Source organism: Amblyraja radiata, chromosome 33, assembly GCF_010909765.2.
Source record: "Amblyraja radiata isolate CabotCenter1 chromosome 33, sAmbRad1.1.pri, whole genome shotgun sequence".
NCBI lineage: Eukaryota > Metazoa > Chordata > Chondrichthyes > Rajiformes > Rajidae > Amblyraja > Amblyraja radiata.
In genome coordinates this window covers 26,068,637-26,356,994 of record NC_045988.1, presented here as the reverse complement: position 1 = coordinate 26,356,994, position 288,358 = coordinate 26,068,637, and the positions used below count along the sequence as shown (strand labels likewise).

Sequence of the window (288,358 nt, the reverse complement as noted above, 5' to 3'; positions counted from 1 at the left end):
ACGGGATACTGAGTTGGATGATCAGCCATGATCATATTGACTGGCGGTGCAGGCTCGAAGGGCCGAATGACCTACTCCTGCACCTATTTTCTATGTTTCTATGTTTCTATTAGGAACAGTCAACATGGATTTGTGCCTGGAAGATAACCATATAACCATATAACAATCACAGCACGGAAAAGGCCATCTCGACCCTTCTAATCCGTGCCGAACACGTATTCTCCCCTAGTCCCATATATCTGCGCTTAGACCATAACCCTCCATTCCTTTCCCGTCCATATAACTACCCAATTCATTTTTAATGATAAAAACGAACCTGCCTCCACCACCTTCACTGGAAGCTCATTCCACACAGCCACCACTCTCTGAGTAAAGAAGTTCCCCCTCATGTTACCCCTAAACTTCAGTCCCTTAATTCTCAAGTCATGTCCCCTTGTTTGAATCTTCCCTACTCTCAGTGGGAAAAGCTTATCCACGTCAACTCTGTCTATCCCTTTCATCATTTTAGAGACCCCTATCAAGTCCCCCCTTAACCTTCTGCGCTCCAAAGAATAAAGCCCTAACTTGTTCAACCTTTCTCTGTAACTTAGTTGCTGAAACCCAGGCAACATTCTAGTAAATCTCCTCTGTACTCTCTCTATTTTGTTGACATCCTTCCTATAATTAGGCGACCAAAATTGTACACCATACTCCAGAAGTGGCCTCACCAATGTCTTGTACAATTTTAACATCACATCCCAACTTCGATACTCAATGCTCTGATTTATTAAGGCCAGCACACCAAAAGCTAGAATATGGTGTACAATTTTGTTCGCCAAATTATAGGAAATATGTCAACAAAGTAGAGAGAGTACAGAGGAGATTTACTAGAATGTTTGTCTGGGTTTCAGCAACTAAGTTTTGAGATGCAAGCTAAGGAATGGGATAATTGTCAGCTGTTAATTATGCAAAATCAGGACATTTTATTATTATTATCCAATTAACAGCTGACAATTATCCCATTCCTTAGCTTGCATCTGAGTAAAATTCATTTCAAAACGCATTTATGGTTTACGATTATTTAAATGGTAAATGTAGCTTCAGAAGCATTTTCTTTTTGCAGGTAGTTAAGGCTGGGACTACTATAATGTTTAAGAGACATTTGGACACGTACATGGATAGGACAGATTTAGATGGATATATGGGCCAAACGCGTGTGAGTGGCACTAGTTTAAATGGGACATGTTGGTCGGTGTGGGCAAGTTGGGCTGAAGGGCTTGTTTCCACACTGCATCATTTTATGACTAAAAAGTTAAGAAGAAAAATGAATGTAGATAAGTAGAGCAAATTTGAAAGAGGAGTGAAATGTAAAGGCAGAGAGAGTTTTATGGGTGGAAATGAACATAGGAAAGGAGGGGGGAGAGTGGGCTTTGGCAGATGGGTGAAGGGAAAATAGACACAAAGTGCTGGAGTAACTCAGTGGGCCAGGCAGCATCTGCGGAGAATAAGAAAAGTGACGTTTTACAAACCTCCCAACCTCCATGCTCAGCCTGACCCACTGAGTTACTCCAGCACTCTGTGAAACGTCACAGAACAGGGCAAGATTAGCAAGTTTGCTGATGATACAGACGTGAGTTGTTTTGCATATAGTGAAGATTGTTGTGAAAGATTGTAGCAGGATCTGGATCAATTAGCCGGGTGGGCAGAGGAATTGTTGATGGTTGCATGGTTCCTTGAAGATCGTGTCGCAGGTATATCAGGTGGTCAAACTTTATTTTGGCACTTTGGCCTTCATCAGTCAGAGTATTGAGTGTAGAAGTTGTGAGGTCATGTTGCAGTTGAATAAGACGTTGGTGAGACCGCATTTAGAATAGTGAGTTCAGTTCTGGGCACCATGTTATAGGAAAGATGTCAAATTGAAAAGAGTACAGAGATCCCCATCCTGGATCAGTCCAATCAGGGTTGTGTCGTCCGCAAACTTGAGAAGCTTAACAGAGGTGTCTGTGGAGGTGCAGTCATTGGTTTGGCAAGAGGAGAGGAGAGAGGAGAGGACGCATCTTGCGGTGCTCCTATGCTGAGCGTTTGCGGGTCCGAGAAAACCTTTCCCGTCTCACATGCTGCTTCCTGTCTGTCAGGAAGCTGGTGATCCACCGACAGAGGGGTTCAGGCACAGTCAACTCAGAAAGTTTGGAGCGTAGTAGCTCTGGTACAATGGCGTTGAATGCAGAGCTAAAATCCTCGCATAGATCCCCTGGCGGTCTAGGTGCTGGAGGATGACGTGTAGGTCCAGATTGACTGCATCACCCACAGATCTATTGGCCCAATATGCAAAATGCAGAGGGTCCAGCAGAGGGATTGTGATATTTTTCAGCTTGGCCAGCATAAGCCTTTCAATGGTCTCCATGACTACAGAGGTCAGTGCGACAAGCCTGTAGTCGTTAAGACCAGTAATCCTTACCTTTTTGGGTACAGGGATAATAGTGGAGACTTTGAAGCAGGCAGGGACAGTGCATCTTTGCAAGGACTGGTTAAAAATGAGTAATTGGGTGTGAAGTGTTGGTGGGGGTGGGAAAGGGTCCACTCTTTTCATTACTGGAGTCTTGCCTTAAGTAGGTGTGAGGCGGTGAATGGGAAGGAAAGGGTGCAGAGTCCATTCTTTGCAGACTGGGGTCTGGTTGTGTTTGTTGGGGAAGGGGTACCAGGGTTACGTTTCTGATTTTCAAACCTGCAGTAAAACACATTCAGGTAGTTCGTCAGCTGACGATTGTCCAAAGAGCAGGGAGCTTTCCTCTTATAGCTGGTGATTTATTGCATGCCCTTCCAAACTGAAGAAGAGTCACTAGCTGAGAACTTGCTCCTCAATTTCTCAGAGTACCTTTCCTTGGCAGCTCCGATTCCTCTTCTCAGATCTTTATCGATTAGGCTATCTTTTAACACTTTAACGATTAGGCTATCGGTTTGATGCATATTTGCCCCCACCCCTCCCCCCCGATCTCGAAATGGAAATGTTACATCTGTATATAATGATCCCATTATGTCACAAACTATGGAATTCATATTTTTCAGTATTATTATTATCAAGGAAAAGCAGTTCCAATTATTTGCTATTATTTGATATTGTTTAAAATTATTCATATGAAGGAGAAAATATAATAGTTCTAAAACCTACCTTAATTTTACAATCTCACTAAAGATAATCCCCTTTCCCTCTTCCCTCCCCTATCTCTCTCTCCCCCTCCCACATCGCCCCCCTCTGGTTGGGGGGACTAAGATGAAGGTGGCATGGGCCCAGCGGGGGTGGCGTGGGCCCAGTGGGTGTCAGCGGGGGTGGTGTGTGTCCACGCGGGGGTGGCTAGGGCCCAGTGGGGGTGGCATGGCCCCAGCGGGCCTGCCCTCTTCTGAAGGTAACACCACAGTCATGATGGTAGTGGACAGATTTTCTAAGATGATCCACTTCATTCCGTTGCACAAGCTTCCCTGCGCCAAGAAAACTCCCCCATCTCTTTTGCGTCTGCAGATAGCTGTCCACTCTGACTCTCTAATGGACCAATTTTATTCCTTGTTATCCTTTTTCTATTAATATATCTGTAGAAACCCTTTGGATTTACTTTCACCTTTCTTGCCAAAGCAACCTCATATCTTCTTTTAGCTTTTCTAATTTCTTTCTTAAGATTTTTTTTACATTCTTTATACTCCTCAAGCACCTCATTTACTCCATGCTGCCTATAATTATGGTAGATATCTCTCTTTTTCCGAACCGTGTCCAATTTCCCTTAAAAACCATGGCTCTTTCCAATTTTTACTATTTCCTTTCAACCAAACAGGGACATACAGATTCTGTAGGGGATGACAATTGAATAACTACTTTGGTTCCGTCTTCACTAAGGAAGACATAAATAATCTGCCGGAAATAGCAGGGGACAAGGAGTTGGAGGAATTGAATGAAATCCAAGTTAGCCGGGAAGTGGTGTTGGGTAAATTGAATGGATTAAAGGCCGATAAATCCCCAGGGCCAGATAGGATGCATCCCAGAGTACTTAAGGAAGTAGCTCCAGAAATAGTGGATGCATTAGTAATAATCTTTCAAAACTCTTTAGATTCTGGAGTAGTTCCTGAGGATTGGCGGGTAGCAAACATAACCCCACTTTTTAAGAAGGGAGGGAGAGAGAAAACGGGGAATTACAGACCAGTTAGTCTAACATCGGTAGTGGGGAAACTGCTAGAGTCAGTTATTAAAGATGGGATAGCAGCACATTTGGAAAGTGGTGAAATCATTGGACAAAGTCAGCATGGATTTACAAAAGGTAAATCATGTCTGACGAATCTTATAGAATTTTTCGAGGATGTAACTAGTACGAGATACATAGAAACATAGAAACATAGAAATTAGGTGCAGGAGTAGGCCATTCGGCCCTTCGAGCCTGCACCGCCATTCAATATGATCATGGCTGATCATCCAACTCAGTATCCCGTACCTGCCTTCTCTCCATACCCTCTGATCCCCTTAGCCACAAGGGCCACATCTAACTCCCTCTTAAATATAGCCAATGAACTGGCCTCGACTACCCTCTGTGGCAGAGAGTTCCAGAGATTCACCACTCTCTGTGTGAGAAAAGTTCCGGCCAGATCGCCATACTTCCGGCCAGGTCGCCATACTTCTGGTCAGGCCGCCATACTTCCGGCCAGGCCGCCATACTTCCGGTCAGTTCGCCATACTTCCTTCAAGTTCGCCATACTTCCGGCAAGGTCGCTATACTTCTGGCAAGGTCGCCATACTTCCGGCAAGGTCGCCATACTCCCGGCCAGGCCGCCATACTTCCGGCCAGGCCGCCATACTTCCGTCAAGGTCGCCATACTTCCGGCAAGGTCGCTATACTTCCGGCAAGGTCGCCACACTTCCGGCAATGTCGCCATACATCTGGTCAGGCCGCCATACATCTGGTCAGGCCGCCAAACTTCCGGCCAGGTCGCCATCCTTCCGGCTAGGACGTCATCCTTCCAGCCATGTCGCCATACTTCCGGCCAGTCCGCCATACTTCCGGCCAGGCCGCCATACTTCCAGCCAGGTCGCCATACTTCCGGCCAGGCCGCCATAGACTTTGATCCGTCAATTTGAGGTGCTCATCTGGGGGTATTTTTACATGTGATTTTCTGTTGCGTGATGTGGGTCTCCTCCTCTCAGAGGATGCGGTTTGGGCTGCCAACCCGCCCCGCCCCGGTTGCCATCTTTTCGAGCTGCCCACTGTCTCTCCAGTCGTCACCACCCTATTCTTGGTTGTCAGCCAGTCTATTCCTGGTCGCCACTGGTTTCACCAGCACAGTGATTGATACAAATACATCGATAGATGCTCCTGAACACATCATCAGTGAATACAAGCCTAGTCTTTTCAATCTTTCCTCATATGACAGTCCCGCCATCCCAGGGATCAATCTCGTGAACCTACGCTGCAATGCCTCAATCACAAGGATGTCTGTCCTGAAGTTAGGTGACCAAAACAGTACACAATACTCTAGATGTGTTCTTACCAAAGGCCTGAACAACTACAGAAGAACCTCGCTAATCCTATACTGAAAACCTCTTGTTATGAAGGCCAACATTCCATTAGCTTTCTTCACTGCCTGCTTTACCTGTACGCCGACTTTCAGTGACCGGTGTACAAGGACACTCAGGTCTCGCTGTACCTCCCCCTTACCTAACCTAACCCCATTGAGGTAATAATCTGCCCTCTTGCTTTTGCCACCAAAGTGGATAACCTCACAATAAAGAACAATGAATGACAAATATGCAAAAAAGTGACAATGATAAAGTAAACATGCCATTGTTAGTGTTTAGAAACATAGAAACATAGAAACATAGAAAATAGGTGCAGGAGTAGGCCATTCGGCCCTTCGAGCCTGCACCGCCATTCAATATGATCATGGCTGATCATCCAACTCAGCATCCAACTTAGATTATGAAAGAAAACTGGCAGGGAACATAAAAACTGACTGCAAAAGTTTTTATAGATATGTGAAAAGAAAGAGATTAGTTAAAACAAATGTAGGTCCCTTGCAGTCAGAAACAGGTGAGTTGATCATGGGGAACAAGGATATGGCGGACCAATTGAATAACTACTTTGGTTCCGTCTTCACTAAGGAAGACATAAATAATCTGCCGGAAATAGCAGGGGACCGCGGGTCAAAGGAGTTGGAGGAATTGAATGAAATCCAAGTTAGCCGGGAAGTGGTGTTGGGTAAATTGAATGGATTAAAGGCCGATAAATCCCCAGGGCCAGATAGGCTGCATCCCAGAGTACTTAAGGAAGTAGCTCCAGAAATAGTGGATGCATTAGTAATAATCTTTCAAAACTCTTTAGATTCTGGAGTAGTTCCTGAGGATTGGCGGGTAGCAAACGTAACCCCACTTTTTAAGAAGGGAGGGAGAGAGAAAACGGGGAATTACAGACCAGTTAGTCTAACATCGGTAGTGGGGAAACTGCTAGAGTCAGTTATTAAAGATGGGATAGCAGCACATTTGGAAAGTGGTGAAATCATTGGACAAAGTCAGCATGGATTTACAAAAGGTAAATCATGTCTGACGAATCTTATAGAATTTTTCGAGGATGTAACTAGTAGCGTGGATAGGGGAGAACCAGTGGATGTGGTGTATCTGGACTTCCAGAAGGCTTTCGACAAGGTCCTACATAAGAGATTAGTATACAAACTTAAAGCACACGGCATTCGAGGTTCAGTATTGATGTGGATAGAGAACTGTCTGGCAAACAGGAAGCAAAGAGTAGGAGTAAACGGGTCCTTTTCACAATGGCAGGCAGTGACTAGTGGGGTAACGCAAGGCTCAGAGCTGGGACCCCAGCTATTTACAATATATATTAATGATCTGGATGAGGGAATTGAAGGCAATATCTCCAAGTTTGCGGATGACACTAAGCTGGGGGGCAGTGTTAGCTGTGAGGAGGATGCTAGGAGACTGCAAGGTGACTTGGATAGGCTGGGTGAGTGGGCAAATGTTTGGCAGATGCAGTATAATGTGGATAAATGTGAGGGTATCCATTTTGGTGGCAAAAACAGGAAAGCAGACTATTATCTAACTGGTGGCCGACTAGGAAAAGGGGAGATGCAGCGAGACCTGGGTGTCATGGTACACCAGTCATTGAAAGTAGGCATGCAGGTGCAGCAGGCAGTGAAGAAAGCGAATGGTATGTTAGCTTTCATAGCAAAAGGATTTGAGTATAGGAGCATGGAGATTCTACTGCAGTTGTACAGGGTCTTGGTGAGAACACACCTGGAGTATTGCGTACAGTTTTGGTCTCCAAATCTGAGGAAGGACATTATTACCATAGAGGGAGTGCAGAGAAGGTTCACCAGACTGATTCCTGGGATGTCAGGACTGTCTTATGAAGAAAGATTGGATAGACTTGGTTTATACTCTCTAGAATTTAGGAGATTGAGAGGGGATCTTATAGAAACTTACAAAATTCTTAAGGGGTTGGACAGGCTAGATGCAGGAAGATTGCTCCCGATGTTGGGGAAGTCCAGGACAAGGGGTCACAGCTTAAGGATAAGGGGGAAATCCTTTAAAACCGAGATGAGAAGAACCTTTCTCACACAGAGAGTGGTGAATCTCTGGAACTCTCTGCCACAGAGGGTAGTCGAGACCAGTTCATTGGCTATATTTAAGAGGGAGTTAGATGTGGCCCTTGTGGCTAAGGGGATCAGAGGGTATGGAGAGAAGGCAGGTACCGGATACTGAGTTGGATGATCAGCCATGATCATATTGAATGGCGGTGCAGGCTCGAAGGGCCGAATGGCCTACTCCTGCACCTAATTTCTATGTTTCTATGTTTCTATGTATCCCGTACTAGTTACATCCTCGAAAAATTCTATAAGATTCGTCAGACATGATTTACCTTTTGTAAATCCATGCTGACTTTGTCCAATAATTTCACCACTTTCCAAATGTGCTGCTATCCCATCTTTAATAACTGACTAGCAGTTTCCCTACTACCGATGTTAGACTAACTGGTCTGTAATTCCCCGTTTTCTCTCTCCCTCCCTTCTTAAAAAGTGGGGTTACGTTTGCTACCCGCCAATCCTCAGGAACTACTCCAGAATCTAAAGAGTTTTGAAAGATTATTAATAATGCATCCACTATTTCTGGAGCTACTTCCTTAAGTACTTTGGGATGCAGCCTATCTGGCCGTGGGGGTTTATCGGCCTTTAATCCATTCAATTTGTCCAACACCACTTCCCGACTAACCTGGATTTCACTCAATTCCTCCAACTCCTTTGACCCGCGGTCCCCTGCTATTTCCGGCAGATTATTGATGTCTTCCTTAGTGAAGACGGAACCAAAGTAGTTATTCAATTGGTCCGCCATATCCTTGTTCCCCATGATCAACTCACCTGTTTCTGACTGCAATGGACCTACATTTGTTTTAACTAATCTCTTTCTTTTCACATATCTATAAAAACTTTTGCAGTCAGTTTTTATGTTCCCTGCCAGTTTTCTTTCATAATCTAAGTTGGATGCTGAGTTGGATGATCAGCCATGATCATATTGAATGGCGGTGCAGGCTCGAATGGCCGAATGGCCTACTCCTGCACCTATTTTCTATGTTTCTATGTTTCTAAACACTAACAATGGCATGTTTACTTTATCATTGTCACTTTTTTGCATATTTGTCATTCATTGTTCTTTATTGTGAGGTTATCCACTTTGGTGGCAAAAGCAAGAGGGCAGATTATTACCTCAATGGGGTTAGGTTAGGTAAGGGGGAGGTACAGCGAGACCTGAGTGTCCTTGTACACCGGTCACTAAAAGTCGGCGTACAGGTAAAGCAGGCAGTGAAGAAAGCTAATGGAATGTTGGCCTTCATAACAAGAGGTTTTCAGTATAGGATTAGCGAGGTTCTTCTGCAGTTGTTCAGGGCTCTGGTAAGAACACATCTGGAGTATTGTGTAGTGTTTTGGTCTCCTAACTTCAGGACAGACATCCTTGTGATTGAGGCATTGCAGCGTAGGTTCACGAGATTGATCCCTGGGATGGCGGGACTGTCATATGAAGAAAGATTGAAAAGACTAGGCTTGTATTCACTGATGATGTGTTCAGGAGCATCTATCGATGTATTTGTATCAATCACTGTGCTGGTGAAACCAGTGGCGACCAGGAATAGACTGGTTGACAACCAAGAATAAGGTGGTGACGACTGGGGAGACAGTGGGCAGCTCGAAAAGATGGCAACCGGGGCGGGGCGGGTTGGCAGCCCAAACCGCATCCTCTGAGAGGAGGAGACCCACATCACGCAACAGAAAATCACATGTAAAAATACCCCCAGATGAGCACCTCAAATTGACGGATCAAAGTCTATGGCGGCCTGGCCGGAAGTATGGCGACCTGGCTGGAAGTATGGCGGCCTGGCCGGAAGTATGGCGGACTGGCCGGAAGTATGGCGGCCTGGCCGGAAGTATGGCGGCCTGGCCGGGAGTATGGCGACCTTGCCGGAAGTATGGTGACCTTGCCGGAAGTATAGCGACCTTGCCGGAAGTATGGCGAACTTGAAGGAAGTATGGCGAACTGACCGGAAGTATGGCGGCCTGGCCGGAAGTATGGCGGCCTGACCAGAAGTATGGCGACCTGGCCGGAAGTATGGCGATCTGGCCGGAACTTTTCTCACACAGAGAGTGGTGAATCTCTGGAACTCTCTGCCACAGAGGGTAGTCGAGACCAGTTCATTGGCTATATTTAAGAGGGAGTTAGATGTGGCCCTTGTGGCTAAGGGGATCAGAGGGTATGGAGAGAAGGCAGGTACCGGATACTGAGTTGGATGATCAGCCATGATCATATTGAATGGCGGTGCAGGCTCGAAGGGCCGAATGGCCTACTCCTGCACCTAATTTCTATGTTTCTATGTTTCTATGTATCCCGTACTAGTTACATCCTCGAAAAATTCTATAAGATTCGTCAGACATGATTTACCTTTTGTAAATCCATGCTGACTTTGTCCAATAATTTCACCACTTTCCAAATGTGCTGCTATCCCATCTTTAATAACTGACTAGCAGTTTCCCTACTACCGATGTTAGACTAACTGGTCTGTAATTCCCCGTTTTCTCTCTCCCTCCCTTCTTAAAAAGTGGGGTTACGTTTGCTACCCGCCAATCCTCAGGAACTACTCCAGAATCTAAAGAGTTTTGAAAGATTATTAATAATGCATCCACTATTTCTGGAGCTACTTCCTTAAGTACTTTGGGATGCAGCCTATCTGGCCGTGGGGGTTTATCGGCCTTTAATCCATTCAATTTGTCCAACACCACTTCCCGACTAACCTGGATTTCACTCAATTCCTCCAACTCCTTTGACCCGCGGTCCCCTGCTATTTCCGGCAGATTATTGATGTCTTCCTTAGTGAAGACGGAACCAAAGTAGTTATTCAATTGGTCCGCCATATCCTTGTTCCCCATGATCACCTGTTTCTGACTGCAATGGACCTACATTTGTTTTAACTAATCTCTTTCTTTTCACATATCTATAAAAACTTTTGCAGTCAGTTTTTATGTTCCCTGCCAGTTTTCTTTCATAATCTAAGTTGGATGCTGAGTTGGATGATCAGCCATGATCATATTGAATGGCGGTGCAGGCTCGAATGGCCGAATGGCCTACTCCTGCACCTATTTTCTATGTTTCTATGTTTCTAAACACTAACAATGGCATGTTTACTTTATCATTGTCACTTTTTTGCATATTTGTCATTCATTGTTCTTTATTGTGAGGTTATCCACTTTGGTGGCAAAAGCAAGAGGGCAGATTATTACCTCAATGGGGTTAGGTTAGGTAAGGGGGAGGTACAGCGAGACCTGAGTGTCCTTGTACACCGGTCACTAAAAGTCGGCGTACAGGTAAAGCAGGCAGTGAAGAAAGCTAATGGAATGTTGGCCTTCATAACAAGAGGTTTTCAGTATAGGATTAGCGAGGTTCTTCTGCAGTTGTTCAGGGCTCTGGTAAGAACACATCTGGAGTATTGTGTAGTGTTTTGGTCTCCTAACTTCAGGACAGACATCCTTGTGATTGAGGCATTGCAGCGTAGGTTCACGAGATTGATCCCTGGGATGGCGGGACTGTCATATGAAGAAAGATTGAAAAGACTAGGCTTGTATTCACTGATGATGTGTTCAGGAGCATCTATCGATGTATTTGTATCAATCACTGTGCTGGTGAAACCAGTGGCGACCAGGAATAGACTGGTTGACAACCAAGAATAAGGTGGTGACGACTGGGGAGACAGTGGGCAGCTCGAAAAGATGGCAACCGGGGCGGGGCGGGTTGGCAGCCCAAACCGCATCCTCTGAGAGGAGGAGACCCACATCACGCAACAGAAAATCACATGTAAAAATACCCCCAGATGAGCACCTCAAATTGACGGATCAAAGTCTATGGCGGCCTGGCCGGAAGTATGGCGACCTGGCTGGAAGTATGGCGGCCTGGCCGGAAGTATGGAGACCTGGCCATAAGTATGGCGACATGGCTGGAAGTATGGCGGACTGGCCGGAAGTATGGCGGACTGGCCGGAAGGATGACGACCTAGCCGGAAGTTTGGCGGCCTGACCAGATGTATGGCGGCCTGACCAGATGTATGGCGACATTGCCGGAAGTGTGGAGACCTTGCCGGATGTATAGCGACCTTGCCGGAAGTATGGCGACCTTGACGGAAGTATGGCGAACTGACCGAAAGTATGGCGGCCTGGCCGGAAGTATGGCGGCCTGGCCGGGAGTATGGCGACCTTGCCGGAAGTATGGTGACCTTGCCGGAAGTATAGCGACCTTGCCGGAAGTATGGCGAACTTGAAGGAAGTATGGCGAACTGACCGGAAGTATGGCGGCCTGGCCGGAAGTATGGCGGCCTGACCAGAAGTATGGCGACCTGGCCGGAAGTATGGCGACCTGGCCGGAAGTATGGCGACCTGGCCGGAAGTATGGCGACCTAGCCGGAAGTATGGCGACCTGGCCGCAAGTATGGCGACCTACCCGGAAGTATGGCGAACTGGCCATAAGTATGGCAGCCTGATCAGAGGTATGGTGACTTGGGCGGAATTATGGCGACCTGGCCGGAAGTATGGCGACCTAGCCGGAAAAATGGCGACCTGGCCGGAAGTATGGCGACCTTGACGGAAGTGTGGTGACTTTTCGGAATTGTGATGACCTTGCCGGAAGTTTGGCCACCTGGTCTGAAGTATGGCGGCCTGACCGAAAATATGTCGACCTTGCCGGAAGTGTGGCGATCTTGCCGGAAGTATGGCGAACTTGCCGGAAGTGTGGAGTTCTTGCCAGATGTTTGGTGATCTTGCCGGAAGTTTGGCGACATTGCCGGAAGTATGGCGACCTTGCCGAAAGTATGGCGAACTAGCCGGTCGTATGGCGACCTGGCCAGAAGCATGGCAACCTGGCCGAAAGTATGGCGAACTAGCCGGACGTATGGCGACCTGGCCGGAACTATGGCGGCCTAACAAGAAGTATGGCGATTTTGCCGGAAGTGTGGCGACTATTCCGGAATTGTGGCGACCTTGTCGGAAGTACGGCGACACGGCCGGAAGTATGGCTACCTGGCAGGAAGTGTGGCGACCTTGCCGGAACATTGGCGACATCGCCGGTAGTATGGCGGCCTGGCCGGAAGTATGGCGACATGGCGGGAAGTATGGCTACCTAGCCGGAAGTATGGCGACCTGGCCGGAAGTATGGCGGCCTAACATGAAATATGGCGATTTTGCCGGAAGTGTGGCGACTATTCCGGAATTGTGGCGATATTGCCGGAACATTGGCGACATCGCCGGGAGTATAGCGGCCTGGCGGGAAGTATGGCGGCCTAGCCGGAAGTATAGCGACGTTGCCGGAAGTGTGGCAACCTTTCCGGAAGTGTTGCGACTTTGCCGGAAGTTTGGTGACCGTGCCGGAAGTGTGGCGACCTTGCCGAAAGTGTGGCGGCCTGGCCGGAAGTATGGCGATATTGCCGGAAGTATGGCGAGCTTTGCCGGAAGTATGACGACCTTTCCGGAAATGTTGCGACCTGACCGGAAGTACGGCGGCCTGGCCGGAAGTATGGCGACCTAGCCGAAAGTGTGGCGACCTGGCCGGAAGTATGGCGGCCTGACCAGAAGTACGGCGACCTTGCCGGAAGTTTGGCGACGCTGGAAATGTGATGAACTTGCCGGATGTTTGGCGACCTTTCTGGAAGTATGGCGGCCTGGCCAGAAGTATGGCGACGTTGCCGGAAGTATGGCGGCCTGGCCGGAGGTGTGGCGGCCTGGCCGGAAGTATGGCGACCTAGCCGGAAGTATGGCGACCTTGCCAGAAGTATGGCGGCCTGGCCGGAAGTATGGCGACCTACCCGGAAGTATGGCGAACTGGCCATAAGTATGGCGGCCTGATCAGAGGTATGGTGACTTGGGCGGAATTATGGCGACCTGGCCGGAAGTATGGCGACCTAGCCGGAAAAATGGCGACCTGGCCGGAAGTATGGCGACCTTGACGGAAGTGTGGTGACTTTTCGGAATTGTGATGACCTTGCCGGAAGTTTGGCCACCTGGTCTGAAGTATGGCGGCCTGACCGAAAATATGTCGACCTTGCCGGAAGTGTGGCGATCTTGCCGGAAGTATGGCGAACTTGCCGGAAGTGTGGAGTTCTTGCCAGATGTTTGGTGATCTTGCCGGAAGTTTGGCGACATTGCCGGAAGTATGGCGACCTTGCCGAAAGTATGGCGAACTAGCCGGTCGTATGGCGACCTGGCCAGAAGCATGGCAACCTGGCCGAAAGTATGGCGAACTAGCCGGACGTATGGCGACCTGGCCGGAACTATGGCGGCCTAACAAGAAGTATGGCGATTTTGCCGGAAGTGTGGCGACTATTCCGGAATTGTGGCGACCTTGTCGGAAGTACGGCGACACGGCCGGAAGTATGGCTACCTGGCAGGAAGTGTGGCGACCTTGCCGGAACATTGGCGACATCGCCGGTAGTATGGCGGCCTGGCCGGAAGTATGGCGACATGGCGGGAAGTATGGCTACCTAGCCGGAAGTATGGCGACCTGGCCGGAAGTATGGCGGCCTAACATGAAATATGGCGATTTTGCCGGAAGTGTGGCGACTATTCCGGAATTGTGGCGATATTGCCGGAACATTGGCGACATCGCCGGGAGTATAGCGGCCTGGCGGGAAGTATGGCGGCCTAGCCGGAAGTATAGCGACGTTGCCGGAAGTGTGGCAACCTTTCCGGAAGTGTTGCGACTTTGCCGGAAGTTTGGTGACCGTGCCGGAAGTGTGGCGACCTTGCCGAAAGTGTGGCGGCCTGGCCGGAAGTATGGCGATATTGCCGGAAGTATGGCGAGCTTTGCCGGAAGTATGACGACCTTTCCGGAAATGTTGCGACCTGACCGGAAGTACGGCGGCCTGGCCGGAAGTATGGCGACCTAGCCGAAAGTGTGGCGACCTGGCCGGAAGTATGGCGGCCTGACCAGAAGTACGGCGACCTTGCCGGAAGTTTGGCGACGCTGGAAATGTGATGAACTTGCCGGATGTTTGGCGACCTTTCTGGAAGTATGGCGGCCTGGCCAGAAGTATGGCGACGTTGCCGGAAGTATGGCGGCCTGGCCGGAGGTGTGGCGGCCTGGCCGGAAGTATGGCGACCTAGCCGGAAGTATGGCGACCTAGCCGGAAGTATGGCGACCTGGCCGCAAGTATGGCGATGCAGGAAATGTGGCGAACTTGTCGGAAGTTTGACGACCCTTCCGGAAGTGTGGCGACCTTGCCGGAAGTATGGTGACCTTGCCGGAAGTGTGGCGAACTGGGCGAAAGTATGGTGACGTTGCCGGAAGTGTGGCGAGCTTTCCGGAAGTGTGGCGACCTTGCCGGAAGTCGGGCGACCTGGCCGGAAGTATGGCAGCCTGGCCAGAAGTATGGCGACCTGGCCGGAAGTATGGCGAACTGGCCGGAAGTATGGCGACCTAGCCGGAAGTATGGCGGCCGGGCCGGAAGTATGGCGGCCTGACCAGAAGTACGGCGACCTTGCCATATGCGAACTGGCCGGAAGTATGGCGACCTTGCCGGAAGTATGCGGACCTTGCCAGATGTGGTGACCTTGCCGGAGGTTTTGTGACATTGCCGTAAGTATGGCGACGTTGCCGGAGTATGGCGGCCTGGCCGGAGGTGTGGTGACCTAGCCGGTAGTATAGCGACCTGGCCGGAAGTAAGGCGGCCTGGCCAGAATTATGGCGACCATGCCGGAAGTTTGGCGACCTTTCCGGAAGTGTGGCGACCTTTCCGGAAGTGTTGCGACATTGCCGGAAGTATGGCGACCGTGCCGGAAGTGTGGCGACATTGCCGGAAGTGTGGCGACCTTGCCGGTTGACTGCCGACCTTAACAAAAGTGTGGCGACCTTTCCGGAAGCTTGGTGACCTTGCCGGAAGTATGGCTATATTGCCGGATGTATGGCGTGCTTGCCGGAAGTATGACGACCTTTCCGGAAGTGTTGCGACCTGACCTGTATTACGGCGGCCTGGCCGGAAGTATGGCGACCTAGCCGGAAGTATGGCGACCTGGCCGGAAGTCTGGCGGCCTGACCAGAAGTACGGCGACCTTGTCGGAAGTTTGGCGATGCAGGAAATGTGGCGAACTTGCCGGAAGTTTGGCGACATCGCCGGGAGTATAGCGGCCTGGCGGGAAGTATGGCGGCCTAGCCGGAAGTATAGCGACGTTGCCGGAAGTGAGGCAACCTTTCCGGAAGTGTTGCGACCTTGCCGGAATAATGGTGACCGTGCCGGAAGTGTGGCGACCTTGCCGGAAGTGTGGCGACCTTGCCGGATGAGTGCCGACCTTGCCGAAAGTGTGGCAACCTTGTCGGAAGCTTGGCGACCTTGCCGGAAGTATGGCGATATTGCCGGAAGTATGGCGAGCTTTGCCGGAAGTATGACGACCTTTCCAGAAGTGTTGCGACCTGACCGGAAGTACGGCGGCCTGGCCGGAAGTATGGCGACCTAGCCGAAAGTATGGCGACCTGGCCGGAATTATGGCGGCCTGACCAGAAGTACGGCGACCTTGCCGGAAGTTTGGCGACGCTGGAAATGTGACGAACTTGCCGGATGTTTGGCGACCTTTCCGGAAGTATGGCGGCCTGGCCGGAAGTATGGCGACGTTGCCGGAAGTATGGTGGCCTGGCCGGAGGTGTGGTGGCCTGGCCGGAAGTATGGCGACCTAGCCGGAAGTATGGCGACCTAGCCGGAAGTATGGCGACCTGGCCGGAAGTATGGCGATGCAGGAAATGTGGCGAACTTGCCGGAAGTTTGACGACCCTTCCGGAAGTGTGGCGACCTTGCCGGAAGTATGGCGACCTTGCCGGAAGTATGGCGGCCGGGCCGGAAGTATGGCGGCCTGACCAGAAGTACGGCGACCTTGCCATATGCGAACTGGCCGGAAGTATGGCGACCCTGCCGGAAGTATATGCGGACCTTGCCAGATGTGGTGACCTTGCCGGAGGTTTTGCGACATTGCCGTAAGTATGGCGACATTGCCGGAATTTTGGCGACATTGCTGGAAGTACGGCGACCTTGCTGGAAGCATGGAGGACTGGTCGGAAGTCTGGCGGCCTGACCAGGAGTATGGTTACCTGGCCGGAAATATAGCGACCAGGCCGGAAGTATGGCTACCTGGCCGGAAGTATGGCGGCCTAACAAGAAGTATGGCAACTTTGCCGGAAGTGTGGCGACTATTCCGCAATTGTGGCAACCTTCCCGGAAGTATGGCGACCCTGCAGGAAGTGTGGTGACCTTGCCGGAACATTGGCGACATCACCGGAAGTATGGCGACCTTGCCGGAAGAATGGCTACCTTGCCGGAAGTATGGGGAACTTGCAGGAAGAATGGCGAACTTGCCGGAAGTATGGCGGCCTGGCGGGAAGTATGGCGGCCTAGCCGGAAGCTTGGCGAATTTGCCAGAAATATGGAGATATTGCCGGAAGTATGGCGAGCTTGCTGGAAGTATGACGACCTTTCCGGAAGTGTAGCGACCTGACCGGAAGTACGGCGGCCTGACCAGAAATACGGCAATCTTGCCGGAAGTTTGGCGACCTTTCCGGAAGTGTGGCGACCTTTCCGGAAGTGTTGCGACATTGCCGGAAGTATGGCGACCGTGCCGGAAGTGTGGCGACATTGCCGGAAGTGTGGCGACCTTGCCGGTTGACTGCCGACCTTAACAAAAGTGTGGCGACCTTTCCGGAAGCTTGGTGACCTTGCCGGAAGTATGGCTATATTGCCGGATGTATGGCGTGCTTGCCGGAAGTATGACGACCTTTCCGGTAGTGTTGCGACCTGACCTGTATTACGGCGGCCTGGCCGGAAGTATGGCGACCTAGCCGGAAGTATGGCGACCTGGCCGGAAGTCTGGCGGCCTGACCAGAAGTACGGCGACCTTGTTGGAAGTTTGGCGATGCAGGAAATGTGGCGAACTTGCCGGAAGTTTGGCGACCCTTCCGGAAGTGTGGCGACCATGCCGGTAGTTTGGCGACCTTACTTGCCGGAAGTATGGCGACCTGGCCGGAAGTATGGCAGCCTGACCAGAAGTATGGCGACCTGGCCGGAAGTATGGCGAACTGGCCAGAAGTATGGCGAACTAGCCGGAAATGTGGCGAACTGGCCGGAAGTATGGCGGCCTAACAAGAGGTATGGCAACTTTGCCGTAAGTGTGGCGACCTGGCCGGAAGTATGGCGGCCTAACAAGATGTATGGCAACTTTCCCGGAAGTGTGGCGACTATTCCGGAATTGTGGCGACCTTGCTGGAAGTAAGGCGACCCTGCCGGAAGTATGGCTACCTTGCAGGAAGTGTGGTGACCTTGCCGGGAAATTGGCAACATCGCCGGAAGTATGGCGACCTTGCCGGAAGAATGGCGACCTTGCCGGAAGTATGGCGAACTTGCAGGAAGAATGGCGACCTTGCCGGAAGTATGGCGACCTGGCGGGAAGTATGGCGGCCTAGCCGGAAGATTGGCGACCTTGTCGGAAATATGGCGATATTGCCGGAAGTATGGCGAGCTTGCCGGAAGTATGACGACCTTTCTGGAAGTGTTGCGACCTGACCGGTAGTACGGCGGCCTGGCCGGAAGTATGGCGACCTAGCCGGAAGTATGGCGCCCTGGCCGGAAGTATGGCGGCCTGACCAGAAGTACGGCGACCTTGCCGGAAGTTTGAGGACGCAGGAAATGTGGCGACCTGGCCGGAAGTATGGCGGCCTAACATGAAATATGGCGATTTTGCCGGAAGTGTGGCGACTATTCCGGAATTGTGGCGATATTGCCGGAACATTGGCGACATCGCCGGGAGTATAGCGGCCTGGCGGGAAGTATGGCGGCCTAGCCGGAAGTATAGCGACGTTGCCGGAAGTGTGGCAACCTTTCCGGAAGTGTTGCGACTTTGCCGGAAGTTTGGTGACCGTGCCGGAAGTGTGGCGACCTTGCCGAAAGTGTGGCGGCCTGGCCGGAAGTATGGCGATATTGCCGGAAGTATGGCGAGCTTTGCCGGAAGTATGACGACCTTTCCGGAAATGTTGCGACCTGACCGGAAGTACGGCGGCCTGGCCGGAAGTATGGCGACCTAGCCGAAAGTGTGGCGACCTGGCCGGAAGTATGGCGGCCTGACCAGAAGTACGGCGACCTTGCCGGAAGTTTGGCGACGCTGGAAATGTGATGAACTTGCCGGATGTTTGGCGACCTTTCTGGAAGTATGGCGGCCTGGCCGGAAGTATGGCGACGTTGCCGGAAGTATGGCGGCCTGGCCGGAGGTGTGGCGGCCTGGCCGGAAGTATGGCGACCTAGCCGGAAGTATGGCGACCTAGCCGGAAGTATGGCGACCTGGCCGCAAGTATGGCGATGCAGGAAATGTGGCGAACTTGTCGGAAGTTTGACGACCCTTCCGGAAGTGTGGCGACCTTGCCGGAAGTATGGTGACCTTGCCGGAAGTGTGGCGAACTGGGCGAAAGTATGGTGACGTTGCCGGAAGTGTGGCGAGCTTTCCGGAAGTGTGGCGACCTTGCCGGAAGTCGGGCGACCTGGCCGGAAGTATGGCAGCCTGACCAGAAGTATGGCGACCTGGCCGGAAGTATGGCGAACTGGCCGGAAGTATGGCGACCCAGCCGGAAGTATGGCGGCCGGGCCGGAAGTATGGCGGCCTGACCAGAAGTACGGCGACCTTGCCATATGCGAACTGGCCGGAAGTATGGCGACCTTGCCGGAAGTATGCGGACCTTGCCAGATGTGGTGACCTTGCCGGAGGTTTTGTGACATTGCCGTAAGTATGGCGACGTTGCCGGAGTATGGCGGCCTGGCCGGAGGTGTGGTGACCTAGCCGGTAGTATAGCGACCTGGCCGGAAGTAAGGCGGCCTGGCCAGAATTATGGCGACCATGCCGGAAGTTTGGCGACCTTTCCGGAAGTGTGGCGACCTTTCCGGAAGTGTTGCGACATTGCCGGAAGTATGGCGACCGTGCCGGAAGTGTGGCGACATTGCCGGAAGTGTGGCGACCTTGCCGGTTGACTGCCGACCTTAACAAAAGTGTGGCGACCTTTCCGGAAGCTTGGTGACCTTGCCGGAAGTATGGCTATATTGCCGGATGTATGGCGTGCTTGCCGGAAGTATGACGACCTTTCCGGAAGTGTTGCGACCTGACCTGTATTACGGCGGCCTGGCCGGAAGTATGGCGACCTAGCCGGAAGTATGGCGACCTGGCCGGAAGTCTGGCGGCCTGACCAGAAGTACGGCGACCTTGTCGGAAGTTTGGCGATGCAGGAAATGTGGCGAACTTGCCGGAAGTTTGGCGACATCGCCGGGAGTATAGCGGCCTGGCGGGAAGTATGGCGGCCTAGCCGGAAGTATAGCGACGTTGCCGGAAGTGAGGCAACCTTTCCGGAAGTGTTGCGACCTTGCCGGAATAATGGTGACCGTGCCGGAAGTGTGGCGACCTTGCCGGAAGTGTGGCGACCTTGCCGGATGAGTGCCGACCTTGCCGAAAGTGTGGCAACCTTGTCGGAAGCATGGCGACCTAGCCGGAAGTATGGCGACCTGGCCGGAAGTATGGCGATGCAGGAAATATGACGACCTTTCCAGAAGTGTTGCGACCTGACCGGAAGTACGGCGGCCTGGCCGGAAGTATGGCGACCTAGCCGAAAGTATGGCGACCTGGCCGGGATTATGGCGGCCTGACCAGAAGTACGGCGACCTTGCCGGAAGTTTGGCGACGCTGGAAATGTGACGAACTTGCCGGATGTTTGGCGACCTTTCCGGAAGTATGGCGGCCTGGCCGGAAGTATGGCGACGTTGCCGGAAGTATGGTGGCCTGGCCGGAGGTGTGGTGGCCTGGCCGGAAGTATGGCGACCTAGCCGGAAGTATGGCGACCTAGCCGGAAGTATGGCGACCTGGCCGGAAGTATGGCGATGCAGGAAATGTGGCGAACTTGCCGGAAGTTTGACGACCCTTCCGGAAGTGTGGCGACCTTGCCGGAAGTATGGCGACCTTGCCGGAAGTATGGCGGCCGGGCCGGAAGTATGGCGGCCTGACCAGAAGTACGGCGACCTTGCCATATGCGAACTGGCCGGAAGTATGGCGACCCTGCCGGAAGTATATGCGGACCTTGCCAGATGTGGTGACCTTGCCGGAGGTTTTGCGACATTGCCGTAAGTATGGCGACATTGCCGGAATTTTGGCGACATTGCTGGAAGTACGGCGACCTTGCTGGAAGCATGGAGGACTGGTCGGAAGTCTGGCGGCCTGACCAGGAGTATGGTTACCTGGCCGGAAATATAGCGACCAGGCCGGAAGTATGGCTACCTGGCCGGAAGTATGGCGGCCTAACAAGAAGTATGGCAACTTTGCCGGAAGTGTGGCGACTATTCCGCAATTGTGGCAACCTTCCCGGAAGTATGGCGACCCTGCAGGAAGTGTGGTGACCTTGCCGGAACATTGGCGACATCACCGGAAGTATGGCGACCTTGCCGGAAGAATGGCTACCTTGCCGGAAGTATGGGGAACTTGCAGGAAGAATGGCGAACTTGCCGGAAGTATGGCGGCCTGGCGGGAAGTATGGCGGCCTAGCCGGAAGCTTGGCGAATTTGCCAGAAATATGGAGATATTGCCGGAAGTATGGCGAGCTTGCTGGAAGTATGACGACCTTTCCGGAAGTGTAGCGACCTGACCGGAAGTACGGCGGCCTGACCAGAAATACGGCAATCTTGCCGGAAGTTTGGCGACCTTTCCGGAAGTGTGGCGACCTTTCCGGAAGTGTTGCGACATTGCCGGAAGTATGGCGACCGTGCCGGAAGTGTGGCGACATTGCCGGAAGTGTGGCGACCTTGCCGGTTGACTGCCGACCTTAACAAAAGTGTGGCGACCTTTCCGGAAGCTTGGTGACCTTGCCGGAAGTATGGCTATATTGCCGGATGTATGGCGTGCTTGCCGGAAGTATGACGACCTTTCCGGTAGTGTTGCGACCTGACCTGTATTACGGCGGCCTGGCCGGAAGTATGGCGACCTAGCCGGAAGTATGGCGACCTGGCCGGAAGTGTGGCGACCTGACCAGAAGTACGGCGACCTTGTTGGAAGTTTGGCGATGCAGGAAATGTGGCGAACTTGCCGGAAGTTTGGCGACCCTTCCGGAAGTGTGGCGACCATGCCGGTAGTTTGGCGACCTTACTTGCCGGAAGTATGGCGACCTGGCCGGAAGTATGGCAGCCTGACCAGAAGTATGGCGACCTGGCCGGAAGTATGGCGAACTGGCCAGAAGTATGGCGAACTAGCCGGAAATGTGGCGAACTGGCCGGAAGTATGGCGGCCTAACAAGAGGTATGGCAACTTTGCCGTAAGTGTGGCGACCTGGCCGGAAGTATGGCGGCCTAACAAGATGTATGGCAACTTTCCCGGAAGTGTGGCGACTATTCCGGAATTGTGGCGACCTTGCTGGAAGTAAGGCGACCCTGCCGGAAGTATGGCTACCTTGCAGGAAGTGTGGTGACCTTGCCGGGAAATTGGCAACATCGCCGGAAGTATGGCGACCTTGCCGGAAGAATGGCGACCTTGCCGGAAGTATGGCGAACTTGCAGGAAGAATGGCGACCTTGCCGGAAGTATGGCGACCTGGCGGGAAGTATGGCGGCCTAGCCGGAAGATTGGCGACCTTGTCGGAAATATGGCGATATTGCCGGAAGTATGGCGAGCTTGCCGGAAGTATGACGACCTTTCTGGAAGTGTTGCGACCTGACCGGTAGTACGGCGGCCTGGCCGGAAGTATGGCGACCTAGCCGGAAGTATGGCGCCCTGGCCGGAAGTATGGCGGCCTGACCAGAAGTACGGCGACCTTGCCGGAAGTTTGAGGACGCAGGAAATGTGGCGAACTTGCCGGAAGTTTGGCGACCTTTCCGGAAGTATGGCGACGTTGCCGGAAGTATGGCGGCCTGGCCGGAGGTGTGGTGACCTAGCCGGAAGTATGACGACCTGGCCGGAAGTAAGGCGGCCTGGCCAGAATTATGGCGACCATGCCGGAAGTGAGGCGACCTTGCCGGAAGTTTGGCGACCTGGCAGGAAGTATGGCGGCCTGACCAGAAGTATGGCGACCTGGCCGGAAGTATGGCGACCTGGCCATAAGTATGGCGAACTGGCCGGAATTATGGCGAACTGGCCGGAAGTATGGCGAACTAGCCGGAAGTATGGCGAAATAGCTGGAAGTATGGCAACCTAGCCGGAAGTATGGCGGCCTGGCCGGAAGTAAGGCGGCCTGGCCAGAATTATGGCGATCTGGCCGGAAGTATGGTGACCTGGCCGGAAGTATGGTGACCTGGCCGAACGTATGGCGAACTAGCCGGAAGTGATGCGACCTTGCCGGAAGTATGGCGACCATGCCGGTAGTGTGGCGACCTTGCCGGAAGTGTGGCGACCTTGTCAGATGAGTGCCGACCTTACCGAAAGTGTGGCGACCTTGCCGGAAGCTTGGCGACCTTGCCGGAAGTATGGCGATATTGCCAGATTTATGGCGAGCTTGCCGGAAGTATGTTGACCTTTCCGGAAGTGTTGCGACCTGACCGGAAGTACGGCGGCCTGTCCGGAAGTATGGCAACCTAGCCGGAAGTATGGCGACCTGGCCGGAAGTATGGCGGCCTGGCCGGAGGTGTGGCGGCCTGCCCGGAAGTGTGGCGACCTAGCCGGAAGTAGACGACCTAGCCGGATGTATGGCGACCTAGCCGGAAGTAGACGACCTAGCCGGATGTATGGCGACCTGGCCAGAAGTATGGCGACGCAGGAAATGTGGCGAACTTGCCGGAAGTTTGACGACCTTGCCGGAAGTGTGGCGAACTGGCCGGAAGTATGGTGTCGTTGCCGGAAGTGTGGTGAGATTTCCGCAAGTGTGGCGACCTTGCTGGAAGTATGGCGAACTAACCGGAAGTATGGCGACCTAGCCGGAGGTATGGCGGCCTGGCCGGAAGTATGGCGACATGGCCAGATGTATGGCGACCTAGCCGGAATATGTAGACCATGCCGGAAGTGAGGCGACCTTGCCGGAAGTTTGGCGACCTTACTTGCCGGAAGTATGGCGACCTGGCCGGGAGTATGGAGAACTGGCCGGAAGTATGGCGAACTTGCCGGAAGTATGGCGACCATACCGGAAGTGAGGCGACCTTGCAGGAATTTTGGCGACCTTACTTGCCGGAAGTATGTCGACCTGTCCGGAAGTGTGGCAGCCTGACCAGAAGTATGGCGAACAGGCCGGATGTGTGGCGACATTGCCGGAATTTCGGCGACATTGACGGAAGTACGGCAACCATGCCGGAAGAATGGCGGCCTGACCAGGAGTATGGCTACCTGGCCGGAAGTATGGCGAACTTGCAGGAAGAATGGCGACCTTGCCGGAAGTATGGCGACCTGGCGGGAAGTATGGCGGCCTAGCCGGAAGATTGGCGACCTTGTCGGAAATATGGCGATATTGCCGGAAGTATGGCGAGCTTGCCGGAAGTATGACGACCTTTCTGGAAGTGTTGCGACCTGACCGGTAGTACGGCGGCCTGGCCGGAAGTATGGCGACCTAGCCGGAAGTATGGCGCCCTGGCCGGAAGTATGGCGGCCTGACCAGAAGTACGGCGACCTTGCCGGAAGTTTGAGGACGCAGGAAATGTGGCGAACTTGCCGGAAGTTTGGCGACCTTTCCGGAAGTATGGCGACGTTGCCGGAAGTATGGCGGCCTGGCCGGAGGTGTGGTGACCTAGCCGGAAGTATGACGACCTGGCCGGAAGTAAGGCGGCCTGGCCAGAATTATGGCGACCATGCCGGAAGTGAGGCGACCTTGCCGGAAGTTTGGCGACCTGGCAGGAAGTATGGCGGCCTGACCAGAAGTATGGCGACCTGGCCGGAAGTATGGCGACCTGGCCATAAGTATGGCGAACTGGCCGGAAGTATGGCGAACTGGCCGGAAGTATGGCGAACTAGCCGGAAGTATGGCGAAATAGCTGGAAGTATGGCAACCTAGCCGGAAGTATGGCGGCCTGGCCGGAAGTAAGGCGGCCTGGCCAGAATTATGGCGATCTGGCCGGAAGTATGGTGACCTGGCCGAACGTATGGCGAACTAGCCGGAAGTGATGCGACCTTGCCGGAAGTATGGCGACCATGCCGGTAGTGTGGCGACCTTGCCGGAAGTGTGGCGACCTTGTCAGATGAGTGCCGACCTTACCGAAAGTGTGGCGACCTTGCCGGAAGCTTGGCGACCTTGCCGGAAGTATGGCGATATTGCCAGATTTATGGCGAGCTTGCCGGAAGTATGTTGACCTTTCCGGAAGTGTTGCGACCTGACCGGAAGTACGGCGGCCTGTCCGGAAGTATGGCAACCTAGCCGGAAGTATGGCGACCTGGCCGGAAGTATGGCGGCCTGGCCGGAGGTGTGGCGGCCTGCCCGGAAGTGTGGCGACCTAGCCGGAAGTAGACGACCTAGCCGGATGTATGGCGACCTAGCCGGAAGTAGACGACCTAGCCGGATGTATGGCGACCTGGCCAGAAGTATGGCGACGCAGGAAATGTGGCGAACTTGCCGGAAGTTTGACGACCTTGCCGGAAGTGTGGCGAACTGGCCGGAAGTATGGTGTCGTTGCCGGAAGTGTGGTGAGATTTCCGCAAGTGTGGCGACCTTGCTGGAAGTATGGCGAACTAACCGGAAGTATGGCGACCTAGCCGGAGGTATGGCGGCCTGGCCGGAAGTATGGCGACATGGCCAGATGTATGGCGACCTAGCCGGAATATGTCGACCATGCCGGAAGTGAGGCGACCTTGCCGGAAGTTTGGCGACCTTACTTGCCGGAAGTATGGCGACCTGGCCGGGAGTATGGAGAACTGGCCGGAAGTATGGCGAACTTGCCGGAAGTATGGCGACCATACCGGAAGTGAGGCGACCTTGCAGGAATTTTGGCGACCTTACTTGCCGGAAGTATGTCGACCTGTCCGGAAGTGTGGCAGCCTGACCAGAAGTATGGCGAACAGGCCGGATGTGTGGCGACATTGCCGGAATTTCGGCGACATTGACGGAAGTACGGCAACCATGCCGGAAGAATGGCGGCCTGACCAGGAGTATGGCTACCTGGCCGGAAATATAGCGACCTGGCCGGAAGTATGGCGACCTTGCCGGAAGTGTGTCGACCATGCCAGAAGTGAGGCGACCTTGCCGGAAGTTTGGCGACCTTACTTTCCGGAAGTATGGTGACCTGGCCGGAAGTATGGCGAACTGGCCGGAAGTATTGTGAACTAGCCGGAAGTATGGCGACCTGGCCAGAAGTAAGGCGGCCTGGCCAGAAGTATGGTGATCGGGCCAGAAATATGGCGACCTGGCCGAAAGTATGGCGACCTAACAAGAAGTATAGCGACTTTGACGGAAGTGTGGCGACTATTCTGGAATTGTGGCGACCTTGCCGGAAGTTTGGCGACATTGCCGGAAGTATGGCTACCTTGCAGGAAGTGTGGCGACCTTGCCGGAATATTGGCGACATCGCCGGAAGTAAGGCAACATTGCCGGAAGTATGGCGAGCTTGTCGGAAGTATGGCGACCTAGCCGGAAGTAGGCGACCTGGCCGGAAGTATGGCGGCCTGACCAGAAGTACAGCGACCTTGCCGGAAGTTTGGCGACCTTTCCGGAAGTGTGGCGACCTTTCCGGAAGTGTGGCGAACTGGCCGGAACTATGATGACCTTGCTGGAAGTATAGCGGCCTGACCAGAAGTACGGCGACCTTGCCGGAAGTTTGGCGACCTTTTCGGCAGTGTGGCGACCTTTCCGGAAGTGTGGCGAACTGGCCAGAAGTATGGTGACCTTGCCGGAAGTATGGCGGCCTGGCCGGAAGTATGGTGACGTTACCGAAAGTATGGCGGCCGGACCGGAAGTATGGCAATCTAGCCGGAAGTATGGCGACCTAGCCGGAAGTCTGGCGGCCTAGCCGGAGGTATGGCAACCTTGCAAGCAATGTTGCGAACTTGCCGGACGTTTGGTGACCTTTCCGGAAGTATGGCGACCTAGCCGGAAGTATGGCGACCTAGCCGGAAGTATGGCAGCCTAACAAGAAATATGGCGACATTGCCGGAAGTATGGCAGCCTAACAAGAAATATGGCGACATTGCCGGAAGTGTGGTGACTATAACGGAATTGTGGCGACCTTGCCGTAAGTTTGGCGACATTGCCGGAAGTATGGCGAACTTGTAGGAAGCATGGCGACCATGCCGGAAGTATGGCGGCCTGGCCGGAAGTATGGTGGCCTGACCAGAAGTACGGCGAACTTGCCGGAAGTTTGGCGACCTTGCCGGAAGTGTGGCGACCTTGCCGGATGAATGCCGACCTTGCCGGAAATAAGGCGATATTGCCGGAAGTATGGCGAGCTTGCCGGTAGTATGACGACTTTTCTGGAAGTGTTGCGACCTGACCGGAAGTACGGCGGCCTGCCCGGAAGTATGGCGACCTAGCCGGAAGTATGGCGACCTGGCCGGAAGTATGGCGGCCTGACCAGAAGTACGGCAACCTTGCCGGAAGTTTGGTGACCTTTCCGGAAGTGTGGCGACCTTTCCGGAAGTGTGGCGAACTGGCTGGAAGAGTGGTGACCTTGCCTGAAATATGGCGCCCTGGCCGGAAGTATGGCGACGTTGCCGGAAATATGGCGGCCTGGCCGGAGGTGTGGCGGCCTTAGCAGAAGTGTGGCTACCATGCTGGAAGGGTGGCGACCATGCCGGAAGAATGGTGGCCTGACCAGGAGTATGATTACCTGGCCAGAAATATAGCGACCTTGCCGCAAGCGTGGCGACCTTACCGGAAGTATGGCGACCTAGCCTGAAGAATGGCGGCCTGACCAGGAGTATGGCTACCTGGCCGGAAATATAGCGACCTGGCCGGAAGTGTGTCGACCATGCCAGAAGTGAGGCGACCTTGCCAGAAGTTTGGTGACCTTACTTGCCGGAAGTATGGCGACCTAACAAGAAGTATAGCGACTTTGCCGGAAGTGTGGCGACTATTCCGGAATTGTGGCGACCTTGCCGGAAGTTTGGCGACATTGCCGGAAGTATGGCGACCTTGCAGGAAGTTTGGCGACCTTGCCGGAACATTGGGGACATCGCCGGAAGTATAGCGACCTTGCTGAAAGTATGGCGACCTTGCCGGAAGTATGGCGAACTTGCAGGAAGAATGGCGACCTTGTCGGAAGTATGGCGGCCTGGCGGGAAGTATGGCGCCCTAGCCGTAAGTATGGCGACGTTGCCGGAAGTGTGGCGACCTTTCTGGAAATGTTGCGACCTTGCCGGAAGTATGGCAACCCTGCCGGAAGTGTGGCGACATTGCCGGAAGTGAGGCGACCTTGCCGTAGGTATGGCGACTTTGCCGGAAGTATGGCGACCTTGCCGGAGGTGTGGCGACCTTGCCGGAAGAGTGGCGTCCTTGTCGGAAGTATGGCGACCTGGCCGGAGAATGGCGACCTTGCCGGAAGTATGGCGGCCTGGCCGGAAGTATTGCGACCTGGCAGGAAGTATGGCGACCTAGACGGAAGTATAGCGACCTGGCCGGATGTTTGGCGACTTTGCCGGAAGTATGGCGACCTTCGCGGAGGTGTGGCGACCTTGCTGGAAGAATGGCGGCCTGACCAGGAGTATGGCTACCTGGCCGGAAATATAGTGACCTGGTCGGAAGTATGGCGACCTTGCTGGATGTGTGGCGACATTGCCGGAATTTCGGCGGCATTGCCGGAAGTACGGCGACCTTGCTGGAAGTATGGCGACCTGGCCGGAAGTCTGGTGGCCTGACTAGGAGTATGGCTACCTGGCCGGAAATATAGCGACCTGGCCAGAAGTATGGCGACCTTAGCGGAAGTGTGGCTACCATGCCGGAAGTATGTCGACCATGCCGGAAGTGAGGCGACCTTGCCGGATTTATGGTGACCCTGCCGGAAGTGTGCGACTTTGCCGGAAGTGTGGCGACCTTTCCGGAAGTATGACGACCTTGCCGGAAGTATGGCGACCTTGCCAGAAGTATGGCAACCTTGCTGGAAGTTTGGCGACCTGACTGGAAGTACGGCGGCCTGGCCGGAAGTATGGCGACCTAGCCGGAAGTAGGCGAACTGGCCGGAAGTATGGCGGCCTGACCAGAAGTACAGCGACCTTGCCGGAAGTTTGGCGACCTTTACGGAAGTGTGGCGACCTTTCCGGAAGTGTGGTGAACTGGCCGGAACTATGGTGACCTTGCCGGAAGTATGGCGGCCTGACCAGAAGTACGGCGACCTTGCCGGAAGTTTGGCGAACTTTTCGGAAGTGTGGCGACCTTTCCGGAAGTGTGGCGAACTGGCCGGAAGTATGGCTACCTTACTTGCCGGAAGTATGGCGAACTAGCCGGACGGATGGTGACCTTGCCAGAAGTATGGCAACCTGGCCAAAAGTATGGCGAACTAGCCAGACGTATGGCGACCTGGCCGGAAGTATGGGGACCTAACAAGAAGTATGGCGACTTTGCCGGAAGAGTGGCAACTATTCCGGAATTGTGGCGACCTTGCCGGAAGTTTGGCGACATTGACGGAACATTGGCTACCTTGCAGGAAGTGTGGCGACCTTGCCGGAACATTGGCAACATCGCCGGAAGTATGGCGACCTTGCCGGAAGAATGGCGACCTTGCCGGAAGTATGGCGAACTTGCAGGAAGAATGGCGACCTTGTCGGAAGTATGGGGGCCTGGCAGGAAGTATGGCGGCCTAGCCGTAAGTATGGCGATGTTGCCGGAAGTGTGGCGACCTTTCCGGAAGTGTTGCGATCTTGCCGGAAGTATGGCGACCCTGCCGGAAGTGTCGCGACATTGCGGGAAGTGAGGCGACCTTGCCGGATGAGTGCCGACCTTGCCGAAAGTGTGGCGACCTTGCCGGAAGAGTGGCGACCTTGCCGGAAGATTGGCGACCTGGCCGGAGAATGGCGACCTTGCCGGAAGTATGGCGACCTGGCCGGATGTATGGCGGGCTGACCAGAAGTATGGTGACCTGGCCAGAAGTATGGCGACCTTCCCGGAATGTGTGGCGACCTTGCCGGAAGAGTGGCGACCTTGCCGGGTATGGAGACCTGGCCTGAGGATGGCGACCTTGCCGGAAGTAGGGTGGCCTGGCCGGAAGTATGGCGACCTGGCAGGAAGAATGGAGACCTGTCCGGATGCATGCGGGCCTGGTGGGATGTATGGCGCCCTTGCCGGAAGTATGGTGACCATGCCGGAAGTATGGCGGCCTGGCCGGAAGTATGGCGACCTTGCAGGAAATGTGGCGAACTTGCCGGAAGTATGGCGACCTTTCCGGGAGTGTGGCGAACTGGCCGGAAGTATGGTGATGTTGCCGGAAGTGTGGCGAGCTTTCCGGAAGTGTTGCGACCTTGGCGGGAGTATGGCGACCTGGCCGTAAGTATGGCGGCCTGACCAGAAGTATGGCGACCTTGCCGGAACTTTGGTGACATCGCCGGAAGTATGGCGACCTTGCCGCAAGAATGGCGACCATGCCGGAAGTATGGCGACATGGCCGGACGTATGGCGGCCTGGCCGGAAGTATGGCGTCCTGACCTGAAGTATGGCGACCTTGCCGGAACTTTGGTGACATCGTCGGAAGTATGGCAACCTTGCCGGAAGAATGGCAACCATGCCGGAAGTATGGCGAACTTTCAGGAAGAATGGCGACTTTGCCGGAAGTATGGCGGCCTGGCGGGAAGTATGGCGGCCTAGCCGGAAGTACGGCGACGTTCCCGGAAGTGTGGCGACCTTTCCGGAAGTGTTGCGACCTTGCCGGATTTATGGCGACCCTGCCGGAAGTGTGCGACTTTGCTGGAAATGTGGCGACCTTGCCGGATGTGTGGCGATATTGCCGGAAGTATGGCGAGCTTGCCGGAAGTATGACGATCTTGCCGGAAGTATGGCGACCTTGCCAGAAGTATGGCGACCTTGCTGGAAGTTTGGCGACCTGACTGGAAGTACGGCGGCCTGGCCGGAAGTATGGCGACCTAGCCAGAAGTATGGCTGCCTGACCAGAAGTACAGCGACCTTCCCGGAAGTTTGTCGACCTTTCCAGAAGTGTGACGACCTTTCCGGAAGTGTGGCGAACTGGCCGGAACTATGGTGACCTTGCCGGAAGTATGGCGGCCTGACCAGAAGTACGGCGACCTTGCCGGAAGTTTGGCGACCTTTTCGGAAGTGTGGCGACCTTTCCGGAAGTGTGGCGAACTGGCCGGAAGTATGGCGACCTTACTTACCGGAAGTATGGCGAACTAGCCGGACGTATGGCGACCTTGCCGGAAGTATGGCAACCTGGCCGAAAGTGTGGTGAACTAGCCGGACGTATGGCGACCTGGCCAGAAGTATGGCGACCTAACATGAAGTATGGCCACTTTGCCGGAAGTATGGCTACCTTGCAGGAAGTGTGGCGACCTTGCCGGAACATTCGTGACATCGCCGGAAGTATGGCGACCTTGCCGGAAGAATGGCGACCATGCCGGAAGTATGGCGAACTTGCAGGAAGAATGGCGACTTTGCTGGAAGTATGGCGGCCTGGCGGGAAGTATGGCGGCCTAGCCGGAAGTATGGCGACGTTGCCGGAAGTGTGGCGACCTTTCCGGAAGTGTTGCGACCTTGCCGGATTTATGGCGACCCTGCCGGAAGTGTGCGACTTTGCCGGAAGTGTGGCGACCTTGCCGGATGTGTGGCGATATTGCCGGAAGTATGGCGAGCTTGCCGGAAGTATGACGACCTTGCCGGAAGTATGGCGACCTTGCCAGAGTATGGCGACCTTGCTGGAAGTTTGGCGACCTGACTGGAAGTACGGCGGCCTGGCCGGAAGTATGGCGGCCTGACCAGAAGTACAGCGACCTTGCCGGAATTTTGGCGACCTTTCCGGAAGTGTGGCGACCTTTCCGGAAGTGTGGTAAACTGGCCGGAACTATGGTGACCTTGCCAGAAGTATGGCGGCCTGACCAGAAGTACGGCGACCTTGCCGGAAGTTTGGCGACCTTTTCGGAAGTGTGGCGACCTTTCCGAAAGTGTGGCGAACTGGCCGGAAGTATGGTGACCTTGCCGGAAGTATGGCGGCCGGGCCGGAAGTATGGCGGCCTGACCAGAAATACGGCGAACTTGCCGGAAGTATGGCGACCTAGCCGGAAGTATGGCGACCTAGCCAGAAGTCTAGCGACCTAGCCAGAGGTATGGCGACCTAGCCGGAAGTATGGCGGCCTAACAAGAAATATGGCGACATTGCCGGAAGTGTGGCGACTATTACGGAATTGTGGCGACCTTGCCGTAAGTTTGGCGACATTGCCGGAAGTATGGCTACCTTGCAGGAAGTGTGGCGACCTTGCCGGAAGAATGGCAACCTTGCCAGAAGTATGGCGAACTTGTAAGAAGAATGGCGACCTTGCCGGAAGTATGGTGGCCTGGCCGGAAGTATGGCGGCCTGGCCGGAAGTATGGCGGCCTGACCAGAAGTTTGGCGACCTTGCCGGAAGTGTGGCGACCTTGCCGGATGATTGCCGACCTTGCCGGAAACATGGCGATATTGCCGGAAGTATGGCGAGCTTGCCGGTAGTATGACGACTTTTCCGGAAGTGTTGCGACCTGACCGGAAGTACGGCGGCCTGGCCGGAAGTATGGCGACCTAGCCGGAAGTATGGCGACCTGGCCGGAAGTATGGCGGCCTGACCAGAAGTACGGCAACCTTTCCGGAAGTGTGGCGACCTTTCCGGAAGTGTGGCGAACTGGCTGGAAGAGTGGTGACCTTGCCTGAAATATGGCGCCCTGGCCGGAAGTATGGCGATGTTGCCGGAAATATGGCGGCCTGGCCGGAGGTGTGGCGGCCTGGCCGGAAGTATGGCGACGCAGGAAATGTGGCGAACTTGCCGGAGGTTTGGCGACCTTTCCGGAATTGTGGCGACCTTGCCGTAAGTATGGCGACCTTACCGGAATTGTGTCGAACTGGCCGGAACTATGGTGACGTTGCTGGAAGTGTGGCGAGCCTTCCGGAAATGTGTCGACCATGCCGGAAGTATGGCGACCTTGCCGGATGTAGTGACCTTGCCGGAAGTTTGGCGACATTGCCGAAATTATGGCGACGTTGCCGGAAGTATGGCGGCCTGGCCGGAGGTGTGGCGGCCTGGCCGGTAGTATGGCGACATAGCATGAAGTATGGCGACCTGGCCGGAAGTGTGGCGACCTTTCCGGAAGTGTGGCGAACTGGCCGGAAGTGTGGTGACCTTGCCGGAAGTATGGCGGCCTGGCCGGAAGTATGGCGACGTTGCCGGAAGTATGGCGACGTTGCCGGAAGTATGGCGGCCTGGCGGGAGGTGTGGCGGCCTGGCCGGAAGTATGGCGACATAGCCGGAAGTATGGCGACCTAACAAGAAGTATGGCGACTTTGCCGGAAGTGTGGCGACCTTGCCGGAAGTTTGGCGACATTGCCGGAACATTGGAGACATCGCCGGAAGTATGGCGACCTTGCCGGAAGTATGGCGAACTTGCAGGAAGAATGGCGACCTTGCCGGAAGTATGACGACCTTGCCGGAAGTATGGCGACCTTGCCAGAGTATGGCGACCTTGCTGGAAGTTTGGCGACCTGACTGGAAGTACGGCGGCCTGGCCGGAAGTATGGCGGCCTGACCAGAAGTACAGCGACCTTGCCGGAATTTTGGCGACCTTTCCGGAAGTGTGGCGACCTTTCCGGAAGTGTGGTAAACTGGCCGGAACTATGGTGACCTTGCCAGAAGTATGGCGGCCTGACCAGAAGTACGGCGACCTTGCCGGAAGTTTGGCGACCTTTTCGGAAGTGTGGCGACCTTTTCGGAAGTGTGGCGAACTGGCCGGAAGTATGGTGACCTTGCCGGAAGTATGGCGGCCGGGCCGGAAGTATGGCGGCCTGACCAGAAATACGGCGAACCTGCCGGAAGTATGGCGACCTAGCCGGAAGTATGGCGACCTAGCCAGAAGTCTAGCGACCTAGCCAGAGGTATGGCGACCTAGCCGGAAGTATGGCGGCCTAACAAGAAATATGGCGACATTGCCGGAAGTGTGGCGACTATTACGGAATTGTGGCGACCTTGCCGTAAGTTTGGCGACATTGCCGGAAGTATGGCTACCTTGCAGGAAGTGTGGCGACCTTGCCGGAAGAATGGCAACCTTGCCGGAAGTATGGCGAACTTGTAAGAAGAATGGCGACCTTGCCGGAAGTATGGCGACCTGGCCGGAAGTATGGCGGCCTGACCAGAAGTACGGCAACCTTTCCGGAAGTGTGGCGACCTTTCCGGAAGTGTGGCGAACTGGCTGGAAGAGTGGTGACCTTGCCTGAAATATGGCGCCCTGGCCGGAAGTATGGCGATGTTGCCGGAAATATGGCGGCCTGGCCGGAGGTGTGGCGGCCTGGCCGGAAGTATGGCGACGCAGGAAATGTGGCGAACTTGCCGGAGGTTTGGCGACCTTTCCGGAATTGTGGCGACCTTGCCGTAAGTATGGCGACCTTACCGGAATTGTGTCGAACTGGCCGGAACTATGGTGACGTTGCCGGAAGTGTGGCGAGCCTTCCGGAAATGTGTCGACCATGCCGGAAGTATGGCGACCTTGCCGGATGTAGTGACCTTGCCGGAAGTTTGGCGACATTGCCGAAATTATGGCGACGTTGCCGGAAGTATGGCGGCCTGGCCGGAGGTGTGGCGGCCTGGCCGGTAGTATGGCGACATAGCATGAAGTATGGCGACCTGGCCGGAAGTGTGGCGACCTTTCCGGAAGTGTGGCGAACTGGCCGGAAGTGTGGTGACCTTGCCGGAAGTATGGCGGCCTGGCCGGAAGTATGGCGACGTTGCCGGAAGTATGGCGACGTTGCCGGAAGTATGGCGGCCTGGCGGGAGGTGTGGCGGCCTGGCCGGAAGTATGGCGACATAGCCGGAAGTATGGCGACCTAACAAGAAGTATGGCGACTTTGCCGGAAGTGTGGCGACCTTGCCGGAAGTTTGGCGACATTGCCGGAACATTGGAGACATCGCCGGAAGTATGGCGACCTTGCCGGAAGTATGGCGAACTTGCAGGAAGAATGGCGACCTTGTCGGAAGTATGTCGGCCTGGCGGGAAGTATGGCGGCCTAGCCGTAAGTATGGCGATGTTGCCGGAAGTGTGGTGACCTTTCTGGAAGTGTTGCGACCTTGCCGGAAGTATAGCGACCCTGCCGGAAGTGTGGCGACATTGCCGGAAGTGAGGCGACCTTGCCGTAGGTATGGCGACTTTGCCGGAAGTATGGCGACCTTGCCGGAGGTGTGGCGACCTTGCCGGAAGAGGGGCGACCTTGCCGGAAGCTTGGCGACCTTGCCGTAGGTATGGCGACTTTGCCGGAAGTATGGCGACCTGGCCGGAGAATGGCGACCTTGCCAGAAGTATGGCGGCCTGGCCGGGAGTATTGCGACCTGGCAGGAAGTATGGCGACCTAGACGGAAGTATGGCGACCTGGCCGGATGTATGGCGGGCTGACCAGAAGTATGGCGAACTAGCCGGAAGTATGGCGACCTGGCCGGAAGTATGGCGACCCTTGCCGGAAGTATGGCGACCTTGCAGGAAATATGGCTACCTTGCAGGAAGTGTGGCGACCTTGCCGGAAATATGGCGGCCTGACCAGGAGTATCGCGACCTGGCCGGAAATATAGCAACCTGGCCGGAAGTATGGCGACCTTGCCGGATGTTTTGGCGACATTGCCGGAATTTTGGCGGCATTGCCGGAAGTTACGGCGACCTTGCTGGAAGTATGGAGGACTGGCCGGAAGTATGGCGACCTGGCCGGAAGTCTGGCGGCCTGACCAGGAGTATGGCTACCTGGCCGGAAATATAGCGACCTGGCCAGAAGTATGTCGACCATGCCGGAAGTGAGGCTACCATGCCGGAAGTGTGGCGACCTTGCCGGAAGAATGGCGGCCTGACCAGGAGTATGGCTACCTGGCCGGAAATATAGCTACCTGGCCGGACGTATGTCGACCATGCCGGAAGTGAGGCGACCTTGCCAGAAGTTTGGCGACCTTACTTGCCGGAAGTATGGCGACCTGGCCGGAAGAATGGCACCTTGCCGGGTTTGGCGACCTGGCCGGAAGTATGGCGGCCTGGCCGGAAGTATTGCGACCTGGCAGGAAGTATGGCGACCTAGACGGAAGTATGGCGACCTGGCCGGAAGTACGGCGACCTTGCTGGAAGTACACCTAATATATAGTACACATAATACACAATAACACGCTATAATGCACTATAACACAGATTAATACACGGCAATACAACACCACATATTATAATGCCTTATCACTATCACTATACTACATTCTCCCTATAACACAATATATTATAATCACACACACACACAATACTTTAATTCGGTACAGTGTATTGAGGTATAGTGTATTAAAGTGTGTTATGTTGTCGTGGTGAATTATGGTGTGTATAGTATATTACTAGTATTAATGTTATATCATGTTATATTGTGTTTATATTGTATATATTATGTTATATTGTGTATATATTGTATATATTATGTTACATTGTGTTACATTGTATTAATGTTCTAGTGCACTACACTGAGATTATAATATAGTGTGTTGTAGTGTGTTTTTAAGTGCGACAGTTTATAATAATGTGTTATTGTGTCACGGTAACTATAATACACTACACAATCACAGTATAACACCCTATAACACACCATAACGCACTCTAAAACAACATAATACACTAATATAGTCTAATACACAAAAGCACAAATGTTATAATGTGATATGGTTATAATGTGATGTTGTTATTGGTGTATCATAGTGTGTTAAGAGTGTTGTAGTGCGTTATAGTTATTAATGTATTATAGAATCTACAGTGTAATAAACTATAGCATTAACACTATTAGTATGTTATACTGGTTTATAGTCACATCCATTAATTATAGTCACATCTAGTTAATTATTATAGTAATAATAATTAACGATATGACACAATATCACAACACTATATTACACACCAGATAACACTCCAAAAAGCATTAAAAATTAGTAATATAGTCTAATACACAAAAGCACACTCTAAAATATCATATAATACAATATATAAATATATAATTATCACGTAATATCACATTCTAATACATTATTACACTAGAGTACTGATAGACTTTAACACATTACATTATAATATAACAACAAAATACACTATCTACTATAGTATAACTTCCATGATACACTATAACACGACATACATTTAAACCATAATACACCAAGCACTCACATTTTAACACTATACATTATAACAGTAATACACAATAATACATTATGAAACTATACTATAACACACTATAACACGCATAAATACACTAAAGGATTACAATACATAACCTAACATTGTATCCTAAATCCATTTTCCGACAATATAACATTACAATGAAATAAAGATGATTGAGCTAGATCGATAGATAGATAGTATGATATCGTTTTATATAGTATTATATAGTATGTTAAAATGTTAAAGTGTGTTTTAGTCTATTACACAATATTAGTGTATATTGTTTTAGTGCATTATGGTGTTATAGTGTATATAGTTAAAAGTTATTAAACTAGACTGTGTAATAAACACTATTAATACGTTATACTGGTGTCATACCGTAACACTATAATACATTATAACACTATAACACAGCAGGCACTCTAAAACAATATAATACACTAATATAATCTAATACACAAAAGCACATTTTAACATACTATATAAAAAGATACACATAACACATTACACATTACATTTACACTAACTGTACTATGATACACTTTAACTGCATTACAATACAACAATACAATAAAACCACTAAATACAATATTGTAATGCGTGCGTGTTACTGCGTAATCATAGTATTAGAGTGTGGAATATTGTATTAGAATGTGTTATTATGTGTTATAATGTGATATTGTTATTAATCTGATATTGTTTCAGATTGCGATATGTGTTATAGTGTTTTATAGTTAAAAGTGTGTTATAATGTATTATAAACTTTATTGTAATAAAGTACAGCACTAATACTATTAGTATGTTAGACTGGTTTCTCCTGGTTCACACCATAACGCACTCTGAAACACAAAAGCACATTATAATATATTATATAATACTATATATAGATATAACATTATAACACGTAATATCATTATATTACATTATTACACACTACAGTACTATGATAGACTTTAACACATTATAACACATTACAATATATCACAAATGCGCTCTACTAGTATAACTAGCATTCCATGATACACCATAACACTTTATATATACATTTTAACACCATAATACACCAAGCACTATTACGTTTATAAAATAATGATTATAACAGTCTATACACAACACTACATGCCTTATAATGCCTAATTCGTGTCAATGTGTGTTAGAGTGTTTTATAAGTGCATTATAAGTGTTAAAGTGCTAGTAGAATAAAAGTGAATGAAAGTGTTGTTCTATTGTGTTATAGTGTGTTAGGGTGATTAAGCGTATATAGCGTATATGTAGTGTTATACATTATATCATGTGCATATATCTTAGTGCGTTAATGTGTTATATTGAAATTGTGTATAAAAGTGTGTTTATGTGTTAAACTGTATTATAACTGTATTCTAGTGTATTCTGGTGTCATATCTTGACACGCATGTATTATCATGAGCTCTAGTGTTATAAAGTGTGTCGTTGTTTTGGTGTATTGGAGTTTGATTGAGTGCTACAATGTATTATTGTGTTTAACAATATTAACGTGTGATTACAATTGTGTATTGTCGTGTGGTATAAATTGATATTGTCAAATTGCGAGTGTATAATAATGTGTTGTGGTGTAGTGTGTTTGTGCTGGGGTATTGTTTTATTATAGTTATTATAGTTATTATCGCGTGTATTATCGTTTGCTTTCATTTCCTATATTCTGCGACTATAATAATGTGTGTTGTAGAGTAGTGTTATAATGTTAGTATATTATAGTATAATGTGTGGTAATTTGTATTGTAATGTGCTATTGGGTGTAGTGTGTTTGTGATGTAATTTCGATGTTATATTATATTGTAATGTGTTAGACTGTGATAAAGTGTATCATAGATTAGTGTAATATTGTATTAGAATGTGTTATTATGTAACGTATTATATCGTTTTATATAGTATTATATAGTATGTTATAATGTTAAAGTGTGTGTATTACACTATATTAGTGTTATATTGTTTTAAAGAGCGTTATGGTGTGTTATAGTGTATATATAGTATATTATGGTATGTTAGATGATAGTTTTATCATGCCGGAGCGGTTTCTCTGCTAAACAGCCTTTAGCACGAAGCACTATCACATTAAATTACATTATACTACAATATTGTTATATTAACACCGGTAGTCCGGTAGGCGGCGCGACTCTCGTCTGCAGCGGCCTCTGCAGTCCATCTGCGTTTTTTTATTATTTTATGTCTATGTTTTAATGTAGTTTTTGTTATTTTTGTTGGGGTATGTGTGTGGGGGGGTGGGGGTGGTGTGGGGGGGTGGGGGTGGTGTGGGGGGGTTGGGGGTAACTTTTAAATCTCTCCCTGTACGGGAGACCCGACCTTTTCTTTGTCGGGTCTCCGTTGTCGTTGGGGCTGCAACGAGGAGCGGCCTCCAACAGGAAAACCGGGGGCTCTGGTGCTGACTACTCACCTCACCGTCGCGGAGCTGGCCGAGTCCAGAGCGGGTGGAGCTGTGGTAGACGCTGCTGCGACCCGACCCCCGGAGTTTCGGAGGCTGCAACTGCGGGTTTGGCGGGCGGCACCGGGAGCCCGCGGGTCCCTGGAGGGAGACCGCTTTTCGGGGCTTCCGCAGCGGCGACTTCGGAGTTGCGGAGTTGAAGAGCACCTGGAGCGGGGCCTTACATCATCGCCCCGCGCGGCTTGGAATGGCCGCGGGAGTTTGCGAGCGCGCGCCGGGGGCTCTAACACCAAGACCCGGTGTGCGACCTTGCATCACCCGGCGTGGTTTTAATGGCCACGGGACAATTCGCCATCACCCGCCGGGGGCTTTGACTTTGACTCTGACATGGGGGGGGAGAGTGCAGTGGAGAGAAAAGTTTTTTTGGCCTTCCATCACAGCAATGTGATGGATGTTTATGTAAAATATGTTGTGTCTTGGGTCTATTTGTTTGTAATGTATGGCTGCAGAAACGGCATTTCGTTTGGACCTCAAGGGGTCCAAATGACAATAAATTGAATTGTATTGTATTGTATTGTATTGTATATTACAATGCAATAAATATGATTGCTAGATCGATAGATAGGTGGTTGGAGATAGAGAGTATGGTTACAGTGTGGTAGTACAATAACTGGAAGAAAGTTAAAGTGTATTATATTGTGTATTATCTTGTTATATTGTGTTATATTGGGTTAGGGTGATTGTGTATATAATGTATAAAGGTGATAAAATGTGTTATATTGCGTTATTTTGATTTATAGTGCAATGTGTTACAGCGTTATAAATGTAGTGTAAGAATATTAACATGTGTTGTAGTGCATCTATCAGTGTTAAAGTGTTATAATGTATTATTGTGTATAAAAGTGTGGTTAACTATTATAACGTGTTATGGTGTATTATAATGTTATATTGTGCTAGAGCGTTATATTATATGTGTGTAAGAATATTAACGTATGATTATATATTATGTGTTATATTGTATTTTGTGTGAGAATATTTGTCACTTTAGTGTGAGAATATTTAACGTTTGATTATAATATAATGTTGTAGTGTGGGAATAATTGTTATAGTCTGTCAAATTGCGAGAGTATCATAATGTGTTGTGGTCTAGTGTTTGCTGTTGTATTGACTGTTGTTTTATAATGTTCAACTGTAAGTATGATAACGATAAATAGTTATCATCGCGTGTACTGTTGCGTGATTTCCTGTTATATTATTAAGGTGTTTTAGCGTACCAATGCTAGAGGTTAGAATAGTGTTGTGTTATGGTATATTGTATTATTGTATTAAATTATGTTATAATATAGTGTGTTATTGTGCTATAGTCGGCTAAAGCGAGAGAGTGTATAATGTGTAATAATGTGTTGCAGTGTAGTGTGTTTGTGCTGGTGTATTATAATGTATAATGTGATAATGTGCATTATAGTGCTATTGGGTGTAGTATGATTGTGACATTGTATTGAGGTTATGTTATATATTTAATGTGTGTATTATACTGATAAAATGTATCAATTAGTGTGTAATATTATATTGGAATGTATGTGTTATGATGTATTATATCGTACTACATTGTACTAATACTAAAACTATACCTTGTGTTATAGTTTTAGTGCGTTATTGTGTGATATTATGTATTATATTGTGTTAAATGTTTATAGTGCATTATAATGCATTATAAACCATAATATTATAAACAGTAAAAAATAATAGCACTAACACTATTAGTTTGTTATATTGTTTATAATCCTATAGTGTTATGTATTATACTTCATTATAGTTAGTGAGACTGATATTTACAGTATTACAGCACTGCTATTATACAGTTATATAGTAATATATTGCTAATAGCATTATAACCTACTATATATATACATAAAATATTATAAAAATACTTAGAAAGATACAGTAAATTATGTCACATTCTAATATACTATTACAATCCATTAAAACAGACCATAATACACTATAAATACAGTATAACACGTTATCACATCACATCCGTTATCACCGGAAGTGGCGGCGCTGTTAACAGCTGCGGCTCGCCTGCAGTCCGTCTGTCTTTACTTTTTTCTGTTGTTTTTTTTGTCTTGTTTTGGTTAAGTTTTGGTTTGTTGGGTTGTGTTAGGGGGGGGGGGTGAAACATGTTCTCTGTCTCTTCCTTCGGGGGAATGCGACTTTTTCGTGTCGTATCCCCCTTCTCTGCCCCGTCTGCGCTGAGGCCTAATGGCGGAGCTGGCGGCCCCCATCCTGCGACCGACCCCGAGGCTCCAGAGGCAGAGCCAGCCAGGACTTACCAACGAGAGGCTGGCCGTCTTCGGGGCTAAGGCAGTGGTGGCCCGACTTGCTGGTGTGGCATTCTGGCTTTCGGCGGCGGCCTGGAGCTGATGCAGCGGGGCTCGGAGCTGAGACTGCGGGACCCGGAGCTGGGGGCAGCGGCTCGGAGCTGAGACTGCGGGACCCGGAGCTGGGGCAGCGTCCCGGAGCGGAGACTGCGGGACCCGGAGCTGGGGCAGCGGCCCGGAGCGGAGACTGCGGGACCTGGAGCTGGGGCAGCGGCCCGGTGCGGAGACTGCGGGACCCGGAGCTGGGGGCAGCGGCCCGGAGCGGAGACTGCGGGACCCGGAGTTGGGGGCAGCGGCCCGGAGCAGAGACTGCGGGACCCGGAGCTGGGGCAGCGGCCCGGAGCTGGGGCGGGACCCGGAGCTGGGGCAGCGGCCCGGAGCAGAGACTGCGGGACCCGGAGCTGGGGCTGTGGCGGGCCGTCTCGGAGCGGAGACGGCGTTCCGGCTTTCGGCGGCGGCGACATCACCACGGAGGTCCGCTGGACTGGAGAGTGGCATCTCCGGCCTGGATCGATCACCTCAGCGCAGAGGGAGAACAAGGAGGGAAGAGACGGAGATCAAGACTTTGCCTTCATCACAGTGAGGATGTGTTTGGTGAACTCACTGTGGTGGATGTTTAATTTGTGTTTATTGTATGGTTTGTTATTATTGATTTTACTTCGGAGTCACGTGAGTGACTACGTGAAGAACCCGCTCAGTGCGCAGGCGTGGCATTACGCCAGCAGTGCAACAGCGGCAGCGGGAGTTAGGCACTCCCGCAACAGAGAAACGGACCGTCAGGTGAGTATCCTGAGGTCGGGTTTCTTTTACAGGGGAGCCCCTTTATCTGCTTGTGTTTTACAGGCAGAGAAAAAGGCTCTGGAACAAAACTGTCCCCCGTTCAAGGAGGAACGTTTCCCGTCGGGGGGAAGGGGGGCAGCAACAGGCGGTAGGAGCGTTTACCCGGTGTTCCGCAATTCCCCGACACCGTGCCGAGCCCAGCCCGATAGCGGGCTGGATGTATAGCCACCCGAAGAGGCATCCGGCAGGTGTTCCGGATTTGGGACGGGACGTCTCTCCACCCGCACGGGGGGAGAGAGAGCCGCCTGAGCCGCTGGAGCGGCTCTCGGAGCAGGTGCCTGCGAGACGCACTGCTAGAGGGGCGCTCTCACTACTACAAGGCACCAAAGCTCCAGAAGAAGGCGGTAGGAACATTTACCGGGCGCACCGCTATCCCCACACCGCGCCGAAGCCAGTCCCGCTAGTGCCTGAGCTGCGGGCTGGATGTTCAGCCATCCGAAGAGGCATCCGGCCGGTGGCTTCCGACTTGTCGGAGGGGACATCTCTCCACCCGCATGGGAGAGAGACAGCCGCCTGAGCCGCTGGAGCGGCTCCTGGAGCAGGAGCTCCTGCGAGACACGCTACTTGAGGGGCAGTCTCGCTGGAGGGTTCAGGCATACCCTCCACAGTGCCTAGGCACTGCCCATCACTTCCTCCTTAGTGTGGTTAGCTTTGGGGTGACCAGTGGCTGGGCTGGTCATGAAGAGGGGTCACTGGCTGAACAATATCGGGAGTATGCTTGAGGTACAGGATCAGGAAGAGCTGCTGGGTGTGGCCGCTATGTGGCTCCACCACTAGCGAGATGGCTTTTCAGTCTCAACTGATGGCCAGCTTACTACCTGTCTTTTCCAAAAAACCTCTCCAAGACAGGTAGCCATGAGGCGTTGGTTTTATCACGCCTCCCCTAAATTGCATTTACTCAAAGTGCCCGCCATTATTGGGGGATACATTGAGCAGCGCATTTAACCTAAATATTTTAAAAATGCATTTGGTAACCTGACGTCGGCTATCATGTCCACCTGCTCATTCCAGAAGGGCAGGGTAGTATGGCAAAACACCTGACCCTACTGTTCAACGGTATACCTCATAACTTCTGAAATGAACTCACAAACCTGCCCTCAATCTATGAAATTAACAGGACTATGAGAACGCCGACCTCACAAGCACAGATCCTGCTACCTGGCACTTACCAAACCAGTCCTAAAAAACTGGACGAAGTGTTCAAACTATTCGGCACAAGAGGGCAGAGTCTGGAATGAGCACCACACTGAACCAGACAGCAGTACCTCTACGTGTCCACCAGGGGCGTCTTCCTCATGGTACTGGTGAAAGCTCGGGGCCTGCATGCCAAACCCGTAGCATTTTAGGCCACGGCCCAGAGCAGGCCCCAGGGGAAAATGCGCCACCCCCCAACAAACATCGTCCCTACAAGAACAAGGAACCAGAAACCGAAGAAAACAACAATGAAGACAGATAAGTATGGTTCCTACCATCACATAAAGGTTAAGGGTTGTACTAACAAGGGGTGGATGAATCGCGCCTGGTTAGGAAGCTATCACTCTTGGTAGTTATATACCAAAAAATAAATACAAGGGGAATAGAATTAATATCTTGCCACCAATTCAGCAAGCACCCCAAGTGGTCTACCCTCCCACGATGGTGAATGTCGCACCATCGTTGATAAACCACTTGAGTATTTCACCAGGTATACCCATTCATGGGATTTGTAACTACTACCATGATCCAAGGATACTTTATGGTAGACATCGACCTTGAAGATGCACACTATTCAGTACCTTCTCATATAAGTTTCGGATATACCGCAATTACCTGGATGGAGTAACCATGATGAGCGTTGCGGCATTTAAGTCAAAGTTATCCAGAATCAACTAGCCCTGACACTTAGAAACATTCCGTCATGGCATGTCTATATATTAACGACAAACTATCCTTGGATACAGCTTTAGCTGCATCGCTTCTCGGCCTTTTGGCTAAGATCAAGTGTAGTATCTGTTCTTATCAGTTTAATAATCTGATACGGCCCTTATCTAGGGACCATATATTAAATTGAATTTTGGAACAGGGAGATGGAATAGGGGCTTGCTCCGTCCACTCCACGCATCGACCCAGTATTGCAGTGCCTCTGGGAACGGTGCACAAAATATATATCCAGATATTTACGTTGACCATCCACAACGTTGTTATCTGGTATTCATTAAGACTATCAGTCATGGTGCATTAACCACCAATCAACTACGTGGCAAAGTAATTGGGATATAGCAGCATTACCAGCTACTGAACTTTGTACCTTTCCTATGAGCTGAGATACTAGTGTTCAAAACTATCTCCATACCTGTAATATGGGGGCAAATGGATTAATCTGTAGTGTTATCATGGAATTTATCGGCAGGAAGGATTATGGTTGTACACTTCCACCTGTTTTGAGTAACATCTTATGTGTCCTGATGTGTTACTGAGCTTGTAATACTTAATGCCAATATGAATTGACTTAAACATGTTATATATTAACTTACTTAATTCTAGTGAAGCATTTGCTCAGTAATCCACCAAATTTGCATGTTCGTTTATAAGATAACAACATCAGTGGTGGCATATACCAAACCACTTGGGCGGAGAACATCGATATTAGGTGACAATTTATTAACAATTGGAAACCGTATGTCGTCAAACATGTTTGACCATCAGTAACTCACCTATCAGGTTAGCTAAATACTGTAAACATACATTTAAACCAAAAATATTTGCTGAAATCACTAAGCAATATGGACGCCAGATATCAATTCCTTATATCCAATTAAATCACCACGTACTAATTTACGTCACATGAAACCAATCTCAAGGCAGCGGCAATGGAGACATTCCCGCGTATTGAGGGGTGGGGGGAACCTAATCTCTATGTTTTCCTTTCCTTCTACCTCTTCAATAGGTACTACGGCTTCATCAGTCGGGTACTACGCAAATTACAGTGGACCAAGTCCACAAGCATGGTTCCCAGTGATCCTCGACATGGTCATTAAAAGAATTGCAGAATTGGGAAGACCATTGCTGTGCTTGGATCAGCAGCACTATCAACCTGATGACAGTATTCCGTCGCATATCCTAGGGAACATACCTGAGGAGCATCAAGAAATGGTACACTGTTTTCCAAAACAGGAATTACACATTCAACTATAACCAAAACAAAAAAAAAAAAACAAAAAAAATGGAGCTCCTGGCAGGTCTTCACCACAATGAAGGACATGTTCTGTTAGCCTACTCAACTTGGGTACCGCTCACTGGTGATCAGATACAGGAGAGGTATATCAATCCATTCCCCAGAAATAGGTACACCCAAATTGGGATGTCAGTGAAATCCTGACATACCTTAGGGGATGATCACCAGTCAGGTCACTCACCCTGGAACAGCCTACCCTGAAGATGGACATGCTGGTGACCTTACATCAACACAAAGAGCCAGCTCTCCCATCTACTGCGATGGGACAACATGGTTATAACACCAGATAGTGTCACATGCCCATTCAAGGGTTGGCCAAACAGAACAGACCAGGAACATCAGGTCCAGTCATGAAATTCCGGGCATACCTACCTGAACCACGTTTTATGTGTCATGACCCACTTAGAGATCGACACAATAAGGAATACCGAGGGAGAGGAAAAAGCCTTATGGGTCAGCCACAGGAAACCTCATGGTCGGGTGACGAGCTAAACTATCTCTAGTGGCTCAAGCAGGTACTGGGAGTTGCTGGAGTAAATACTAACGTTTATAAAATCTTATTCCACCAGGACAGCTTCCACGTCAGTAACTAAGAGGATGGACGAGCCTATGGACCACATCCTGGCTACTGCAGGGTGGTCTAGGGAGTATACGTTCCAAACTTTTATAACAAACCACTGACAGAACCTGTATCGTTTGCAGAAAAAGAATCTGCAAAAAATATATAATTTAAGCCCGGGGGAGCAATTGGTCTTGTTGTTGTTAATAACACCATTATTGTTTTTACAAACAGATTCATGGTTGATTACGATAACATACTTCCTCCCTCGAATGACTTCGGCAGCGAGTGAAGTATGAACTGTTACACGGTTTGAAATCACAGAGCTTTGAAGTCTTCCCGTAGTCACTCACGTGACTCCGAAGTAAAATAGTAAGATTAAACGAGAATTTACCAGTTTGAAGTTTGATCTGTATTTTATGAGGAGTTACGATGAGGGATTACGTGCCCTCCGCTCCCACCCTCATTATATGGATCAAACTAATAAATTGATGTCTCCTTATCTTTACTATGTTTACTTCAAATAACTGTGTCTATCTGTGATTCCACACCGCTGCTTGGAAGTATGCCGCGCCTGCGCACTGAGCGGGTTCTTCACGTAATCCCTCATCGTAACTCCTCATAAAATACAGATCAAACTTCAAACTGGTAAGTTCTCGTTTAATCTTACTATTCTGTGTATGACTGCAGGCAACATAATTTCGTTCAGACCGAAAGGTCTGAATGACAATAAAGGATCTATCTATAATAATATAACACAGTATCACACCGTAACACTATAATACATAATAGATTATAACAGTATAACACACTATAATACACTATCACACGCACTCTAAAACAATATTACAGACTAATATAGTCTAATACACAAAAGCGTATTAACATTATAACAATACTAAGGTATGGAATACTATATAAAATGATATAATCCATTATAACACGTAATAACACAATCTAATACACTATTATAAACTACAATACTATGATACACTTTAACACAGCATAACACACTACAATATAATATCACCTAAATACACTATCATGTAATATACCATACACTATAACACTTGATATATACACTGTAACACATCATAATACACGAAGCGCTCACTATAACACAATAATAGTATAACTATATACTATATAATACTATAAAACGATATAACACATTATAACATATAATAACATATTCTAATATAATATTACACATATGAAACACATTATCACAGTCTAACACACACATTACAATATAATATAACACCGAAATATATAACTACACCACTATATTATAATCACTCGTTAATATTGTTACTCACAATAATACATTATAACACAATATAATACAATATAGCACATAATATTACTTGATACATTATACCACAAGCTCAATATGACTATAACTATAATACACTCACATCAAAATAGATCACCACAACATAATACACTTTAATAACTCATTATAATACACTACCGAATTAGTTTGGTATCGTTCTACATTTTTATAGTATTTTATGTATATATATATATAGTAGGTTATAATGCTATAAGCAATATATTACAATACAACTATATTATAGCGCTGCTGTAATACTGTAAATATCACAGTATCACTGTAACTATAATGAAGTTACATCACACTACAATACTACAACAGACTGCAGTAAATGTAGGATTATCAACCATAGAAACTAATTGTTAGTGCTATCGTTTTTTACACTTTATAAACTATAGTTTATAATGCATTATAACACTATAACACACTATAACACATTTAACACACTATAATACACAATAACACACCATAAAGCACTAAATCTATATCACATTAATATAGTGTAATTTAACTAACATTATACTATATACTATATAAAACGATATAATAATAACACATTCCAATATTACACACTAATACTATGATACATTTTATCACAGTATCATACACACACAAAATAAATAACGTAACATCTAAATTATAAAAGTCACAAACACTACACCCAATAGCACAATACACATTATCACAAATTATACTATAATACATTATAATACATACAGCACAAGCACATTACAGTCACAGATACACTGTAACACTATACGCATTAGAACACACTATAAAATGCATAAATACACTATCACACTAATGCTCTACAAAACATAACTGTAACACATTATAATATACATTATACTACAATCTAACATTACAATGCAATAAAGATGATTGCAAGATCGATAGATATGGTTGCAGATAGAGATTGAGCTCGAGATAAAGATGTACTATTATAAACTATAATACAACATAATAGTTTATAATAGTAATCCTTTAAAACATTATATACGATAATACACTAATACTTTACATTATACTTCACAGCTTTTAAAGGGTTAAACAGAGTCTCTGGGACTGCAGTCTTCGACTCAGTCCATTTAGAGTTCAGTCCTTACCGGCTGCCAATCGGGTCTGTAGAAAATCAGTCCTGCTTGCCTTTTCTGGCTCTCGCGGCAGTCTTTTCGGACAGTCCTTTTGATTTACTGTTCAAGTTCTCTGCTCGCAAGTTTCTTGTCTCTCCTTCACTGGCTTCTGGTGCTGTGTGCCCTTTTGACCCCCAGGCAGAACTCGGCAGGCTGGGGTTCCGCCCACTTTAATCACTGTCTCGTGATTTCAATTGTAGCATTTCTCTGCACCTGTTCTTTCATTTCAGTTTGACTTGACAATTATTGTGTATTATAATGTTATATTGTGCTAGAGCGTTATAATATATTATGTGTTATAATGTGTGTGTAAGAATATTAACGTATGATTATATATTATGTGTTATATTGTATTTTGCTGTGTTATGTGTAAGAATATTAAGGTGTGATTATAATATAATATTGTAGGGCGGGAATAATTGTTATAATTAATAGTGTTAGTGCAATCGTTTTTTACACATTATAAACTACAACATTATAGTTTATAATAGTACATCCTTTAAAACATTATATACGATAATACACTAATACATTACATTATAATACATACAGTATCACTATAACATTTTATAACATTACTGTAACCCACTGTACAATTACTTCTATTGTACTACAACACACTGTAACACATAATACACAATTAGACGTTATAACACATATTAATACACGATAGCACAACACGTTCTAATGCATTATAAAACATTATATCACTATAATAGATTCTCCCTTTAACTAAAATAATGGACTAAAATATACAATAACACACTATATAAACTATAACTACATTATACTGATTGATAGTTTCATTGTGATATAGTTATAGCAGATTCTAGTGTTAAGAATGTATTATCGTATCATAGTGTTACATATGTGTTATTATTATAACACATATGTAACACTATGATACGATAACACGATGTTGTGTTGTATTGTGTTGTAGTGTGTCTAAATACATCTATCTATAAAACTCACTATCGCACTACACCCAATAGCACTACAATACACATTATCACACATTATACTATAATATAACATAATAGTTAAACACACTTTCATACACAATAGTACATTATAACACTTTAACACGAAGATGTTTGCACTACAACACATGATATACCTTATAACACTACATTTATAATGCTATTATAACGCTAGCTATAATTGCATTATAAATCAACGCAATCTCATTTTATCACGCTATAACGTAAATCACCCTAACACACTATAACACAATATAACAAAATACACAATATGATACACTTTAAAACTTTCTTCCACACTGTAACCATTCTCTCTATATATCTATCTCCAACCATGCCTCTTTCTGTCTATCGATCGCGCTCAATCATATTTATTGCATTGTAATATAAAGATATTGTTTAAATGTCTAAATGTGTTGTAGTATATCTTAGTGTGATTGTGTATTTACGCGTGTTATAGTGTGTATAGTTTTATAATGTAATATTGTTAGACTGTATATAGTGTTGTGATAGTGCTTCGTGTATTATGGTGTGTTAGTGATGATAGTTTATCAATTTTTAAAAAATGAACCCTGGATAATTTAATAGCAGGTGTAAAATAAAAAGCATATAGACGTAATTTACGGGAATTCAACACTAACTTCCTTCCATTTGACCTATAAATGCATGACAATAATTTAAATACATATATTGTATATTAGTTTTAGATTGCGTTAAGGTGTGTTAACAGTGTGTTATAGTGTTCTAACTTTATATTGTATTATAATGTTATTATAACGCTATAACAACGCAATAAACAATACGCTCTTTCACAATAATGCACTACAACGCAATATAACACATTTCTTCACCCTTATGCGCTATATACGAATAATCACCCGAACATAATATAATAATATAATTATTATAATATAATAATATAATGCACTTTAACACCGGTCAATTTATTCCTTCACTAACTTATAGTAGACACTATAATACACTATAACACATTAATACGACTATACAACACAACATATCATAATACATATGTAGCAATATAACAATAAGATAATAAATATTCGCTTAACGCACTAGAATCTTCTATAATTATAGCACAATGAAACACTATAAATCAGTATTACACTATATTACACACAGCCGCAGTCACTCAAGGCGTTCCCCAAGGCTCCATACTCGGCCCCCTCCTCTTCATCATCTACATCCTCCCCCTTGGTCAGATACTCCGCCACTTCAATCTGGACTTCCACTGTTACGCTGATGACACCCAGATTTACCTTGGCGCCAAATCCCCCCACAACCCCCCCTCTCCCATATCAACTCCTGTTTGTCAGCTATAAAAACCTGGATGCAACATAATTTCCTCAAACTCAACAGCGATAAGACAGAATTCCTCCTCATAGGCTCCAAAGCCACACTCAGCAAAATCAATAACCCCACTCTCACCATCGACGGCACCACTGTCTCCCCATCTCCCCAGGCCCGCAACCTTGGCGTGATCTTTGATTCCACCCTCTCCCTTGAGCCTCACATCCGCCATGTCATTAAAACCTCCTTCTTTCATCTCCGCAACATCGCCAAACTCAGACCCTCTCTCACACCGCCCGCTGCTGAAAGACTCATCCATGCCTTCATCTCCTCCCGACTGGACTATTGCAACTCACTTCTCCTTGGCATCAGCTCCACTTACATCAACCGACTCCAACTGGTCCAGAACGCAGCCGCCCGACTCATCACCCATACCAAATCCTGGCATCACATCACTCCAGTCCTCAAACAACTTCACTGGCTTCCCATCTCCCACCGGATCACCTACAAAATCCTGATCCTCACCTACAAAGCCCTCCACCATCTGACCTCCCCATATTTCATTGACCTCCTCTCCCCCTACCAACCCTCACGGTCCCTCAGATCCACATCAGCCGCTCTCCTCTCCATCCACAAGTCCAACCTCCGCAGTTTTGGGGACAGAGCCTTCTCCAGGGCAGCTCCCAGGCTCTGGAACTCCCTCCCCCAACTGATCCGCAATTCCGTGTCCGTCACCATCTTCCAGTCCCGCCTCAAGACCCATCTCTTCACCTCTGCCTATCCTTAGCCCCATGTCCCCGTCTCTTTTCATCTGTGCATTAATTGCCTCAAACTGTGTTTTGTATTGAATTCTGTCTTTACTTTGTGTACTAGTCATGTCTCTACTATTTATTTCATTCCCCTTACATGTTTTTCCTCTACCTGCTCAATTTTTGTAAGGTGTCCTTGAGACTCTTGAAAGGCGCCCATAAATGAAATTTATTATTATTATTATTATTATTATTATTATTATTATTATTATTATTATTATTATTATTATTATTATTATTATTATTATTATTATTATTATTATTATATAGTGTTAGTAATAGTTTGTTACCTTTATGATGGTGTGTTATAGTGCGATTCTATTATAGTTGTGTATTGTCGTGTGTTAGTGTGTGTTATAGTGTATTATAGCGTGTTATTGTGTATTGAGGTAAATAGTACTATATTTATATGGTGGGTATAGCGAGTTTTGTAAAATATTGTAAAATGTTATACTGAAATATTGTTGGTGAGTTTATAATGTATAATATAATTAGTGTATTATAAAGTATTTTATAATGTTATCTTAGTTATCTTAGGATTAGTTATCTTAGTACATCTTAGTGTGTGTTTCTTAGAATGTAATTGTGTATGATGGTTTATTTCTAGGATATCATTATCTCGAGCTCAATCTCCATCTCCAACCATAGTTATATTACTAGTGGGGTGCCACAGGGATCTGTGTTGGGTCCACTGTTGTTTGTCATGTACATCAATGATCTGGATGATGGTGTGGTAAATTGGATTAGTAAGTATGCAGATGATACTAAGATAGGTGGGGTTGTGGATAATGAAGTAGATTTTCAAAGTGTACAGAGAGATTTATGCCAGTTGGAAGTGGGCTGAAAGATGGCAGATGGAGTTTAATGCTGATAAGTGTGAGGTGCTACATCTTGGCATGACAAATCAAAATAGGACGTACATGGTAAATGGTAGGGAATTGAAGAATGCAGGTGAACAGAGGGATCTGGGAATAACTGTGCACAGTTCCCTGAAAGTGGAATCTCATGTAGATAGGGTGGTAAAGAAAGCTTTTGGTGTGCTGGCCTTTATAAATCAGAGCATTGAGTATAGAAGTTGGGATGTAATGTTAAAATTGTACAAGGCATTGGTGAGGCCAATTCTGGAGTATGGTGTACAATTTTGGTCGCCTAATTATAGGAAGGATGTCAACAAAATAGAGAGAGTACAGAGGCGATTTACTAGAATGTTGCCTGGGTTTCAGCAACTAAGTTACAGTGAAAGGTTGAACAAGTTAGGGCTTTATTCTTTGGAGCGCAGAAGGTTAAGGGGGGACTTGATAGAGGTCTTTAAAATGATGAGAGGGATAGACAGAGTTGACGTGGATAAGCTTTTCCCACTGAGAGTAGGGAAGATTCAAACAAGGGGACATGACTTGAGAATTAAGGGACAGAAGTTTAGGGGTAACATGAGGGGGAACTTCTTTACTCAGAGAGTGGTGGCTGTGTGGAATGAGCTTCCAGTGAAGGTGGTGGAGGCAGGTTCGTTTTTAACATTTAAAAATAAATCTGATAGTAATATGGACGGGAAAGGAATGGAGGGTTATGGTCTGAACGCAGGTACATGGGACTAGGGGAGAATACGTGTTCGGCACGGACTAGAAGGGTCGAGATGGCCTGTTTCCGTGCTGTAATTGTTATATGGTTATACGGTTATATGGTTATATCTCTCGATCTAGCTCATTCATCATAGTTATAGCGTGTTATAGTATAGTGTGTATGGTATGTTATTGTGTATTACAGTTAGACTGTGATAATAGAGCGTTAAATTGTGAGTGCTTCGTGTATTATGTGATAGAGTATATATAGTGTTATAGTGTATCACGGTGTATTAGATGATAGTGTATTTAGGTGGTATATTATGTAATTTTATACTGTTAGTGTAATAGTATTGTAGTTTGTACTAGTGCATTAGAATGTGTAATTACGTTTATAACGTATTATAACTTGTTATATAGTATTATATAATATGTTATAATGTTAGTGTGCTTTTGTGTATTAGACCATATTAGTGCGCAATATTGTTTTAGTGCATTATAGTATATAGTTATGGTATTATAGTGTGTTAAAAGTGTGTTATAATGTTCTGTATTATAATGCATACGATGTGACACTATAAACCAGTATAACGTAGTGTTAGTGCTATAGCTTATTGCACTGAATGATACATTATAACAATAACACTATAATTCACAATATCACATGATTTTAAATCTAATTGTCATGAATTTATAGGCCAAATGGAAGGAATTTAGTGTTTAATTCCCGTAAATTACGTTTGCTTTGTCCCGTACGTGAGAACCGCCCCGTTGTCGGCGTTGATGGTTTTTGAAGACGATTTTTATTTTACTCCTGCTATCAATTATCCAGTGATAATTTTAAAAAACGGATGTCGGAGCGATTTCTCTGCTAAACAACCTGAAAAACATCGAGTTCAACAGGTTGGAGAAAAGGGAATTTTCTCACGCCCACTCGCGCACACGTTGCAGCGCCGGGTAAAGTTAACACCAAATAACATTATTATTCATTATGTTGCAGAATATAATACACTATAACACATAACACACTATAGTACATTATAACGTCTTGCACAATAAAACACTATAAAAATATAACACGAACACACGGCAACACACGCGATAATAAATATATATATTATAACAGCTTAACAATATAAAACAATACACAAAATGCACCAGAACATACACTATCGCAATTTGATAGTATAACAATAAATACCACACAACACATTATATTATAATCACACATTATACCACAATATAATACATAATATACTTTGATAAATAACGCTCTAGCGCAATTTAACACGAATGCACTAACACAACTACTTTTATACACAAAAGTACATTATAGTTACACTATAATATATAGCAACGTTACTACAGGATTACTATGCTATAACGTATAAAAGGTGTTACAACAGTAACAGATAACAGGCTGAATTTTTGTCACTTTTCTCGTGCTGAAATTTCTTTGCATTTCACGTCCTGAAATTTTGTCGCTTTATGCATCATGAGGTTTTGCCGCTCTTCGCGTCCTGAATTTACGTCGCTTTTCGGGTGCTGTATTTTTGTCGCTTTTTGCGTGCTGAATTTTTGTCGCTTTTCGCGTGCTGAATTTTTGTCGCTTTTCGCATGCTGAATTTTCGTCGCTTTTCACGCGCTTCATTTTTTACGCTTTTCACATGCTGAAATGTCATCGCTTTTCACATGCTGAAATGTCATCGCTTTTCCTGAGGTGAAATTTTGTCACTTATCGCATCCTGTATTTATGTCGCTTTTGGCGTTTTTGATTTTTGTCACCTTTCACGTCCTGAATTTTCGTCGCTTTTCGCATGCTGAATTTTCACCGCTTTTTCTGTGCCGAATTTTCGCCACTTTTTGTGTGCCGAATTTTCATCGCTTTTTGCATGCTGAATCTTCGTTGCATTTTGTGTGCCGAAATTTCAGCACTTTTCGTGTGCTGAAATTTCGTCGCTTTACACATCCTGAAATTGCGCCGCTTTTCACGTCCTGAATTTTCGTCTTTCGCATGCTGAAGTTTCGTCGCGTTTTACGTCCTGAAGGTTCATCACTTTTCAAGTGCTGAATTTTCATCGCTTTTTGCAGGCCGAATGTTTGTCGCTTTTCTCGTGCTGAAAATTTGTTGCTTTTCACGTCCTGAAATTTTGTGTCTTTATGCGTCCTGAGGTTTTGACGCATGCTGAATTTTCATCGCTTTTCACATCCTGGTTCGTCACTTTTCGTTTGCCGAAATGTTGTCAGTATTCATGTCCTGAAATGTTGTCGCTTCATGCGTCCTTGAATTTGTCGCTTTTGGCGTTTTGAATTTTTGTCGCCTTTCGAGTCCTGAATTTTCGTTGCTTTTCACGTCCTGAAATTATGTGTCCTGAGGTTTTGTCGCGTTTTGTGTCCTGAATTTACCTCGCTTTTCGAGTGCGATATTTTCGTCGCTTTTCGTGTGCTGAAGCGTTGTCACTGTATGCGTCCTGTAATTTCGTCGCTGTTCATGTACTGATTTTACTTCGGAGTCACGTGAGTGACTACGTGAAGAACCCACTCAGTGCGCAGGCGCGGCATTACGCCAGCAGTGCAACAGCGGCGGCAGCTGGAGTCAGGCTCTCCAGCTGCACTTTAAAACGGACCGTCAGGTAAGTATATGGTGCGCGTGGAATAACGGAGCAGAGTTGGAGTTGTGTTTGCCTTTCAGAATGTCGACACAACACAGAAAACTCTCAAAGAGAACTGCCCCCGCTTCAACTCCACCAGAGGAGCGTTCCATTCCAGCGGCGCAGTAACCGGCCGCAGCGTCGCTCTCAGAGCGTTTCGCTATCCCCGAGACCGAGCCAAGCCCAGTCTCGCCAAAGCCTGCATGGCGGACTGGGAAAGCGGCCAGGAAGTCCAACCGGCCGGTCATTTCCGATTCGTCGGAGGGGGACATGTCTCCACCAAAGCGGAGGAGAGACAGCTGCCTGAGCTGCATTCAGCAGCTCCTGGAGCAGATGCTCCACCGGGACACGCAGCAAGAGCGCTCCCGGGGAGGAAGGACAGGTACCTCCTCCACAGTGTCTTGTGCACTGCCGTCTGCTCCCTCATTACTGGAGGCTAGCATTGGTGACCAGGGCTGGGCTGGTCTGGAACAGGGGCAGGCGGACGAATTCGGGAGTATGCCAGAGGTGCAGGAACAGGAAGAGCTGTTGGGTGTGGTGGACCGCTTTGTAGCAACCCCACGGGCTTGAGCACCGCTGGAACCAAGAATGGCGGCCAGCATCAACCATCTATCCAATAAACCATTACTGGAAAAGGTGCTCGCTGAGGTGCTGGAACAACACACAGCACCAGAAAACTGTGAGGCCCTCAAAGTAAAAAGTGTCAACAGCCAAATCTGGGGGCATGTGGGGTCACACATCCGTGCCCAAGAACTCAAGCTACAGCGGATCCTAAGGCTCCTGACGTCGGCCATCACAGCCTTTGCTCGTTCCGTGGAGACCACGGAGATGGATACCTGCCAGCAGGATGTGCTGGCATTAATGTGTACCACACAATTTGAGATCAACAATCTCCGGAGGGAAATCATAAGACCTGCCCTCAATCCCAAATTTGCTGGCTTGTGTAAAACCCCAGCTGCGGAGACGGACGCGCTGCTATTTGGGAAAGATAAAAGACTGAAGGAGATGGAGGAAGCATCAAAAACCTTCGGCCTAATGAAGGCAGGCCCCGGGACGAGCAAACCAAGACCTCCGATACCCAAGCGGCAGCACCCCACGGCAACCACCAGTCGACGTCCGCAATATGGGACTGGTGAACGCTTGGGGTCTGCACATTATCCCCAAAGATCTTTTTTAGATCAGGGCCCGCAGCGGACCCCCTGGAAAATGCGCCTCCCCCCAACATCGCCAGCACGTCAGAACAGAACCTTCAGGAAAATGAAGAAACAGAATCGCCAATAACCATGGAGGTAGGTGGGTCTGGTTCCTACCAGCATATAGAGAATAAGGGTGCTTTACTAACAGGGGGGTGATTACACTTGTTTAAAGAAGCATGGGGTATGGTCACGAGTGACAAGTATATACTCAACAGCATTAGTGGATATAAAATTCAGTTTATATCAGAAAAAATGCCGCCAGTTCAACATTGGCCCCAAAGGGTATTTTCTCCCTCCGTCAAAGAGCAACGGGAGGGACAAGCTGAACTGGTGAGACTTATCACAAAGGGGGTCATAGAAAAGACCAAACATGAACCCTTGGAATTTGTATCCAATATATTCACCAAAACCAAAAAAGATGGTGGATGTCGCATCATCATTGACTTAACATCACTAAACAAGTTTATTAAGTATATACATCTCAAAATGGAAACATTTGTCACTGCTAGACAACTGATTTCCAAAGGATACTACATGGCAAGCATTGATCTCAAAGATGCTTACTATCTAATACCCATACACAAGGATCATAGCAGATACCTAAAATTTATCTGGATGGGGCAGCAGTGGCAGTACAAAGCATTGCCTAATGGCCTCACTTCAGCCCCAAGATTATTCACAAAAATATTGAAGCCAGCCATGGCAATACTAAGGAAACAAAAACATATTGTCATGGCATATTTGGATGATATCCTCAAAGTGGGGAAAACAATGGAACTGGCTGTGGCAGCAGTCTCAGCTACAAAACAGCTCCTTGAAACTCTGGGGTTCGTCCTACATCCAGATAAATCTGAGTTAAATCCATCCACTATCATGGACTACCTGGGTTTCACAATTAACTCAGTCCATATGATTGTTACCCTGCCAAGGGAGAAAATGATTGGATTAGCACAATCATGCAATAATTTAATGGTCAACAAAAGACCAACTATTCGACAAGTAGCAACAGTGATTGGTAAAATGGTAGCAGCATTTCCGGCTACACAATTTGGACCTTTGCACTATCAAAATTTACAAAGAGCAAAGGTACAGGCACTAAAACGACATAAAGGTCACTATGATCGTGTCATGATATTACCCACGGAAGCAATATCAGAGCTACAGTGGTGGACACAAAATGTTTGGCATAGTTTTAGTCCTATTATCATCACTAACCCTACTTTAGTTCTTCAGACAGATGCCAGTGCTCAAGGCTGGGGAGCAACTAACCCCATATCCAGCACAGGTGGTAGATGGACTAACCCAGACTCATCATTACTATCTACACTGGGCATTAACTATTTAGAAATGTTGGGCACCTTTTATGGTTTAAAAGCATATGCATCCAATATGCAGCACTTGCATGTTCGGTTACAAATTGATAATACTACGGTGGTGGCTTACATTAACCATATGGGCGGCATAAAATCTTTATCATGCGACAAATTGGTCAATATGATTTGGCAATGGTGTATCGAAAGACATATTTGGCTTTCAGCTACCTATCTACCAGGTAAGCTAAACACAGTGGCAGACACCAGGTCACGCAAATTCAATGACAACATCGAATGGATGTTAAACCCTAAAGTATTTGCTAAAGTTATCAAGCAATATGGAACGCCAGATATCGATTTATTTGCATCAAGACTAAATCACCAGTTACCTATGTATGTCGCTTGGGAACCAGACCCAGAGGCAGCAGCGGTAGATGCCTTCACGCTGGATTGGGGAAAGTTCTTTTTCTATGCCTTTCCCCCCTTCTGCCTCATCAGTCGGGTACTTCGCAAAATACAGATGGACTCTGCTTCTGGTATTTTGATGGTGCCCGACTGGCCTACACAGCCATGGTTCCCAGTACTACATGACATGGTGGTAGAATCACCTATGGTGTTTTCCCAGTGATCCAGGACTATTAACTCACCCAGTATCAGGCATAAGCCACCCATGCCATGAAGACATTAATCTCCTGGGTTGCAGGTTCTGAACAGACCTTACCTGGAACTGGGATTGTCCGAACAAACCATCACCACCATGTCAGCATCCCTTCAAACATCCACCAAAAGGCAGTACTTAACCAGCATCAAAAAATGGGAAAAGTACTGCCAGGAAACAGGGACAACATATGAAACAGCCACAGTAACCAACGTATTGGAGTTCCTAGCCTATCTACACCATCATGAAGGGGTCAGCTACAGTGCCATCCACACAGCACGTAGTGCTCTTTCTGCTTACCTCAAGCCAGCAGGACATCAGGCAATGGGATCCCATCCACTGGTGGTAAAACTTATGAGGGGCATTTATAATATTAAGCCCCCCAAGCCCAGGTATACCCATATTTGGGACATCAGTGTCGTCCTGACATACCTCAGGGAATGGCCACCAGCTAGATCCCTCAGCCTCGAGCAATCAACACTGAAGACGCTCATGCTGATGGCACTCGTATCCGCTCAGAGGGTCCAGTCACTACACAAATTGAGACTGGACAACATGGTGACAACCCCAGATCAGATCACATTCATTCTACAAGGTCTAGTGAAACAAAGCAGGCCAGGAACATCCAATCCACTAGTGGTATTCCGGGCCTACCCACCAGAGCCACGATTGTGTGTGGTGACCCATCTACTACAGTATATAGACACAACCCACAACATCAGAGGGAGTGAACAAGCCTCATGGGTCAGCCACAAAAAACCTCATGACCGGGTAACAAGATGGCTAAAACAGGTACTGAAAGCTGCCGGGATAGATATTAATACCTTTAAATCTCATTCCACTAGGGCAGCGTCCACATCAACGGCAGCAAGAATGGATGTACCTATTGACCTCATTCTGAATACAGCAGGATGGTCGAGGGAATCAACATTCAGAACATTTTACAATAAGCCGTTGATGAAACCTGATTTATTTGCAGCAAAGATATTAGAAGCTGCAAATATTTAATTTAAGCCCGGGGGAGCAATTTATTTTTGTTATTGTTAATAAATACCTTTTTGTTTCTTGAAAAACAGATTCATTGGGTAATTACGATAACACTTCCTCCCTCAAGAACTTCGGCAGTGAGTGAATAAAACTGTTACACGGTTTGAAATCACAGAGCTTTGAAATCTTCACGTAGTCACTCACGTGACTCCGAAATAGTAAGATTAAACGAGAACTTACCAGTTTGAAGTTTGATCTGTATTTTATGAGGAGTTACGATGAGGGATTACGTGCCCTCCGCTCCCACCCTCATTATATGGATCAAACTGATAAATTGATGTCTCTTTTTCTTTACTATGTTTACTTCAAATACTTGTGTCTATCTGTGATTCCACACCGCTGCTTGGAAGTATGCCGCGCCTGCGCACCGAGCGGGTTCTTCACGTAATCCCTCATCGTAACTCCTCATAAAATACAGATCAAACTTCAAACTGGTAAGTTCTCGTTTAATCTTACTATTTTACGTCGCCTTTAGCGTTTTGAATTTTCATCGCTTATCGCGTCCTGAATTTTCGTCACATTTCTGCTAGAGTCAGTTATTAAAGATGGGATAGCAGCACATTTGGAAAGTGGTGAAATCATTGGACAAAGTCAGCATGGATTTACGAAAGGTAAATCATGTCTGACGAATCTTATAAAATGTTTCGAGGATGTAACTAGTAGAGTGGATAGGGGAGAACCAGTGGATGTGTTGTATCTGGACTTTCAGAAGGCTTTCGACAAGGTCCCACATAAGAGATTAGTATACAAACTTAAAGCACACGGTATTGGGGGTTCAGTATTGATGTGGATAGAGAACTGGCTGGCAAACAGGAAGCAAAGAGTAGGAGCAAACGGGTCCTTTTCACAATGGCAGGCAGTGACTAGTGGGGTACCGCAAGGCTCAGTGCTGGGACCCCAGCTATTTACAATTTATATTAATGATCTGGATGAGGGAATTGAAGGCAACATCTCCAAGTTTGCGGATGACACTAAGCTGGGGGGCAGTGTTAGCTGTGAGGAGGATGCTAGGAGACTGCAAGGTGACTTGGATAGGCTGGGTGAGTGGGCAAATGTTTGGCAGATGTAGTATAATGTGGATAAATGTGAGGTTATCCACTTTGGTGGTAAAAACAGGAAAGCAGACTATTATCTAAATGGTGGCCGATTAGGAAAAGGGGAGATGCAGCGAGACCTGGGTGTCATGGTACACCAGTCGTTGAAAGTAGGCATGCAGGTGCAGCAGGCAGTGAAGAAAGCGAATGGTATGTTAGCTTTCATAGCAAAAGGATTTGAGTATAGGAGCAGGGAGGTTCTACTGCAGTTGTACAGGGTCTTGGTGAGACCACACCTGGAGTATTGCGTACAGTTTTGGTCTCCAAATCTGAGGAAGGACATTATAGCCATAGAGGGAGTGCAGAGAAGGTTCACCAGACTGATTCCTGGGATGTCAGGACTTTCATATGAAGAAAGACTGGATAGACTTGGCTTATACTCGCTAGAATTTAGGAGATTGAGAGGGGATCTTATAGAAACGTACAAAATTCTTATGGGGTTGGACAGGCTAGATGCAGGAAGATTGTTCCCGATGTTGGGGAAGTCCAGGACAAGGGGTCACAGCTTAAGGATAAGGGGGAAATCCTTTAGGACCGAGATGAGAAGAAACTTTTTCACACAGAGAGTGGTGAATCTCTGGAACTCTCTGCCACAGAGGGTAGTTGAGGCCAGTTCATTGGCTATATTTAAGAGGGAGTTAGATGTGGCCCTTGTGGCTAAAGGGATCAAGGGGTATGGAGAGAACACAGGTACAGGATACTGAGTTGGATGATCAGCCATGATCATATTGAATGGCGGTGCAGGCTCGAAGGGCCGAATGGCCTACTCCTGCACCTATTTTCTATGTATCTATCTATGTATCTATTTCACGTGCTGAATTTTCGTCAATTTTCGCATGCTGAATTTTCCTCGCTTTTTGGGTGCTGAAATTTTGTTGCTTCATGTGTCCTGAACATTTGTCGCTTTTGGCATTCTTAATTTACGTCGCTTTTGGCATTTTGAATTTTCGTCACCTTTCGCGTCCTAAAATTCGTCACTTTTCGCATGCTGAATTTTCGTCGCATCTCACATGCTGAATTTTCATCACTTTTCGTGTGCGGAAATTTCTGTGACGTTCATGTCCTGAAATTTCGTCGCTTTTGGCATATTGAATTTTCATCACTTTTCGCGTCATGAAATTTTCGCATGCTGAATTTTTGTCACTTTTCGTGTGTTTACAGAGGCCCGAGAGCTGTTTGAGTGGTCGCAGAGGAAGGAGCTACATCCGAGAGGTAGGGATAAAACCCGAGCGTGGGGCTTGTTGCTTTAAGAGGCCCGAGAGCCGTTGGAGCGGTCGCAGAGGGAGGAGCTACACCCGAGCGGTAGGGATAAAACCCGAGCGCGGGGCTTGTTGCTTACAGAGGCCCGAGAGCCGTTGGAGCGGTCGCAGAGGGAGGAGTACCGAAATTGACAACGTTCCATTCGCATTTCAAAACAAGTGGGCTTGGGAAGCCACTGATTGGTGGAAGCAGACAAGAGGGAGCAGCTGATTGGGAGTCAGATCCCTGCTGATTTCTTCCAGCAGTTTGTATTGTATTGTAGCAGTTTGTATTGTATTATATTGTACTTTGTATTGTATCCTAGGTAAGAGGGGAGTATGAGTGCCAGGGCAGTTTACTGTTCTGGATGTCAGATGTGGGTGGTCAAGGAATCTGATAGCCTTCCAGATGTCCACATCTGCGCCAGGTGCATCGAGATGGGGCTCCTAAGGAACTGTATTAGGAACCTGGAGCAACAGCTCGATGACCTCCGTCTGGTCAGGGAGAGCGAGGTAGTCATTGAGAGGAGTTACAGAGAGGTGGTCACTCCAAGACCACAGGAGGCAGGCAAGTGGGTCACGTTTAGGAGGGACAAGGGGCACAGGCAGGTACTAGAGAGTACCCCGGTGGCTGTACAACTTGACAATAAGTACTCCTGTTTTGAGTACTGTTGGGGGGAACAGCCTACCTGGGGGTAGCAACAGCGGCCAGGCCTCCGGTACAGAGACCGGTCCTGTTGCTCAGAAGGGTAAGGAAAAAAAGAGCAGGACATTAGTAATAGGGGACTCTATAGTTAGGGGATCAGCCAGACGAATCTGTGGATGCAGTCGGAAGACCCGGATGGCTGCCACCTGACCCGTCTCATTTCCTAACAGGAGGTCCAGCACTGCCCCTTCTCTAGTAGGTACCTCTATGTATTGCTGCAAAAAAACTATGTGTTGGGGAACACTTCGGGTCAAGTGATCACAATACCATTAGTTTCAATATATTTATGGAGTGGGTCAGAACTGGACCTAGGGTTGAGATTTTTGATTGGAGAAAGGCTAACTTTGAGAAGATGCGAAAGGATATAAAAGGAGTGAATTTGGACATTTTGTTTGGAGGAGGTATGGAGGACATTTAAAGATGACATGTTAAGAGTACAGAATCTTTATGTCCCTGTTCGGTTGAAAGGAAATAGTAAAAATTGGAAAGAGCCATGGTTTTCAAGGGAAATTGGACACTTGGTTCGGAAAAAGAGGGAGATCTACAATAATTATAGGCAGCATGGAGTAAATGAAGTGCTTGAGGAGTATAAAGAATGTAAAAAGAATCTTAAGAAATAAATTAGAAAAGCTAAAAGAAGATATGAGGTTGCTTTGGCTAGGAAAGTAAATCCAAATGGTTTCTACAGCTATATTAATAGCAAAAGGATAGCGAGGGATAATATTGGTCCATTAGAGAGTCAGAGTGGACAGCTATCTGCAGAGCCAAAAGAGATGGGGGAGATATTGAACAATTTCATTTCTTCTGTATTCACCAAGGAGAAGGATATTGAATTATGTGAGGTAAGGGAAACAAGCAGAGTAGCTATGGAAACTATGAGATTCAAAGAAGAGGAAGTACTGACACTTTTGATAAATATAAACGTGGATAAGTCTCCAGGCCCTGACAAGATATTTCCTAGGACATTGAGGGAAGTTAGTGTAGAAATAGCAGGGGCTATGACAGAAATATTTCAATTGTCATTAGAAACGGGAATGGTGCCGGAGGACTGGCGTATTGCGCATGTTGTTCCATTGTTTAAAAACGGTTCTAAGAGTAAACCTAGCAATTATAGACCTGTTAGTTTGACGTCAGTGGTGGGCAAATTAATGGAAAGGATACTTAGAGATAATATATATAAGCATCTGGATAAACAGGGTCTGATTAGGAACAGTCAACATGGATTTGTGCCTGGAAGGTCATGGTTGACTAATCTTCTTGAATTTTTTGAAGAGGTTACTCGGGAAATTGATGAGGGTAAAGCAGTGGATGTTGTCTATATGGACTTCAGTAAGGCCTTTGACAAGGTTCCTCATGGAAGGTTGGTTAAGAAGGTTCAATTGTTGGGTAATAATGGTGGAGTAGCAAGATGGATTCAACAGTGACTGAATGGGAGATGCCAGAGAGTAATGGTGGATGGCTGTTTGTCAGGTTGGAGGCCGATGACTAGTGGGGTGCCACAGGGATCTGTGTTGGGTCCACTGTTGTTTGTCATGTACATCAATGATCTGGATGATGGTGTGGTAAATTGGATTAGTAAGTATGCAGATGATACTAAGATAGGTGGTGTTGTGGATAATGAAGTAGATTTTCAAAGTCTACAGAGAGATTTAGGCCATCTGGAAGAGTGGACTGAAAGATGGTAGATGGAGTGTATTGCTGATAAGTGTGAGGTGCCACTTCTTGGCAGGACAAATCAAAATAGGACGTGCATGTTAAATGGTAGTGAGTTGAGGAATGCAGTTGAACAGAGGGATCAAGGAATAACTGTGCACAGTTCCCTGAAGGTGGAATCTCATGTAGATAGGGTGGTAAAGAAAACTTTTGGTGTGCTGGCCTTTATAAATCAGAGCATTGAGTATAGAAGTTGGGGTGTAATGTTAAAATTGTACAAGGCATTGGTGAGGCCAATTCTGGAGTATGGTGTACAATTTTGGTCGCCTAATTATAGGAAGGATGTCAACAAAATAGAGAGAGTACAGAGGAGATTTACAAGAATGTTGTCTAGGTTTCAGCAACTAAGTTACAGAGAAAGGTTGAACAAGCTAGGTCTTTATTCTTTGGAGCCAGAAGGTTAAGTGGGGACTTGATAGAGGTCTTTAAAATGATGAGAGGGATAGACAGAGTTGACGTGGATAAGCTTTTCCCATTGAGAGTAGGGAAGATTCAAACAAGAGGACATGACTTGAGAATTAAGGGACAGAAGTTTAGGGGTAACATGAGGGGGAACTTCTTTACTCAGAGAGTCGTAGCTGTGTGGAATGAGCTTCTAGTGGAAGTGGTGGAGGCAGGTTCGATTTTATCATTTAAAAATAAATTGGATATGGACGGGAAAGGAATGGAGGGATATGGTCTGAGTGCAGTTAGATGGGACGAGGGGAGAATAAGTGTTCGGCACGGACTAGAAGGGCCGGGTTGGCCTGTTTCCGTGCTGTAATTATTAAATGGTTCAGGATGCGAATAGGGAAGAAAATTTAGCACGCAAAGAGTGATGAAAATTCCACACATGAAAATGACAAAAATTCAGGATGCGAAATGCAACAACATTTCAGTACATGAAAAGCGACGAAAATTCAGCACGCAAAAAGCGACAAAAATTCAAACGCCAAAAGAAATGTAAATTCAGGATGCAAAACGCGACAAAATTTCAGGATGCGTAAAGCGTACGAAATTTCAGAACGCGAAAAGTAGGTATGTTGCAAAGCATACCTGAAGCGTCGCTGAAAATCTGTCGCTGCGGGTGTGCGCGATTTTGGCGCCGTTTAGAGGGGGAGGGTTTAAAACGCGATTTTCTCTAGGCTGTTCAAATCGAAGATGTTCAGCCTAGTTAATTATTAACGAAAAATCGCTGGAAGACCCCGTCGCAAAAGCTATTATTAGTTTTAAAGGCCACGTATAATAGTTATAGTAGTTTAAAAATCAACCTCTAAACCCGCGAACACCAGCAACCGCAGGGACTCATAAAGCAAATAGCAGAAGGTAGGCTGTATATTTTTACATTAAAAAGGGCTTCTAAAGATCCCTTTATACAAAGTTTAATATTGCGAGTAGCTCATTTTGGGCCCGTTATATCCCGCAGTATTTTTCTGGGCATTTGAGGGCACAAATCTACCGCAATGTGAACGTTCTAAACCAGCGCGTTCACAGGAACCCACTGGAAAGCTGATTTAAATGGACTTTAATTTACAGCAATTGAACACTAAATTCCTTCCATTTGGTCTAAATTAATGTAAATTAGATTTAAAAATCATGTTTTATTGTGAATTATTTGTGAATATTATTTGGACATTTAGGCTATTTAAAAATGTTAATCATTTATTAAGAAATGGATAGATGTTTAGATCTAATAATTGAAGTCTGAAATTAGCTATAATTAGGTAACTAACTAATTATATGCTTTAATTTCAGGTCATCCAAGTAAGATAATTTTATATTTGTTTCAGAATGCTTCAATCTATGATAACTGAAAATTTCATTCAGTTCTCTTAATTTTTAAGAAAGTTATGGGCTTTTGACTGTTCACGATCACAGCTTTTTTGTTATGTCCATAGAAAATCAATAGGGAACAAGATGCTCATTTCCCAGTATGAAAATGGCCATAACTTTTTAAATACTTGAGATATGAAAGTGAATTAGGTGTCAAATTAAACTTATTTTCATGCTTTATCTGATGGGATAAATTGCAGACTTGATTTTTTAAATCTCAAAATTTTGTAACATTGCTACGAAAAGTGACGAAAATTCATGACGCGAAATGCGATGAACCTTCATGACGCGAAAAGCAATGAAAATACAGCACGTCAAAAGCGACGAAAATTCAGCACATGAAAAGTGGCAGAAATTCAGGACACTTAAGGCGACGAAAATTCAAAATGCCAAAAGCGATGTAAATTCAGGACGCGAAAAGGAATGAAAATTCAGGAGGAGAAAAGCGACGAAAATTCAGGACGCGAAAAGCGACGAAAATTAAGGACGCGAAAAGCGACGAAAATTCAGCACATGAAAAAGGACGAAAATTCAGCACACAAAAGGGGACAAAAGTTCAACATGCGAAAAGCAATGAAAAATCAGCACGGGAAAAGCGACGAACCTTTCGGACGGGAAAAGCGACGAAAATTCAGTACGACAAAACCGACGAAATTTCAGCACACGAAAAGCGACGAAAATTCAGCATGCGAAAACGACAAAAATTCAGCACACAAAAAGTAAGGAACCTTCAGGACGTGCAAAGCAACAAAAATTCAGCATGCAATCGGCGACAAATCTTCAACACGCGAAAAGCGATGAAATTTCAGCACAAGAAAAGTGACGAAAATTCAGCACAGGAAAAGTGATGAAAATTCATGAGGGGACAAAAATTCAAAACGCCAAAAGCGACATAAATTCAGGACTCAAAATGCGAAGAAAATTCAGGACGAGATAGGCGACAAAAATTCAGGACGCAAAATGCGACAAAATTTCAGCACATGAAAAGTGACAAAAATTCACCACGCGGAAAGCGATGAAAATTCAGCACGCGAGAAGCGACAAATCTTCAGGACACAAAAAGCGATGAAATTTCAACACAAGAAAAGCGACGAACCTTCAGGACGTGAAAAGCAACGAAAATACAGCACGCGAAAAACGACTAAATTCAAGACGTGGAAAGCAATGAAAATTCAGGATGCAAAAAGCGACAAAATTTCAGCACATGAAAAAGGATGAAATTTCGCACGTGTGAAGTGAAGAAAATTCAGGATGCTAAAGGCGACGAAATTTCAGGACGCAAAAAACCGACGAAATTTCATCACATGAAAAGCGGCGAAAATTCAACACACAAAGGGTGATGAAAATTCAGCAAGCGAAAAGCGACGAAAATTCAGCACGCGAAAAGCGACAAAAATTCAGCACCTGAAAAGCGACGAAAATTCAGCACCCGAAAAATGCTGAAAATTCAGGACGCGAAAGGCTACGAAATTTCAAAAAGCCAAAAGCCACTTAAATTCAGGACGCGTAAAGCGACGAAATCACGGACGCATAAAGTGACGAAATTTCAGAAAACGAAAAGCGACGAAATTTCAGCACAGGAAAAGTGACGAAAATTCAGCATGAGAAAAGTGACAAAAATTCAGCACACGAAAAGCGAGGAACCTTCAGGATGCGAAAAGCAATGAACATTCAGCACGCGATCATCGACAAACCTTCAGGACGTGAAAGGCAACGAAAATTAAAAACGCCAAAAGCGACGTAAATTCAGGATGCGAAAAGCAACAAAAATTCAGGACGAGAAAAGCATAAAAATTCAGGCGTGAAAAGCGCCAAAATTTCAGCACATGAAAAAGTACGAAAATTCAGCACGTGAGATGCAACGAAAATTCAGGAGGCGACAGGCGACGAAATTTCAGGACGTAAAAACCAACGTAATTTCAGCACACAAAAAGCGCCAAAACTTCAGCACACAAGAAGCGATGAAAATTCAGCATGCGAAAAGCAACGAAAATTCAGCATGCGAAAAGCGACGAACCTTCAGGACAGGAAAATCGATGAAAATTCAGCATGCGAAAAGCGACAAAAATTGAGCACATGAAAAGTGATGAAAATTCAGGACGTGAAACATACATTCATAACAAGAGGATTTCAGTATAGGAGTAAAGAGGTTCTTCTGCAGTTGTATAGGGCTCTGGTGAGACCACATCTAGTGTATTGTGTACAATTTTGGTCTCCTAATTTGAGGAAGGACATCCTTGTGATTGAGACAGTGCTGCATAAGTTCACGAGATTGATACCTGGGTTGGGGGGACTGTCATATGAGGAAAGATTGAAAAGACTAGGCTTGTATTCACTAGAGTTTAGAAGGATGAGGTGGGATCTTATAGAAACATATAAAATTATAAAAGGACTGGTCAAGCTAGATGCAGGAAAAATGTTCCCAATATTGGGCTAGTCCAGAACCAGGGGTCACACTTAGAATAAAGGGGAGGTCATTTAAGACTGAGGTGAGAAAAAACGTTTTCACCCAGAGAGTTGTGAATTTATGGAATTCCCTGCCACAGAGGGCAGTGGAGGCCAAGATGGATTTAAGAGGGAAGAATGGGAAGATGTCAGGCATGGGTTATTGATAGGGGATGATCAGCCATGAACACAATGAATGCGCCGATTATGGCCTCCTCCTGCACCAATTTTCTATGTTTCTATGTTTCATTGAAAAGCAACGGAAATTCAGCACGCAATCGGCGACAACCCTTCAAGACGCGAAAAGAGATGAAAATTCAGGATGCAAGAGGCGACAAGAATTAAAAACGCCAAAAGCGACATAAATTCAGGACACGAAATGTGACGACAATTCAGGACAAGATAGGCGACGAAAATTCAGGACGCTAAAAGCGACAACATTTCAGCACTTGAACCACGTGGAAAGCGACAAAATTCAGTACGTGAGAAGCAACAAATATTCAGGACGCGAAAAGCGATGAAAATTCAGCACACGAAAAGCAACAAACCTTCAGGACATGAAAAGCGACGAAAATACAGCACTTGAAAAGCGACAAAAATTCAGAACATGAAAAGTGCCGAAAATGCAGGACGCAAAAGGCGACAACATTTCCAAAAGCCAAAAGCGACGTAAATTCAGGACGCAAAAGCAATGAAAATTCAGGAAGAGAAAAGCGATGAATTTTCAGCATATGAAAAAAGATGAAATTTAGCAGATGAGAAGCGACGAAAAATCAGGATACTAAAGGTGACAAAATTTCAGGACGCAAAAAACAACGAATTTCAGCACACGAAAAGCGCCGACTATTCAGTATACAAAGGGCGATGAAAATTCAGCAGGCGAAAAACGACGACATTTCAGAACACGAAAAGCGCAGACAATTCAGCACACAAAGGGCGACGGTAATTCAGAAAGCGAAAAGCGATGAAAATGCAGCACGCGAAAAGCGACAAAAATTCAGCAAGCGAAAAGTGACGAAAATTCAGGACGTGAAAAGCGACGAAATCACAGGACGCATAAAGCGACAAAATTTCTGAACGTGAAAAGCGGCAAAAATTCAGCATGAGAAATGCGACGAAAATTCAGCACATGAAAAGTGACTAAAATTCAGGACGCAAGAGGCGACACAAATTCAAAAAAGCCAAATGTGACAATAATTCAGGACACGAAAAGCGACGAAAATTCAGGATGAGAAAAGCGACAACATTTCAGGATGCAAAAAGCAACGAAATTTCAGCATGTGAAAAGCAACAAAAATTCAGCATGCGAAAAGCGAGGAACCTTCAGGACGCAAAAGGCAACGGAAATTCAGGACCAGGAAAGCGACGAAACTGCAGGACGCAAAAAGTGATGACATTTCAGCACATGAAAAAGGACGAGAATTCAGCACAAGGAAAGTGACGAAATTTCAGCACATGAAAATGGACGAAAATTCAGTATGAGAAAAGCGACGAAAATTCAGGAGGCGACAGGCGACGAAATTTCAGGACGCAAAAATCAACGAAATTTCAAAACAGCAAAAGCGACATAAATTCACGATGCGAAACGCGACAAAATTTCAGGACACATGAAGCGACAAAATTTCAGAACACGAAAAGCGACAAAATTTCAGGATGCAAAATGCGACACAATTTCAGGATGCGAAAAGCGACGAAATTTCAACACATGAAAAGCAACGGAAAATCTGCATGTGAAAAGTACCGAAAATTTAGCACGTGAAAAGTGACGAAAATTCAGAATGCAAAAATTCAAAACGCCGAAAGTAATGTAAATTCAGGATGCAAAAAGTGACGAAATTTCAGGACATATAAAGCGAGGAAATTTCAGGACCCGAATAGCGAAGAAATTTCAGGACACGAAAAGCAACAAAAATTCAGCACTCGAAAAGCGATGTAAATTGAGGACGTGAAAAGTGACATAATTCAGAACGCGAAATGTGAAAAACCTTCAGGACGCGAAAAGCGACGAAAATTCAGCACCTGAAAAGTGATGAATCTTCAGGATGCGAAAAGTGACGGAAATTCAGCACGTGAAAAGCAACGAAAATTCAGGACGCAAAACCATATAATATAACCATATAACAATTACAGCCATCTCGGCCCTACAAGTCCGTGCCGAACACTTTTTTCTCCTAGTCCCACCTGCCTGCACTCATACCATAACCCTCCATTCCCTTCTCATCCATATGCCTATCCAATTTATTTTTAAATGATACCAACGAACCTGCCGCCACCACTTCCACTGGAAGCTCATTCCACACCGCTACCACTCTCTGAGTAAAGAAGTTCCCCCTCATGTTACCCCTAAACTTCTGTCCCTTAATTCTGAAGTCATGTCCTCTTGTTTGAATCTTCCCTATTCTCAAAGGGAAAAGCTTGATCACATCAACTCTGTCTATCCCTCTCATCATTTTAAAGACCTCTATCAAGTCCCCCCTTAACCTTCTGCGCTCCAGAGAATAAAGACCTAACTTATTCAACCTATCTCTGTAACTTAGTTGTTGAAACCCAGGCAACATTCTAGTAAATCTCCTCTGTACTCTCTCTATTTTGTTGACATCCTTCCTATAATTGGGCGACCAAAATTGTACACCATACTCCAGATTTGGTCTCACCAATGCCTTGTACAATTTTAACATTACATCCCAGCTTCTATACTCAATGCTCTGATTTATAAAGGCTAGCATACCAAAAGCTTTCTTTACCACCCTATCTATCTGAGATTCCACCTTCAAGGAACTATGCACGGTGATTCCCAGATCCCTCTGCTCAACTGTATTCTTCAATTCCCTACCATTTATCATGTACGTCCTATTTTGATTTGTCCTGCCAAGGTGTAACACCTCACATTTATCAGCATTAAACTCCATCTGCCATCTTTCAGCCCATTTTTCCAAATGGCCTAAATCACTCCGTAGACTTAGGAAATCCTCTTCATTATCCACAACACCCCCTATCTTGGTATCATCTGCATACTTACTAATCCAATTTACCACCCCTTCATCCAGATCATTGATGTACATGACAAACAACAAAGGACCCAACACAGATCCCTGAGGCACCCCACTAATCACCTGCCTCCAACCCGACAAACAGCCATCCACCATTACCCTCTGGCTTCTCCCATTCAGCCACTGCTGAATCCATCTTGCTATTCCTGCATTTATACCCAACAGTTTATCCTTCTTAACCAACCTTCCATGAGGAACCTTGTCAAAGGCCTTACTAAAGTCCATATAGACAACATCCACTGCTTTACCCTCGTCAATTTCCCTAGTAACCTCTTCAAAAAATTCAAGAAGATTAGTCAAACATGACCTTCCAGGCACATAATCCATGTTGACTGTTCCTAATCAGACCCTGTTTATCCAGATGCTTATATATATTATCTCTAAGTATCTTTTCCAATAATTTGCCCACCACTGAAGTCAAACTAACAGGTCTATAATTGCTAGGTTTACTCTTTACACTAAAAGGCGACTAAATTTAAGGACGTGAAAAGCGACGAAATTTCAGCATACAAAAAGCGATGAAAATTCAGCACACGAAAAGCGACGAATATTCAGCATGCGAAAAGCGATTAAAATTCAGCACGCAAAAAGTGACGAACCTTCAGGATGCGAAAAGCAACTAAAATTCAGCACGTGAAACGCAACGAAAATTCAGCACTTGAAAAGTGACAAAAATTCAGCACGCGAAAGGTGACGAAAATTCAAAACGCCAAAAGCAACGTATATTCAGGATGCGAAAAGCGACAAAAGTTCAGGACGCATGAAGCGACAAAATTTCAAGTCACGAAAAGCGACAAAATTTCGGCACACGAAAAGTGACAAACCTTCAGGACGTGAAAAGCGACGAAAATTCAGCACTTGAAAAGTGATGAATCTTCAGGACGCGAAAAGTGATGAAAATTCAGCACGTGAAAAGCGACGATAATTCAGGACGCAAAACGCGACTAAATTTCAGGACGTTAAAAACGACGAAATTTCAGCATACAAAAAGCGATGAAAATTCAGCATGCGAAAAGCGATGAAAATTCAGCACACGAAAAGCGTGGAACCGTCAGGACGCTAAAAGCAATGAAAATTCAGCATGCGAAAGTGACGAAAATTCAGCATGTGAAAAGCGACGAACCTTCAGCACGCGAAAAGCGACAAAAATTCAGGATGGGAAAATTGGGGACGCCAAAAGCGACAACATTTCAGGACGTGAAATGCGACGAAACTTCAGATTGACAGGTCCTTCCAGAAGAGGAAGTGTTAGCCCATATATAGTTATGATATGAAGACTAATTTTCTACAGATCAGGCATTTTGTTTTTTTTTACTTAAATTATTCACATTATAATCTTATAGAGCAAGGGTAGGAGCAGAGAGTCTGAACATAATTTTAATATATATATATCATACATTCATGAAGTTGTGCTTATTATCTTGCTTGCATTATTGGAATAGAGCATAAACATGTTTGTTAGCATTGTGAGTGTAATAGGGGCAAGAGTATGCGTTTTCTGCTGGTTTTGCAATTAATAAGAGAAAGGTAACAGCCTGTCTTACTTGTCAGCTGAATCAAGTTTTGTAACTTTTATATTTTTTAAATGTCTTCATTCCTTCCTCTTTACCAGTTTATGATGACATTCAGAATCCTCGTTAGGTACACAATGGTCGCAAGCAGTTAACAATAAAAACTAGAGCTATGATTAATAAAATGATAGAGCTATAGTGTACTACAGTATTCCAAAGTCCATCAAGCCAACCATAAAGACTATCCCTTCTTCAGCCTCTGGGGCCATTCAATATTGTTTTAATTCTTGGCAAGGCAGCTCCCCTTTTTTATAGTCAATTTATGTTCAGGGGCTGAACACACTCATCCCAAATGATTCTTATGCTTTGTCCATAGTTTGTAGGGTACTTGGACCAGAACCATAGTAGGCAGATCCTCAGTGGGCAGCAGGTGCTTTTCATAGAGTCCCATTCCTTTCTGACACATGTGATATTTCCTTCTGTGTCATTGGCAACTTAAAACATGAAGTGTCTGTTTATCCTTCAGCCATTTATCATTTTTCCTATTTCATTGTTGCTGGAGGTCTGGTAGTTATGATTAAGTGTGACTCAGAGGTGTCTCCCATCTCAAATCGATCCCTTTGGTTTTATTCCTAATCCCGGGACCGCAAAGAACAAATAAGGGGTCACTGTTAATTGTTCAACTTTCTTCAACCAGGGGGAGACTCGTTCCAAGTATCCGGGATTAAGGGGGCACATATATAATTCAGTGCAGTGCGTTCGCTTATGCTCATGGCTGGTTTTAACAAGATGCTGTAAATACTGACCTTTTTTTATTTTTGTGTATGGTTTGCTTTTACCTCCAGTCTTGCAGGAGGACATCCAAGTTCATACTTCCTTTTTCCACTTTCCAATTATTTTGCAATAAGTTAGGTGTATCCATCAAGGATTATTTTTGACCTTCACTGTAGGTAGGTGTAGTCAGTAGTATTGGGAAGGGCTCCTTCTACCGTTCTCACAATTTCCTCCGATCCCAATTTCTTATCAGTTAGTGACCTCCTGGTTGTATGTATACACCGTTATGGTCAACTGATATTGGTTTCTGCGTTTCTCTGGTTCAGTGGTTTCAGTAAGACTAACAATGTTTGGGTCAATTGCTGTGCATATGTAATTAATTCACACTAAGGCCCTGTCCAGTCTCAGTCAAGGAATTACTTAAACTCTTTAAGTACTGACAAGGCAGACCCTTTAAAAATATGTCATTATAAAGGAAAAATAATTTAAAAATTATTCCCAATTCTCATCCAACACCTCAATCTGAATACCACATGGCCAGTGCGCAATTCAGATCTCTCTTGAATTCAATTCAAAAGATAAGAAATAGGAAGAAATCACATTTAAAATACCGACAAGGTCACCAATCCTAATGCCAGGTTATGCGGCAAAGAAAATGAACAGTCCCTTTGCTGAAGCTGTTGAATAAAAGTTGAGAAGACAGAGAGTACACAGTTAATTTCCACAGAGATAGCTAATACATTTTCAAAGAGCAAAGGAAAATAAAATAACTTTGATGAAGTTATTAAACAAAGCTGCAACTTCTTAAAGAGACACTACCTTTTAAAACACATGAGATTCTGCAAAGATTTATCACTTAAATGAGCAAGCTCATTCAATGACATCCTATTTCATCTTAATTATATGTTATTTCAACATTCACCAAGAACTGGTTGGACAAACATGTAAAAGTCTTTAAACTCACTCACTCTACACCCTATTTTCTGTGCCATTCACTCACAAATTTCTACACCTCGTGCAATATGTTAAATCTCAGATATTCACACACGTTAAAGCAATAACATTGTCACTCAAGATTCACAGTTATACACTCCTCAAGGAATTTATGTAAAACTCTTGAAACTTTGATTTACATTTTAATATGATATCAGGCAAAACCACTATGTCTCGTGCTGTGTTGCTGACCTTGACCAAGCTAGCTTTAGAAAATTATAAAACAGAGCCATATACTTCTTAACTATAATTTAAGAAAAACAATAAGATAGCTGTGCTGTAGACAAGATTCATATATAGGCTGTATCAGAGGAAAATGTAATTTGTCAGCCAGCCATTTCACATAACCTTGAGTTTATACCACTGGAGATACAGGATTTAATTTCCTCACGTAATTACAAAATGTATTTAAACACAGCTAGAATGTTGCAAGCCAAGATCAGTGCTCCACTAACTTTTCTGACCAAGACATTTAAACAAATCATTCACCAAAAATGTTCATACAGGTACTTTGTTCATAAATACAACACATACTGAAGAACGGTCTCAACCCAAAACACATTTTGGGCTCTCTCTCTCTCTCTCTCTCTCTTAGACACAGGCCATTTCATTAAAACCTTCAAAGTGTAAGCTCCTTTCCACATTCTCTTACCTCCTTTCAACATTATCTTACCTCCTTATCAGCATGTGCAAGGCAGTGTATATAGTGTGAAAGAAAAAAAACATCAGGTACAAATTTAATCGAGGAAGGCATAATTATGTAATAACATTTCTCAGCTCCTCCTGCATCCCGCTTTATTATCCCAGCTAAAATAAATTGCAATTGTCGCAAATGCATTTGTCTTGATTTACATTTTATACATAAACCAAATTGAAGCACATTGTTGCTGTTTTTTTTACAATTCTCAACAATCCTCACAACATAATTAATTAACTTTGTATTCCCTTGTCTTAAAGAGCCATTATGTCTACCAGAATATTTGGTTTAGTGGGGACCAATGTCCATAATTCATAATCTGCTGTGTGGGCAATAATGTCAGCTGGGGCATTCCCCTGGGAGATTTTGTTGTGGCCACCTGCATGGCTATTGCATGTAATAATGGCCAGTTGGACTGGGAAGGTTAAGGCATGCAGTAGTTGGTGCAGTAGCAAGCGCTGTTTCTAAGTTGCAAAAGTCTTCTTCCTGTTGGAGTGAGAGAGTTAGAGAAAGAGTTGCTATTGAACCCTGGCAGAGAAAGCAGCAGTGTATCCGCTGCTGGTAGAAATTAACCAAGCCCAGAAATGGGATTGGTCTTATTCCCTGTCATTCACACTTCACACTTGCCCGATTCCTCACACACTTTCTCATCTGTCTCCACCAGGGAGACGAGCTCTGTTTTTCAAACAAGTCTTTTTTTTGAGGGGGAGGGGGAAGGAAGGAAGTATGCGTGTGGGAGGGGGAATGATGTGCATGGGAGCGGGGATGTGTGTCTGTAGGAGGGGGGAGGGGTGTGTGTGTGGTGGGGGAGGGGATGTGTGGACGGGGAGGGGGGCTACGGCTTCACTCAACACTAAACTCTGGACTTGTTGTGATTCTCACTTCTCCAATTCATTTAAGTCATTAGACTATTTATGGGAAACATCTGTCTAACCAGAATCAGCAATGAAAACAGCTAGATTCATAGCAATGGGCAGCCAGAAATCCTTGCACTCTAATGCAATCATACTGAGAATCCTGTAACAGAGAACGCCACTCTGTTTAATTGGAAAGCTCATTCAAGAGAACTATGTAACAGGTACAACACCAAGGATTTACAGTTGGATACATTCAGGGGTGGCACAGCGGTAGAGTTGCTGCCTCACAGCGCCAGAGACCCAGGTTCGATTCTGACTATGGGTGCTGTTGGTATGGCTTTTGTACGTTCAGCCCGTGACCGACCGTGACTTCAGACGGTTCCGCTGCAGATGCTGGTCTACACAAAATATCCAAGTGGGAAAGTATCTATGGAGAACATGGATAGGCGATGTTTTGGGTCAGATATAATGTTAATAGTATCCATTCCTTATCACCTCTTCCCCAACCAACAATGGGCCTTTATGGGCTCCAACCTTCCTTGGTCATCTGATGCCAGCCCTGATTTGTTCTATACTGGTCCATGTGTTCAAGAGAGTTAGATTTACCTCTTTGGGCTAACGGAAGCAAGGGATAAGAGGAGAAAGCAGGAACAGGGCACTGATTCAGCCATGATCATATTAAATGGCGGTGCTGGTTCAAATGGTCGAATGGCCTACTCCTGGACATATTTTCTATGTTTCTAGTCTATTCTTACCTCCAGTTCCCTCCCCTTTATTTTCAGTCTGAAGGAGAGTCCCCGCCCGAAACGTCACCCGTAAAGCTGCTACCTTACAGCGCCAGAAACCCAGTTTCGATCCACACTATGGGCGCTGTCTGTACGGAGTTTTACGTTCTCCCCGTGACCTTCATGGGATTTCTCCAGGTGCTCTGGTTTCCTCCGACATGACAAAGATGCTAGGTTTTAATTGGCTTCGGTAAAAATTATAAATTACCCCAAATTGGTAAAGCTGCATCGGTCTTCAGACAAATGCAGCCAATATGGTCTAGTGGTGGGATATCCATTGCCAAAAGTCAAGCTCTTACAGTCCGCAGTCCTCCCTACAGCCCTCTGTGCCAGTGAGACATGGAAAATCAATGTGGAGATGAAAAAGAAATTGGATGCATTCCAACAACGCTGCTTGAGGAAGATCCTGAAGACTAGCTACAGAGACCACATCACAAACGAGGAGATCTACTGTGAAACTGCAACAAAGCCTCTCAGCCAGGACAGGCAGGATGAAATTTGCAGGACTTAACCATATAACCATATAACAGGCCATCTCGGCCCTACAAGTCCGTGCCAAACAATTATTTTCCCCTAGTCCCATCTACCTGCACTCAGACCATAACCCTCCATTCCTTTCCCATCCATATACCTATCCAATTTATTTTTAAATGATAAAATCGAACCTGTCTCCACCACCTCCACTGGAAGCTCATTCCACACAGCCGCCACTCTCTGAGTAAAGAAGTTCCCCTTCATGTTACCCCTAAACTTCTGTCCCTTAATTCTGAACTTGTACTCAGAATGTCACAAGAACGTGCACCTAAGATTGCAATGACATGGCAAGCTGACGGAAGAAGGAAAAGAGGCCAGCCAAAACTCACATGGAGGTGAAGATTCCGGTAGGATTTGGAAGCTCGGGACGCTAACCTATCGAGGGTGGAAGACGACGCACATTACCGAACAGAATGGCCAAAGCTTGCTGCCCAATGCACTCAACAGTGTAGGAGGAACTAAGTCTAAGTAAAGTATGTGTGTGCAGGATAGCGTTAGTGTGCGGGGAATGCTAATCGGCATGGACTCAGTGGGCTGAAGGGGCTGGTTTCCGTGCTGTATCTCTAAACTAAAAAAAAAAAGATCACCTATCGTTTTTCTCCAGAGATGCTGCCTGGCGCACTGAATTACTCCAGCACTTTGTGTCTCTCGATAATGTTATTGAAGGGAGTTACGATAAATGGGGTGTGAACAGCTTATTGGGAAATCAGGCTTGTGCTTGGATCTGTGATGTGTAAGAGATGGCAGTATTCCCAATACCTAATCCATACCATGGAACCGAACTCAGAACGACAAATAAACAACATGCAGAGAGCAGCGGTTAAAGTCAGAGCAGAAAAATATCAGCCGCCAAAGCCTGGTGCCTTAAATCTCTCAAAACTTTATTTTAAAAAATAAATTGATAAATTGAAATTTATTTTTAGTAGCTATTTCCTTAAAAAACAAATTAAGAACAAGGAATATTGAAAATGATTTACAAAAATAATACATACAGAACGTTTCACTGATACCACAGGCAATTTATGTTTAACATCTGTGTCCAATACCGTGATGCATTTTCTTTTTACACTAGTGCGCTTAATGCTGAGAGGAAGTGCTGAGATTTTGAAACTTTCATGTAGGTGGTGGTTTGGGATAGTCCGTGTCTGATGAACATGTTAGTTACCGGTGTCTCAGCTAAAATGGACCAGATGAAGGAAGAGAAGAAAAAAAAGAGTAGAACTCCAGATCTTTGTTTGTGAGCTCCTTCCAATACTTGCTCACTGGAGAGCATAGGCACATAGTTACTGAGCGAGAGAGAGTGAGAGTGTGACAGTGAGTGAGTGACAGTATGAGAGTGGGAAAGAGAGAGAGAGTGAGAGTGAAGAGTGAGTGAGAGTGTGAGTGAGTGGGTGAGAGTGAATGGGTGAGAGTGAGTTAGAGCGTGAGTGAGAGTGAGTGAAGAGTGAGTGAGTGAAGAGTGGGTGAGTGAGTGAGTGAGTGTGAAGATTGAGTGAGAGAGTGAGTGGGATTGAGCAAGAGTGAGTGAAGAGTGTGAGTCATTGAGAGTGAGGGTGAGTGAGTTAGTGTGAATGAGTGAGAGTGAGTGAGCGAGTGAGCAGGTGAAAGTGAGTGTGAGTGAGAAAAAGCGTGAGAGTGAGTGTGAGTGAGTGAGTGTGTGAGTGAGAGTGAGTGAGTGGGTGAGTGAGAGAGTGAGTGAAGAGTGAGAGAGTGGGTGCGTGAGAGTGAGTGTGAGTGGGTGCGAGTGAGTGAAAGTGAGAGTGAGAGAGTGAGTTTGATTGAGTGTGAGTGAGTGAAGGGTCAGTGAGTGAGTGAAGAGTAAGTAAGAGTGTGAGAGTGAGTGCATGTGAGTGAAGAGTGTGAGAGAGTGAATGAGTGGGTAAGTGAGTGAGAGTATGTGAGTGGGTGAGTGAGAGTGATTGGGTGAGTGAGCATGAGTGAACGTGAGTTAGAGCGTGAGTGAGTAGGTGAGTAAGTTGGTGAAGAGTGAGTGGGTGAGTGAATAATTGGGTGAACAGTGAGTAGGTGAAGAGTGAGTGGGTGAGTGAATAAGTGGGTGAAGAGTGAGTGGGTGAAGAATGACTGGGTGAACATTGAGCGAGTGAGAGTGAGTGCGTGGGTGAAAGTGAGTGAGAGTGAGTGAGTGTGAGTGAGTGAGAGGGTGAGTGAGGATGAGTGAGAGTGAGTGAGAGTGGATGGGGGATTGATGATGAGTGAGAAGTGTGAATGGGTCAGAGTGTTAGTGTGAGTGGGTGGGTGTGTGAGGGTGCATGAGTGAGAGTGAGAATGAGTGAGTGGGTGAGAGAGTGAGTGTAAGTGAGTGAGAGTGAGTGAGTGGGTGAAGAGTAAGTGGGCGAAGAGTGAGTGAGTGTGTGGGTGAGTAAGAGTAAGTGAGAGAGTGGTTGAGTGAAAGTGAGTGGGTGAGAATGAGTGGGTGAGAGTGAGTGTGGGAGTGAGTGAGAGTAGGTGAGTGAGTGTAAGTGAAAGTGAGTGGGTGAGTGAGAGTTAGTGAGTGAGTGAGAGTGAGTGGGTGAGTGAGTGAGAGTGAGTGGGTGAGTGAGAGTGGGTGGGTGTGAGAGAATGAGTGAGTGAGAGTGAGTGAGTGGGTGAAGGGTAAGTGGGTAAAGAGTGAGAGTGAGTGAGTGGGTGAGTTAGTGTGAGTGAGTGGGTGAGAGGGACTGAGTAGGTGAGTGAGTGAAGAGTGAGTGTGAGTGAGTGAGTGAGTGAGTGAGTGAGTGAGTGTGAGTGAGAGTGAGTGAGTGGGTGAGTGAAAGAGTGAGTGAAGAGTGAGAGAGTGGGTGCGTGAGAGTGAGTGTGAGTGTGTGCGAGTGAGTGAAAGTGAGAGTGAGTGAGAGAGTGAGTTTGATTGAGTGTGAGTGAGTGGGTGAAGGGTCAGTGAGTGAGTGAAGAGTAAGTAAGAGTGTGAGAGTGAGTGCATGTGAGTGAAGAGTGTGAGAGAGTTAATGAGTGGGTAAGTGAGTGAGAGTATGTGAGTGGGTGAGTGAGAGTGATTGGGTGAGTGAGCGTGAGTGAAAGTGAGTTAGAGCGTGAGTGAGTAGGTGAGTAAGTTGGTGAAGAGTGAGTGGGTGAGTGAATAATTGGGTGAACAGTGAGTAGGTGAAGAGTGAGTGGGTGAGTGAATAAGTGGGTGAAGAATGAGTGGGTGAAGAATGACTGGGTGAACATTGAGCGAGTGAGAGTGAGTGCGTGGGTGAAAGTGAGTGAGAGTGAGTGAGTGTGAGTGAGTGAGAGGGTGAGTGAGGATGAGTGAGAGTGAGTGAGAGTGGATGGGGGAGTGATGATGAGTGAGAAGTGTGAATGGGTCAGAGTGTTAGTGTGAGTGGGTGGGTGAGTGAGTTGGTGCATGAGTGAGAGTGAGAATGAGTGAGTGGGTGAGAGAGTGAGTGTAAGTGAGTGAGAGTGAGTGAGTGGGTGAAGAGTAAGTGGGCGAAGAGTGAGTGAGTGTGTGGGTGAGTGAGAGTAAGTGAGAGAGTGGTTGAGTGAAAGTGAGTGGGTGAGAATGAGTGGGTGAGAGTGAGTGAGTGGGTGAAGGGTAAATGGGTAAAGAGTGAGAGTGAGTGAGTGAGTGAGTGAGTGAGTGAGTGAGTGAGTGAGTGAGTGAGTGAGTGAGTGAGTGAGTGAGTGAGTGAGAATGTGTATGTGGGTGACTGAGAGTGAGAGTGAGTGGGTGAGAGTGAGAATGTGGGTGAGTGAGGGTGAGTAAAAGTGAATATGTGAGAGTGAGTGAGAGAGTGAGTGAGTGTGAGTGGGTGAGTTAGTGTGAGTGAGTGGGTGAGAGGGACTGAGTAGGTGAGTGAGTGAAGAGTGAGAGTGAGTGAGTGAAAAGTGAGTGGGTGAAGAGTGAGTGAGTGAAAAGTGAGTGGGTGAAGAGTGAGTGAGTGAATAGTGAGTGGGTGAGGAGTGAGTGAGAGTGTGAGTGGGTGTGAGAGAGTGACTGAGAGTGAGCTAGGGAAGAGTGAGTGAGAGAGTGAGATTGAGTGTTGGTGAATGAGTTTCATCGGTTGCCTGAGCTCTGCATTATTTCCCCGCTGAGTGATGTACGGAAATAGCTCAAAATAGTAAGCCCGTGGTTTCACATGGATAGTTCGATGCCAGCGGAGAATTTATAACTCAAAGGACCTGCTCAATGAGAGATACAGCGTGGAAACAGGCCCCTCAACTCAATTTTCCCACACCAACCAACACGTCCCAGTTACACTTGTCCCACCTGCCTATGTTTGGTCTACATCCCTCTAAACCATCCACATGTGTTTTAAATATTGTTTTATTCCCTGCCTCAACTACCTCCTCTGGCAGGTACACAAAATTGCTGGGGAAACTCAGCGGGTGCAGCAGCATCTATGGAGCGAAGGAAATAGGCGACGTTTCGGGCCGAAACCCTTCTTCAGTCTGAAGAAGGGTTTCGGCCCGAAACGTCGCCTATTTCCTTCGCTCCATAGATGCTGCTGCACCCGCTGAGTTTCCCCAGCAATTTTGTGTACCTTCAATATTCCAGCATATGCAGTTCCCTTTTGAATACCTCCTCTGGCAGCTCGCTCCACACAACCTCTACCCTAGGTGTATCTTTCCCCCCACACCTTAAGCCTATGTCTTCTGGTTCTCGATTTCCTCAACTCTGGGTAAAAGACTCTGTTCATTTATCCAATCTATTCCTCTCATGATTTTATACACTTTCATAAGATCAGCCTCCTGCACTCCATGGAATAAAGTCCTAGCCTGCCCAACCTCTCCCTATAGCTCAGGCCCTCGAGTCCTGGCAACATCTCGTAAATCTTCTCTGCACCCTCTCCTCCAGATTGACCACATCTTTCCTCTAACAGGATTCATATGTTAAGCATAACGGACGGGTACATGGGTAGGAATGGTTTAGGAAGGTTATGGGTGAAACACAGGCAGGTGGGACTAGTGTAGATGGGACATGTTGGTCGGTTTGAGTAAGTTGAACCGAATGACCTGCTTGCATGTTGTGTGACTCTAGGCAGGAGAGATAGTTATCCAGTGTCGACTGAATCCATGAGTGGTTATTCATCCCAACCCCGGGAAAAGTACCTCAAAACACTAACATCAAGCAGTGCGCATACGCAAACAAACACAATATACAGGTCCACCGCCGATTCTGCGGCAACTGGTGGTCCAGACAAAATTACGAGAGTGCTCTTGAAATGCCCCCGGAACTCCCCCCCGAAAATGTGGTACCCAGGCCAGGTGAGGCGGCTGATCTTAACCTCATCGGGACTTCAGTGCCGATCGGCGGGATGAATTTGCCCCCTGCGGCCGGAGCCGGCAGATCCGTTCCAATTGCCAAATTTGCGGGCCGATATCTCAGTCTACCGGTGGCCTAGGTGGACCGTTCCAGTACCATTGAACTCCCTTCGGACACCATGACTCTTTTTGTCTGACAAAAAGGATAATCCAGAAAGGCTCTGGAACCAAGGGTGCCGGACAATCGGTGGTGGACCTGTACATTTGACTGGTTGCATCACGGCCAGGTTCGCAATTCGAAAGCCTAGGAAAGAAGGAGATTATAAAAGGTGGTGGACACTGCCCGGTCCATCACGGGTACTGACCTCCCCACCATCATACAGTCCTGAGAAAACAAGGCCTGTATACCAAAAGGCTCTATTCACCAAAAGGAGAATGTCAAAGGTCAACGAAAAAACGAAGATAGACACAAAAGGCTGGAGGAACTCAGTGGGACTGACAGCATCCCTGGAGAAAAGGGGCAGGTGACATTTTGGGTTTGATAACACTGTCCAGATTAATTTTACTGATTGTATACCTTGTTGTCAACTTCTCCCCTGCCAATAATGAACCATTCTAGTCTGCAGAAGGGTCTCGACCCAAAATGTCACCCAATTCCTTCTCTCCAGAGATGCTGCCTGTCCCTGGGGGTAGGGTGCTGACGTGGATAGAAAATTGGTTGGCAGACAGGAAGCAAAGTGTAGGAGTGAACGGATCCTTTTCAGAATGGCAGGCGGTGGCGAGTGGAGTGCCGCAAGGCTCGGTGTCGAGGCTGCAACTGTTTACCATATATATTAATGATTTGGAAGAGGGAATTAAGAGCAACACTAGCACGTTTGCGGATGACACAAAGCTGGGTGGCAGTGTGAACTGTGAAGAGGATGTTAGGAGATTGCAGGGTGACCTGGACAGGTTGAGTGTGTGGGCAGATGCGTGGCAGATGCAGTATAATATAGATAAATGTGAGGTTATCCACTTTGGTGGCAAAAACAAGGGGGCAGATTATTATCACAATGGGGTTACGTTAGGTAAGGGGGAGGTACAGCGAGACCTGGGTGTCCTTCTACACCGGTCACTGAAAGTTGGCGTGCAGGTACAGCAGGCAGTGAAGAAAGCTAATGGAATGTTGGCCTTCATAACAAGAGGATTTCAGTATAGGAGTAGAGAGGTTCTTCTGCAGTTGTACAGGGCTCTGGTATGACCACATCTAGAATATTGTGTACTGTTTTGGTCTCCTAATTTGATAAAGGACATCCTTGTGATTGAGGCAGTGCAGCGTAGGTTCACGAGATTGATCCCTGGGATGGCAGGGCTGTCATATGAGGAAAGATTGAAAAGACTTGGCTTGTATTCACTGGAGTTTAGAAGGATGAGGGGTGGGATCTTATAGAAACATATAAAATTATAAAAGGACTGGTCAAGCTAGATGCAGGAAAAATGTTCCCAATGTTGGGCGAGTCCAGAACCAGGGGCCACAGTCTTAGAATTTTTCACCCAGAGAGTTGTGAATTTGTGGAATTCCCTGCCACTGAAGGCAGTGGAGGCCAAATCACTGGATGGATTTAAGAGAGAGTTAGATAGAGCTCTAGGGGCTAGTGGAATCAAGGGATATGGGGAGAAGGCGGGCACGGGTTATTGATTGAGGACGATCAGCCATGATCACAATAAATGGTGGTGCTGGCTTGAAGGGCCAAATGGCCTCCTCCTGCACCTATTTTCTTTGTCTATGTCTATGTCCCGTTGAGTTACTCCAGCATTTTGTGTCTACCTTCGAATGAACCAATCTTAACAGTTTATAGCTCTTAACAGCAGAGGTGCAGTTTATAGGGCAAGAGGGAGCAGCTGTTTGTGTCAGATACCTGCTGATTTCTCCCAGCAGTTTCTATTGTATTATACTGGTATCGGATCCAGGGTAAGGCGAGAGAATGACAGTCAGAGCAGTGTACTGTTCTGGATGTCAGATGTGGGAGGTCATGGTGGTGGATGGCCCTCCAGACGTCCACATCTGCACCAGGTGCAGAGAGATGGGGCTCCTAAGGGACCGTATTAGGTTCCTGGAGCAGCAGCTCGATGACCTCTGTCTGGTCAGGGAGAGTGACGAGGTCATAGAGGGGAGTTATAGGGAGGTGGTCACTCCAAAACCACAGGAGAGAGACATGTGGGTCACGCTAAGGAAGGGCAAGGGGCAGAGGCAGGAACGAGGGAGTACTCCAATGTCGGTACACCTTGCAAATAAGTACTCCTGTTTGAGTACGGATGAGGATGACAGCCTACCCGGCGGTAGCAACAGCGGACGGGCCTCCAGCACAGAGACCGGCCCTGTTGCTCCGAAAGGTAGGGAAAAAAAGAAGAGGGCAATAGTAATTGGGGACTCTATTGTTAGGGGGTCGGATAGGCGTTTCTGTGGACGCAGTCAGGAGACCAGGATGGTGGTCTGCCTCCCTGGTGCCAAGGTCTCGGACGTGTCTCAACGCATCCAAGATATCCTGAAATCAGAGGGAGAGGAGCCTGAGGTCGTGGTACATATTGGTACAAATGACATAGGTAAAAAAAGTGAAGAGGTCTTGAAGGGAGGATTTAGGGTGTTGGGAGGAGAGTTAAGGAAAAGGACCAAAAAGGTAACAATCTCAGGATTACTGCCTGTACCACGCGACAGTGAGAGTAGGAATGGAGCGAGGTGGAGGATAAATGCGTGGCTGAAAGACTGGTGCAGAGGGCAGGGATTCATGTTTCTGGATCATTGGGACTTCTTTTGGGGAAGGTGGGACCTGTACAGAAAGGATGGGTTGCACTTGAACCCGAGGGGGACCAACATCCTGGCGGGGAAATTTGCAAAGGTCACTGGGGAGACTTTAAACTAGAATGGTTGGGGCGAGGGACTCAAATAGAGAAAGCTAGTAGACAGAATGGGAGGCAGGAAGCAGAAAAGAGAAGCACTCGGACACAAGAGAAAGAAAAAAAAGGAAATAAACAGAGAAGAAGAGACGGGGGGTTTCTTAAATGTGCATATTTTAATGCTAGGAGCATTGTAAGAAAGGTGGATGAGCTTAGAGTCTGGATAGACACCTGGAAGTATGATGTTGTGGCGATCAGTGAAACATGGTTGCAGGAGGGCTGTGATTGGAAACTAAATATTCCAGGATTTCGTTGCTTCAGGTGTGATAGAATTGGAGGGGCAAGAAGTGGTGGTGTTGCATTGCTAGTCAGGGAAGATATTACAGCAGTGCTTTGGCAGGATAGATTGGAGGGCTCATCTAGGGAGGCTATTTGGGTGGAACTGAGAAGTGGGAAAGGTGTAGCAACACTTATAGGGGTGTATTATAGACCGCCAAATGGGGAACGACAATTGGAAGAGCAAATATGTAAGGAGATAGCAGATATTAGTAGTAAGCACAAGGTAGTGATTGTGGGAGATTTCAACTTTCCACACATAGACTGGGAAACACATTCTGTAAATGGGCTGGATGGTTTGGAGTTTGTAAAATGTGTGCAGGATAGTTTTTTGCAGCAATACATAGAGGTACCTACTAGAGGAGGGGCAGTGCTGGACCTCCTGTTAGGAAATGAGACGGGACAGGTGGCGGAGGTATGCGTTGGGGAGCACTTTGGGTCCAGTGATCACAATACCATTAGTTTCAATATAATTATGGAGAAGATCAGAACTGGACCTAGGGTTGAGATTTTTGATTGGAGAAAGGCTAACTTTGATGAGATGCGAGATGATTTAAAAGGAGTGGACTGGGACATTTTGTTTTATGGGAAAGATGTAGAAGAGAAATGGTGGACATTTAAAGGGGAAATTTTAAGAGTACAGAATCTTTATGTTCCTGTTCGGTTGAAAGGAAACAGTAAAAATTGGAAAGAGCCCTGGTTTTCAAGGGAAATTGGACATCTTGTTCGGAAAAAGAGGGAGATCTACAATAATTATAGGCAGCATGAAGTAAATGAGGTGCTTGTGGAGTATAAGGAATGTAAAAAGAATCTTAAGAAATAAATTAGAAAAGCTAAAAGAAGATATGAGGTTGCTTTGGCAAGTAAGGTGAAAGTAAATCCAAAGGGTTTCTACAGCTATATTAATAGCAAAAGGATAACGAGGGATAAAATTGGTCCATTGGCGAAACAGAGTGGGCAGCTATCTGCAGAGCCAAAAGAGATGGGGGAGATATTGAACAATTTCTTTTCTTCGGTATTCACCAAGGAGAAGGATATTGAATTATGTGAGGTAAGGGAAACGAGTAGAGTAGTTATGGATACTATGAGTTTCAAAGTAAAAGAAGTACTGACACTTTTGAAAAATATAAAAGTGGATAAGTCTCCAGGTCCTGACAGGATATTCCCTAGGACATTGAGGGAAGTTAGTGTAGAAATAGCCGGGGCTATGACACAAATATTTCAAATGTCATTAGAAACGGGAATAGTCCCCGAGGATTGGCGTACTGCGCATGTTGTTCCATTGTATAAAAAGGGTTCTAAGAGTAAACCTAGCAATTATAGACCTGTTAGTTTGACTTCAGTGGTGGGCAAATTAATGGAAAAGATACTTAGAGATAATATATATAAGCATCTGGATAAACAGGGTCTGATTAGGAACAGTCAACATGGATTTGTGCCTGGAAGGTCATGTTTGACTAATCTTCTTGAATTTTTTGAAGAGGTTACTAGGGAAATTGACGAGGGTAAAGCAGTGGATGTTGTCTATATGGACTTTAGTAAGGCCTTTGACAAGGTTCCTCATGGAAGGTTGGTTAAGAAGGTTAAACTGTTGGGTATAAATGCAGGAATAGCAAGATGGATTCAGCAGTGGCTGAATGGGAGAAGCCAGAGGGTAATGGTGGATGGCTGTTTGTCGGGTTGGAGGCAGGTGACTAGTGGGGTGCCTCAGGGATGTGTGTTGGGTCCTTTGTTGTTTGTCATGTACATCAATGATCTGGATGAAGGGGTGGTAAATTGGATTAGTAAGTATGCAGATGATACCAAGATAGGGGGTGTTGTGGATAATGAAGAGGATTTCCAAAGTCTACAGAGTGATTTAGGCCATTTGGAAAAATGGGCTGAAAGATGGCAGATGGAGTTTAATGCTGATAAATGTGAGGTGTTACACCTTGGCAGGACAAATCAAAATAGGACGTACATGATAAATGGTAGGGAATTGAAGAATACAGTTGAACAGAGGGATCTGGGAATAACCGTGCATAGTTCCTTGAAGGTGGAATCTCATATAGATAGGGTGGTAAAGAAAGCTTTTGGTATGCTAGCCTTTATAAATCAGAGCATTGAGTATAGAAGTTGGGATGTAATGTTAAAATTGTACAAGGCATTGGTGAGACCAAATCTGGAGTATGGTGTACAATTTTGGTCGCCCAATTATAGGAAGGATGTCAACAAAATAGAGAGAGTACAGAGGAGATTTACTAGAATGTTGCCTGGGTTTCAACAACTAAGTTACAGAGATAGGTTGAATAAGTTAGGTCTTTATTCTCTGGAGCGCAGAAGGTTAAGGGGGGACTTGATAGAGGTCTTTAAAATGATGAGAGGGATAGACAGAGTTGATGTGATCAAGCTTTTCCCTTTGAGAATAGGGAAGATTCAAACAAGAGGACATGACTTCAGAATTAAGGGACAGAAGTTTAGGGGTAACATGAAGGGGAACTTCTTTACTCAGAGAGTGGTAGCGGTGTGGAATGAGCTTCCAGTGGAAGTGGTGGCGCCAGGTTCGTTGGTATCATTTAAGAATAAATTGGATAGGCATATGGATGAGAAGGGAATGGAGGGTTATGGTATGAGTGCAGGCAGGTGGGACTAAGGGTAATAAATTGTTCGGCGCGGACTTGTAGGGCCGAGATGGCCTGTTTCCGTGCTGTAATTGTTATATGGTTATATTGTTATATGGTTAATTTCCTTGATCATCATCTGCTTTCAAATGTCTTCCATGTCTCTCATTTCCCTCACCCCTGACTTTCAGTCTGGAGAAGGGTCTCGACCCAAAACGTTCCCCATTCCTTTTCTCCAGAGATTCTGCCTGACCGACTGAGTTACTCCAGCTTTGTGTGTCTACCTTCTGTTCAAACCAGCATCTGCAGTTCTGCTCCTTCTTACACATCAATGAAAAACCGCGCTCTCTGGGTTAACCAGATGCAGTGTTATTTTATTCTACTCACAGACTGAAATGCTTCACCACGCTCTTCCTGGGTTTTGCAGATGTCAGACTTTTATCGATGCGTGGTTCTATTTCAAGCGATAAGTTGTAGCTACAGAATGGCAAACAAATTAATGCAGTTATTCTGCCAAATTCAAAGCTTGCACCAAAGATCATTTGGTCGGGAGGCATTTATATCTCTGGCAAGAGAACATGGCTCATTACAGGGTGGCTCGGTGGCGCAGCGATAGAGTTTCTGCCTCACAGTGCCAGGGACCCGGATTCGATCCTGACTACCGGTGCTGTCTGTACAGAGTCTGTGCGTTGCCCCTGTGACCTGCGTGAATTTTCTCTGACATCTTTGGTTCCCTCCCACACTCCAAAGACATACAGGTGTGTAGGTTAATTGGCTTGGTATGAATGTAAAAATTGTCCCACGTGTATGTTGGGTTGTGTTAATGTGCGGGAATCGCTGGTCGATGTGGATGCAGTGGGCCAAAGTGCCTGTTTCCGTGCTGTATCTCTAAACTAAACATATTTCATTTATTATGCAATCTATGGTACAGCGTTTACGACCCATTGTGCTGCTGCTAGAAATAATTTTATTGTTCCATTTTAGGTACATATGGTCACTCTCGACTCTTGTGCTGATTTACAATGCCAGTTTAGAGATACAGCGTGGAAACAGGCACTTTGGCCTAAGTGCCAAAGATTATATGTTCTTCCAAAGCTTCTTACCTTTCAGCATCAGTAAAATGCTGTTGCCTGCGGAACCACTGGAGAAAACTTTTGACGGGGCAGTATACGTTACAGGAAGACTGCAACAGCTTAATTTGGGCTAAAACCTCAAACTCCTGCCAAAGGACAACAAAGATTAAATCTTCCTCTCTTCCACAAACAAAGTAAAATATCATTGCCTCCTGTGATGTGGATGGAACTTTCAAGAGGAGCCAAAAACTATAAACACCATCAGTTGCTGTCAACTCACTGCATTTGGTTCTGCAAATATAGTAAATGTGGACTGATGTACTGATGCTCACATTTGGAGCAGTGTGTAGAAAGTCAGAAGAAAAGTCTAGACCCGAAACGTCACCCATTCCTTCTATCCAGAGATGCTGCCTGTCCTGATGAGTTTCTCCAGTATTTTGTGTCTATTTTCAAGGAACTGCAGATGCCGGTTTACGCTGAAGATAGACACAAAATGCTGGAGTAACTCAGCGAGACAGGCAGCATCTCTGGAGAGAAGGAAAAGGTGACGTTCGGGTCGAGACCCTTCTTCAGACCAGATCTCCCGTCAGAGAGGAGAAGAACGTTCTCAAAGTCGGGGTACCTTGAGGAGATTTCGCAATGGAGCTGACAAAATATGTTGGGAGCAACTGCGGATGCTGGAGAATAAGACACAAAATGCTGGAGTAACTCAGCAGGACAGGCAGCATCACATGAAAGAAGGAATGGGTGAAGTTACAGGTCGAATCACTTCTTCAGACTCAGTGTTTTGCAGCACCGTGTTCAGTTTTTGTCACTCTGCTATAGCAAGGATGTTAATAGACAATAGGTGCAAGAATAGGCCATTGGGCCCTTCGAGCCAGCACCGCCATTCACTGTGTTCATGGTTGATCATCCACAATCAGTATCCCGTTCCTGCCTTCTCCCCATATCCCTTGACTCCGCTATCTTTAAGAGTTCTATCTAACTCTCTTTTGAAAGCATCCAGAGAATTGGCCTTCACTGCCTTCTGAGGCAGAGAATTTCAGATTCACAACATTCTGGGTGAAGAAATTTTTCTTAATCTCCATTCTAAATGGCCTACCCCTTATTCTTAATCTGTGGCCCCTGGTTCTGGACTCTCCCAACATCAGGAACATGGCGTTATGCTGGAAAAGGTACAGAGAAGATTTACGGGGATGTTGCCGGGACTTGAGGCGCTGAGCTATAGAGCGACTCACTTTATTCTGTGGAGTGCAGGAGGATGAGAGGTGATCTTATCGAGGTATATAAAATCGAGAGGGGAATAGATAGGGTGAATGCACAGAGTCATTTAACCATGATAGGGGAAATCAACTACTAGTGTTAAGGTGAGAGGGACAATATTGAAGGCGAACCCGAGGGGTAGATTTTTCCACTCAGATACAATGAATGAGCTGCCAGGGGAGGTTGTTAAGGCAGTTGGCTTGGACAGCTACATGGATAGGGTAGGTTAAGGGGGTATGGGCTAAACCTGGGCAGGTGAGACTAGTGTAGATGGCACATTGGTCAGCATGGGTGAGTTGGGCCAAGTTAAAGCCATAGGATAAGCAGGGGAATAAAGAACTAAAGGGCATAGGTTTAAGGTGAAAATTAAAAGATTTAGCAGGAACAGGTGGGTATATGGAATGAGCTGCCTGGGGAAATAGTTGAGGCTGGTACAACAACATTTTATAGACACTTGGACAGTACTTGGATAGGAAAGGTTGAGAGGAATATAGGCCAAATGGGACTAGTGTGGATGGGGCATCCTGGTCAGCATGGATGACTTGGGCAGAAGGGCTTGTTACAATGCTGAACTCAATGAAGCCTATACTCAGGAATCCATTCAAGAACACTTTGTACAGCATCCTCTCACAAGCTTAGTCATATACCATAGAATGACCCCAACATTTACTCCTCTATGACATACTAGACTAAGTGGGACCCATTGGGTCCCAGCATCACATGGGAGGGCTGGTCCCCCAACGCAATATTCCACATCTCCACCAATTCCAATATTGCTAGCCAGTGGGGGGGTTTCTGGAGCGCTAGTATAACCATATACCAATTACAGCACGGAAACAGGCCATCTCGACCCTTCTAACTGAACACGTATTCTCCCCTAGTCCCATATACCTGCGCTCAGACCATAACCCTCCATTCCTTTCCTGTCCATATAACTATTAAATTTATTTTTAAATGATAAAAACGAACCTGCCTCCACCACCTTCACTGGAAGCTCATTCCACACAGCCACCACTCTCTGAGTAAAGAAGTTCCCCCTCATGTTACCCCTAAACCTCTGTCCCTTAATTCTCGTCGTGTCCCCTTGTTTGAATCTTCCCTACTCTCAGTGTGAAAAGCGAATCCACATCAACTCTGTCTATCCCTCTCATCATTTTAAAGACCTCTATCAAGTCCCCCCTTAACCTTCTGCGCTCCAAAGAATAAAGCCCTAACTTGTTCAACCTTTCTCTGTAACTTAGTTGCTGAAACCCAGGCAACATTCTAGTAAATCTCCTCTGTACTCTCTCTATTTTGTTGACATCCTTCCTATAATTAGGCGACCAAAATTGTACACCATACTCCAGAATTGGCCTCACCAATGCCTTGTACAATTTTAACATTACATCACAACTTCTATACTCAATGCTCTGATTTATAAAGGCCAGCACACCAAAAGCTTTCTTTACCACCCTATGTACATGAGATTCCACTTTCAGGGAACTGTGCAGTTATTCCCAGATCCCTCTGTTCACCTGCATTCTTCAATTCCCTACCATTTACCATGTACTTCCTATTTTGATTTGTCCTGCCAAGATGTAGCACCTCACACTTATCAGCATTAAACTCCATCTGCCATCTTTCAGTCCACTCTTCCAACTGGCATAAATCTCTCTGTAGACTTTGAAAATCTACTTCATTATCCACAACCCCACCTATCTTAGTATCATCTGCATACTTACTAATCCAATTTACCACACCATCATCCAGATCATTGATGTACATGACAAACAACAGTGGACCCAACACAGATCCCTGTGGCACCCCACTAGTCACTGGCCTCCAACCCGACAAACAACCATCCACCATTACTCTCTGGCATCTCCCATTCAGCCACTGTTGAATCCATCTTGCTACTCCACCATTAATACCCAATAATTGAACCTTCTTAACCAACCTTCCATGAGGAACCTTGTCAAAGGCCTTACTGAAGTCCATATAGACAACATCCACTGCTTTACCCTCATCAATTTCCCGAGTAACCTCTTCAAAAAATTCAAGAAGATTAGTCAAACATGACGTTCCAGGCACAAATCCATGTTGACTGTTCATAATCAGACCCTGTTTATCCAGATGCTTATATATATTATCTCTAAGTATCCTTTCCATAAATTTGCCCACCACTGACGTCAAACTAACAGGTCTATAATTGCTAGGCTTACTCTTAGAACCCTTTTTAAACAATGGAACAACATGCGCCGTATGCCAATCGTCCGGCACTATTCCCGTTTCTAATGACATTTGAAATATTTCTGTCATAGCCCCTGCTATTTCTACACTAACTTCCCTCAATGTCCTAGGGAATATCCTGTCCGGACCTGGAGACTTATCCACTTTTATATTTCTCAAAAGTGTCAGTACTTCCTCTTCTTTGAATCTCATAATTTCCATAGCTACTCTACTTGTTTCCCTTACCTCACATAATTCAATATCCTTCTCCTTGGTGAATACCGAAGAAAATAAATTGTTCATTATCTCCCCCATCTCTTTTGGCTCTGCAGATAGCTGTCCACTCTGACTCTCTAATAGACCAATTTTATCCCTTGTTATCCTTTTGCTATTAATATAGCTGTAGAAACCCTTTGGATTTACTTTCACCTTACTTGCCAAAGCAACCTCAGATCTTTTTTAGGTTTTCTAATTTATTTCTTAAGATTCTTTTTACATTCTTTATACTCCTCAAGCACCTCATTTACTCCATGCTGCCTATAATTATTGTAGATCTCTCTCTTTTTCCGAACCGTGTCCAATTTCCCTTGAAAACCATGGCTCTTTCCAATTTTTACTATTTCCTTTCAACCGAACAGGAACATAAAGATTCTGTACTCTTAAAATTTCACCTTTAAATGTCCTCCATTTCTCTTCCACATCTTTCCCATAAAAGAAACTGTCCCAATTTACTCCTTTTAAATCCTTTCGCATCTCCTCAAAGTTAGCCTTTCTCCAATCAAAAATCTCAACCCTAGGTCCAGTTCTGACCCTCTCCATAATTATATTGAAACTAATGGTATTGTGATCACTGGTCCCGAACTGTTCCCCAACGCATACCTCTGCCACCTGACCCGTCTCATTTCCTAACAGGAGGTCCATCACCGCCCCTTCTCTAGTAGGTACTTCTATGTATTGCTGCAAAAAACTATCCTGCACACATTTTACAAACTCCAACCCATCCAGCCCATTTACAGAATGTGTTTCCCAGTCTATATGTGGAAAATTGAAATCTCCCACAATCACTACCTTGTGCTTACTACTAATATCTGCAATCTCCTTACATATTTGCTCTTCCAATTCTCACTCCCCATTTGGCGGTCTATAATACACCCCTATAAGTGTTGCTACCCCTTTCCCATTTCTCAGTTCCACCCAAATAGCCTCCCTAGACGAGCCCTCTAATCTATCCTGCCAAAGCACTGCTGTAATATCTTCCCTGATAAGCAATGCAACACCTCCACCTCTTGCCCCTCCAATTCTATCACACCTGAAGCAACGAAATCCTGGAATATTTAGTTTCCAATCACAGCCCTCCTGCAACCATGTTTCGCTGATCGCCACAACATCATACTTCCAGGTGTCAATCCAGGCTCTAAGTTCATCCACCTTTCTTACAATGCTCCTAGCATTAAAATATACACATTTAAGAAACCCACCCTCTCTTATTCTCTGTTTATTGTCTTTTTCTTCTCTCTCCCCTACATTTTGGGTCAGAGTGCTACCATTCTCTGCCTCCTCCCTCACACACTGACTGCTAGCTTTCCAAATTTGAGTCCCCCCAACCCTACTAGTTTAAAGTCTCCCCAGTAGCCTTTGCAAATCTCCCCACCAGGATATTGGTACCCCTCGAGTTCAAGTGCAACCCGTCCTTTCTGTACAGGTCGCACCTTCCCCAAAAGAGGTCCCAATGATCCAGAAACTTGAGTCCATACCCACTGCACCAGTCCCTCATCCACTCATTTATCCTCCACCTCGCTCCATTCCTACTCTCACTGTCGCGTGGCACAGGCAGTAATCCTGCGATTGTTACCTTTGCAGTCCTTCTCCTTAACTCTCTACCTAACTCCCTAAATTCTTCTTTCAGGACCTCTTCTCTTTTTTTACTTATGTCGTTGGTACCTATATGTGTGTTGTGGGTCAAAGGGACTGGCTTCCAGAGGGCTAGTATGGACATTGTGGGCTGAATGGATTCTTGGGCTGGCAGCTCAGTCACTCTGGCCGGGCAGCTCAGTCACTCAGACTGTTGTGCACTGAAGGAACTGGTTTCCAGAGAGCTAGTATGGACATTGTGGACTGAATGGATTTTTGGAGTTGCAGTTCACTAAGTCATGGGTGGTGGGCTGGCACTTCAGTCACTTACAGCTGGTGGGCTGGCATTTCACTTACTCATGGCTGGTGGGCTGGCAGCCCAGTCACTCACAGCTGGTGGTGGCAGTTCACTCAGTCACCCCTCTTCCCTTCTCCCCCCACTCTGCTCCATGCCATTCCCCTCCCCCACATGCATTCAGTCCATCTCCCCTCAATCTCCCCCCATGCACTCTTAGTGGCTCTCCACACGCACACACACACACACACGCACACACACATTCACACAGACACACACACACACACACAGATACTCAGACACTCACGCAGACACACACTCAGACACACATCCAGACACTCCATATAACCATATAACCATATAACAATTACAGCACGGAAACAGGCCATCTCGGCCCTACAAGTCCGTGCCGAACAATTATTTTCCCTTAGTCCCACCTGCCTGCACTCATACCATAACCCTCCATTCCCTTCTCATCCATATGCCTATCCAATTTATTTTTAAATGATACCAACGAACCTGCCTCCACCACTTCCACTGGAAGCTCATTCCACAGCACTACCACTCTCTGAGTAAAGAAGTTCCCCCTCATGTAACCCCTAAACTTCTGTCCCTTAATTCTGAAGTCATGTCCTCTTGTTTGAATCTTCCCTATTCTCAAAGGGAAAAAGCAATTCCTATAATTGGGCGACCAAAATTGTACACCATACTCCAGATTTGGTCTCACCAATGCCTTGTACAATTTTAACATTACATCCCAGCTTCTATACTCAATGCTCTGATTTATAAAGGCTAGCATACCAAAAGCTTTCTTTACCACCCTATCTATATGAGATTCCACCTTCAAGGAACTTTGCACAGTTATTCCCAGATCCCTCTGTTCAACTGCATTCTTCAAATCCCTACCATTTACCATGTACATCCTATTTTGATTTGTCCTGCCAAGGTGTAGCACCTCACATTTATCAGCATTAAACTCCATCTGCCATCTTTCAGCCCATTCTTCCAAATGGCCTAAATCACTCTGTAGACTTTGGAAATCCTCTTCATTATCCACAACACCCCCTATCTTGGTATCATCTGCATACTTACTAATCCAATTTACCACGCCTTCATCCAGATCATTGATGCACATGACAAACAACAAAGGACCCAACCCAGATCCCTGAGGCACCCCACTAGTCACCTGCCTACAACCCGACAAACAGCCATCCACCATTATCCTCTGGCGTCTCCCATTCAGCCACTGTTGAATCCATCTTGCTACTCCTGCATTTATACCCAACAGTTGAACCTTCTTAACCAACCTTCCATGAGGAACCTTGTCAAAGACCTTACTAAATTCCATATAGACAACATCCACTGCTTTACCCTCGTCAATTTCCCTAGTAACCTCTTCAAGAAATTCAAGAAGATTAGTCAAACATGACCTTCCAGGCACAAATCCATGTTGACTGTTCCTAATCAGACCCTGTTTATCCAGATGCTTATATATATTATCTCTAAGTATCTTTTCCATTAATTTGCCCACCACTGAAGTCAAACTAAAAGGTCTATAATTGCTAGGCTCTTAGAACCCTTTTTAAACAATGGAACAACATGCGCAGTACGCCAATCCTCGGGGACTATTCCCGTTTCTAATGACATTTGAAATATTTCTGTCATAGCCCCGGCTATATCTACACTAACTTCCCTCAATGTCCTAGGGAATATCCTGTCAGGACCTGGAGACTTATCCTCTTTTATATTTTTCAAAAGTGTCAGTACTTCTTTTACTTTGAAACTCATAGTATCCATAGCTACTCTATTAGTTTCCCTTACCTCACATAATTCAATATCCTTCTCCTTGGTGAATACCGAAGAAAATAAATTGTTCAATCTCTCCCCCATCTCTTTTGGCTCTGCAGATAGCTGTCCACTCTGTCTCTCCAATGGACCAATTTTATCCCTCGTTATCCTTTTGCTATTAATATAGTGTATATAGCACTCATACACAGAGACACAGTCAAACACTCACACACATACACAGACACTCACACATACACACACTTATACACGGACACTCACACACTCATCCACAGACACTTTCACAGACACAGCAACTCGTACATACGCACGCACAGACAGACGACGCGCACACACACTTTAGAAGCAATAGAGATACTATCTGCAAGCATTTTAGAACCAATAGACATTTTTTTGCAAGCTTTAGAACCAATAGACATTTTTTTGCAAGCTTTAGAACCAATAGACATTTTTTTGCAAGCTTTTAGAACCAATAGACATTTTTTTGCAAGTTTTAGAACCAATAGACATTTTTTTGCAAGCTTTAGAACCAATAGACATTTTTTGCAAGCTTTAGAACCAATAGTCATTTTTTTGCAAGCTTTAGAACCAATAGACATTTTTTGCAAGCTTTAGAACCAATAGACATTTTTTGCAAGCTTTAGAACCAATAGACATTTTTTGCAAGCATTGTAGAACCAAGAGTCATTTTTTTGCAAGCTTTAGAACCAATAGACATTTTTTTGCAAGATTTAGAACCAATAGACATTTTTTGCAAGCATTTTAGAACCAATATATTTTTTGCAAGCTTTAGAACCAATAGACATTTTTGCAAGCTTTAGAACCAATAGACATTTTTTGCAAGAATTTTAGAACCAATAGTCATTTTTTTGCAAGCTTTAGAACCAATAGACATTTTTTTGCAAGCTTTAGAACCAATAGACATTTTTTTTGCAAGCTTTAGAACCTATAGACATTTTTTTGGAAGCTTTAGAACCAATAGACATTTTTTGCAAGCTTTGGAACCAATAGACATTTTTTGCAAGCATTTTAGAACCAAGAGTCATTTTTTTGCAAGCTTTAGAACCAATAGACATTTTTTTGCAAGATTTAGAACCAATAGACATTTTTTGCAAGCATTTTAGAACCAATAGATTTTTTGCAAGCTTTAGAACTAATAGACATTTTTTGCAAGCTTTAGAACCAATAGACATTTTTTGCAAGCTTTAGAACCAATAGACATTTTTCGCAAGCTTTAGAACCAATAGACATTTTTTGCAAGCATTTTAGAACCAATAGATATTTTTTTGCAAGCTTTAGAACCAATAGACATTTTTTGCAAGCTTTAGAACCAATAGACATTTTTTGCAAGCATTTTAGAACCAATAGACATTTTTTTTGCAAGCTTTAGAACCAATAGACATTTTTTGCATGCATTTTAGAACCAATAGACATTTTTTGCAAGCTTTAGAACCAATAGACATTTTTTGCAAGCATCTTTGAACCAATAGAGACATTTTGTGCAAGCTTTAGAACCAATAGACACTTTGTGCAAGCATTTTAGAACCACTAAGGGCACTCTCATTTGAGTAGACATGTGTTCAGTGTTATTCACAGCTCAGAGAAACGTGACCCTCTGCCTTCCTCCATCTTGAAGATTGAGTGAGGCACACCACTTCCTGGTTTTATAGTCCCTCCCCCCTGCCGCCAGTGGGGGCAGCAGATAGAATGGGGAATTTAGTAAAAACATTAATATCTCTGTCATTTTACATCGACGGGAAAAATCCTCGGCACACATGCGGCTGAGGGGGGCTCTGAGCAAGGTGGCCAAAAATGACGGCCGTAGGTGGCGGCGCTCTCTCGGAAATCGCAGCACAGACAGCCAAAAGCGGTCAAGAACAGAGATTTAGTAATATAGATATTCCACCTCCACTGGTAAAGCAGACGGTGAAACCAGATAGGGTTAAAGGGGTTAAAATTGCATCCTCGGCAAAACTTCTCAAAATATGGAAGCCAACTAAATTTCTACACAAATTATTTTTCAGGAATCTTCATAGTCATAAAGACCATTTTGCTAGGCATATTTTCGAAAATTGTGCAATATATAATTTATACTAACCCGTCGTCTTTTCTCTAAGTCCGTCAAGCCCTAAAAAATGCAAGAAGATAAAAAAACATTAATCTGTTGAAAGATTCCGTTTGGTTTATTGTCACCGAAGTACAGTGAAAAGCCTTAGTTACGTGCTATCCAGTCAATGGAAAGACTATACATGATTAGAATTGAGCCATCCACAGTGTACAGATACATGATAAGGGAATAGCGTTTAGTGCAAGGTAAAGCTGGTAAAGTCCTATCAAGAATAGTCTGAGTGTACACAAAGAGGTAGATAGTAGTTCAGGACTGCTCTCTGGTTGTGGTAGGAGGATTCAGTTGGAAACACCTGATAACAGCTGGAAATAAACTGTCCCTGAATCTGGAGGTGTGCGTTTTCACACTATCACTTCTATACCTTTTGCCTGATGGGAGAGAGGGGAAGAGGGAGTGGCCAGTGTATGACTCGTCCTTGATTATGCTGCTTGCCTTGCCGAGGCAACATGAGGTATAAATGGAGTCAATGGAAAGGAGGTTGCTTTGTGTGATTGTGAGATTGGACAATACTCTAGAATTACAGAGTCCTAGAAGGGCTGAAGTAGATTACAATTAAATTCACCTTGCTTCCAAACTAGGAGATCAAAATTGAATAGCAAGCAGGATTTTATATATACAGTAGCCACAATATTTTTACATGATGCGTCAAAGGTTACAGGGAAAAGGCAGGAGAATGGGGTTGAGGGGGAAAAAATAGATCTGCCATGATTAAATGGGGGAGCAGACTCGATGGGCCGACTGGCCTAATTCTGCTTCTATGTGCAGTCTTTGTGCAATCTCGTTTATACTGCGTAAGCAAATGGGCCAATTACCAAAATTGCCTAAACTCTGCAATGGGCGGCATCATGGCGCAGCGGTGGAGTTGCTGCCTCACAGCGCCAGAGGCCCGGGTTCAATTCAGACTGCGGGTGCTGTCTGTACGAAGTTTGTTCGTTCTCTCTGTGACGGCGTGGGTTTTCTCCGGGTACTCTGGATTCCTCCCACACTCCAAAGATGTGCAGGTTTGCAGGTTAATTGGCTTTAGTAAAGATTGTACATTGTCCCTCGTGTGTAAGATAGTGCTAGTGGATCACTGATCGGCATGGTCTAGATGGGCTGAAGGGCCTGTTCTCTAAACTATACGACAGTATCTCTAAACTAAACAACATTCAGAATGCAATTTAAAAAGTGATAGGCTCGCAAGAGAGTCTGTTTAGTAATTTAGCAGTGAGACTGGGCCCGCAACTGTCCTCCACTATGACCCTGAGCACGGGCACACCACAGGGCTGTGTACTGAGTGCTCTACTCCCTCTTCACACACGACTGTGTTCCTGCATTCGACACTAACACCATCGTCAAGTTTGCAGATGACACAACAGTGATTGGGCTGATCACCAATGGTGATGAAACAAAATACAGAGCGGAGGTGCAGAACCTGGCGGACTGGTGCGCATGTAACAACTTGTCATTAAACACCTCCAAGAGCAAGGAGCTGATTATTGAATTCAGGAGGTTACATAATGGAGAATACACCCCAATCTCCATCTACGGGGACAGTGTGGAGAGAGTGTCCAGCTTTAAGTTTCTGGGCACTCACATTTCAGAGGACCTCACATGGTCCACCAACACCGCTGCGCTGGTCAAGAAGGCACAGCAACGACTGTTCTTCCTGAGAACATTAGAAAAGACTGGTCTGCCCCAACAACTGCTGACAACCTTCTACCGTTGCACCACAGAGAGCATATTAACGTATGGCATCTCTGTGTGGTATATTAGCTGCACGGAGGCGGAGAGGAGAGCTCTTCAGCGCATCGTCCACAGAGCGCAGAAGATCATTGGGACACAGCTACCAGCCTTGGTGGGCATCTACCACACACGGTGCCTCAGGAAGACCGTCATCATCCATAAAGACTCCTCACACCCTTGTAATGGACTGTTCGAACTACTTCCCTCCGGCAGACATGACAAGGCCTTCTACGCCCGAACCTCCAGACTCAGGAACAGCTTCATTCCCAGAGCTATAGCAGCTCTGAACCGGCCCTGCTGAATGCCCCGCACCCCCCCTGGACTGTCTCCCTCGGATGGTGACGTCGCACAGACACATCTGCACTTTAGTCTGTTTGAACTGTCTTGACTGTTGAAATGTTCTTTTTACAAACCATGTTCTCGGGGTATCTAAATCTAAATGTTATTAGTTATTTAAGTTATGACATCGGATGGAAGCTGCATACCAAATCTCGTTGCACTTATGTGCAATGAGAATAAAAGACAATATTATTATTATTAATTTCAGGCAACCTGGCTCCATTAAATTACTGAAGCAATGCAGTATACTCTTTGTGCAGGAGGGATCTGTAGATGCTAGCTTAGACCGAAGATAGGCACAAAGTACTGGAGCAACTCATTGGGGCAGGCAGCATCTCTGGAGAAAAGGAATGGGTGACGTTTCGGGTCAAGATTCTCCTTCAGACTCAGACTTCTTCAGAAGAAGAATTTCGCCCCGAAACGTCACCCATTCCTTCTCTCCAGAAATTCTGCCTGTCCCGCTGAGTTATCCCAGCATTTTGTGCCTGTCTTCGATGTAAACTTTGCTCTGCCTTGGTTGCTTTGATCACCTTCAAACAACCTTCAGTGATGCCATAACTGTAGCAAGGAACAGCGAGAAAACCGCAGCTAGGAATCCCGACCCGTAGCCCTACTTACATCGACATAGTCAGGGAACGCGGAGTCCAGCATCATCAAGTCAGTCAAGAATGTTCTCAGAAATGGCACGGTGCCTTGCATCACTCCCTGGGGAATTCAGGCAAAATTAGTCAGTGAACATGCTGAATAGTGCATTTCTTAAACATTCCGACTGCCCGCTGCCTCATCTTTTGTATTAAACCAAATTGGTTTGGAATTTATCATTAAAACAATATAATATCCTTAGATAATCTACTTGGATATCTGGCAGCATTGCTGCCTTGCAGCGTCAGAGACCCAGGTTCAATCCTGACTATGGGTGCAGTCAGTATGGAGTTTGTACGTTCTCCCCAAGACTGCGTGGGTTGGCTCCGGGTGCTCCGGTTTCCTCCAACACTCCAAGGACATGCAGGATTATAGGTTAATTTGCTTTGGTTAAATTGGCCTGAGTGTTAGTGTCAGATAGTTAAGGATGTGGGAGGAACCAGGGGAAACCCTGACAGGGGGAATGTGCAAACTGCACACCGTTAGCGGCCGAGGTCAGAATGGAAATGATACAGTGCGGGAACAGGCTCTTCAGCCCAACTTGCCCACACCGGCCAACAATTTCCCAACAGCCCGTGTTTGATCCATATCCCTCCAAACCTGCCCTGTCCATGTACCAGTCTAACTGTCTCTTAAACTTTGGGATAGTCCCAGCCTCAACTACCTCCTCTGGCAGCTTGTTCCATACACCCACCATTGTTGGTATTGTACTGTGATTTCAGTAAAGCAGTGAGTGGAGATGGGGGGGGGGGGGGGGCTTGAAAAGTGATGGTGGCAGGACAAAGCCTGGACAAGCCATCAGTGGAGACTAGTGAGGGAGGGGGTCTTTGGCAGATGGGTGGTGTTTCAGTAAAGCTTTTTTCTTCTGTGTCCCCAATTCTGCATTTATTCCTCCACAAACACACACGCACACACACAGCAAAAATCCAGCTCCCTTTGACATAGAAGAGGAATTAAAAGTGGTGCAGCGGGTACAGCTGCTGTCTCATAGCGCCTGAGACAGTCCACCACATTCCCACCGAGGGCCCACCGGTACACGCCCGCGCGCGCTGTCTCCCGCCCGATAAACTGCGCATCGCACGAGACGAGTTCCAACTTATGGAGAACCCAGGGATCGTCCAGCGGTCGGATAGCCCCTGGGCTTCCCCGTTACACATGGTGCCCAAAGCGTCCGGGGGTTGGAGAACTTGCGGTGATTACAGGCGTTTGAACACGGTAACCACATCCGATCGGTACCTAGTCCCGAACATCCAGGATTTCTTGGTCCATCTGGAAGGTGCGACCTTCTTCTCGAAGGTTGACCATATTTGCGGGTATAATCAAATCCCGGTCCACCCCGACGATGTCCCTAAAACGGCCACCATTACCCCTTTTAGCCTTTTCGAAATGGCTCAGAATGCCTTTTGGCTTGAAGAACGCTGCTCAGGCATTCCAAAGGTGAATGGATCAGGTCGGCCGGGGTTTGCCGTTCATTTTCATCTACCTGGATGATATCCTGGTGGCCAGCAGCTCACAGGCAGAGCATGTCAGGCACCTCCGCCTACTTTTCGAACGGCTGCGCAAACATGGGTTGGTGATCAACCCCGCGAAGTGCCAGTTCGGGTTGCGCTCCATTTCTTTCTTGGGTCATAGCATCACCTCCCACGGTGCGTAGCCACTGCCCGAGAAAGTCAACGCTATCCGTCGCTTCCCCAAGCCCCTATCGGTCAAGGAGTTTATCGGGATGGTTAACTTCTACCACCGATTCGTCCCGTCAGCAGCCACCATCATGCGGCCGTTGTTCCAATGCCTGGCTGGTAAGCCCAAGGACCTGGTCTGGTCTAAGGAGGCACAGAAGGCGTTCGAGGGGGCTAAAACCGCATTGGCCAACGCCACTATGCTGGAACACCTTAGGGCGTCATCCCATACGGCCTTCACCATAGACGCTTACGACGTCGCGGGAGGTGCCGTCCTCAAGCGTAGGTAGTTGCTGGGTGCCGCTGGCATTTTTCAGCAGGCAGCTGCGAGCCCCCGAAGTTAAGTATAGCACTTTCCACCGGGAGCTCCACGCACTTTACCGAGCGATCCGCCATTTTCGCTATTTCCTGGAGGGGCGCGCTTTCACTGCATTCACAGATCACAATCCACTAACGTTCACCTTGACCAAGGTATCTGACCCCTGGTCTGCCAGACAGCAACGGCACCTCGCTTACATTTCCGAATTCACGTCCGATATTCGGCATGTGGCAGGGAAGCTGAACGTTGTGGCTGACGCGTTATCCCGTCCAGCGCTGCCCGAAGTCTCAGCGCTTAACCTAGGGGTTTATTATAAGGAGCTGGCCGCTGCCCAACAGGTAGATGCCGGTATGGAGGTTTACCGCAATGCTGAATCAGGGCACAAGCTGAATCAGGGCTTAAGGGGTTGGACAGGCTAGATGCACCTCTTTTGGGGAAGGTGCGACCTGTACAGAAAGGACGGGTTGCACTTGAACTCAAAGGGGACCAATATCCTGGCGGGGAGATTGCAAAGGCTACTGGGGAGACTTTAAACTAGTATGGTTGGGGGGAGGGACTCAAATTAGGAAAGCTAGCAGTCAGTGTGTGAAGCAGGGGGCAGAGAATGGTAGCACTCTGACCCAAAATGTAGGGGAGAGAGAAGAAAAAGAAAAAAATCAGAGAATAAGAGAGGGTGGGTTTCTTAAATGTGTATATTTTAATGCTAGGAGCATTGTAAGAAAAGTGGATGAACTTAGAGCCTGGATTGACACCTGGAAGTATGATGTTGTGGCGATCAGTGAAACATGGTTGCAGGAGGGCTGTGATTGGAAACTAAATATTCCAGGATTTCGTTGCTTCAGGTGTGATAGAATTGGAGGGGCAAGAGGTGGAGGTGTTGCATTGCTTGTCAGGGAAGATATTACAGCAGTGCTTTGGCAGGATAGATTAGAGGGCTCGTCTAGGGAGGCTATTTGGGTGGAACTGAGAAATGGGAAAGGGGTAGCAACACTTATAGGGGTGTATTATAGACCGCCAAATGGGGAGCGAGAATTGGAAGAGAAAATATGTAAGGAGATTGCAGATATTAGTAGTAAGCACAAGGTAGTGATAGTGGGAGATTTCAATTTTCCACACATAGACTGGGAAACACATTCTGTAAATGGGCTGGATGGGTTGGAGTTTGTAAAATGTGTGCAGGATAGTTTTTTGCAACAATACATAGAAGTGCCTACTAGAGAAGGGGCGGTACTGGACCTCCTGTTAGGAAATGAGATGGGTCAGGTGGCAGAGGTATGCGTTGGGGAACAGTTCGGGTCCAGTGATCACAATACCATTAGTTTCAATATAATTATGGAGAGGGACAAAACTGGACCTAGGGTTGAGATTTTTGATTGGAGAAAGGCTAACTTTGAGGAGATGCGAAAGGATTTAAAAGGAGTAAATTGGGACAGTTTGTTTTATGGGAAAGATGTGGAAGAGAAATGGAGTACATTTAAAGGTGAAATTTTAAGAGTACAGAATCTTTATGTCCCTGTTCGGTTGAAAGGAAATCGTAAAAATTGTAAAGAGCCATGGTTTTCAAGGGAAATTGGACACTTGGTTCGGAAAAAGAGGGATATCTACAATAGTTATAGGCAGCATGGAGTAAATGAGGTGCTTGAGGAGTATAAAGAATGTAAAAAGAATCTTAAGAAAGAAATTAGAAAAGCTAAAAGAAGATATGAGGTTGCTTTGGCAAGTAAGGTAAAAGTAAATCCGAAGGGTTTCTACCGCTATATTAATAGCAAAAGGATAACGAGGGATAAAATTGGTCCATTAGAGAGTCAGAGTGGCCAACTATCTGCAGAGCCAAAAGAGATGGGGGAGATATTGAACAGTTTCTTTTCTTCGGTATTCACCAAGGAGAAGGATATTGAATTATGTGAGGTAAGGGAAACAAGTAGAGTAGCTATGGAAACTATGAGGATCAAAGAAGAGGAAGTACTGACACTTTTGAGAAATATAAAAGTGGATAAGTCTCCAGGTCCGGACAGGATATTCCCTAGGACATTGAGGGAAGTTAGTGTAGAAATAGCAGGGGCTATGGCAGAAATATTTCAAATGTCATTAGAAACGGGAATAGTGCCGGAGGATTGGCGTACTGCGCATGTTGTTCCATTGTTTAAAAAGGGGTCTAAGAGTAAACCTAGCAATTATAGACCTATTAGTTTGACGTCAGTGGTGGGCAAATTAATGGAAAGAATACTTAGAGATAATATATATAAGCATCTGGATAAACAGGGTCTGATTAGGAACAGTCAACATGGATTTGTGCCTGGAAGGTCATGTTTAACTAATCTTCTTGAATTTTTTGAAGATGTTACTCGGGAAATTGATGAGGGTAAAGCAGTGGATGTTGTGTATATGGACTTCAGTAAGGCCTTTGACAAGGTTCCTCATGGAAGGTTGGTTAAGAAGGTTCAATGGTTGGGTATTAATGGTGGAGTAGCAAGATGGATTCAACAGTGGCTGAATGGGAGATGCCAGAGAGTAATGGTGGATGGTTGTTTGTCAGGTTGGAGGCCAGTGACGAGTGGGGTGCCACAGGGATCTGTGTTGGGTCCACTGTTGTTTGTCATGTACATCAATGATCTGGACGATGGTGTGGTAAATTGGATTAGTAAGTATGCAGATGATACTAAGATAGGTGGGGTTGCGGGTAATGAAGAAGAGTTTCAAAGTCTACAGAGAGATTTATGCCATTTGGAAGAGTGGGCTGAAAGATGGCAGATGGAGTTTAATGCTGATAAGTGTGAGGTGCTACATCTTGGCAGGACAAATCAAAATAGGACGTACATGGTAAATGGTAGGGAATTGAAGAATGTAGGTGAACAGAGGGATCTGGGAATAACTGTGCACAGTTCCATGAAAGTGGAATCTCATGTAGATAGGGTGGTAAAGAAAGCTTTTGGTGTGCTGGCCTTTATAAATCAGAGCATTGAGTATAGAAGTTGGGATGTAATGTTAAAATTGTACAAGGCATTGGTGAGGCCAATTCTGGAGTATGGTGTACAATTTTGATCGCCTAATTATAGGAAGGATGTCAACAAAATAGAGAGAGTACAGAGGAGATTTACTAGAATGTTGCCTGGGTTTCAGCAACTAAGTTACAGAGAAAGGTTGAACAAGTTAGGGCTTTATTCTTTGGAGCGCAGAAGGTTAAGGGGGGACTTGATAGAGGTTTTTAAAATGATGAGAGGGATAGACAGAGTTGACGTGGAAAAGCTTTTCCCACTGAGAGTAGGGAAGATTCAAACAAGGGGACATGACTTGAGAATTAAGGGACTGAAGTTTAGGGGTAACATGAGGGGGAACTTCTTTACTCAGAGAGTGGTAGCTGTGTGGAATGAGCTTCCAGTGAAGGTGGTGGAGGCAGGATCGTTTTTATCATTTAAAAATAAATTGGATAGTTATATGGATGGGAAAGGAATGGAGGGTTATGGTCTGAGCGCAGGTATATGGGACTAGGGGAGATTATGTGTTCGGCACGGACTAGAGGGGTCGAGATGGCCTGTTTCCGTGCTGTAATTGTTATATGGTTATATGGTTATGCAGGAAGATTGTTCCCGATGTTGGGGAAGTCCAGAACAAGGGGTCACAGTTTAAGGATAAGGGGGAGGACTTTTAGGACCGAGATGAGAAAAACATTTTTCACACAGAGAGTGGTGAATCTGTGGAATTCTCTGCCACCGAAGGTAGTTGAGGCCAGTTCATTGGCTATATTTAAGAGTGAGTTAGATGTGGCCCTTGTGGCTAAAGGGATGTGGTATGGAGAGAAGGCAGGTACAGGATACCGAGTTGGATGATCAGCCATGATCATATTGAATGGCGGTGCAAGCTCGAAGGGCCGAATGGCCTTCGCCTGCACCTATTTTCTATGTTTCTATGTATGCTGGCTAAGGTTCCCTGTGGCGCCGCCGGCGTGCAGGTCCTTTGCGATATCTCCACGGGCAAAGCCCGTCCCATTGTCCCAGTCGCTTGGCGGCAGCGGATTTTCGACACTATCCACAGCCTAACGCACCCGTCCATTCGCGCCACCTCTGCCTTGGTCGCAGTGACGTTTGTCTGGCACAGGTTAAGGAAGCAGGTCGCAGCATGGGGTCGTTCCTGCATCCCATGCCAGACCTCCAAGGTGCAGAGACTTGTGCACCCGCCAGTCCAGGATTTTGCCGTCCCGGACGGCAGGTTCCTGCACATTCATGTTCACCTGATAGGTCCCTTGCCGTGTTTGCGCGGGGCTACTCACTTACTGACCATCGTGGACAGGTTCACCAGGTTGGCGGAGGCAATACCGTTAACGGATACCTCTACTGAGGCATGCGCGAGGGCCATTGTCTCCAATTGGATCGCTCGTTCCGGGGTCCCCTCAGATATTACTACCGATCGTGGGGCCCAGTTCACGTCCTCCCTATGGTGCGGTATGGCGCAGCTGTATGAAGCGAAGTTACATCAGACTACCGCTTGTCACCCAGAGTCCAACGGGTTGGTTGAGCGTTTCCACAGGCACCTCAAGTCGGCGTTGAAAGTTCGACTCACCGGCCCAGATTGGGTCGACCAGTTACCTTGGGTCCTCCTAGGCATCAGAACAACGCCTGAGGAGGACCTCAAAGCCTCCTCAGCCGAGTTGGTTTATGGCTCCATATTTGCGAGTTCCCGAGGATTTCTTGCCTGTCCCCCAGGACCAAGAAGTCCCGGTTTCAGCGTTGTTAGCGGACCTTCGCGAGTGGCTGAGACCGTAAGCGTGGAACAGCAGGGCCTTCAGCCCTTCGTATTTGCCGATGGACGGCGGGTCCCTGATGTAGGGCAACAACCTCGAGGCACAGTCCTGCGGCAAAGCCCCCACCACATGGAAATACATTGTGTCATCCACCACGATGCGATGAAGGTGGAACTGTGCCTCAACATAGGCGAACCACACCTGAGGTTGATCAGGCCAAAAGGCTGGCAGTTTGAAGGCCGGTGAGCCCTGCCTCGTGCTGGCCGATTCTGCAGGAACACTCTCTTCCTGCATAATTCTTCTTGTCTAACGACGGATAGACAGGTCGGGGTCACCAATTTTGCGGTCTGAAGAACGACAACTAGGGCTTCCAACAGATCTTTATTCAAAAGTTCGATTTCCAGTATACAGGTTCTTTAGACACGTCTGCCCTCAACGGTGGCCAGCGCTGAACTAACGCACGCAAGCAAAAACCGCGCGAAACAAGTGGCCCCTCCCGAGGCATGTGACCGCGGCTTCCGAATGCCAGGTTCGATCTCTGCGTACGCCAGCAGGCGCCGCTACAATTTACCTTTAGAAAGGAGATGACGAGGAATTTCTTTAGTCAGAAGGTGGTGAATCTGTGCAATTCATTGACACTGACGGCTGTGGAGACCAAGTCAATGGATATTTTTAAGGTGGAGATAGACAGATTCATGATTAGTATGGGTGGTGTCAGGGGTTATGGGAAGAAGGTTGGAGAATGGGGTTGAGAGGGATAGATGGGCCATGATTGAATGGCTGAGTAGACATGATCGGTCAAATGGCCTAATTCTGCACATATGACATGAACCTATAACATATGATTTATGATATTAAGCAGCTGCCGTCCAAAAGATAGTGCAAACAAAGCAGGTGCAGGTGGATTATAATTGCAGCCTGAATCCCACACAGCTGATAAACGTTATCATTCAGAATAAAAAAGCATAACAACAGGTGGTAGTTGAGTGAATATTTACACAGAGGTACTGTCATCGAGTCATTGATACAGTGTGGAAACTGGCAATTCGGCTCAACTTGCAAACACCGGCCAACATGTCCCAGCTACACTAGTCCCACCTGCCTGCATTTGGTCCATATCCCTCCAATCCTGTCCTATCCATGTACTTATCTAAAGGGCCTGTCCCACTTAGGCGATATTTTCGGCGACTGCCTGCGACTGTCACAGTCATAGCAGGTCGCCGAATTACCGCTGAGTTACTCCAACACTTCAATCAATCAATCAATCAACCTTTATTGTCATCTTGCAAGCAACAGTTGTACAGTGCAAAATGAAAAGACGTTTCCCAGGGATTAGCGGAGCATCACACATGAAATTTACAACATTTCACACATAATAACACTAAAAACAATCCAGTCCCTGATGGAACAGTATAAATAGTTAAAAGCAGGTAAAACACAACGTTAAAATACAATAAACCAATCATAAAAATGTCCGGGGCAGCTGATTTGAGTGGCCAGTGCCATTATTAAAGTGGCCAGTGCCAGTTTTAAAGTGTCCGTGCCAGCCACAGAATCAAGTGACTGTGAGTACAGAGTGACTGTTTAGCAGCCTCACAGCCTGTGGTAGGAAGCTGTTTAGCAGTCTTGTAGTCCGGGCTTTGATGCTTCGATATCTCTTGCCTGATGGCAGGAGATCCAGGTGTATGTGGAGGGGGTGCAGTTTGTCCTTAGCAATTCTCTGAGCTTTTTTCAGACAGCGGCTCTGGAACAGTTCTTGTACCGAGGGTAGGGAGATGCCAATGATCCTCTCTGCTCCCCTCACTACCCTCTGCAGAGCCTTCCTGTCCGAGGAGTTGCAGGTGGAGTACCACGTATTTATGCAGTACGTGAGTACAGACTCCACCGTACCCCTGTAGAAAGTCCTGAGGATGTTGGTGGGGAGTGAGGCCTGTTTTAGTTTCCTCAGGAAGTGCAGTCGCTGATGGGCCCGTTTGACGGTCCCAGTGGTGTTCCTGGACCAGGTGAGGCTGTCTGTAATTTGCACACCGAGGAACTTTATGCTCTCCACTCTCTCCACTGGGGTGTCACTGATGTTGAGGGGTGTATGCTTTGGCTGCGCCCTCCTGAAGTCGACAACCATCTCCTTCATTTTGTCGACATTTAATTCTAGATTATTTTTGCCGCACCAGTCCACTAGTTGTTTTACTTCCTCCCTGTACATTGATTCGTCGTCTCCGCTGATGAGTCCCACCACTGTTGTGTCATCCGCGAATTTTATGATCATATTGTCCCTGAATCTGGCAGCACAGTCATGTGTGAGCAATGTGAACAACAACGGGCTGAGCACACAGCCTTGAGGGGAGCCGGTGCTCAGCGTGATCGAGCCTGAAGTGTTCTTGCCAACACGGACTGACTGCGGTCTCTCTGTCAGAAAGTCCAAGATAGAGTTACACAGGGTGGTGTTGAGGCCCAGCAGGGTTAGTTTCTCCACAAGTCTCTGTGGGATGATGGTGTTAAACGCTGAGCTGAAGTCAATGTACAGGATTCTGGTGTATGAGTTTTTGTTTTCCAGATGCGTGAGTACTGTGTGCAGCGTGGTAGAGATGACATCCTCTGTAGAACGGTTGGGGCGATAGGCAAACTGGAGGGGGTCTAACGATGAGGGGAGGCTGGCAGTAATGTGAGGTTTCACCAGGCATTCAAAACACTTCATTATTATTGGGGTCAGGGCGACAGGGCAGTAGTCTTTTAGGCAGGCAACCACTGGTTTCTTCACTATGGGGATTATCGTGGAAGTTTTGAGGCATGTGGGGACAATGACTTGACTAAGGGAAAATGTCTTGACTTACTACTCTCCACATGATTCCAGCATCTGCCGTTCCTCGTGTCTACTTTTACTGTTTGATTGGTCTACAATAATGATTGATCTATATTGATTAACTGCCAGCCACTGCTTTAATCCATTACAAGTAATTTTGACAACCATTTAAAGTCCCACCATGCTGGGTGTGACGTACCTTCATTAGCAACTCCTGACTCCTCTCTTGGTTGTTCTCATAGGAGAAGATTGTTGAAAGCTATTCAAACATCAACATGCTGTCCCTAATAAAAAGAATGATACAAGGAGGTTACACCAGGCGGATTAATCATCTGCTAGCAAGGCGTCTGAGATGAAGTAAATAATAGCGTTACAGAGATTGTGGTATTTACAGAACCTGAATGTTACTCAATGTTGGTTTCTCAATACAGGTTGGCAGTGCTAGAGTTTTTGCCTCACAGCACCAGGGACCTGGGTTCAATCCAGGCTACGGATGCTGTCTGTGTGGTGTTTGTATATTCTCCCCGTGACCGTGTGGGTTTTCTCCAGATGCTAAGGTTTCCTCCCAGACTCCAAAGGCGTACAGGTTTGGAGGTTAATTGGCTTCTGTAAATGGTCCCCAATGTGTAGGTTAGAACTAGTGTACGGGTGATTATTGGTTGGTGCGGACTTGATGGGCGAATGGGCCCCCGTGGAGCTACACGCTCGAAGACCATGGGCCTACCCAGTAGGCCCAACTCGCATGCTGGAGACCAGGGACTCGCCTGCCGCAGATGGCTCGGATCGCCCACCCAGAGTGGAGGGAGTGGGCCGGAGGGCCGGTGAACAGACCAGCTGCGAGAGTGAGTGCGCAGTCCAGACGGGGATGTGGCCACTGGAGGCCCTGCAACATCCTGGACCGGGCGCCGCTTCAAGAAGCTGAGCACGTGGACCGCTTGCGGCCTACAGCGGTGGAGCAGCGGCGGAGGACACCGCGGCTATGCTTGGCCAGGCCTGGACTGTGAACGAAGAAATTGTTTCAAACATGGCACCACCAGCATTATATGCACAATGAATTCCATTATGTAGTGGTTAATTGCCTATGGGACAATTAATAAATATACACTTAACTATTTTCATGCTGTATCTCTGAAGTAAAACTAATTATGGCAGCTAGCCAAATTTCATTGCTGCCCAAACATCAGGGGAGGATCAAGGTGTCTGTGGCTTGGAGTTCCAATTGCAGGCACATGCTTAAGAAAGATTTAACACATTCCATTAGCCGGCAGAGGTTTGCAAATGCTTTGTATTGTTGGCAACCATGCTTGTATAATAAAGCCAACATAATCAAAGATTTCCTGACCCCAGTCAATCCTCTTTCTCCCTGCTCCCGTCAGGCAGAAGGTACAGAAGCTTGAAAGAGCAACGACCAGACTCAGGAACAGCTTCTTCCCCTCTGTTATAAGGTTTCTGAATGGTCCTTCCATAAGCTAGGGTACTGTCCAATTCACCTCTACCCCATTGCGAACATTGGACTATGTATCTGGAACTGGTGCGCTACAATGCGGAGACCTATATTCTGCACTCTGTATCTATGAATTGATTTGATGGCTACTACTAAATATTTGAGATCTGTCCGTGTACACGGTGGTGCAGCGGTAGAGTTGCTGCCTCACGGCGCCAGAGACCAGGGTTCGATCCTGACTACGGGTGCTGTCTGTATGGAGTTTGTGCGTTCTCCCTGTGACCTGCGTGGGTTTTCACCAAGATCTTCAGCTTCCCCCCACACTCCAAAGACGTGCAGGTTTGTAGATTAATTGGCTTGGCATAAATGTAAAACTGTCCCTAGTGGATGTAGGAAAATGTTAATGTGCGGGGATCGCAGGTCGGTGTGGACTCAGTGGGCTGATGGGCCTGTTTCCGCGCTAAAAATAGCGATAAACTGGTCCAAAGGGAGCAGGAATGAATTTGCAATCCATCCACCACATAACTTATGTTTTTTAAGAAAAAAACAGGCCAAAGAGAAATGAACTTACTTGGAAACAGTGTCCTAGGTCCTCTTCAGCCTGTAGATGGAGATTGACTGCATGGCTGACACAATAGCCTGGAGCGAGGAGAAATTCCTCATCATCCTGCATTCCTGAATGGAAAACAAGAGATTTGTCCATCAGTGGTTGCTGGCTTCCTGATGGCTCAGGGTTTATGAACTCGGCTCCGATGAGGAGAGTCAGCTGTGACAATACTACAGCGGTACGATTATGTGGAAAACATTTAGACTGGGTAACCCGAGGCTTGTTATTCACCTCAGCTCTACACTTCAATGCCGACCGACCACCTTCCGACAGCAGTGGCCATCGGTGGCTGGGGTCAAGGACATCGACAGAGACTTAAGAAGTGTTAGAAAACATAACTTCTGGAGTGTTTTCACTGTTGTGGGTGGGGAGTGGGGAAGGTGGAGGGGCAGAAAGGGAAGCCTTTCTTTCTACCCATTGTTGGATTAAAGGAGGTAGCAACGGCGACATTAATTGGCCTGTCCCACTTACGTGTTCTTAGCACGCAAATTACGCGACCTCGTGGTCCCGTTGAGCCGCGACGTTTCCGCGAAGGTCACGCGCGACTTCATTCAACCGCACAGCCGCCTGGAGCGCGTGACGTCATTTGAAGATGGACACAAAATGCAGGAGTAACTCAGCGGGACCGGCAGCATCTCTGGAGAGAAGCAATGGGTGATGTTTCGTGTCGAGACTCTTCTTCAGTCTGAAAGAAGAGTCTTGACCCGAAACGTTACCCATTGCTTTGCGTGCCAAGGACACGTAAGTGGGACAGGCCCTTAACACCTCATGTCCATGACCCATGCATATGATAATGATTGAAGAAGGGTCAAAACAAAGGAGGGTCCACAGAAAATAAAAACTAAATGTTTATACGATTTACTGCTCTGGGAGGGAAACTGCTTTTCATCTCTAAGCCAATGTAATTTTACAAGGGCAGCGGTGGTGCAGCAGTGGAGTTGCTGCCTCACAGCACTTACAGCACCAGAGACCTGGGTTCAATCCTGACTACGGGTGCTGTTTGTACGTTCTCCCCATGACCTGCGTGGGTTCTCTGAGATCTTCGGTTTCCTCCCACACTCCAAAGACGTGCAGGTTTGTAGGTTTCGAAAAAATACAAATTGTCCCTAGTGTGTATAGGACAGTATTAGTGTAGCGCAGACTCATGGGTTAAAGAGCCTGCCTGCACACTTTAAAAATGTGAAGATAGACTCAAAGTGCTGGAGTGAAGGAATAGGTGACGTTTTGGATCAAGACCCTTCTTCAGACTTATATCAGACTTAAAAATCTGAAGAAGGATTGCTTTTATGCATTGAAAAAATGGCAATATTGTTTTTGCTTTGTTAATACTCACATACAAACACATACTGAAGCATGGATTGTTAAGTATGTAACTACTGTGTATTTTCCTTCAGCAGTCTTGCTGCTTTACTTCAGGGAAATGAATAACGAAAGGCTTGGCTTGGTTATATGAGGCAATGGTTGAGATCTGGCTTGTAGCCAGGGCAGGTCAAGGGTGGAACAGTGGTAGAGCTTGCAGTGCTTACGGCGTCAGAGACCCCGGTTCGATCCTGACTATGGGTGCTTGTCTGTGTGGAGTTTGTATGTTCTCCCCGTGACCTGCGTGGGGTTTCTCCGAGAGCTTCTGTTTCCTCCCACACTCCCAAGACATTCAGGTTTGTAGGCTTATTGGCTTGGTATAAATGTAAACATTCTCACTGATGCAGGATAGTGTTAATGTGTGGCAATCGCTGGTCGGAACGGATTTGGTGGGCCGAAGGGCCTGTATCTCTAAAGTAAACTATACTAGTTTGTAGGTTAATTGGCCTCTGTATATTGTCCCGTGTGTAGAGAATGGATGAGAAAGAGGGATAACGTAGAACTAGTACGATCGGCATGGACAAGGTGGGCCGATGGACCATTTTAAAAACTGCACGATAATCGCGGAAGCAAGTTAATGAAATCCAGATACGTGGATGCCAAATAGCTTGTACAATTAAGTGAAACAAGGGAACAAAGCAAAGTGGGTCTGAAGATAGTTTCTCAACCTGAAAAGTCACCCATTCCTTTTCTCCAGGGATGCTGCCTGTCCCGCAGTTACGCCAGCTTTTTGTGTCTATCTTTGGTTTAAACCATCATCTGCAGATCCTTCCTAATCAAAGCAACCACAGCATATTTAACAGAACACAGCAATGCTCAAAAAGCACCCAGAGTGAAGCAGTCTTGTTTATTTGCATCTAATGGAAATAATTTGTAGCTTATGTCAAGCTTACAAACCAGGATGCAGAGGTTTCATTCAGAGATACAGCATGGGAACAGGCCATTCAGCCCACTGGGTCCATGCTGACCATCGATCACTCCGTACACTAACACTATCCGGTACAATAGGGACAATTTACAATTTTACCGAAACCAATTAGCCTACAAACTTGCACGTCTTTGGAGTGTGGGAGGAAACCGGAGCACCGAGAGAAAACCTACGCAGGTCATGGGAAGAATATACAAACAGACAGCACCCGTGGTTAGGATCGAACCCGGGTCTCTGGCACTGTGAGGCAGCAACTCTACCGCTGACAGAGGCAGAACGGAGAAGCCATGTGGTTACCTCGGCAACGTCGATCCACTTCTCCATGATTTTGCCTCGTTGCCGGGGCTTCAGCTGCAGGTCCTTCAGAATGGTGCTGACGACGCACTTGGTGACGGTGTTGAACTGAGTGATGGTGGCCCGGACGGTGGGTGCGAGGTGCTCATTCCCCCTCTTGTCCCGTTTCGACCAGACGCCGCCCAGGCAGTCATCTGGGACAACCTTCTTCAACAGCTCCTGGAATTAAACGCAACAATTAAGTAAGTAAGGGGCAGTTCAATGGTAGTGATGCTGCCTCATAGCGCCAGAGACCCAGGTTCCATCCTGACTACGGGTGCTGTCTGATCGGAGTGTGTACCTTCTCCCCGTGACTGCGTGGGTTTTCTTTGGGTGCTCCGGTTTCCTCCCATGTTCTAAACATGTACGGGTTTTTAAGTTAATTGGCTAATGTAAATTGTCCCTAGTATGGATCGCTGGACCGAAAGGCCTGTTTCCGTGCTGTATGTCTAATCTAAACTAAACTAATCTACCTCCCCCAATATATGCACAATGAAACAAGGAAATTCCTATTTGCAGAAGTGCAAGAGGATAGATAACAGTCAATTGGCTTCTGTAAATTGTCCCTTGTGTGTAGAATAGAACTAGTGGGTGGGGGTCGCTGGTCGGCGTAGGATTTGTGGGCCTACCTAAATGAGGTTGCTTTGGCAAGTAAGGTGAAAGTAAATCCAAAGGGTTTCTACAGCTATATTAATAGCAAAAGGATAACGAGGGGTAAAATTGGTCCATTAGAGAGTCATAGTGGACAGCTATCTGCAGAGCCAAAAGAGATGGGGGAGATATTGAACAATTTATTTTCTTCGGTATTCACCAAGGAGAAGGATATCGAATTATGTGAGGTAAGGGAAACAAGTAGAGTAGCTATGGAAACTATGAGATTCAAAGAAGAGGAAGTGCTGACACTTTTGAAAAATATAAAAGTGGATAAGTCTCCAGGTCCGGACAAGATATTCCCTAGGACATTGAGGGAAGTTAGTGTAGAAATAGCAGGGGCTATGACAGAAATATTTCAAATGTCATTAGAAACGGGAATAGTGCCGGAGGATTGGCGTACGGCGCATGTTGTTCTATTGTTTAAAAAGGGTTCTAAGAGTAAACCTAGCAATTATAGACCTGTTAGTTTGACGTCAGTGGTGGGAAAATTAATGGAAAGGATACTTAGAGATAATATATATAAGCATCTGGATAAACAGGGTCTGATTAGGAACAGTCAACATGGATTTGTGCCTGGAAGGTCATGTTTGACTATTCTTCTTGAATTTTTTGAAGAGGTTACTCGGGAAATTGATGAGGGTAAAGCAGTGGATGTTGTATATATGGACTTCAGTAAGGCCTTTGACAAGGTTCCTCATGGAAGGTTGGTTAAGAAGGTTCATTTGGTGGTATTAATGGTGGAGTATGGGAGATCAATAGTGGCTGAATGGGAGATGCCAGAGAGTAATGGTGGATGGCTGTTTGTCAGGTTGGAGGCCAGTGACTAGTGGGGTGCCACAGGGATCTGTGTTGGGTCCACTGTTGTTTGTCATGTACATCAATGATCTGGATGATGGTGTGGTAAATTGGATTAGTAAGTATGCAGATGATACTAAGATAGGTGGTGTTGTGGATAATGAAGTAGATTTTCAAAGTCTACAGAGAGATTTATGCCAGTTGGAAGAGTGCGCTGAAAGATGGCAGATAGAGTTTAATGCTGATAAGTGTGAGGTGCTACATCTTGGCAGGACAAATCAAAATAAGACGTACATGGTAAATGGTAGCGAATTGAGGAATGCAGTTTGACAGAGGGATCTAGGAATAACTGTGCATAGTTCCCTGAAGGTGGAATCTCATGTAGATAGGGTGGTAAAGAAAGCTTTTGGTGTGCTGGCCTTTATAAATCAGAGCATTGAGTATAGAAGTTGGGATGTAATGTTAAAATTGTACAAGGCATTGGTGAGGCCAATTCTGGAGTATGGTGTACAATTTTAGGAATGACGTCAACAAAATAGAGAGAGTACAGAGGAGATTTACTAGAATTTTGCCTGGGTTTCAGCAACTAAGTTACAGAGAAAGGTTGAACAAGTTAGGTCTTTATTCTTTGGAGCGCAGAAGGTTAAGGGGGGACTTGATAGAGGTCTTTAAAATGATGAGAGGGATAGACAGAGTTGATGTGGATAAGCTTTTACCACTGAGAGTAGGGAAAATTGAAACAAGAGGACATGACTTGAGAATTAAGGGACAGAAGTTTAGGGGTAACATGAGGGGGAACTACTTTACTCAGAGAGTGGTAGCTGTGTGGAATGAGCTTCCAGTGAAGGTGTTGGAGGCAGGTTCGATTTTATCATTTAAAAATAAATTGGATAGTTATATGGACGGGAAAGGAATGGAGGGTTATGGTCTGAGTGCAGGTAGATGGGACTAGGGGAGAATACGTGTTCGGCACGGAATAGAAGGGCCGAGATGGCCTGTTTCCGTGCTGTAATTGTTATATGGTTATAAGGACCTGTTTCCACGCTGTATCTCTAAACTAAACTATACGTGATGGTGCAATTAAACATTACACTTCAAATAATGCGCTCAAATTATGTCGAATGAAAGAATTAATGGTCACTTTACCTACGCCTCTCATGATTATGTCCACTTCATTTATGTCCCCCTCAGCCTTCTACACTCCAAAGGAGTCATCATGGCCTATTCAGCGTCTCGCTATAATCTAGGCCTGCAAGTCCAGGTATCGTTTTGGCGAACCTCTTCTTCACCCTTTCCAAAATTGATGACACCCTTCATCTGGCCAAGCAACCAGCTCCACGCACAGTTGTCAATGTGTGGTCTCATAAGGTCAAGTAATAGGAGCAGAATTAGGACATGTGGCCCATCAAGTCCACTCCACCATTCAATCATGGCTGATCTATCTCTCCATCTTAACCCCATTCTTCTGCCTTCACTCCGTAAACCCTCTCACCTGCCACTTACAGAGCTGTACCATAATGTCCCAAATTTCATTATCAATACCCTTTCCTCCAAAGGTCTTCTTCGCCCTTCCCTCCCCCCTTCCCCCACATCCCGCCCCCCTCCCCCCCCCCCCCCCATCCCCACCGAATAGTCACTTTTAGTAAACCCTGCAACTTTACTCCCAGATCTCTGTTCTTTAGCACTCTCCAAAGTTCTACCATTTATTGCGCAAATTAATCTAGATCCAGCCATCAACTTGGATATCTTCCCTCATTGTCCACTGTACCACCAACTTTGATGGCATCTGGAAATTCACTAACAATTTATTAACATTAACATTAACATTAGGAAGGCCCGGTGGCACAGCGGTAGAGTTGATACCTTACAGCGCCGGAGACCCGGGTTCAATCCTGAGTGCAGGTGTTGTCTGTACGGAGTTTGTATGTTCACCCTGTGACTTCGTGGATTTTTTCCAGGAGCTCCACTTTCCTCCCACACTCCAAAGATGCGCAGGTTTGTAAGATAAATGGACTCTGTAAGTGTGTAGGGATAGAACTAGTGTACGAGTGATTGCTGGTTGGCGTGGACTCAGTAGGCCAAAGGCTTCGTTTTGTCACTGTATCTCTAAAACTAATTTACTGATGATATTATCATTCAAATCATGAATGGACCCATCGACGCTTGTGGCACACCATTGATGATAGGTCTCCAATCAGTAAAACTATATTAATTTACGAGCTTATTACTGTCATGTGTACCGAGGTACAGTGAAAAGCATTGAATCCAACGGGTCCTTTTCAGAATGGCAGGCAGTGGTGAGTGGAGTGCCGCAAGGCTCGGTGTTGGGGCCACAACTGTTTACCATATATATTAATGATTTGCAAGAGGGAATTAGGAGCAACATTAGCAAGTTTGCGGATGACACAAAGCTGGGTAGCAGTGTGAACTGCGAAGAGGATGTTAGGAGATTGCAGGGTGACCTGGACAGGTTGAGTGTGTGGGCAGATGCGTGGCAGATGCAGTATAATATAGGTAAATGTGAGGTTATCCACTTTGGTGTCCAAAACAAGGGGGCAGATTATTATCTCAATGGGGTTAGGTTAGGTAAGGGGGAGGTACAGCGAGACCTGGGTGTCCTTGTACACAAGTCACTGAAAGTTGGCATGCAGGTACAGCAGGCAGTGAAGAAAGCTAATGGAATGTTGGTCTTCATAACAAGAGGATTTCAGTATAGGATTTCAGTATAGGAGTAGAGAGGTTCTCCTGCAGTTGTATAGGGCTCTGGTAAGACCACATCTGGAATATTGTGTACAGTTTTGGGCTCCTAATTTGAGGAAGGACATCCTTGTGATTGAGGCAGTGCAGCGTAGGTTCACGAGATTGATCCCTGGGATGGCGGGACTGTCATATGAGGAAAGATTGAAAAGACTAGGCTTGTATTCACTGGAGTTTAGACGGATGAGGGGGGATCTTATAGAAACATATAAAATTACTAGACTAAGTGGGACCCATTGGGTCCCAGCATCACACAGGAGGGCTTGTCCCCCAACGCAATATTCCACCTCTCCACCAATTCCAATATTTCTGGCCAATGGGGGGGTTTCTGGAGCGCTAATATGTGTGTTGTTGGTCAAAGGGACTGGCTTCCAGAGGGCTAGTATGGACATTGTGGGCTGAATGGATTCTTGAGCTGGCAGCTCAGTCACTCTGACCAGGCAGCTCAGTTACTCTGGCCGGGCAGCTCAGTCACTCAGGCTGTTGTGCACTGAAGGAACTGGTTTCCAGAGGGCTAGTATGGACATTGTGGACTGAATTGATTTTTGGACTTGCAGTTCACTAAGTCATGGGTGGTGGGCTGGCACTTCAGTCACTTACAGCTGGTGGGCTGGCATTTCACTTACTCATGGCTGGTGGGCTGGCATTTCACTTACTCATGGCTGGTGGGCTGGCAGACCAGTCACTCACAGCTGGTGGTGGCAGTTCACTCAGTCACCCCTCTTCCCTTCTCCCCCCCACTCTGCTCCATGCCATTCCCCTCCCCCACACGCATTCAGTCCATTACCCCTCAATCTCCCCCCATGCACTCTTAGTGGCTCTCCACACACACACGCACACACGCATTAACACAGAAACACACACACAGATACTCAGACACTCACGCAGACACACACTCAGACACACATACAGACACTCATACACAGAGACACAGTCAAACACTCACACACATACACAGACACTCACACACACTCATACACAGACACACCCACAGACACAGCAACTCATACATACGCACGCACAGACAGATGACATGCACACACACTTTAGAAGCAATAGAGATACTATCTGCAAGCATTTTAGAACCAATAGACATTTTTTTGCAAGCTTTAGAACCAATAGACATTTTTTTGCAAGCTTTAGAACCAATAGTCATTTTTCGCAAGCTTTAGAACCAATAGACATTTTTTTTTGCAAGCTTTAGAACCAATAGACATTTTTTTTGCAAGCTTTAGAACCAATAGACATTTTTTGCCAGCATTTGAGAACCAAAAACAACACATTCTGCAAGCATTGTAGAACCAAAAGAGACAATTTTTGCAAACATTTTAGAACCAATAGACACTTTTTGCATGCATTTAGAACCAATAGACACTTTTTGCAAGCATTTAGAACCAATAGACATTTTTTTGCAAGCTTTAGAACCAATAGACATTTTTGCAAGCATTTTAGAACCAATGGACTTTTTTGCAAGCATTTTAGAACCAATAGACATTTTTTTGCAAGCATTTTAGAAGCAAAAAAGACACATTCTGCAAGCATTATAGAACGAAAAGAGACACTTTTTGCAAACATTTTAGAACCGATAGACACTTTTTGCAAACATTTTAGAACCAAGACATTTTTGCAAGCTTTAGAACCAATAGACATTTTTTGCAAGCTTTAGAACCAATAGTCATTTTTTTTGCAAGCTTTAGAACCAATAGACACTTTTTTGCAAGCTTTAGAACCAATAGACATTTTTGCAAGCATTTTAGAACCAATAGACATTTTTTGCAAGCTTTAGAACCAATAGACATTTTTGGCAAGCTTTAGAACCAATAGACATTTTTTGCAAGCATTTTAGAACCAATAGACATTTTTTGTAAGCTTTAGAACCAATAGACATTTTTTGCAAGCATTTTAGAACCAATAGACATATTTTGCAAGCATTTTAGAACCAATAGAGACATTTTATGCAAGCTTTAGAACCAATAGACACTTTTTGCAAACATTTTAGAACCAATAGACATTTATTCCATGCATTTTATAACAACGTAGACATATTTTGCAAACTTTAGAACCAATAGACAGTTTTTGCAAGCATTTTAGAACCAATAGAGACATTTTTGCAAGATTTAGAACCAATAGACACTTTTTGCAAACATTTTAGAACCAATAGACACTTTTTGCAAACATTTTAGAACCAATAGACACTTTTTGCAAGCATTTTGGAACCACTAAGGGCACTCACATTTGAGTAGACATGTGTTCAGTGTTATTCACAGCCCAGAGAAACGTGACCCTCTGCCTTCCTCCATCTTCAAGAGTGAGTGAGGCACACCACTTCCTGGTTTTATAGTCCCTCCCCCCTGCCGCCAGCGGGGGCAGCAGAGAGAATGGGGAATTTTGTAAAAACATTAATATCTCTGTCGTTGTTTATCGATGGGAAAAATCCTCGGCACACATGCGGCGGAGGGGGGCTCTGAGCAAGGTGGCCAAAAATGACGGCCGTAGGTGGCGGCGTTCTCTCGGAAATCGCAGCACAGACGGCCAAAAGTGGTCAAGAACAGAGATTTAGTAATATAGATAAAAGGACTGGACAAGCTAGATGCAGGAAAAATGTGCCCAATGTTGGGCGAGTCCAGAACCAGGGGCCACAGTCTTAGAATAAAGGGGAGGCCATTTAAGACTGAGGTGAGAAAAAACCTGGTAGGCAGGTACGGGTTATTGATTGGGGACGATCAGCCATGATCACAATGAATGGCGGTGCTGGCTCGTAGCGCCGAATAGCCTCCTCCTGCACTTTTTTCTATGTTTCTATGTTTCTAAATTCCAATTAAAGATAGTCTAATTGTCGCCAATGAGGTAGATGGAAGGGCAGGACCGCTCTCTAGCTGGTGAGAGGATGGTTCGGTTGCCTGATGACAGCAGGGAAGAAACTGTCCCAGAATCTGGAGGTGTGCGTTTCCACATTTCTATACCTCATGCCTGATGTGAAAGGGGAGAAGAGGATCTGACCGGGTTGAGACTGGCCCTTGATTATGAAATATAAACTGCATTCAAGCTGTGAAGATTAGTTTTTTTTTTACCCTCAATAGATTTGGATCGATTATGCCAATGTTGCCACGGTAGAGGCTTCTTGGCTTTCTCCCAAGCTAATTATTTCACATGACATCTAGCTCAGAAAAAACAATAAGGTTGTTGAAATATTCCCTGGCACAAGGATTCCAATCTTGCTATCGGAATCACGTGTGTAAAACAAAATGTCTTGAAACTTTCAAATGCTGCTGTGAGAAGTGAACTAACATAGTACTAATGGCACTAATAATGCGAGGAAAAGACAGGAGTGCTCACTCAATACTAATACGTGGCATTTGGAGTAATCAGGCACTTCTTCCAAGATGGCATCCAACTCAGGGGACTATTTGCGTGCTAGCCACAGAAGCAGATCTACAAACTCATCTTACAGCTCCACACTCTTAAATCTCCACTCCTACAGCAACATTTCTTACTTTAACTATGATCTTCTTAAACTACCTATACACTGTAAATGGTTTGGTTGTAATCATGTATTGTCTTTCCGCTGACTGGATAGTACGCAACAAAAGCTTTTCACTGCACCTCAGTACACGTGACAATAAACTAAACTGAACTAATGGGCCCAAATTCATCTCACGGATCCAAACAAAATGGTCATCAGAAACACACCCCACCCTGGCCACGCTCCCATTTCAATCCTACCATGGGGAAGAAGGTACAGGAGCCTGAAAACCGTGACCTCCAGCTTCAGGAACAGCTCCTTCACTACAACCATCCGGCTACTGAGCACAACACACACCAAACTTCAAACAGTTGGTGCACTAGGACTCAAGGCTTTTGTTTTGTACTGGAGTCATTCAGCATGGAAACAGATCCTTTGGCCCAACTTGCCCATGCTAACCAAGATGCCCCATCAACGCAAGCCTCATCTGCCCAAATTTGGCCCATATTCCACTAAACCTTTCCTATCCATGTACTAGTCCAAATGTATTTTTAAATGTTATTGTACCTACCTCAACTACCTCCTCTGGCAGTTTATTCCATAGACCCATCAACCTCTCAGTAAAAAAAATTGCCCTCAGATTCCTCTTAAATCTTTCTCTTCCGACCTGAAATCTGAGTCCTCTGGTTCGTGATTCCAAATAATGATTTTCTTTTATTTAGACTCCTAGAGTCATACAGCATGGAAACGGGCCCTTCGGCCCAACTGGACCACACCAACCAACATGTCCCATCTACACTAGTCCCACCTGCCTGCATTTAGCCCATATCCCTCTTAATCTGTCCTATCCATGTACCTGTCTAATGGGATGGGCGATTGCAACCTTCACATGGTCCACCCTGTTTCGACTAATGCAATCAACCCGACGTGCACAAACAAATAGATGTAGTGTTTTTCATGCCACTTGATCTACAACTTTAGGCTGTGCACACCATATGCAAGACCTGTCTAATTGTTTCTTAAATGTTCCAATAGTACCAGACTCAACTATGTCCTCTAGCAGCTCGTTCCATGTACCCACCACCCATTGTGTGAAAAATTTACACCCCAGATTGCTATTAAATCTTTACCCCTTCACTTTAAACCTATGTCCTCTGGTTCTCGATTCCCATGCTCTGGGCAAGAGGCTCTGTGCGTCTACCCGATCTATATCTCATATGATTTTGTGCACTTTATCAAACTTGTTTTTGTTTGTTTGCTTATGCTATCTGTTGAGTATTGTGTTTACAGAGCTGTTGTTCTGCTGCAAGAAGGAATGTCATTGTTCCGTTTCAGCACACTTGACAATTAGAACACTCTTGACTCTTGAAATCCTTGTTTACTTACAGCATCCATTTACGTTAACTGTTGTGCCACTTTATTTGACGGGAAAGAGAGGAAATCCTGTTTTTCTTCTATTCCATCTCTCTGCATATCCTCTTCCTCTCCCAGGCTGAAAGTGATGTTGCCATTGTCTGAAGAAGGGTCTCGACCCGAAACGTCACCTTTTCCACCCACCTATGGGTTATTAAAAACAAAGACACAGATGAGCAGGTCTGCACAATACAGGAGCAGACACGAATGCGACAACTCACATAGGTGCGGAGACACTGGCAACTTGTGGCAGCACAGTGGCGCAACCGCTAGAGCCGCTGCCTTGCAGTGCCAGAGACCCCGGGTTCGATTCTGACCTCAGCTGCTCTCTGTGTGGAGTTTGCATGTTCTCCCTGTGCCCAAGTGTTCCAATTTCCACCCACATCCCTGAGACATGTGGGTTTGTAGGTTAATTGGCCCCAGTGTGTCGGGAGTGGATGAGAAAGTGGGATAACATAGAACTAGTGAGAATAGGTGATCGATGGTCAGCATAGACTCTTTAGGCTGCAGGCCCTGTCTCCATGATGCATCTATAACTGAAACATGGTTCAAACATCATCCTTTCAGTCTCCTTGCTAATTCCGGCTTGTTTTATTTGCCCAACAATTAATTGGGCGATAAGCCTGGTTGGGTTTCAGTCCAGGTGCTGTGGGAATGGGATAGATGACGGTGACCCACCAACCATGTACCTGGAATATTTAACCCATGTCTCGTACCCACCACATTTTCCCATCTAGTTCTCCCAGCATCAGCAAACCAGAGCAGGAACATAAAAGTGAGATTTATTTCACAAGGCCCCCATGCTTTAGCTATTTCTCACCATAAGCAAAGGAGTCACAGTCATACAGCATTGCCCACGCCGACCAAGGACAGATATCACTGGTGGATAAAAAGTGGTCCTCCGTTTAGTTTAGTTTAGTTTAGTTTAGTTTAGGGATACATCATGGAACAGCCCCTTCAGCCCACCGAGCCCGCACCAGCGCGTACATCACCCGTACACTAGCCATCCTACATACTAGGACCATGTCCCAGTACAGAGGGTACTGGCGCAGTGGCAGAGTTGCTGCCTCGCAGCGCCAGTAACTCAGGTTTGATCCTGACCACGGGTGCTGTCTGTATGGAGTTTGTACGTCCTCCCTATGACCCACGTGGGTTTTCTCCGGTTTCTTCCCACACTCCAAAGACGTGCCGGTTTGTTGGTTAGTTGGCTTCGTGTAAAATGGGAAACAAATTGTCCCTAGTGTGTGTAGGGTGGTGCTTAGGGTTGCCAACTGTCTCGTATTTACCAGGATATCCCGTATGTTGGGCTAAATTGGTTTGTCCTATACGGGACCGCCCTTGTCCCGTATTTGACTGCTACTACTCTGTAATCACCAGAGGGCACGCTAAACGCACAAGAAGGCCACACCAGCACATTGTTTTCATTTTAATAACTTCCTGATATTAATCCTGGTCACCTCCAGATGTATATTCCAACAACAAAGATGAATTTCTTCCCAATCAAGTTTGCCGCAATAAAGGATGTTAATCAGAAAAATATTGCGGTGTCAAAATTCCCCAAAAAAGGATTAAAGAAAACAATTGGATCAATTAATGAGTAGCCTGAAGTCTGGACTTCACCAGTACACATTTTAGTCGGGTCAAGCATCAACTATAGAAAGAGCTGAACAAAATACTGGAGATTATAAGGAACGGTAGATACTGGTTTAAAAAACAAGACATAGAGTACTGGAGTAATTTAGCGGGTCAGGCAGCATCTCTGGAGAACATGGATAGGCGACCTTCCATATGTTATAGGAGCAGAATTTGGCCATCGGCCCATCAGGTCTACTCCGCCATTCAATCATAGCTGATCTATCTTTCCTTCTCAGCCCCATTCTCCTGCCTTCTCCCCATAACATCTAACAGCCATATAAATCAAGAACATGTCAATCACCGTCTTAAAAATATCCAAATATCAATTAATTCCCCAGATCCGCCACTAACTAAAGGACTCTCTCTAACTTCTACGGGTGCACAGTAGAGAGCATGCTGACCAGTTGCATCGTGGCTTGGTTCGGCAACTTGAGTGCCCAGGAGCGGAAAAGTCTACAAAAAGTAGTAAACACTGCCCAGACCATCTTCGGCTCTGACCTCCCTACCATCGACGGGATCTATCGCAGTCATTGCATCAAAAAGGCTGGCAGCATCATCAAGGACCCACACCATCCTGGCCACACACTCATCTCCCCGCTACCTTCAGGTAGAAGGTACAGGAACCTGAAGACTGCAACGTCCAGGTTCAGAAACAGCTTCTTCCCCACAGCCATCAGGCTATTAAACTCAACAGACAAAACTCTGAACATTCATAGCCCATTATCTGTTATTTGCTTTATCTGTTTATTTATTCATGTGTGTATATATTTCTATAATGGTATCTGGACACACTGATCTGTTCTGTATTATTCATGCCTACTATATTCTATTGTCCTATCTGGGACACATGACAATAAACTCTCTTGAATCTTGGTAGTGTCAATAATTTAAATCTGACCAAGTCAATATTGATCCTTGGAGAATTAGTCAAATCCTACACTAGTTTGTAATGAATAACTTGAAATCAACAGTTGAAGAGTCAGCATTCTGACACGGATGTGTTAAGACTTGACATGAGACACATTTGGTTCCAAAATTCACCATGTTCTTCCAGTGTTCATTCAAGGACATCTATTTTGAATAATCAACATAAGTCTTCCAGAGGAAGCTCCAGAAGAGGATGCTAAGATGCAATTATGACTTTTATAAGACAGTTTGACGGATGTACAAATAAGGAAGGGTTTAGAGGGCCAAGGTCGTATGCAGGCAAAGTTCCAAGGCAAGGGTCATTGGGCTGAAAGGTCTGTTTCTGTGCTGTACAACTTTAGTTTAGGTTTAGTTTCGGGATACAGCGCGGAAACAAGCTCTTCTGCCCACCGAATCCGTGCCGACCAAATGTTCTCTGATCCATAATATCAAGCAGCATTTTATTATAATTTCAGTTCTTATCTTTGGCTGCTTAGCATGCATGTTTTTACTAACTTTAACCTCTCAATGTCCTTTCCCTTTATCTCCAATCTCTGAGTTACCATGATGTTCTAACTGAAGAAAAATAAACTAAGCAATAACATGTTTTTGGGCCTTGACTTCTGATCACATAAAAATAGCTGACATCTGCGAGCTTTACTAAATGTTTTTAAACATATTGGTAAAATTAAGAAGTACTATATACATTCTATATAACCATATAACCATATAACAATTACAGCACGGAAACAGGCCATCTCAACCCTTCTAGCCCGTGCCGAACACGTATTCTCCCCTAGTCCCATATACCTGCGCTCAGACCATAACCCTCCATTCCTTTCCCGTCCATATAACAATCCAATTTATTTTTAAATGATAAAAACGAACCTGCCTCCACCACCTTCACTGGAAGCTCATTCCACACAGCCACCACTCTCTGAGTAAAGACATTTCAATTCAATTCAATTCAATTCAACTTTAATGTCATTGCACAAATACTAAGTATGTGTACAACGAAATGCAGTTTTGCGTCAGTCCGTAGTAGTAGTGCATGTAGAAATTAAAAAAAAAGAAGATACAGAATAATCAAAAATACAGAATAATTAAACAATGGGGACGGAGGGACCGGAGAAATCTATCGGCGGGACTCCGAGTTCAGCAATGTGATGGTATAATTGTAGAAGCTGTTCCTCATCCTGCTGGTACGAGACCTGAGGCTCCTGTACCGTCTCCCTGATGGGAGGAGGGCAAACAGTCCATGGTTGGGGTGGGAGGGGTCTTTAATGATCTTCCCAGCCCGTCTCAGACACCGTTTTCGGTGGAGGGCATCCATGGCAGGGAGCGGGGCACCGATGATGTGCTGCGCGGTTTTCACCACCCGTTGTAGTGCCTTCCTGTCCGCAACAGTGCAGCTGCTGTACCATACTGTGAAGCAGGTGTTCAGGATGCTCTCGATGGTACAGCGGTAGAAGTTGGTCAGTATCTGGGGGGACAGGTGGGCTTTCTTGAGCCTTCTCAGGAAGTAAAGGCGCTGCTGTGCCTTTTTGATCAGGTTGGAGGTGTTGAGGGACCAGGACAAATCCTCCGAGATATGTACCCCGAGGAATTTGTAGCTGGAGACGCGCTCCACCTCAGTCCCGTTTATATGGATGGGGGTATGACTGCCTCCTCTGACCTTCCTGAAGTCGACAATAATTTCCTTCGTCTTCTTGGAGTTGAGGACGAGGTTATTGTTGGCACACCAGGTTGTCAGGTGCTGGACCTCCTCTCTGTAGGCTGACTCATCATTGTCACTGATCAGTCCTACCACCGTGGTGTCGTCAGCAAACTTAATGATGGCGTTGGATCCGTACTTAGGGATGCAGTCGTGGGTGAAGAGGGAGTAGAGGAGAGGGCTGAGCACACAGCCCTGTGGCACGCCGGTGTTCAGTGTTATAGTGGAGGAGGTGAGGTTGTTGACCCTAACAGACTGTGGTCTGTTGGTGAGGAAATCCAGTGTCCAGTTGCAGAGGGAGGTGGAGATGCCAAGTCCGCTGAGTTTGGTGATCAAGCTGGCGGGGATGACAGTGTTAAAGGCAGAGCTGAAATCAATGAACAGCAACCTGATGTAGGAGTTGTTGTTGTCCAGGTGGGTCAGGGCAGAGTGTAGAGCCGCCGATATGGCGTCCTCTGTAGACCTGTTGGCCCGGTAGGCAAACTGATGGGGGTCCAGTGTGGGGGGGAGGCTGGCTTTGAGGTGAGCCAAGATCAGCCGCTCAAAGCACTTAGCAATGACAGGGGTGAGTGCCACTAGGCGGAAATCGTTGAGACTTCCTGTGGCTGACTGTTTGGGCACTGGCACGATGGTTGATGTCTTGAGGCAAGTGGGTACAACACCCTGGGTCAGTGAGAGATTGAAAATGTCGGTGAAGATTGGGGATAGTTGTCCAGCACATGCCCTAAGCACCCGGCCAGGGATGCCATCGGGGCCGGCAGCTTTGTGCTCATTCACCTTTCTCAGTGCATCTTGTACAGCAGAGGTGGAGAGACTGAGGGGTTGTTCATTCGGGGGTGGAGCAACTTTGATGGCTGGGGTTTTGTTGTCCCGGTCAAAGCGAGCATAGAAATGGTTTAGCTCGTCAGGAAGGGTGGCGTTGTCTGGGGGAGGGGTGTTAACTTACTGGTAATCGGCAAGGGATTTGATTCCTTGCCACATGCGCCTGGGGTCAAAGTTGTTTTGGAAGTGCTCCTCAATCCGCCGTTTGTGATTGAGTTTGGCATTCCTAATTCCCATTTTCAGATTGGCCCTGGATGAGCTGTATCCCTCAGCATCGCCAGATCTGAAAGCGGCCTTCAGTAGGAGTCTGACCTCCCTGCTCATCCACGGCTTCTGGTTAGGGAAGGTCTTTATCTCTTTGTGGGTAGTGACATTATCGGTGCAGAATTTTATATAGTCCATAACTGTTGAGGTGAATGAGTTGATGTCCACTTGTGAATTGAAGGTGGACTGGGTAGCAAACAGACTCCAGTCTGTCTGCTGAAACTGCTCCTGTAAAACAGAGACAGCCCCCTCAGGCCAAACCTTCACTGTCCTCATGGTAGGTTTCACACGTCTGATCAGAGGTGTGTATTTGGGGAGCAGGAACAGAGAGAGGTGGTCAGACTGACCAAGGTGGGGGAGGGGAAGGGCTTTGTAGGCTTCAGTAATATTAGTATAAACTAAGTCCAGAATATTGTTTCCTCTGGTTGGGCAGGAAACATGCTGATGGAACCTGGGGAGTACAGTTTTAAGGTCGGAGTGGTTGAAATCACCCGCAACAATAAATGCCCCCTCTGGGTGAGCAGATAGATGTTTGCTGATGGCAGCTTGCAGCTCTTCCATTGCTAGTCTGGCATTAGCGTCCGGGGGTACATAGACTGCAGTGATAACAGTCGATGTGAATTCTCTGGGCAAATAGAAGGGCCTGCACTTTAACATCAGGTATTCCAGGTCAGCAGAGCAGTGACTACCAATCCTAACAACGTCCGTACACCATGTGTTATTCACATAGATGCACAGTCCGCCGCCCTTGGTCTTACCGGAGTCCTCCGCTGTTCTGTCGGCCCTGAAGACAGTGCGCCCCTCCAGCTCGATGGCGTTGTCCGGGATGTTGCCGTTGAGCCATGTTTCAGTAAAGACCATGGCGTTGCAGTCAGCGATCCTTCTGTGTGTGGTGATCCGCAACCGTAGTTCGTCGATTTTACTCACCAGGGACCGGACATTCGCGAGGAAAATGCTGGGCAGAGCTGGCTGATGCGGGTTTGATTTCAGCCTAGCTCGATAGCCTCCTCGCTTCCCACGTCTTTGTTTGCGGTCCCTGCGCCGCCTCCGGGCACTTCCTGTCGGGGGAGCTGACCCGCGAGACCACGGTGTCCTGGCGATCTCCGGCGGCAGTTGAAAGTCGCTTCTGGGGCTCGTTATGCAGGGACGGCCGAGCTCTAGTAGCTCCTGACGGCCGTACAGAGTCTTCGCTCGAGTGCTCCGGGCGAAAACTAAGGTAATGATTAACAGGAAAAAAACTAAATTGCAAAAACTACGGCGACGCAGAGCCTCGCGTTGTGCACGCGACGCCATCAAGAAGTTCCCCCTCATGTTACCCCTAAACTTCTGTCCCATAATTCTCAAGTCATGTCCCCTTGTTTGAATCTTCCCTACTCTCAGTGGGAAAAGCTTATCCACGTCAACTCTGTCTATCCCTCTCATCATTTTAAAGACCTCTATCAAGTCCGCCCTTAACCTTCTGCGCTCCAAAGAATAAAGCCCTAACTTGTTCAACCTTTATCTGTAACTTATTTGCTGAAACCCAGGCAACATTCTAGTAAATCTCCTCTGTACTCTCTCTATTTTGTTGACATCCTTCCTATAATTAGGCGACCAAAATTGTACACCATACTCCAGAATTGGCCTCACCAATGCCTTGTACAATTTTAACATTACATCCCAACTTCTATACTCAATGCTCTGATTTATAAAGGCCAGCACACCAAAAGCTTTCTTTACCACCCTATCTACATGAGATTCCACTTTCAGGGAACTGTGCACAGTTATTCCCAGATCCCTCTGTTCACCTGCATTCTTCAATTCCCTACCATTTACCATGTACGTCCTATTTTGATTTGTCCTGCCAAGATGTAGCACCTCACACTTATCAGCATTAAACTCCATCTGCCATTTTTCAGCCCACTCTTCCAACTGGCATAAATCACTCTGTAGACTTTGAAAATCTACTTCATTATCCACAACCCCACCTATCTTAGTATCATCTGCATACTTACTAATCCAATTTACCACACCATCATCCAGATCATTGATGTACATGACAAACAACAGTGGACCCAACACAGATCCCTGTGGCACCCCACTAGTCACTGGCCTCCAACCTGACAAACAACCATCCACCATTACTCTCTGGCATCTCCCATTCAGCCACTGTTGAATCCATCTTGCTACTCCACCATTAATACCCAACCATTGAACCTTCTTAACCAACCTTCCATGAGGAACCTTGTCAAAGGCCTTACTGAAGTCCATATATACAACTTCCACTGCTTTACCCTCATCAATTTCCCTAGTAACTTCTTCAAAAAATTCAAGAAGGTTAGTCAAACATGACCTTCCAGGCACAAATCCATGTTGACTGTTCCTAATCAGACCCTGTTTATCCAGATGCTTATATATATTATCTCTAAGTATCCTTTCCATTAATTTGCCCACCACTGACGTCAAACTAACAGGTCTATAATAGCTAGGTTTACTCTTAGACCCCTTTTTAAACAATGGAACAACATGCGCAGTACGCCAATCCTCCGGCACTATTCCCGTTTCTAATGACATTTGAAATATTTCTGTCATAGCCCCTGCTATTTCTACACTAACTTCCCTCAATGTCCTAGGGAATATCCTGTCTGGACCTGGAGACTTATCCACTTTTATATTTCTCAAAAGTGTCAGTACTTCCTCTTCTTTGAATCTCATAGTTTCCATAGCTACTCTACTTGTTTCCCTTACCTCACATAATTCAATATCCTTCTCCTTGGTGAATACCGAAGAAAATAAATTGTTCAATATCTCCCCCATTATAACTTATATAACCTCTATAGGAGTTTTTCCTTTTTCCCTGTGACCGTGTGGGTTTTCCCAGGTGCGCCAATTTCCTCCCACACTACAAAGACGTGCAAGATTGTAGGTTAATTGGCTTTGGTAAAATTGTAAATTGTCCCTAGTGTGTAGGATAGTGCTAGTGTATGGGATCACTGGTCGGCATTGACTTGATGGGCCGAAGGTTAGTTTAATATCTCTGAACTAAACAATCCGATTTCCCTGCCATTGGCATTCAATATTATTTAATTGATGGCCAATGCATAGACTTATGAGAAATCACGCAACTCCTAATAAATTGAACATATTGGCTGAAGCATAAGAACTTCCCAATAAAATCCTGGCAAATTTGAGAGGAAACATTAAGCTCCAGATTTCAAAGTTCCTGGCCTTCCAGTTATGAATCATCTGATTATCATAATAACTCATAACTAACTTGTGCGACACAAAAACAATCCCACCCTACATTTCAAGGCTAGGGAAAGGAGACGGCATTTGCTTGGTCAGGTGCCATTGGTATGACTTGCATTGTCAGTAAAATGTGAGAGAGGAAGAAGAGACACAAGACATGGAATATCTTAGTCCTACTGGCTGACCGCAGTGAAGGAACACCACTATCAACCATTTTCCCTCTCCCCTAAATACTGCCAACAAAAGCAAAAGGATCAAAAGTCCATAGAAAATTCAGAGGAAGCATACTGCATCAGTCATTCCTCCTTCTCCCTGCTCACTTTTGGCAGAAGATACAGAAGCTTAAAAGCGCGCACTGCCGGACTCAGGAACAGCTTCTTCCCCTCTGCTATCAGGCTTCTGAACAGTCCTTCCAGAAGCAAGGTTACTGTCCGATTCACCTATACCCCATTGCGGAAATTGGACTTTGTCTATGGATCTGGTGCGCTGCAATGCTGAGAACAAAGCATTGCAGCCAGACATAAAAACATAATTTTTCCACGAGCAGTAGCTCTACTCAACAGCCAAATTCTGAAGCCTCCTTGTGCTCTGGTATTTTATTTCATTCTTCACATGTTTAAATTATAATGTTTTATTTTTAATTGTCTACCGTATTTTGTGTTGTTACTTGCGAGCAAAGCCCCAATGGAAATTCCTTGTATGTATACATACTTGCCGAATAAAATTGATTCAATATATTCTGCACTCTGCCCTTTGCTCTACCTATTTTACTTCAGTTTGACGTGATTGTATTTATGTATCGGATTATCTGATCTGTTTGTATAGCATGCAAAATTCAACCACTGGGTGGCGCCAGCAACGGCTGCCTCGCCAACCGTCTGTCTGTCCCTTCCTTTGTTTTTTTTTGGTATGTATTAAATGTATGTTTTTAGTGTATATTAATTTGTTTTATGTGGGGGTTGGGGAACTTTTCCCTAATCTCTTACCTCAACGGAGATGCGACATTTTTCCGTATCGTTTTGCTGTCCACACTGCGGCCTAACATCGAGTTGGCTGCCTCTTGCTGGAGACCGATTTCGAGAGCTCCACCACCGCAGCCTACGGGGCTTAACATCGCGGAGCCCGCGGTCTCTGGTCAAAGACAGACATCTGGAACTACAAGCCGCAGGAACTTCGATCGCACCGACACGGGAGCTTCGATCGCCCCGACGCGGGAGATTTGATTGCCCTGACACGGGGGCTTCGACCGCCAGCTGCGGAAGTTCCAATTGCCCCGACACATGGTTCAACTGCCCCGACTGTAGGAGAGAAATGGGGGAAGAAGGTTAGAATTTATTGCCTTCCATGATAGCGAGGAATGTGGGGAATCCGCTGTGGTGGATGTTTATGTTTACTTTTATGTAGTTGTGTATCTTATTGATTTTAGTACGGCTGATTAGTAATTCGCATATCACTGAACCTTAATTGGTACAGGTGACAATAAAAGGCCTTTGAAACCTTTGAAAACAAAGTTTTTCACTGTATCTCAGTACACATGACAATAATAAACCAAAACATAAAGTTTTTCAATACAGACTGTGCACAAACTAAACATCACCATAATGAGAAGAACTGATCGACTGTAGATGGGAATTTGACATTGCATCTTATTCTGGTCTCTCTTCCAGTCATTTGCCCCCATCTTGCTCTACATTTAAGTTAGCCACAAAATTCTGGAGTAGGCGACGCTATGGGTTAAGGCCCTTCTTCAGACTGAAAGTCAAGGGTGAGGCAAACGAGAGATAGAGAGGGTGATATAAGAACTGCAGATGCTGGTTTACACTGAAGATAGGCCCAAACCATCACCCATTCCTTCTATTCAGAGATGCCGCCTGTCCCGCTAAGTTACTCCAGCAATTTGTGTCTATCTTTGGTGTAAATCAGCATCTGCAGTTCCTTCCTAAACATTTTGCCTGCTCTACATTTAGATGCAGATCCTCCCCACTGCATGGCCCGTCCATCCAATAGAGTATTTGGGAGTCCAGTGGATGCATTTCCACCCAGTTCACACTGCCACCCAGCTTTGTGTCATCTGCAAATTTGCTAATGTTACTTTGAATCCCTTCATCTAAATCATTGATGTATATTGTAAATAGCTGCGGGTCCCAGCACCGAGCCTTGCGGTACCCCACTAGTCACTGCCTGCCATTCTGAAAGGAACCCCTTAATCCCGACTCTTCTTGTCTGCCAATCAATTTGCTCTCCATGTCAGCACTCTACCCCCAATACCATGTGCCCTAATTTTGTCCACTAATCTCCTATGTGGGACCTTATCAAATGCTTTCTGAAAGTCCAGGTACACTAAACATAGAAACATAGAAACTAGGTGCAGGAGTAGGCCATTCGGCCCATCCAACTCAGTATCCCGTACCTGCCTTCTCTCCATACCCTCTGATCCCCTTAGCCACAAGGGCCACATCTAACTCTCTCTTAAATATAGCCAATGAACTGGTCATTCAATATGATCATGGCTGATCATCCAACTCAGCATCCCGTACCTGCCTTCTCTCCATACCCTCTGATCCCCTTAGCCACAAGGGCCACATCTAACTCCCTCTTAAATATAGCCAATGAACTGGCCTCAACTACCCTCTGTGGCAGAGAGTCCCAGAGATTCACCACTCTCTGTGTGAAAAAAGTTTTTCTCATCTCGGTTTTACAAGATTTCCCCCTTATCCTTAAGCTGTGACCCCTTGTCCTGGACTTCTCCAACATCGGGAACAATCTTCCTGCATCTAGCCTGCCCAACCCCTTAAGAATTTTGTAAGTTTCTATAAGATCCCCTCTCAATCTCCTAAATTCTAGAGAGTATAAACCAAGTCTATCCAGTCTTTCTTCATAAGACAGTCCTGACATCCCAGGAATCAGTCTGGTGAACCTTCTCTGCACTCCCTCTATGGCAATAATGTCCTTCCTCAGATTTGGAGACCAAAACTGTACGCAATACTCCAGGTGTGGTCTCACCAAGACCCTGTACAACTGCAGTAGAACCTCCCTGCTCCTATACTCAAATCCTTTTGCTATGAAAGCTAACATACCATTCGCTTTCTTCACTGCCTGCTGCACCTGCATGCCTACTTTCAATGACTGGTGTACCATGACACCCAGGTCTCGCTGCATCTCCCCTTTTCCTAATCGGCCATCATTTAGATAATAGTCTGCTTTCCTGTTTTTGCCACCAAAATGGATAACCTCACATTTATCCACATTATACTGCATCTGCCATGATTTGCCCACTCACCCAGCCTATCCAAGTCACCTTGCAGTCTCCTAGCATCCTCCTCACAGCTAACACTGCCCCCCAGCTTAGTGTCATCCGCAAACTTGGAGATATTGCCTTCAATTCCATCATCCAGATCATTAATATATATTGTAAATAGCTGGTGTCCCAGCACTGAGCCTTGCGGTACCCCACTAGTCACTGCCTGCCATTGTGAAAAGGACCCGTTTACTCCTACTCTTTGCTTCCTGTTTGTCAGCCAGTTCTCTATCCACATCAATACTGAACCCCCAATGCCGTGTGCTTTAAGTTTGTATACTAATCTCTTATGTGGGACCTTGTCGAAAACCTTCTGGAAGTCCAGATACACCACATCCACTGGTTCTCCCCTATCCACGCTACTAGTTACATCCTCGACAAATTCTATAAGATTCGTCAGACATGATTTACCTTTCGTAAATCCACTACGTCCACTGGCTCTCCCTTGTTCATTTTCCTAGTACATCCTCAGAAAATTCCATAAGATTTGTCAAGCATGATTTCCTCTTCAAAAATCCATGCTGACTCGGACCGATCCTGTTACTGCTATCCAAATGCCGCTATTACATCTTTTATAATTGACTCCAGCATCTTCCCCACCACCGATGTCAAGCTAACTGGTCTATAATTCCCTGTTTTGTCTTTCCCGCCTTTCTTAAAAAGTGGGACAACATTAGCTACCCTCCAATCCCAAGGAACTGATCCTGAATCTATAGAACATTGGAAAATTATCACGAATTTATTCAAGATTTCTAAAGCCACTTCCTTCAATACCCAGGGTTGCAGACCTGTTATCAGGCTTCAGAACAGTCCTTCCATAAGCAAGGTTACTGTCCGTTCACCTCTACCCCATTGCGGAAATTGGACTTTTTCTATGGAACTGGTGCGCTACAATGCTTAAAACAGAGACGCCACAGCCCAGCCATAATAACATCATTTTTCCACGACCAGTAGCTCTACTGAACAGCCAAAAGACTGAAGCTTCCTTGTGCTCTGGTATTTTATTTCATTCTTCACATGTATAAATTATAATGTTTTATTTTTAATTGTCTACTATATATTGTGTTGTCACTTGCGAGCAAAGCACCAATGCAAATTCCTTGTATGTATACATACTTGGCAAATAAAATTGATTCAATATAATCGGCACTCTGTATCTTCCCCTTTGCTCTACCTATTTTACTTCAGTTTTACGATTGTATTTATGTATCGGATTATCTGATCTGTTTGTATAGCATGCAAAATTCAACCACTGGGTGTCGCCAGCAATGGCTGCCTCGCCAACAGTCTGTCTGTCCCTTCCTTTGTTTGTTTTTGGTATGTGTAAAATGTATGTTTTTAGTGTTCATTAGATTGTTTTATGTGGGGGTTGGGGAACTTTTACCTAATCTCTTACCTCGACGGAGATGTGAGATTTTTCTGTATCGTCTTGCTGTTCACAATGCGGCCTAACATCGAGTTGGCTGCCTCTTGCTTGAGACCGAATTCGAGAGCTCCACCACCGCAGCCTACAGGGCTTAACATCGCGGAGCCCGCGGTCTCTGGTCAGAGACAGACATCCGGAACTACAAGCCGCAGGAACTTCGATCGCCTCGACACGGGAGCTTCGATCACCCCGACGCGGGAGATTTGATTGCCCTGACACGGGGGCTTCGACCCCCAGCTGCGGGAGCTCCGACTGCCCCGACACATGGCTCAACTGCCCCGACTGTAGGAGAGAAATGAGGGCAGAAGGTTAGACTTTATTGCCTTCCATCATAGCAAGAAATGTGGGGAATCCGCTGTGGTGGATGTTTATGTTTACCTTTATGTAGTTGTTTATCTTGTTGCTTTTTTAGTACGGCTGGTTAGTAATTCGCATATCACTGTACCTTAATTGGTACATGTGACAATAAAAGGCCTTTGAAACCTTTGAAAACAAAGTTTTTCACTGTATCTCAGTACAAATGACAATAATAAATCTAAACATAAAGTTCTTCAATACAGACTGTGCACAAACTAAACATCACCATAATGAGAAGAACTGATCCTCTGTAGATGGGAATTTGACATTGCATCATATTCTGGTCTCTCTTCCAGCCATTTGCCCCCATCTTGCTCTACATTTAAGATAGTCACAAAATGCTGGAGTAGGTGACGTTGCAGGTCAAGGCCCTTCTTCAGACTGAAAGTCAGAGGTGATGCAAACGAGAGTTAGAGAGGGTGATATAAGAACTGCAGATGCTGGTTTACACTGAAGATAGGGCCGAAACGTCACCCATTCCTTCTATTCAGAGATGCCGCCTGTCCCGCTAAGTTACTCCAGCAATTTGCGTCTATCTTTGGTGTAAATCAGCATCTGCAGTTCCTTCCTATACATTTTGCCTGCTCTACATTTAGATGCAGATCCTCCCCACTGCACGGCCCGTCCATCCAATAGAGTATTTGGGAGTCCAGTGGATGCATTTGGCGGTTGATATGGGACTGGAGGCATCTTCTACCAATTGGTCCGTACTTGAATTTCCCATTTGCAAACCGTTCGGGTTACAAAGATCTCCCGGGAAGAGAACCCAGTCACAATCCGGGGATGAGCCAATTGACAATAGACAATAGGTGCACGAGAAGCCCATTTGGCCCTTCGAGCCAGCACCAACATTCAATGTGATTATGGCTGATCATCTCCAATCAGTAGCCCGTTCCTGCCTTCTCCCCATATCCCCTGGCTCCGCTATCTTTAAGAGCCCTATCTAGCGCTCTCTTGAAAGTATCCAGAGAACCGACCTCCATCATGCTCTGAGGCAGAGAATTCGACAGTATTCATAACTCTCTGTGTGAGGAAGTGTTTGCTCATCTCTGTTCTAAATGGCTTACCCCTTATTCGTAAACAGCGGCCCCTGGTTCTGGATTCCCCCAACATGGGAACATGTTTCCTGCCTCCATTGGCAAATTTGCTAATGTTACTTTAAATCCCTTCATCTAAACTAGCCCGAGTGGGAGGAGAGTTAGAGGTGAGTCAGAGGGGGAAAACAGATTAAAATTGAGGAATTTGGTTTGTAAATTGGAAAATTAGGCAATTTATCAGTCAATATAAGCAGGACGGCACTTAGGGAGCGTCAGTGAGGGAGCAACCTTGTGAGGGAAGTGCCCTGTGAGAAAAGTGTGAGTCTTTGAGAGAAAAGTGTGAGGATCTTATAGAAACTTACAAAATTCTTAAGGGGTTGGACAGGCTAGATGCAGGAAGATTGTTCCCGATGTTGGGGAAGTCCAGAACAAGGGGTCACAGTTTAAGGATAAGGGGGAAATCTTTTAGGACCGAGATGAGAAAAACATTTTTCACACAGAGAGTGGTGAATCTGTGGAATTCTCTGCCACAGAAGGTAGTTGAGGCCAGTTTATTGGCTATATTTAAGAGGGAGTTAGATGTGGCCTTTGTGGCTAAAGGGATCAGGGGGTATGGAGAGAAGGCAGGTACAGGATACTGAGTTGGATGATCAGCCATGATCATAATGAATGGCGGTGCAGGCTCGAAGGGCCAAATGGCCTACTCCTGCACCTATTTTCTATGTTTGGCTCAAGAGTCTTCAGCAAGGAGGCTGAGGAGAGGAGGCTATGCAAAACGCTGGAGAGGGAGAGACGAAAGAAGGAGATGTCAGGCAAGCTGTCCGAGGGGGACCAATATCCTGGCGGGGAAATTCGCAAAGGCTACTGGGGAGACTTTAAACTAGAACGGTTGGGGCGAGGGACTCATATAGAGAAAGCTAGTAGACAGAATGGGAGGCAGGAAGCAGAAAAGGGAAGCACTCGGGCACAAGAGGAGAAAGAAAAAAAAAGGAAATAAACAGAGAATAAGAGGTTTCTTAAATGTGCATATTTCAATGCTAGGAGCATTGTAAGAAAGGTGGATGAGCTTAGAGTCTGGATAGACACCTGGAAGTATGATGTTGTGGGGATCAGTGAAACATGGTTGCAGAAGGGCTGTGATTGGAAACTAAATATTCCAGGATTTCGTTGCTTCAGGTGTGATAGAATTGGAGGGGCAAGAGGTGGAGGTGTTGCATTACTAGTCAGGGAAGATATTACAGCAGTGCTTTGGCAGGATAGATTGGAGGGCTCATCTAGGGAGGCTATTTGGGTGGAACTGAGAAGTGGGAAAGGGGTAGCAACACTTATAGGGGTGTATTATAGACCGCCAAATGGGGATCGGGAATTGGAAGAGCAAATATGTAAGGAGATAGCAGATATTAGTAGTAAGCACAAAGTAGTGATTGTGGGAGATTTCAACTTTCCACACATAGACTGGGAAACACATTCGGTAAATGGGCTGGATGGTTTGGAGTTTGTAAAATGTGTGCAGGATAGTTTTTTGCAGCAATACATAGAGGTACCTACTAGAGGAGGGGCAGTGTTGGACCTCCTGTTAGGAAATGAGACGGGACAGGTGGCGGAGGTATGCGTTGGGGAGCACTTCGGGTCCAGTGATCACAATACCATTAGTTTCAATATAATTATGGAGAGGGTCAGAATTGGACCTAGGGTTGAGATTTTTGATTGGAGAAAGGCTAACTTTGATGAGATGCAAAATGATTTAAAAGGAGTGAACTGGGACATTTTGTTTTATGGGAAGGATGTAGAAGAGAAATGGAGGACATTTAAAGGGGAAATTTTAAGAGTACAGAATCTTTATGTTCCTGTTCGGTTGAAAGGAAACAGTAAAAAGTGGAAAGAGCCCTGGTTTTAAAGGGAAATTGGACATCTTTTTCGGAAAGAGAGGGAGATCTACAATAATTATAGGCAGCATGAAGTAAATGACGTGCTTGAGGAGTATAAGGAATGTAAAAAGAATCTTAAGAAAGAAATGAGAAAAGCTAAAAGAAGACATGAGGCTGCTTTGGCAAGTAAGGTGAAAGTAAATCCAAAGGGTTTCTACAGCTATATTAATAGCAAAAGGATAACGAGGGATAAAATTGGTCCATTGGAGAGATGGAGTGGACAGCTATCTGCAGAGCCAAAAGAGATAGAAACATAGAAACATAGAAATTAGGTGCAGGAGTAGGCCATTCGGCCCTTCGAGCCTGCACCGCCATTCAATATGATCATGGCTGATCATCCAACTCAGTATCCCGTACCTGCCTTCTCTCCATACCCTCTGATCCCCTTAGCCACAAGGGCCACATCTAACTCCCTCTTAAATATAGCCAATGAACTGGCCTCGACTACCCTCTGTGGCAGGGAGTTCCAGAGATTCACCACTCTCTGTGTGAAAAAAGTACTTCTCATCTCGGTTTTAAAGGATTTCCCCCTTATCCTTAAGCTGTGACCCCTTGTCCTGGACTTCCCCCAACATCGGGAGCAATCTTCCTGCATCTAGCCTGTCCAACCCCTTAAGAATTTTGTAAGTTTCTATAAGATCCCCTCTCAATCTCCTAAATTCTAGAGAGTATAAACCAAGTCTATCCAGTCTTTCTTCATAAGACAGTCCTGACATCCCAGGAATCAGTCTGGTGAACCTTCTCTGCACTCCCTCTATGGCAATAATGTCCTTCCTCAGATTTGGAGACCAAAACTGTACGCAATACTCCAGGTGTGGTCTCACCAAGACCCTGTACAACTGCAGTAGAACCTCCCTGCTCCTATACTCAAATCCTTTTGCTATGAAAGCTAACATACCATTCGCTTTCTTCACTGCCTGCTGCACCTGCATGCCCACTTTCAATGACTGGTGTACCATGACACCCAGGTCTCGCTGCATCTCCCCTTTTCCTAGTCGGCCACCATTTAGATAATAGTCTGCTTTCCTGTTTTTGCCACCAAAATGGATAACCTCACATTTATCCACATTATACTGCATCTGCCAAACATTTGCCCACTCACCCAGCCTATCCAAGTCACCTTGCAGTCTCCTAGCATCCTCCTCACAGCTAACACTGCCCCCCAGCTTAGTGTCATCCGCAAACTTGGAGATATTGCCTTCAATTCCCTCATCCAGATCATTAATATATATTGTAAATAGCTGGGGTCCCAGCACTGAGCCTTGCGGTACCCCACTAGTCACTGCCTGCCATTGTGAAAAGGACCCGTTTACTCCTACTCTTTGCTTCCTGTTTGCCAGCCAGTTCTCTATCCACATCAATACTGAACCCCCAATGCCGTGTGCTTTAAGTTTGTAAACTAATCTCTTATGTGGGACCTTGTCGAAAGCCTTCTGGAAGTCCAGATACACCACATCCACTGGTTCTCCCCTATCCACGCTACTAGTTACATCCTCGAAAAATTCTATAAGATTCGTCAGACATGATTTACCTTTTGTAAATCCATGCTGACTTTGTCCAATGATTTCACCACTTTCCAAATGTGCTGCTATCCCATCTTTAATAACTGACTCTAGCAGTTTCCCCACTACCTATGTTAGACTAACTGGTCTGTAATTCCCCGTTTTCTCTCTCCCTCCCTTCTTAAAAAGTGGGGTTACGTTTGCTACCCGCCAATCCTCAGGAACTACTCCAGAATCTAAAGAGTTTTGAAAGATTATTACTAATGCATCCACTATTTCTGGAGCTACTTCCTTAAGTACTCTGGGAAGCAGCCTATCTGGCCCTGGGGATTTATCGGCCTTTAATCCATTTAATTTACCCAACACCACTTCCCGGCTAACCTGGACTTCACTCAATTCCTCCAACTCCTTTGACCCGCGGTTCCCTGCTATTTCCGGCAGATTATTTATGTCTTCCTTAGTGAAGACGGAACCAAAGTAGTTATTCAATTGGTCCGCCATATCCTTGTTCCCCATGATCAACTCACCCGTTTCTGACTGCAAGGGACCTACATTTGTTTTAACTAATCTCTTTCTTTTCACATATCTATAAAAACTTTTGCAGTCAGTTTTTATGTTCCCTGCCAGTTTTCTTTCATAATCTATTTTTCCTTTCCTAATTAAGCCCTTTGTCCTCCTCTGCTGGTCTCTGAATTTCTCCCAGTCCTCCGGTATGCTGCTTTTTCTGGCTAATTTGTACGCATCATCCTTCGCTTTGATACTATCCCTGATTTCCCTTGTTATCCACGGATGCACTACCTTCCCTGATTTATTCTTTTGCCAAACTGGGATGAACAATTTTTGTAGTTCATCCATGCAGTCTTTAAATGTCTTCCTTTGCATATCCACCGTCAACCCTTTTAGAATTAATTGCCAGTCAATCTTGGCCAATTCACGTCTCATACCCTCAAAGTTACCTTTCTTTAAGTTCAGAACCATTGTTTCTGAATTAACAATGTCACTCTCCATCCTAATGAAGAACTCAACCATATTATGGTCACTCTTGCCCAAGGGGGCACGTACAACAAGACTGCTAACTAACCCTTCCTCATTACTCAATACCCAGTCTAAAATAGCCTGCTCTCTCGTTGGTTCCTCTACATGTTGATTTAGATAACTATAGATAAAAATAGATGGGGGAGATATTGAACAATTTGAAAATCTACTTCATTATCCACAACACCACCTATCTTAGTATCATCTGCATACTTACTAATCCAATTTACCACACCATCATCCAGATCATTGTTGTACATGACAAACAACAGTGGACCCAACACAGATCTCTGTGGCACCCCACTAGTCACTGGCCTCCAACCTGACAAACAGCCATCCACCATTACTCTCTGGCATCTCCCATTCAGCCACTGTTGAATCCCTTGCTACTCCACCATGAATACCCAACAATTGAACCTTCCTAACCAACCTTCCATAAGGAACCTTGTCAAAGGCCTTACTGAAGTCCATATATACAACATCCACTGCTTTACCCTCATCAATTTCCCGAGTAACCTCTTCAAAAAATTCAAGACGATTAGTCAAACATGACCTTCCAGGCACAAATCCATGTTGACTGTTCCTAATCAGACCTTGTTTATCCAGATGCTTATATATATATTATCTCTAAGTATCCTTTCCATTAATTTGCCCACCACTGACGTCAAACTAACAGGTTTGCTAGGTTTACTCTTAGAACCCTTTTTAAACAATGGAACAACATGCGCAGTACGCCAATCCTCCGGCACTATTCCCATTTCTAATGACATTTGAAATATTTCTGTCATAGCCCCTGCTATTTCTACACTAACTTCCCTCAATGTCCTGGGGAATATCCTGTCCGGACCTGGAGACTTATCCACTTTTATATTCCTCAAAAGTGTCAGTACTTCCTCTTCTTTGAATCTCATAGTTTCCATAGCAACTCTACTTGTTTCCCTTACCTCACATAATTCAATATCCTTCTCCTTGGTGAATACCGAAGAAAAGAAATTGTTCAATATCTCCCCCATCTCTTTTGGCTCTGCAGATAGCTGTCCACTCTTACTCTCTAATGGACCAATTTTATCCCTCGTTATCCTTTTGCTATTAATATAGCTGTAGAAACCCTTTGGATTTACTTTCACCTTACTTGCCAAAGCAACCTCATATCTTCTTTTAGCTTTTTTAATTTCTTTCTTAAGATTCTTTTTACTCAAGCACCTCATTTACTCCATGCTGCATATAATTATTGTAGATCTCTCTCTTTTTCTGAACAAAGTGTCCAATTTCCTTTGAAAACCATGGCTCTTTCCAATTTTTACTATTTCCTTTTAACCGAACAGGGACATAAAGATTCTGTACTCTTAAAATGTCACCTTTAAATGTCCTCCATTTCTCTTCCACATCTTTCGCATAAAACAAAAATGTCCCAATTTACTCCTTTTAAATCCTTTCGGTACTCCTCAAAGTTAGCCTTTCTCCAATCAAAAATCTCAACCCTAGGTCCAGTCTGACCTTTTCCATAATTATATTGAAACTAATGGTATTGTGATCACTGGACCCGAACTGTTCCCCAACGCATACCTCTGCCACCTGACCCGTCTCATTTCCTAACAGGAGGTCCAGCACCGCCCCTTCTCTAGTAGGTACCTCTATGTATTGCTGCAAAAAACTATCCTGCACACATTTTACAAACTCCAAACCATCCAGCCCATTTACAGAATGTGTTTCCCAGTCTATGTGAGGAAAATTGAAATCTCCCACAATCACTACCTTGTGCTTACTACTAATATCTGCAATCTCCTTACATATTTGCTCTTCCAATTCTCAGTCCCCATTTGGCGGTCTATAATACACCCCTATAAGTGTTGCTACCCCTTTCCCATTTTTCAGTTCCACCCAAATAGCCTCCCTAGACGAGCCCTCTAATCTATCCTGCCAAAGCACTGCTGTAATATCTTCCCTGATAAGCAATGCAACACCTCCACCTCTTGCCCCTCCAATTCTATCACATCTGAAGCAACGAAATCCTGGAACATTTAGTTTCCAATCACAGCCCTCCTGCAACCATGTTTCACTGATCGCCACAACATCATACTTCCAGGTGTCAATCCAGGCTCTAAGTTCATCCACCTTTTCTTACAATGCTCCTAGCATTAAAATATACACATTTAAGAAACCCCCCCTCTCTTATTCTCTGTTTATTGTCTTTTTCTTCTCTCTTCCCTACATTTTGGGTCTGAGTGCTACCCTTCTCTGCCTCCTGCCTCACACACTGACTACTAGCTTTCCCTATTTGAGTCCCTCCCCCCAACCGTTCTAGTTTAGAGTCTCCCCAGTAGCCTTTGTAAATCTCCCCGCCAGGCTATTGGTCCCCCTCGAGTTCAAGTGCAACCCGTACTTTCTGTACAGATTGCACCTTCCCAAAAGAGGTCCCAATGATCCAGAAACTTGAATCCATACCCACTGCACCAGTCCCTCAGCCACGTATTTATCCTCCACCTCGCTCCATTCCTACTCTCACTGTCGCGTGGCACAGGCAGTAATCCTGAGATTGTTACCTTTGCAGTCCTTCTCCTTAACTCTTTACCTAACTCCCTAAATTCTCCTTTCAGGACCACTTCTCTTTTTCTACCTATGTCATTTGTACCTATATGTACCACAACTTCAGGCTCCTCTCCCTCCCATTTCAGGATTTCTTGGACATGTTCAGACACATCCCTGACCCTGGCACCAGGGAGGCAAACTACCATCCGGGTTTCCTGTCTGCGTCCACAGAATCGCCTATCCGACCCCCTGACTATAGACTCCCCTATTACAATTGCCCTCCTCTTCTTTTCCTTACCCTTCTGAGCAACAGGACCGGTCTTTGTGCCAGAGGTTCGGCCGCTGTCGCTGCCCCCAGGTAGGCTGTCTCCCCCACCCTTACTCAAACATGAGTACTTATTTTCAAGGTGTACTGCCACTGGGGTACTCACCAGTCCCTGCCACTGCCTATTGCCCTTCCTAACTGTGACCCAGTTGTCTGCCTCCCGTGGTCTTGGAGTGACCACCTCTCTGTAACTCCTTTCTATGACCTCCTCCATACAGAGGTCATCAAGTTGCTGCTCCAGGTTCCTAACACGGTCCCTTAGGAGCCCCATCTCGACGCACCTGGCGCAGATGTGGGCGTCTGGACGGCACTCAGACTCCATGACCTCCCACATCTGACATCCAGAACAGTAAACTGCCCTGGCCCTCATTCTCCCCCTTATCCTGAATACAATACAAAGCCTTACCTGGGATACAAGCCAATCAGCTGCTTCCTCTAGTCCGTTCGACCAATCAGCGGCTTCATCAAGCCCACTTAATTTGAAGTGTGATCTGCGAATGGAACGTTGCAGATTTTGGCAGTCCTCCCTCACCAACGGCTCCTGGGCCTCTGCTGAAAACAAGCCCCGCGCTGGGTTTTTGAACTCACCACACGGAGGTCGCTCCTCCCTCACCAACGGCTCCTGGGCCTCTGCTGAAAACAAGCCCCGCGCTGGGTTTTTACACTCACCGCACGGAGGTCGCTCCTCCCTCACCAACGGCTCCTGGGCCTCTGCAGTAGATTAAACTTGACAATATTATAGTCACTACTTCCTTCTGGCTCCTTAACCTCAAGCTGCTTTATCAAATCCGCTTCTTTACATAACACTAAATCCAGAATTGCCTTCACCCTGGTAGGCTCCATTACAAGCTGCTCTAAGAATCCATCATGGAGGCACTCCACAAAGTCCCTTTCTTGGGGTCCAGTAGCAACCTGATTTTCTAAGCTTACCTGCATTTTGAAATCTCCCATATCACCATTACCTTTATTACATGCCAATTTTAACTCAACTTGCACCGTATATTCAGGCTACTGTTTGGGGGCCTGTAGATAAGTCCCATTAGGTCTTTTTACCCGTACAATTCCTTAGTTCTATCCATGCTGACTCCACACCTCCTGTTTCAATGTCACCCCTTGCAAGGAACTGAATTTCATACCTCACCAACAGAGCTACCCCACCCCCTCTGCCCACCTTGTCTGTCTTTTCGATAGGAGGTATACCGTTGAATATTCAGTTCCCATCCCTGGCCCTTTTGCTGCCATGTCTCTGTAATTCCCACAAAAAGCCATGCGTGTGAGATTAGATATGGTTTTAGACATGCAGAGTGGAAACAGGCCTTTCAGCGCACCGAGTCTACGAAGGATATTTAAAATAAAAGGGCTGTTTAAAGTTCACAAGCTGAACCTTTTTTTAAAAAATCGAATTTGAAGAAAAAGTGAAGAATTACAATGAAAATATTCCTAAGCGCTGGCGTCAGGATAAGTGTGAGGTGCTACATCTTGGCAGGCCAAATCAAAATAGGACGTACATGGTAAATGGTAGCGAATTGAGGAATGCAGTTTGACAGAGGGATCTAGGAATAACTGTGCATAGTTCCCTGAAGGTGGAATCTCATGTAGATAGGGTGGTAAAGAAAGCTTTTGGTGTGCTGGCCTTTATAAATCAGAGCATTGAGTATAGAAGTTGGGATGTAATGTTAAAATTGTACAAGGCATTGGTGAGGGCAATTCTGGAGTATGGTGTACAATTTTGGTCGCCAAATTATAGCAAAGATGTCAACAAAATAGAGAGTGTACAGAGGAGATTTACTAGAATGTTGCCTGGGTTTCAGCAACTAAGTTACAGAGAAAGGTTGAACAAGTTAGGTCTTTATTGTTTGGAGCGCAGAAGGTTAAGGGGGGACTTGATAGAGGTCTTTAAAATGATGAGAGGGATAGACAGAGTTGACGTGGATAAACTTTTTCCATTGAGAGTAGGGAAGATTTAAACAATAGGACATGATTTGAGAATCAAGGGACAGAAGTTTAGGAGTAACATGAGGGGGAGCTTCTTTACTCAGAGAGTGGTAGCTGTGTGGAATGAGCTTCCAGTGGAAGTGGTGGGGGCAGGTTCGATTTTATCATTTATAAATAAATTGGATAGGTATATGGACGGGAAAGGAATGGAGGGTTATGGTCTGAGTGCAGGTAGATGGGACTAGGGGAAAATAAGTGTTCGGCACGGACTAGAAGGGCCGAGATGGCCTGTTTCCGTGCTGTAATTGTTATATGGTTATATGGTTATATGGTCATTCCGGGGAGCACGTGGTAATTTTGATAACCAATTAGACAGATTTTTGTGTCTCTAATTCATGCTTCAAAGATGCAAAAAGTTACGTTTACAAGTGAAGCTTTGACAAAGTCGAACCCTATTTTAAAATAATTTTAAATTAAAAGAAGTCTGCAGATGCTGTAAACGAGTTCATGTGGAAGAATAAGCAACGGTTAAACAAGCCAATTTATTCATTTGAAGTGAAGATGCAATTTGTCTAATTTAAACTAGTTTGCCTGACCCATGATTATTTGCTCAGCCACAAAGATATACTTTTTCTCACCACAACAACAAAAAAAAGCATGATTCGACTGAAACTGAACAGATTATTCTGCAGAGGCATCGTTTAAGACTCGGCTGTACACTGTCCTGTATCCAACATTCCTAAAGCACTCCCATAATTAACCCGTTTAAGAAAGAACTGCGGATGCTGGAAAAATCAAAGGCAGACAAAAATGCTTGAGAAACTCAGCGGATGAGCCAGCATGCATCTAGATGCTGCCTCACCCGCTGAGTTTCTCCAGAACTTTTGTCTCCCATAATTAACTCACTCTCTTCACCCAGGAGGTGGGTATATGGAACAAGCTGCCAGAGGAGGTCGTGGAGGCTGGTACAATGGCATTTAGAAGACATTTGGACAGGACTATTTGGACTAATTGTCTGTTTTTCTAATATATACTGAACTTTTTTTGCTTTTTAGTAAGGGTTTTACAGTACAATATGTTTACACTACTGGAGTCTGAAGAAAGGTTTCGGCCCGAAACGTCGCCTATTTCCTTCGCTCCATAGATGCTGCTGCACCCACTGAGTTTCCCCAGCAATTTTGTGTACCTATGTTTACACTACTGTTGTGCTGCTACGTAAGCCGCTCCATGACACACTGAGGAGCACCTTCAGCAACAGACTATTTCCACCAAGATGCAGCACTGAACGCCACAGGAGATCCTGCTTCCCCGTGGCTATCAAACTGTACAACTCCATCCCCTTCTGTCGTGGGGTAGACTGACTCCCCGTCCCCATCCCCCTCTCCCCCTCCCCAATCTTTGCACATCCCCAATCCTTTCCACTCGTCACTTTAATTTCCTGTTTCATTTTTAGTTTATTTTAGTTTAGTTTAGAGATACAGCGCGGAAACAGGCCCTTCGGCCCACCGGGTCCGTGCCGACAAGCGATCCTCGCACGTTAACTCTAACCAGCGATCATTCTGTACACTAGCACTTCTCCACACACTAGGGACAATTATAATGTTATTAAAGCCAATTAATCTACAAACCTGCAAGTCTTTGGAGTCTTGTAGGATATCGAAGATCTTGGAGAAAACCCACGCAGGTCATGGGGAGAATGTATCTATTACTCTGTATAGACAGCACCCATAATCGGGATCGAACCTGGGTCTCCGGCGCTGCATTTGCTGTAAGGTACCAATTCTACCGCTGCGCCACCATGACCGCCTTTATCTTGTGTTTTATTACTGTTGCCAGATCAATTTCCCTCCTGGGACAGATAAAGTTCTGTGGTCATTTTGGGACATATGACAATAAAGCACTCTTGACTCTTGACAGATACATGGATTGGATAGGTATGGAGAAATGTGGAGCAAATTCAGTCAGATGGGACTAGTGTAGATGGAGCATCTTGGTCAATGTGGGCAAGACAAAATGTGCAGGAACAGCAGATAATAATAATAATAATAATAATAATAATAATAATAATAATAATAATAATAATAATAATAATAATAATAATAATAATAATAATAATAATAATATATAATAATAATAATAATTTATAATAATAATAATAATAATAATATATTTTATTGTCATTGCACATCAGTGCAACGAGATTTCGTATGCAGCTTCCAACCGTTGTCAAAAAAAATAAACTAAATAAGAAACTGTGCGACGTGACCATCTGAGGGAGACAGTCCAGGGGGGATGGGGGGCACTGAGCAGGGCCGGTTCAGAACCGCTATAGCTCTGGGAATGCTGGTTTACACTCAAGATAGACACAAAATGCTGGAGAAACTCAGCGGGACATGCAGATTACAACTCAGCGATATGAATATTGATTTCTCCAACTTCAAATAACCCTTGCCTTCCCTCTCTCTCCATCCCTCCCCCACCCTAGTTCTCCAACTAGCTTCACTGTCCTTTGAAATGTCACCTATCCATGTTCTCCAGAGATGCTGCCTGACCCGCTGAGTAAGTCCAGCACTCTGTGAAATGTCACCTATCCATGTTCGCCAGAGATGCTCCCTGACATTCGTCGTTTCACATTGGGACCCTTCTGGTTTGAGTGGGTAGTGGAGTAGAGAAGCCAAGCCAGTTGTTGCACCACCAGTAGCAATTTTGAGATTTTAAAAATCAAGTCTGCAATTTATCCCATCAGATGAAGCATAAAAAGAAGTTTAATTTGACACCTAATTCACTTTCATATCTTCAGTATTAAAAAAGTTAAGGCCATTTTCATACTCGGAAATTTGCATCTTGTTCCCTATTGATTTTCCATTGACTTAACACAAAAGCTGTGATCAAGAACAGTATAAAGCCCATAACTTTATTAAAAATTAAGAGAACTGAAAGAAATTTTCAGTTATTATAGATTGAAGCATTCTGAAACAAATATTAAACAATCTTACTTGGATGACCTGAAATTAAAGCATATAATTAGTTAGTTACCCAATTGTAGTTAATTTCAAAATTCAATTACTAGATCTAAACTCTATCCATTTCTCAAGGAAAGATTAACATTTTTAAATAGCATGTGTCCAAAGAACATTCACACAAGAATTCACAATAAAACATGAATTTGAAATCTCATTGACATTAATTTATAGGCCAAATGGAAGGGATTTAGTGTTCAATTGCGGTAAATTAATGGCCATTTAAATCAGCTTGCAAGTGGGATTTTGTGGAACGCGCTAGTTTGGAACGCTGCCATTGCGGTGAATTTGAAGCCCATATGGCATGAAAGATACTGCGGGATTGAATGGGCCCCCAAGTCAGCTACTCGTAACATAACATTTTGTATAAAGGGATCTTAAGAAGCCCTTTATAATGTAAAAATAAACAACCTACCTTGCGTTGTCCCCTACATGAGATCCGTCCCGTTGTCGGGCTTTAGAGGATGATTTTTAATCTACTATAACAATTAAATAACCCAATTTAGTTTAAAAAGACCTGCAGCGAACGAATTTTGCAGCGATTTTTCGTCAGCAACTAAGTAGGCTGAACAACATCGATTTCAACAGCCTAGAGAAAATCGCGTTTTAAACCCACCCCCCTCTCAAAGCGCCAAAGTCGCGCACACGGGCAGCGGCAGAACTGCAGCGCCGCTGAAGGTAAGTTTTGCAACATACCTACCACTAGTGGATATAAAAAGGTCCAGAGAGGGTAGCAGGCTGGGTAGAGGGGCAGGTGGGGCGTGGGGTGGGGGGTGGGGGGTGCGGAGGAGGTGGGAAGAGGTGGGGAGAATGTTTGAGACTGGAGACAGGATTGTCACTGGATGGATAGGATTCTCTCCCATAAAGAAAAGCTCAGAGGTGGCAGAAGAGCCCTACATCCCTATGTTCCCGATGTCGGGGGAGTCCAGAACCAGGGGTCACAGTTTAAGAATAAGACCCGCTGAGTCACTCCACCTTTTATCTTGTTCTATTAACTGATTCAGATCTACCTTAGATCTTCTCTTGTAAGTCTGCTTGGCATCCTTTTTATCCGGCATTCTTGAAACTTGGGTTGTTGATCCACACCGTGAAGGTTCGAGTTTCGACCAGCTGTTTCAATGCCTGGTTGAATGGGTATGGTGCCCACTTCAAGTTGCCAGATGTAATGGAGCCAGTTTGCCAGTTGACAGATGAAATGGAGCCCGTCTCTCATGGTTACGGATGCAGTTCACTGTGAGGTCATCGGCCAGGCACATTATGAGGTCACCTCTGATTATGATGTTTTACAAACTTGCGATCTTACGAATGGAAGGCAGGCCCAGAAGGGAATAAACCACTTCACCATATGACCGTCCAGTGCTTATAACCAACTGGACTCAAATGTTAGATACAAGGAACTCAGTTCAGTTGAGTTTATTGTCACGTGTACAGAGAAAATCTTTTTGTCACGTGTTAAAAACAGTCAGCAGAAAGACTATACATGATTACAATCGAGCTATTTACACTGTATAGATACTTGGTAAGGGAATAACATTTAGTGCAAGGTAAAGCCAGCAAAGTCCGATCAAGGATAGTCTGAGGGTCACCAATGAGGTAGATAGCAGCACTGCTATCTGGTTGTGGTAGGATGAATATGGAGGTGTGCGTTTTCACACTTCTGTACCTTTACTAATTTGAGGAAGGACATTCTTGCTATTGAGGGAGTGCAGCGTAGTGTGAGATATAAATGTGTGCTCACAATCACGACACTTTTAGAGACAAAGTCAGACAAAGAAGCTTTTTATTTTCCAAGTTTCAAATTCTGCAGAAATTGGGTGCCTCTCTCTATCGCCCCCTAGAGACACGATGAGGATGGGGATGTTCTTCACTTTTATTCATTTCAGTTTACAATTGTCACACCCTCATTCCTCCCCTTTGGGCTCCTTCCAATCAGAGCACTAAGGTTTACATTCCCACGAGAACGTCCCGAAACGCCTCCCGACGTCAAAGTTACCTCCCACAACATGCATCGCATGTGCATTTAAATGAGGCATCTTGTCATAGTGGGTGTTGTCTTCATATTCATGTTCCTTATTACGTCTGCATATTAGAGAGTTACCTGGTGTCCTTTTACACTCTGCCCTAGTTTTTTTAAAAGCTTCTGCTGAAGTTTTTTATCTGTTAGTTATTATCTAGAAAGTCTCTCTCTGTTCTTTTATTTGTTACTATCTAACCTAGCGCAGTCTGGTTTCATGCTGACAGCTCACTATTTCTTCCTAAGTTATATTTTCTATTCCTAGTCTAAATCAACTGTCCCTATTAACCCTTTCTTCACAGTAGGTTAACCAGGTTAATTCCCGGGATGGCAGGACTGACATATGATGAAACAATGGGTCGACTGGGCTTGTATTTGCTGGAATTGAGAAGGATAAGAGGTGATCTTATGGAAACTTATAACATTCTTAAAGGAGTGAAGGCTAGATGCAGGAACAATGTTCCCGATGTTGGGGGAGTCCAGAACCAGGGGGCACAGTTTAAGAATAACGGGTTAGGCCATTTAGGACTCAGAAGAGGGAAAACTTTTTCACGCAGAAAATCTGTGGAATTCTCTGCCATAGAAGGCAGTGGAGGCCAATTCACTGGATGTTTTCAAGATAGAGTTGGATGTGGCTCTTAATAAAAGGCAAACAATATTAAATCTCAAGTGTTTTCATTTCAAGATAGTGTGGCAACTTTGGCCCACCGAGCCCACGCCGACCAGCATTCACCTGTACACCCGCACTATCCTACACACTGGGGACTTTTTACCAAAGCCAATTAACCTACAAACCTGCACGTCTTTGGAGTGTGGGAGGAACCGGAGCACCCGTAGAAAACCCGCACGGGTCACGGGGAGAACGTACAAACTCTGTACAGACAGCACCTGGGTCTCTGGCGCTGTGAGGTAGCAACTCTACCGCAGCACCACCCTACCTTGTTGGGGAAAAATACTTAAAAAGCAGCAGAATATTTTGGACATTTTTTGACATTTACCAAATGAGAGTTGTCCATAGTCAAAGCGCGTGTAGTTTGTTCCTCGCACAAAATTACTTATGCGTTTATCAGTTAATTCTATAAACCTAAAGACAGTTCTGAACACCTTAACAGACAGATATAAAGCACACAGAGGGATTACTGGAGTGCATTTCTTTTTTTAGTCCCTGAGAAATCAGTGGCAGTGGCAGAGGGTTGTTCTGATGTTCTAAGCCATGCCAATCCAGATATGATTGAATGACGGAGAGGACTTGATGTGCCAAATGGAGAAGGAACATCTCATTGGGTTTTACAGTTTGCAGAGGGCTAACATACAACTTCCTTAGCATCAAGTGAATTGATCGGCATGGTGGCGCAGCGATAGACTAAGAGTTGCTGCCTTACAATGCCAGAGACCCGGGTTCGATCCTGACTACGCGTGCTTGTAGTTTGTATGTTCTCCCTGTGACCCACATGGGTTTCCTTCGGGTGCTCTGGTTTCCTCCCACATTCTAGAGATGTGCCAGTTTGTAAGTTAATTGACGTCTGTAAATTGCCCCTAGTGTGAAGGATATAGGACTAGTGTACATCTCATTGGGTTTTAAAGTTTGCAGACGGCAAACATACAACTTCCTTAGCATCAAGTGAATTGATCGGCATGGTGGCGCAGCGATAGACTAAGACATCTCTCTAAAACAAACTATTGCCGTTACCTCGTTGGTCTCAGTTTAACATTGCTTGTGAAAGTCAGCAAAGCGCAAGATTCTTTCTATAGCCCTCAGACCAGTGAGCCCATGTGCTCATATCTTAACCAGACAATCAGAAAGTTTTTTAGTTTAGTTTAGAGATACTGCACAGAATTAGGCCGTTCAGCCCACCAAGTCCACGTCAACCAGCGATACCCGCGCATTAAACTACCCCGCACACACTGGGGACAATTTACATTTATACCAAATTAACCTACAAACCTGCATGTCTTTGGATTGTGGGAGGAAACTGAAGATCTCGAAAAAAACGTACAAATCTGTACTGACAGCACCCGTAGTCAGGATCGAACCCGGGTCTCTGGCACTGCAAGCAGTGTAAGCCAGGAACTCTACTACTGTGCCACCGTGCCCGCCCCTTTTTCCCAGAACAGAGGTAGAATACTAGAGGGTATGGCTTTAACAAGAGTGGGGCAAAGTTTAAAGATGTGTGGAGCAAGTTATAAGAGGTTATAGTGCACCTTGAGTGTGTTGCCAGGGGTGATGGGGCAGATACAACAGTGGCTCCTTTGGCAGTTCCTTCATCCGTGGGATAAATCTCAACTTCAGACTGCATCGTATTGCAAGTTAGAACCGCCTTCCGTGAAAGATATAGTGTCAGGGCATAATATTCTGCTGATCAAGTGCTAGTAAATGTAGATAGTTGTTTCAGGGCTGCCAACTCTCACGCTTTGGGCGTGAGAATCACGCCCTCAAGCAAACTCTCACGCACTCACGCTGACCAGAAATTTCTCACGCTCTGTGGTGAGAAATTCTGTGATCAACAAAAATTAAAAAACTCGGATAAACTGCATGGTCCGCGGGTGTTGGAGAGCAGGGGCTGAGGGAGGGATGGAAGCAGCGGGCGGATACAGATGCGGGGAGCCGGGGCTGGTGAGTTTGCGGGGCTGACAAGTATTTGGGCGGTTAGCGAGTCGCTCGCTGCAGCTTCGGCCATGGAGCACTCCGGACAGTGCGAGTGTCCCGGGCCGCGGAGGCGTCGGAAGCGCCGCTGCCGCGAGAGTCTCTGTGCCGAAGGGACAGACTCTCAAAGGGAGGTGGAGAGAGAGAGAGGGGAAGGAGACAGGGGGGAGAGAGAGAGGGGGGTGAGAGGAGAGAGAGGGGAGAGACAGGGGGGAGGGGGGTGAATGGAGAGAGAGAAGAGGGAGAGGGGGAAAGAGGTAGGGGAGGGAGGTAGGGGAGAGAGAGGGGGGAGAGTGAGGTGGGAGAGGGGGAAAGAGAGAGAGGGGGTGGAGAGGGTAGGAGAGAATGGGAGAGAGAGGAGGAAGAGGGAGGGGTGGTAAAAGAGAGAGGGGAAGAGGGAGAGAGGGGGAAAGAGAGAAACGGGGGAAAGAGAGAGAGAGGGCAAAGAGAAATAGGAGATAGAGACAGTGGAGAAAGAGAGAGGGGAGAGAGAGGGAGAGAGGAGGAAAGAGAGAAGAGGGGGGGGAAGAGAGATAGGTGAGAGGAGAGACAGAGGGAGAGGGGAGAGAGAGAGGGGGGAGAGTGTGTGGAGAGGGAGAGGGAGAGAGGGGGAGATAGAGAGGGAGGGAGAAAGAGAGAGAGGGGGGGAGAGAGATGGAGAATCGAGGGGGAGAGATAGGAGAGAGAGGGGGAGGGAGAGAAGAAGGGGAGAGAGAGAAGAAAGAGAGGGGGGGAGAGGGGGAGAGAGGGGGAGCGTGAGGTGGGACGGAGAGAGGGGGAAGAGAGAGAGAGGGGGAAGAGAGAGAGAGAGGGGGAAGAGAGAGAGAGAGGGGGGAGAGAGATGAGAGAGGGAAGGGGAGAGAGTGAGAGGGGGAGAGAGAGATGAGAGGAGAGATAGCGAGGGAGAGAGGAGAGAGAGAGGGGAAAGAGAGATGGAGGGGAGAGATAGAGGGGGGGGGGAGAGAGAGGGGGGTTGAGAGGAGAGTGAGTGCATCCTGGGGGACAACCAGTGGCTGCTGAAAGTAAATACCAAGCATTGGGTAGAAACGGTGGAAGATAGTGGACTTCAAATGGGGGTGGTTGGTGAAAGCATCCTGCTTGCCTGCTAGATTTTCACTTACTGTAACTGCAGGACAAATGTTCCCGATGTTGGGGGCGTTCAGAACCATGGGTCACAGTTTAAGAATAAAGGGGGGGCCAGTTAGGATTGAGATGGAGGACAAAATTTCTTCAAGCAGAGAGTTGTGAATCTGTAGAATTCTCTGCCACAGAAGGCAGTGCAGGCCAATTCACTGGATGTTTTAGAGTTAGATTTAGTTATTGGGGTTAACAACATCAAGGGATATGTGGAAAAAACAGGAAAGAGGTACTGATTTTACATGAATAGCCATGATCATATTGAATGGCAGTGCTGGCTCGAAGGGCCGATGGTCTATTCCTGCACCTATTTTCTATGTTTCTATGCTTGAGTATATGGCAATAAAACTCGATCACTTGATTTTGAAGCATTCATGCATGGTGGAGGTATAATGTAGTCATAGAGTGATACAGTGTGAAAACAGCCCCTTCGGCGCAACTTGCCCACACCCGCCAACATGTCCCAGCTACGCTACCTGCTTTTGGTCCATACCTCCAAACCTGTCCTACCCATGTATCAGTCTAACTTTTTCTTAAATGTTGGGATGGTCCCTGCCTCAACTACCTCCTCTGGCAGCTTGTTCCATACACCCATCACCCTTTGTGTGGATAAAGTTACCCCTTAAAAAGTTACCTCTTAAAAATACTTCATACAAAAAACATTGAAATCATACTTCTACAGGGCACTAAAACATGATTTTAATACATCAAAATTCAAAATGTTCCTACCCTTGGAGGGGGGACCACCTTCTTCCACATGCTCTCCCCACTCGGTTACTCCACTCCCTCACTGGGTACCCGCAAGGCCAGTGATCGCACAGCCTCCCCCCTTTCAAAAATGCTCCAATCCAATTTAAAGCATATATATTGTATTCAAGTGTAAGTTAAAAGACTTGCTGCAGTATGCACCATATTGCACAATTCCAATGGGAGGGGCACACCCTCCTCCCACCCACCCCCACCTCCCACCCACCAAGAACCAAGACACAACACAATTTACACGAACATCCATCACAGTGAATCTCCTCCTCACTGTGATGGAAGGCAAAGTCTTATCTCTCCTCTGCACTCCTCGTTCTCCTCCCGATGTCAGAGTCAAAGCCCCCGGTGGGCGATGGTAAATATGTCCCAGCCCCAATTGTAAAGCCGCCGGGTGATGCAAGGCCGCGCTCCGGGTCTTGGTATTGGAGCCCCCGGCGTGTGCTAACAAGTCCCGCGGCCATTTAAAGATATATACGGGGAATAGATCGGGAGAATGCACAGTCTTTTCTACAGAATGGGGAATAAAAAACCAAAGGTCATGTGTATATGGTGAGAGGAACAAGATTTACAAGGAACCTGACGGGAGGACTTTACACGGCGATGCATGTATGGAATGAGTTATCAGAGGAGGTCGTTAAGATATGTTGAGTCAAAGCTGGCACTTCTAGTCACTATGGTTTGGAAATCTAGCTGCCATCTCGACAGTAGCAAGAGGTAAATACGTGAGCATCTTTCGTTACTTGAGTTGAGCAATAAATGTTCGGCAGGAACTGATTCTTCAGCTATGCTCAGGTGCCTTGATGCGCCAGTTTGCACACTAATGCGGTGCGCAGAGCAACATCAGTGTTTGCATTCTTGTAATTTGCAAAACGACACCATATCGTGCATTTGCTTCACCAGCATCTGGGATTTGATCAGATAATCCATTTATAACATTAAATGTCCTTCCTTTCCCCACGATGTCTTCTGAGTCATATGAGTATTTCCTGTTTTCCTCTTGTATATGTAGATGCCCGGCAATTACTGCGGACTGCAATCCAGCAGCAGAGTTTTTACTGCGTTCATCCTCCTGCACCAGTCTTCACGTTCTCTTCGCATTTGTCCAACAGTTTGTTTGTGCTTAACAACCATTCATCAGGTCTCTTGATTATCAATGTCGTCTATGTCTATCTGAATCGCCATCACAGTACGGTCATTCCGGCTCTGATCATACCTTCTGAACCTTCTGAATTTGTAGTCCGCAGGGCAGTCCTCTGCATATCGCCCACTTGATATTTGGTATTTGGTTCTTACCTCTGATCATTGGGTTTGGTTAGGTTAGGCTTGGAATATTACTGTCACAAGTACCGAGGAACAGTGAAAAGATGTGTTGCCTCCTATCCACTCAGGTCCAATGGATACAATCAGTTCAAGCAAATTCATTAGAGCAATTCATAAAGCAACAGTGATAATACAGAGGTAGAATATAGTTCATGATGTATAGATTAGCATCCTGAATATTATTTTTTGTTTCAATCAAACTTTAAATCGTCCTTATATTTGTAAGAATGAATAACATTTGCTCAAGCTGTATCGCATAATTTCATTCTTCCTGGTACTCGATATGTGCAATCGGAGAATTCAAGCTCTGCAAAACACAAAAAAAATGTGTACTGTTGTCGGAAATTTTGAGAATTATAAGGAAGGTGAGTAAGTTATAATCTGTTTAAGCCTGTAGCTCACATACTGGGGATAGAATGTAGTTAAAATAGCTAAATCTGAAACATTCTGCTGAGAAGCAGGGTTCCTTATCAGTAGGGGGAGGATAGTCTTTTGTAGTTCAGTCTACAATAGGTTCATATCTGTTGCAATCTTGCATTACAGCTGCTTTTGGTCACGGCTTGCATGCAAGTCACCAAAAGGTCAACAAATGGTCTCCTTTACAAATGCACTCCATTTGATGAGGAGAATCTGGACATTTATGATATCTACATGTTAGATACATCGGAAGGGGATTTCTAAACAACATGAAACCTGTTAGGTATGTGGTATAATTAGCATATGTGATGTATTGTGTAAGTACGCATGCGCAAGGGAGACTCAAGGTGGCGTCCTGAAATAAAGAAGCTTGTTAGTTTACTCCCGTGTCCGAGCGTTATTGTAAGTCTGTTCCAAGCGCCCCAAATACACAACAATTGGCGACGAGGATAAAAGAACAGAAAAGAAAAGAACAAGGACAGCCAAGAAAAACGAAAACAAGTTAAAATAGAGGTTGTATTTGGAACAAAGTGGAACAGCACCAAGCAAAAAGATTTGGCTCCTAATGGTTTTGAATTGGCGCCAAAGAAAAAAAGGTTGGAACTGTAAGCAAGAGCGCAAAGAAGCAAGAAGTGCACAAGGAAGACAAGCAGGGCAGTAAGGGTCAAGAGCGCAGCTGGAAGCTAAGAGCGACGGTGTCAACTTTTCTGGAACGTTTCCAGGGCTGTGCAACCCACAGCCAGGCCCCAGTAGCAGCCACAGACGTCGGATGAGGGCCTCGTACCGTGTAGGCCACGGACAGGTCCGGAGAAACCACCGACAAAAGAGGACCGTGTAGCCCACAGCCAGCCCCAGTAGCAGCCACAGGTGTCGGATGAGGGCCTAGTACCATGAAGGCCACGGTCAGGTCCGGAGAAGCCACCAACGAAAGCCGATTCTTCAGCCCGGTCGGGAGCAGAGTCAGCAGGGTCGGGGGAGAAAGCAGAGAAAGCCCGGTCGGGAGCAGAGTCAGCCCGACCGTGAGCAGAAAAGAGGGTCTGGCCGCGCAAGAGAAGCGGTCCGGCTGAGTGGGAAAGCTGACCGCGAGAGAAAAGCAGTCCCAGCCCCACGAGAGAAGCGGGACACAGTGTTTACCCAGCCCCTGACGGCAGGGCACAGTCCCGACGAGCCGAGCAGCCATGTGGGCTGTGGAACCAGAGCAGCAGAGACGGGCCATGGAGCCAACGACAAGCCGAGCAGCGGGGAGCCAGAGACTAAAGGGCCTGTCCCACGAGCATGTGGCTACATGCGGCATGCGCAACCTAACGTGGTCACTTGAGCCGTATGGCCTCGTGGGGCCGGTCCCACTTCGATCGCCGGAGCTGTATGGAGTTGTGCGGCGCTGGCCCTGACATCGCGCGGGGCTCCGAAAAACTGACCCTGTTCAAAAATTCCGCGCGGCAACAGCCTGCCAGCCTAGCAGCCGCATTGAGGCCGTACGCACCACCTCGATGGGCATACGCACCGTCTCGACACCGTACGCACCGTCTTGACGCTGTACGCAGCATCTTGACGGCGTACGCCTAGCGCGAACGTCCTGCGGACTTCGCTCGAACTTCACGTCACTCACTCGACCTCCGCACGGCCCCCGCTTCAGGTTTGGTCGCGCTCGCCGCATGCAGGCGCATGCTGGTGGAACCAGTCCTGTATGGGGATCACTCGACTTCCGCACAGCCCCTGCGTGGCCTCCGCTTCCGGTTTGGTTGCGCTTGCCGCATGCAGGTTGCATGCTCGTGGGACAGGGTGGCCACGGGAGACAGCAGGCAAGTCGGTGGAGCAGCAGGAGTTCATTTGGATGTGAGCTAGCTGAGGCAACAGCAACGTCTAAGCCAGCGGCAGCAGTGGAGGTCCGAAGTGGCCAGCAGTGTTTAAAAGTAACGCTGAGGCCCGGGGGAGCCAGCGAAAGCAGCAGCGGAAGTCCGATGAGGCCAGCAGCAAAAGTATCGGTGGGGACAGCTCGAGAGGTCAAGGATGCACCGGAGTCCACAGGCCGACAAGCTGGAGCAGTGAAATCCTTCACAATAAAAGCCCTGTTTGAATGTTAGGCATTATTGACTATTCCTTCACAGTAAAAGCAGGACTCTTTGGATGGAATGCATTGGTCACTGCATTAATAGTAAATCTGTGTGCATAGAAGGAATATGGTTTAAAATGTTGTAGTTGGCTATTAACATGAAATGTTGGTTAATAGTATAAATCTATTACTATAAGATTAAGTAATAGTCAGTGAGCTGGATAATCTCTTAGAATGTAAAAGGATTAAGTCCAGGGCAGAAAACACAGTGAGAGAACAGAATATAGTGCACCTGAATAGCATGGCTTTTCAAATGGTAGAAAAGTTGCCCCCGTTGGATTCTGGGTGTAATTTTGAGGAATGGACTGTAGTCTTGGAGGCTTCGTTCATTTCCAATGATATCACTGGAGAGAAGAAGACATCATGGTTCATAGTAGGCTTAGGATTAGAGGGTTATCACACCTTACGTACGTTGCTGCGGCCAGCAAAACCTCCAAGGGCTTCCAGAGGCAAGGCTTCTGAATCCTTTCCGTATCCCCCGCCCGATGGTAGAACATGACTGGCCCTCTCTCCCTCCCGCTGCAAACCCAATGCGCTGCCAGTCGCGCCGCTCGCAAGTCCTTTGATAAAAACCTTGCGACCCACCTACAGAAAAGGGACAGAAAAAAAACGACTACGAGTAGATAAGATAGAAGATGAAGAAGAGAGCTATTCAGGCTCGTATATCTATCGTCTATCTCTGATATCTAACTCCTTCCTCTCTCTCTATGCTTCTCTCTCTCTCTCTCTCTCTCTCTCCTCTCCTCTCTCCTCCTCCTATCTCTCTCTCTCTCTCTCTCTCACTCTCCCACTCTCTCACACTCTCTCACTCCCTGTTCCCCCTCCCCTCCCTCTCTAGGGAGCGGAGGTGGCCAACTTCGGAGCGGGAAGAGCTGTGGTGGCGCGCGGCTGCGACCCGACTATTGGAGTTCGGAGGCACCGGCCGCAGACCCGGTGGACGGGAACATCGGGAGCACGCAGGTCCCTGGTGGGAGGCCGCTTTTCCGAGCTCCGCAACGGCGACTTCTCCCGCTGGAATCGCGGGTTTAAGGACATGGAGCCGGGGCCTAACATCGCCCGGCGTGGCTTAAATGGCCTCAGGACTTACCATCGCCCGCCGGGGGCTTTAACATCGGAGCCCCAGTTCGCCTCGACACTGCAGTTGGACTGCTGGACCACGGGAGAAGGAACAAAGGGAAGAGATAAAGACTTTGCCTTCCATCACAGTGAGGAGATGTTGGAGACTCACTGTGATGGATGTTTATGTAAACTGTGTTAAGTGTGGGTCTTGGATTGTTTTGTAATGTAAAAAACTGTAGAAATTATATTTCGTTCAAACCTAGGTTTGAATGACAATAAATTGCATTCTATTCTATAAATTGCATTCTATTCTAGATGCGCCTGTGAGTTATGCGTCAGTAGATGGGTTGGTTACGGGGTAATAGGAGCAAATTAATAACATTAATATATTGACAAGGGGGGTATTTAGCGCGTGTGCGGGGGGGGAGTAGTTAGTGTGTGGGGGTGGTTAATGTGTATGACGCCCCCCCCCCCCCGCAACCGCACGTTGGGGGAACAGACCCAATGGGTCTGCACTTGGTCTAGTTCTCCTTAATTCTACCACAACCAAAGAAGAAGCTGCTAAAGCTATTGCCAACCTCTCAGATGCTCTGAAGCTGTACCTCATACAGAATCACTTTAAACTGGGTCTACCATACAAATATTGTGCCTTCTATAAGATTGGATGCTGGTGAAGATTTAACCCTGACTGGTTACTAGCATACCCCTGGCTTGTATATAGCGATCATGTGGATGGCGTCTTTTGCCTACCTTGTGCCTTGTTTGTGAACAACAGGAAATCACTTGTCGTCAAGTCAAGGTAAGTCAAATCTATTTGTCACATACACATACAAGATGTGCAGTAAAATGAAAGTGGCAATGCCTGCGGATTGTGCAAAACAACGGAACAGGTGCTCCTGAATGTATATTGCCATTTACCACTACTTCTACTAATGCAAGGGCATTCGTTGGCCTTGCCCTGTAAACCAACCCTGGTTCCGCAAATCCTGTCATGCCACCCCCTTTTTGAAAAGCTTCTTACGTGCCTGTCTATGGTATATAAACACACTGAACTTTTATCTCCTGTTCTGTATTATGTTCACATATTCTGTTGTGCTGCAGCAAGCAAGAATTCCATTGTCCTGTCTGGGACACATGACAATAAAACTCTCTTGACTCTTGACTTGGACTTAAGCAAAAAGGGTTCTTGGGGAAAACAGAGGTACCTTAAATTTAGTTGCATCTGGTTGGATAACTATGGTAGGGTGAAGACTATTCCATGCTTTAATTGTACGGGGGAACTCCATGGAGCAGCTAGCAACTCAGGATAGAAGAAATTGGGTGACGTTTCGGGTAGAGTCCCTTCTTTAGACTCCCTCTGGTTTTAGTGTCTTTAGTTTAATTTAAAGATACAGCGTGGAAACAGGCCCTTCAGCCCACCAAGTCCACGCCGACCACTGATCACCCGTACACTAGTTCTATCCCACGCATTAGTGGAGTAAGTCAAGAGTCAAGAGTGTTTTATTCTCTCACATCCCAGTTAGAACAATGAAATCCTTTCTTGCAGCAGCACAACAGAAAATGTAAACATAGTACTCTGTAAACAATGTTATAAACGAGAAAACAAAATGGTGTATATTTATATATAAATATATAACTATATAAATGTATATGTGTGTGTGTGTGTATAATATATATACCCACACACACACACAATTCCCCTCCTGGGATTAAAAAAGTTCTATCGTATAGTATCATGTGTGTAGGAAGGAAGTGCAGATGCTGGTTTAAACTGAAGATAGACACAAAACGCTGGAGTAACTCAACAGGTCAGACAGAATCTCTGGACAAAAGGAAAATATTACGTTTTGGGTTGGGTCTAAAATAGGTTCCTGCACACCTTTGGAATGTGGAAGGAAACAAGAGCACCCGGAGAAAACCCATGTGATCAAAGGGAAAAGGTGCAAACTCCATACAGACAGCACCCATATTCAGGATCAATTCCGGGTCTCTGGCACTTTTAGGCAGCAACTTTATGACCAATGTACAGCCCCATAGTCTTGAACTTAATTAAAATGACAAGTGTGACATTTCCTGCGGTTGCAAGACAAAGTGCCAGGAGAGGGGGTGGTTGGGGTGGGAAGGGACGAATTGACCAGGGAGTTACGGAGGGAGCGTTCTCTGCGGAAAGCCAACAGGGGAGGAGATGGGAAGATGTGGCCAGTGGTGGGATCCCATTGGTAGACAAAAAATCTGGAGAAAATCAGCGGGTAAGGCAGCATCTATGGAGCGAAGGAATAGACGACGTTTCGGGTCGAGACCCTTCTTCAGGTTGATGTCCATACCGCTGGGGTATAAACTACCCAAGCAAATATGAGGTGCTGTTCCTCCAATTTGCGGTGGGCCTCACTCTGGCCATGGAGGAGGCCCAAGAGAAAGGTCGGATTCGGAATGGGAAGGGGAGTTGAATTGTTGAGCCACCGGGAGATCAGGTTGGTTATTGCGAACTGAGTGGAGGTGTTGTGCGAAGTGATCGCCAAGCCTGCGCTTGGTCTCACCGAGGTTGATCAAACGCTGAATAATCCAATCACATTTTTGTTTGGAAGGGGAAAGAAATAATAGAAATTGCATTCATTGCAATGTGTAAAAAGAGTTGAGATACTGTATTATAATTTTGCTGCATGTCATTGTGGTATATATCATGTCTTGAATATGTTTAGTTTGTGGCTTTATTTGAAGTAGAAATAATATGTGCTTCATTGAGCATAATTCTGACTGGTAACTACGCACTTCGTCCAAGCACATTATCGCACGCTTCATGCAAGCCGTCTTAAATGACCACCTAAACTGTCATTTGGCAAGTTAAAAAGCTGCCGTTGCCCGGCTGACAACAGAGAAAAAAAATTAAGTAAGAGCCCTGCAAGATGTATAATATTTTTGACACTGTCATTGGCCTTTCTTGCATATGCTGTCACAACGCACTGTAGTCTCTAAACAACCCTTCAGTAATTTTCCTTGCCCTCCATTTCAGAATAATAGTGTTTTAAGCCAATAATTTATTGACACTAGCAGTGGCAATAAATAAATAAATAAATAAATAAATAAATAAAGCACAGCTTTCCAGCCCCTTATCTCATTGGCCACGCTCGGCTGCAAATCGGCGTCAATCTGGTGGACTATCTTCCTCTAGTCATGGAGGTGGGGGATTGGGGGGGCTCACAAGTGGAACAGCTTAGGGCCTCTATTTATCTAAATCCGGCCCTGGCCGTCATTGCGAGAGGATTTGAGTTTAGGAGCAAGGAGCACCTACTGCAGTTGTACAGGGCCCTGATGATACTGCACCTGGAGTATTGTGCGTGATTTTGGTCTCCTAATTTGAGGAAGGACTTTATTGCTATTGTGGGAGTGCAGTGTAGGTTCATCAGGTTAATTCCTGGGATGGTGTGACTGACATGTGATGAAAGAATGGGTCGAATGGACATGTATTTGCTGGAATTTAGGAGGATGAGAGGTGGCGTTATAGAAACATATAAAATTCTGAGAGGATTGGACAGGGTAGATGCAGGAAAAATGCTCCCGATGTTGGGGGAGTCCAGAACCAGGGTTCACAGTTTAAGAAAAAGGGGTAGGCCATTTAAGACTGAGATGATGAAACCTTTTTCACCCAGAGAGTTGGGAATCTGTGGAATTCTCTGCCACAGAAGGCAGTGAAGGCCAATTCACGGTATGTTTTTCAAGAGAGTTAGATTTAGCTCTTAGGGCTAACGGAATCAAGAGAATGGTGTTGCTGGCTCGAAGAGCCGAATGGCCTACTCCTGCACCTATTTTCTGCGTTTCTATGTTTCAAAAGCTCTTAAGAGCCACTATCGTATCTGCCTCAACCATTAACCTGCGCTCCAATACTGCCCTCAAATAATTGCTCAGCACATCTCCTTTAAACTTTATCCATCTCACCTTCAAGCTATGCCTTTTAGTATTTGACTTTTCTGTCCTGGTGAAAAGGTTCTGACTGTCTACCATAATTGTCAGAAATGAATGGTCTGAATACATGCAGCCCAGATTGAGGAAGGTCCTGACCTAAAATGCCGCCTTTCCGTGTTCTCCAGGGATACTGTCTGACATGCTAAGTTACTCCAGCACTTTGTAGATTCCAACATCTTGTGTCTACACTCCTTGCTCGAGGATAGGATTGGAATCCTTGGTCCTAGTGAGATGGATGCGGGGCAGGAGATCACAGCCCTGCTGTACACTGATCTTCTCCTGTTCTTCTGTGGGATTCAGATCAGATTCAGATTCAACTTTAATTGTCATTGTCAGTGTGCAGTACAGAGACAACGAAATGCAGTTAGCATCTCCCTGGAAGAGCGACATAGAATATGATTTCAATAAATAAATCTATTTACATGCATACAGTCATAGTGTTTTTCCTGTGGGAGGAGTGTCCGGTGGGGGGGTGATTGGCAGTCACCGAGGTACATTGTTGAGTAGTGTGACAGCTGCAGGGAAGAAGCTGTTCCTGGACCTAGTGGTCCGGCAACGGAGAGACCTGTAGCGCCTCCCGGATGGTAGGAGGGTAAACAGTCCATGGTTGGGGTGAGAGCAGTCCTTGGCGATGCTGAGCGCCCTTCGCAGACAACGCTTGATTTGGACAGACTGAATGGAAGGGAGCGAGGAACCGGTGATGCGTTGGGCAATTTTCACCACCCTCTGCAGTGCTTTCCGGTCGGAGACAGAGCAGTTGCCATACCATACTGTGATACAGTTGGTAAGGATGCTCTCGATGGTGCAGCGGTAGAAATTCACCAGAATCTGAGGAGACAGGTGGACCTTCTTCAGTCTCCTCAGGAAGAAGAGACGCTGGTGAGCCTTCTTGACCAGAGTTGAGGTATTGTGGGTCCAAGAGAGGTCATCGGAGATGTTGACCCCCAGGAACCTGAAGTTGGAAACACCCTGGATCACAGCTCATCAGTAACTCAGCTCCATTTGCTGCCTCACCTCCCTCACCTTCACACCAGCGCCTGTGCGCATCTACCAAGTCAGGATTTGTAGCTTAATTGGCCTCAAAAAAATTGCCTTCAGTGTGTGGGGAGTGGATGAGAAAGTGGGATAACATAGAACTAGTGTGAGCGGCTGATCGATATTCAACCATGTGCCATCATCACTGCGTCCATTGTAAACCCTAAGTGTGAGCAGTTTAGCTGCTGGATTTTCTTGGTGACCACAGTGGCAATCGTTCCAAAGTAGGTCTTGTGGTCATTCCATGCTGAGAAAGGTGCTGCAGAAGGAAATGTTCTGTCTTCACTCAACTGTTTACCTGGATGTGTTCTACCTGAAGATTGCACCTTGCAGATCTCACCCAAATGAGCTAGTTTCCTCAAGAGACCTTCCCACTGCACATCCAGACTCACATTCATCCAGTTTTGCATCCCCTGCTATTGCCTCACCCTACACTCCAAACACAGTGGAGCATATGGAACTCTGTGAACCAACCCATCGTTTCAGTCTTAGTATTTTAGTTTTAGAGATACAGCACGGAAACAGGCCCTTCGGTCCACCAAGTCTGCAACGACCAACGATCTCCGCACTCTAACACTATCCTATACACACTTGGGCCCATTTACATTTATACTAAGTCAATTAACTTACAAATCTAAACGTCTTTGGAGTGTGGGAGGAAACCCAATATCTCAGAGAAAATCCACGCAAGTCAAGGGGAGAACGTACAAACTCCGTACAGATGGGATCGAACCCGGGTCTCCGACTGTAAGGCAGCAACTCTACTGCTGTGCCACCCAGCTATTAAATCTATTAAATCTATTGCCCAACGTATCACCGATTCCTTGCTCCCCTCCATTGAGTCTGTCCAAATCAAGCGTTGTCTGCGAAGGGCGCTAAAGTAGATTAAATCTACTCCTAGTTTTCAGGCAGCGAATACCAATTCATCACAATTATGTAAAGGAATATTCTTCATGTTGTCCACCATTTGCAGCTAATTATTTTATTCCTGTGTTCTCCAATTACTGACATCCTTCATTGGAAAGTTTAGGCAACAACTCTATCACTGCGCCACTGTGCCTTCTGTTCTTCCCCATCTGATTCATTTCATCCCACCCTGACACTATTCTTTCACTCCTTGTTCTGTTCTTTCCATTTACACCCATGTTACCTCTGATTTCCTCCACCGACAGTTTCTGGCTTCCTCGTCCCACCTGGTCCATCTTCACCGTGAAGATAATCTGCCTTCACTTCCATCCCACACCAGGATGGCCGGAATACCTTCCCCTACTTCCATGAAGAGGAGGCAGGGGGCGGTGTGGAGCTCCTCCGGCCGGCAGGGGGCGCGCTGTCGAGAGCGGGGAAGGCGGGCGCCGGCAGGGTGAGGGATGGCCGAGTGCGTGAGGGACAACGCGGCGGAGCCCGAGCTCAAGATGCACAAAGCCAACGGCAGCGGGGATGGCGATGGCGACGGGGGAGCGGCGGAGGCGCCGCGGAGCCGGTTCAACCTGGGCAGCTTCCGGCTGGAGAAGATCCTCCGCGGGAGCGCGCGGGACAAGACGGTGTTCGTGCACGGCAAGGTGGGCGCGGGCAGTGGGCCAGGGGGGAGGGGGGAGTCTGGGGGAGGAGGGTGTCTGGGGTAGTGGGTGTCTGGGGGAGTCGGGAGTCTGGGGTAGTGGGTGTCTGGGGGAGGGGGGAGTCTGGGGGAGGAGGGAGTCTGGGGTAGTGGGTGTCTGGGGGAGGAGGGTGTCTGGGGGAGTGGGGTAGTGGGTGTCTGGGGGAGGAGGGTGTCTGGGGTAGTGGGTGTCTGGGGGAGGAGGGTGTCTGGGGGAGGAGGGTGTCTGGGGGAGGGGGGAGTCTGGGGTAGTGGGTGTCTGGGGGAGGAGGGTGTCTGGGGGAGTCTGGGGTAGTGGGTGTCTGGGGGAGGAGGGTGTCTGGGGTAGTGGGTGTCTGGGGGAGGAGGGTGTCTGGGGGAGTCTGGGGGAGAGGGGTGTCTGGGGGAGGGGGGAGTCTGGGGGGGGGGGGGAGGGTTGTGGAGAGTTTAGTTTAGTTTAGAGATACAGCGCGGGAGGCACTTCGGCCCAACCGAGTCCACACCGACCAGCGATCCCTGCACATTAACATTATCCTACACACACAACAGGGACAATTTACACATACACCAAGCCAATAAGCGATTTCGGTATTCCGAAAAACGCAAGGAATCATGGGATTTGTCAAAGGTCATTCGCGATAAAGAAAAAGCGAACGAAGCGCTGGCTGTAAAAAACTATAAATTCTTTATTCATAATTTATGTGTAAAAATATATTTAATCTGAGGAAAGGGTAACGGAAGAGCGGGGTGTAAAAGCGAGAGGGGGCAGATGCGAGTGGGAGACGGGGAAAGTGCTGCGCGCAAATAGACTCACGCCTCATCAGCAGCCAGAATCGAACACGGGTCCCCCGGCGCCGCAAGTGCTGCCGAACCACCACTGGTGAAAGTCGTGCACCAGCCATCAACGGGGACACACACAAAACGCTGCTGCAACTCAGTGGCTGAGGGGGGTGTGGCTGGGGAGAGGGGGGGTGTCTGGGGACAGGGGAAGGTGTCGTCTGGGGAGAGGGGGGTGTCTGGGGAGAGCGGGGGTGTCTGGGGAGATGGGAAGGTGTCGTCCGGGGAGAGGGGTGGGGTGTCTGGAGAGAGGGGGGGAAGGTGTTGTAGGATCCACTAAATCTCACAACCAAAAAGTAGAGGACAAGCAATACCAAGCTTTGCCAAACACCTTGTGCCTCGTTTAATTTCAATCTCCTCAAATTCCTCATGTACAGATATGTCCGAATGCCCTTTGACCTCGGAGTTTGAATCTCAGCTCGCGACCCTCACGTGACGCTGCTTGTTACTAGGCAACGGGAACAAGCTGTACCTAAAAACCACGTGTCACCGATCGATACATCTTCCAATTTTAGCTGCATACATTGGTAATGGATCAGATCGGGATTGGTGTGCTGCGCGAGCCATGGCATAAAAATCAATTAATGTGGCTGCATTCAGAGCATCCACGTCCAGTCTAGATAGGGCGTCAGCAACCAAATTTGCTTTTCCTGGAATATGTCTGATATCACTGGAGAATTGCAAAACGAAATCCAAGTAGCGATTTTCCCGCAGTGAATCGTTCCCCCCACTTGTACGGGCAGTGTATATGAGCGGTTGGTGATCCGTATAAATATTGTAGACGGCCTTCCAACAGATGGCGGAAATGCGTGACGGCGAGGTACATAGCCAAAGGTTCTCGCCCGAACGTACTGTACCTCACCTGAGTGGTTGATAATTTTGCCGAAAAAAATGCCAGAGGCTCCCACCTGCCGTTGACTCGCTGCTCCACGATGGCTCCCGTGGCATTGACGGAGGCATCAGTGGTGAATGAAAATAAGGCATTGGGCCTCTAATGGACCTGCATAGTTGCGTCGGCGAGAGTCATATGAGCGACGTTGAAGGCTTGCACAGCATCCTCGAACAAACTCAACTGTTTCTTTGAAGACAATTTGTCCGAACCTTTGAGTAAGTTAGTCAAGGGTAATGGGAAACCTGTGGTATTCAGTAGAATATGGCGGTAGAAATTCATCATCCCCAAAAATCGCCGTAATTGGTTTAACGAATTTGGCAATCGGTAATTTCAGATTTCCTGCACCGTCACTCGATGCCCAAGGAAAGTGAGTTCACGAGCGCCAAACACCCATTTGTTTGTGTTAATGACAATACCATATTCGTCGGGACATCGGAACAGTATTCCAATGTGTTCCTTGTGTTCGTTTTCGCTGAAGCTCGCCACCAACACGTCGCCGATGTCTGCGTAGATGAAATCGAGGCCGGAGAGTACGTGGTCCATGAAATGCTGGAACGATTGTGCTGCGTTCCGTAAACCAAACGGCATCCATAGAAATTCAAAAGTCCCGAACGGAGTGACCACAGCTGTCTTGGGAATATCGGCAGGGTCAACTGGAATTTGATTATGGGCGCGCAAGAGATCGATGCTTGTGAACATCTGCTTACCCTGTAGGCTTGCAGAGAAATCCTGCAAATGTGGAATGCTGCATCAATCTTGGCACTGTTTAGTGAACTTCTTCGGGACCATTTGAAGGAGGACTCTCTCAAACTTCTACAGGTGCACAGTAGAGAGCATGCTGACCGGTTGCATCGTGGCTTGGTTCGGCAACTTGAGCGCCCTGGAGAGGAAAAGACTACAAAAAGTAGTAAACACTGCCCAGTCCATCATCGGCTCTGACCTTCCTTCCATCCATCTAGGGGATCTATCACAGTCGCTGCCTCAAAAAGGTTGGCAGTATCATCAAAGACCCACACCATCCTGGCCACACATCTCACCCTGCTACCTTCAGGTAGAAGGTACAGGAGCCTGAAGACTGCAATGACCAGGTTCAGGAATAGCTACTTCCCCACAGCCATCAGGCTATTAAACTTGACTCGGACAAAACTCTGAACATTAATAGCCCATTATCTGTTATTTGCACTTCATCAGTTTATTTATTCATGTGTGTATATATTTATATAATGGTATATGGACACACTGATCTGTTTTGTAGTCAATGCCTACTATGTTCTGTTGTGCTGAAGCAAAGCAAGAATTTCATTGTCCTATCAGGGATACATGACATTAAACTCACTTGAACTTGAAGAGGTGATGCCCAGCAGCTCCTAGACCTACGGATGATCCCGAGCTCTAACATATGGTCAAATTCCGCCTTTGACACCTTGAGGCGATCCATGGGTAACCTGCACGCTCTCGCCGAAATTAGAGGGCTGCGGGTCTGAATTTGATGCGTGACAGAGTGTTTGATATAATTGTGCCAGTAAGACGGAGTTATTAGTCACGGAAATTGTTTCAGTAATCCCTGATATGGGCCGGTGCTGGGCTGGAGGCTGGTAAGGTGAGAGATAGTCATTGCCGGACGGCAGATGCAGTTCACCTCTGCACGAGTGCAGCAATCACTTATGCGGCGATTTCTTAAATCCACCAGCAAAGAAAAGTGTGAAAGAAAATCCGCTCCGATAATAGGTTTTGATATGTCGTTTACCATGAAAATCTAGCGAAGCGTTTTCTGCAGACCAAAGTCGAGCGTGACTGATTTCTGACCAAATGTCCGTATGCTAGAATTGTTCGCGGCAGTGAGAAAGCATCCGTGGTTAGGATGTAAACGCTCTTGGGAACTGGGAGGAACGACCGATAACTCTCAGAATGCATTAACCACCGTCACCTGCAGCGCAGTGGTTGTCTCCATGACAATGTCGGCATGTTTTGCATGCTTGATTATGGTGGCCAATTGAAACGTACCTATCACCTGAGTAAGCATGCACCGGAGAAACTTCTGCTTCCAGACATCACCGTCAATGCCTTCATCTCCCACCAGCCTGCGCCATCTCCGCAACATTTGTGATGGCCTCATATCACCGAGATTATCATCTCCCAGCAGCTCCGAAATGTGGGCTTGTTTCGAGGTCTGCGTTCGCTCCAAGACAGCGGATTTAAGTTTGTCCTTAGGATTAAGGAGCACGTCCTCGACTTCACATGCGATCTATTCTGGAAGACGAGCTGCTAGGCACCCACATTTTTTTTTTTGGCTCGTGACATTGAGGGAGTGAAATCGAGCTTCTAGTATCGAAAACCACATTCTTGCGTTGGCTGTAAAAAACATTGGGACGTCGAGTTTTACTTTGTCGACTGACACAGCGTCACTTCTATCGTCATACATCGTCTTCTGGGGAGAGGGGGGGTTGACTGGGAAGAGGGGGGGAAGATGTTGTCTGGGGAGAGGGGGAGAAGGTGTCTGGGTAGAGGGGGTTGTCGGGATGGGGGGTATGTCTGGGGAGAACTAGTGCCGCACCTTCTCCCCACCCTCTCAATGTCTACGCGTCACACTCCACTATATCTCCAATGTCTCTGTCCCCTCACTGCCCCAGGTCAGGCCAGGTCATTCCAACCACTGGCACTTAAGTCACGCTCCTCGAGTGACAGCAAGCAAACTGCTGGAGTGACACAGCAGGCCAGGCAGCAGGTGTGGAGGGATCGGAGAGACTCCGCTGCAGCCTCCTCAGATGCTGCCTGACCCGCTGGGTCATCCAGCTTTTTGTGCAGATCCCAAGATCCCAGCAGCTGTAGTTCCTCATATTTGCAGAAAACCGGTTGTAAAACCGATAAATCAATGGGGGAAAGGGGGTGAAGGGCGAGAGCTTCAAACACGCAGTAACAAAAATGATTCCTCACACGATTTTCAAACATAAAAGTTTTTTTCCCGATGTTCCCGATGTTGGGGAAGTCCAGAACAAGGGGTCACAGTTTGAGGATAAGGGCGAAGTCTTTTAGGACCGAGATGAGAAAAAAATTCACACAGTGAGTGGTGAATCTGTGGAATTCTCTGCCACAGAGGGTGATTGAGGCCAGTTCATTGGCTATATTTAAGAGGGAGTTAGATGTGGCCCTTGTGGCTAAAGGGATCAGGGGGTACCAGAGAAGGCAGGTACAGGATACTGAGTTGGATGATCAGCCATGATCATATTGAATGGTGGTGCAGGCTCAAAGGGCCGAATGGCCTACTCCTGCACCCATTTTCTATGTTTCTATGTTTTGATAGCTACAAGTTTAGTTTAGAGATAGAGCACAGAAACATGCCCTTCGGCCCATCGAGTCCACACCGACCAGTGATCCCTGCACATTAACACTAACCTACACACACTAGGGACAATATAACATTTGTACCAAGCCAATTAACCTACGAAGTTTGGAGTGTGGGAGGAAACCGGAGATCTCAGAGAAAACTCACATAGGTCACGGGGTGAACTGGCGCTAAAAGGCAGCACTTCTACCGTTCCAATTAACCAAGCTTAGTTTTGTGACTGCAAACTAAAAAGAAGCAAGGCTATATGTTACGATGTTTAATAGAGAGTCAGTCAGTAAATATCGATAGAATCAATTACATCCTGAGGTTAAAGTAGCAACCGTGTTCTGAAATGACAATGGAATCTGATTACTGCCAAACGAGTTTGTTTTCTGTTTGCCAATTTCCAAACTGACTTTGTAGTGGTTCTCTGGATCCTCACGGAAATTGTAATGTGACCAATCCAAATAGAGTTCCATAATTCATCGCCTGCAGTTATGGAAACGCATGTGAAAACAACATCCTGTAACCCTAACCGTGACCCAAACGATACAAATGAACTTTGGTTTCCCCAGAGCTCTGTGTCAAAACTTCCTTTCTTCTTTCTTAAATTCATTTAAAAAAGAAGGGCTGCATGGTGGCACAGCCGTAGAGTGGCTGCCTTACAGCTCCACAGACTCGGGTTCAATCTTGACTACGGGTCCTTGCTTTGACCATGTGGGTTTCCTGCAGGTAAAGACGTGCAGATTTGTAGATTAATTGGCTTATGTAAATTTGTCCCTAATGTGTAGGATGGAACAGGTGTACAGGAGATCGTTGGTCAGCGTGGACTCGGTGGGCGGAAGGGCCTGTTTCCATGCTGTGTCTTTGAACTAAACTAAAATTTCAGGGGTCTGAGCATTGAGGCAAGGTCAATGTGTATTCCCCATGTCTTATTTCTCTTCAAAAGGTTATTGCGATCTCCCTTCTTGAACAATTGAGGTGGGCAGTTCCAGAAGTTAAACACGTGTAAACACCAGCAACTCTGTCTGATGTGCAAGATCAGCATCCTGTAGATGGTGCTGTCTCTCTAAATCTGCTGACTTAATCTTTAGTCATTGAAATCACAGATTTAACAATTGCTGAAGAATAGAGTTTAGTTGAGAGTTTAGAGATACAGAGCATAAACAGGCCCTTCTGCCCACCAAGTATGGAGCGACCAGCGATCACCCCATGCACTTGCTCTATCCTACACACTCGGGATAATTTACAATTTTTACCAAAGCCAATTTTACAACAAACCTGTACGTCTTTGGACAACCCAAAACCCACGCAGGTCACGGGGAGAACATACAAACTCCATACAGACAAGCACCCGTAGTCAGGATCGAACCCGGGTCTCTGGTCTTGTAAGGCAGCAACTCTACCGCTGCGCCACCGTGCCACCTAAGCAAGTAATAGCAGCGCACTTTTGTGGATGGTACGTGCTACAGGTGAGAGTTGTTGGAGCTGAACTTCGATCACACTCCTGACTTCTGTTCTGTGGACATTGGTCAAGATATGGGGCATCAGGTGATGAGAATCTTACTGCAGTATACCCAGTTTCCAACTTAATCCTGCACCCAGAGCATTTATAGATTCATAAAACATTTAGCCAAGGTACCCCATCAAAACTGGTCCCACCAGCCCGTGTTTGGCCCTTATCCCCCTAAACCATTCCTATCCATGTACCTATCCAAATGCCTTTTAAATATTGTTCTAGTACCTGCCTCAGGCAGCTCGTTCCGTATACCAACCACTGATATGACTGATCAGTGATGCTCTGCAGCATGCTGGTAACATCAGTGCGTTTAAATGTTTCGAATAAGTGGTCCTAACTCCCTGCACTCTTATCTCTGTTGCATAAAATTGAATGCGTTCGGGAAAGCCAAAAGCACTTCCAATTCTATTTGGCAAGAGTAGATGGAAAAGACAAATGTAACTTGACCCCTTGTGCCTGCTCTAACTCTCCTTGCACAGCTTTTGCTCATAGTCCCACAAAATGTTTTCACCCCCCCCATTTCAAATATCTTTCATCAGAACAGTACTAACAAAGTAATGAGCGACACGGTGGCACAACGGCGGAGTTGCTGCCTTACAGCGCCAGAGATCCGTGTTCGATCCTGACTATGGGTGCTGTCTGTACGGAGTTTGTACGTTCTCCCCGTGACCAGCCTGGGTTTTCTCCGGGAGTACTGGTTTCCTTCCGTACTCCAAAGACGTACAGATTTGTAGGTTATTGGCTTGGTAATTGGTAAATTGTCCCTAGTGTGTGTAGGATAGTGTTAGTGTTGGGGGATCGCATGTCGGCGCGGACTTGGTGGGCCAAAGGGCCTGTTTCCACGCTGTATCTCTAAGTTAAACTAAGCCAAAGAGTTACACAAGATGCTGGAATCTGGGGCAAAATCAAACTTCTAGAGGGACTTGTGAGAGTTCTGAATCTGGAATTTTCTGGCACAGAAGGCAGTGGAGGCCAATTAACTGGATTTTTTCAAGAGAGGGTTAGATTTAGCTCTTAGGGCAAAAGGAATCAAGGGATATGGGGAAAAAGCAGGAACAGGGTACTGATTTTAAATGATCAGCCATGATCATATTGAATGGCGGTGCTGGCTCGAAATGCCAAATGGCCCACTCCTGCACCTATTTTTCTATGTTTCTATGACAGAGGGTTGAGGAGAAGGTAAGAACGTCAGAATGGAATTGTAATTGATTTTATTGATTATATTAGCCAAGTCTGATAACATAACAAGTATGTAAATCATATGAGGAATTTGCCATACAGTCATACCAAAAATGCAACAAAACACGCAACCATATACAAATTTAACATAGGCATCCATCACAGAGGCTCCTCCACATTCCCCACTGTGATGGAATGCAATGAAGTCTTATCTTCTTTCCTCCTTTTTCTCCCGCGGCCGGACAGTTGAACCATCCGCAGTCAGGGCAAATGAGGCTCCTGCAGACGGCGATCAAAACTCCCGTGTTGTGGCGATCGAAGCTCCCGCGATTGGGACGGTCAAGGCTCCTGCGGTTTCAACTCCCGAAGCTGGTCCCTAACCAGGGACCATAAGCTCCGCGATGTTAAAGTCCGCAGTTGGAGCTTCAGAGATCGATCCCTGGCAAAGGGACCGCCAGCTCCGAGATGTTAAATCCGCAGTTGGAGCTCCCAAAGTCGATCCCCAGCAAGAGGCCGCCAACTCGATGATGTTAGTCCGCAGTGCAGACGGAGATATAATACGGATAAAGTCGCATCTCCGTCGAGGAAAGAGATTTAAAAAGTTCCCCCCCCACATTATACAAAGCTAAAGAAACACTAAAAAATACATTTAACAACAGACTAAAAACAACAAAGAAGGAAAAAGACGAGACGGACCGTTGGCGAGGCAGCCATCGTTCAGCGCCACCTGGGAGCAGTTAAAGATGTTCATGAATGTCCTTCCAGCTGGTCCGCGCTGCTGGGTCCTTTATCTGAGACAGTTGCTTTCTGCAACAATGGCCGTGAGTACAGGCGTTCCCAGACTGTCAGGACGGTGATGTCAGTCCATCGACCGTTTGTTCAAAGCGAGCATTCACCTGGTAGGATAGGCTTGTCTTGCTGCCAGCGATACTGCTCAACCTCATTTTGTAGTTACGCTACACACAAAATGCTGGAGAAACTCAGCAAGTCAGGCAGCATCTCCGGAGAAAAAGGATCGGTGACGTTTCGGGTCAGGAACCTTCTTCCCACTCAACCCGAAACATCCCCTATCCATTTTTTTGCCAGAGGTGCTGACTGACCTGGTGTGTTACTCCAGTACTTTGTGTCTCTCTTTGAAATATACCAGCATCTGCAGTTCTTTGTTTCTACTTCCTCACATTGTACCTGCCTGACCTGCTGAATGTTTTCAGATCTTATATTTTGCCCTTTGCACTTTCCCAGTTTCATTGCATAAAACTGTCCAGACTCGTCTTGCTGTGTGTGCATGATTTAAAAAGTTCATTTAAAGTTCACTTCATGGTATCTAAAGCTTCAATGCCTTTCATTCTGTTGCCGTCTTTGTTAATGTCAGGGTGGTTGAAACCCTGTTATTATTGGAGATTAATTATTCTCAGAAACTTCCCAACATGCTCTTTTAACTTCCTCTGGTTGTTTGGGGGTATTGTAGTGTGGGTAGTGGAACGCTTAGTGATTAGTGACCATAATTCTATGAGTTTTATAGTAATGGAAAATAATAGACTGGTCCATGAATCAAAGTCCTAAATTGTTGTAAAGCCAATTCTGAAGGGCTTAGACAGGAACTTGCAGAGGTTTGACTGGGAGATGCTGTTTACAGGTAAAGAAAGGGACGTCAGGACGTGGGAGGCTTTTAAAGGTGGGATTGTGGAGAGTTTATTAACAGCATATTCCTGTTAGATTGAAGGGTGAGGCTGGCAGATTCGGGGAACCTTGGCTGACGGAAGGATATTGAGGCCCCAGTCAGGTAAAAAAACGAGGCTTGTATCAGGTATAGGCAGTTGGGATTAAGTGAATCCTTTGAAAATTATAAGACCCGAAGTGCCACGGTTCATCGGTCAGTGAACCTCACCCAGAAAGCATGTCCGGGTGGGAGCTGACCAACGAGCCTTCCGGGTGAGTTCCACCGACCGATTAACAGCAGCACCTCAGGTGCAAGAGGAGTAAGGGCCAGTAGGAGGGTGAACCAGGGTAATGCCTCCAGTGCTCTCAAGGTCACTGCAGGAGGTGCCCCCAGGGACACAAAGTCAGCCGGGCAAGGAGAGGAGAGGGATGTCGGTTTGCAGGAACTGCTTCAGTGCATCGAGAGCACGGGCCGACCGGACTTTGAATGATGGCACCAATAATGTCGGCACCCACATGTGTAATATATGCAAAGAGAATTTCACTGTGCAGTTGCATATGTGACAAATAAGGCTCCATTGAAAGGCGGTGTAGGCGTGCACTTAGGGAATTCAAGAGGACATGGAACAGCTCTGGCAGACATGATAATGGAAAATCAAAAGCGATTCTGCAGGCGTATTAAGAACAAAAGGGTAACAATGGAGAGAATAAAGAATAAGTCCCCTTAAGGATTAACATGTTATCCTGTCATGTCACAGGAGATGAGACAGGTGGTAAATGAATACTGCTCATCCGTTATACCAAGGAGATGGTAATGGTAGCAAAGGAGCTGAGGGAAATCAGTAGTGATGTGTTGGACCAGATCCAACTGACAAAAGAACAGGTGCATGTAGTCTTAAAGAATAATATTGAGGATAAATGACCCTCCCACCCTAATTCATGTCCCTCGATGCCTTCTACCCATTCCTCTCATTCTACATTTCACACTCCACCTTCCTTCCTTATCAGATTCCACCATTTGGAATCTTTTGCATTCTCCACATCACCAACAACCTTGGTTACATTCTCCCACATCTCCCAATCAACCCCTCATTTCCTGGATCTAGCTATTACTCAGAATTAACGGGACAGAAAGCTCACCAAGGGATAGCAGAGTATGGCCAAGTGAAATAGGAATTGATGTGAAAGGTGAGGACAGTAATGGATTAAAAGTATTATATATGAATGTGCAAAGTATAAGAAGTAAAGAGGATGAGCTTGAGGCTTAGTTAGAGATTGGTAGATATGGCATTGCGGGGATTACAGAGATGGTTGCAGGAGGATCAGGGCTGGGAATTAAATATTCAGGGGTATAGTCTGATGATCAAGGGGGAACCTGTGGAAAATGCTATAAGATTTACCTATCTTGGCAGCATGTTCACAGTCTATGGAGATGTAGAGGTCGACATCAACTCCCGAATTGGTAGAGCTGCATCAGTCTTCAGACGAATACAGCCAATATGGTCTAGTGGCAGCATATCCAAGATGCTAAAAGTCAAGCTCTTCCAGTCTGTAGTCCTCCCTTCAGCCCTCGATGCCAGTGAGACATGGAAAATCAATGTGAAGATGAAAAAGAAATTGAATGCATTCCAACAACGCTGCTTGAGGAACATCCTGAAGACTAGCTACAGAGACCACATTACAAATGAGGAAATCTACCGTGAAACTGCAACAAAGCCTCTCAGCCAGGACATAGAGGGATGCAGGATGAAATTTGCAGGACATGTACTCTGAATGTCACCAGAACATGCAACTAAGATAGCAATGACATGGCAACTTGACGGAAGAAGGAAAAGAGGCCGACCAAAACATCCTGCAATCTCCTAGCAGATGACACAAAGCTGGGTGGCAGTGTGAACTGCTAGGAGGTTGCAGGGTGACTTTGTCAGGTTGAGTGAGATTCATGGCAGATACAGTACAATGTAGATAAATGTGAGGTTATTTACTTTGGCGGCAAGAACAAGGAAGCAGATTATTATCTCAATGGTGTCAGATTAGGATAAGGGATGTGCAACGAGACCTGGGTGTCCTTGTACACCAGTCACTGGAAGTAAACATGCAAGTACAGCAGGCAGTGAAGAAACCTAATGGCATGTTGGCCTTCATAACAAGAGGATTTGAGTATATGAGTAAAGAGGTCCTTATGCAGTTGTATAGGACCCTGGTGAGACCACATCTGGAGTATTGTATGCTGTTTTGATCTCCAAATTTGAGGAAGGACATCCTTGCTATTAAGGGAGTGCAGCGTAGGTTCATGAGGTTAATCCCCGGCATGGCGGGACTGTCATATGAGGAAAGATTGGAAAGACTGTGCTTGTATTCACTGGAATTTAGGATGAGAGGGTCTCTTATAGAAACATATAAAATTATTAAAGGACTGGACAAGCGAGATCAAGGGAAACTGCTCCCAATGTTGGTGGAGTCCAGAATCAGGGGCCACAGTCTAAGAATAAAGGGGAGGCCATTTAAAACTGAGATGAGAAAAAACAATTTCATCCAGAAAGTTGTGAATTTGTGGAATTCTCTGCCACAGAAGGCAGTGGAAGCCAATTCACTGGATGAATTTAAAAGAGAGTTAGATAGAGCTCTTGGGGCTAGCGGAATCAAGGGGTATGGGGAGAAGGCAGGCACGGGTTACTGATTGTGGGTGATCAGTCATGATCACAATGAATGGCAGAGCTGGCTCGAATGGCTGAATGGCCTCCTCCTGCACCTATTTTCTATGTTTCGATGAGAGGCAGAGATAAGGTGAGGCAGGATAGAGGAGTCCAGAATAAGAGGGTGTAAGTTTAAGTTGAGGGAGGAAAGTATTTGAATGAGACTCTTGGGCAAAGGAGAGGGAATAAGCTGCTGGAAGAAGCTGTAAAAGTGGGTACAGTGGTTACATAGGAAGGAAAGGTTTAGTGGGATATGGGCCTAACACAGGCAAAATGGACTAGCTCGGTTATAAGACTTGGTTGGCATGGATAGGTTGGGTCAAAAGTCTACTTGAGTGCAGAGAAGATTTACAAGGATGTTTTTTTTCCTGGTCCCCTTATTCCAATCTGTCTGAAAAAGGGTCCTGACCTAAAATGTCACTTTAGTTATGTTTATTGTCACATGTACTGAGGTACAGTGAAAACCTATCCATGTGTAAGAAGGAACTTCAGATGCTGGTTTACACCGAAGATGGACACAAAATGCTGGAGTAACTCAGTGGGTCAGGCAGAAAAGGAATAGGTGATGTTTTGGGCGAAACCCTTCTTCAGGACGTTTCGGGTTGAAAACTTATCCATAGATGCTGGCTGACCCACTGAGTTACTCCAGCATTTTGTATCTATATTTGGTGTAAACCAGCATCTGCAGTTCCTTTTTATTACATTTACGAGGATGTTGCCAAGACATGAGGGCCTGAGCTATGGAGAGAGATTGCACAGGCTATGAATTTATTTCTTGGAGTGCAGGAGGCTGACGTGGTGACCTTAAAGAGGTATATGAAATCATGAGGGGAATTAAAAGGTTGAATGCACAGTCTGTTACTCAGGGCATGGGAATCAAGAACCAGAAGACATGGGTTTAAAGTGGGAGGGGAAAGCTTTAACAGGAACCAGAGTAGCAACGTTTTCACTCAGTGGGCATTGGATATGTGGACGGTGCTGTGAGAGAAGGTAGCTGAAGCAGGTACAATAACAATATTTAAAAGACATTTGGTCATGCACATGGTTAGGAAGAGGGTTAGAGGGATCTGGGCCAAATGCAGGCAAATGGGATAAATTTAGCTGGGACATCTTGGTCAGCGTAGACAAGTGGGACCGAAATGTCTGTTTCTGTGCTGTATGAAACTATGTACACTCCCAGGAAAACAATTTCCCTGCTAAGCCTACCAGTTACGTCATTGAATACTGTATATATTTTCTACATGGTGTCTGACCACCAATCCACCACATAAACCTGATTTTACTAAAAAATGGCTTCATTAAATGAGTTGGCCTGGAGTTAAACAAAACACACTGACCCTCCCTCCACCTCCATCCACTCTATAATAACACAGCCCTTTAAATTATGATATAGAGTTAGTCATGATCTGCTTTCTGCTTTTACCTCTGGGATGAATTGGCTCCAGTGTTCAAGGCCGATGTTTAGAATTCAAAAATAAATAAAACATTCTTATGTATTCCTGTCATAATGCAACAAATCTCATCCAGATGGAGATAGCCGGTTTCTGACATAATGTTCTCATGGGAAAAGCTGCTCTTTTCTGGACAACATTGCTGCTTGTGGACTCCAGGTGTTTGGCATCAGACTGCAGCCATTGTGCATAGATGGAAGTCTAACTGCCTGGAAGAGAAATATGCATTTGAATCGAAGCACTGTTGGTTGATTAGTATTGATGCTAACCTAGACAATATATTTTGATTATCCAAATAACTTGAGGCTCCTTGCTGTGATAGTGTAGGGTATTTTCTAATACACGACTCAAGTGGCATTGTTAAGAATCTAGAGTGTGTTATTATTATATGTCCCAGATAAAACAATGGAATTCTTACTTGCAGCAGCACTACAAAATATATAAACAGTAGGCACATGCCGTCAGGGTAGGCAAGGTAGGCACTGCCTACCCAGACTAAAATTATAAAATGGTAATTATTAAATATAAATAGTAAAGGCACGGGAGAATTATGCCTACCTAAGAGATCGATATGTGCAGTTCACGTGCTGTTGATGCAGCTTCAAGCCTTCAATGACATGGAGCTGAAGGCAGCTGAAATTCTGCATTTGCACCGTGGACTGCATACAGCACATGCGCAGCAACCTACTGCGCATGCGCAGCACAAGTTTCTTGGCAGGTTTTTCAAACATGGATTGCCATTATCTTAAGAGTATCTTGAGAAACAAAGAGAAAAGAATGGAGTTTGTGTACAAATAATGTGGTAAGTATATTTCTTTGAGCAAAATGTTTTTAAATATCGTATTTTTTTTCGGCAATGAAGATGCTATTTTTTACCCAAAAATAAGGCACAAACATTTACCTGCGTCTTGGAGGTCAAAGGTTAGGTTCTTAGCCAAGAAAGACAGACTTGGCTATCCCTCAGTACAGCAACATCAAGAACGTGTGGGTAGTCTGGCCAGGGGTAAAGTTGCGGGGAGGGCAGGAGCGTTGAGAAGGAGGGGGTTGGGGATCATGCCAGAAACTCACTTACCACTGCCGCGATGCTCCGGGCACGGAGCCACCGCATTGTGGCCGGGGAGGGAAGTAGCTCGGGTGGCTGCGAGCGGCCGCCGGGACCGGACAGCGGTTTCATGGCAGCCGTTTCCAGCAAATCCTTAAATTCCGACTGCCGCCGGGGAGCAGGAAATGGCCTCACTTGCTGCGCTGGGTGATACTGCATGGTATTCACTGCCCGGTGGAACTTTCTCCTGTGTCAGCACGAGGAACCTCAATTGGTCCCTTGATCGTGCTGACACAGGAGTAAGCTCCACCGCCCGCTGTCCTGTTATCCATCGCCCGCTGACCCGCACTTGTCCGGTCTCCATCACTGTCCGGTCTCCATTGAAAGACAAGGTAGTAAATACCATGCAGTGTCATCCAGCGCAACAAGTGAGGCCATGTCCTGCTCCTTGCGGCAGTCGGAATTTAAGGATTTGCAGTGCTCGGAGCGACACGGCAGCGGTGAGTGAGTGAGTTACTGGCATGATCCCCGACCCCCTCCTTCACAACGCTCCTGCCCTCCCCGCAACTTTACCCCTGGCCAGACTCCTCACACGCTGTGAAAGGAACTCTTCCCCCAATTGGTCCCTTGAACTAGTATTGTCATTCAATAAGATCACAACTGATTCAACTTGTCCTGGTGTGCTCCCGTTTATCCCACCATCTCTCCACCTGCCGTCACCCTCCACCCCCCACGCCCCACCCATTCAGTAATTCAGAATGAAGGAGATTTGGAAGCCTTGGGCAAATTGAATTGTTACTTTCTTTATTTTTATTTTTTATCTTTTTGAGCGTAAGAAATTCTATGTCCCGCCAGCCTTCTTTCAAAATTTAACAACTCAAAATGGGGCTGCGTCTTCGTCGCAGGTGCGTCTTCATTGCCGGGAAATACGGTACTTTATTAAGAGATATGGCTTTTTAAGACTTTAAAAAAGTTGACTGACAGCTTACGGAGAGGATAACAATCTGCGCATGCGCGGTATAAGATTTTTTAAAAAGCCGACTGACTGCCTACCATGAGTAATTACTCACGGCACGTGCCTGATAAACAGTAATCTGTAAATAATATAACTGAGTTGAAAAAGTTCTGTGTGTGTGTGTGTGTATATATGTATATATTTGTATGTGTGTATATATATATATATATACACATATATATATAGTGCCCTACATAATGTTTGGGACAAAGGCCCATCATTAATTTATTTGCCTCTGTACTCCACAATTTGATATTTGTAATAGAAAAAATCACATGTGGTCAAAGGCCATTTTTATATATTTTGGTTTCATCATGTAGAAATTACAGCAGTGTTTATATGCAGTCCCCCCATTTCAGGGCACCATAATGTTTGGGACACATGGCTTTCCAGGTGTTTGTAATTGCTCAGGTGTGTAATACATGCCTCCTTAATGCATGTACAAGAGAACTCTCAGCACCGAGTCTTTCCTCCAGTCTTTCCATCACCTTTGGAAACTTTTATTGCTGTTTATCAACATGAGGACCAAAGTTGTGCCAATGAAAGTCAAAAAAGCCATTATGAGACTGAGAAACAAGAATAAAACTGTTGGAGACATCAGCCAAACCTTAGGCTTACCAAAATCAACTGTTTGGAACATCATTAAGAAGAAAGAAAGCACTGGTGAGCTTACTATTCGCAAAGGGACTGGCAGGCCAAGGAAGACCTCCACAGCTGATGATAGCTGATTCTATGTCCCGCCAGCCTTCCTTCTTGTGGTAGCTGTGTGGAATGAGCTTCCAGTGAAGGTGGTGGAGGCAGGTTCGTTTTTATCATTTAAAAATAAATTGGATAGTTATATGGATGGGAAAGGAATGGAGGGTTATGGTCTGAGCGCAGGTATATGGGACTAGGGGAGATTATGTGTTCGGCACGGACGAGAAGGGTCGAGATGGCCTGTTTCCGTGCTGTAATTGTTATATGGTTATTATATAGAAGAATTCTCTCTATAGTGAAGAAAAATCCCCAAACACCTGTCGGACAGGTCAGAAACACTCTTCAGGAGTCAGGTGTGGATTTGTCAATGACCATTGTCCGTAGAAGACTTCATGAACAGAAATACAGAGGCTACACTGCAAGATGCAAACCACTGCTCAGCTGCAAAAGTAGGATGGCCGGGTTACAGTTTGCCAACTAGTAATTAAAAGAGCAACCACAGTTCTGGAAAAAGGCCTTGTGGACAGATGAGATGAAGATTAACTTATATCAGAGTGATGGCAAGAGCAAAGTATGGAGGAGAGAAGGAACTGCCCAAGATCCAAAGCATACCACCTCATCTGTGAAGCACGGTGGTGAGGTTGATTTGGGCCTGGACATGTATGGCTGCTGAAGGTACTGGCTCACTTATCTTCATTGACGATACAACTGCTGATGGTAGTAGCATAATGAATTCTGAAGTGTATAGACACATCCTATCTGCTCAAGTTCAAACAAATGCCTAAAAACTCATTGGCCGGCGGTTCATTCTACAGTAAGACAATGATCCCAAACATACTGCTAAAACAACAAAGGAGTTTTTCAAAACTAAAAAAACGGTATATTCTTGAGTGGCCAATCACTCGATCTGAACCTAATAGAGCATTACTTTTATATGCTGAAGAGAAAACTGAAGGGGACTACCTCCCAAAACAAGCATAAGCTAAAGCTGGCTGCAATACAGTCCTGGTGGAGCATCACCAGAGAAGGGGGGACTATGTATAAACACAGCTGTGATTTTTATATGGTGAAACCAAGATGTATAAAAATGCCCTTTATTAAAATCTGACAATGTGCACTTTAACCACATGTGATTTTTTTTTTCTATTACAAATCTTAAATTGTTGAGTACAGAGGCAAATAAATAAATGATGGGTCTTTGTCCCAAACATTATGGAGGGCACTGTATATATATATATATATATATATATATATAAGACAGACACACACACACACACACACACACAAACACCCACACCCCACACCCCCCCCCCCCCCTCTAAGACAAAAGCAATGAAAGGGTCTCGACCCAAAACGTCACCCATTCCGTTGCTACCTGTGTTTAATAGCCTCATGGCTATAGTAGGCTGTGGGCCGAGGAGCTTTATTCTGCAGTTTCGTGACCCAAGTCACCAAACTACATGAAATTTTCTTATATTGTGTAAAAATATTTATATAAATCACCCCTGAAACTCGATATGAAGAAGACTTGCACATTTTTATTAAATTAGAGAAAAACCGGAAAAATGTCGGGAATTTTTTTGTCCAATCGAAGCACGTTTAACATTGAGCTGTCTGCCAGTTGGCCAATCACGCGCTTTGTTTCAGGCTAGCACACAAAATGGCTGAGGGGGCTTCACAGATGCCTGTTTTACTGGAGATTCCGATGTGTTGTTCTGTGGAATAAATGCCGTGGAAACTTGCAGCAGGTTAATTGTATTTAGTGGGAAAAGCATTAAAAAGGGTGAAGGAAGTGCTGCGAAGTGGATTAAAGTGCAAGAAAGTCTTCAAAGTCCCTGCTGATGTGCTGGAACACAAAGAAGGCCCCCATGAATCAACTCTAACTAAAAGGTAAGATTAAAGTCTGAATTTATGAAAATCTATCTGTATGGACTTTAATTAATTTAATTGCACCATTTTATAATGTGAATAAATTCATTCATTCATTCATTTATTCCTTATTCATTCACTCACTCACTCACTCACTCACTTATTCATTCATTCATTCATTCATTCATTCATTCATTCATTCATTCATTCATTCATTCATGAAATTGAGGGCCTAAACTATAACACAGTCAATTAAACATTGTCACTAATGCCAGCCTATTGTAGAGTAATAAGTCTTTAACAGCTAATCTCGGAGCTGCCTGCGAAAACTTACCGGGAAAAAGTACTCCGATCGCGGGACCTAGGTACCCGCGGTAAAGAGCGATCGATATCCCTCCGTTTTTCTCCCGTTATCGGGGTCTGAAAACGACCGCTACAGACGGCACTATGTACAGCCTCCCCCCCCCCCGCCCGCAGAGATGATCCGCGGCTCCGCGATCGCGAATCGGCCGCTTATTAATTGAGACCGCGGCTTCACTTTACCGCGAGTACTTAGGCCCGTATCGGAGCACTTTTTCCCGGTAAGTTTTCGCAGGCAGCTCCGAGATTAGCTGTTAAAGACTTATTACTCTACAACAGGCTGGCATTAGTGACAATGTTTAATTGACTGTGTTATAGTTTAGGCCCTCAATTTCATGAATGAATGAATGAGTGAGTGAGTGAGTAAGTGAGTGAGTGAGTGAGTGAGTGAGTGAGTGAGTGAGTGAGTGAGTGAGTGAGTGAGTGATTGAATGAATAAGGAATGAATGACTGAATGAATGAATGAATGAATGAATTTATTCACATTATAAAATGGTGCAATTAAATTAATTAAAGTCCATACAGATAGATTTTCATAAATTCAGAGTTTAGTCTTACCTTTTAGTTACAGTTGATTCATGGGGGCCTTCTTTGTGTTCCAGCACATCAGCAGGGACTTTGAAGACTTTCTTGCACTTTAATCCACTTCGCAGCACTTTCTTCAGCCTTTTTAATGCTTTCCCCACTAAATACAATTAATCTGCTGCAAGTTTCCACGACATTTATTCCACAGAACAACACATCGGAACCTCCAGTAAAACAGGCATCTGTGAAGCCCCCTCAGCCATTTTGTGTGCTAGCCTGAAGCAAAGCGCGTGATTGGCCAACTGGCAGACAACTCAATGTTAAACGTGCTTTGATTGGACTAAAAATTACCCGAAACTTTTCCGGTTTTTCTCTAATTCAATAAAAATGTGCAAGTCTTCTTCATATCGAGTTTCAGGGGTGATTTATATAAATATTTTTACTCAATATGTGAAAATTTCATGTAGTTTGGTGACTTGGGTCACGAAATCCTATTTCTAGACACATTTTTGATGCTCGGCCCACAGCTTATAGGGAGTCCATGAGTGAATACAAACAATAATGTCAAAAAAATATGCAACGAGTTGTCTGTGAACCGGGAGTTGCAAGAGTGGGTAAAGCAGTCAGTCAGGAGATCAGAGAATTTAGAAAAGTGCAGCATAGGAACAGTCCTTTCAGCCCACAATGTCGATGCTGAACATGATGCAAAGTTAAAGTTATCGCCTCTGCCTGCATGTGATCAATAAACCTTCAATCCCTGCATATGATGAACTATTTCCCCTTCCTAACCCAGAGGTTCACAATCTGACAATGGAGGAGGTCTAAACCATAAAGGTCAGTGTGGGAAGGGCACCTGGGAGATTGTCTGATCTGAGTCCTGACATACATCTACACTGCCCCTTGTGCTCCTTGAACATGTCACCTTGGCTGTGACCAGCTAACCACCAGTAATGATGAAATCGGGAGTATGAAGCATTCACGCGATTATTACTACTGAAGTTTGTGGGAAGCCTTATAATACTGTTATTATTCAGTCAACTTGGAAAATATTGGAAATTAGTATTCCTGTACTTTGCTGTAATAGTATTATTATTTGTCCCTGTCTAATGGGAATTCTGAAATATGGAAAAATATTTTGGCAAGTGGATTTTTTTCTGCCAATGTGTTATTTAAAAAAATTATATCTACACAGATGTTCTGCTTAATGAGCATTTGCAGCTCATTAAGTGATTACCATTACCAATGCCTTCCAGAAGGTCATAAAAGGAGTGCAGAAGGCAAAAAGCCTTGTGAACATAATGCAGTGCTGGAGAGGGAGTTTCTGCTAGTATTTAGTTTAGTTTAGAGATACAGCGTGTAATGTTCAATAGATTCAGGATCAGTTCCTGTGGATTGGAGGATAGCTAATGTTATCCCACTTTTCAAGAAAGGAGAGAGAGAGAAAACGGGGAATTACAGACCAGTTAGCCTGACTTCGGTGGTGGGAAAGATGTTGGAGTCAATTATTAACGAGGTAATATTGGTGCATTTGGATAGCAGTAAAAGGATTTGTCCAAGTCAGCATGGATTTATGAAAGGAAAATCATGCTTGACTAATCTTCTGGAATTTTTTGAGGATGTGACAAGTAAAATGGATGAAGTGGAGCCAGTGGATGTAGTGTATCTAGACTTTCAGAAAGCCTTTGATAAGGTCCCGCACGGGAGACCAGTGACCAAAATTAGAGCACATGGTATTGGGGGTAGGGTGTTGAAATGGATAGAAAATTGGTTGGCAGACAGGAAGCAAAGAGTAGGAGTGAACGGGTCCTTTTCAGAATGGCAGGCAGTGGCGAGTGGAGTGCCGCAAGGCTCGGTGTTTGGGGCCGCAACTGTTTACCATATATATTAATGATTTGGAAGAGGGAATTAGGAGCAACACTAGCAAGTTTGCGGATGACACAAAGCTGGGTGGCAGTGTGAACTGTGAAGAGGATGTTAGGAGGTTGCAGGGTGACCTGGACAGGTTGAGTGAGTGGGCAGATGCGTGGCAGATGCAGTATAATATAGATAAATGTGAGGTTATCCACTTTGGTGGCAAAAGCAAGGGGGCAGATTATTATCTTAATGGGGTTAGGTAGAGGGGAGGTGCAGCGAGACCTGGGTGTCCTTGTACACTGGTCACTGAAAGTTGGCGTGCAGGTACAGCAGGCAGTGAAGAAAGCTAATGGAATGTTGGCCTTCATAACAAGAGGATTTCAGTATAGAAGTTCTTCTGCAGTTGTATAGGGCTCTGGAAAGACCACATCTGGAGTATTGTATACAGTTTTGGTCTCCTAACTTGAGGAAGGACATCCTTGTGATGGAGGCAGCGCAGCGTAGGTTCACGAAATTGATCCCTGTGATGGCGGGACTGTCATATGAGGAAAGATTGAAAAGACTAGGCTTGTATTCACTGGAGTTTAGAAGGATGAGGGTGGATCTTATTGAAACATAAAATTATAAAAGGACTGGACAAGCTAGATGCAGGAAAAATGTTCCCAATGTTGGGCGAGTCCAGAACCAGGGGCCACAATCTTAGAATAAAGGGGAGGCCATTTAAGACTGAGGTGAGAAAAAACATTTTCACCCCAAAGAGTTGTGAATTTGTGGAATTCCCTGCCACGGAGGGCAGTTGAGGCCGAATCACTGGATGGAATTAAGAGAGAGTTAGATAGAGCTCCAGAGGCTAATGGAATCAAGGTATGTGGGGAGAAGGCTGGCACGGGTTATTGATTGGGGACGGTCAGTCATGATCACAATGAATGGCGGTGCTGGCTCGAAGGGCTGAATGGCCTCCTCCTGCACCTATTTTCAATGTTTCTTAACAGGCCCTTTGGCCCACCGAGTCCACATCACCAGTGATCCCTCACATTTTTAACAAAGAGCCAGGAATTAAAAACACATAGCAGTAACTGTGTATGCATGGGAGTATTTTATATCCTTTATTTTCCATTAAATGAATTAGCTTAAGGGCTAGGTTTATTATTGTCATATGTAATTAGGTAGATTAGTTTATTGTCATGTGTACTGAGGTACAATGAAAAGCTTTTTGCAGCGTGCTAACCAGTCAGTGGAAAGACTGTACATGATTACCGTTGAGCAATCCACAGTGTATATATGATGAAGGGAATAACGTTTTCTGCACGATCAAGTCCGGTAAAGTATAATTAAAGATAGTCCGAGGTAGAGTGAATAGCTTTGTTTGGCATACTATCCAATCAGATCAGACAATATTATACTTGAATACAATCTAGTCAAACTCAAGTCCAATAGGTAGAGCAAAGGAAAATGCAGACTACAGAATATAGTTCTCTGCGTTGTAGCGCATCGGTTCCACAAACAATTTCCAATGTAGCCGACAGTACCCTAGTTCATGGCAGGACCGTTCATACGCCTGATAACAGAAGGGAAGAAACTTCCTGAGTCTGGTGGTGCATGCTTTCAACCTTCTGTATCTTTTGCCTAACAGGAGCAGAGAGAAGTAATGACTGGGGTGGGTCAAGTCTATGATTATGAATCAGAATCATACTTTATTCGCCGAGTATGTTTTGCAACATAAGAGGAACTTCATTTCCAGGTCAGTCATACAATTAAAAGTAGCAGATCACTCAAAAACACATTTTAAAATGAACATCCACCACAGTGACTCCTACACATTCCTCACTGTGATGGAAGGCGAAATAAAGTTCAAGTCCTTCCCTTAGTTCTTCCTCGGTCGTGGGCCTCGAGCCCCCGTTGACGGGTAGATCTTGACTCCCCTAGCCGGCGGCGTTCGGGCCCTCCGTGTCGAGGCGCTCAAGCTCCCGCATCAGGGGAATGTCAGCTCCCCTGCGTCGGGCGATCGAATCTCGCGTCGGGGCAGGTCGAACCTTCCACGACATTTGAGCTTCCCGACTCGGCCTCTCCCAAAGACTGCGAGCCCTTGGTGTTGGTTCCGCGGTGGGAGCGATCCCAGGCAAGGGATCAGCACCGACGTTAAGTCCACGCCCCGCGGCTGGGCTCACGACAATCCGAGGAGGCTTCCAGCTCCATCGATGGTAGGCCGCAGAGCCCGGCAAATGTGGTCCGAAATTCAATCACATCTCTGGGAAGGTAAGAACCTGAAAAAAAGTTTCCCCCGATCCCCTCCTCCCTCCCCCCTCCCCCCACATAAAACAAACCGAATAACATTAAAACAAAAACTTTTAACAAACTAAAAAATAACAAAAAGAGTGAAAAGACAAACTGACTGCCGGCAGGGCAGCCATCGCCCCGGCCCCCTGGTGGTCTATGTAGAAGCAAAGAACTGCAGATGGTGGTTTATACCAAAGATAGACACATTTTAGGTCGGGACCGTTCTTCAGCCTCAAATGTGAAATCTGAATTCTGTCTGAAAAATGGTCTCAACCCAAAACATCACCCTTTTTCTCCTTTGCTCGAGCACTTAGTTTCTATCTCAAGTCTATCATTATATTGGCTGCTTTTCCAAGTCAATGTGAAGTATAGATGGAGTCAACATTGGGAGCCTGGTTTGTGAGAAGGACTAAAGTACATCTGCATCTCTGCAAAAATCTTGGGCAGAACTCCTGTTGTGATTCCTGGAGTAAGGTTAAATAACGTTTAATAACAGTAGTGCATTCCTCGTGTGGGATATGACTTCAACCGTAACAGTATTCCCTCTTTGATGTATTTTGACTTTTTTAAAACTTTTTCCTTGATTCTACCCTAACTCAAAAGCCTGCCCGATGCCAAGAACAATCATTCTGATCTTACCTGTGTATTTGAGCCCTTTGCTTAAGGGTGGTAAGGTAATGAGCTGAATCCTCCTGGTGAAGTGTAACCTGGACATTGTGAGCAACTTGCTAAGAAGTATCTCTTGACCACTTTCGATTACACTTTTTGTCACTGTGCTGATGATTGAGCGTAGAGAGGTTGGTATGTGACTAGTGTATGTGATGGCGATAACCCTGGAAGACGATCGGCCACATTAGGATTTGATCAGCTTTGTCGGAGATTGGCCTTACCAGGCTACTTAGGCTTACCAGGTGACGTTGACATTTCAAAGCCGGAGCCCAATGCAACTTCAATGCTCAATGCAACTTCAGTGCAAGCCATTCCTCCTGTGGCTTTTGTTGCCGGGGGTGGAAGATTACAAGTGCTCAAGAGTTTTTTTCATTTTTAGATTGCTTGTTTATTTCAGACATCTTACCAAGTTCACATATATTGTCACGTGCACCAATTAAGGTACAGTGATATTTGAGTTACCACACGGCCATACAAGTAAAAAAGAACGCTATAGACAATAATTTTAACATAAACATCCACCACAGCGGAATCAACATTCCTCACTGTGATGGAAGGCAATAAAGTTCAGTCATCTTCCTCCTTTGTTCACCCATGGTCAGGGCCTTTGAACCCTCCGCACTGCCTCTGCCAACGGTCCGATGTTAAAACTCTCTCATCGGGATGATGGAGACTCCAGCGTGGGGACGGAACGGAAACACTACGCGGCACGGAGCTCCATGATCATCTTCAAAAAACTTACATGTTATTTGTTTTCGGAGGCCTTTGTTTGAATGATTGTCTCCTGATGTGTTTCTATCCCTTCATTGCAGTGAAAGAGACTCTCCTTGAATAACATACTAAATTAGTTGATTGATTGGTTTATTGATTGATACTTTATTATCACATGTGACGTCACAGTGAAATTCGTTGTTTTGCATACCATACACAAAGTATGTAAAGGGTCACCACCTACAGGGTGCCCACAAAGTTACAAAGTCTACAATGTAGTCCACCTCGTTCCTCGATGGCCCACCTCACCCCGCTCTCTGACGGCCCTCCTCACTCTCGGCGGTTGCTCGAGGATCCCTCATCGCTCTCTCAGTGCTGTTGCCGTCCGTAGCAGGCGAGCCGGGCCTACTGGGCAGGTCCAACATCCGCAGTGAGGGAGCCGGACTACTGGAGGGCTTGGCCCCACTCGCTGGGAACACTCCTGGCCGCACTACTCTCCAGGTGTATTCTAACTGAATATTCTGCGAGGTTCATGAAAAATTGACCAGGTTACCTGTTTAATCGGTGGTTGAGGATTGTCTTGCAATTAACGCCTTGGATTATATATTCACCTGAAAGGTGTCATCAATTTCATAGCGAATCTTAAAGGTGCCACTTCGTACATGAAGCATTCCATTATTACAGCCATGATATGCCAGCAAATGTTATGCACAAATGCCTGAAAAGGACTTGAATCGTATGATTCAGGGGAAAGAGCTTATAACACTGCTACAAAGGACTGATGATTTGTAAACACATAGGAAATTGTGGCTTCAAATTCATAATTATGGCTGAGCCACCTTATGAAGGAATGTTCCTTCAGAAGGTCATGATGTACACCTTTTACCCCTTGATTACATTTTGCATTTCAATTGGGCATTTTCTGGCATATGAATAGATCACTTCAATCTGCAGGGTAATGAATCTGTTATTTTCTTGCAGCCCTTGTCATCAAATCTTGCTCAATATAACTACAATGCATTTGTTCATGGAGAAACGACTGCTTTAATGTGAAACTGGCTGCCAGATGCAGAACTGAATGAGGACTATTTATAGAGAGGGACAAGGAGTCATGCAGCACGGAAACAGGCCCTTCACCCCAACTCGTCCATGCCAACAAAGATGCCCCATTTGCCTGCATTTACACAGAAATAGAAAATAGATGCAGGAGGAGGCCATTCGGCCCTTCGAGCCAGCACCGCCATTCATTGTGATCATGGCTGATCCTCCCCTATCAATAACCCATGCCTGCCTTCTCCCCATATCCCTTGACGCCACTAGCCCCTAGAGCTCTATCTAACTCTCTTGAATCCATCTAGTGGCTTGGCCTCCACTGCCCTCTGTGGCAGGGAATTCCATAAATTCACAACTCTCTGGGTGAAAACGTTTTTTCTCACCTCAGTCTTAAATGACCTCCCCTTTATTCTAAGACTGTGGCCCCTAGTTCTGGACTCGCCCCACATTGGGAAAAATTTTCCTGCATCTAGCTCATACCCCTTTATACTTTTCCTATCAAGACTCCAGAGTGTTTAATTATCATATGTACCAAAATGGAACAATGAAATTCTTACTTGCAGCAGCACAACAGGTTTGTAATCAGTACTCCATAGATAATATAAACAAAAATAAATTAAATATTAGACAAATAATATAGTACAAAAAAAAAAAGAAAGCCAAAGTTCCGAGTGCAGCGTTTCTCAACCTTTTCACCCTTGCGGAACCCTTGAAATTGTTTTCATGTCTCAGGGAACCCCTGAGTTGGGGGCTGCCGGGCCTGCGGCCATTTTGACTCGCGTCACAATGGCGATCTCTGGAGTCACAACGGGGACCTGTCAGCCACGCCTGCGCAGTTGGGGAAGGGCAGGTCGCCTTCGTTTTTTCAATCTGCTCTCGTGTCTCAGTCTCTGCTATAACTACAAAGTGTTTCACTTTACGAATGTTGTTTCTTATGAACACGATTGCCTAGCAAGCATTACTTTTATGATTGGTATTAACTTACCAATTCGTAGGGTGATTTCACGAAAGGTCACTGGAGCGTAGATCCGCACCCACGTGACCGCAAAATTTAACTGGAGTACATGCGTCACCTCCGGTACATGTTAGTGAATGGGAAAACACGCACTTTCACACCCGTTAAAAATATCGAAAACGGCCAGTTTTTGAGCTGTAATTTGCTGTGCCAGTCGGGGTGACCGTGAGGCACAGCTACCTAAATTTACAGTCCAAAAAAAAGATAGAAACTAAGGTAAATTCAAGAGGGAGCTGAAGGTGTCAAAACGGCGGAAGTTGTTAGCGGACATTTGCCGTGGAGATTTAAAGATCGAAAATATCGGGAATTATCGCGTTAGTTCGCTGCATTTCATCAAAAGTAAGGCATTATTGACTTTTTATCTTTATTCATTTGTTATATGAAAAGTATTAAAAGCTAAAAATCCGTCAGTAAAATTGCAAAATCGCCCCTGGTTCTCAGGTGGGTTTTAACATGCAAAATGAAAACGCTTCTGAAGCTCCATTTACCATTTAAATAATCGTAAACTATCAATGCGTTTTGAAATAAATTTTACTCAGATGCAAGCTAAGGAATGGGATAATTGTCAGCTGTTAGTTGGACAAAATCAGGACATTTTATTATTTGCCAAAATATATTTCTCAATGTTTCTTGTTTAAAGCCTGCACAATCACCCAAACTACTTATTTATTTATCATCTAATAACAGACAAGCCTGCAGCATGGAATGATGTCAACAATCCGGATTGGGCACCCACTGTGAGCAGGATAGACAATGTGCACAAGAACGCCATGCACGTGCAACAAGAAGAGAGTATTAAAGCAGATTTGGTCGCAGCTCAAGCATCTATAGCTCTGCAAGTTGATGCTGAACTTTGAACGATTATTTAAATGGTAAATGGAGCTTCAGAAGTGTTTTCATTTTGCATGTTAAAACCCACCTGAGAACCATGGGCGATTTTGCAATTTTACTGACGGATTTTTCACTTTTAAAACTTTTCATATAACAAATGAATAAAGATAAAAAGTCAATAATGCCTTACTTTTGATGAAATGCAGCGAGCAAACGCGATAATTCCCGATATTTTCGATCTTTAAATCTCCGCAAATGTCCGCTAAACACTTCCGCTGTTTTTGCACCTTCAGCTCCCTCTTGAATTTACCTTAGTTTCTATCTTTCTTTTGGACTGTAAATTTAGGTAGCTGTGCCTCACGGTCACCCCGACTGGCACAGTAAATTACAGCTCAAAAACTGGCCGGTTTCGATGTTTTTAACGGGTGTGAAAGTGCGTGTTTTCCCATTCACTAACATGTACCGGAAGTGACGCATGTACTCCAGTTAAATTTTGTGGTCACGTGGGTGCGGATCTACGTTCCAGTGACCTTTCGTGAAATCACCCTATAAGAAAGTTGTGATGAGAGAGGGAAAAAACAATGCTATTTTGGCTAAGATTGTTTTGGGAGCCACATCCTTTCCATTAATAAACCATTTGAAATCAAATATTAGCAGACACAAATGTAGAACTATCAAAACAAATTGTTGTTTCGCTATATTTACTTCTCCCCCACCATTTTAGTGCTGGCATCCAAGAGAGATTGTGGTCAGTGCGGGTTTCTGGGACGATCGGGAGACCGGGAAGGGCCTAGAACAGAGACGCTTTGCAGTCGACTGAGCTCTCTCCTCCGCCATGCTGCACCACATAGTGCAGAGAAAAGTATCCACCGCGCAGCCCGCACCGCTAAACTGTTGTTTTTTCCTCACAGCATTTGAACCCAGCATCCAGCCGCTCCACACCGCGCAAACGGACCCCGCTCAGCGCCCTCCCCCTCCCTCCTCATTGGCCACAGCTGACTGCCCAGTCACGCGGGATGATAGTCAGCCTGTTTGTCTAGCTCTCGCCGCGTTCGGACCCTCCCGCCCCCCGAGCGGCATCTGCAGTTCGATTGGTCAGGTCAGGTGTCAGTCGAGGAGTCGTCACAATGCTGGCAACGCGCAGCCGTGGCCTCTCATGCCATATAAGGAGCCCGTGGCTGACTAGGGTGGCGGGTCACGAGCACAAGCTCAAGGGGATCCGGACGCCCCGGCACCGGTGATATCTGCAGCCCGATCCGGCACCAGGGACAGCTGCAGCCCGCTCTGGCATTGGGGAAATCATCCCCTGGGCCGGATTGGACCCCTTCACTGGCCGCATCCGGCCCGCGAGTCGGTAGTTTATCATTATTTCTCGCGGAACCCCTCACGACCTCTGGTAGAACCCTAGCCTTCTGGGGGATCCCAGTTGAGAAATGCTGCCCTTGTGAAACCAAGGTAGTTCGTAGTTGGAGTTTGTAATGTTCAATAGCATTATGGTTGTTTGAACGGGAGGGAAATGAGAGTGTGTCCAGGGTGGAGTGGGTTTCTGATGATGCTTTTTTTAATAATACAAAATGCTTTTATTCAAATCAAACAAAAATACAGAGTAGTAACACGATCAAAGACTGCCTATATTGGCAGTTTACAAACAAACAGTTATCAAATTAAAATATTGCCAACTTTATCAACAATACACTTGACCTCCCACGCGACCAGCGTTCAGGCCTGCAAAGTCCCCGCGTTTTCCCTACTTTCTGGTGATGCTAGCTGCCTTTTTGAGGCAGCGCCTCCTATAAATCCTTTAGAAGGTGGGGAGGTCAGTACCCGTGATGGACCGGGCAGTGTTCACCTTTTCCCATCTCCTTCGTTCCATGTACCTCATTGAGTCTTTCCAAATGTGCTATTGTATCTGCCTTGACTACCTCATATACCCACCACCTTTTGAGTGTTTAAGTTATTCCTCAGGTTCATGTTAAATCTTTCCCCTCTCATCTTAAACCTATGTCCTCTGATTCTTGACTCTCCTACCTGGGTAAAACATTCTATGCATTTACCAGATCAATTCCCCTTAATCTTGAAAAGAAAGGTTGATTGTTCTGACATTTATTTATTAAGTTGTGAATCGAGTTGAAAAGAGTGGATAAATTAATTTTAGTTTAGCGTGGAAACAGGTCCTTTGGCCGACCGAGTGCGCTGAAAGATGGCTGCAATACAGACCTGGCAGAGCATCACCAGAGAAGACACCCAGCAACTGGTGATGTCCATGAATCGTAGACTTCAAGCAGTCATTGCATGCAAAGCATATGCAACAAACTACTTTCATTTACATGACATTGCTGTGTCCCAAACATTATGGTGCCCTGAAATGGGGGGACTATGTATAAACACTGCTGTAATTTTACATGGTGAAACCAAAATGTATAAAAATGACCTTTATTAAAATCCGACGCTGTGCACTTTAACCACGTGACTTTTTTCTATTATAAATCTCAAATTGTGGAATACAGAGGCAAATGAATAAATGATGGGTCTTGTCCCAAACGTTATGGAGTGCACTGTACACTAATACCTACAAGCTTTGGTGACAAATTTTGTTAGATAATACTCCTGTGAAACATCTTGAGGGATTTTGCTTTGTTTAAAGTGGAATATTGATGGAAGCTGGTTTTGTTGTTACTTGACAAAGGATCCACTTTGCTCAGGTTTTAGTCTAGTTCAGAGACACAGCATGGAAATAGCCCTTCGGCCCCCTGAGTCTGTGCCGTCAAGCGATCCTTGCACATGTACACAATCCTACACACACTAGGGACAATTTACAATTATACCAAGCCAATTAACCTACAAACCTCTACGTCTTTGGATTGTGGGAGGAAACTGGAGATCCTGGAGAAAATCCACACAGTCACTGTGAGAATTTACAAACTCCGTACAGACAAGCACCCGTAATCAGAATCGAACCCGATTCTCTGGCGCTGTAAAGCAGCAACGCTGCCGCTGCACAACCGTGCAGGCCCTAATTTATTAGATTGTATTGAACAGGCTAAACAATTTTCAATGCAGTTTCTGGTGTAGAGAGAATTCTATCAGATTGTTAACCAGCTGTTTTCCCGCGGCAGGTTAAAGAAGACTGTGGTGATGATCAAGATGCCGTGATCATTCTCGAGAAGACTCCTTTCCGCGAGGAAACACTGCCACAGCTTCTCAACAAGAATGCAGATCTTCGTCTTCAAATGCAGAATGACATCTACAGCACACACCACCTTCATGCACCTTCGGCCCTCAATGGTACAGTACAAACCCATTCTTGCCTTGCTTTCTGCATGGTCAGCAATCATTGTTACTTTAACAGTAACACTCAGACCACTGCACTCGAGCCCAGTGTTATTTTAACAAGTGCAGCTTGCACCTCATCAGTCTTCTGAATTTCTGTCTGACAAAATTGTATTTTATTATACTAATAATGTTAGATTTAGCTCTTCAGGCTAACGGAATCAAGGGATATGGAGAACAAGCAGGAGCGGGGTACTGATTTTGGATGATCAGCCATGATCATATTGAATGGCGGTGCTAGCTCAAAGGGCCGAATGGCCTATTCCTGCACCCTTTTTCTATGTTTCTATAATATTTAGTAATCATACATAGTTTATTGTCACGTGTACTGAGGTACAGTGAAAAGCTTTTGTTATGTGCTTACCAGTCAGCGGAAAGACAGTACATGATTACAATTGAGCCATTCACAGTGTGCAGATACAGGATAAGGGAATAGAGATTTAAAAGTGTGGAACGATTGTAATGTGTGATAGCAGTTCCGCTTCTGTGACTAGCACACAAATAGTTGCCTGGGTTGGGTGCCATCTTGGTACCACATTTTCCATTAGACATGGCTAACACCAGGACACCAGTTTCTTAGAGATATAGCATGGAAACAGGTCCTTCAGCCCACCGAGTCAGCACCGAAACAGTGATCACCCCTACACTAGTTCTATCCGACACTAGGAACAATTTACAGAAGCCAATTAATCTACAAACCTGCACGTCTTTGGAATGTGGAGGAAACCGGAGCAGTCACAGGGAGAACGTACACACTCCCTACAGACAGCACCCGTAGTCAGGATCGAACCTGTGTCTCTGGCACAATAAGGCAGCAGATCTACCACTGCACCACTATAGAGTTAATGTAGAAATCATTAATATACAGTGCCCTCCATAATGTTTGGGACAAAGACCCATGATTTATTTATTTGCCTCTACTCCTCAAATTGAGATTTGTAATAGAAAAAATCACATGTGGTTAAAGTGTACATTGTCAGATATTATTAAAGGCCATTTTTATACATTCTGGTTTCACCATGTAGAAATTACAGCAGTGTTTATACATAGTCCCCCCATTTTCGGGCACCATAATGTTTGGGAGACATGGCTTCACAGGCATTTGTGTTTGCTCAGGTGTGTTTAATTGCCTCCTTCATGCAGATCTATGAGAGCTCTCAGCACCTAGTCTTTCCATAACCTTTGGAAACTTTTATTGCTGTCATCAACATGAGGACCAAAGTTGTGCCGATGAAAGTCAAAGAAGCCGTTATGAGACTGAGAAACAAGAATTATACTGTTCGAGACATCAGCCACACCTTATGCTTACCCAAATCAACTGTTTTGAACATCGTTAAGAAGAAAGAGAGCACTGGTGAGCTTACTAATCGCAAAGGGACTGGCAGGCCAAGGAAGACCTCCACAGCTGATAGAAACATAGAACATAGAAACATAGAAATTAGGTGCAGGAGTAGGCCATTCAGCCCTTCGAGCCTGCACCGCCATTCAATATGATCATGGCTGATCATCCAACTCAGTATCCCGTACCTGCCTTCTCTCCATACCCTCTGATCCCCTTAGCCACAAGGGCCACATCTAACTCCCTCTTAAATATAGCCAATGAACTGGCCTCAACTACCCTCTGTGGCAGAGAGTTCCAGAGATTCACCACTCTCTGTGTGAAAAAAGTTTTTCTCATCTCGGTTTTAAAGGATTTCCCCCTTATCCTTAAGCTGTGACCCCTTGTCCTGGACTTCCCCAACATCGGGAACAATCTTCCTGCATCTAGCCTGTCCAACCCCTTAAGAATGTTGTAAGTTTCTATAAGATCCCCTCTCAATCTCCTAAATTCTAGAGAGTATAAACCAAGTCTATCCAGTCTTTCTTCATAAGACAGTCCTGACATCCCAGGAATCAGTCTGGTGAACCTTCTCTGCACTCCCTCTATGGCAATAATGTCCTTCCTCAGATTGGAGACCAAAACTGTACGCAATACTCCAGGCGTGGTCTCACCAAGACCCTGTACAACTGCAGTAGAACCTCCCTGCTTCTATACTCAAATTATTTTGCTATGAAAAAGGATTTGCTGATGACAGAAGAATTCTCTCTGAAGAAAAATGCCCAAACACCTGTCCGACAGATCAGAAACACACTCAAGAGTCAGGTGTGAATTTGTCAATGATCACTGTCCGCAGAAGACCTCATGAACCGAAATACAGAGGCTATACTGCAAGATGCAAACCTCTGGTTAGCCGCAAAAATAGGATGGCCAGGTTGCGGTTTGCCAAGAAATACTTAAGAGAGCAACCACAGTTCTGGAAAACGGCCTTGTGGACAGATGAGATGAAGATTAACTTATATCAGAGTGATGGCAAGAGCAAAGTATGGCGGAGAGAAGGAACTGCCCAAGATCCAAAGCATACCACCTCATCTGTGAAACATGGTGGTGGGGGTGTTATGGCCTGGGCATGTATGGCTGTTAAAGGTACTGGCTCACTCATCGTCATTGATGATACAACTGCTGATGGTAGTAGCAATATGAATTCTGAAGTGTATAGACACATCCTATCTGCTAAAGTTCAAAAAATGCCTCAAAACTCCTTGGCTGGCGGTTCATTCTACAGCAAGACAGTGATCCCAAGCATACAGCTCAGGCAACAAAGGAGTTTTTCAAAGCTATAAAATGGTCAATTCTTGAATGGCCAAGTCAATCACCCGATCTGAACCCAATTGAGCATGCCTTTTATATGCTGAAGAGAAAACTGAAGGGGACTAGCCTCCAAAACATGCATAAGCTAAAGATGGCTGCAATACAGTCCTGGCAGAGCATCACCAGACAAGACACCCAGCAACTGGTGATGTCCATGAATTGCAGACTTCAAGCAGTCATTGCATGCAAAGGATATGAAAAAAAGTGCAAACCTGACTACTTTCATTTACATGACATTGACAAAACAATATGGTGTCCTGAGGCGGGGGGGGGGGGGGGGGGGGGGGGGGGGGGGGCTGTGTATAAACACAGCTGTAATTTCTACATGGTGAAACCAAAATGTATAAAAATGGCATTTATTAAAATCTGACAATGTGCACTTTAACCACATGTGATTTTTTTTCTATTACAAATTTCATATTGTGGAGTACAGAGGCAAATAAATAAATGATGGGTCTTTGTCCCAAACATTATGGAGGGCACTGCAAGCAAAAAACTAGCCTGTAGTGGATGCATGGAAGCAGAAATTGGTTTAAAATCATAAGATGCAGCTGTAGCAAGGATTGATACAGCTCAATTAGAGTTATGACTTTCATGTTACACAGTGGGCGACTATTTGACACAACTTGTCACACAAGTGGTGATAAACTGATCACTTTAGTTTTACATATATTGACAGTGATTGGATCCGCAGTGTGTGTTTGTATGTACCTGTAGATCTATTTGCTCCATGCTGGGACAAAGCACCCAGGATGTCACTATGGGACCATGTCTTCTTCTGAAGAAGAAAGGTCTCAACCTGAAACGTAACCCATTCCTTCTCTCCAGAGATGCTGCCTGTCCCGCTGAGTTACTCTCTCATTTGTGTCTATCTTCGGTTTAAATCAGCATCTGCAGTTCCATCTACACATTAGTAAACCACAGGACTGGACTCCAACAACTGCACCATGAAATTTAAATTCTAAGGCAAGTATATCCTTATTTGGATTCAAAGACAAAACTGCACTCAATGCCTGTGTGATCCCATCAAGGACCTGGATCATTACAGAAATATTTCCTTAACTTAGTGATTTCTCTCCAGCAATTTTCCAATTGCTTGTTGTACCCACACATTAAGTTTTATGTAGGCCACCTGCCCCTCTGAACACAAGCATTTATTAATTCCTCACCATTGCAGTGTCATAGTGTTGTACTGCATAGAAACGTCCTTCAACCCACCATCATCACGCCCACCAAAAATAGTCCCACATGCCTGCATTAATTTGATATTCTGCCGTGCACTGCTCATTCAAGTATCTGTCCAAGTGCCTCCAAAATGTCATCACTGTTCCTGCCTCCAGCATCTTCTCTGGCAGCTGAGATGGGTGACACAGTGGCACAGCGGTAGTTGCTGCCTTATTGCACCGGGGACCCAGGTTCGATCCAGACTACTGGTGCTGTCTGTATGAAGTTTGTACATTCTCTCAGTGATCTGTGTGGGTTTTCTCCAGGATCCACGGTTTCCTCCCACACTACAAAAGATGTCCAGGATTACCCTCAGGTTTTAAACACATCAGTCATGGGAAACAGACACTGACTATTTACCTTACTTCTGACGCTCATAATTTTATATACCTCTATCATGTCACCTCTCAGCTTCCTTTGTTCCAAGGAAAACAGATTCCGCCCTATCCAATCTCTCCTCATAATTCAAGACCTCCAATCCAGGCAACATCCTTGTGAATCATTTCTGCACCCTTTCTAACTTAATCGCATGTTTCCTGTAATTCTCTGTGCAAATTCTCTGCTTCCTTCCCATTGCTCATTCTTTTGCCACTTTGTTGTCAGCAACTTGGATATGTGGCAATTGTACTTTCTTCTAATCCCTTAAGCGGCCTTTTCACGGGGCGACTTGACGCAAGAGTTAACCGGAGTTTAACATCGTGGGAACCTCGTGCGATAACAGTACGGCATTCGTGGACCACCGTGGACCACCGTAGCGCTAACGGCAGGTCATCGTGTAACTTGGTCACTCGGGAGAAAATTCAAGAAAGTTTGAATTTCTCCAAGAGTGACTTGTACACTTGTGGTTGAGTATTGCAACATTGTATGAACGTAGTGGCCAGTGCGATATCCGTAATAACTCTTGCGGGTACCGTGGGAACTCCTGCGAACGGTGAACCCGGAAGCTGGACAGAGGGGACAGAAGGTGAGTAAAAATTATCTTCTGTGGGATTGAATTTAAAAAATAAATAAAAATAAAGATTTGCATCCGCATATGGACATCAACTTATTCATGAGTTATGTTAATGAGATTCAAGAAAATAACTATAATCTTTAAAAGGGACTTTAAAAGGGACTTTACTGAAAGGTTACGCATTTTTATGGTCCGTGAGAAATTTTTCACATGTACTTCTTTGAGAGATACAGGTCGGAGTCCTCGGGTCCAGGGGTCCGGAACGCTACCAATCAATGTTGTACAGAGACCAGTGTAAGGAGTGAACTGTACATGCTGGTTTAAACCAAAGACAGACACAAAAAGCTGGAGTAACTCAGCGAGTCAAGCAGCATCTCTGGAGAAAAAAAGCTGATGTTTCGGGACGAGACACATCTTCAGACTCAATTCCGATTAGGCTGTCTGAAGAAGGGTTCCGGTGTTGGGGGAGTCCAGAACCAGGGTCCCAGTTTTACAGTCTACCGTGGGAACTCTTTAACTCAGTAAAGTAAAGTAGCCTTTATTGTCATATCAGCGCACAGGCAGCAGTTGACTGTTGCTCTATTCAGTTTCCCAGGGGGTCGGGACGGGACTGGAGTTGGGAGAGAAAGGTGGGGGAGTCGAGGGAGAGGAGGGGGAGACAGATGGGGTTGTCTTCATTTACTGACGGCGGGTGTCTGTCACTGAAACAGGCAGGTGAGATTTCACATCCACCTTGTGTGTGCCTCTCTCTCTCTCTCCCTCCCTCTTACACAGGCTGAGAGACTCTGCCTCTGTGAGTGTACGTCTCTTTCTCCCCCTCTCCCACACACAGTAAGACCGAGGTACTGTGCTCAGTCCATCTGTGTCTCCCACATACACAGTAAAATATGTCTCCAAATGAGCCAATTCAACCAAGGGAGGATATATATAGTGTGTGAAAAAAAAAGTTACATCATTTGTGTCACGTGTAGTTCACGATGTTCATTCAAGATTTAACGGGAACGCTCGGGAAACGGACAAGTCACTCGCACAAATAGCAGAAATGCCGAGTACCGTGGGAACTCTTTATCTACTGCCGTTATATCGTGCGAGACTCGTGCTGGACCACGACCTCTTCACTCTGGTGACATCTTGCGTCAACTCGCCCCGTGAAAAGGCCGCTTAAGAGTGTGAATAGCTGAGTTTCTGCAGTTGGTCATGCTATTAATGACCATGTCAACGGATATTTTTACGGCAGAAATAGATAGATTCTTGATTAGTACAGGTGTCAAGGGTTATGGGGAGAAGGTAGGAGTATGGGGTTAGGAGGGAGAGATAGATCAGCCGTGATTAAATGGTGGAGTAGACTTGATGGGCCAAGGCCTAATTCTGCTCCTATCACGACCTTAATGACAAATAGCAACCTGAAAATTGTCAATTTTCTGTTCCTGCTAATATGTTGCCCTAAAATATTTGAGATCTTTTTCATCTAACAATTTAGATATATATTTTTAATATGTCACGTCCCTCTGATCCATCATGCTACTTACAGGCAAAAGAGAGTGGATTTGTCAAACAACACTTTTTTCTTGTCTTAAAACGGCTGCCAACATTGGGTGTGAATTGGGAGTGAGAAATTGCGAAAGACCAAGCCCGGGGGCAGCATAGTCCCTCTCCCATTGGTACGGAACATTTGCATTTTTCAGCTTGAAATTGTGCAATATGGTGCATACTGGTGAATACAATATATATGCTTTAAATTGGATTGGAGCATTTTTGAAAGGGGGGGAGGCTGTGCGATCACTGAATCCTGGCCTTGGGGGTACCCGGTGAGGGAGTGGAGCAACCGAGTGGGGAGAGGGTGTGGAAGAAGGGTGTCCCCCCTCCCAGGGTAGGAACCTTTTGAAATTTGATGTATTAAAATCATGTTTTAGTGCACTGTAGAAGTATGATTTCAATGTTTTTTGTATGAAGTATTTTTAAGAGGTAACTTTTTAAGCGGTAACTTTATCCACACAAAGGGTGATTAGTGTATGGAACAAGCTGCCAGAGGAGGTAGTTGAGGCAGGGACCATCCCAACATTTAAGAAAAAGTTAGACTGATCAGGGCTCTCGCTTAACTTTTTTCCCTGTTGCCAGCCGGGCAACCTTGACAGCTTTTTAGGTTGCCAAATGACAGTTTAGGTGGTCATTTAAGACGGTTTGCATGAAGTGTGTGATAATGTGCTTGGATGAAGTGCGTAGTTACCAGTTGGAATTATGCTCAATGAAGCATTCACATATTATGTTCAAGAAGGAACTGCAGATGCTGGAAAATCGGAGGTAGACAAAAGTGCTGGAGAAACTCAGCAGGTGCAGCAGCATCTATGGAGCAAAGGAAATAGGCAACGTTTCAGGCCGAAAACCATCTGTCTGAAGAAGGGTTTCGGCCCGAAACGTTGCCCATTTCCTTCGCTCCGTAGATACTGCCGCATCCGCTGAGTTTCTCCAGCACTTTTGTCCACATTCACATATTATTTCTGCTTCAAATAAAGTCACAAACTAAACATATTCACCGATCAAGACATTATATATACCGCTATGACATGCAGCAAAATTATAATACAATATCTCAACACTTTTTACATATTGCAATTGATGCAAGCATGTTTTCTGTGAAGGACCGAAAATTACCATGACATGGCCATAGCATGGGTCGTTATTGCTATTGGCACAGAAACACTCTCGCTTCCCACATAATTTATCCATAACAAAATATACAGGTTGCAAGAAAATTTCTAAAGGCATTTTATGATAATAGCTGTTAAAACCGACTATACCCATCTGACAGGTTAAACATTACACTAGCTGACAAGAGATGGCCAAAGGACATAACTGCAGCAAATGTTCTTTTGGTAATATGTTTAAAGGTGTCAAAACAAATAATAACATTGGGAATTAAAACACATTTGATTGCATTCCGTTATCAAACATAGTCAATGTTCGCTCTGAAGACCATGAAGCACAATAGGGTCAGGGTGTGTGTGAATCAGTGCGGGGTGGATAGATGGCGGTGGGGGGTTTGAGAAGGCAATCGGTGCGGAATGGATGGATTGAGGCAGATGAATTAGTACGTGTTGGTTGGAGTATGTAAAATTGTGAGGGGAGATGTCAGTGGTGTTGAATGGGGGATCAGTACGGGAAGGATGGGGGGGATGAGTACAGGATGAATGGGTGTAGACGCAAATGCTGGAGAAATTCAGCGAGTGAGGGAGCATCTATGGAGCTAAGGAAATATGCAACGTTTCGGGTCGAAACCCTTCTTCAAACTGTTCCTCCCATTCTTCTTGAATGGGGGGATCAGTACAGGATGGATGGGGGGGGGTCAGCACAGGATGAATGGGGGGGGGATCAGTACAGGATGAATTGGGGGGGTGTCAGGACTGTGGATCGGAGGGTCTGTGCAGGATGAATGGGAAATCACTACAGGATGAATGAGGGGATCAGTATAGAATGAATGGGGGATCAGTACGGGATGAATGAGGGGATCAGTACAGGATGCATGAGGGGATCAGTACAGGATGAATGGGGGATCACTACAGGATGGGTGGGGGGAATTGGTGCAGGGTAAATGGAGGGTGGGTCGTTACGGGATGAATGGGAGGATCAGTGCAGTATGAATGGGGGGAGAAGTGCAGGATGGATGGGAAGGGGGGTCAGTAAAGGATGAATTGGGGGACCAGTCTAGGATGGATGGGGCGGGGGGGGGGGGGGGGGGTGACAGGAGAATCAATGCGAGGTGGGTAGGGTGATGAATAGATTGGGGGGGGGTAGATGGGGAGGGGAGGACATGGGATGTCAGTGAGGAGGGGGGGGGGGTGGGGGGGGGGGGGGGAGGGAGAGGGGGAGGGAGAGAGAGAGAGAGAGAAAAAAAAAGAAAAGAAAGGCAAAAAACCTGGGACAACATCGCCCCGCTGCCTTGGCCGTCCCTGTCCAATGTCAAAGTGCCGCCGCCTCCACGCTACCATGTCCTTCCTCCGTCAGCCGACAGGAAGGTGCGGAGCCGAGCGGTGCAGCTCAAAGATCCTATAGCTATAGGGTCTGTCGTGCAGCTGCTTCAGACGGCGGAAGGAGGCCTCCGCCTCCCCCTCCCTCCTCCCGACCTCGGCGTGCGGGAGGGGTTGTGAAAGTGCCGTTGGCGGATTTGCAAGCAGTGCGATAGCGGCTTAAGATCTTTGATAGCGGCCGCAAATCCACCAACGGCAGTTTCACAACCCCTCCAACACGTCGAGGCCGGGAGGAAGGAGAGAGGGAGGTTCCTTCCGCCGGGCGAGGTGCGGGAGGAGGAGGCGAAGGAGCCGCTATCGCGGCCGCTGTTCGGAGCCCGTCATTCGCTTCGACCCTTCGCCACCACGCACCTAGTATCTTTGCCCCACAATCAAAGATACTAGACGAATACAGCCGTCGCCGCCGACACGAAACGTCACGTTCCTATTCTCCAGAGATGCTGCCTGACCCGCGGAGTTCCTGTTTTTTGTGTCTATCGGTATAAACCAGTATTTGATTGCCAAGCCGGGCAAAATGAGTCGGCATTTAGGTTGCCCGGCTGCACTTTGAGTGGTCAATGGCACCCGGGCAACCTCTAATTTCGAGCCCTGCTGATACATGGATAGGACAGGTTTGGAGGTATGGACCAAAAGCAGTTGGCGTAGCTGGGACATGTTGGCGGGTGTGGGCAAGTTGCACCGAAGGGCCTGTTTTCACACTGTATCACTCTATGACTACATTATACCTCCATCATGAATGCTTCAAAATCAAGTGATCGAGTTTTATTGCCATATACTCAAGCATAGAAACATAGAAAATAGGTGCAGGAATAGGCCATCGGCCCTTCGAACCAGCACTGCCATTCAATATGATCATGGCTATTCATCTAAAATCAGTACCTCTTTCCTGTTTTTTCCCCATATCCTTCGATGCTGTTAGCCCCAAGAACTAAATGTAACTCTCTCTTGAAAACATCCAATGAATTGGCCTGCACTGCCTTCTGTGGCAGAGAATTCCACAGTTTCACAACTCTCTGCGTGAAGAAAGTTTGTTCTCATCTCAGTCCTAACTGGCCCCCCCTTTATTCTTAAACTGTGACCCATGGTTCTGAACGCCCCCAACATCGGGAACATTTTTCCTGCAGTTACAGTAAGTTAAAATCTAGCAGGCAAGCAGGATGCTTTCACCAACCACCCCCATTTGAAGTCCACTTTCTTCCACCGTATCTACCCAGTGCTTGGTACTTACTTCCAGCAGCCACTGGTTGTCCTCCAGGATGCACCGAGCCGCAGCCTGATCCATGCCGGTCACCTGGGCGAATTCGGCACAGAGACTCTCACGGCAGCGGCGCAACGCTTCGACGCCTCCGACGGGCCGGGACTCTTGCACTGAGGCTGCTCCATGGCCGGAGCTGCAGTGAGCGACTCGCCAGCCCGGCAAACACTCGCCAGCCCCGCTCACCGTCCGCATCTGTCCCCGCCGCTGCTTCTGCTTCCAACACCCGCAGCCCATGCAGTTGATATGAGTTTTTACATTTTTGTTGATCACAGAATTTCTCACAACAGAACGAGAGAAATTTGTGATCAGCGTGAGAATTTGGGGAAATGCGTGATTCTCAAGCTCAATGCATGGGAGTTGGCAGCCCTGCCTCTCAATCCCCCTCTCCCTCTCCCCCCTCTCTCTCTCTCCCACTCTCTCTCTCTCTCTCTCCTCTCTCTCTCCACCTCTCTTTCTCTCCCCTCTCTCCCTCCCACCTCACTCTCATCCCTCTCTCTCTCCCCCTCTCTTCCGCTCTCTCTCCTCTCAACCCCCCTCTCTCTCTCCCCTCCCCCTCTCTGCTCTCTCCCCTGTCTCACCCCTCTCACTCTCTCCCCCTCCCTCTCTCCTCTCTCTCCCCCCCTCCCCCCCCTCTCTCTCCCCCCCCTCTCTCCCCCCTCTCTCTCCCCCTCTCTCTCTCTCTCTCTTCCCCCTCTCTCCCTCCCACCTCACTCTCCCCCTCTCTCTCATCCCCTCTCTCCTTTCTCTCCCCTCCTCTCCCCTCTCTCCCTTCCATTTCCCCTAACTCTCTCTCCCCTCTCTTTCCCCTAACTCTCTCTGCCCCCCCCTCTCGCTCCCCCCCTCTCATCTCCTCTCTTCCCCTCTCTCTCTCCCCTCTTTCTCTCCCTCTCTCTCTTCCCCCTCTCTCCCTCCCACCTCTCTCCCCTCTCCCCCCTCTCTCTCTCTCTCTCCCCCTCTCTCCCTCTCTCTCCCCTAACTCGCTCTCCCCCTCTCTTTCCCCTAACTCTCTCCCCTCTCTCTTTCTCCCCCTCTTTCTTCTCTCCTCCCCCTTCTCTCTCCCCCTTCTCTCTCCCTCCCTCTCTTCCCCCCTCTCTCTCTCTTTCTCCCTCCCTCCCTACCTCTCCCTCTCTACACACTCTCCCCTCTTTCTCTGTCTCTCCTCTCACCTCTCTCTCTTCCCCCCTCTCTCTCTCTCATCTCTCTCTCCCTCTCTCCCTCATTTCTCCCTCCCACCTCACTCACCCCCTGGCTCTCTCTCCCCTCTCTTTCTCCTCTGTCTCTATCTCCTCTTTCTTTCCCCCCCCCCCCCCCATCTCTCTATCTTTTCCCCTCTCTCCCCTCTCTCTTCCCCCTCTCGCTCTCCCATTCTCTCCTACCCTCTCCTCCCTCTCCACCCCCTCTCTCTTCCCTCTTTCTTCCCTCTTACCCCTCTCTCTCTTCCTCCCTCTCCCACCTCTCTCTCCCACCTCTTCCGACGCCTCCGCGGCCCGAGACACTCGCACTGTCCGGAGTGCTCCATGGCCAGAGCTGCAGCGAGCGACTCGCTAGCCGCGCAAACACTCGACAGCGCAGCAAACTCACCAGTCCCGGCTCCCCGCATCTGTTCCCGCCGCTGGTTCTGCTTCCATCCCTCCCGCAGCCCCGGCTCTCCAACACCCGCGGACCAGTTTATCCGAGTTTTGAAATTTACGTTGATCACAAAATTTCTCACCACTGAGCGTGAGAAATGTCTGATGAGCGTGAGGGCGTGAGAGTTTGCTTGAGGGCGTGAGTATCACGCTCAAAGCGTGAGAGTTGGCAGCCCTGCTTAAAACTATGTTAACTGAGCCTAATGGTTTTATGTTTTTACTAAGTAGGTTTTAATATTTGCCTAGCAGCTGATCTCTGAATGCGGTTCCTTATAGAGAGAGTTGAGCTATAATAAACTTGCAGAATTGTTATTGAATATAACATGATTAATGAATTGGGGAACTCTATATTACGTGGGCCTAATTGGTTATAAAGCAATTTCAATCAAGAATTCGAGAACCACATTACTTTGGAAATTGGCAAGCAGAAAACCAGCTTTCTTGGAAATAACTGTTTCCATTTAACTCCTCAGTAATCGGCCACCATTTTCTCTTTAAATCTCCTCCCTCTCACTCATAACCAATGGGACACCATTGAAAATGACCGGCAATTGCTTCAATTGATGCGTGCAATATTATTCTATTAAACCATGTAGCATAAAACTTCATTTTTAGCTTTTATTTTATTTTTTATATAATATTTTATTTTATATTATTTATTTTTATTATTTGCAATTATGTTTTAGTATTATTTATTAATATATTATATTTTGTGTAATATTTATTATTTTAGCATTAAAGTATATTTTTGAAAATCCTGCAGAGGAAAATAACTTTGTTATTACCATCCAGAAACTCTCCAGCCCCGAACCCTGTTTTCACCATTTAATTAGTTGGTTTTGTTCCACAATATTCTTAGGAACACAATTATTTTGTTATACCAAAACTATCTGCATTCATTTTTTTTTCCCGAACCATTGCAGAATCTAGGGATTTCTGCAGAATCACAATTCTATCTCATCAGATGGAATGCTAGAATATGGGTAAGTTATAGAGAGATACAGCACAGAAACAGGCCAAGCAGCACACCAGGTCTGCACAGACGATTAACCTCCCATTTACATTAATCCCAAGTATTTTTACTCCCCATTTTATCAGCAACTCTCCCCAGAATTGGGCAGCACAGTGGTGCAATTCTAGAGTTGCTGCCTTAAAGTGCCAAAGAACCGGGTTCAATCCTGGCTATGGGTGCTGTCTGTATGGAGTTTGTAAATTCTCCCTGTGACCGCATGGGTTTTCTCCGGGTGCCCCAGTTTCCTCCCACACTGCAAAGAGGTACAGGTTTGTCGGTAATCGACTTCTGTAAAAATTGTAAATTATCCCTAACGTGTAGGATAATGCTAGTGAACAGGGTTGGTGCGGACTTTGTGGGCCAAAGGGCCTGTTTCCGCACTCTGCCTTTAACGCCTAAAAGTCTAAAGATTCCGCACACTTGGAGTAATTAACTGAAGCCAATTAACCGAAGCCAATTAACCTCCCAATCTGCATGTCTTTGGGGTGTTGGAGGAAATCAGAATTCTCAGGAGAAATCCACGAAGTCACATGGAGAAAGTGCAAATTGCACACAGACAGCACTGTCAGAGTAGAACCCAGGTCTCTAATGCTGTGAAGTAGTGGCTGCCCTAAATCGGATATTCGGGTCCAGATGGTCCACCAGTACTGTGTTTATTTAAAGTGCTTCTCTCTTGATAGAACCTTGAGAGAGTGGAGTCCAGAATAGACTAAATGACTTAAGTGATAGTGAAGACCTAGTGAGTAACAAAAATATTTTTGGTGAAGATGTAAATAGGGAGAGAACTATGAAATGTCAATTACCAGAAGAAGAGAGAGGAAAGAAAGCTCAGTGTTGGAAACAAGAGATGCAGGCTGGAACAGGTGAATATCTGAAATTGATTTCAATGACAAGGCTGTGATGTGCCAAGTCAGAAGATGAGGTACTATTTCTTGAGTATACCTTAAGCTATGTTGGAGCAGTGTAAGAAGCCAATGATAAAGTTGGAGAGCTAAAGTGAGAAATAACTGAGTGATCAGGATCAGGCTTGTGACTATTCTATATAATAATTACCCAAATTCCGGGTGCTGAACATTAAATTGGAAGAAATAACATCAGTTACCACTTACATGGAAGGGGTTTTTGGGTAGCTGGATGACGAAATGTAAGTGGGATTGTATTGCTTCTGATGTTGCACGGTGTTGTGAGAAGGGGTTAATTGAATATTGATTGATGGAAGGTAGGTGGATGGAATGGTTCCTTTGTAAACTTGAGGTAAGAGGAAGAAGTGTCTTTCTGCGGCATGGTTGGAGGTGTTTGTAATATAGAGGATGATTCTTTGTCTTAAGGTGAATTATTGGAGGATGGATGAACTCTATCGGTTATGAATGGGGACAGAGGGATTCAGCACAAGAAATAGCAAGAAATGGAACAGATAAAATCTACCATGTAGGAAGAAACTGCAGATGCCGGTTTATACTGAAGATAGACTCTGAAAGCTGGAGTAACTCAGCGGGACAGGCAGCATCTCTGGAGAGAAGGAAAGGACGATGTTTCGGGTTGAGATCCTTCTCTCCAGAGATGTTGCCCGTCCTGCTGAAGTATTCCAGCTTTTTGTGTCTATTTTAGATACAATCAAACACTTAATCAACCATGATAAGGTAAATCATAGTTGAGATAAAAGGTATTGAAAGAACTGGTGTGGAAGATGGCAATGTTGGAATAGGTGGGATGGAGACCAAGAGAGTGGAGTTAGTCCTCAAAGGGAGCACAGCAATGGCCCGTTTCCTTTATCATCATTACTTTTTTGCATTTCTTTCATTTTTCTGCATATCTTTCCCCTGACTCTCAGTCTGAAGAAGTGTCTCAACATGAAAAGTCACCTATTCCATTTTGCCAGAGATGATGTCTGACCCGCTGAGTTACTCCAGCTTTTTGTGTCTATCTTTGGCTTGTACTTGGATGCAGGTCACTAAAATGGTGAAAGAGAAGCAAAAAGTTGTGTATGGGCAAGGTGAAAATGGGAGCAGGGTAGCAATTGTATTTAGAGTCTATGAAACCTATGAGTTGTGTACAAGGGCAGGGAATAGCATTATATAGATATCAATGTAAGCAAAAACGAACTGAGAGAAAGGACCTAAGTAAGATTAAACAAAGAATGGATCCTACAAATAGATTGGCTTGAGCCTAGTAACGTTCTCAAAGTTATACCTTTTGTTTTGAGAAATTGAAGAGAGTTAAAGGAGTGGGTTTTATTTTATTGAAAATACAGCATTGAAACAGGCCCGTCAGCCCACCCAATGCACGCTAACTATTGAATACCCATTCACACTTTTTCTGTTATCCAATTTTCTCATCTACTCCCTCCACAACAGGGGCAATTTACAGAAGTCAATTAACCTAAAAACACGTACGTCGTTGGGATGTGGGAGGAAGTCAGAGCACCCATAGGAAACCCACACACTCACAAGGAGAACTTGCAAACTACATACAGAGCACCCGAGTTTAATATCAAACCTGGTCTCTGGAGCTGGGGGCTGCAGCTCTACCAGCTGTGCCACTGTGCCGCCAAAGTTGTTACACCATCCAATTCCAGAAAATGAATTAGATACGAGTTACTGAAGCTTTTTCCGCTTTTTCCTGAATTCAGAAGAAATTTGGCCAAGTATGCAAATGTTACGAAGATAGTTGGAGGGGCAGGTAGTATAGCAAAATCAGGGACTCTGCAGAAGGACTTGGACGGGTTGGGTGATTGGGCAGAGAAGTGGCAGATGGAATGCAGCGTGGCGAAGTGTGGAGTCATGCATTTTTATGGTAGGAATAAAGGCGTAGATGATTTTCTAAATGGGGAGATAATCCAGAAATCTGAGGTGCAAAGGGACTTGGGATGCTGGTGCAGGATTCCCAAGAAGTACATTTGCAAGTCGAATTGGTAGTAAGGAAAGCAAAAGCATTGCTAGCATTTATTTCAAGAGGACTAGATTTAAGATTCAAGAGTTTATTGTCATGTGTCCCAGATAGGACAATGAAATTCTTGCTTTGCTTCAGCACAACAAAATATAGTAGGCATAGATAAATACCGAACAGATCAGTGTGACCATTTACCATTGAATATATATATATATATATATACACACATAAATAAGCAGATAAAGTGCAATGGGCTATTAATGTTCAGAGTTTTGTTTGTGTTGAGTGTAATAGCCTGATGGCTGTGGGGAAGCAGCTATTCCTGAACCTGGATGTTGCAGATTTCAGGCTCCTGTACGTTCTACCTGAAGGCAGCGGGGAGATGAGTGAGTGGTCAGGATGGTGTGGATCCTTGTTGATGCTGGCAGCCTTTTTGAGGCAGCGACTGCGATAGATACTGTTGATGGTAAGGAGGTCAGAGCCAATGATGTACTGGGCAGTGTTTACAACTTTTTGCAGTCTTTTCCGCTCCTGGGCGCTCAAATTGCCGAACGAAGCCACGATGCAACCGGTCAGCATGCTCTCTACTGTGACCTGCAGAAGTTCGAGAGAGTCCTCCTTGACATACCATCTCTCCATAATCTTCTCAGGAAGTAGAGGGGCTGATGTGCTTTCTTTATAATTGCATCAGTGTTCTCGGACCAGGAGAGATCTTCAGAAGGAATTGATGTTTTACATTGGTGTCTATATACTAGAATACAAAAACAGGGATGTAATGCTATGTGTAAGAAGTTGCTGCAGATGCTGGTTTAAATCGAAGATAGAAACAAAAAGCTGGAGTAACTCAGCAGAACAGGCAGCATCTATGGAGGGAAGGAATAAGTGACATTGCGAGACCCAAATCGTCACCCATTCCTTCTCTCCAGAGATGCTGCCTGTCCTGCTGAGTTACTCCAGCTTTTTGTATCTATCTTCAATGTAATGCTGAGGTGCTGGTCGGACCAGGCCTGGATAGAGTGAATTTCTCCACTAGTGGGAGAGTCTAGGACCAGAGGCCATAGCCTCAGAATTAAAGGACGTTCCTTTAGAATTGAGATGAGGAGGAATTTCTTTAGTCAGAGAGTGGTGAATCTGTGGAATGCATTGCCACAGAAGGCTGTGCAGGCCAAGGCAATGGATATTTTTAAAGCAGATAGATGATTCCTGATTAATACTGGTGTCAGGGGCAATGGGGAGAAGGCAGGAGAATGGGGTTAAGAGGGAGAGATAGAACAGCCATGATTGAATGGCAGAGTAGACGATGGGCCGAATGGCTTAATTCTGCTCCTATCACTTATGAACATGAAATTCAGCACCTGGATGAAGTGGAAATCTTGTATCTTGTAAGTTGTGGGGAAGTTAATATCAGGTGTCAGATCAAGATGACGGATGGAGTACTCCTGGCAGCTGAAACATAACAGAACAGTTGTGAAGTAATTAATTTTAGTCTGAAATATGAGTAAAGTGTGAAGTGTGTCTGATGATGGCAGGTTCAAAGCTGAATGAATGAAACTTTATTATGGATGATATGTTATTATTACATGTAACATGTCACGTTTCGGTCCGAAACGCTGCCTATTTCCTTCGCTCCATAGATGCTGCTGCACCCGCTGAGTTTCTCCAGCATTTATGTCTACCTTCGATTTTCCATCATCTGCAGATCTCGGTTACAGCACTTAGTGGGCATTTGTGGTAGTGCCCTGGAATGGTTCAGATCTTATCTGGCAGACAGAACTATGTGTGTAAGCCTTGCTGGTTCTGAATCCTCCTCCGCTCCTCTGTCATATGGGGTTCCACAGGGCTCAATTTTAGGGCCCCTGCTTTTCTCACTGTACTTACTTCCTCTGGGTTCCATTCTTAGAAAGCATGGCATCTCTTTTCATTGTTATGCTGATGATAGTCAGATATATGTGCCGCTGAAGAAGAAAGATGCTTTCTCAGTCAAACCACTTCCGTTATGTCTTGATGACATTAAAAAAAACCTGGATGGCCCTAAACTTTTTTAATTTTAATGAAAAGAAAACAGAAGTGATAGTGTTTGGTCCCAATGGCTCCCGTGAACCTCCCCCTGTTGACTTGGGTCCCTTGGCACTGTATGTGAAGCCAACAGTTTTAAACTTGGGTTTTAAGATGGACAGTGATTTTAAATTAGATCGTCAAATAGGCACGGTAGTTAAGTCCAGCTTCTTTCATTTAAGGCAGCTGGCAAAGGTGAAGCCCATTCTTGAACGACAGCATTTTGAAACAGTGATCCATGCCTTCATCACGTCTCGGCTGGATTACTGTAACGCACTTTACTTTGGAGTTAGCCAATCTTCCCTTGCACGTCTTCGGTTGGTTCAGAATGCTGCTGCTCGCCTTTTAACTGGAACACGTAAGAGGGAGCACATAACGCCTATTCTGGCCTCCCTCCACTGGCTTCCTGTGTACTTTAGAGTTCATTTTAAGATTCTTTTATTTGTTTTTAAATCTTTAAATGGTCTCGCCCCGCCTTACCTCTCTGAGCTGGTTCATCCCTACGCTCCTGCTCGGTGCCTCAGGTCAGCTGATCAGCTGCTCCTGGAGGTACCGAGGTCTAAGCGGAAGCTCAGAGGGGATAGAGCCTTCTCTGTTGCTGCTCCGACATTATGGAACACTCTACCTTTGCACATTAGACAGGCCCCTTCACTGTCCATTTTCAAAACTAGTCTTAAAACCCTTTTCTATTCCTTGGCTTTCGCCCCTGCATGATACTTTGCTCTTGTTTTAGTATTTCTATTGTTTTTTATTGTTTTTACTGTCTTTTAATGTTTTTATTGTTTTGTTTTAAGTTTATGATTAGTCATGTACAGCACTTTGTTGCACAGTGGTTGTTTTTAAAGTGCTCTATAAATAACGTTCAGTTCAGTTCAGTTCCTTCTTAATCACAGTGAAATTCTTTGTTTTGCTAACGTACACAAAGTATGCAGAGTCGCCACGTACAGGGTGCCGACAAAGTTACAAAAATGTTCAATGTAGTCCCAATGATCCCTCTTTGTTCTTGGTGGCCCTCTACACCGGCTCCTTCTTTGTTCTGGTGGCGCTTCCACACTGGCTCCCTCTTTGTTCTTGGTGGCTCCTCCACACCGGCTCCCTCTGTGTTCCCTCGGCGGTCCCCCCCAATGCCGGGTCCCTCTTTGTTCCCTCGGTAACGCGTCCTCGACCAACCTCTGGCACCCACCACGGACCTGGCCAGGATCCTATATGGGATCCTGACTGTGTCAACAGATATAGAATAGAAAGCTTTCAGATTTACCAAACATTTTTCAAACATTAGGCTGGTGTGGGAAAGTAGTATCCAACACTAGAAAGGGCTACAAGAGCTTGGAGGACACCGAATTGTAAAGGAATAGTGCAAAGAGACTGGAATTCGGGCTGTTTTCCGTGGATCAATGCAGATTCAAGATTTTCTAGGTGTTCAATGATTCGATTCAATGATACTTTATTGTCACATGTGTTTATGTAAAGTGAACGGCGTAACCAACAGGGGTAGCTGACCTGTGCGCGGCTGCCCAGCCTGCAGCTGTCTGTCTTTTCATCTTTTTTTTTATTTTTAGTTAGTTAAAGTGTTTTTGTTTCTGGAGTTCTAGACTTTTTTTGTGTGGGGGATGGGGGGGGGAAGGGGGAAACTACCTTTCAGGGTCCCTACCTGGTCGGAGAGGCAGCTTTTCTCCGGGCTGCAGCTTCGACCCGTCCTCGCGGCCTACCAGCGGGCCTGGAGCGGCGTTTCCTGTCGCGGACCGCCAGAACCTCGGCTTCGGCAGCGGCACAGCGCTGGAGCGCTATCGTGGAGCGGGCGATGCCTTGCCTGGGTCGCCGCGCTGGAGCTCCGGTGAGCTGAGACCGCCGGGAACAACATCGCGGAGTTGCGGGTCTGAGGAGCGGCCAGCTGCGGGCGGCGGCGCCGAACTTTACACCGGGAGCCTGGGATCTCGCGACGAGATCGCCAGTAGTGGAGCTCCAACCGGCGCGGCCTTGTTGGCTTCGGAAGCCGCGGCCTCCAGTACGGAAGCGGCCGTTCCAGGGTTCCCAGGCCGCTGTGAGGATTCTCCCGACGCCGGAGCAACATCACCCGGCGAGAACGGCCGGGAACATCGGGCCTCCGTGGAGGCAACTGTGGAGGCCTCAATTGGCTCGACTATGGGTGAACTGGGGTTGGGGACTGGACTTTGTGCCTTCCCTCATGGTGGGAGCCATTGTGGGGGGATGTTTTTTTATGTTTAAATCTCTTATTAATGTTATGTCTGTATTCTTTCTTTATGTGCTGCATTGGCAAGAAGCATTTCACTACACCTAGGTGTATGTGACCATTAAATAATCTTTGACTTTGACTTTGCTTTGTTTTGCATACAACCTAGTAAAATCATACAGCAGTCCTCACAAGAGCCGGCACGTTTCTGGCACCGAAAAAGTTCACCAAACAGTTTTGTCTTCTGCTCGCAGCGGCAATTCAGGCCTGCTGCCGGTCATGGCCACAGGTGCCCCCTCCCCCGCCGGGTCCCCCATTCCTTCTTAGCGTTCAGGATGTTGATTGAGTAAATAAGCAGAAACTGTTTCCAATGAAGGCAGTCAGTAATTGGAAAGCCTAGGCATAAAATAAATTAGCTTTCAAAGATTTACCAAATGTTTATAAATCATTAGGCTGGCGCTAGAAAATAGTTTCCAACACTAGGAAACGCTATAAGAGCTTGGAGGACACCGAATTGGCGGCGGCGCGACTCGCCTGTTGCAGCAGCCCCTGCAGCCTGTCTGTCTTTTTTTTTTTTTTGTCTAGTTAAATGTAGTTGTTCGTGTTTTTTAATAGTGTTTTTAACTGTATATGTGGGGGGCCGGGGGGGGAGGGGGAAACATTAAAAAAATCTCTTCCCTGCACGGGAGACCCGACCTTTTCTCTGTCGGGTCTCCGTTGTCGTTGGGGCCTAGCACCGTGGAGCGGCCTCCAGCTGGAACGACCTGGGGGCTCCAGTCACGGAGCCTGCCGAGCTGCGGACTTAACATCGTGGGGCTTGCCGGCTTCGGAGCGTGGGGAGCGATGGTGGCTCGCTGCTGCGGCCCGACTCTGGAGCTCGGAGGCTCCAGCAACGCAGCTTCTGTGGACTGTCGGGATATCGGGAGTCTGGGTGGAGACCGCTTTCCGGAGCTCCCGCAACGCAACATCCCCAGCCCGTGTCGCGGGGTTGGAAAGACCCAGAGCGGGGCCGTACATCGCCCGGCGCGGCTTAATGGCCGCGGGACATTCCAGCGCCTGCCGGGGGCTCCAACTTTGCGACATTTAGACCGGGAGTGGGGCCGTACATCGCCCGGCACGGCCTAAAATGGCCGTGGGACTTACCATCGCCCGCCTGGGGCTTCGACATCTGGAGAAAAATGGAGAACAGGGGAGAGAAAATACTTTGCCTTCCATCACAGTGAGGAGGAGGTTCACTGTGATGGATGTTTCTGTAAATTGAATTGTGTGTATGTCTGTAGGCAATTGTCTTTGTTTGTATGGCTGTGGAAATGGAGTTTTGTTTGAGCCTCACTGAGGTTCAAATGACATGTAATAAATATTGTATTGTATTGTAAGGAATGGTGCAGCGATGCTGGAATTAGGGCTCTTTCCTTGGATCAAAGCTGATTAAAGATCTGCTAGGTGTTCGGGATGATTAAGTAAATAAGAAGAAACTGTTTCCAATGAAGGATGTCAGAAATTGGAGAACACAGGAATAAAATAATTAGCTGCAAATGGTGGGCAACATGAAGAATATTCCTTGACATAATTGTGATGAGCTGGAATTCAATGCCTGAGAACGTGCTTGGAGTAGATTTAATAACTTTACTGGGCTGCACAGTAACCGTGGCAGTAGAGTTGCTGCCTTCCAGCACTTACAGCGCCAGAGACCCAGGTTCGATTCCGAGTACGGGTGCTGTCTATACGGAGTTTGTACGTTCTCCCTGTGACCGCGTGGGTTTTCTCCGAAAGCTTTGGTTTCCTCCCATACACCAAAGACGTACAGGATTGTATGTTAATTGACTTGGCATAAATACATAAATGTAAAATTGTCCCTAGTGTGTGTAGGGCAGTGTTAATGTGCGGGTATCGCTGGTCAATGCGGACTCGGTGAGCCAAAGGGCCTGTTTCCGCACTGTATCTCTAAACTAAACTAAACTTTCAGGAGTAAGTTAGGAACGCTCTTTGAAAGAATCAACACAGCACATTGAGCTGAACCATCACTCCTAGTGCTGTTTCATTCCATGTTGCTGTATTTTCTTCTGCATGCATATAGGTGATAGGAAAGGCAAACATCATAGCCACCAGGTGGCACTCAGACATGCACTATTGGCCCAGCATGCGATCCACCAGCTACAGTCATGCATTAATTCCAATGCAGAAAGGGATAGAACATCTGTCACCTCGTTGGCAAGAAAAGTATCGACTTCACTGAAAAGCTGAAGCAGATTCTTTGGTTTAGAATGAGCAGCTTGGGGAAAATCAATGTGGTCTCCTGTCCACAAGTAAGTTACTCATACAGATGTACAGTGAGGGGAGTTGCCAATTTGGAAATGCACATTCTCCCCTCCCCCCCTTCCACCCTCCCCCCACACCCACCCGGGTCACACCATATCCTTACTTGGACATTTATTCATGGTCCTTTATCATCATTAAGTCAGAATCCTGGGCCTCCTCATGTAACAGCTGTTGTGGGAGTACTTTGCTATAAGGACTGCAGCTGATGATAAAGCAGTTATTGATGGATATCAAAACCTGACCTTGCAAGCAATGCTCCAAGCTGTAAATAGAGGGAAAAAAATTAATTTGCAGTTTCTGATTATTTTTCTTGGACTTCCATATCCTGCGCAAATATGTTTTTGTATACTTGCTGCTTCTTTAAGCACCATTATGAATTCAAAAGCCATTTATTAATGTAATGCATCTTTCTATCATCACTATCTTACCTCCCAGGTTTTTAACTAGATCTTCCATTTGTTGCTCTTTTGCTGGATAATAATTGATTCTTACGCTAGCAATTTCATTTTTTTTAGAGAGGTATCTCCATTTTATTCCTATTTTTAGTGATAACAATTTGTTCATAATTGTAATCATGATTTATTAACAACAGGAAATACTTCAAGTTCAAGTTCAAGTGAGTTTATTGTCATGTGTTCCTGTATAGGACAATGAAATTCTTGCTTTGCTTAAGTACACAGAAAATAGTAGGCATTTACTACAAAACAGATAAATGTGTCCATATACCATGATATAAATATATACACACATGAATAAATAAACTGGTAGTGCAAATACAGGTGCACAACCTTTTATCCGAAAGCCTTGGGACCAGACACTTTTCGTAATTCAGAATTTGTCGGTCTTCGGAATGGATTTTTTTTAGCGTAGATTTTAATGGCTGGCTCAGTGGTAGAGTGCTCGGCTCATATCCGCAAGGTCGCGAGTTTGCGCCTTGATCCCGGCAGTAAACTCGGTCGCGAGTTTGAGTCTTCAATGTCGGGTTTCTTGCAGAATAAATGTCTGTATGAAATGCAGTATAGGAGAGGTGTACTGACTGTGTGGGCAGAACTTTGGAAGTGATTGCCCACCAGTCTAAAAAGCCGCTGTGTCTCCCTGTCCCTGGGATAGCAGGGGGCGATCAAACAGCACAATACCCCTCTCCCCCTCCAACTCCAGAGGAATCCGCTCCCCGATGGGTCGCTACGGCGACAAGTGGCAGTTTGCCCACAGCCCGAGCTGCGCCCCCTCATCCGCCACCCCAAGAACAAGACGTACCTTGCACACCATCAGCTTCTGCCCCGACGTGTTCCTCTGGAGTTGGAGCGGGGCTGGGCTGGAGTTGCTGCTGGCTGTGGGTCTCTGGGATCTCCGTGCTTGCAGTGGGCCTGGGGGTCGGTGTCCCGTTGGCCCTGATGTCTCCGGCCACCCCCCTGGACAGGAGCTGAGACTGGGAACTGTACCGCCCTTGCCCCCTCCCTCTGCAACTGCAAACAACCCCACTCTCCTGCAAGGGCGGTACAATTCCTGGAGGATGGCAGGTGGCCGGAGACGTCAGGACCAACAGGAAACCGCTCCCCGATGGGCCCCTACGGCGCCCCGTCATCCGCAACCCAGGTCCCTCTGTAGTTGGAGCGGGTCTGGGCTGGGCTGCTGTTGGCTGTGGGTCTCTGGGATCTCCGTGCTTGCAGTGGGCCTGAGGGTCGGTGTCCCGATGAGGGGGCGCAGCTCGGGGAACGGCTTCTGGTGGTCCGGACGTCTCCGGCCAGTTTGCAGTTTTCCTCTGGAGTTGGAACGGGGCTGGGCTGCTGCTGGCTGTGGGTCTCTGTGCTTGCAGTGGGCCTGGGGGTCGGTGTCCCGTTGGTCCTGACGTCTCCGGTGACTGGCACGTCCGTGCTGCAATCGCCGACTTGAAGACAGTGCAAAGCCCCCGCGCCGGTGCAATGGGCGGGGAGCTGGAGAGGGGAGGGAAGGGGTCACACACATGGCCGGGAAGCAGAGGGGTGTAGGTGGGGTGAAACTGAAGCGAGCCACAATCTGCTGCTGCCTGCCCCGCTGAGTTAAAAAGTTCCCACGCAAGACTCACGAAACACTGTGTATCGTGAGTCTACCGTGGGAACTTTTTAACCCAGCGGGCAGGCAGCAGCACATTGTCAATTATTAACCCTCCCGCGCAATATACCCTCACCTTCTCTTTTATGAATGGGGATTTAGTTCCCCTTTCTTCGAGGACCGACCGGAGGTTCCGCTGTCACCTCTGCGGGCCGCCCTCGGTGAACGTTTTCAAGGACCTTTCTTCAAGGACCGAAAAAATGGCCGCTATTCGGAGGTTTTCGTTATTTGGATCTTCGGATAAAAGGTTGTGCACCTGTAACAGAAAATGGTTGCTAATAATCAGAGTTTTGTCCGAGCCAGGTTTAATAGCCTGATGGCTGAGGGGAAGTAGCTATTCCTGAACCTGGTTGTTGCAGTCTTCAGGCTCCTGTACCTTCTACCTGAATTTACATGATTGTTGAAGCAAATATTAATATTTGAAGAAACATCTGAAAAATATAGTCAACAACACAAGGAATAGGTGTCGTTTCTGGTTGAGACCCTTCTTCAGACCCAAACATCATCTATTATTTTTCTCCAGAGATGATGCCTGACCCGCTGAGTTACTCCAGCACTTTGCATCTCTCTTCGGTGTAAACCAGTATATGCAGTTCCTTCCAACACGAGTGCGTGAATTATGTGCCACTTGATTTTTCCAACCATCTCCACCATTTCATAAGATCTTTGCTGATCTGACTGTAACTCAACTGCACATTCTACCCACAACAAGAGGAAGGGTCTCGACCCAAAACGCCACCCATTCCTTTTCTCCAGAGATGCCGTCCGACCAGTTACTCCAGCATTTTGTGTCTATCTTCAACCTAAATGAAGAGACAGATACTGTGCACTGTATTCCTGATGTAGTCTCATTCATGCCCTACATAACTGAAGTTTATCATTTACCCTCGCAATAACATGCCTAACTACTTGACAAGATGCTACCTCCTTCACCATGAACTTTTATATTTTTATACCTTTGATACAGTATTTTATGAAATATTTACTGGGAATCTAAGTGTAGTACATTGCTAGTTTCCTCTAATCCACTCCTCATGCTACTTCTTCAAATTCTTGGTCAAGCAAAATTTCCCGATCAATAAATCGTATTTAAAATGCTCCGTGCATTCAGATACAGAGCAAACAGAGCCTTTTTTTTCTTATTTTTGCATTTCTAGCATTTAACTAAAGATTTACTCATAGATTTTCACTCCCTAACCCTTCATGTCACATTTTATTATTTTAAATGTTAATACCTTTCTCTGTAGCCCTTACTCAGTTTACTACAATTTTGTAATGTTGCTTCCCCCTTCCTCCACTATATAGGTTAAAATTCCTCCCTACTTCACCAATTATTTGACTTGCTCAATATAATTATCAATAGCACACCTATCTATACTATTACTAAAACTTTCATCTTAACCACTGCTTTTAAACCATTTTAAACTGCTTAACCATTTGCTTTTAAAAAATATTTATGCAAAATCGGTACCCTTTATCGCCACCTTACTCACCGTTCTCTCTTCCAAGCGCACCAAGTTTTGTTCCGATCGGTGGAAGATTACCAAAGTTATGAAGGTTTAAAAATCGTGAGTTCAGCCGGTTGGTCTTCTCGCCTGTCAGTCACCATGAAGGTAACGCCCCTTCCAGTACCCGCTGGAGAACAAAGCCCCTGAGAGGAGGCTGAATCCGCAAGTGCTGACTGAGTTCGCAAGAGTGGAGTCGTGAAAGTCACTGTGTGGAGTTGGGAAAGTCACTGTGTGGAGTTGGGAAAGTCACTGTGTGGAGTTGGGAAAGTCGCTGTGTGGAGTTGGGAAAGTCGCTGTGTGGAGTCGGGAAAGTCACTGTGTGGAGTTGGGAAAGTCACTGTGTGGAGTTGGGAAAGTCACTGTGTGGAGTTGGGAAAGTCGCTGTGTGGAGTTGGGAAAGTCGCTGTGTGGAGTTGGGAAAGTCGCTGTGTGGAGTCGGGAAAGTCACTGTGTGGAGTTGGGAAAGTCACTGTGTGGAGTTGGGAAAGTCACTGTGTGGAGTCGTGAAAGTCGCTGTGTGGAGTCGAGAAAGTTGTTGTGTGGTGCCGCAGCCGGTGGCCGCTGAGTGGTTTCCCCCCCCTCCCCATACACTCCCCCCCTCACGCACACACACCCCCACACCCCTCTCCCCCTCCTCCCCACATACAACCCTTCTCCCCTTCCCCTCCTCCCCACACACCCAGCCACACCACCCCACCTCCCCCCACACCACCCCCTACACCATTCCACCCCCCACCATTCCACCCCCCACACCACCCCACCATCCTGTAAATTAACACCATCCTACACACTAGGGACATTTTTCAATTTAAAGCCAATTAACCTACAAACCTGTGCATCTTTGGAATGTGGGAGGAAACCAGAGAACACTGAAAACCCACATGGTCACAGGGAGAATGTACAAACTTCTGTACCCGTAGTCAGGATTGAACCCGGATTCTGGCGCTGTAAGGCAGCAACTCTACCACTGTGCCACCCCAACATCTTATTTGTCCTATGGGAGTACAAATTTAAGTTTTAATCATTTGTGCTTTTTATAGTTTTCAATTTTTTTTGTTTAAAATAGAAAATGCTACTTTTATATGTCGTGGTGGTTAACGTGTTACTTCTGCTTCTTCTTTCGTGTGGCGTGCACAGCCTAAAGTTGTTGGACAACTTGTTCTATTTGATCATCCATTTGTGCACGTCGAGTTGATTGCATTAGTCGAAACAGGGGGTGAGGGTTGTAATCTTCCACCCCAACATGTTACTGAAAATGCAATGATTCATGGATTGCTAATCATAGCATTGCATAATTTTCTTCTAATCCTGAACACAAATCATAGGAATTCATAAACAGAATGGCATTGCAAGAGACTATTTCTATTTTGTGTCAGATTGTTTCACTATATCTGTCTGGTATCTAATTGTTAAATAGATATGATCTAGTTCGGGATTTAACAAGTTGAATTGTTTCAGCATCGTAATTATGAATCGTATGCTGCAATGAGGTTTTCATAGAGTTGTTTTCATGAGGTTTTCAGAGTTGTTTGGATGGTCATCAGCAGCCTTGCTTCAATTTATTGAGACAAAATGCTCGGATGTTTCTGTACCTTATGACCAGTGTTGCTACATGTTGCTACATGTCTGCAACAATGTACTCTGGCCAAGAAACGTTCTAAACGTCTGGAACAGTATCAACATATCTGCATGGCAACTTTCCCAAGCATGATGCATTCTACAGATATGGAACTGGAAGAAAGAAGTAGAAATAAAAGTTATTTTTTTAAACCAAACTTGTAGATCAATGGATCCTGTTTAGATTGAGATTTATTGAGGCAAAATGTTTCCTTGTGGTAAATTGTATGTCGTAAATTGAATAAGGACTATAGAGAAAGATATTTAACATATAAACAAACTGACAAGAAGAGTAAAAACCCAAGAGTACATCTGTAGACAGGGCTAGAGAATGCAAAAATAATGAAAGGCCATCCCAGATGCTCTATATCTGAATCCCCATAGCATTTGAAATGTGTCGGAAGGAACTGCAGATGCTGGTATAAGTCGAAGATGAACACAAAGAGCTGGAGTAACTCAGCGGGTCAGGCAGCATCTCTGGAGAAATGGAATAGGTGACGTTTCTGGTCTAAAGAAAGGTCTCGACAAGAAAGTCACCTATTCCTTTTCTTCAGAGATGTTGTCTGGGTCCTGGACTTTCTCACCACCAGGTAGTCAAGATGAGAGGAAATACATCAAAGTCCCTCACCCTGAGCACAGGATCCCCCCAGGGTTGCGTCCTCAGCCCCCTACTGTACTCCCTGTACACACATGACTGTGTGGCCAGGTTCAGCTCCAACTCGATAATCAAGTTTGCTGATGACACTGTGGTGGTGGGCCTGATCTCAGACAACGATGAGAAGGCCTACCGGGAGGAGGTGGCTGATCTGGCACACTGGTGTCAGGACAACAGCCTCCTCTTAAATATCAAAAAAACTAAGGAGCTGGTTGTGGACTTTAGGAGGGCACATCATCCGAGGACGTACACACCACTGAAGATAAATGGGGATACTGTGGATAGGATGAGCTGTTTTAAATACCTGGGAGTCCACATTTCTGTGGATATGACATGGGCATCACATGCTGCAGCACTCGTGAGTAAGGCAAGGCAGCGCCTTTACCACCTCAGGCAATTGAGGAGATTCAGAGTGTCTCTGAGGATCCTCCAATGCTTCTACTCAGTGGCTGTGGAAAGCATCTTGTCCGGAAATATCACAAATTGGTTTGGGAACTGCTCTGACCAGGATAAGAAGGCTCTGCAGAGAGTAGTGCGTTCGGCCGAACCCACTATGGGAACTTCACTCGCCCCTCTGCAGGACTTTACATCAGAAGGTGCAACTCCAGAGCCAACAAGATGATGGGAGACCCCTTCCACCCGAGCAACGGACCGTTCCAGCTGCTATGGTCAGGCAAACGCCTCCGTTGCCATGCTGTGAGAACGGAGAGGATGAGAAGAAGTTTCTTCCCAGAGACCATTAGTACTGTAAACTCCTATATAACCATATAACAATTACAGCACGGAAACAGGCCATCTCGACCCTTCTAGTCCGTGCCGAACACGTATTCTCCCCTAGTCCCATATACCTGCGCTCAGACCATAACCCTCCATTCCTTTCCCGTCCATATAACTATCCAATTTATTTTTAAATGATAAAAACGAACCTGCCTCCACCACCTTCACTGGAAGCTCATTCCACACAGCCACCACTCTCTGAGTAAAGAAGTTCCCCCTCATGTTACCCCTAAACTTCTGTCCCTTAATTCTCAAGTCATGTCCCCTTGTTTGAATCTTCCCTACTCTCAGTGGGAAAAGCTTATCCACGTCAACTCTGTCTATCCCTCTCATCATTTTAAAGACCTCTATCAAGTCCCCCCTTAACCTTCTGCGCTCCAAAGAATAAAGCCCTAACTTGTTCAACCTTTCTCTGTAACTTAATTGCTGAAACCTAGGCAACATTCTAGTAAATCTCCTCTGTACTCTCTCTATTTTGTTGACATCCTTCCTATAATTAGGCGACCAAAATTGTACACCATACTCCAGAATTGGCCTCACCAATGCCTTGTACAATTTTAACATTACATCCCAACTTCTATACTCAATGCTCTGATTTATAAAGGCCAGCACACCAAAAGCTTTCTTTACCACCCTATCTACATGAGATTCCACTTTCAGGGAACTGTGCACAGTTATTCCCAGATCCCTCTGTTCACCTGCATTCTTCAATTCCCTACCATTTACCATGTACGTCCTATTTTGATTTGTCCTGCCAAGATGTAGCACCTCACACTTATCAGCATTAAACTCCAACTGCCATCTTTCAGCCCACTCTTCCAACTGGCATAAATCTCTCTGTAGACTTTGAAAATCTACTTCATTATCCACAACCCCACCTATCTTAGTATCATCTGCATACTTACTAATCCAATTTACCACACCATCATCCAGATCATTGATGTACTTGACAAACAACAGTGGACCCAACACAGATCCCTGTGGCACCCACTAGTCACTGGCCTCCAACCTGACAAACAACCATCCACCATTACTCTCTGGCATCTCCCATTCAGCCACTGTTGAATCCATCTTGCTACTCCACCATTAATACCCAACAATTGAACCTTCCTAACCAACCTTCCGCGAGGAAGCTTGTCAAAGGCCTTACTGAAGCCCATATATACAACATCCACTGCTTTACCCTCATCAATTTCCCGAGTAACCTCTTAAAAAAATTCAAGAAGATTAGTCAAACATGACCTTCATGGCACAAATCCATGTTGACTGTTCCTAATCAGACCCTGTTTATCCAGATGCTTATATATATTATCTCTAAGTATCCTTTCCATTAATTTGCCCACCACTGACGTCAAACTAACAGGTCTATAATTGCTAGGTTTACTCTTAGACCTCTTATTAAACAATGGAACAACATGCGCAGTACGCCAATCCTCCGGCACTATTCACGTTTCTAATGACATTTGAAATATTTCTGTCATAGCCCCTGCTATTTCTACACTAACTTCCCTCAATGTCCTAGGGAATATCCTGTCCGGACCTGGAGACTTATCCACTTTTATATTTCTCAAAAGTGTCAGTACTTCCTCTTCTTTGAATCTCATAGTTTCCATAGCTACTCTACTTGTTTCCCTTACCTCACATAATTCAATATCCTTCTCCTTGGTGAATACCGAAGAAAATAAATTGTTCAATATCTCCCCCATCTCTTTTGGCTCTGCAGATAGCTGTCCACTCTGACTCTCTAATGGACCAATTTTATCCCTCGTTATCCTTTTGCTATTAATATAGCTGTAGAAACCCTTTGGATTTACTTTCACCTTACTTGCCAAAGCAACCTCATATCTTCTTTTAGCTTTTCTAATTTCTTTCTTTTTTTTTTTTTTTTTTTTTTTAAGCAGTTCTTTATTAAAGACGTTGACAGCATCTAGCAGTTTGAATATACAAACATCCATAATGACAGTGAATTATATTCTTTGCATTATAAATAATATAAATAATGCTCACTAAAGATCATACCAATATGGCCACATTTTCAATGGCAGAATATATTGCAGCTAACACCTGGAGCAATCAATCAGCCCTCTATGCCAAGTCACATGTCGGTCCATTTTGGATGTTCTGATTCAGACGCTTCTGTCAGAAAATAATTCCACTCTGAGGCCAATATCATGAGGCAAATCAAATGGAGTGCACACTGCTGAATCCCCACTCTGAACCAAAGCAGTTTCCTTATCAGCTTTTTGACCTCTCACAAGTTTTTAGTATGTTTAGTTTAGTTCAATTTAGCAATACAGCGCGGAAACAGGCCCTTCGGCCCACCGAGTCCGCACCGACCGCGATCCCCGTACACTAATACTATCCTGCACACACTAGGGAAAATTTACAGTTTTACCAAGCCAATTAGCCTACAACACACTATCCTACACACACTAGGAACAGTCCTGTATGTCTTTGGAGTGTGGGAAGACACTGGACCACCCAGAGAAAACCCTCGCAGGTCACAGGGAGAACACACAAACTCCCTAATTTCTTTCTTAAGATTCTTTTTACATTCTTTATACTTCTCAAGCACCTCTTTACTCCATGCTGCCTATAATTATTGTAGATCTCTCTTTTTTTCCGAACCAAGTGTCCAATTTCCCTTGAAAACCATGGCTTTTTCCAATTTTTACTATTTCCTTTCAACCGAACAGGGACATAAAGATTCTGTACTCTTAAAATGTCACCTTTAAATGTCTTCCATTTCTCTTCCACATCTTTCCCATAAAACAAACTGTCCCAATTTACTCCTTTTAAATCCTTTCGCATCTCCTCAAAGTTAGCCTTTCTCCAATCAAAAATCTCAACCCTAGGTCCAGTTCTGACCCTCTCCATAATTATATTGAAATTAATGGTATTGTGATCACTGGACCCGAACTGTTCCCCAACGCATACCTCTGCCACCTGAGCCGTCTCATTTCCTAACAGGAGGTCCAGCAGGAGGTCCCTTCTCTAGTAAGCACTTCTATGTATTGCTGCAAAAAACTATCCTGCACACATTTTACAAACTCCAACCCATCCAGCCCATTTACAGAATGTGTTTCCCAGTCTATGTGTGGAAAATTGAAATCTCCCACAATCACTACCTTGTGCTTACTACTAATATCTGCAATCTTACATATTTGCTCTTCCAATTCTTGCTCCCCATTTGGCGGTCTATAATACACCCCTATAAGTGTTGCTACCCCTTTCCCATTTCTCAGTTCCACCCAAATAGCCTTCCTAGACGAGCCCTCTAATCTATCCTGCCAAAGCACTGCTGTAATATCTTCTCTGATAAGCAATGCAACACCTCCACCTCTTGCCCCTCCAATTCTATCACACCTGAAGCAACGAAATCCTGGAATATTTAGTTTCCAATCACAGTTCTCCTGCAACCATGATTCACTGATCGCCACAACATCATACTTCCAGGTGTCAATCCAGGCTCTAAGCTCATCCACCTTTCTTACAATGCTCCTAGCATTAAAGTATACACACTTAAGAAACCCACCCTCTCTTATTCTCTGTTTATTGTCTTTTTCTTCTCCCTCCCCTACATTTTGGGTCAGAGTGCTACCATTCTCCTCCTGCTGCCTCACACACTGACTGCTAGCTTTCCCACGTTGAGACCCTCCCCCCAACCATACTAGTTTAAAGTCTCCCCAGTAGCCTTTGCAAATCTCCCCGCCAGGATATTGGTCCCCTTCGAGTTCAAGTGCAACCCGTCCTTTCTGTACAGGTCGCACCTTCCCCAAAAGAGGTCCCAATGATCCAGAAACTTGAATCCATACCCACTGCACCAGTCCCTCATCCACTCATTTATCCTCCACCTCGCTCCATTCCTACTCTCACTGTCGCATGGCACAGGCAGTAATCCTGAGATTGTTACCTTTACGGTCCTTCTCCTTAACTCTCTACCTAACTCCCTAAATTCTTCTTTCAGGACCTCTTCTCTTTTTTTTACCTATGTCGTTGGTACCTATATGTACCACAACCTCAGGCTCCTCTCCCTCCCATTTCAGGATTTCTTGGACACGTTCAGACACATCCCTGACCCTGGCACCAGGGAGGCAAACTACCATCCGGGTCTCCTGTCTCTCCAGAGACTAACTTTACTGTACCATTTTACTGTTGTGTGGTGTCTTTTTAAAATTGGTGTTTTTTTCCTTATCTTCCCTCCCTCCCACAAATATGTAATATGTGAATATTCTGCTTGTAGTTTGTTTGTTTTTCGCACAATTCGCGAGCATTGTCACTTTTCATTTCACTGCACATCTCGTATGTGTATGTGACAAATAAACTTGACTTGACGAGTTACTCCAGCTTTTTGTGTCTATCCTTAGCATTTGAAACATGTTTTTTTAAATCTGAAAATCTTGCCTGGCAGTCCAGGTGAGGCATTTTGCCTTGAAAGCAAATACAAAAAGCAGGGAGACCAGGCAGGGGAAGTAAAAAATAAGGAGTGCATTGGAGAAGGCTGGGAGGGCTAGTGGAAACTCAATGTGTGTTGGGTATCAGGTCTTCTGGATGAGCCTTTCGTTTCTGGTACAGTATTTGTGTGTTCAAAGAGAAATCCTTCCTCCTTATACTTCCAAAGGCTATTTTGACCATCACATTAATTAAAGGATCCAAAATTAACATGTAAGCTGTTCTGCCAACCAACTAATGGAATGTAGGCAACTGATCAGTCTTGTACATAGAAAATCAAGAGACCTTGTTAAAAAAATAGACAGTTGGGTTTAGTTTATTGTCACATGCACTGAGGTACAGCAAAAAGCTTTTCTTGATAACCAGTCAGCCGAAAAACAATACATGATTACAATCGAGCCATCCACAGTGTACAGATATATGATAAAGGGAATAACGTGAATAACGTTTAGTGCAACATAAGTCCATTAAAGTCTGATCAAAGATAGCCTGTGGGTCTCCAATGAGGTAGATAGTAGTTCAGGGTTGCTCTCTGGTTGTTGGTTACTGGTGTTCAGTTGCCTGATAACAGCTCGGAAAAAACTGTCCCTGAATTTGGAGGTATGCGTTTTCACATTTCTATACCTTTTGCCCAATGGGAGAGGGGGAGAAGTGGGAGTGGCTAGGGTGCAACTCGTCCTTGATTTATAGTGGTGGCCTTGCCGGGGCAGCATGAGGTGTAAATGGAGTCAATGGAAGGGAGGTTGGTTTGTGTGATGGTATGGGCTGCGTCCACAATTTGCTGCAATTTCTTGCAGTCTTGGATGGAGTTTTTCCCAATCATGCTGTGATACATCCTGATAAAATGCTTCCTACGGCACATCTGTTGAAGTTGGTGAGAGTTGTTGGAGACATGCCGAACTTCCTAATTTTCTTGGTTATTGTTTCAATAAGGGTGGTCTGACATTGTTAGAGATATTTACTTCTAGGAAACGGACCCCAAAAGAAGCAGGAAATTTAAAATTATTTGTCTATATGTAGAACACAAAGCACTGGAGTAATGCAGTGGGTCAAGCACTATCTCTGGAGGACATGGATAGGGGACAGGACCCTTCTTCAGGCTTTAAAGGCTATAATGTTAAAAGATTAAACATGTTGGTTACAAACCACTGTATTCCAGTCATCCATTAATATGCAATGTGAATCCTGAGATTAAAAATAAATCTTAAAATTAGATTAACACTGCCCATCAAGTTTCCTGTTAGCCCAGTAGATTCATTAAAAGAGTATTGTAACACAGCAGTTAGCACTGCTGTTTCACAGGTCCAGTGACCCAAGGTTTGATTCTCACCCTGGGTGCTGCCAATGTGAACTTTGCATGGGTTTCCCAAGACTGAACTAGTTTCCTCCCACATCCCAAAGACTTGCTATTGGCTCCTTTGTCTAGATTAATGCCAAACAATCAAGGGAGGAATTGATGGACACATCTGATTGAAAATAAGTTGGAGGAATACAAAGAAATAAGAAAAGTGGGAATAGAACTAATGGGAGTGATGAGAGTCACCATGGACCTGATGGGCTCCTAAGTTATACATCGTCAGAGTTCTGCAAAGTAAGCCTCATGCTATATTGGAAGTACACTGTTTTAGCTACAATAATAGTCATAGAGTGATGCAGCGTGGAAACAGGTCCTTCGGCTCAACTTCCCCACATCAGCCAACATGTCCCAGCTACACGAGTCCCACTTGCCCGTGTTTGGTCCATATCCCTCCAAACCTGTCCTATCCATGTACCTGTCTAACTGCTGCTTAAATGTTTTGATAGTCTCTGCCTCAACTACATTCTCTGGCATCTTGGTGCATACACCCACCACCCTTTGTGTGAAAATGTTTCCCCTCAGATTCCTGTTAAATCTTTTCCCCTTCACCTTAAACCTATGTCCTCTGGTCCTCGATTTACCTAATTTGGGCAAGAGTATGGTCAGGGCTTCAATCCTGTGTTTCAGTAAAAGGGATTGTGATGGGGCAGTCAATGTGGGTTCAGGAATTAGCCATCCTGCTTCTGATGTCCAATGCATGGATGAAGGCTAGGAGCAGGATTCCTTAATCTCAAATAACTGTTGGGCAAATCGTGTGCGTTAATCGCCATTTGGCTGAGAGTGTAGCTCTGGATTTGGTATAGTTTCCATGTTTCTTTGTTTAGAACCCTACTGTACTTTAAATTGATTGCTGTGTATAACTGTTCCCGCTTGTATTATTAATGAAACAACAGCTGCAGCTCAGTTACATGAGTTGTCTTGTTTAAAACAATCATCATTCGCAGTTTATAAAGTCGTCTTTTTTATTCCCTCTTTGCCAAACGAAAGGTGATGGATTAAAGACATGATTTTCAATGGTCTGAAGAATCAAAGTCATTTTAATAGACTTATGATTGCAATAACCTCGGAAGGGAATAACAACACTAGGGCCTCTTAATAAAGTGGAGCAGCATGGTGACATAGCAGTAGAGTTGCTGCCTTACCGCTTCAGAGACCCGGGTGCAATCCTGACTACGGGTGCTGTTTGTACGTTCACCACGTGACCAGTGTCGGTTTTCTCTGGGATCGCCGGTTTCCTCCCACACTCCAAACACGTATAGGTTGTAGGTTAATTGGCTTGGTAAAATTGTAAATGGTCCTTAGTGTGTAGGGTAGTGTTAATGTGCTGGGAATCACTGGTCAGCACAGATTTGGGGGACAAAGGGCCTGTTTCTGCACTGTATCTCTAAAATAAATTAAACTAAATGAGACTAAGCACCAAGAAATCTAATTAGACAAAAAAAAACATCTTTAGCCAAGGATTGACCAAAAATGCTGGAGAAACTCAGCAGGTGAGGCAGCATCTATGGAGAGAAGGAATAGGCGAAGTTCCGGGTCAAGACCCTTCTGCAGGATTTAGCCAAGGATTAGTGAGGACATGGTCTTTGTAATCACTGAATATATGTGAGAGAAGTGTGGATGGATTAATGAAGTGGGAGGAAAAAGGAAAAGTGGAAATAAACTCAAGCATTTTGGGTTGCATGGGACAACCTTGGAATGGATTGAAGATAGACACAAAAAGCTGGAGTAACTCTGGGTCAGACAGCATCTCTGGAGAAAAGGAATAGGTGACGTTTTGGGTCAAGATCCTTCAGACTGAGAGTCGGGAAAGTCAGGGGCCAACCCCCAGCTAACAATGGTTAGCTTCAAAGTCGTCTTGTTGACTCTCATTGTCTGTAACTCGTTTTCACTCAGCCCCTAGCAAACAATGACCTGTTTCCTTTATCATCATTACTTTTTTGCTTATCTCTTATTCATTTGTGCTATATCACTGTCCATATCTCGTTCCGACATCTCCTTAGAATGGATTGGTTGTGCCAAATTGCTTAAATGTTGTAATATAATAATAATAATCTTTATTGTCATTGTACATTTAAGACAACGAAATTCTGTTGGAGCAGTCCTCCAGCTGCACAGGAATATAAGTATAAAAATACAATTTAAAAAAAAAGAACTATTAAAAAATTTAACTATAACCATAAACATACAGGAGTATTGGCGGGTGTGTGAGAGAGAGGGGGGGGATCAATGTGGGAGGGGGATAGAGTTCAGTAGTGTCACAGCTCTATGGTAGAAGCTGTTTTTCAGTCTTGTCGTGCGGGCGCTCAGTATCCTGTATTGTGGTATGTAATTGATTATTTTGTAAAGTAAAGCAAGAAGTATCTGCATGTTGGTGGTGGAGTGAATGAATGGCTGTGGCTGGGATCCCTTGCAAGCGGTCTGCTAGTTCTTGAAAAGTATCAAGCTTCTAGAGTGTTGAATGCATCTTCCAGGCGAGTACTCAATTGCAGTCTTGACTTGGGCTTTGTACATGGTGGTCAGCCATTAAGGAGTCAGGGGGTAAAATGCAAGATTCCTAACCTCATACCCATTCTTGTAGTCTAATTATGCATTTAACTACTACAGTTCTGTTTCTGGTCAGTAAAATTATTGAATATTGATGGTGGGAATTTAATACTGGTACAGGTGCACAACCTTTTATCCGAAAGCCTTGGGACCAGACACTTTTCGTAATTCAGAATTTGTCGGCCTTCGGAATGGAAATTTTTTAGCGTAGATTTTAATGGCTGTCTCAGTGGTAGAGTGCTCGGTTCATATCCGCAAGGTCGCGAGTTTGCGCCTTGATCCCGGTAGTTACTCGGTCGCGAGTTTGAGTCTTCAATATAATTTTTTCTTGCAGAATAAATGTTTGTATGAAATGCAGTGTAGGAGAGGTGTACTGACTGTGTGGGCAGAACTTTGGAAGTGATTGCCCACCAGTCTAAAAAGCCGCTGTGTCTCCCTGTCCCTGGGATAGCAGGGGGCGATCAAACAGCACAATACCCCCCTCCCCCTCCAACTCCAGAGGAATCCGCTCCCCGACGGGCCGCTACTGCGACAAGTGGCAGTTTGCCCACAGCCCGAGCTGCGCCCCTCATCCGCCACCCCAAGAACAAGACGTACCTTGTGCACTATCAGCTTCTGCCCCTACGTGTTCCTCTGGAGTTGGAGCGGGGCTGGGCTGGAGTTGCTGCTGGCTGTGGGTCTCTGGGATCTCCGTGCTTGCAGTGGGCCTGGGGGTCGGTGTCCCGTTGGTCCTGACGTCTCCGGCCACCCCCCTGGACTGGAGCTGAGACTGGGAACTGTACCGCCCTTGCCCCCTCCCTCTGCAACTGCAAACAACCCCACTCTCCTGCAAGGGCGGTACAGTTCCCGGAGGATGGCAGGTGGCCGGAGACGTCAGGACCAACAGGAACCCGCTCCCCGATGGGCCCCTACGACGCCCCGAGCTGCGCCCCGTCATCCGCAACCCAGGTTCCTCTGTATAGCAATGTTACAAAATTTTGAGATTTTAAAAATCAAGTCTGTAATTTATCCCATCAGATAAAGCATAAAAATAAGTTTAATTTGACACCTAATTCACTTTCATATCTCAAGTATTTAAAAAGTTATGGCCATTTTCATACTGGGAAATGAGCATCTTGTTCCCTATTGATTTTCTATGCACATAACAAAAAAGCTGTGATCGTGAACAGTCAAAAGCCCATAACTTTCTTAAAAATTAAGAGAACTGAATGAAATTTTCAGTTATCATAGATTGAAGCATTCTGAAACAAATATAAAATAATCTTACTTGGATGACCTGAAATTAAAGCATATAATTAGTTAGTTACCTAATTGTAGCTAATTTCAGACTTCAATTACTAGATCTAAACATCTATCCATTTCTTAATAAATGATTAACATTTTTAAATAGCCTAAATGTCCAAATAATATTCACAAATAATTCACAATAAAACATGATTTTTAAATCTCATTTACATTAATTTATAGGCCAAGGAAGGAATTTAGTGTTTAATTGCTGTAAATAAATGCCCATTTAAATCAGCTTTCCAGTGGGTCCCTGTGGAACGCGCTGGTTTAGAACGTTCACATTGCGGTAGATTTGTGCCCCAAATGCCGAGAAAAATACTGCGCGATATAATGGGCCCAAAATGAGCTACTCGCAATATTAAACTTAGTATAAAGGGATCTTTAGAAGCCCTTTTTAATGTAAAAATATACAGCCTAACTTCTGCTATTTGCTTTATGAGACCCTGCGGTTGCTGGTGGTCGCGGGTTTAGAGATTGATTTTTAAACTACTATAACTATTATTCAAGGCCTTTAAACCTAATAATAGCTTTTGCGACGGGGTCTTCCAGCGATTTTTCGTTAATAATTAACTAGGCTGAACATTTTCGATTGGAACAGCCTAGAGAAAATCGCGTTTTAAACCCGCCCCCTCTAAACGGCGCCAAAATCGCGCACACCCTCAGCAGCAGATCTTCAACGACGCTTCAGGTAGGCTTTGCAACATACCTACTCTGTAGTTGGAGTGGGGCTGGGCTGCTGTTGGCTGTGGGTCTCTGGGATCTCCGTGCTTGCAGTGGGCCTGGGGGTCGGTGTCCCGATGAGGGGGCGCAGCTCGGGGAACGGCTTCTGGTGGTCCTGACGTCTCCGGCCAGTTTGCAGTTTTCCTCTGGAGTTGGAACGGGGCTGGGCTGCTGCTGGCTGTGGGTCTCTGGGATCTCCGTGCTTGCAGTGGGCCTGGGGGTCGGTGTCCCGTTGGTCCTGACGTCTCCGGTGACTGGCACTGACCTGCTGGTATCGCCGACGTGAAGACAGTGCAAAGCCCCCGCGCCGGTGCAATGAGCGGGGAGCTGGAGCGGGGAGCTGGAGAGGGGAGGGAAGGGGTCACACACATGGCCGGGAAGCAGAGGGGTGTAGGTGGGGTGAAACATGAAGGGAGCGACAATCTGCTGCTGCCTGCCCGCTGAGTTAAAACGTTCCCACGCAAGACTCACGATACACTGTGTATCGTGAGTCTACCGTGGGAACTTTTTAACTCAGCGGGCAGGCAGCAGCATATTGTCAATTATTAACCCTCCCGCGCAATATACCCTCACCTTCTCTTTTATGAATGGGGATTTAGTTCCCCTTTCTACGAGGACCGACCGGAGGTTCAGCTGTCACCTCTGCGGGCCGCCCTCGGTGAACGTTTTCAAGGACCTTTCTTCAAGGACCGAAAAAATGTCCGCTATTCGGAGGTTTTTGTTATTTGGATCTTCGGATAAAAGGTTGTGCACCTGTAATGCCATTGAATGTTTTGTTCAGTTAGTTTATTGTCAGATTCCGAGGTACAGTGAAAAGCTTTTGTTGCATGCTAACCAGTCAGCAGTAAGACAGTAAACAATTACAATTGAGCCATCCACAGTGTACAGATACATGCTGACGGGAATAATGTGTAGTGCAAGATAAAGTCCAGTAAAATCCAAATAAAGATAGCTCGAGGGTCTCCAATGAGGTAAATAGTAGCTCAGCACTGCTCTCTAATTGTCAGTAGGATAGATCAGTTGCCTGATAACAACTTGGAAGAAACTGTCTCTGAATCTAGAGGTGTGCATTTTCACACTTCTATACCTCTTGCCTGGTGGGAGAGAGAAGAAGATGGAGTGGCTGGTGTGAGACTGATCCTTGACTATGCTGAAGGTCAGGGGGTAATAGCAGGATTTCCTCTTGCTGGTTATCATCCTCAGCTGGCACATGCAGTGTGAATGGTACTTGCCACCAAAGATCTTAGAGCAGTGCAAGATGGGTTACTCTCACGCAAACGCGTAGTACGCTCATGGGCAGATTCATGGGTGATTATAGGACCCATTTTAGCAACCAGCCTCCGCCATCTCGCTTCCAGCCAAAGATCGGATCTTTGTTTCCGCAGCGGGGAGAGGGAGTGTGCGGCCCGGGGCAGCGGGGAGAGGGAGTGCGCGGCCCGGGGAGAGGGGGTGTGCGGCCCAGGGCAGCGGGGAGAGGGAGTGCGCGGCCAGGGAGAGGGGATGTGCGGCCCGGGGAGAGGGGGTGCGCGGATCGGGGCAGCGGGGAAAGGGAGTGCGCGGCCCGGGCAGCGGGGAGAGGAAGTGTGCGGCCCGGGGAGAGGGAGTGTGCGGCCCGGGGAGAGGGGGTGTGCGGATCAGGGCAGCGGGGAGAGGGGGTGTGCAGCCTGGGGAGAGGGAGTGTGCGGCCCGGGGCAGCGGGGAGAGGGGCATAGGAGGGGGGGGGAGACATTGTAGTGTGGGGCAGGCGAGGGAGTGCCGGGGGGAGGGGGGGGGGAGGGGGAGAGAGTAGACGGGTGGGATAAGGCCTAGTGTGTGTTCAAAGGTTCAAAAGGTTCAAAGGTTATTTATTAGTCACATACACCTAGGTGTAGTGAAATGCTTCTTGCCAGTGCAGCACATAAAGAAAGAATACAGACATAACATTAATAAGAGATTAAACATAAAGAACATCCCCCCACAATGGCTCCCACCATGAGGGAAGGCACAAAGTCCAGTCCCCAACCCCAGTTCACCCATAGTCGGGCCTATTGAGGCCTCCACAGTTGCCTCTACGGAGGCCCGATGTTCCTGGCCGTTCTCGCCGGGTGATGTTACTCCGGCGTCGGGAGAATCCTCGCAGCGGCTTGGGAACCCTGGAACGGCCGCTTCCGTACTGGAGGCCGCGACTTCCGAAGCCAACAAGGCCGCGCCGGTTGGAGCTCCACTACTGGCAATCTCATCTAGAGATACCAGGCGCCGCCGCCCGCAGCTAGCCGCTCCTCAAACCCGCAGCTCGCGATGTTTTCCTCAGCGGTCTTCAGCTCACCGGAGCTCCAGCGCGGCGACCCAGGCAAGGCATCGCCCGCTCCACGATAGCGCTCCAGCGCTGTGCCGCTGCCGAAGCCGTGGTTCTGGGCAGTGCCCGACAGGAAACGCCGCTCCAGGCCGGCTGGTAGGCCGCGAGGACGGGTCGAAGCTGCAGCCCGGAGAAAAGCTGCCTCTCCGACCAGGTAGGGACCCTGAAAGGTAGTTTCCCCCTTCCCCCCCCCCCCCCACCCCCCACATAAAAAAGTCTAGAACTCCAGAAACAAAAACACTTTAACTAACTAAAAATTAAAAAAAAGATGAAAAGACAGACAGCTGCAGGCTGGGCAGCCGCGCACAGGTCCGCGCCCCCTGTTGGTCAAGTGTGAAGTTGCGGGGAGGTTTACAATGTTTCTTATTTAATGTCCCTTGTCTAGTCTGAAATAAAGTTCATCATTGGATAAAAAGAAATATAATTGTGTGCGTTATATGATTATATACATTTATATCACATTCATGTATGTGTGTTTATAAACATTTTATTCTTTAACAAGAATTAACAGAATTATGAACTAACAGAATTATGAATCTAACCCTATATCACACACAAAAACTTCCCCCGCAATGTTAATTACCCTGCGAGTCGGGTCGGGTCGGGTAGGTTCCGGTTACTACAAAATCAACTCAAACACTGCTTGTGAGCCATTTAAAAAGAAATGATTTAAAAAACATTAAAAAAGACAATTACCAGAGTCAAATTTTATTCTTGACAAGAAGTATGAACTGACAGAATTATGAATCTAACCCTATATCACACACACAAACTGTTGCCCCGCAACATTGATTACACTGCGAGTCGGGTCGGTTCAGGTAGGCTCCGGTTACTAATATGGGCGGTACAAAATGCCCAGGATCCCCTCCGTAGCGTATTACACGTCAGCCCATTGTATTTCGCAGGAGTGGCCTATCTTGCTCTGCTCTAAGATCTTTGCTTGCCACTTACCAGCCCAGAAGGGTACTGTCCAGGTGCTGCTGCATCAGCGTGTGGGCTGCTTCATTATCTGAAGAGGCCGGAATATAGAAACATAGAAACATAGAAAGTAGGTGCGAGAGCAGACCACCAGGTCCGTCGAGCCCGCACCGCCATTCGCTCATGGCTGAACACTAAACAGACACACTTACCCACAAACAGTAGACACAAGACACAGAACACAAGACACTACCCTCCCCTTTATACCGCTATCACCCCTCTCCACCCCAAAAACCTCGTGATCTCCTGGGGGAGGCAAAAAAACGGATAAAAACCCAGGTCCAATTCGGGAAAAAAATCCGGGAAATTCCTCTCCGACCCCAATCCAGGCGATCGACACTTGTCCAGGAGATCACTCAGGTCTTACTATACTAACCATACCTAGGTCCATATCCCTGCCCTCTCCCCGTAGCCCCTTATCCCCTTGGCAGCTAAAAAAACATCTATTTTAGTCTTAAATATATTTAAAGTTTCTGCTTCCACTGCTCCCTGGGGCAGTGAATTCCATAAATTAACCACCCTCTGGGTGAAGAAGTTCTTCCTCATCTCAGTTTTAAAAGAGCCCCCCCTTATTCTGCAACTATGTCCCCTAGTTCTAGTTTCCCCGATCATTGGGAACATCCTCGGTGCATCCACCCGATCAAGGCCCCTCACGATCTTATATGTTTCAATGAGATCGCCTCTCATTCTTCTAAACTCCAAAGAGTAGAGTTCCAGCCTACTTAACCTTTCCTCATATGTCAATCCCCTCATTGCAGGAATTAATCTTGTAAACCTTCGCTGCACTGCCTCCAGGGCTAGTACATCCTTTCTTAAGTATGGACCCCAGAACTGTACACAGTATTCCAAATGTGGTCTCACTAATACTGTGTACAGCTGCAGCAAGACCTCCGTGTTTTTATACTCAATCCCCCTAGCAATAAAGGCCAAAACTCCATTGGCCTTCCTGATTGCTTGCTGCACCTGCATACTAACTTTTAGTGATTCATGTACTAATACCCCTAGATCCCTTTGCGTTGCATTACAACGCAGCTCCTCCTCATTTAGAAAATAACTTGCCCTATCATTTTTTTTCCCAAAGTGAATGACTTCACATTTATTAGTATTAAACTTCATCTGCCAAGTTGTTGCCCACTCACCTAGCTTATCTATATCCTTTTGCAGACTCTTCCTATCCTCCTCATCCCCTACTATTCCTCCCGTTTTTGTATCGTCCGCAAATTTTGATATATTACACTTGGTTCCCTCCTCCAAATCATTTATATAAATTGTGAACAACTGGGGTCCCAGCACCGACCCTTGCGGAACCCCGCTAGTTACCGGTTGCCATCCCGAGTATGAACCATTTATCCCCACTCTCTGCTTCCTATTTGTTAGCCAATCCTCTACCCATGCTAATATATTACCCCCAATCCCATAATTTTTTATTTTTAGCAATAGTCTCTTATGTGGCACCTTGTCAAAAGCCTTTTGGAAGTCCAAGTATACCACATCCACCGGTTCCCCTTTATCCACCCAGGTTGTTACTTCCTCAAAGAATTCGAGCAGATTCATTAAACAGGACTTCCCCTTCACAAAACCATGCTGGTTCTGTCCGATGAAGTCATGTTTATCCAAGTGCCCCGTTAGTGTTTCTTTAATAATTGTCTCTAACATTTTACCCACCACCGATGTTAGACTAACCGGTCTATAGTTACCCGCCTTCTGTTTACTTCCTTTTTTAAATATAGGTGTTACATTGGCCATTTTCCAATCCACTGGGACCGTTCCTGCCTCCAGGGAGTTTTGGAAAATTATCACCAATGCATCCACAATCCCCACCGCTATCTCCCTCAAGACCCTTGGATGTAATCCATCAGGCCCAGGGGATTTATCCTCCTTCAGTCTCATTAATTTCCCTAATACCACCTCCTTGGTGATCTTAATAGTATTTAGCTCCTCCATTCCTACCGCCCCCTGTTTATCCAGCGTTGGAATATTTTTTGTGTCTTCTATGGTGAAGACTGATACAAAATACTCGTTTAATGCCTTTGCCATTTCCATGTTCCCCACCAACAACTCTCCAGTCTCACCCTCCAATGGACCAACGTTCACCTTAGCCACCCTTTTTCTTTTTATATAGCTATAAAAACTCTTACTATTAGTTTTTATGTTGTTTGCTAATTTCCTTTCATAGTCTATTTTCCCCGTCTTAATTAATCTCTTAGTTATTTTTTGCTGACCTTTAAATGCTTCCCAATCCTCTACCCTCCCACTATCTCTGGCTACCTTATATGCCCTTGCCTTCAGCCGAATACTATCCTTTATAGTTTTACTGAGCCATGGCTGACTGTTCTTACCCTTACCCCTTTTTTTCTTCATAGGAATAAATTTTTCTTGAAGGTTATACAGTAGACCCTTAAACGTACACCACTGCTCATGTACCGTCTTATTCTTGAGTCTGCTATCCCAGTCAACTTTGATCAGCTCATTCCTCATACCTTCATAATCCCCCTTATTTAGACTAAGCACCCTAGCCTGAGTTTCAACCTGCTCCCCTTCTATTTGAATATGGAATTCGACCATATTGTGGTCACTTGTTCCCAACGAGTCCCTAACTATGACATTTTTAATTAATCCTGCTTCATTACACAGGACCAGATCCAAGATTATGTAGTTATCAGTGAACATCCCTAATTATTGCCGGAACGTTGGCAGGGCCCATAGCCCTTGCTGCATCTAATGCCTTTAGCCATTTCTTGATATCACAAAGAGTAAACCGTATTGGCTGAAGACTGGTAATTATCATGCTAGGATTACTGCAGGAGGCCAGTGGAATTGGCTGTTCCATTGCCTTTCTGACTGGCCATCCGTCCTTCACTTTTGATAAAGTATCCAGAACTCGAGAAGCTCTACTTTCATTGATTCATTGCTCTAGTTTCCTTTAAAATTCACCCCTCTCATCTTAAAGCCATACCCTCTAGTGTTTGAATGTACAGCCAGAGTACATTCAGAGTACAGAATAAATTACTGTGTTTAAGAGAGATTAGACCGGCTGTTGAATAGGCAAGGAGCTGCGTGGAAGGGTACAGAACTGGTGCAAAACAAATGTGATTAGTGTATCACATGGGCCTGGCGGGGCCTGGGGCCATTACTATGCTGTACCACTATGGTTCTAATTTGCACAATGGGTTTGTTTATTTTCTCGCAGTACAAATCATAAATATACAATGATCTCACGATTGTCAAGCATGTTCCTTGTGATGAGCAACGTTTATTAAATCTGAGGCATTATAATCACCTTAGATAACAAACAAACAGACTACAGTTGCTTCACTCCTGCGCAGCTGGAGGTCCCAAAATTGCTGATCGTTGTGGCCAATGATTTCATTCCAACACTCAATTGCTGTGACCGCAACCTATAGACCCTACAAGTCGGCACGGACTTGTAGGGCCGAGATGGCCTGTTTCCGTGCTGTAATTGTTATATATGTTATAGACCTATAGGCCAGCAACAGTGCAGTGAGTGGAGTCTAAAGTTCTCATAATGTGGATGGAACAGAAATGTTAAGTGCTACGCATGCTAAATTAACAGGCACAATTTAATCCCATGTGGTGATTCCAGCACATATTTTCCAGCTCTAGCTCTTGAGTTGCTGATCAGAAATGGGTTATGTGTTATTGTGGAAAATATGCTTGTTCTTTGTGATTATGCCTGCCAAACAAATGCTCAGATGGAAAGGCCAGCCCAGTGTTGCCTTAGATTGAGTGATTACTTGGATGTATTTCCAATGTTGCAAACTTGGCTTCCGTGCTTAACCAACCAATGTGTTCCTTACCCACTCCAATTCATCAATAGAGCCACTTTTATCTGAGGTTAGATTGGAGAGTGAATAGTTATTATTTTAGCAGGTTAATAGTAATTCATGTGGGATTGAGGCTTTACTTGACTAAGAGGTTTGGAGTTATTCCCAGAGACTTTGTTGATGAAGAAGGGTTTCGGCCCGAAACGTCGCCTATTTCCTTCGCTCCATAGATGCTGCTGCACCCGCTGAGTTTCCCCAGCAATTTTGTGGACTTTGTTGATATGTTTGCTTGTTTCCTTTGTTTCACCCAGGAGATTGCATTGCCACTGTTGTACACTGTTGCTCGGTGCTTTATATAGAACAAGCTTGGCAGTCAGAGAGCTCTTGGTCTCAGCTATGTAGATGTAATTTTGTTTTGTTGTTTTGCTTCCTCCATTGCTGATTGAGAAATATGTAAATAGATTATGTGTAGAAAGGAACTGCAGATGTTTGTTTACACCCAAGATAGAACAAAATGCTGGAGTAATTCAATGGGACAGGCACCATCTCTGGATAGAAGGATCAGGTAAAGTTTCGGGCGTGACACTTCTTTGCCCGCATCTCCCACTCAGCCACAATCAGCTACCTCGGCGTCAAACAGCATTTGAAGCCAAGTCTGAGCAATTTGCTTGCTTGTGAGATCAGCGGTTATAAATCACAGCTGACTCCTGATGCTTCCTCTGTTATTTTCTACAAATAACTCATTCCTATAGATGAACCTTAGTCCTGTGACACAAATCTTCATCTTTTGCATTAAGTGTTCTGTTAACATTCCCAAATTTGCGGGTGACACAAAGCTGGGTGGCAGTGTGAGCTGTGAGGAGGATCCTATGAGGCTGCACGGTGACTTGGTTAGGTTGGGTGACTAGGCAGATGCATTATAATGTGGATAAATGTGAGGTTATCCACTTTGGTGGCAAGAACAAAAAGGCAGATTATTATGGAACTCTCTGCCACAGAAGGTAGTTGAGGCCAGTTCATTGGCTATATTTAAGAGGGAGTTAGATGTGGCCCTTGTGGCTAAAGGGATCAGGGGGTATGGAGAGAAGGCAGGTACAGGATACTGAGTTGTATGATCAGCCATGATCATATTGAATGGCGGTGCAGGCTCGAAGGGCCGAATGGCCTACACCTGCACCTATGTGACGGCTCGTGGGGTGAAAGGTGTGTCGTTCTGCTGACTGGATAGCATGCAACAAAAGCTTTTCACTGTAAAAAAACCAAAAAAATCTTGTTATGGCTATATCTATATTGTAGTGGACCAGGGAAGGATACTCATGCACTTAGACAACCGAGTATCTTGAAGTTAGAATAAGCAAGTGAACATGGACAGCCAACACCTTCAATTAAATAAAGTTAATCTGATTAAAGTATATTTGCAGTAAGAGTACTGCAATATAAATTAGGTGGCTGAGATATTTAAGGTGATTTTGCGTAAACCAAACTTATTTGTGTGCAGTCTAGGTATAATCAAAGGCTTGTCCAACATTTTGTTGAACTTTTCCTGACCTTTAGTTGAACAAAATTTCCACTGATCCATAATGGATGTTGGGCAGACTTACGATCATATGATCATTCGTACAATTTAGAAACTCATCCGACTTCAGGATCTCAAATGCACACTATTGGTTCGGACGTCCCTGGCAATATTTCAGATTGTTGGATGTTAATATTGTATATAATGAAACAGCTTGAGTTTAGTTGATTGTCACGTGTACCTCATCGTTCATGAGGTACTGTGAATAGCTTTTGTTGCATGCTAACCAGTCAGTGGGAAGACAACACATGATTACAATCGAGCTATCCACAGTGCACAGGTACATGATAACGGGAATAATTTAAATAGCTTTTTAGTCCAGGAGAAATACCAGTAAAGTCCGATCAAAAATAGTCCGAGGGTCTCCAGTGAGGTGGACTGCTCTCTAGTTGTTCACAACTGCTCTCTAGTTGTTGGTAGGATGGTTCAGTTGCCTAATAACAGTTGGGACGAAGCTATCTATTCACTGTGGCACAGTGGCGCAGCTGGTAGAGCACCAGAGACCCGGGTTTGATCCTGACCTCGGGTGCCGTCTCTGTTGAGTTTGCTGCCTCACCCACTGATTTTCTCCAGCTTTTATTGTCTACTTAGTGTGGATAGGTGATCAATGGGGCTAGGGCGTTTCAATGCATTTTTAAACATGTTTTTCTCTCTTGTTTATTATATTGTTTACAGTGTACTATGTTTGCATATTCTGTGTAGGAAAGAACTGCAGATGCTGGTTTAAATCGAAGATAGACGCAAAATGTTAGAGACCAGATACATCACCCATTCCTTCTCTCAGTAAAATATGCTGCATGTCCCTCTGAGTTACTCCAGCATTTTGTGACTATGTTTACATATTATGTTGTGCTGCTGCAAGTAAGAATTTCATTGTTCTATCTGGGACATTTGACAATAAAACACTCTTGACTCTCTTGACTGTTTTGGAAAATATGCATGGTAGTGAGATTGGAATAGATGGCTCATGTAGATACTAACATCAACTGACCTTTTCAGGCAAGCCGTCTGTTTTGGTGCAAGAACAGTTGATGTCCCCCTGTAGCCTTTATGTGACAGTCAAGCAAATAACTGAGGCCTGTTCTTATTATTTATTAAAATAATTTGAGTCTGAAGAAGGGTCTCGACCCAAAATGTCACCTATTCCTTTTCTCCAGAGGTGCTGTCTGACCAGTTGAGTTATTCCAGCTTTTTGTGTCTATATCGGTTTAAACCAGCATCTGCAGTTCCTTCCTCCGCAAAGGCCATCAACATTCCTGTGTACTTAACGTGAGTGGTTAAGGCAGCATTACAGAGCTTTGATCTGATCTGTGAAGGGAGGAACTGCAGATGCTGGATTACACCGAAGATAGACACAAAATGCTGGAGTAACTCAGCGGGTCAGGCAGCATCTCTGGATAAAAGGAATAGGTGACATTCGAGAGTGGGAAGAAGGGTCTCGACCCGAAACGTCTTAAGGTTACTTTCTATAAATCCTATTTATTTATAGAATAAAATTATTGGAGGCTAAGAAACAGGCCATTTGTTTGGGTTTAACTCAAACATATTACGTTGGGAGAAGGCAATAGTTGAAGATTTGGATTTTGTTTTTGTGTTAATATTTTTAAAATTCTAACAGAAATTTGCATTCCTTGGCAGAAATAAAGACCACAGTGGTATATCCAGCTACAGAGAAGCATATCAAGAAGTACCTGCAGCAGGAGATGCACTTGATTAATGAAACAGCAAATGACTACAAGAATATTACCGCTCCATACCTTCAATCCCAGTCCTTCAGTATTCAGGTATTGTCCACTTCAATAAATATTTTTCCTTCTGCTCTCTCCTTTCTCATGTCTCAACACAATAGAGTAGCATTTATTTCGAGAGGAGTAATGCTGAGGTTTTATACGGCACTGGTCAGACTGCATTTGGAGTATTGTGAGCAGTTTTGGCCTCATATCTGAGGAAGGATGTGCTGGTGTTGGAGAGGATCCTGATGAGGTTTACAAAAATGATCCCAGGAATGATTGGGTTAACATATGATGAGCGTTTGAAGGCATTGGGTCTGTACTCGCTGGAGTTTAGAAGTATAAGGGGGAGACCTCATTGAAACTTACCAAATAATGAAAGTCCGAGAGAGTGAATGTGGAGAGTATGTTTCCACTCGTGGAAGAGTCATCGGACCAGAGGCCATAGCCTCAGAATAAAAGGGCGTACCTTTAGAAAGGAGATGAGGAGGAATTCATCAGTCAGAAGGTGGTGAATCTGGAATTCATTGCCACAGACTGCTGTCAATTTTTAAGGTGGAGAGTGACAGATTCTTGATTTGTAAGGGTGTCAGGGGTTATGGGGACAAGACAGGAGAATGGGGTTGAGAGGGAAAGGTACATCAGCCATGATTGAATGGCGGAGTAGACTTGATGGGCCGAATGGCCCGATTCTGCTCCTAGAACTTATGAAGAGACCTCTTCCTGACCTGGGAGGAGGTATACAGAAAGGGTTGTATCCAACAAAAACCATATTTTTAATTTAAGCAATAAATTAAAATGATTCAACGGATGTAGATGTTTCTCACAATGCCAGTATTTTAACGTATATCCCTGAATGCCTCAGACTTGAAGCAGAAAGATCAACAAGTATCTAATGGAGGTTCGAAGAACTGCAGGTGCTAGAATTTTGAGCAAAACACAAAGCGCTGGAGTAATTCATTCGGTCAAGCAGCATCTGGGGAAGGAATGGACAGATGACATTTCGGGCCAGAACCCTTCTTCAGACTGTTCCCATTGGAACAATGATATAATGTCATGACTAGATAGGGAGAGTGGATCTTCTTCCCTGAAGGACATGAGTGAACCAGATGGATCGTTTGACGATTGAGATTGGCAAGAGCAATACTAACACTGCCTTTAATTCAAATGTTGTGCTCAATGGGGAGGTGGCAATCAAAGATCTTAGAGCAGAGCAAGATGGGTTACTCTCACGCAAACGTGTAGTACGCTCATGGGCAGATTCATGGGTGATTATAGGACTCATTTTAGCAACCAGCCCCCGCCATCTTGTTCCGCCATCTTGCTTCCGGCCAAAGATCGGATCTTTGTTTCCGCAGCGGGAGAGGGAGTGTGCGGCCCGGGGAGAGGGGAGAAGGAGTGTGCGGCCCGGGGCAGCGGGGAGAGGGAGTGTGGGGCCCAGGGAGAGGGAGTGTGCGGCCCGGGGAGAGGGGAGAAGGAGTGTGGGGCCCGGGGCAGCGGGGAGAGGGAGTGTGGGGCCCAGGGAGAGGGAGTGTGCGGCCCGGGGAGAGGGAGTGTGTGGCCCGGGGCAGCGGGGAGAGGGCGTGTGCGGCCCGGGGCAGCGGGGAGAGGGCGTGTGCGGCCCGGGGCAGCGGGGAGAGGGAGTGTGGGGCCCGGGGCAGCGGGGAGAGGGAGTGTGGGGCCCGGGGCAGCGGGGAGAGGGAGTGTGGGGCCCGGGGCAGCGGGGAGAGGGAGTGTGCGGCCCGGGGAGAGGGAGTGTGTGGCCCGGGGCAGCGGGGAGAGGGCGTGTGCGGCCCGGGGCAGCGGGGAGAGGGAGTGTGGGGCCCGGGGCAGCGGGGAGAGGGAGTGTGGGGCCCGGGGAGAGGGAGTGTGTGGCCCGGGGCAGCGGGGAGAGGGAGTGTGGGGCCCAGGGAGAGGGAGTGTGCGGCCCGGGGAGAGGGAGTGTGTGGCCCGGGGCAGCGGGGAGAGGGCGTGTGCGGCCCGGGGCAGCGGGGGAGGGCGTGTGCGGCCCGGGGCAGCGGGGAGAGGGAGTGTGGGGCCCGGGGCAGCGGGGAGAGGGAGTGTGGGGCCCGGGGCAGCGGGGAGAGGGAGTGTGGGGCCCGGGGCAGCGGGGAGAGGGAGTGTGCGGCCCGGGGAGAGGGAGTGTGTGGCCCGGGGCAGCGGGGAGAGGGCGTGTGCGTGCCCGGGCAGCGGGGAGAGGGAGTGTGGGGCCCGGGGCAGCGGGGAGAGGGAGTGTGGGGCCCGGGGAGAGGGAGTGTTGTGGCCCGGGGCAGCGGGGAGAGGGAGTGTGGGGCCCGGGGCAGCAGGGGAGAGGGAGTGTGGGGCCCGGGGAGAGGGAGTGTGTGGCCCGGGCAGCGGGGAGAGGGAGTGTGGGGCCCGGGGCAGCGGGGAGAGGGAGTGTGGGGCCCGGGGAGAGGGAGTGTGCGGCTCGGGGAGAGGGAGTGTGGGGCCCGGGGCAGCGGGGAGAGGGAGTGTGGGGCCCGGGGCAGCGGGATAGGGGGTGCGCGGCCCGGGGCAGCGGGAGAGGGAGTGAGCGGCCCGGGGAGAGGGGGTGAGCGGCCCGGGGAGAGGAAGTGAGCGGCCCGGGGAGAGGGAGTGAGCGGCCCGGGGAGAGGGAGTGAGCGGCCCGGGGCAGCGGGAGAGGGAGTGCGCGGCCCGGGGCAGCGGGAGAGGGAGTGCGCGGCCCGGGGCAGCGGGAGAGGGAGTGAGCGGCCCGGGGAGAGGGGGTGAGCGGCCCGGGGAGAGGGAGTGAGCGGCCCGGGGCAGCGGGAGAGGGAGTGCGCGGCCCAGGGAGAGGGAGAGGGAGTGAGCGGCCCGGGGCAGCGGGAGAGGGAGTGCGCGGCCCGGGGAGAGGGTGTGAGCGGCCCGGGGAGATGGAGTGAGCGGCCCGGGGCAGCGGGAGAGGGAGTGCCGCGGCCAGGGAGAGGGAGAGGGAGTGAGCGGCCACGGGGCAGCGGGGAGAGGGAGTGCACGCGGCCCGGGGAGAGGGGGGGGGTGGTTGTAGGCGGCCCGGGGAGATGGAGTGAGCGGCCCGGGGCAGCGGGGAGGAGGGGCGAGGGTGCGCGGCCCGGGGAGGAGGGGTGAGCGGCCCGGGGAGATGGAGTGAGCGGCCCGGGGAGAGGGAGAGAGGGATCGTGGAGCGGCCCGGGCATCTGGGAGGGGACGTGGCCGCGGCCCGGGGAGAGGGGGTGAGCGGCCGGGGGAGAGGGAGTGAGCGGCCCGGGGCAGCGGGAGAGGGAGTGAGCGGCCCGGGGCAGTTGGAGTGGGAGTGAGCGGCCCGGGGAGAGGAGGTGCGCGGCCCGGGGCAGCGGGGAGAGGGGCATAGGAGGGGGACATGTCCCTTGTCTAGTCTGAAATAAAGTTCATCATTGGATCAGAAGAAATATAATTGTGTGTGTTATATGATTATATACATTTACTAGACCAAGTGCAGACCCGTTGGGTCTGTTCCCCCAACGTGCGGTTGTGGGGGGGGAGGCGGCATGCAGCGTCACACACACTAACTATCCCCCCGCCCCCCCCCGCACTCGCGCTAATTACCCCCCGTGATATTATATTAATATTATTAATTTGCTCCTTTTACCCCATAACCACCCTATCTACTGATGCATAGCCCCCAACTTGCAGTCACATCTAGAGGGGGGGCGGGGGAGAGTGTGAGGGCAGAGAGAGAAGGGGCAGAGACACAGAGAGAGGGGCAAGAAGGAGAGGGGGGTGGCGAGGAGGAGAAGAGGGGGGGTGGGAGAGAGGGGAAAGGTGGGGGTGGAGGGGAGGAGAGAGAGAGGGTGAGAGAGAGAGGGGGGGCTGGTGAGGGGAGAGGGGAGGGGGAGAGGTGAGGGGAGGGGGAGAGGTGGGGAGCAGGGAGGGTGGAGGGAAGGGGATAGGGGTGTGTGGAGGGGAGGGGGGTTTAGGGGAGGGTCGGTGGGGGAGGGGAGAAGTGGGAGAAAAAGAGAGGGGGGGAGAGGACAGGGGGAAGAGGAGAGGGGGGAGATGAGAGTGGGGGAGAGGAGGGGGGGAGAGGAGGGGGAGAGGAGAGGGGGGAAGGAGAGGAGAAGGGGAGAGGAGAAGGGGAGAGGAGAGGGGGGGGGAGAGGAGAGGGGGGGAGAGAGAGAGCCTTTTTATTTCAACCCAAAACCCCCAAACAACCATTTGCAGGCAGTTCTTTTTTACTTTAACCATATTTTCATTTTCAAACCACATTAAGGGTACTCACAGTTGTGTGGACATGTGTTCAGTGTTATTCACAGCTCAGAGAAACGTGACCCTCTGCCTTCCTCCAGCTTGCAGAGTAATTGAGGCACACCACTTCCTGGTTTTATAGTCCATCCCCCCTGCCGCCAGCGGGGACAGCAGAGAGAATGGGGAATTTTGTAAAATCATTAATATCTCTGTCATTTTTCATCGACTGGAAAAATCCTCGGCACACATGCGGCGTAGGGGTGCTCTGAACGAGATGGCCAAAAATGACGGCCGTAGGTGGCGGCGTTCTCTCGGAAATCACAGCACAGATCGCCAAAACCGTTCAAGAACAGACTTTTAGTAATAAAGATATCACATTCATGTATGTGTGTTTATAAACATTTTATTCTTTAACAAGAATTAACAGAATTATGAACTAACAGAATTATGAATCTAACCCTATATCGCACACAAAAACTTCCCCCGCAATGTCAATTACCCTGCGAGTCGGGTCGGGTAGGTTCTGGTCACTACAAAATCAACTCAAACACTGCTTGTGAGCCATTTAAAAAGAAATGATTTAAAAAACATTAAAAAAGACAATTACCAGAGTCAAATTTTATTCTTGACAAGAAGTATGAACTGACAAAATTATGAATCTAACCCTATATCACACACACAAACTGTTGCCCCGCAACATTGATTACACTGCGAGTTGGGTCGGGTCAGGTAGGCTCCGGTTACTAAAATGGGCGGTGAAAAATGCCCAGGATCCCCTCCGTAGCGTACTACACGTCAGCCCATTGTATTTCGCAGGAGTGGCCTATCTTGCTCTGCTCTAAGATCTTTGGTGGCAATAGCCAACACATATACGATCAAAATAAAGTGATGATTACATGCAGACAACAGAAAGACACACTAGGCCATTTGGCTGACCAATTAATCATCTTGGCATCATAGAAGCATTGATTTCTCTAACTTTGTAACTCTTGCTCTTTCTCCATCCCTCCCCGACCCGTCATACCAGTTTCAAAGTCATCTTGTTGAGACTTATTGTCTGTACTCATTCTCACCTAACAAATAGCTGACAATGGCCTGTTTCCTTTATCATCGGTACTTTTTTGCATATCTTTCATTCATTTGTTCTACATCTCTTTATGTCACCTCCTACAGTGCCCTCCATAATGTTTGGGACAAAGACCTATCTTCTATTTATTTGCCTCTCTACTCCACAATTTGATATTTGTAATAGAAAAAAATCACATGTGATTCAAGTGCACATTGTCAGATTTTATTAAAGGGTATTTTATCATTAATCAACACATAATACCCCAAAATGAAGAAGCGAAAACAGTGTTTGGAATTTTTGCAAAGTAAATAAAAAGAAATAACTGAAATATCACATTTACATAAGTATTCAGACCTTTTGCTATGACACTCAAATTTGAGCTTAGGTTCATCCTGTTTCCATTGATTATCCTGAGATGTTTCAACAACTTGATAGGAGTCCACCAGTGGTGAATTAAATTGATTGGACATGATTTGGAAAGGCACACACCTGTCTATATACGGTCCCACAGTTGACAGTGCATGTCAGAACAAAAACCAAGCCATGAAGACCAAGGAATTGTCCGTAGACCTCCGAGACAGGATGTGTCGAGAGACACATCTGGGGAATGGTATAAAATAATTTCTGCAGCATTGCAGGTCCCGAAGAGCACGGTGGCCTCCATCATTCTTAAATGGAAGAACTTTGGAACCACCAGGATTCTTCATAGAGCTGGCCACCCGGCTAAACTGAGCAATCAGGGGAGAAGGGCCTTGGTCAGGGAGATGACCAAGAACCCAATGGTCACTCTGACAGAGTTCCAGAGTTCCTCTGTGAAGATGGGAGAACCTTCCAGAAGGACAACTATATCTGCAGCACTCCATCAATCAGCCCTTAATGGTGGAGTGGGCAAACGGAAGCCACTCCCCAGTAAAAGACACATGATAGCCCGCTTGGAGTTTGCCAAAAGGCACCTAAAGAACTCTCAAACCAAGATTGAACTCTTTGGCCGGAATGCCAAGCGTCACGTCTGGAGTAAACCAGGCACCGCTCATCAATACCATACCTACGGTGAAGCATGGTGGTGGCAGCATCATGCTGTGGGGATGTTTTTCAGCGGTAGGAACTGGGAGACGAGTCAGGATCGCGGACAAGATGAACAGAGCAAAGGACAGAGAGAGATCCTTGATGAAAACCTTCTCTGGAGTGTTCTGGACCTCAGACTGGGGTGGAGGTTCACCTTCCAACAGGACAACGACCCTAAACACACAGCCAAGACAACGCAGGAGTGGCCCAACCAGAGCCCGGACTTGAACCCAATCTCTGGAGGGACATGAAAATCGTTGTGCATTCACGCTCCCCATCTGGTCTGACAGAGCTTGAGAGGATCTGCAGGGAAGAATGGGAGAAATTACCCAAGTACAGGTGTACCAAGCGTCATACCCAAGAAGACTTGAGGCTGTAATCGCTGCCGAAGGTGCCTCATCAATGTACTGAGTAAAGGGACTGAATACTTATGTAAATGTGATATTTCAGTTATATCTTTTTAATTACTTTGCAAAAATTTCGAAATACGTGTTTTCGCTTTTTTATTATGGGGTATTCTGTGTAGATTGATGATTAAAAAAAGAGTTTCATCCATTTTAAAATAAGGTTGTAACATAACAAAATATGGAAAAAGTGAAGGGGTCTGAATACTTTCTGAATGCACTGTATAAGAGAGCAATCAGCATCTAGTCTTTCCTCCAGTTTTTCTATCACCTTTGGAAACTGTTATTGCTGTTTATCAACATGAGGACCAAAGATGTGCCAATGGAAGTCAAAGAAGCCATTATGAGAATGAGAAACAGGAATAAAACTGTTAGACACATCAGCCAAACTTTAGGCTTACCAAAATCAACTGTTTGGAACATCATTAAGAAGAAAGAGAGCAATGGTGAGCTTATTAATCGCAAAGGGACTGGCAGGCCAAGGAAGACCTCCACAGTTGAAGACAGAAGAACTCTCTGTATAATAAAGAAAAATCCTCAAACACCTGTCCGACAGATCAGAAACACTTTTCAGTAGTCAGGTGTGGATTTGTCAATTACCACTGTCCGCAGAAGACTTCATGAACAGAAATACAGAGGCTACACTGCAAGATGCAAACCACTGGTTAGCCGCATAAATAGGATGGCCAGGTTACATTTTGCCAATAAATACTTAAAAGAACAACCACAGTTCTGGAAAAAGGTCCTGTGCACATATGAGACGAAGATTAACTTATATCAGAGTGATGGCAAGAGCAAAGTATGGAGGAGAGAAGGAACTGCCCAAAATCCAAAGCATACCACCTCATCTGTGAAACACGGTGGTGGGGGTGTTATGACCTGGGCATGTATGGCTGCTGAAGGTACTGGCTCACTTATCTTCATTGATGATACAACTGCTGATGGTAGTAGCATAATGAATTCTGAAGTGTATAGACACATTCTATCAGCTCAAGTTCAAACAAATGCCTCAAAACTCATTGGCCGGTGGTTCATTCCACAGCAAGACAATGATCCCAAACATACAGCTCAGGCAACAAAGGAGTTTTACAAAGCTAAAAAATGGTCAATAATTGAGTGGCCAAGTCAATCACCCGATCTGAACCCAATTGAGCATGCCTTTTATATGCTGAAGAGAAAACTGAAGGGGACTAGCCCCCAAAACAAGCATAAGCTAAAGATGGCTGCAATACAGTCCTGGCAGAGCATCACCAGAGAAGACACCCAGCAACTGGTGATGTCCATGAATCGGAAACTTCAAGCAGTCATTGCAACAAAATACTAAACATGACTACTTTCATTTGCATGACATTGCTATATCCAAAACATGATGGTGCCCTGAAATTGGGGGACTATGTATAAACACTGCTGTAATTTCTATATGGTGAGACCAAAATGTATAAAAATGGCCTTTATTAAAATCTAACAATGTGCACTTTAACCACATGTGATTGTTTTTTTCTTTTACAAATCTCAAATTGTGGAGTACAGGGGCAAATAAATAAATGATTGGTCTTTGTCCCAAACATTATGGAGAGCACTGTATATCTCTCATTTCCCTTTCCCCAACTCTCAGTCTGAAGAAGTGTTTCGACCAAAATCACCTATTCCTTTTCTCCGGAGATGCTGGCTGACCCGATGAGTTACTCCAGCTTTTTGTGTCTATCTGCAGAAGCTTAAGAACAGGAAATTCTGGAAAACGTTCCCGATGTCTTTAATAGGTCGAATAAATGCTATAAAAATTATCTTTCTACCACAAATCCTATATCTATTTCAATCAATCCCTATACATCTTCCAAAAAAGTTTTTCAAAAAACTGGACTCAGACATTACAAATGTTATATGGGACTATAAATCCCACAGAATACAAAGAACACACCTGAGTAAACCCAAAGAGCTGGGTGGTCTAGCACTCCCTAACTTTATGTACTATAATTGGGCAGTAAATATTAAAAATATGATTCACCTGCTGGACAATTCTGCCCAGTAGGTGGACTGGATTGCAATGGAGAGAGAGGACTGGTCTCCGTGCAATATAGGAGCGACTCTCCTCTCACCAATGAATCTGAATAACAAAAATTACAATAAAAATCCAATTATACATAGCACAATTAGAATTTGGAAACAAATAAAACAGAATCTAAAATTAAGAAATCTATCTCTTTTATCGCCAATAGTCAATAATCCGTTGTTTAAACCTACTATAGATAAATCATTTACACAATGGGAAAAAATAGGAATCAAAACGCTCGGAGACTTGCATGAATTTGGAAAATTATTATCATTTCAACAATTACAACTGAAATATAATTTGAGACATAATCAATATTTCAAATATCTTCAAATGTGTGACTATCTGAAAAAATACACAAAAGACTATCATAACATGCCTCCAGACTTACTGGACGAAGCAATGAAGACAAAGGCCGAATCAGCAAACCTAATATCATACTTATTATAATATAACACTATTTTAAATATAGAAATACCTACAACTGACGGTATTAGAAGAGACTGGGAACAAGAACTAGCTATAAAAATTTCAAAAGAGAGCTGGGATAAACACTTTCCATATGTGCATAAATGCTCTATCAACGTAAGGCATACTCTAATTCAATTCAAAACATTACATAGACTATACTATTCAAAAACCAAAATAAATAAACTTTTCCCTAACGTCTCACCCATTTGTGATAAATGTCAGTCTCAAGAAGCTGCCATAGCGCACTCTTTTGTTTTTTGTATAAAAATCCAAAAATTCTGGAATTAAATATTTGAAATTTTCACAAAACTATTTAAAATAAAACTGATACCAAAAGCAGAATGGATTATTTTTGGGATAATGGGAGGTAGCCCTGAACTAAACGTGTTTCAAAATAATTTATTTAATTACGGGCTAATAACGGGAAAAAAGCTTATACTCAAATTCTGGAAAAACGCTCCTATACCAACAATAAATTGTGGATTTCAAACATGTTTGAAACATTACACCTGGAAGATATGAGACTCCTCCTCGCAGGCAAAGCAGACCACTTCCAAAAGACGTGGTCTGCATTTATGAGCTTACTAGAAGCATAAGGTGCAATAGTAATTTTAAAAATAAATGGTGCCAGGATCTGGTAACGGGGGATGAAAAATATGGTTGGTATATCACTTTTTGCGGAGTTTTTTATAATAGAGCGATTGTTTCTCTTTCTTTCTTTCTTTTCTAGGGTCTATTTCTTTACTTTCTTCTCTAACTCTCTCTCTAATGGGCTCTCTTTTTCCAACACTTTCCTGCACTTTCACGACTCTTTCTCACTTTCCTTACTTCTTTTATTTCTATCTTTCTTAATAAAAAAATAAAAAATTAAAATTAAAAAAAAGAACAGGAAATAGGTTTGTATGCACATTGAGTCCTTGCCAATAATCTAGCACTCATTTTTATGCTAATTCTATGATGCCATTTTATTTTCACCATACTCCTGTTAATTCCATCCTTCCCCTCCCCCCTCCCCAGAATATACCACTCTTCTGCACACACAGAGACAATTTAGTGGCCAATGAACCGACTAAAGTGCATGTATTGGAATTATGGGGAAAAAACACAATACCCAGATGAAACCCATGCATTAAAAGGAGAGCATGCTAACTCCACACAGACAGCACTGGAGTAGTACAGTGGCAGCTCTACAAGTTGCACTGTTTTCTTTATGTATTTCTAAGTCAATAATCTTGGCCCGTATTTGCTTGTGGGAAGCTGCATGGGCCCTGCTTGAACTCCTTCTGAGTACCCTGTTTTATAATTTTATTGTCATTTTTAATTAAGTTTTCCTTGAAATCCATATTTTGCTGTCATCCTAAACTCGAAAAGTAATTGGCTTGTTCGAGAAGCTCAGGCATGGCAGGGTCTGTATATCCACCTATCCAATTGTTTCAAATGTTAAATAAGCAATTACATCACCCCTTTGTTATGTGCAGGAGTCATTAATTTGTTCTGAATGTCCTGCCCTTTTCAATGTGGAATGAATTCAGAAAACCTTTGTCTGCATTTCTTTCAATAATCTAATATATTTTGAAATATGGTTCAAAATTGCACAGTACTCATTAGCAGGTATTAATTACAATCATATTGTCTCTCAACCATTTAAAGCACACGCTGTTTAAAATCTGAATTCTAGCTGCCTTCCTTTTCGTAACCACGGCACACCATTTTTTGCCAAGTTTTTCATCTGAAACATTTTCTGTTGCGTTATTTGCTAAAAAGGCTATTCATTATTAAAAAAAAACCCACAATGGAAACAATCACTGCTTCAAGAAGCAGCTATGGAAGGAGAAGCAGGATTTCAGGTTGAAGGCATTTCATCAGAACTGAGGAGGAGGAGAAAACAAATAGATTTTAAGTTGCAAAGAGCATCTTTGGTACGAATGGAATATCTCTGATGAAGTGATGCCAGGGTTGCGGTGGAGATTAGCTAAACTTCAGATTAACCGGTCGATGGGTATATGTGGACATTTAGTGAGAGAATCTGAACAAGGAAACAAAAGCTTTTAAGCGAGGGTAGTTAGTGAGTGAAGATACAACAAGGGAACATAAAAGGTGCAAAATGCAACATTGGAGTTTGTTTCGATTCATGTAAAACATACTCATAGTTGCCCAAGCACAGAAACAAATCTTTCTGCCCTCCACAACTTGCTGACCTTCTTACCCATCCACACTAATCCTATTTGCCTGCATTGGAACTGTAATCTTCTACGCCTTGGCTATTTAAGTGTTCTCTAAATGCGCCATCAGTAGAGCCAGGATGTTTAGGCACTAAAAAACTCTGAAATAGGCAGGCAAAAAGGCAATCAAAGGGCAAAATAAAATTACAAAAAAGGTATAAAAAGGCATTAATTGACCAAAAAAAAGGTATAAAAAGGCATTTATTTCCACCACCAAAATATGGTTAAAAATAATAATATAAAGTATAATACATTAAATGACCAGTTGCTAGCATTTTTTTCAAATTATCTGGTGGTAAATTATGCCATCTGTCAGACAGAATATACTTCAGTTGTGAAAAACTTCTTTCACCCCAGCTGAGGTCACTGGTGCATACCCAAAAAAAGCTACAGACTCTATATTCATGTCGATATATTTTGCATTACAACTACCTTTGAGAACCTTAGCTGTCCTTTGTATTTCAAGATTTTTGTTAGCTAAAATCACTCTCTCACATTTTCCTTGTATGTCTTTACCTACATCGCCAAGAACTTTACGGATATCATCAGTTACTTTGTTGAAAACCTGCACGTTATTCACTAATGTTTTGCCACATTTCTCAAGGGAAGTGGTAGCTTGTGGGAAGTTTGCAAAATTGGAAGCAATATACACAAGAGGGACGTTTTCTGCATGATTTCACTGATGATTCTGACTGCAGCAGATTCTTCTTCTTCAAAGCAGTTGACGATTTATTTTATCTTTTCAAAATTTACAGCATAGTAAAGTACAGCAGAGAGCCATGTACCCCACCTAGTCAAAACGGGCTGAGGAGGTAGCGGAATCTTGGGTGTCATTTCCTTGAACAACTGCACACATGACTGTACTTTGAGGAAGCTTTTCGTGACATTGCCTAGGCGATCGACATTTGGAAACAAGCTACGTCTGTGCTTAGCAATTCTATGAAGTCTTTTAGCTAAGCATGTCAAATGCAACATTTTAGGGAATAAAACTTTAAGTCACAAACAGAAGTACATTCTCGTGTTTTATACTTTCTGGCCAAAGTACAGCAAGTGAAGATATAAACAACTGAGCAATAGTTGAGCTGTTTGACTTCCCCAATACTTCCGATGCCAACAAATACAGATGACCACATTGGCAACATACCCCCCCAAAGCATTGGTTGTCTTGCCTATTGGGATCCATATTTTGTTGCATGCAACTTTATCTCTAATTTTCTGCACAACTGAGGAAATTTAAATCTTTTAAACTTCCACATTCCTTCCTCTTTATCGGTTTTATGATAATTTTTTCCATAATGATGACTCGCTTGGTATATATTCCTCTGTGTATTTCTCTAAAAAATGTCTGAGAGATTTGTTTTCCAATTTCCACAGTGGAATTCCAGCATCAATGAATGCCTTGCACAAATCACTCGAAAACTCAGATTTGCGACTGAAGCCAGCAGTATAACCATATAACAATTACAGCACGGAAACAGGCCGTCTCGACCCTTCTAGTCCGTGCCGAACACGTATTCTCCCCTAGTCCCATATACCTGCGCTCAGACCATAACCCTCCATTCCTTTCCCGTCCATATAACTATCCAATTTATTTTTAAATGATAAAAACGAACCTGCCTCCACCACCTTCACTGGAAGCTCATTCCACACAGCCACCACTCTCTCAGTAAAGAAGTTCCCCCTCATGTTACCCCTAAACTTCTGTCCCTTAATTCTCAAGTCATGTCCCCTTGTTTGAATCTTCCCTACTCTCAGTGGGAAAAGCTTATCCACGTCAACTCTGGCTATCCCTCTCATCATTTTAAAGACCTCTATCAAGTCCCCCCTTAACCTTCTGCGCTCCAAAGAATAAAGCCCTAACTTGTTCAACCTTTCTCTGTAACTTAGTTGCTGAAACCCAGGCAACATTCTAGTAAATCTCCTCTGTACTCTCTCTATTTTGTTGACATCCTTCCTATAATTAGGCGACCAAAATTGTACACCATACTCCCGAATTGCCCTCACCAATGCCTTGTACAATTTTAACATTACATCCCAACTTCTATACTCAATACTCTGATTTATAAAGGCCAGCACACCAAAAGCTTTCTTTACCACCCTATGTACATGAGATTCCACTTTCAGGGAACTGTGCACAGTTATTCCCAGATCCCTCTGTTCACCTGCATTCTTCAATTCCCCACCATTTACCATGTACGTCCTATTTTGATTTGTCCCGCAAAGATGTAGCACCTCACACTTATCAGCATTAAACTCCATCTGCCATCTTTCAGCCCACTCTTCCAACTGGCATAAATCTCTCTGTAGACTTTGAAAATCTACTTCATTATCCACAACCCCACATATCTTAGTATCATCTGCATACTTACTAATCCAATTTACCACACCATCATCCAGATCATTGATGTACATGACAAACAACAGTGGACCCAACACAGAACCCTGTGGCACTCCACTAGTCACTGGCCTCCAACCCGACAAACAACCATCCACCATTACTCTCTGGCATCTCCCATTCAGCCACTGTTGAAACTATCTTGCTACTCCACCATTAATACCCAACAATTGAACCTTCTTAACCAACCTTCCGTGAGGAACCTTGTCAAAGGCCTTACTGAAGTCCATATATTCAACATCCACTGCTTTGCCCTCATCAATTTCCCGAGTAACCTCTTCAAAAATTCAAGAAGATTAGTCAAACATGACCTTCCAGGCACAAATCCATGTTGACTGTTCCTAATCAGACCCTGTTTATCCAGATGCTTATATATATTGTCTCTAAGTATCCTTTCTATTAATTTGCCCACCACTGACGTCAAACTAACAGGTCTATAATATCTAGGTTTACTCTTAGACCCCTTTTTAAACAATGGAACAACATGCGCCGTACGACAATCCTCTGGCACTATTCCCGTTTCTAATGACATTTGAAATATTTCTGTCATAGCCCCTGGTATTTCTACACTAACTTCCCTCAATGTCCTAGGGAATATCCTGTCCGGACCTGGAGACTTATCCACTTTTATATTTCTCAAAAGTGTCAGTACTTCCTCTTCTTTGAATCTCATAGTTTCCATAGCTACTCTACTTGTTTCCCTTACCTCACATAATTTAATATCCTTCTCCTTGGTGAATACCGAAGAAAAGAAATTGTTCAATATCTCCCCCATCTCTTTTGGCTCTGCAGATAGCTGTCCACTCTGACTCTCTAATGGACCAATTTTATCCCTCGTTATCCTTTTGCTATTAATATAGCTGTAGACACCCTTTGGATTTACTTTCACCTTACTTGCCAAAGCAACCTCATATCTTCTTTTAGCTTTTCTAATTTCTTTCTTAAGATTCTTTTTACATTCTTTATACTCCTCAAGCACCTCATTTACTCCATGCTGCCTATAATTATTGTAGATCTCTCTCTTTTTGTGAACCAAGTGTCCAATTTCCCTTGAAAACCATGGCTCTTTCCAATTTTTACTATTTCCTTTCAACCGAACAGGGACATAAAGATTCTGTACTCTTAAAATTTCACCTTTAAATGTCCTCCATTTCTCTTCCACATCTTTCCCATAAAACAAACTGTCCCAATTTACTCCTTTTAAATCCTTTCGCATCTCCTCAAAGTTAGCCTTTCTCCAATCAAAAATCTCAACCCTAGGTCCAGTTCTGACCCTCTCTATAATTATATTGAAACTAATGGTATTGTGATCACTGGTCCCAAACTGTTCCCCAACGCATACCTCTGCCACCTGACCCGTCTCATTTCCTAACAGGAGGTCTAGCACCGCCCCTTCTCTAGTAGGTACTTCTATGTATTGCGGCAAAAAACTATCCTGCAAACATTTTACAAACTCCAACCCATCCAGCCCATTTGCAGAATGTGTTTCCCAGTCTATGTGTGGAAAATTGAAATCTACCACAATCACTACCTTGTGCTTACTACTAATATCTGCAATCTCCTTAGATATTTGCTCTTCCAATTCTCACTCCCCATTTGGCGGTCTATAATACACCCCTATAAGTGTTGCTACCCCTTTCCCATTTCTCAGTTCCACCCAAATAGCCTCCCTAGACGAGCCCTCTAATCTATCCTGCCAAAGCACTGCTGTAATATCTTCCCTGATAAGCAATGCAACACCTCCACCTCTTGCCCCTCCAATTCTATCACACCTGAAGCAACGAAATCCTGGAATATTTAGTTTCCAATCACAGCCCTCCTGCAACCATGTTTCACTGATCGCCACAACATCATACTTCCAGGTGTCAATCCAGGCTCTAAGTTCATCCACCTTGCTTACAATGCTCCTAGCATTAAAATATACACATTTAAGAAACCCACCCTCTCTTATTCTCTGTTTATTGTCTTTTTCTTCTCTCTCCCCTACATTTTGGGTCAGAGTGCCACCATTCTCTGCCTCCTGCCTCACACACTGACTGCTAGCTTTCCCAATTTGAGTCTCTCCCCCCAACCATACTAGTTTAAAGTCTCCCCAGTAGCCTTTGCAAATCTCCCCGCCAGGATATTGTTCCCCCTCGAGTTCAAGTGCAACCCGTCCTTTCTGTACAGGTCGCACCTTCCCCAAAAGAGGTCCCAATGATCCAGAAACTTGAATCCATACCCACTGCACCAGTCCCTCATCCACTCATTTATCCTCCACCTCGCTCCATTCCTACTCTCATTGTCGCGTGGCACAGCCAGTAATTCTGAGATTGTTACCTTTGCGGTCCTTCTCCTTAACTCTCTACCTAACTCCCTAAATTCTTCTTTCAGGACCTCTTCTCTATTTTTACCTATGTCGTTGGTACCTATATGTACCACAACCTCAGGCTCCTCTCCCTCCCATTTCAGGATTTCTTGGACACGTTCAGACACATCCCTGACCCTGGCACCAGGGAGGCAAACTACCATCCGGGTCTCCTGTCTGCGTCCACAGAATCGCCTATCCGACCCCCTGACTATAGAGTCCCCTATTACAATTGCCCTCCTCTTCTTTTCCTTACCCTTCTGAGCAATAGGACCAGTCTTTGTGCCAGAGGCCCGGCCGCTGTCGCTGCCCCCAGGTAGGCTGTCTCCCCCACCCTTACTCAAACATGAGTACTTATTTTCAAGGTGTACAGCCACCGGGGTACTCACCAGTCCCTGCCTCTGCCCGTTGCCCTTCCTAACTGTGACCCAGTTTTCTGTCTCCCGTGGTCTTGGAGTGACCACCTCCCTGTAACTCCTTTCTATGACCTCCTCGCTCTCCCTGAGCAGACAGAGGTCATCGAGTTGCTGTTCCAGGTTCCTAACACGGTCCCTTAGGAGCCCCATCTCGATATGTAGTGAGGAGACAAGATTGGGTGTTTCGCTTGGGTAGTCTGCACCCCAGCAGTATCAACATTGACTTCTCTGATTTTAGATAGACCTTGTCTTCTCCCTAATCCCCATCCCCTTCCCAGCTCTCCTTCTAGTCCTACTGTCTCTGCCTCTTCCTTTCTTTTTCCCGCTCCCCCCCCACCCCCACATCAGTCTGAACAAGAGCCTCAACCAGAAATGTTGCCTAATCCTTCTCTCCATGGATGCTGCCTCATCCGCTGTTTCTCCAGAATTTTTTGTCTACCTTCGATTTTTCCAGCATCTGCAGTTCTTTCTTAAATAGATCTTGGAGAAAACTGAACCAGTGGGCAGCGGCACGAACGAATGAATGACCGATGGTGGTGTCCCCGGTTTTGCCCCGGTGTTGGAAGTTTTCTTGTAAGTTATACTATGTTAACACGTTAATAATAACATTAATATTAACGTGTTAACATTGAAAACGTCATCGTAATCACGGTACAACTAGATAAAACTAGATTAAGTGGGACCCCTTGGGTCCCATGTTCACACGGGAGGGCTGGTCCCCCGACGCAATATTCCACCTCTCCACCAATTCCAATATTGGTGGCCAGTGGGGGGGGGCTCTCTGGAGCGCTGGTATGGGTTCTTGGGGTGGCAGCTCAGTCCCTCAAGCCTGATCTGCTGGCAGCTCACTCATGGCTGGTGGGCTGGCAGTTAACTCATGGCTATTCCTTCAAATTCCATTTCAAGCCGGGTGCGAGGCCACCAAATTCAAATCCATTTTCCTACCATTTCAACCAGGGTGCAAGGCCACCAAATTCAAGTGCAGTTTCTTACCACTTTGAGCAGGGTGCAAGGCCACCAAATTCAAGTGCAGTTTCCTACCACTTCTAGCAGGGTGCAAGGTCATCAAATTCAGTACAGTTTCATACCACTTCAAGCAGGATGCAAGGTCGCCAAATTCAAGTGCAGTTTCATTCCACTTCAAGCAGGGTGCAAAGCCACCAAATTCAAGTGCAGTTTCTTACCACTTTGAGCAGGGTGCAAGGCCACCAAATTCAAGTGCAGTTTCCTACCACTTCAAGCAGGGTGCAAGGCCACCGAATTCAAGTGCAGTTTCCAACCACTTCAAGCAGGGTGCAAGGCCACCGAATTCAAGTGCAGTTTCAAACCACTTCAAGCAGGGTGCAAGGCCACTAAATTCAAGTGCAGTTTCCAACCACTTCAAGCAGGGTGCAAGGCCACCAAATTCAAATGCAGATTCAAACCATATCATGCAGGGTGAAACCACCATAAAACCACACAAAACACCAAACTCACAGTTCAGTAGACATTCAGTGTGTTCAGTTGATTCACAGCTCAGACAGAGTTGTGACCTCTCCCTCCCCTATCATGCAGAGACTGAGCCACACCCACACTTCCGGGTTTTATAACCCGTCCCCCTCCCGCCGGAAAAGGTGTGGCCTTCATGGCGTGATTGACAGGAGAGAGATTCTCAACATTTTTAAAACACTGATAACAATTTTATTTTTCATTGATGGGAAGAATTCTCTGCACCTGGTGAGCAGAGGGGTGACTGTGTAAGATGGCCAAAAATCACAGCCATAAGTGGTAGCGTTTTATCTAAAATCAATATACAGTGCAAACAGGAAGTAAGTGCATTTGCAGTAGTGCCTTTTAACTTCAAGCCAAAGCACCCAAACCGCCATTTGCAGTAAGTAGTGCCTTTCAACTTCAAGCCAAAGCACCCAAGCCACCATTTGCAGTAAGTAGTGCCTTTCAACTTCAAGCCAAAGCACCCAAGCCACCATTTGCAGTAAGTAGTGCCTTTCAACTTCAAGCCAAACCACCCAAGCCACCATTTGCAGTAAGTAGTGCCTTTTAACCAAGCCAAAGCACCCAAGCCACCATTTGCAGTAAGTAGTGCCTTTTAACTTCAAGCCAAGGCACCCAAGCCACCATTTGCAGTAAGTAGTGCCTTTCAACTTCAAGCCAAACCACCCAAGCCACCATTTGCAGTAAGGAATGCCTTTCAACTTCAAGCCAAAGCACCCAAGCCACCATTTGCAGTAAGTAGTGTCTTTCAACTTCAAGCCAAAGCACCCAACCCACCATTTGCAGTAAGTAGTGCCTTTCAACTTCAAGCCAAAGCACCCAAGCCACCATTTGCAGTAAATAGTGCCTTTCAACTTCAAGCCAAAGCACCCAAGCCACCATTTGCAGTAAGTAGTGCCTTTCAACTTCAAGCCAAAGCACCCAAGCCACCATTTGCAGTAAGTAGTGCCTTTCAACTTCAAGCCAAAACACCCAAGCCACCATTTTGCAGTAAGTAGTGCCTTTTAAATTCAGGCCAAAGCACCCAAGCCACCATTTGCAGTAAGTAGTGCCTTTTAACTTCAAGTCAATACAATACAATACTATTTATTTGTCATTTGAACCTCATTGAGGTTCAAACGGAATGTTGTTTCTGCAGTCATACACACAAGAAAGAACCAAGACACAACACAATTTACACAAACATCCATCACAGCGCATCTCTTCCTCGCTGTGATGGAAGGCAAAGACTTATCTCTCCCCTGCACTCCCCATTCCCCTCCCGATGTCAGAGTCAAAGTCCTCAGCGGGCAATGGATATTGTCCCGTGGCCATTTACGCCGCGCCGGGTGATGCAAGGCCGCGCTCCGGGTCTTGTTGTTGGAGCCCCCGGCGTGCGCTAGCAAAGTCCCACAGCCATTCCAAGCCGCGCCGGGCGATGATGTAAGGCCCCGTTCCAGGTACTCTTCAACCCCGCAACTCGGGCGGGTGAAGTCGCCGTTGCGGAAGCCCCGAAAAGCGATCTCCCAGCAGGGACCCGCGGGCTCCCGGTGTCACTGTCCACCAGACCTGCGGTAAGCCTCCGAATCTCCGGGGTCAGGTCGCAGCCGAGCGCCACCACAGCTCCACCCGCTCCGAACTCGGCCAGCTCCATGATGGTGAGTAGGTCCGCAGGCTCCGCGACTGGAGCCTCAGGTCGTTCCTGCCGGTGGCCGCTCCACGGTGCTCGGCCCCAACGACAACGGAGACCCGACAGAGAAAAGGTCGGGTTCTCCGTGCAGGGGATAGATTTTAAAAGTGTCCCCCACCCCCCGCCCCTCACACACATACCCACACACATACACACAAAAAAATAATAAAAAGACAGACGAGACAAAAAATAATAAAAAGACAGACGGACTGCAGAGGCCGCCGCTACGTGAGTAGCGCCGCCCACGAATGCTAAAGCACCCAAGCCACCATTTGCAGTAAGTTGTGCCTTTTAACTTCAAGCCAAAGTACCCAAGCCACCATCTGCAGTAAGTAGTGCCTTTTAACTTCAAGCCAAAGCACCCAAGCCACCATTTGCAGTAAGTAGCGCCTTTTAACTTCAAGCCAAAGTACCCAAACCACCATTTGCAGTAAGTAGTGCCTTTTAACTTCAAGCCAAAGCACCCAAGCCACCATTTGCAATAAGTAGTGCATTTTAACTTCAACCCAAAGCACCCAAACCACCATTTGCAGTAAGTAGTGCCTTTTAAATTCGCCAAAGCACCCAAACAACCATTTGCAGGCAGTGCGTTTTTACTTCAAACAAACCATATTTTCATTTTCAAACCACATTAAGGGGACTCACAGTTGAGTAGACATGTGTTCAGTGTTATTCAGAGCTCAGAGAGACGTGACCCTTTGGCTTCATCCATCTTGCAGAGACTGAGTGGCACACCACTTCCTGGTTTTATAGTCCCTTCCCCTCCCTCCAGCACAGGCAGCAGAGAGAATCGTGAATTTAAAAAAAACATTAATATCTCCCTGATTTGTCATTGATGGGGAAAAATCCTCCGGTCCAGGAAGACGGAGGGGGGCTCTGAGCGAGGTGGCCAAAAATGTAGGCCGTAGGTGGCGGCGTTCTCTCGGAAATCGCAGCACAGTTGGCCAAAAGCGGTCAAGATCAGACTTTTAGTATTATAGATAGCACGACCTTTTAGCAAAACGTCAAAAAAGGCTGATTTAGGCACTCGAAAGGCATTGTCCTGGTGAAATCTTTAAAGAAGGCATAAAAAGAGACTTATGGCATTTATAGCAAAATCCTGGCTCTACTCATCAGCATAGTAATTGTATCTGATCCTGCCACCTCCTCTGGCAACGGTTCCAGCAGCTCCAACCAAACTTTAACACTTGCAGTCTGAAGGAGGGTTCCAACCCAAAATGTCACCTATTCTTTTTCACCAGAGCTGCTGCCTGACCCGCTGAGTTTCTCTTGAATTTTGTGTCTGCATCATAAATACTATGTAAACTCGCATCTGCAGTTCCTTCCTACACATAAAAACCTTTTTTTCTCAGATCCGCTTTAAAACTCCCCCCTCTCACCTTAAAAAACCGAGCTCTGTTTGTGATGCTCCTATACCCTACCTGTGTCCCTCACAATCATATTTACCACTATCAACTTACATTCACTCCAAGGAAAACAAACCCAGTCTTTTCACTCGCTCCCCACAACAAAAGTCCTCCAATCCAGGCCACATCATGGACCCATCTGAAGATGGGTCTCGACCCGAAACGTCACCCATTCCTCCTCTACGGAGATGCTGCCTGTCCCAATGAGTTACTCCAGCTTGTTGTGTCTATCCACACAGGTGAGTTTCTCATCTGCACTATTTCCATAATTTATTATCCCTTATACCAGGCACATGCCATCAGGGTAGGCAACGTAGGCACTGCCTACCCTGACTAAAATTATAAAATTATAATCATTAAATATAAATAGTAAAGGCACGGGCGAATTATGGCTACCTAAGAGATCAATCTGAAGGTCGGTATAATTCTCCGTGCCTTTAAACCGGAGTACATGTGATACGCGAAAGTGTGTGCAGCTGACGTGCCGTCGACACTGCTTCAAACCTTCAATGAAATGGGGAGCTAAAGGCAGCTGAAATTTTGCGTTTGCACCGTAGAATACGTATTGTGCATGCGCAACGCAAGTTCCAGGGCGGGTTTTTCAAACATGGATTGTCAAGAGTATCTTAAGATACAAAGAGAGAAGAATGGAGTTTGTGTACAAATAATGTGGTAAGTAGATTTCTTTGAGCTATATGTTTTTAAATACCGTATTTCCCAGCAATGAAGACGCTATTTTTTCGCCCAAATATAAGGGACGAAAATTTACATGCGTCTTGGAGGCCGAAGGTTAGGTTGTTAGAAAGATAGACTTGGCTATCCCTCAGTACAGCAACATCAAGAACGGTGTTGCTATACTGAGGGATAGCCAAGTCTATCCCTCATTGCTAGCAGCTGATAGGAAGCAGCTGTAAAGTGGGAAGTGGCTGTAAAAGGACAGCACCGCTGTGGGGGGGGGGGGGGGGGGGGGGGGGAAGAGTTCCTTTCGCAGTGTGTGGGGAGTCTACAGAGGTAAAGTTGTGGGGAGGGCAGGAGCGTTGAGAAGGAGGGAGTCAGGGATCATGTCAGCAACCAGCTCAAGAGCGGGTCAGCAGGCGATGGATAACAGGACAGCGGGCGGTGGAGCTTACTCCTGTGTCAGCGCGAGTAATCTCAATTGGTCCCTTGTTCGCGCTGACACAGGAGTAAGCTCCACCGCCCGCTGTCCTGTTACCCATCGCCCACTGACCTGCTCCGCTCTATGATCTTTGCTCTTGAGTTGGTCCCCTCACTGTTCAGACAGAGAGCACTGCCAGAGGTGAACGGGCTGGCAGAAGGCGCTGAGGTCCTGGCAGCTGCTCGTAGCCACCTGAGCTACTTCCCTCCCGGCCACAATGCGGTCGCTCCGCGCCCAGAGTGCCGCGGCAGCAGTGAGTGAGTGGGTTACTGTCATGGTCCATGACCCCCTCCTTCTCAACGATCCTGCCCTCCCCGCAACTTTACCCCTCGCCAGACTCCCCACACGCTGTGAAAGGTCCCTTGAACTAGTATTGTCATTCAATAAGATCACAACTGATTCAACTTGTCCCGGTGTGCTCCCGTTTTTCCCACCATCTCTCCACCTGCCGTCACCCTCCACCCATTCAGTAATTCAGAATGGAGGAGATTTGGAAGCCTTGGGCAAATTGAATTATTACTCCATTTATTTATTTATTTTATTTTTTTGAGCGTAAGAAATTCTATGTCTCACTAGCCTTCTTTCAAAATTTAGCAACTCAAAATGGGGATGCGTCTTCATTGCCTGGAAATATGGTACTTTATTAAGAGAAATGGCTTTTGAAGACTTTATAAAAGTCGACTGACAGCTTAAGGAGAGGAGAACAATCTGCGCATGCGCGTTTTAAGATTTTTTAAAAGCCGACTGACTGCCTACCCTGAGCAATTACTCATGGCACATACCTGCCTTATACTTACTGCTGGAGTGGGTCAAGCAGCAACTATGGGGCGTGACTGTGTGGTGGGAAAGAATTGTAATATCTTTGGGTCACGAATCTTTGACCAGAAAGGGCTATTATGGTCCTGGTTCAATGAATGGCGCCTCCAGCTGTAGTTTTTGTGGAGTCTACTGTGTCGATTGAAGAAGGTCAGAGGTCAGAATTGGAGGGATGAATGGTCTCAATGAGATCACATTAATGAAATGTGGTGAGGTCATGGAGTACAGGCTCACCACCCATTTTCCGGCACCCTTGGTTCTGGGCCTTGCCGTATTATCGGTTTTGCCAGACCAACGAAGGTCGCGGCCTCGGTGGGTCTGAAAAACCAGCTCACAAAGTCGGTCTCGGTAATCCGGTATGGGAATGGATTTGCCGGTTCCGGCCGGGCCGGAATTCCAGAGCCCTGGCCGTAGGGGGCAGATTCAACCCGCCGATTGGACGCGGAAGTCACGATCAGGTCAAGATCGGCCGCTTCATCCCGTCTAGGCGCCACATTTTCGGGGGCTTCTGGGGGATTTTAAATGCATTCTCATAATTTTGTCCGGATTACAGGACGTGCCTAACCACCAGCTGCTGAAAAATCAATGGTGCACCTGTATTTCAATCTCAAGGATGGTCATTTTAAATTTTGGCCTTGAAGCACAATCACCAGACTGATTCCTGGGATGGCAGGACTTTCATATGAAGAAAGACTGGATAGACTCGGCTTGTACACGCTGGAATTCAGAAGATTGAGGGGGGATCTTATAGAAACTTACAAAATTCTTAAGGGGTTGGACAGGCTAGATGCAGGAAGATTATTCCCGATGTTGGGGAAGTCCAGAACTAGGGGTCACAGTTTAAGGATAAGAGGGAAGTCTTTTAGGACCGAGATGAGAAAATCATTTTTTACACAGAGAGTGGTGAATCTCTGGAATTCTCTGCCACAGAAGGTAGTTGAGGCCAGTTAATTGGCTATATTTAAGAGGGAGTTAGATGTAGCCCTTGTGGCTAAAGGGATCAGGGGGTATGGAGAGAAGGCAGGGATGGGATACTGAGTTGGATGATCAGCCATGATCATATCGAATGGCGGTGCAGGCTCGAAGGGCCGAATGGCCTACTCCTGCACCTATTTTCTATGTTTCTATGAGAGATGCATGAATGTGGCTGCCTATATACAGAGTACTTGCCCTGAACAAATCTAGAGTCCTCTCTAGTCTACGCTTCCGGCATTCAAAGCTTCCTCGGTATACATCACCTTTATTTTAAAGTAAACTCTGATTTTTAAGGATAGTCCTATCCAGTATATCGCATGCCCTAATCTCTCCAGCGTAGCCTCACTCCAATTTTGTGCAGCATTTTTTAGCGCCTTTCTGTCTTGCATCAAAACTTTTATCGGGTTGAAAGCAGTGTGCTTGTTGCATTTATTTATTGAAATTATTTTTGTTAAGTCTGTGTTGCAGCAGAAATAGCAAAAACTTGGAGCCAAGCTGCACTGTAGTTTAGTTGGGCATCAGTCCCAGACTGAAATAGAATGTTCTCTGGATGGCTACTTTGAATGATTGCAGTGGTAATCCATCACACATCAAATGATTCCCCACCAGATAGCAATCCACATATTCCTTCCCCTGCTCAGTTCTTCTTCCCTATCATGTTAAAGTTTTAGATTTGAATTGAATGACAGTATCACAAGCAATTACCATTCTCCAGGATCTCTCAAAGGCATACATACTTCACATGTGAGCTCACCAAGTGAATATTGGCAAGACATTTAATCTTTTAAAGCAATATTTATTGTCGGGCAGTAGTTGACACAGACAAATCATCCAGATTTTTTTGCACCTAATTACGATGAAGGAAAGGTGATGTTATGTCTAGGTCGGAATAGTCTGTAACATAGAACTGATAGTTTTGCTTCACTTGTGCAAAAAACACTGCTGGAGGAACTCAGCGGGTCCGATTATATGTTTTTTTACTCTTGTTAAATTCTGTAAGGTGTCCTTGAGACTTTTGAAAGGCGCCCACAAATAAAATTTATTATTATTATTATTATACAGCATATGTGAAGGGAATGGACTGAGGACATTTGTAGCATATCGTACCAACTCCAGTACTCAGTACCTTACCAATGAAAACAAGGATGATCAATGATTCCTTCACACCTGTGCTGCCAGTTGCAGGGAACTGTGTGCCTGTACCCCTTGGTCTCTCTGCCCCAGTACACTCTTCAGGACCACACCATTTATTGGAGTAACTCAGCCAGTCACGCAGCATCTCTGGAGAAAAAGGATATGGGGCAATTCGGGTCAGGACCCTTCTTCAGGACTGACGAAGGCCATGACTTGAAATGTCACCTATCCTTTCCCTCCAGAGATGCCTCCTGATCCGTTGTGTTACTCCAGTACTTTATGTTTATCTTTGGTGTAAACCAGCATCTGCAGTTCTTTGATTCTTTATTTTTCCCTACCATTTATTATCTGTCTTGGTTGACTTACCCAAATAGATCATCACCAACTCATCAAAGTTAAAATCCAAGGTGGACAAAAATGCTGGAGAAACTCAGCGGGTGAGGCAGCATCTATGGAGCTGGCAATAGGCAACATTTTGTCTACCTTTGATTTTCCAGCATCTGCAGTTCCTTCTTAAACAAAGTTAAAATCCATTTGCCTATCCTTGGCCCACTTCTCTGGTTGATCCAGATCCTTTTGTTAGTTAGTTAGCCTTTCTCACTGTTCATTGTGCCACAAATATTGTTGGCATCTGCTAATTCACTAACCACATTCACTGCATTGTCATCCACATCAGTAAAATATCGACAACAAACAACAGTGAACCCAGGGCAGATATGCGCACACACAAGTAAACCCATGACAAATATTTTGTTTAAAACTAAACAAAAGATGAGCATTTTTTTATTTGATGGTGGGTTGATTACAATGATGACAATCCCAGGACAAGCATTTCAAAGACCTGCCATCTCAAATAGTCTTTCATTTGTTTAATTTGCAGTCAGTATTCAAAGACTAGATGAGAATAACAAAAGGCTTAATTAAGACCCCCATTCAGCGGTAGCCCTCAGTTCCCTCATTCTTATCCATTGAGGCAGAGATAAATAGATTCTTGATTGGTACGGGTGTCAGGGGTTATGGGGAGAAGGCAGGAGAATGGAGTTAGGAGGGAGTGATAGATCAGCCTTGATTGAATGGCGGTAGTAGACTTGATGGGCTGAATAGCTCCTATCACTTATGACCTATTCATAGCATTCGCCTGTTTTTTTACATAATTTGCGGCTTTAGATGCTTACAAATATGTATAATGACGTAATCTTGGTGACAGACATGCAGGTCTGTTCATCTTCATTAGATTGATTTGTGTATTTTCTTTCAGTGGGTGTACAACATTCTGGAAAAGAAGGCTGAAGCAGATCGAATAATTCATGAAAATCCGGACCCAAAAAATGGCTTCATTCTTATTCCAGACTTCAAGTGGAATCAAAAGCAGGTATGATGACGAATGAGGTGCCATTCCTTCAGTTTTGAGATGTGGGCCAATATACAGCAAAGCTATATTTATTCTCTGTCCTTGATTGGTCTTGAGCAGTTGGAGCAGGTAAATCACAAGTTGACTGGTTTAATAGTCTAACATTATAATCTGGTTTTATGGAAATTAATGGTTAGATCCAGTCTCTCAGATTCTTCAGTGAAATGTGTCAACTCCTACAAACATGAAGGCTCTACCAACCTTCCTTCAATGTCCAACCTCTCTGCCTCTGTCAGTAAAACATTTAGTTTAGTTTAGTTGAGAGATACAGTGCGGAAACAGACCTGCCAGCTCACTGAGTCTGCGCTGACCAGCGATCCCCGCACACGTAGCATTATCCTACACATACTAGGACAATTTGCAATGTTATCAAGCCAGTTAACCTGCACACTTGTATGTCTTTGGAGTGTGGATGGAAACCAGAGATCCCGGAGACAGTTTAAGGATTCCTAAAGCCTCTTTTAAAAACAAACATTCTTCTGAACTGAGAAATCTCAAAGCCATGATTGCCCAAGTGAGAGGGAGCATTCAGTTATAATTGAGAACTAGTTTCCACCAGTGGGATAGGACCAGAGGACACAGCCTCAGAATAAAAGGATGTTCCTTTAGAAAAGGGATAAGGAGAAATGTCAGTCCAAGGGTGGTGAATTGGTGGAATTAATTGCCATAGAAGGAGGTGGAGGACCGTCATTGGGTATTATAAAAGTGAAGATTGACGGGTTTGTGATTAGAAAGGGCATCGACAGTTATGGGGAGAAGACGAAGAATGGGGTTGAGGGGGAAAGATAGATCAGCCATGACTGAATGGTGGAGTAGACTTGATGGACGGATGGCCTAATTCTCCAATGACTAATGACTTATGAACTTGCAAATCTCAACTCCATTTGTCAAGAGCGCATAGAAGCTCAATATGAATAACAGAAGTGCACCACCTCCAAAATGATCCCTGCACTCCCATTGTCCAACCCGTGGCAGTAACCGCAGGTTTAGCATTGGCCTCGGCAGCCATCTTAAAATGGAATGGAAGCATTTTGGTCACTCTTGCCAAAATGGAAAGAACAGATAGAAACAAAATTAGACTGAGCTGTTCAGCTCATTTTATATTTGACTTTATGTTTTAAATTTATGTTCAAAATGTTTATAGAAATTGAAATAATTAAAAGATGTCTCCATTAAAATGACAAAAATTAGTTCTTTAGGACCCCACCAAAACATATAAGCTTAAACTGTCTCTTGACGTTCTTTTTGCTGAGTGTTATATTTCAGAATAATATTCCATGGCAGGTTGCATTATGAGAACTACAGTAACAATAGTGGATAGTTGGTTGCTATATTATTCTTACTGCCTAGATCCTGTGCTAATTCTGATTCTGTTGTCTCCATCTTGCAACCGCATCTCCTCAACTGATATTTGAGTGGTGGGGAGTAGTGTTGCAGTGGGAGGTGATGAATATAGCACAATATACTGGGACATTGTGCAGGATAGTGGGGGATACAGTGGAAGATTATTGAGTGGATGATATACAGTGGCATGAGGCTTGATATGGTGAGATACTGTGGGGAAGTATTATTATTTGGGAGTCTGGGGGAGTGGTGATGTGGTGGGATATTATGTAAATGAGAGATGATACAGTGGGATTCTATGTGTGGGAGGACAGGCTGAGATACCCTGTGGGCAACATGGATACCATGTTGAGGAGGGGGGTTTCTATGTGAGTGGGAGGCGTGATGTGTAGTTCTCTGCGAAGATGATAATGGGTTTGCGGGTAGAGTCAGTATTTAATTGCCCATCCTTAGTTGCCCATGAGAAGGTGGTGGCGAGTTGCCTCCTTGAACCAGCGTTGGCCGGAAGTTGTGAGTTTACCCACTGTGTTGTTAGGAAGAGTTCCATGATTTTGACCCAAAAAGGGGAAAGGAACAATGATATATTTCCAAGTCTGAATAGCGTGTGGATTGGGCAACTTTCAGGTGGTGCAGATTTAGGTTTTTTTTAGTTTAATTTATTGTCATGTGTGCCAAGGTACAGTGAAAAGCTTTTTTGTTGCATGCTATCCAATCAGCGAAAGACTATACGGGATTACAATCAAGTGTCCATGTTGCCCATAGGATATCACAGCCTGTCCTCCCAGTCTATCATCCCTCATTTACACAATATCCCACCACATCACCTCTCCCCCAGACTCCCACATAATACGTCCCCACAGTATCTCACCATATCATGCCTCATGCCACTGTATCATCCACTCAATAGTCTTCCACTGTATCCCCCACTAACCTGCACAATTCCATAAACAGTGTACAAATACAAGGTAATGGGAATAGGGGATAAAAGGATGCAGCCTAATCATTGCTGCCCGGTCTTTCTATCTGGTTGAGTTTGTAGGTTTGGAAAGCATTGTTGTAGGAATCTTTGTGAGTTGCTGCAGTGCATCCCGTAGACGGTGCTGATTGCTGCCACTGAGTCAGTAGTGGAGTGAGTGAATGGTTGTGAAGGGGTTACTCGGTCCTGTATGGTGTTGAGCCTTTTGAGTGTTAAAATTGCTCTCATCCAGACAAGTGGAGAGTATTCCATCACACGTTCCTGGTTTAAGCCTTAATTATTCTGGAAACACATTGTCCAGCCTTTGAATTCTGAATTATTGTGCCATCATTACAGATCATCCTAATAATAATCAGCTGCCTAAATTGAAATAGAAATTCTCCATAATCATTTGTGCATTTCACTAGTTTAATTTGGGTTAGTTTAGTTTAGTTTAGTTTAGCAATACAGTATGGAAACAGGCCCATCAGCCCACCGAGTCCTTGCCGACCAACAATCACCAGTTCGCTAGTTCTGTCCTGTACACTCCAAAATTTTTATAGAAGCCAATTGACCAACAAACCAGCACGTATTTGGAGTGTGGGAGAAAACTGGAACACCCAGAGGAAACCCACGTGGTCACAGGGAGAACATACAAACTCCTTACAGGCAGCACCCATAGTCAGGATTGAACCCGGGTCTCTGGCGCTGGAAGGCAGCAGTGCCACTGTGCCGGGTTTCACTTGACTGCTGTGGTATTGAGTTAAGGCAGGGATGAGCTTAGATTTAGTCACAGCACGTTCAAGGGATTTGCAGGGCTCTAAATTAACGGTTGCCCGGGTGCCATTGACCACTCAAAGCGCCGCCGGGCAACCTAAACACCGAGTCATTTTGCCCGGCTTGGCAACCAGATATTGGTTTGTACCGAAGATAGACACAAAAAACTGGAGTAACTCCGTGGGTCAGGCAGCATCTCTGGAGAAAAGGAACGCGACATTTTGTGTCGGCGGTGACGGCTGTATTGTGTGGGAAAGATACTAGATGCAGGGTGAGGAAGGGTCGGAGCGAATGACGGCCCCCGAACAGCGACAGCGGCTGCATCTCCTCCTCCTCCCGCCCCCCGCCCGCCCTGATAAGGGCCGCTGCTTGCAAATCCGCTAACGGCGCTCTTTCAAAACAAACCCTCCCGCACGCCGAGACCGGGAGGAGGGAGGGAGCGGGAGGCCTCGGCATGCGGGAGGGTTTGATTTGAAAGCAGCGGCCGCTATCAGGGAGGAGGAAGAGATGGAGCCGCTGTCGCGGCTGCTGTGCGGGACCAGTCATTCGCTCCAACACTTCTGAAGCAGCTGCACCATAGATCCTATAGCTATAGGATCTTTGAGCTGCACCGCTCGGCCCCGCACCTTGCTGTTGGGTGGCGGAGGAGGGAGGCGGTGGCGAGGAGTTCCCAACGGCCAAGGCAGCGGGGCAATGTTGTCCGAGGGGCGCTGACCTTCCTTCCTCCCCACCTCGCCCCCCCCCCGTTTCTCTCTCTCTCTTGTACGCCCCCTCCACCCCTCCCCACTTATCCTGGGACCCCTCCTCTACATCTAGCACTGATCCCCATTCGCGCCTCTATTCAGTCCTCACTGACATCCCCTGTGCTCCCCTCCCCATCTCCCCCCCCCAATCTATTCATCCTGCGCTGATCACCCTATCCACCTCACATTGATTCTCCTGCCACCCCCCCCCCCCATCCATCCTGTACTAATCCACGCATTCATCCCGTACTGACCCACCCTCCATTTACCCTGCACCTTCCCCTCATTCATCCTGTAGTGATCCCCCATTCATCCTGCACATACCCTCCGATCCACACTGTACTGACCCCCCCCCACCCCCCCATTCATCCTGCACTGATCTCCCCCCCCCCCCATCCATCCTGTACTGATCCTCCCATTCAAGAAAAATGGGGGGAACAGTCTGAAGAAGGGTCTCGACCCGAAACGTTGCCTATTTCCTTCGCTCCATAGATGCTGCCTCACCCACTAAGTTTCTCCAGCACTTTTGTCTACCCCATCCATCCCGTACTGAACCCCCCCATTCAACATCACTGACATCCCCCGTGCTCTCCCCTCACAATTTTACCTACTCCAACCAACACGTACTAATTCACCTGCCTCAATCAATCCATTCTGCACCGACTGCCTTCTAATCCCCCCCCCCCCCCGCCATCTATCCACCCCGCACTGATTCGCACACACCCCCCTCCCTGACCCTATTGTCCTGGAAATTTCTTTAGAGCAAACATTGACTATGTTTGATAACGGAATGCAATCAAATGTGTTTTAATTCCCAATGTTATTATTTGTTTTATTCCATAAAGATGGAATAATTATATTGTGAACACATGAAACATTAAAACCGCAGTGTTCGATTGTCACTGCTACCGTTGACACGTTATTACAGAATTCATTTTAACGGCAAATCAATGCTCTTAATATGGAATAACAGTACTGTAGTTATTTAATGAGCAACATTCACAACTATACGTACGCATATATGTTACCATGGTCCAGGATTTATTGACACAGGTTGATCATACGCTGAATAATTCAACCACATTTTTGTTTGGAAGTGGAAAGAACTAATAGAAATTGCATTAATTGCAATGTGTAAAAAGAGTTGAGATACTGTCTTATAATTTTGCTGCATGTCATTGTGGGATATATCATGTCTTGATTGGTGAATGTTTAGTTTGTGACTTTATTTGAAGCAGAAATAATATGTGAATGCTTCATTGAGTATAATTCCGACTGGTAACTACGCACTTCGTCCGAGCACATTATCGCACACGTCATGCAAGCCATCTTAAATGACCACCTAAACTGTCATTTGGCAACCTAAAAAGCTGCCAAGGTTGCCCGGCTGGCAACAGGGAAAAAAAGTTAAGCGAGAGCCCTGATTTGGTAACTAAAACAGATGAAGTCTGAAGAAGGGTTTCGGCCCAAAACATTGCCTATTTCCTTCGCTCCATAGATGCAGCTGCACCCGCTGAGTTTCTCCAGCTGTTTTGTGTACCTTCGATTTTCCAGCATCTGCAGTTCCTTCTTGAACACAGATGAAAACTGAGTCGTGAATAAAATGAGCTGACGACTTGGGAGAACAGCAAAGGGATATGGGTTTGGTGCTGGAGGAAGAGAGACCATGAGAAGGGGAGAAGGGATAGAAGTGGTTGGGCGGAGATATCCATGAGCTCCATGTCAGAGGAGAATCAAGAATTCTTTACACTTGTTCTTGAGACATGGGTTTAAGGGAATGGTTTTATACTAGAGCACAGTAAATGTTCTGACAAGGAAATGTCTGACTCTGTTGCTTGCTGCAGATTGATGACTTGTATGCGATTGCTATTGCCCACCGCCGAGAGGTGAAGTCACTGCGGGATCTGACAGCAGAGCATCTGCCGATGCTACAGACCATACTACAGGAGGGACAGGTATGAATCTGTTTTCTCAAGCCCTTTACTTTGCATTCAGAAGTGTTAGTCATGTGGAAATTGCAGCTGCTGCCTTTAGCGTGCATCAGCCAATTTGTTTTCATATGCAGCTGGCTACATGACATCCATGGAGAGAATGAAACCATTGAGATTTACTGTGCATAAAGTCTCTTGGCACACTGGCTGGCTTTTGGCTAAAGTGACTCTGTATCAATCCCACGGTTTTCCCTCTAACTCAGTTCCTGACATTTATATGCTTTTTCCTTTGGCTTCAGTGCCGTTGAATCTTGGGAGAACAGTTAAATTCTGCCCTTACTGATGCCCAATGTGGCCCAAGCTTGTAAACAAGCTTCAGCCGTGGGCCTTGTAATATCACACGTGTTGGAGGTTGACTGAGACGACTGCGGTGCTCATATGTTGATGTTCACTGTTATTGTAGCAGTGTTGGAAGAAAGTGATGACCCAGTGAATGACCCCAATTAAAAATTACAAAAAATGCAAATGCTGTAAATCTGGAATAGAAACAGAAAGTGTTGTGAAAATTCAGCAGATCAGAGAGCATTAATAAATAGCAAGAGAAACAGTTATGTGAACATTCAAAATGAGGAAAGTGAGAAAACAAGTGAGCTTGAAAATGAGAGAGGATGAGTGAAGAACAGTTACAACAAAGGATATTGGTTTGCTAGGGTGAGGTTAGGGTTATTGTGGTGATATGTTGGGATCGACATTTGTTGGGATCAGCAACTCTACTGCTGCGAGGTGCTCAACGACTTTTCTTTTCCCTTAACAAGGAGCTTTGATTACAAATTCAGTTTAGAAATACTGTATTAATCAAAACTGCTATTCATGCAGTTTGCAAACATCAACCATCAAATTGCAACATTACCTTCCCTTCTGTATCCACGATTCACTCGAGACGCTGTGGTGACCAGCGTTCACAGACGACTTCCAAAGTCCCTGTGCCGACCAGTCGCTGTGGCAGTACGCATGCGCAGGGCGGCCGATGATGTGCTGGCCGCGGTTGTGCGCATGTGCAGGGTGGAGGATGTGCTGGCACTGCAGTGCGCATGTGCAAGGCGGCCGGCCGTGCTGGCGGATGATGAGCGAGCGGAGAGCGGAGACCCGGAAACGGATACGGATGGCGGGCGGAGACGGAGAGTGACAGAGAGAGAGAAAGATAGAGAGGGGGGCCCGCTCAGAGTTGAACTGCAGGTGTCCTGCCTTAAGCCGGAGGCCCCCTAGATTTCGAGGCCCTAGGCTTCAACCTATGAAGCGTAGTGGTAAATCCGGCTCTGCGAGGCCCCGCTAGATCTCGAAGCCCTAAGCGTAAGCTTGTGAAGCTTATACGTAAATCCGGCCCTGGGTTTTCTCCGGGTGCTCGGGTTTTCTCCCACATTCCAAAGGCGTGTCGGTTTGCAGGTTTATTGGCCTCTATAAATTGTCCCTAGTATGTAGGATACATAAGTAGTGAACATGGAACTAGTGTATGGGGTGATCGATGGTCGACGTGGACTCGGTGGGCTGAACAGCCTGTTTCCACCCTTTATCTATACTAAACTAAACTAAGTCTATATTTCCCCCACAGATGGCTATCTTTAAGCGATATAATGTTCCAAAGAGCAGCCTGAGGATTTACCTCCATTATCAGCCCTCCTACTACCACCTGCATGTTCATTTCACTGCTGTTGGCTACGATGCTCCAGGCACCATGGTGGAACGTGCACATCTACTCTCCAGTGTGATAGAGAACCTGCAGTTGGATCCGGAGTACTACCAGAAACAAACCCTGACCTTTGCCTTGAAGGCTGATGACCCCCTGCTGCAGAGGTTCAAGGAGGAAGGGAGATTATAGATGAGTTTTTTTTTCATGTGTAATTGATCCATGCAGTTTACGCTTTGAACGGATGTGACTAGTTGGTGCATGCGCGTTGACTCAGGTTTTACAGTTTTATAAATAAAGGATACAAATCACATTTGAGCAAGCAAAATCTTGCCCTGACCTGCATTTGCTCAGAACAGAGACAAAATATTGCTGTGAGAACCAGTGCCGGATTTAGATGAAGAGAGGCCCTAAGCTGTTCCACTTGTGAGGCCCCCAACGACCGGACAGCCATGGCGGCCAAATCTCCCACAATTCAAAGCAAGGGAGTAAGTGCCCAGCGCCGACCAGTTGCCGTTGCAGTGCGCATGCGCAGGGCGGCCGATGATGTGCTGGCCGTGGTTGTGCGCATGTACAAGGCGGCCTGCCGTGCCGGCGGATGAGGAGCGAGCGGAGCCCTGCGGCCCGGACACGGATAGCGGGGGGAGATGGAGAGAGAGAGATAGAGAGGGGGGCCGCCCAGAGTTGAACGGTAGGTGTTCTGCCTTGGCCGGAGGCCCCCTAGACCTCGAGGCCCATCAATTTTTTCGGGGGGCCCCCTAGAATGTGGGGGCCCTAAGTTATAGCTTGTTTAGCTTATACGTAAATCCGGCACTGGTGAGAACAGATCAGAATAAATGCTAAAGCTATGCCATTCAAATGTTACTTGCCAAACATTGGATGTAACAAATAGTAAAAATCCCCAAATGTCCTTTGACAAAAAGGCGACCTTGTCCCATCAACACAGTTAGACTCGGTCTGCTTGTGAACCTAGTTTTTCCTGCAAAATGTGGCAGGAGTCATGTCTGAGAGTGGACAGAGTTTTGCAGTCACTATCAAACAAATGCAAAGCCTTGTCAAGAGTCTGATCAGAGCAGGCAGCAACATTTAGAAGAGTTTGTTCTCAGCAGGCAACGGGTCAGGCTGGGTGACAAATTGTTCAATGGACCATCTGTCTCATAATTCACCCAGCTCTGTGCCCACGTGTTTGTTTGTTCCCACATTCTTTATTCAGCTGTAAATTTTCAAAATGAAGGGTTTACGGTGCTAGTTGCAGCAAGACCCATTGATTGTTTAAAAAAATAAAAGTTCATTGACAATTTTGTCCACAAATGCAGCAGTGACGTCTCTGTTTATGTATTTCTCCCCACTTTCTTCATGGAGGTCCGACACTTATACCCTTCAAACATTTTGATGTGTAGGCCTAATTACTAGGTGTCAGAATGCCAAAAGGGATATTGTGGTGTTCATTGTGCCCTCACAGAAAGCACTTACTGGTATCGGACTGGCATGTGGAAATGAGAGCCTAGTGTTTTCCTTCCTGCATGTTTTGCCAGTCTGCAAAACCTCGGATTCTGAGGAAGAAACCATCTAACGTAATACAAAGCAAGGGCTGCACATAAAACTGACACCCAGAAGAACAACAGGTACTTGGTCAAGTCTGTCCCACACTTATGATGACCAGAGGTCATCCTGCATCTCCATAAAGCCATCTCATCTTGCACCGTGTGTTTCAGTAATATCCTACAACAAACAGCTCTCAACAGTGCAAACACAGCCTTATTGGGAGGTGGTCATGCAAATGTTTATGAAGGAACTGCAGATACTGGTTTAAACCAGAGATAGACACAAATAGCTGGAGAAATTCAGCGGGACAGGCAGCATCTCTGGAGAGTAGGAATGGGTTATGTTTCGGGTCGAAACCCTTCTTCAGACCGTGTGAGTCTGAAGAAGATTTCCGACTGGAAAAATCACCCATTCCTTCTCTCCAGAGATGTTGCCTGTCCCGCTGAGTTTCTCCAGCTATTTGTGTCTATCTCTGGTGTGCAAACGTTACAGAACTCCACATGTCTTTAATGATGTTTTTTATATAATAAAAACAAAAGTGAAAACAATATGAGTGCTGGAATACCTCAGCGGGTCAGGCTGCATCTATGGAGACTGGGTCCCAACCCAAAACATCGCCTATCTATGTTCTCCAGAGATGTTGCCTGACCTGCTTCTTCTTCTTCTTTCGTGTGACGTGCACAGCCTAAAGTTGCTGGACAACTTGTTCTATTTGATCTTCCGTTTGTGCACGTCGAGTTGATTGCATTAGTCGAAACAGGGCGGACCACGTGAGGGTTGCAATCTACCACCCCGACTGACCTGTTGAGTTGCTCCTGCACTTTATGTCCTTTTGTATATTAACTAGAATTTCCAGTTCCTTGTTTCTCCCTTCTAATACTCTCGACAAGAGACTGGTTTACAAAAAGAGACATAAAGTGCTGGAGTAACTCAGCGGGTCAGACAGCATCTCTGGAGGCATCGGATGACATAGAGGCGACGTTTCAGGTCAAGACCTTTATTCACCTGCTGATTCTGTGGCTAGGGACATACCCAACTGAAGAGGAACGTCAATGATATCCTCAAGCTTCCACGGGGGGTTAGAGGGGAGCGTGAACAGGTGGAATTTAACGCCAACGTTTTTGGAACTGCATGACGTTTAGACCCATCAACCAACACAGGAGCTGACGGGTTAATTGATGGTATTTTATAATCTTCCTCTTTTGATGT

General features: G+C 45.8%; 1 protein-coding gene, 1 long non-coding RNA gene and 1 other non-coding gene across 3 annotated transcripts; 2 read left to right on the top strand and 1 right to left on the bottom strand.

Annotated features, from left to right (window-relative positions):
- Positions 1-44,372: 44,372 nt before the first annotated feature.
- Positions 44,373-44,564, top strand: LOC116991409. The gene has a single exon (XR_004416782.1). It is a non-coding gene; the product is annotated as a U2 spliceosomal RNA (small nuclear RNA).
- Positions 44,565-102,750: 58,186 nt separating this feature from the next.
- LOC116991214 lies at positions 102,751-114,403 on the bottom strand. The gene is made up of 3 exons (XR_004416712.1): positions 114,303-114,403; positions 112,487-112,571; positions 102,751-102,817 (listed from the first exon to the last, which is right to left on the bottom strand). It is a non-coding gene; the product is annotated as an uncharacterized LOC116991214 (long non-coding RNA).
- Positions 114,404-170,775: 56,372 nt separating this feature from the next.
- On the top strand, positions 170,776-285,917 carry dcps (decapping enzyme, scavenger). Its single transcript, XM_033049992.1, has 6 exons — positions 170,776-171,021; positions 201,627-201,795; positions 251,403-251,548; positions 278,018-278,131; positions 283,834-283,944; positions 285,530-285,917. Exons 1-6 carry the CDS (start codon positions 170,830-170,832, stop codon positions 285,794-285,796), a joined length of 999 nt encoding a protein of 332 aa, XP_032905883.1. The 5' UTR covers positions 170,776-170,829; the 3' UTR covers positions 285,797-285,917.
- The last annotated feature ends 2,441 nt before the right edge of the window (positions 285,918-288,358 follow it).

Coding starts and splice junctions, on each gene's coding strand:
- dcps (XM_033049992.1), top strand. CDS start 170,830: ATGGCCGAGTGCGTGAGGGACAACGCGGCGGAGCCCGAGCTCAAGATG. Junction 201,796..251,402: donor TGCACCTTCGGCCCTCAATG/GTACAGTACAAA, acceptor ATTCCTTGGCAG/AAATAAAGACCACAGTGGTA. Junction 283,945..285,529: donor CCATACTACAGGAGGGACAG/GTATGAATCTGT, acceptor TTTCCCCCACAG/ATGGCTATCTTTAAGCGATA.